At 47.8% G+C, this 272197-nt stretch overlaps 3 protein-coding genes across 7 annotated transcripts; all 3 read left to right on the top strand.

Moving 5' to 3' along the window:
• The first annotated feature begins 3768 nt into the window (after positions 1-3768).
• Positions 3769-28307, top strand: LOC145350894 (MOB kinase activator 1B). The gene is made up of 6 exons (XM_080200327.1): positions 3769-4068; positions 10071-10237; positions 12695-12788; positions 21905-22038; positions 25358-25521; positions 27611-28307. Exons 1-6 carry the CDS (start codon positions 4055-4057, stop codon positions 27686-27688), a joined length of 651 nt encoding a protein of 216 aa, XP_080056453.1. The 5' UTR covers positions 3769-4054; the 3' UTR covers positions 27689-28307.
• Positions 28308-36717: 8410 nt separating this feature from the next.
• Positions 36718-49681, top strand: LOC145350887 (deoxycytidine kinase-like). The gene is made up of 7 exons (XM_080200314.1): positions 36718-36799; positions 39309-39424; positions 41627-41820; positions 43932-44079; positions 45442-45557; positions 47661-47760; positions 49509-49681. Exons 1-7 carry the CDS (start codon positions 36718-36720, stop codon positions 49533-49535), a joined length of 783 nt encoding a protein of 260 aa, XP_080056440.1. The 3' UTR covers positions 49536-49681.
• Positions 49682-73419: 23738 nt separating this feature from the next.
• LOC145347908 (electrogenic sodium bicarbonate cotransporter 1-like) lies at positions 73420-242663 on the top strand. Of its 5 annotated transcripts, none has more exons than XM_080195903.1 (25): positions 73420-73740; positions 93021-93094; positions 98728-98910; positions 123909-124041; positions 126480-126640; positions 128349-128528; positions 135283-135359; positions 137851-138008; positions 142184-142271; positions 148467-148621; positions 158075-158188; positions 159459-159633; positions 160311-160444; positions 167030-167301; positions 193842-193924; positions 208444-208629; positions 218916-219029; positions 221998-222159; positions 226532-226710; positions 227699-227771; positions 228888-228956; positions 229785-229958; positions 231808-231966; positions 241744-241823; positions 242437-242663. In XM_080195903.1, the coding sequence occupies exons 2-25, from the start codon at positions 93022-93024 to the stop codon at positions 242543-242545; spliced, it is 3291 nt and encodes a 1096-aa protein (XP_080052029.1). In that variant the 5' UTR covers positions 73420-73740; position 93021; the 3' UTR covers positions 242546-242663. The 5 variants fall into 5 exon arrangements, with proteins under 5 accessions (XP_080052029.1, XP_080052038.1, XP_080052020.1 ...); XM_080195912.1 differs by lacking the exon at positions 73420-73740 and adding an exon at positions 237711-237789 and having other exon boundaries at positions 92847-93094; positions 128349-128501; positions 242437-242549; XM_080195894.1 differs by lacking the exon at positions 73420-73740 and adding an exon at positions 237711-237789 and having other exon boundaries at positions 92847-93094; positions 242437-242549.
• Positions 242664-272197: the final 29534 nt, after the last annotated feature.

Below are 272197 nucleotides of genomic sequence, written 5' to 3'. Positions count from 1 at the left end.
ACCTCCGCAAACAGCTCCTCCAGCCGGTTGGGAGGCCGCACAAACACAGCTGGCATTGCCATGTTTCAACGTTCACCTCCTGCTCTATTGTGAAAATAAGTTTGTTCCCATGAATAAAGAGCCACTTTTATCTGTGGTTATGGGTCGGAGGTCGCAATCTGGGCTGCAATACTGAGAACCAGCTCTTTGTTGTTAGTAATGGACAGGAAAGACATGTAATTGTGCAGCATCTCAGCACTGACCCTCTGACAGTGCGGCACTCCCTCAGCACTGACCCTCTGACAGTGCGGCACTCCCTCAGTACTGACCCTCTGACAGTGCGGCACTCCCTCAGCACTGACCCTCTGACAGTGCGGCACTCCCTCAGCACTGACCCTCTGACAGTGCGGCACTCCCTCAGCACTGACCCTCTGACAGTGCGGCACTCCCTCAGCACTGACCCTCTGACAGTGCGGCACTCCCTCAGCACTGACCCTCTGACAGTGCGGCACTCCCTCAGCACTGACCCTCTGACAGTGCGGCACTCCCTCAGCACTGACCCTCTGACAGTGCGGCACTCCCTCAGCACTGACCCTCTGACAGTGCGGCACTCCCTCAGCACTGACCCTCTGACAGTGCGGCACTCCCTCAGCACTGACTCTCTGACAGTGCGGCGCTCCCTCAGCACTGACCCTCTGACAGTGCAGCATCTCAGCACTGACCCTCTGACAGTGCGGCACTCCCTCAGCACTGACCCTCTGACAGTGCGGCACTCCCTCAGCACTGACCCTCTGACAGTGCGGCACTCCCTCAGCACTGACCCTCTGACAGTGCGGCACTCCCTCAGCACTGACCCTCTGACAGTGCGGCACTCCCTCAGCACTGACCCTCTGACAGTGCGGCACTCCCTCAGCACTGACCCTCTGACAGTGCGGCACTCCCTCAGCACTGACCCTCTGACAGTGCGGCACTCCCTCAACACTGACCCTCTGACAGTGCGGCACTCCCTCAGCACTGACCCTCTGACAGTGCGGCACTCCCTCAGCACTGACCCTCTGACAGTGCGGCACTCCCTCAGCACTGACCCTCTGACAGTGCGGCACTCCCTCAACACTGACCCTCTGACAGTGCGGCACTCCCTCAGCACTGACCCTCTGACAGTGCGGCACTCCCTCAACACTGACCCTCTGACAGTGCGGCACTCCCTCAACACTGACCCTCTGACAGTGCGGCACTCCCTCAGCACTGACCCTCTGACAGTGCGGCACTCCCTCAGTACTGACCCTCTGACAGTGCGGCACTCCCTCAGTACTGACCCTCTGACAGTGCGGCACTCCCTCAGCACTGACCCTCTGACAGTGCGGCACTCCCTCAGCACTGACCCTCTGACAGTGCGGCACTCCCTCAGTACTGACCCTCTGACAGTGCGGCACTCCCTCAGTACTGACCCTCTGACAGTGCGGCACTCCCTCAGCACTGACCCTCTGACAGTGCGGCGCTCCCTCAGCACTGACCCTCTGACAGTGCGGCGCTCCCTCAGCACTGACCCTCTGATAGTGCGGCGCTCCCTCAGCACTGACCCTCTGACAGTGCGGCACTCCCTCAGCACTGACCCTCTGACAGTGCGGCACTCCCTCAGCACTGACCCTCTGACAGTGCAGCATCTCAGTACTGACCCTCTGACAGTGCGGCACTCCCTGAGTACTGACCCTCTGACAGTGCGGCACTCCCTCAGCACTGACCCTCTGACAGTGCAGCACTCCCTCAGCACTGACCCTGTGACAGTGCGGCGCTGCCTCAGCACTGACCCTCTGACAGTGCGGCACTCCCTCAGCACTGACCCTCTGACAGTGCGGCACTCCCTCAACACTGACCCTCTGACAGTGCGGCACTCCCTCAGCACTGACCCTCTGACAGTGCGGCACTCCCTCAGCACTGACCCTCTGACAGTGCGGCACTCCCTCAGCACTGACCCTCTGACAGTGCGGCACTCCCTCAACACTGACCCTCTGACAGTGCGGCACTCCCTCAGCACTGACCCTCTGACAGTGCGGCACTCCCTCAACACTGACCCTCTGACAGTGCGGCACTCCCTCAGCACTGACCCTCTGACAGTGCGGCACTCCCTCAGCACTGACCCTCTGACAGTGCGGCACTCCCTCAGTACTGACCCTCTGACAGTGCGGCACTCCCTCAGCACTGACCCTCTGACAGTGCGGCACTCCCTCAGCACTGACCCTCTGACAGTGCGGCACTCCCTCAGCACTGACCCTCTGACAGTGCGGCACTCCCTCAGTACTGACCCTCTGACAGTGCGGCACTCCCTCAGTACTGACCCTCTGACAGTGCGGCACTCCCTCAGCACTGACCCTCTGACAGTGCGGCGCTCCCTCAGCACTGACCCTCTGACAGTGCGGCGCTCCCTCAGCACTGACCCTCTGACAGTGCGGCGCTCCCTCAGCACTGACCCTCTGACAGTGCGGCACTCCCTCAGCACTGACCCTCTGACAGTGCGGCACTCCCTCAGCACTGACTCTCTGACAGTGCGGCGCTCCCTCAGCACTGACCCTCTGACAGTGCAGCATCTCAGTACTGACCCTCTGACAGTGTGGCACTCCCTGAGTACTGACCCTCTGACAGTGCGGCACTCCCTCAGCACTGACCCTCTGACAGTGCGGCACTCCCTCAGCACTGACCCTGTGACAGTGCGGCGCTGCCTCAGCACTGACCCTCTGACAGTGCGGCACTCCCTCAGCACTGACCCTCTGACAGTGTGGTACTCCCTCAGCACTGACCCTCTGACAGTGTGGCACTCCCTCAGTACTGACCCTCTGACAGTGCGGCACACCCTCAGCACTGACCCTCTGACAGTGCAGCACACCCTCAGCACTGACCCTCTGACAGTGCAGCACTCCCTCAGCACTGACCCTCTGACAGTGCGGCACTCCCTCAGCACTGACCCTCTGACAGTGCAGCACTCCCTCAGTACTGACCCTCTGACAGTGCGGCACTCCCTCAGCACTGACCCTCTGACAGTGCGGCACTCCCTCAGTACTGACCCTCTGACAGTGCGGCACTCCCTCAGCACTGACCCTCTGACAGTGCGGCACTCCCTCAGCACTGACCCTCTGACAGTGCGGCACTCCCTCAGCACTGACCCTCTGACAGTGCGGCACTCCCTCAGCACTGACCCTCTGACAGTGCAGCACTCCCTCAGTACTGCAGTGGGAATGTCAGAATAGATTTCTGTGTCCAAGCGACATTGACCCACAACCTTCTGACTCAGAGGATGGGTAATTTCCACTGAGCTAATGCTGACACACTATTAAACTGAACATCTGGTATTTTTTCCCTGAAAGATTATCAGACAAAGAATTCTCCTAGATTTCCTTCAAATGAAACCATTTAACATAACCAGCGGTGAAAGATTTATCTCATGTAGTGCCTTTGTACAAATTACTGGTGCTTTTTGCTTTTGTAATAGTGTCATTCGAGATTGGGAAATGATTTGCAAATGTCCAGAGGTTAAAATTAAAGATTTTATTAATATTATTTCGCATTTTAGTCTGACTGCGGAAACTCCCTGGTATTATTAATGCAAATAAAATGCAAAAAACTGAATCTAAAATCAATGCTGCAGACAACATCTGCCAGAGAAATAAAACAGATCCGCTCTGCTGAAGGGTGTGTAATGTTTGATCTCTTTCCCTGCACAGTTGCTGAGACTTGCCTTTGTGCATTTTGTGTTGTGTGCGCTGCCGGTTAAATCAGCAGCAGACAGACTGGAGCTGCGAAGGAGGAGGCTCGAAGGTCAGCAAAGCCACTGCAATCTCGCGAGTGGTGAGGCAGCAGCACAAGGAGCTGGGTTAGAAAGGAGCAGCGGCCAGAACCCCCCAGGCAGGAGCAGCTCCCGGACACCAGCCATCCGCACCAGTAAACCTTCACCAGGTCAGCAGGAACAGACCACCTTCTGCCAACGAGCACCAGCTGGTGGAACCCCACCCCAACCTTCCGTCCCCACCCTCAGGCCCTCTTCCACAGGTTGTCCCCGGCTTCTGAGAACTTGGATGAGGCCATGAGCTTCTTATTGTGAGTATGAGAGCTGCTTGGATGCAGTTTCCATCCAAACCCAACTCCAGACAGGGTAACAAACATATCAGATTGGAGTGAATCAGATTAAAACGTATCAGATTGGAGTGTATCAGATTAAAATGTATCAGATTGGAGTGTATCAGATTAAAATGTATCAGATTGGAGTGTATCAGATTAAAATGTATGGGATTGGAGTGAATCAGATTAAAATGTATGGGATTGGAGTGAATCAGATTAACATGGATCAGATTGGAGTCTATGGGATTCAAGTGAATGGGATTAAAATGTATGGGATTGAAGTGTATGGGATTGGAGTGAATCAGGTTAAAATGTATGGGATTGGAGTGTATGGGATTAAAATGTATGGGATTGGAGTGTATCAGGTGAAAATGTATGGGATTGGAGTGTATGGGATTAAAATGTATGGGATTGGAGTGTATCAGGTTAAAATGTATGGGATTGGAGTGTATCAGGTTAAAATGTATGGGATTGGAGTGTATCAGGTTAAAATGTATGGGATTGAAGTGTATGGGATTGGAGTGTATCAGGTTAAAATGTATGGGATTGGAGTGTATCAGGTTAAAATGTATGGGATTGGAGTGTATCAGGTTAAAATGTATGGGATTGGAGTGTATCAGATTAAAAATGGATCAGATTGGAGTGTATGGGATTGGAGTGTATGGGATTAAAATGTATTGGATTAAAATGTATCAGACTAGAGTGTATGGGATTGGAGTGTAACAGATTAAAATGTATCAGATCGGAGTGTGTCGGGATCGGAGTGTGTCGGGATCGGAGTGTATGGGATCGGAGTGTATGGGATCGGAGTGTATCAGATTGACAGATTGTTAATAAGTCATACACTGAACTCCAGGTCTGGTCCCTTCATGGAGCCACGAGATCAGCTATAACTGGGATATATATCCCAACTCTCAGCAAGTTTGGGGGGATAGTGGGAGGGGGTGCACTGTGGAGGAGGGGTGACGTTTATGAAATGTAAATCTTTTGACACTTTCACCTGTGGATAGATAATTATTGATAAAACAGGGCTGCCTCTTGGCTGTTCACTTTGAGGTTTAAATTTGCTGTCACTGAACCAAAGTGTCCATTTCACTTCAGCTGTTTTTGTTTCCAGAATGTTCCATATGTTATCATTTCAGTTTCCGACAGCCCTCAGTTTAACAATTAGTGCCAATGGGAGCATTTTTCTTTTTTGGAAAGGAATCTACATGGAGAATGGAGATGCAGGGTTGGTGTTTGTTCCTCGGCAGATTTTGAAGAGTGAGGGAATTTAAGGATATGCAGATAGTACAGGAAAGTGGAGCTCAGGTAGAAGATCTGATGGAGTGGCAGAACAGGCTTGAGGGGCCAAATGGCTGACTTTTGCCCCAGTTTTGTACATTTTTAACTTCCTCTGACACTCCCTGTGCAGTACTGAGGGAGCACCACCCTGCCAAAGCTGCCAAATTTTATTTGAGATGTTATACTGAAGCCCCATCGCTGCAATCAAATGAAGATAAAGGTTCTCATGGCATTGTGTAAAAGTAGGAAAGAGAAAGACCCTCCTACCTTCCTGGGGCTAATATTTACCCTTCAACTAACATCAGTAAAACAGATCAGCTGGTTATTATCCCAGTACTGTTATGGGATCTTGCTGTGCACAATTTGTCTTGTGTTCCCCACAGTGCAACAGCGACAACACTTCAAAAGTACGTCATTGGCTATAAAGTGTTTTCAGACGCCCTGTGGTTGTGAAAATGCATGCAGAATTCTGCTGCTTGTATCACGTTCCATTGAGTCCAAGTCCCCTTCAATCATCACACCCTCTGCTCCCTGATCTGCAATGGTCCCTCCCTGTCATTTTAAGTTTAAAGCTCTTCACTTTGGTTTCGAATCCCCCTTCCCAAACTCTGTAATTTCCTCCAGTCCCGCAATTAGACAAAGGATTTACTCTGTTCCAATCCTGAACTCTTACACATTCCTGGTTTAATCATTCCACCGCTGGCATCTGTGTTTTCAGCTGCCGAACCCCTAGCTCTGCAATTCCTTCCCTAAACCTCTCTCTTGTTTTCTCCCTCACACTCACACTCCCTCTCTCCCTCTTCCTTTGTGACACATTTGAAAATCTATCTCTTTAACCAAGCTCTCGGTCACATCATTTGATATTTCCACAGGTGGTTTGATGCCAAACTTTCTTTGACAATTGCAGCTGTAAGCGCCTTGGGATGTTTCCCAGAAGAATATGAGAATTAGGATCAGAAGTAGGCCATTCAGCCCCTCGAGCCTGCTCCTGCATGCACTCAGATCATGGCTGAATCTCAGCTTCGACTCCACTTTCCTGCACAATCCCCACATTCCTGGATTCCTGAGAATTGAAAAAAATCTATTGACCTCGTTTTTGAATATACTCAACGATTACGCATCCACAACTCTGTGGGGCAGAGAATTCCACAGAGTTTTTTGATCTCAGGATGTGGGTGTCGCTGGCTGGGCCAGCGTTTATTGTCCATCCTTAGTTGCCCCTTGAGAAGGCGGTGGTGAGCTGCCTTCTTGAATGGCTGTAGTGTAGGTGCATCCGCAGTGCTGTTAGGGAGGGAATTCCAGGATTGTGACCCCAGTGACAGTGAAGGAAGAGTGATATATTTCCCAGTCAGTATGGAGAGTGACTTGGAGGGGAACTTGTAGATGTCGGTGGTCCCAGGTATCTGCTGCCTGTGTCCTTCTGGACGGTAGAGGTCACGGGTTTGGAAGGAGCTGTTAAAGGAGCCTTGGTGAATTGCTGTCGTGTCTTGTAGATGATTCACACAATAGCTGCTGTTGTGCCTGTGTTGGAGGGAGTGAATAGTGTGATTCTTGGAACAGGCAACACTTGCTAAACAATCCTGAGTGTGCTAAGCATTACACTGACAACCAATTTACCATTATTAATTGGGCTTACAGCATGGGACTGGGATTGCTAGATTTAGTGACCTCAACAGGCCATTCGAAACAGGCCATTTGACTCAGCGGATCTATGCTCGTGTATATACTCCTCCCACCCCTGTTCGTCACACTTTATCACTGTATCCATCTGTTCCTTTCTCCCTCATGTGTTTATCCAATTTCCCTTCAAATGTACCTAAGCTACTCACCTCAACCACTCCCCGTGGGAGCGAGTCCCACATTCTCCCCACTCCCCGTGGGAGCGAGTCCCACATTCTCCCCCACTCCCCCGTGGGAGCGAGTCCCACATTCTCCCCACTCCCCGTGGGAGCGAGTCCCACATTCTCCCCACTCCCCGTGGGAGCGAGTCCCACATTCTCCCCACTCCCCGTGGGAGCGAGTCCCACATTCTCCCCACTCCCCGTGGGAGCGAGTCCCACATTCTCCCCACTCCCCGTGGGAGCGAGTCCCACATTCTCCCCACTCCCCGTGGGAGCGAGTCCCACATTCTCCCCACTCCCCGTGGGAGCGAGTCCCACATTCTCCCCACTCCCCGTGGGAGCGAGTCCCACATTCTCCCCACTCCCCGTGGGAGCGAGTCCCACATTCTCCCCACTCCCCGTGGGAGCGAGTCCCACATTCTCCCCACTCCCCGTGGGAGCGAGTCCCACATTCTCCCCACTCCCCGTGGGAGCGAGTCCCACATTCTCCCCACACCCCATAGGAGCGAGTCCCACATTCTCCCTACTCCCCGTGGGAGCGAGTCCCACATTCTCCCTACTCCCTGTCTAGTTGCAGTTTCCACAATAATTGTAAACATCTTCCCTATATCTGACCTTTCATAATTATGAAGACCTCTGTCAGGTCACTCCGCAACCTTCACAGTCTGCTTCTGTCCGTCAGTCTGTCCTGGTAGGACTAACCACGCAGTTCTTGCACATCTTTATTGCACCTATTCCAGTGCCTCTGTATCTGATGCACAAAATCCAGCTAATATCCAGACTGAGGGGGGAGTCACTTGGATCCTTTTACCACAATCTTCCCCTTAACCCCTCCCCACTAATTGTTTCCATCTAATTTTGTAAATCTGTTACCCAGTGTGTATCTGAGGGACATGAATTGTGGACGGGGTCTGACAGGAGGGAGATAACTGTTAGTTTACAATAAATGGAAGTGAAATCATATCTCTGATTCACAACCTTTGCTGTAGCAATCTAGCGGGCTGTGTTTTCCTTATAACAAAAAGGGGATGTTAAAATTGCTGAACAGTCACCCTGTTACTGACTTGCAACCTTGGATCATTTTCTGAAGAGTTGAAGTTTATTTAAGTTTAGAGTAGGCTAAATTAACGCTGCAATGAAATTACTGAGAAAACCTCCTGGTCACCACACTCTGGCATCTGTTTGAATGATTTGCAAGGCTCTAGGGAAAGAACGAGGGTGTGGTACACAGAGAGCTGGCACAGACATGATGGGCTGAAGGGTCTCCTCCTGTTACTTTGTTTTTTGACCTTTTGCATGATTCTACCCCACGGACAGGCAGGTTAAAGGTGGTTGCCCCAACGGGTCTCCCCGGACACCGTGACTGCCAGAGTATCGTGACTATATAGAGGTCTATATAATAATGAGGGGCACAGATATGCCAGATAGTCAGTATTTTTTCCCAGAGTTAGGGAAGTCTCAAACTAGAGGTTTAAGGTGAGAGGGGAGAGATACAAAAGGGCCCAGAGGGGCAATTTTTTCACACAGAAAGTGGTGCATGTCTGGAACAAGCTGCCAGAGGCAGTAGTAGAGGCAGGCACAATTTTGTCTTTTACAAAGCATTTAGACAGTTACATGGGTAAGATGGGTATAGAGGGATATGGGCCAAATGTGGGCCATTGGGACTAGCTTAGAGGTCAAAAAAAGGGGGCAGCATGGACAAGTTGGGCCGAAGGGCCTGTTTCCATGCTGTAAACCTCTATAACTCGGGGACAAAAAAAAATTATGTGGCCAATAAGGGAAGAGACTACTCGGGAACATTCTCCCCGGCTTCATCAGGCGAGTGACATTAGACCAGAAGATCTGAGCGCTCCTAATAAAGACACTGATCTTCTGTGTGATGTGACCTCTGCCCCAGTCAATAAGCAGTCCAGCTCTCTCTGGAAGAGATACAGAGAGCCAACACCCAGCACCATGTTCCAGAGACTCTCTGCAAAAACATCATCATTTTCACCTTTTTGGTTGAGGCTGATAATCTTAAGGAGTTGTTGGTCGGATTTTCCAAGTTATTCCCTCCGGACATTTCAGGTTCAAGAGTGAAACCTTGAGCAATGTTTATTCGTCCCTCTTTTTGGCAAAGTTCAATGCCTCATTAAATATCGGAGCGTATCTCAAAATGGGTTTCCGACCAACAGTCACTTGCATTTATATAGCACCTTTAACATCGTTAAAATATCCCAAAGTGCTTCACAGGAACATTGTCAGAGAATATCTGACCCTCGGGCGGGGTTGGGTGGATGACCAAGAGCTTGGTCAAGAAATGGAAGAGGGAGCAGTGTGGGGAGGGAATTCCAGAGCCTGGGGTCCAGGCAGCTGAGTGTGCGACTGCCAATATCGGAGCGGTTAGAATTGTTCAGAATGGGTTAACAGACCTTCCAATAAAATCCTAATGTGATGTCACTTATTCAGTAGAAGTTACTGATGTATAAAGTGGTTAACAGGTGGCACTGGGTGTTGATGGAGAATTGTGTGTGGAATTGGGTCAAATAAATAAAGGTAGTTTATGAAGAAGCAGAACTCATGTCTTCGTTACTGAACTGCAACTAAGAGACTCAAATAAGAATCAGGGATGTGCAAGTGGGGGAAATGTAGATATCTTGGGAGGGTTGTAGGACTGAAGGAGGCTTCAGAGATGGAGAGAGGACAATGGAATTGGAGAAACGGATGAGAATTTTAAAACCAAGGCACTGGTGGACCAGGACCCAGTGTGGGTCAGCGAGTACGAGGAATGAATGGACTTGGTGCCTTGGGCTTTAGAAGGTCGAATCCATTCTGAGTTGACACTGTGTTTAATAATGGCCATTGGTTGTTTTTCAGTGGAAACCGTTCATCTAAGACCTTCAAGCCAAGGAAGAACATTCCAGAAGGGTCCCACCAGTATGAGCTGTTGAAACATGCAGAGGCTACTCTGGGTAGTGGTAATCTACGAATGGCCGTCATGTTACCTGATGGTGAAGATCTGAATGAATGGATAGCTGTCAATAGTAAGTGACATCGAGAACGAGATCATTTAGTAACTTCTGGGAATTGGCATTTTGACTTTACCTCACAGAATCCTACAGTGCAAAAGGAGGCCATTTGGCCCATCGAGTCTGCAGCAATCACAATCCCACCCAGGCCCTATCCCCACACATTTACCCCAGCTAGTTCCCCTGACACTAAGGGTCAATTTAGCGTGGCCAATCAACCTAATCCACACATCTTTGGACTGTGAGAGGAAACCGGAGCGCTCGGAGGAAACCCACGCAGACACGGAGAGAATGTCCCACACAGACAGTGACCCAAGCCAGGAATCGAACCCGGGTCCCTGGTGCTGTGAGGCAGCAGTGCCAACCACTGTGCTGCCCATGTGGACTGCAATGGCTCACCACCACCTTCTTCAAGGGCAATAAATACTGCTCTTGCCAGCAATGCCCACGCTCCATGAAAGAATTTTTAAAAATCTCCTAACCCTTTGATAAGCAGACTCCCAGGGAGCGTAAACATTATTATGGATGGGGTGAGGGGTTATTCAATTGAAAATCGGTAAGAAGTCTCACAATACCAGCGTTATTACTGTGCCCACCCCTGTCAAACACCAGCATCTCCACATCTCAACTGAACATGGTCGATTTGCTCATTGTTACAACAGAGTGAGGTGGATGATAAAGGAGCACCTTCAGTGCCCCATTCTTTCACAGGAGTGGAAGCAAACTGAATTGTGAGGTAGACTGATAGATCACAGACATTTTTTGGCCAGAGATATGAGTTGAAATTTACCCCAAGGACACAGTCTCAAAGAAGAACAGGGGAGTTCTCCTCAGTGTCCTGTGGTCAGTGTTTACCCCTCAAACTAGCAAACAACATCTCTAAAAGTAGACCATCTGATCATTTGTCCCATTGCTGTTTGTGGGATCTGGATCTGCACAAACTGGCTGCCACATTACAGCAGTGACTACACTTCAAAACTGCTCCTCCATTGGCTGTGAGGTGCTTTGGGATGCCAGAGATCTCTTTTTGCACTTGTCTTTTCAAGACACCTTATCCAGCAGCTCTTTGAGAAAGTTGACAACATTTTTACCAATATCCTGTGTTAAATTTGTGAGGAAACAAGGAGTAACTTGCGGTGTCTCCAAGTGCCCCTCAGCCAATCAATTACGTTTTGAAATGTTGACAAATTGGCAGTCAGTTTGTACAGAGCAAGATCCCACAAGTAATGGTGTGATAACAACCAGTTGCTGTGCGTTGATTTGAAGAATGCAAGTTGGCCAACTCCCTGGGGAAGAAACAAAAGATGCTTACAGCACACAAACAGATCTCACCCAAAACCCATTGCCTGAAAGGGAGATTCAATATGAACTTGCCAAAGGAAATCGGATAAATACTGGAGAAGGATAAAAACCACAGGACTGTGGAGAGTGGGGAAGTGTTGGCATCATGGTATTGTTGCTGGACTAGTAATCCAGAGAGCAAGGGTAATGCTCTGGGGACCTGGGTTCGAATCTCACCGTATTGGATGTTAAATCCAATATAAACCTGGAGTTAAAAGTCTTATTGTCAATGTATTGTAATGACCCCACATCCACAGAAATGTGGATGACTTATCATAGAATCCCTGCAGTGGAGAAGGAGGCCATTTGGCCCATTGGGTCTGCACCGACCACAATCCCAGCCAGGCCCTATCCCCATAGCCCCATACATTTACATTAACTAATCCCTTGACACTAAGGAGCAAATTAGCATCAACTAACCTGCATATCTGTGGACTATGGGAGGAAACCCGAGCGCCCAGAGGAAACCCACGCAGACATGGGGAAAATGTGCAGACTCCACACAGAGAGTGACCCAAGCCGGGAATCGAACCCGGGTCCCTGGAGCTGTGGGGTAGCAGTACCAACCACTGTGCCACCGTGCTGCCAAATTAGGGATGGGCAATAAATGATGACCTACTTCCCGTGAGTGAATTGGGGGAGAAAAAAGCAAATTGGGACAGCTCGTTTAAGGAACAAGTGCACTTTTCCTGGGCCGAATGGCCTCCTTCTGTGCTGTATGATTCTAACTAATGAATGTGAAAATGGAAAATGCTGAAAATACCCAGCAGGTCAGGCAGTGTCTGCGGAGTTTCAGGCTGCTGATCTTGCCCTTGCTTCACTGGGCATGTCTGTTAAACATGGTGTGGAGATGCTGGCGTTGGACTGGGGTAAACACAGTAGGAAATCTCACAACACCAGGTTAAAGTCCAACAGGTTTATTTGGTAGCACGAGCCACCAGCTTCCGGAGCGCTGCTCCTTCATCGGATGAAGGACCTGGTGAAGGGGCAGTGCTCCGAAAGCTCGTGATTCCAGATAAACCTGTTGGACTTTAACCTGGTGTTGTGAGACTTCTTACTGTGTCTGTTAAAGTCAGAGATATTAACACGATATATTTTGGATCTTTGTTATCGTTTCTTGTCAAAAAATAGCTGTGGACTTCTTCAATCAGTTAAATCTGCTCTACGGGACAATAACAGATTGCTGTACTGAAGAGACCTGCCCTGTCATGTCTGCTGGCCCCAAGTGAGTTCCAGCTTTAAACCTTTTACCCGCTTTCTTGCTTATTCTTTCCATTATTGTTGATTTTTAGCTAACCATCATTGAGGGAGGCGATGGCCTAGCGGTGTAATGACTTAGAATGTCTACAATACAGAAAGAGGCCATTCGGCCCATCGAGTCTGCACTGACCACAATCCCATCCAGGCCCTACCCCCATATCCCTACAAATTTACCTGCTAATCCCTCTAACCTATACATCCCTGGACACTGAGGGGCAATTTAGCGTAGTCAATCAACCGCACGTCCTTGGAGTGTGGGAGGAAACCGGAGCACCCGGAGGAAACCCACGCAGACACGAGGAGAATGTGCAGACTCCACACAGACAGTGACCCGAGCCGGGAATCGAGCCTATTCACGAGACTATGAATCCAGAAACTCAGCTAATGTTCTGTGGACCCGGGTTTGAATCCTGCCACAGCAGCTGGTGGAATTTGAATTCAATAAAAAATATCTGGAATTAAGAATCTACTGATGACCATGAAACCATTGTTGGAAAAACCCATCTGGTTCACTAATGCCCTTTAGGGGAGGAAATCTGCCGTCCTTACCTGGTCTGGCCTACATGTGACTCCAGAGCCACAGCAATGTGGTTGACTCTCAACAGCCTGCCAAGGGCAACTAGAGATGGACAATAAATACTGGCCCAGCCAGCGACACTCATGTCTCATGGATGAATAAAAGGACAAACCAGCTTATAGTATCAACACTGTGGCAAAGGGGAGGAGGGAGAGGAAACAGGGTGTCCCTTAGAAAATACTGAACCACTTGGGAGTCTGTTAGACTGAAACCTGAGCAACTGGTTTTAGACTGAATCTTCCGCTCAGAAATATTTTGATTTTGATTTGATTTATTATTGTCACATGTATTAGCAAACAGTGAAAAGTATTTTTTCTTGCACGCTATACAGTCAAAACATACCGTTCATAGAGAAGGAATGGAGAGAGTGCAGAATGTAGTGTTACAGTCATAGTTAGGGTGTAAAGAAAGATCAACTTAGTGTGAGGTAGGTCCATTCAAAAGGTTGATGGGAGCAGTGAAGAAGCTGTTCTTGAGTCGGCCTCAGACTTTTGTATCTCTTTCCCAACGGAAGAAGGTGGAAGAGAGAATGTCCGGAGCTTTCTCAACTATAGCATCCACATGGAAGGACCCGGACAGGTCGTTGGTGATCTGGACACCAAGAAATTTGAAGTTCTCAACCATTTCTACTTTGTCCTCATTGATGTAGACAGGAGTGTGTCCTCCACCATGCTTCCTGAAGTCGATGACAATCTCTTTCCAAACTAGCTCACCATATCACTTTGTTCTAAGAGATAGACTTTTCATATGTAAAGCTCCCTATCTCCAACCTGTCCACCTGAGACCTTTCAGCATGGATTGCCCTGAAGTGCCCTTCATTTTGGCACTGACTCTATCTAACAGGAGCTGTTACAGTCGATGGTGTTTGAGAAGCACCTGCTTTATCTGCAGGTCATGGTTGAGTTGTGTGTGATATGTTTGGAAACCCTTTGAACAGGTGGCATTCTCTGGCGAGGCTCCAGAACGCTGTGCACTGCCACCTGAGGCTCTTTACTGAATGGGTCTCATTGATATTTAGGGGATAGGGGGCTGGGGGTGGGGTGGGGGGATGCGGTAATGAATGTCACCGTGCTTTTGATAACAACAATATCTTGGAATAGAGTTTGGTGTTTGCTAGACTGGGAGCATAAGTCTAGGTCAGTGAGCACAGGGGTGAAGACTGTGTCAATGTGAGTTAGAACAGGGCCAACAGGCTGAAGTTCTAGGAGGTTGGGGGTGGGGGGGTGCAGGGTGGGATGGGAGGTGGCCAGCAAACATTGGAATGATGTCTAAAGGTTTCCATCCAATGCCTCTTGGTTTTCCTTGTCTAACTGTTGGTCTTCATCACTACCTGTAAACAATAACTCCAAACAAAACCCTGCTCATCCCTGGTTTCTGGGCAGTTGTTCAGATTGGAGCAATCGCTTCACTAACTCTGGGTTCTGTCTGACTGAGAATTGGCCCACCCTCCATTCCCAATAGGCCACCACCTCAATGCCCACTCCCTCAATGCCCCACCACCTCCGCCTTGACCACACTCACCCCACCACACCCAAAACCTTTCGGGCACCGTTTTGTTCCTGCAGGATGTGAAGCCTCCAATGTCTTGCCTGCTGCTTTCCTGATCTCCAGCAACGCTCAAGAAGCTCGACACCATACAGGACAAAGCAACCCGCAAACATCCACTCCCTCCACCGAGCTTCAGCAGCAGCAGTGTGTACTATCTACAAGATGCACTCAGCAATACACCAAAGGTCCTTAGACAGCACCTTCCAAACCCTTGACCACTTCCATCTAGAAGGACAAGGGCAGCAGATACTTGGGAACACCCACCTGCAAGTTTCCCTCCAAGCCACTCACCATCCTGACTTGGAAATACATTGCCGTTCCTTCACAGTCACTGGGTCAAAATCCTGGAATTCCCTCCCTAACGGCATTGTGGGTCAACCCACAGAACATGGACTGCAGCGATTCAAGAAGGCAGCTCACCCCCACCTTCTCAAGGGGCAACTAGAGATAGGCAATAAATGCTGGCCCAGCCAGCAACGCCCATGTCCCAGGAATGAACATATTAAGATAACACCCTTCCTGATTGCCACAGTCTCCCTGTTGCCGTCCCTCCCCCCATACTGATTGTTTTTATTGCTGCATTAATAAAGGCGCAGATTGACTCAGAGCCTCACACCCTTCGAGACGGAGTCTGTAGCTCTCAATCTTTCTCGTTTTTGTTTTCTTTTCAGCCACAGAAGTGTGGGTGGAGTAAAAGAGTTCAACTTGGTTCAGTCAGGAGTCATCAGATTGTCTCCTTTCCAGTTAAATCAAAACAAAGCTGCAATCTGTTGCGATGAAGACTGGAACAAGTTGAGAGCAGTGGAAGGGTGGGGCATCACTAAATGGAAGGCTGTGACAAGTGGCGTTCCTCAGGGATCAGTGCTGGGACCTTTACTCTTTGTAATATATATATAACTGATTTGGAGGCAAATGTAACTGGTTTGATTAGTAAATGGCAGAACCCTTAAGAGTATTGATAGGCAAAGGGATCTGGGTGTACAGGTACACAGGTCACTGAAAGTGGCAATGCAGGTGGAGAAGGTAGTCAGGAAGGCATACGGCATGCTTGCCTTCATTGGCCGGGGTATCGAGTTTAAAAATTGGCAAGTCATGTTATAGCTCTGTAGAATCTTAGTGAGGCCTCACTTGGAATATAATGTTCAATTCTGGTCGCCACACAACCAGAAGGATATGGAAGCTTTGGAGAGGGAACAGAAAAGATTTACCAGGATGTTGCCTGGTATGGAGGGCATTAACTCTGTGGGGAGATTGGAGAAACTTGGGTTGTTCTCACTGGAACGACGGAGGTTAAGGGGCAACCTGATAGAAGTCGACAAGATTATGAGAGGCATGAACAGAGTGGATAGTCAGAAGCTTTTTCCAGGGTGGAAAAGTCAATTACTAGGGGGCACAGGTTTAAGGTGTGAGGGGCAAGAGTTAAAGGAGATGTATGAGACAAGTTTTTTACACAGAGGGTGGTGGGCGCCTGGAACTCGTTGCCGGGGGAGGTAGTGGAAGCAGATACGATAGTGACATTTAAGGGGTGTCTTGACAAATACATGAATAGGATGGGAATAGAGGGATATGGTTCCTGGAAAGGTAGGGGATTTTAGTTCAGTCAGGCAGCCTGGTCAGTGCAGGCTTGGAGGGCCGAAGGGCCTGTTCCTGTGCTGTAATTTTCTCTACTCTTTAAGTTTGAGAATTTACTGTCTCATACTCAGTGGAAAATCTACAAGTAGATATTTTGGACCTCTCTTGCCGCATTATGGTTCACTGCATTTGGTACAAAAAAAATGTCGCTGCTTTTAACTGCTTGACTTTTACTTCCTGAAAAGGTTTTACTGCCCCAGTATAAGTGCCTTTGAAGACGCCAGCTGGATGTGGGTTCAAGTCCCACACCAGCTCTTGAGCAGACAACCCAGGCTGACACTCTGACTGCAGTACTGAGGGAGTGACACACTGTCACAGGTGCCGTGTTTCAAACCAAAAATTTAACTGAGGCCTTGGGTGTGATTCTCTGGCCGTCTGCGTGCCCCAAGATTGGGAATTCCTGCCCGAACTCAGTGGACCTTTAAATGGGATATGGATTTTCTGTCTCGTTTGCTACAATTCCTATGGGCGGGCGAGACGGGAGAATCCTGGCCTCCTAACTGCCCAAGGGTGCAAGTGAAAGATTCCGTGGGCTGCTGTCTCAGAGAAGAGGAGGGAAATTAACCTGAAACTGATGATCTGGGTCATTTTCACATTGCTGCTTGTGGGATCTTGCTGTGCGCAAACTGATTGTTGCGTTTCCTGCATTACGGCAGCGACTACTCTTTGGAAGCGTTTGCTTCATTGGCTGTAAAGCAGCATGAGATGTCCCGAGGTTGGGAATGGTTCTCAACGTAGCTTCATTCCGTGGCGACTTTTTAAAAAGGAACTGCTTTAAGGATATTGAGTAAAGTCATCGCTTTAAAAGTTTTGGTTTCAGTCAGTAAAAGGAAAAGCATTTGGTGTTTGTCAGCTGACTGGAAGCAGATGTTAGCGGACCAGTGCAAAGACACACATGGGACAGTGAGATCATCATGTGAGAATTCGGAATTGTGTAAAATCTTCAGATACAGTTTGAATGCTGGCTCAAACATAGACGTAGAAACATAGGAGATAGGAGAAGGAGGAGGCCATTCAGCCCTTCGAGCCTGCTTCACCATTTATTACGATCATGGCTGATCATCCAACTCAATAGCCTAATCCTGCTTTCTCCCCATAACCTTTGATCCCATTGGCCCCAAGTGCTATATCCAGCCTCCTCTTGAATACATTCAATGTTTTGGCATCAACTCCTTCCTGTGGGAATGAATTCCACAGGCTCACCACTCTTTGGGTGAAGAAATGTCTCCTCACCTCCGTCCTAAATGGTCTACCCTGAATCCTCAGACTGTGACCCCTGGTTCTGGACTCCCCCACCATTGGGAACATCCTCTCTGCATCCATCCTGTCTGGTCCTGTTAGAGTTTTACAAGTCTCTATGACATCCCCCCCACCCTCCCCCTCATTCGTCTGAACACCAGCAAAAGCAATCCTAACCGAGCTAATCTCTCCTCATACATCAGTCCCACCATCCCTGGAATCAGCCTAATAAGTTGACTACATCCATTCTACTCTGCAAATAGTTAAACTCATGACGCATTAATTAAACTCACAACATATATATTAGATGGATTGGCCATGTTAAATTGCCCCTTAGTGTCAGGAGGAGGGGAGGGAGAGGAGGAAAATCCGGCGGGGGGGGGGTTAGCTGTGTCAGAATGGCCTCCTGAGGCATTCCCAGTCAGGGGACCTTTCCCAGGGTAGTCCTGTAACTGGAATGGTTCTGTGGAGCTGGCGAGTCGATTTAAGGTGTTTAAGGCTCTAATTGGGGGGCAATTCCGCATGCTCACGGCATTTTGGCAGAAACAGAACTTTCTCAGCCCTCTGCATGTGGAGTTCACCACCTCAATGAAGGTGGTCTCCCTGTTGCAAGCTAGGAACCATTGGACTGGAATGTTCCATGTCCCAGTGACAGGGCCGAGGGCAGGAGAGGCCCCATCTGGGTCCCCCGGGAAAGGTTCCCCCTCTGCATTGAGAGACTTAGTGGCTCTTACCTCGAATCATTTTCATTTATATCCGTACCCCCAAGGCGTCATCCATTTTGAGACATCCCCTCAGATCAAATTGAGATATGCGAGATGATAAAAGGTCTGGATAAAGTAGAGGTGGAGCGGATGCTTCCTCTTGTGGGACATTCTAGGACGAGAGGTCACAGTCTGAGGATAAGGGGCAGCAAATTGAAAACAGGGTTAGGGAGAAACTACTTTTCCCAAAGAGTTGTGGAATTGGCTACCCCCAGAGTGCAGTGGGTGCTGGGACAGTGAGTCAATTTAAGGAGGGGTTAGGCAGATTTTTAATTGGTAATGGGTTGAAGGGTTATGAGGAGAAGGCAGGAAAATGGAGACGAGGAGCATATCGGCCATGATCGAATGGCAGAGTGGGCCGAATGGCCTAATTCTGCTCCTATACCTTATGAACTAATGAACCAACCTGCCTCAGCATTGCTGAAGTGTCCGGTGCTCTATTATGTGTACCTGTTGACCCTGCTCTGAGTGCTGTTAGTCAAGCCTGGGGGTGATTCCAGGGAGAGAAAAACTAAAGATGAGCTGGAAGCTTGTGGCTGCAGGACGTGTTGTGAATAACGTTTCTGTTTAGACATACCAGTGTCATCTCTGCGGATCACCATGGTGGCAGCACAAACCCGCCCCTCCTGCTGGGGGTTACAGGGGCTGTATCTGTATCTGATTTGTCAGACAGTATCAGGAGCATGATGGCCAGTGTGGAGATCACTCATTAGTAACGGATAGCCACCCAGGAGATTGCATAGTAAGTGTGGGTTTTGGGCACCCCAGAACATAGGAAGATGGTGGCAGGTCAGTAAATCCCTAGACTGGTAATCCAGAGGCCCAGTTTACTGCTCTGGGAACATGAGTTCAAATCCCATCATGGCAGCTGGAAAATATAAATTCAACAAGGAAATTTGGAATTGAAAATGTGTCTCAGTGATGGTGACCATGAAACTGTCATCGATTGTTGTAAAAGCTCATGTGACTCACCAATGTTCCCTTTAGTGAAGGAAATCTGCCACCCTTCCCTGGTCTGGCCTACTTGTGACTCCAGACTCATAGCAGTGTGGTTGTCTGTTAATTGCCCTCAGTTCAAGGGGCAATCAGAGATGGGCAATAAAATGTTGACCTTGCCGGTGATACCCACATCCCAGGAAAGAATGGAGATGAAAAACAGGCCAGGAAACCCAGCCCAATGTCTCTTTAAGAACATAACATAAGAAACAGGAGCAGGAGTAGGCCATCTAGCCCCTCGAACCTGCCCCGCCATTCAATATATGGCTCTTTATATGGCTTGGTATCAAATTGCATTTGATGCACCTTGCAGGTGCTCTGCCGTTATAAAGGCGCTATAGAAATGTAAGTGGTTGCAATTGTGCAACTCCCTTCAGAGAGCAGTTGAACTTGGGGGGGGTTGGGTGGGGGGGGCTCAGAGTTCAGTCAGTGTCCGTAACAGGATTTTTCACCATCCCGGATTCCCCACAATGGTCTCTCTCTGAACGTCTTGTTCGGGATTGTGCTGACATTGCTCTACACTGCCTTGTGACAAACCCCAAACTTCTGCATTTCTCCCTCGTTTGCCCAAACCGAAACCTCGGAGCATTGGCTGCTCTGGACGGATTGGACTCAGAATGATACAAGATTCTTCCATCAGATATTCGTGTTGTTAACTTTGCAGCCAAACTATATTTGCTGGGTTTTTTTCCAGCAGTTTGAGGGCTGTGATTATATGAGCAGTGAAACTCTGGCATCTGATTGCGTTTCTTTTTCATTAAGTTACTTGGTCCTGTTTGGATTTTCTGGGCTGGAGGTTCGGGTAGTGTTCTGCACTCCGCTGCCTCCCAGAATCCCAGAATGTTACAGCGCAGTAGGAAGCTTTACAGCTCCCATTGTTCCAGTATAAGGGCTATCTTATAATCCCACTCCCCTTTCTCCCCATCTCTCCCACGCTCCTACCCCCCCGTCACTCCCTGCTAGGTAAACCCAATATCAGAACATCAGCTTCTGTTGCCACCCTCGGCTTCATGTAGACACCCCCCCTCTCAGGGAGCCAGCCCATTAGTGTGTGACATGGGAATGTGGAAACACTGCGTGTTCTTGATGCAGAGAACAACACAAACCCGGAACCGTATGTCCATCTGTAGCAGATTCCTGGTCATTGAGCCACATTTACTGATGATTTGAAGCAAATGGAGTCATTGACAGCTCAGAAGGAGGCCATGCGGCCCGTTGATTCCATGCTGGCTCATTAAATTCACAATCATTTATTTATTATTAGGCTTACATAAAGCCACTGTGAAAGTCCCCTACTCGTCACATTACAGCGCCTGTTCGGGTACACTGATGGAGAATTTAGCACGGCCGGTGCACCCTAACCAGCATGTCTTCCGGACTGTGGGAGGAAACCAGGAGCGCCCGGAGGAAACCCATGCAGACACAAGGAGAATGTGCAGACTCTGCACAAGACAGTGACCCAAGCCAGGAATCAAACCCAGGTCCCTGGCGCTGTGAGGCAGCAGTGCCAACCACTGTGCTGCTGTATGTCATCATAGTTTCAAGAGCAATGTGCCAATTGTCAACAGGTTTTCACCGGATGCATAATTGTCAAGTTTTACTGATTAAAATCAGCACCAGATTTGAAACGTTTGTGCGGGATGCCTTCTCACCTGGGGATCACTGCACAATGCTGTAGGAATCTTTTTGGCACGACATGGAACGTATGTGTATCACAACTCAATCATAGGGATACAGTTCTTCAAAGCTGCTCCATTGTTCAATTAGATCATGGCTTAGTTGTATTTTAATTCCATCTACCTACCACGATTATGCAACTTTTAATAACTTTTGGCATTGGATTGACTTATGAACTTTGGTAGATCCAATTCAGGTAGGAGCTATAAAATAAATGGCAGAACCATCAGGGGAAGAAATGCCACAACACCAGCTTAAAGTCCAAACAGGTTTGTTTGTAGCAAAAACCGCAAGCTTTCGGGACAGGCTGTCCCTTGGTCAGGTGGCTGAGAGTTCGTGATGGTTCCTGAACCATCAAGAGCATAGACACACAAGAGAGATTTGGGAGTACAGGTCCACAGATCCTTAAAAGTAGCAGCATAGGTGGTAAAGAAAGCATATGGCCTGCTTGCCTTCATAGATACTTTATTAAACTCATTGAGAGTAAGGGATAGGATTGTCTTGTAGATGAGGCTGGGGTGGGAGGAGGCTGCTGTGAAGCATAAACACCAGCATTGACTAGTTGGGCTGAATGGCCTGTTTCTGTGCAATTAATCCTCCTAATTATCTTGTTTGATAATACCTGTCTTTTTATTCATCGTTTTGCAGATATGAATATCACTGGGCTGATGGAACAAACATTAAGAAACCAATTAAATGTTCAGCACCAAAATATATCGATTACCTGATGACCTGGGTACAGGACCAGCTGGATGATGAAACACTCTTCCCATCCAAGATAGGTAACACTCTAAAACAGTGGTGGGCAACCAAGGCTAGTGAGTGGGCCACGTGAGGGACCCTCCTCCATCTCACTGGGCCGCAAGATTGAAGTTGGGCTTGTTCTCTAACCATGACCCTGTGAATAAGATTAAATACATTTTGATTTGATTTGATTTTTTTAATTTGATTTATTATTGTCACATGTATTAACATACAGTGAAAAGTATAGTTTCTCGCGCGTTATACAGACAAAACATACCATTCATAGAGAAGGAAACGAGAGGGTGCAGAATGTAGTGTTACAGTCATCGCTAAGATGTAGAGAAAGATCAATTTAATGCAGGGTAAGTCCATTCAAAAGTCTGACAGCAGCAGGGAAGAAGCTGTTCTTGAGTGACCTTAGACTTTTGTATCTTTTTCCTGTTGGAAGAAGGTGGAAAAGAGAATGTCCGGGGTGTGTGGGGTCCTTAATTATACTGGCTGCTTTACCAAGGCAGCGGGAAGTGTAGACAGAGTCAGTGGATGGGAGGCTGGTTTGTGTGATGGATTGGGTTACATTCACAACCTTTTGTAGTTCCTTGCGATCTTGGGCAGAGCAGGAACCCATACCAAGCTGTGATACAACCAGAAAGAATGCTTTCTATGGTGCATCTGTAAAAGTTGGTGAGAGTCATAGCTGACATGTCGAATTTCCTTAATCTTCTGAGAAAGTAGAGGTGTTGGTGGGCTTTCTTAACTATAGTGTCAGCAACATTTAATACACGCCAAATATTTCTGAAGAGAGCTCTGATGAAAAGTCATCCTGATTCGAAACATTGGCCCTATTCTCCCTCCACAGAGGCTGTCAGACCCCCTGTGATTTTCCAGCATTTTCTGTTTTTGTTTCAGATTCCAGCATCCACTGTATGTTGTCTTTATCTGAATATTTCATAATGAATTATAGAAAATGCTTAATTATTAACATTAATAGAACTGTCATCAAATTCAAGCGATAAAAATAAAAATAAATATTTACACAGACCAGCATGGTGGCAGATGGTTAGCATTACTCCCTCAAGCTTCAGGAATCCAAATTCAATTCTGACCTTGGGTCACTGTCTGTGTGGAGTCTGCACATTCTCCCCATGTCTGCGTGGGCTTCCTCCGAGTGCGCCGGTTTCTTCCCACAGTCCAAAGAGTTAGGTTGATTGGTCATGCTAAATTCACCCTAGTGTCAGGAGGATTAGCTGGGTAAATATGTGGGGTTACAGGAATAGGGCCTGGGTGGGATTGTTGTCGGTGGGCTGAATGGCCTCCTTCTGCACTGGATGGATTCTATGATTTGTTTATGATTTCACTTCTCATTGCTTTACGTGCAAATCAATTCAGTCATACCGGTAGGAACAAGTACTCACAGTTGCAAATCAGCAGAATGTTACAACCCTGCGTATGGGCAACAGTCAACAAAATGTGCTGTGGGCCGTATGTGGTTCCCAGGCCACAGAGCGCCTACCACTGGTTTCAAAGCTCCATTTTAGCAGCTGTGATGTTCTCAATGACCGCGGAGCACTCAATTTTGGAGGAATTCATTATTATAGGTCACAATTTTTGGCATTTTATTGTTGACAGGAGAGATATGTCACCAAAGCTTTTTGTCCTGCATTCATCAGGACAACACCTCAGCCAATCAGAGTTGACCTGCCAACCAATCAGCACCCTTTTCTCCTGGGGTTGAAATTGTTGTGATTGTTTGAACATAAGAACTAGGAGCAGGAGTCGGCCATCAGGCCCCTCGAGCCTGCTCCGCCATTCAATAAGATCATAGCTGATCTTTTCATGGACTCAGCTCCACTTACCCACCCGCTCACCATAACCCTTAATTCCTTTACTGTTCAAAAATTTATCTATCCTTGCCTTAAAAACATTCAATGAGGGAGCCTCAACTGCTTCACTGGACAGGGAATTCCACAGATTCACGACCCTTTGTGTGAAGAAGTTCCTCCTCAACTCAGTCCTAAATCTGCTCCCCCTTATTTTGAGGCCCCTAGTTCTAGTTTCACCCGCCAGTGGAAACAACTTCCCTGCTTCTATCTTATCTATTCCCTTCATAATCTTATATGTTTCCATAAGATCTCCCCTCATTCTTCTGAATTCCAGTGAGTATTTGAAATTTGATATTCTTGTGTTTGTCTTGGCGAATGAGAGACTACCTCATGGTAACATGTCTCTCTTTCCAATTATATTCAAGTTCCATGCTATCAAGTGACTAGCTGACATTTCCTGTTTCATGTTGTGTTGACCAAGTTCCTTTATTACTCCAACATTCAGCATGTGTCTGCTCACAAATTCCTTACTAATTCCGATCACATTTGGCAGGATTTTCCAGGCCTCCTGCAGCATGTTTCGCAGAGGTGGCCTGCCATTGGCCAGCAGTGGGATCTTCCAGTCCTGCCGCCGTCGATGGGTTTTCCTGTTGTTTGCACTCGATCCTTGGTGGGAGATCGCCTTCGGTGGGACAGGAAGATCCTGCTGGCTTGAAAGGCTGGAAAATTTTGGGCTGTTGTCTCATTTTGCTCCTTTGCCCTTTTATCCATCGTTAGCTGTCAGTGAGAGAATATGCACAGAACCCTATCACCTTGTTCAGACACACCAGATTGCTTCACATCGCATTAGCTCTTTTTCTATACGAACTTGCTGACATTATTTAGCAAAAGCTACGATCCTACAAGCAGCAGCAAAAGGTGAATTCTCAACCAATTTCATCCAACGCTGTTGGCTCAGATCAGAGAGCGCAGATGGAGGCCATTCAGCCCATTCCACCTGCTGTGCTGGCTCTTTAAAGAAGCTATCCGACCTTTTGGTCCTGTTTCTCTCTCTTTTCTCCCCCTTCCCAGCCCTCCACAGTCTATACTAGCTCAGTGATGTGTGAATGCTTTGCATGGAAGATGCTGTGCAGCTGACGATTAAGAGAAAGGAGGGATGGTCCATGTTCCACAGGGACAGTCTGTGGGTTAATGACGGTGGCTCAGTGGGAAGCGACTGCTGTTGGTGGGAGCTTGCTGTGCTCAAATTGGCCTCGGCATTTTCTGCTTTATAACAACAACAACGCTTCAACATTACTTCATTGGCTGTAAAGCAGAATGGGGCATCGTGAGGTTGTGAAAGGTGCTATAGAAATGCAGGTCTAATATTTTAACATTGATGTGGAGATGCCGGTGTTGGACTGGGGTGGGCACAGTAAGAAGTCCCACCAGGTTAAAGTCCAACAGCTTTCAGAGTGCTGCTTTTTCATCAAATTTTAGCATTGAATTATGCAGTTTTGGAATGACAAGCCTCCTCTGTCTTTCACTCTCTCGATAGGTGTTCCTTTCCCCAGGAATTTCATGTCCGTGGCAAAGACCATCCTGAAACGCCTGTTCCGAGTTTATGCCCACATTTACCACCAACATTTTGACTCTGTGATCCAGCTACAGGAAGAGGCGCACCTGAATACTTCCTTCAAACACTTCATCTATTTCATTCAGGTACGGCGAATGGTGAAATTCCTGGAATGGGTTTCGCAGGTTCAAACCCAGAGTCTTGAACAGGAACTGTCGCTCTTATTCTTGCTAAATGATCTGAGCTGCAGTGTTACCCGACAATTCCAAACCAGGACCCTATCTACCCCAGCAACATCCAAAACAACTCAGCAACATCCATACATGGGTGGCACAGTGGTTAGCACTGCTGCCTCACAGCGCCAGGGACCCGGGTTCGATTCCCGGTTTGGGTCACTGTCCGTGTGGAGAGTGCATGTTCTCCCCGTGTCTGCATGGGTTTCGTCTAGGTGCTGCAGTTTCCTCCCACAGTCCAAAAGACATACTGGTCAGGTGAACTGGCCGTGATCAATTCTCCCTCAGTGTACCCAAACAGGTGCCGGAGTGTGGCAACTAGGGGATTTTCACAGTAACTTCATTGCAGTGTTAATGTAAGCCTACTTGTGGCTAATAAGTAAACTTACAGTCCAAAAGATGTGCTAGTTTCGTGCATTGGCCCTGCTAAATTCTCCCTGAATGTACCCAAACAGGTGCCGGAGTGTGGTGACTGGGGTATTTTCACAGTAACTTCATTGCAGTGTTAATGTAAGCCTACTTGTGATACTAAAAAATGAATTTTATATGAATGGTGTGTAATTTACTGTGGGAGCGATGTTGGTGGTGTCTGCTGTTTGTTATGGTTGCTCCCTTGGGCATTTTAAGTTTTTTTTTCATGCTAAATTGTTGAGATTAAGAGCTGATGATATCACAGTTTGGAAAATCAGCTGTCTGAGACCTGGAAAACCAGTCCAGATGGAAGAAATGTGAAAAGGATGTTTCCTCTTGTGGGAGAAAGTGGAAACTGGAATAGGAGGAGGCCATTCAGCCCATCGAGCCTGCCCCACTATTCAGTACGATCAATGCCTTTTACCCACACTATCTCCCATAACCCGCTATGTTATTGTTAAGCAGAAACCTATCAGTCTCTGTTTTAAACACACTCAATAAGATGGCACGGTGGTTAGCACTGCTGCCTCACAGCACCAAGGACCCGGGTTCAGTTCCAGCCTCGGGTCTCTGTCTGTGTGGAGTTTGCACGTTCTCCCCGTGTCTGCGTGGGTTTCCTCCGGGTGTTCCGGTTTCCTCCCACAGTCCAAAGATGTGCGGGTTAGGTTGATTGGCTGTGCTAAAAATTGCCCTTTAGTGTCAGGGTGACTAGGAGGATAAATATGTGTAACAGGGAAAGGGCCTGGATGGGATTGTGGTCGGGGCAGACTGGATGGGCCAAATGGCCTCCTTCTGCACTGTAGATTTTATCTTTCTATCTTCCTCCCACAGCCCAAAGACGTGCAGGTTAGATTGATTGGTCAAGCTAAATTCTCCCTTAGTGTCAAGGGGATTAGCAGGGTAAATATGTGGGGCTACGGGGACAGGGCCCGGGTGGGAGTGTGCAGGCTCGATGGGCTGAGTGGCCTCTTTTTGCACTGTAATGACTGCGCTTCCACAGCCCCCGGGGGTAGACCTAGAACCAGGGGGTCACTGTTAAAAAATAATGAGTCGCTCATTTGAAACAGACACCAGGAGAAATATTTTCTCTGGGGGGGGTGGGGGTGAGCCCCTGGAACTCTGTTCCTCAAAAGGCAGTGGTAGCAGAGCCTTCCAATGTTTGATCGATTCTTGATAAGCAAGGGGGTGAAAGGTTATGGGGGGGGGGGTCAGCAGGAATGTGGGGTTGAGGTTACAATCAGATCGGCCATATTAAATGGGGGAACAGGCTCGAGGGGCTGAATGGCCTTCCTCCTGCTCCCAATTCATATGATCATGTGCGGGCTTGTTCACGTGTAAGGGCTTAGAATTAAAGAGTAAGTTAGATTGGGGTGAATCAAAATCAGTTCCAGAGAGAAACAGAAGAAAGGAAAGATAAGGTGAGCGACGGAAAAGCTTTTTGGTTTAATTGCATTTTTAAATCTTTAACGGAATGTATACATCTCGCACACTGCGGTGTGAAGTATTCACGTTGTCTCTGCAAATTGTCTTTAAACCAGACATGGGTTCAGTTACTGTACAAGGAATACACTATCTCTTTAATTACTTCCAGGAGTTTAATCTGATAGACCGGAAGGAACTGGCTCCACTCCAAGAACTGATTGAGAAACTGACTGCAAAGGATCGATAGAATGAAAAGAAAGAAGCGCTGAGAGAGAGAGAGAGAGAGAGAAACGCAGTCCATTTTCCTCCTTTAACACAGCCCGCCCAGCGCTGGACCGGGTTTTGTGAAGTGTATCCTGTGTAGCTTTGATGAAATTTGAGGTCCTTGTTTGAAAGCTTGATGCAGGAAGATTCTAGACTTTTCCAGTTCTCCTTCAGCCAGTCACCATACGCACCGCCAGCTTTACCCGTGGCTTGTCATTACGCTGCGGAGTGATGCACAGCTTCCTGTGCCGCCTGTAGAATGTAATTCACTGGCACCCATTAGAAGCCACGTTACTTTATCCAAGTGCCTACATTCAATCATCATCTTTACTTTCCATCCTTGCCAACGTTTTTATAAAGAATAAAATAATGCTGTGGGCTGCTAGGGAAGGAAGCCATTGATGATAAAAACTGTTCTATTTTATATTTGTTTCATAAAGTCTTCGCTGAAAAACCTCTGTCTTTTCTTGAGATGCTCTCAGCATAGCCTTGGTACGCTTGTCAGCGAGGCTGAGTGGTTTGGTGGGACTGCAGGTTACTGCACCTTCATCTGCTGTAAATGAGAGAGATTACTTGACAAATTGCTCGAGATTAAACAGTTGATCAGAGCACATTGGTGATGAGTGCTGCCATTAACACCCACGTTTACACATCTCTAATGGTGTTGCTCCAACTCGATGAAGCTGTTAAAGAAAGCATACGGGACTCAGGTTTCAGAGAAGCAGCATCTAGCACAGAAGCAAGGGGTTTGCATTAAAGACATTATAACTAACATTAGAAAGACATTGCTGGTGATAAAACTGTCCAACAGTATCCAATACAAGCCCAATACAATACAGTATCCAATACAAGACTTAGGGGGCGGCACGGTAGCACAGTGGTTAGCACTGCTGCTTCACAGCTCCAGGGTCCTGGGTTCGATTCCCGGCTCGGGTCACTGTCTGTGTGGAGTTTGCACGTTCTCCCTGTGTCTGTGTGGGCTTCCTCTGGGCACTCCGGTTTCCTCCCACAGTCCAAAGATGTGCGGGCTAGGTTAATTGACACTAAGCCTTAGTGTCCCAGGACCTATAGGTTAGAGGGATTAGTGGGTAAATATGTAGAGATATGGGGATAGGGCCTGTGCGGGATTGTGGTTGGTGCAGACTTGATGGGCTGAATGGCCTGTTTCTGCAGTGTATGGTTCTATGTTCTCCTTTGTCCGCACGTTTCACTCCACCAGCCTCCACATTCAAAGGATCGTCCTCCACCGTTTCTGCCAACTCCAGCATGATGCCACCACTCAGCATGCCTTATAATAAGATCTTAACCTATCGGAGCAGAATTAGGCCACTCGGTCCATCAAGTTTGCTCCATCTTTCAATCATAGTTGGTATGATTCTCATCCCCATAATCCTTGATCGCCTTATTGATGAAGAACCTATCTATCTCTTTGTTAAAGATGCCCATTGACCTGGTTCCCACAACCCTCTGAGGCAAAGAGTTCCACAGATTCACCACTCTCTGGCTGAAGAAATTCCTCCTTATCTCTGTTTTAAGGAGCGTCCCTTTGTCAGTATTCTGCAAGGACCACTCTCTCCGGGGCACCCTGGTCCAATCCTCCCTCACACTCAACACCTCAACCCCTGCCCCCGGCACCTTCCCATGCAATTGTAGAAGGTGCAACATCTGCCCTTTTACCTCTTCCCTGCTCACGGTTCAAGGGTCCAAACACCCCTTCCAGGTGAAGCAGCGTTTCCCAGGCCCCTCCTTCACTCTGCTCTATTACATTCGCTGCTCCCAATGCGTCTACTCTACACCAGAGAAACCAAACACAGACCGGGTGACCACTTTGTTGAACACCTTCAGTCCATTCACAAGCAGGACCCAGACCTCCCTGTCACTTGTCCCTTCACCGCACCACCCTGCTCTCCTGCCCACATGTCCGTCCTGGGCCTTTTGCAATGTCCGAGTGAACCCCAACGCGAAGTGGAGGAACTGCGCCTCATCTTCCGATCGGGCACTTTACAGCCTCCCGGACTGAACATTGAGTTCAACAAGTTCGGAGCGTGAACTCTCCATTTTCACCCCATTCCCATTTATGTTAATTTGTTTCATCCAATTCATCCATTTTATCATTCTTCATTCCCCTAACCCACCACCCCCCAACCTCCGACCGTCCCCGCCCAACCCCCAAACTTCAGGGCACATTCCTCAGGCAGCCCCTGAACCATTTGTATCTCTGTTCTGCCATCACACATTCTGATCACTTAATGGACAGTTTTAGCACATTCTCAGCCTTCTGTATCCTCATTTACATTCTCTTCATCCCATTCCCTCCACCCCCACAGCATAAATCTTTGCTGAAGCCGATTTGTACACAGCATGATCCCAGAAACAGCGATGTGATAATGAACCCGTGTCACTGATGTTGATCAAGGGATAAATATTAGCGCAGGACACGATAAAGGACAATCCAGCTCCTCTTCAATGGGGCATTGGGATGTTTTAAATGCACCCCACAGTTCTAATGCATCCGAAATTTAACAGTTTATCTCAAAGACAGCATCTCCAACCACACAGTGCTCTCCCATTGCCCTCCCAATGATGCTGCACTCCCTCATCACTGACCCTCTGACAGTGCGGCACTCCCTCAGCACTGACCCTCTGACAGTGCGGCACTCCCTCAGCACTGACCCTCTGACAGTGCGGCACTCCCTCAGCACAGACCCTCTCTGACAGTGCGGCACTCTCTCAGCACTGACCCTCTGATAGTGCGGCACTCCCTCAGCACTGACCCTCTGACAGTGCGGCACTCCCTCAATACTGACCCTCTGACAGTGCGGCACCCCCTCGGCACTGACCCTTTGGCAGTGCGGCACTCCCACAGCACTGACCCTCTGACTGTGTGGCGCCCCCTTGGCACTGACCCTCTGGCAGTGTGGCACTCCCACAGCACTGACCCTCTGACTGTGTGGCGCCCCCTCAGTACTGACCCTCTGACAGTGCGGCACTCCCTCAGTACCGACCCTCTGACAGTGCGGCACTCCCTCAGCACTGACCCTCTGACAGTGCGGCACTCCCTCAGCACTGACCCTGTGGCAGTGCAGCGCTCCCTCAGTACTGACCCTCTGACAGTGCAGCACTCCCTCAGCACTGACCCTCTGACAGTGCGGCACTCCCTCAGCACTGACCCTCTGACAGTGCGGCACTCCCTCAGTACTGACCCTCTGACAGTGCGGCACTCCCTCAGTACTGACCCTCTGACAGTGCGGCACTCCCTCAGTACCAACCCTCTGACAGTGCGGCACTCCCTCAGCACTGACCCTCTGACAGTGTGGCACTCCCTCAGTACTGACCCTCTGACAGTGCGGCACTCCCTCAGTACTGACCCTCTGACAGTGCGGCGCTCCCTCGGCACCGACCCTCTGACAGTGCGGCGCTCCCTCGGCACCGACCCTCTGACAGTGCGGCGCTCCCTCGGCACTGACCCTCTGACAGTGCGGCACTCCCTTAGTGCTGACACTGATGTGTGGCACTCCCTGCTGTGCTAACCTGGATTTTCTGACTGAAGTCTTCTGTTGTTGGATTTTCTCTGATTTGTTATGTGTTTTTCCTTTAATTTGCTGACATCAAATTTTCCTCCCATTATAAACACCACCACCACATGCCTGAACCTTGTGAAAATGAGCTCCAATTACAAGCAAATAAATAAATTGATTCTGCATAGTACTGTACACATACAGTGCCAAAAGGAGTGGCAAAATCCTGCAATGCCCAGTCACAGGACACTGATTAATCTAAAGCAGTTATTGACAACAAAAACTATCATTGCATCTGAAATGACACAGACAGCCAAAGTGCTTCAGATCTGGTGATCTCAGAGCCAAGTGGGTAGAAAACCCTGTCAATGCCTTTTAAAGCAAAGAAAACAACAGGACTGAAGGAAGACATTCAGCCCATCGTGGTATGCTGGCCCAGAAAGAACTTTCCAATCTAATTCCACCTTCCAGCTCCTGCTCTGCAGTCCTGGAGATTACGGCGCCTCATGTGCACATCCGAGTATTTTTTTAAAATGTGATGAGGATTTCTGTATCAACTACCATGGGGCTGCTCAGTGGTTAACACTGCTGCCGGGTTCGATTCCCGGCTTGGGTCACTGTCTGTGCGGAGACTGCACGTTCTCCCTGTATCTGCGTGGGTTTCCTCTGGGTGCTCCGGTTTCCTCCCACAGTCCAAAAGATGTGCTGGTTAGGTGCATTGGCCGTGCTAAATTCTCCGTCAGTGTACTGGAGTGTGGCGACTAGGGGATTTACACCGTAACTTAATTGCAGTGTTAATGTTGGCCTACTTGTGACACTAATAAAATAAACTTTTAAAAAACATTTCAGGCAGTGGGTTGTAGAACCTGCAGCCTCTAGGTGAAAACATTATAACTCCTCAACTCCCGTCTAATCCTTCTGCCAATCTGTGCCCCTCGTTATTGATCACTCTGCTAATGGAAACAGGGCCTTCCTACCCAATCTATCCAGGCCCCTCATCATTCAATACACCTCAATAAAACCTCCCCTCAACTAAAGAAGACCACCCCACCCTCGCCCCATTTTCCTGGCATCAAGATTGTGGCTCCCACAAAAGCAGAACAAGTGCGGAAACCAAGAGTCTGAAAGAGAAAGGTTACTTCTCACTTTACATTTCCAAATGATCCGATTGCAATTTACTGACACAACTTTTTTAAATGTGTGATCGGTGGCACACTGTTTAGCACAATTGCCTCACAGCGCCAGGCACTCAGTTTCAATTCCCGGCTCGGGTCACTGTCTGTGTGGAGTCTGCACATTCTCCCCATGTCTGCATGGGTTTCCTCCGGGTGCTCCGGTTTCTTCCCACACTTCAAAAGTGTGCGGGTTAGGTGGATTGGCCTTGTTAATTTGCTCCTTAGTGTAAGGAGGATTAGCAGGATAAAAACGCAGGGTTATGGGGAGAGGACCTGGATGGGATTAGAATCATAGAATCCCTACCATGCAATCTGGCCCAATAAGTCTACACCAACCACAAACCCACTCAGGCCCTATCCCCATAGCCCCATGCATCTACCCTAGCTAGTCTCCCGATATTAAGGGGCAATTTACATAGCCAATCCACACAACCAGCTCATCTTTGGACCGTGGGAGGAAACTGGAGCACCCGGAGGAAACCCACACAGATATGGGGAGAATGTGCACACTCCACACAGGCAGTGACACAAGCTGGGAATCGAACCCTGGTTCCTGGTGCTGTGAGGCAGCAGTGCTAATCACTGTGCCACCATGCCACTCCACCTTCTGCACTGTAGGGATTCTATGATTTGAGGAGATGGTGACATGTTGCTACATTAATCACATTCAGTGGAATTCATACTTTGTCTGATCATTTGGCATGTAAACATTTAAACAATATAGAGCAGTGTACTCAGACTGCTGTTAGAGACAGTCACTGATTTGCACGGCAGATGGTGTTCATATAGTTATAACTATCAGAAATTGTTTGAACAAGCTGTGGCAGACTGGAGCCTGCTCTGACAGGCCCTTAACTATTTTAACTCTTTAAAGTCATTACAAAGTTTAAGACGGTAGATGTAAAGAAGCTGTTTCCAGCTGTGGGAGCATCTAACACCGGAGGCTAATAAATAAAAAAATCACTGAAACCCAATGAGGAATCCAGAAGATACATCTTTATCCAGGGAGTGGGGAGAATGTGGGACTCGCTCCCTCGGGGAGTGGGGAGAATGTGGGACTCGCTCCCACGGGGAGTGGGGAGAATGTGGGACTCGCTCCCTCGGGGAGTGGGGAGAATGTGGGACTCGCTCCCACGGGGAGTGGGGAGAATGTGGGACTCGCTCCCACGGGGAGTGGGGAGAATGTGGGGCTCGCTCCCACGGGGAGTGGGGAGAATGTGGGACTCGCTCCCACGGGGAGTGGGGAGAATGTGGGACTCGCTCCCACGGGGAGTGGGGAGAATGTGGGACTCGCTCCCACAGGGAGTGGTTGAGGTAAATCGTATCGATGTATTTGAGAGAAAGCTGGTTAAACACATGAGGGAGAAAGGAACAGAAGGATAAGGTGATGGGGTGAGGTGTAGCACGGTGGGAGGAGACTCATGTGGAGCAGAAACACCAGCCTGGATCTGGTGGGCCGAATGGCCTGTTTTTCTGCTGTAAGATTCTCTTTGATGCATATTTCCTGCGAATTCTAATTACAGTTTCAAATATTACTTATAAATCAGATCCAGAGTTTAGAATCCCGGTTTAAAGGTACTGTCACGTGATGTGAGAAAGGCTTTTTCACACAGTGAGTGGTTTGGATCTGGAATGCACTGCCTGAGTGGGCAATTAGGGGTGGGTAACACGATGGCCTGGCCAGAGGACCCACATCCCATGAAAGGGTTTATAAAAACTGCACTTGAAGGATCGTTTGGAACAGAATCACACAGAGCACGAGGACACCACCGAGCCAACCCCGCCCGCCTTAACAGAACTATCCACTGAGTCCCATGCTTTTGCCCCATGGTCCAAACAGTCTTTTTCCAGTGCTTATCCAATGCCATTTTTGGTAGCTAGGTTTCAGACAACGTTTTACAATACACTTTCAATGCAGCTTTTAAAATTTCATTCATGGGACATGGTGCATCGCTGGCTGGCCAGCAGTCATTGCCCATCTTTAGTTGCCCTTGAGAAGATGGTGCTGAGCTGCCTTCTTGAATCGCTGCCGTCCAAATGGTGTTGGTACACCCACAGTGCTGTTAGGCAGGGAGTTCCAGGATTTTGACCCCGTGACAGTGAAGGAACAATGATATAAGGTAGAATTTAATAGACCTCCACTGACAAATTTGCCAGCGGTTGGGGCCTGGAAGATTTCCCCCATGGCCTTCCTGCTGCCCTCCTGCCTGTCCCTGACCTGCCCACAGTTGTATGAGTGGCAGGAGTGCCCTGGGGCCACCTCACCCCACCTCATTGAGGCCCTTAAGTGGTCAATTCATGGCAGTGTCCATTTCAGGCCTGCAGGGAATTGGTGGGTCATCCATCACTGGTCTTCTTTCCTGACTGATCCCTCCCTGGCTCTCCTCCTTTCCCCGTAAGAACTGCCCTCCCTCATCACTGCTCCCTCTGCCATCTCCATCCTGAGACCCCCACGCCAACCTGGTCCTGGGGTCCAGCAAAGACTTGTGGGACTGCTTGCAATCCCAACTTTGGCCACCGCTGCCAGTGGCACTGTTGGGATGATCGGCCGGTGAGACATCCAATTGATGTTTCTCCATTTTTTAAAATTTTTACTCCATTCTTAACATTACAAAGCCAATGCTCAGTGTGGACTGGGCAAACCCATTCCTTGCTTTCTCAAAAACCAAATTCAAATTCCAATTGGATCCAATTCAAGGTTCCCGCAAGAGACACAAACAAGATCCAAGCTGAAGAGATGAGGCATTGCATCCCATTCTGGGCTCGATCTGATGCTAGATCTTAGCCAATGGGTGATGGGTAGGAATCCCTGCCATCTGGTAAATTCTGCCCATAGTTCCAAATCACTGGCTGTAGAACATTGAGGTTGTGAACACATGATATAAATAACTACTTGTATTTATATAGCACTTTCAACGTAATTAAATACTGCAAGAGACTTCAAAGGAACATTTTGAATAACGCAATTAAACACTTGTTAAGCTTCCCATATCTAAAGAGAATCATCACTGGCCCTGCCCCTCCCTATCTCTGTAATCCATTCCAGTTCCATAACCCTCCTAAACATCTGCATTCCTCCAATTCTGGCCTTTCACACATCCCTGATTTTATTCCCTCCACTACTGATGGCCATGACTTTAGCTTCCTGGGCTCCAAGCTCAGAAATTCCCTCCCTAAACCTCTCCCCTTCTCTCTCCTCCTTCAAGACACTCCCACCAACCAATCTCTTTGATTAAGCCATTACTTACCTGTCTTAGTATCTCCTCACGTGGATCAGTGTCAAATATTTTATGATGCCTCTGTAAAGCTCCTTAGCTTGTTTTATTGGTCATGATGTGGAGATGCCGGCGTTGGACTGGGGTAGGGGCACAGTAAGAAGTCTCACTACACCAGGTTAAAGTCCAATAAAATCGCTGTGCAGAAGCTGATAGCCAAGTTCCGCACACATGAGGACGGCCTCAACTGGGATCTTGGGTTCATGTCGCACTATCTGTAACCCCCATGACTTGCCCGGGTTTGCAAAATCCTACTAACAGTCCTGGCTTGAGACAATTCACGCCTCTTTAACCTGTGATTATCCCTCTCTTCACTCACATTGTCTGTACCTGTAAAGATTTGATTACCTGAAAAGACTCGCATTCCAACCATTATCTTGCAATTGTGTCTGTGTCTATATATGCCGTGTTTGTGAACCTCACTTCTCCACTCTCCTGATGAAGGAGCAACGCTCCGAAAGCTTGTGATTCCAAATAAGCCTGTTGGATTTTAACCTGGTGTTCATAGAATCCCTATAGTGCAGAAGGAGGCCATTTGGCCCATCAAGTCCGCACTGACCACAATCCCACCAAGGCCCTATTCCCACAACCCCACATATTTACCCTGCTAATCCCCTAGAGTTACTAGGATTAATTTAGACATAGGGTTAATTTAGCATGGCCAATCAACCTAACCCGCCCGTCTTTGGTCTTGTCAGACTTCTTACTTTGTTTAATAGTGTTAAAGATACGGTGTGAACACATGCTGCTGCAGCTGTTTCTCAGATGGCAATGAATTTCTAGAAATGAGTGTGAGCTGTAAGATCCTCAATGCGGACGCACCGGGGTAGGTAGCAGCAAAGCTGTTGCTATGACTTCCTGAAATCACAGGCACGCACCGAGCGGCTGCAGAATGAATGAATGAATGTGTGAGAGAGAGAGAGTGCTTCCTGTCACTAACTCTCACTAACCCAGCTGCCTCGGTGCACAGAGGGGGAAGCGAGCAAAGCAGGCAGCAGGTCACAACCACCACTCACACTCTCGTTTTCAGCACCAGCCCAGACCATGGCGGTTCCCCCCAGCAAAAGGAGCAGACACCAGCCTAGCAGCGTCAAGCCCAGGAAAGTCTCCATCGAGGGGAATATAGGTGAGTGACAGTGGAGCTTTGTGCAGTCAGACAATGGAGCTTCTTTAGTATGCAGGGGGCTGCCTATAAAGCAGAGCATTAGCCCCTGCAGGGAGAGCTCGATAACTCTGCAACCATCTGCAATTTAAGTCCTGTTTTATTCAGTCCCTGTATTGCTACGATCCTCATCCACAATCTGAATTTCAGACACTGAGGAGGAAGCAAGATGCTTTAATACTCCTGGTATTTAAAGGGCAAGTGCAACTGATCCACTTCAGATCAACCATGATCTTATTGAATGGCAGGGCAGGCTCGAAGGGCTAGATGGCCTAATTCTGCTCCTATTTCTTATGTTCTAAGTCCCCTCTTGTGAAATACAAAAGCTTTGTTTCACAACAATCTGTTTATCAAGACACAAATTCAAAATTAAAAATGGGACTCTGAATATTATCTCAACCCTTTCCCTCCCTCTCTGGGGAAGTGAATCCCAAAGGGTCAGGTTGAGTTCTACACATCCTTCAGTCCTACAATCCCCCAGGACTCTAACTTGCACCAATCTCCCCTCACTTATATTGCCCCATGTCCTGCCTGACCTATTGAATCTCAATCCAGTGTTAAATTTCTCAATCTCACTTTCAAATCTCCCCGTGGACCGGCCCCTCCATATCTCTGTAACGGCCTCCAGCCCCGTGACCCACTCAAACCTCTGCGCTCCTCCAATTCTGCCCTGCAAGTCTTCCCAGTTCTAATTGTTTGACCTTTGGTAGCCAGGCTTCCAGCTGCCTAGGCGCCATACTCCTCCCATCCAAACTGACTGGCATGGACAAGTTGGGCCGAAGGGCCTGTTTCCATGCTGTAGAACCTCTATGACTCTGTCCAGGATTTAACGCTGCCTCCAGCAGCTGTAGTCAGGTGGGGTGTATGAAGGTGGGGCGGAGGAGGCTGTTGTGTGAAATTGCACAGAGGAATTCTCCTCCCAGACCCCACCCACTGCAATCTGATGGTTGTTTGATAAAGCAGGGGAAGCCCACCCTTTCCCCAGTTAAAACATCATGTGGTCACTAATGGCCCTTTCCCACCGAGCCTCAAATTTAGGCTGGTGAAGGGGCAACGGCTCGAGAAGGGAAACTCATCATTGAATAATCGAATCGTAGAATCCCTACAGTGCAGAAAGAAGCCATTCGACCCATCGAGCCTGCATTGACAACAATCCCACCCAGGTCCCATCCCTGTAACCCCATGTATTTACCCTGCTAATCCCCTTGGCTCCATTTACCATGGTCAATCAACCTAACCCACACGTCATTGGACTGTGGGAGGAAACAAGGTTGGATCCCGGGCAGGAACAACGGGGTGTATTGCCATCAGAAACCGCCTGAGACCCTGATCACCCCATTTGTAACTGCCCAGGCATTCCCACTGCCCTGAGACCCCTTCCACTCCCCGGTCCTCTGGTTCCCTGGGCTTTGGTGACAGGCAGCCTCCTGCAGTGCCTCTTCCGGCCACTGCAGCGCTGTGCCTGGAGAGAATGGAGAGCTCCTGACCAATCAGATTGGCCAGCAGCACTCAGAGGCGGGATTTACTCCAGAGTAGGGAGAAGACGTCTCACCGTCTGCCAATCAATGCTCATTAGAGTAATGTGGGGGTAGAGGGATAGGGCAGGGGAGAGGGTCCGGGTGAGACACTCTATCAGAGAGCTAGTGCAGACCTGATGGGTCGAATGGTCTCTTCTGCACTGTAGGGATTCTATAATTCAGGTCTGCTGGAATCAGTGGGGGCGGATTCCCCAAACCCACTTTATCCTTAAAACTTAGACTCTGTTATTTTCACACGTACACAACACTAAATCATTCCAGGAGCAATAAATTGGATTGAATTGATATTTTTCTACTTGATTTGATTTATTATTGTCACATTAGTACACAATGAAAAGCTTTGTTTTTTCTTTGCTATACAGGTGAAACATACTCTTCATAGGGAAGGCAAGGAGAGGGTGCAGAATGTAGTGTTAGTCATAGCTAGGGTTTAAAGAAAGATCAACTTGATGGAAAGTAAGTCTGATAGCAGCAGGGAAGAAGCTGTTCTTGAATTGGTTGTTATGTGACTTTGGACTTTTATATCTCTTTCTCTGGTGGAAGAGAGTGTCTGGGGTTTGAGATCCTTGATTATGCTGGCTGCTTTTCCCGAGGCAGCGGGAAGTGTAGACAGTCAATGGATGGGAGGCTGGTTTGTGTGATGGATTGGGCTATGTTCACAACCCTTTGTAGTTCCTTGCAGCCTTGGGCAGAACAGCCACCACACCAAGCTGTGATACAACCAGAAAGAACACATACACAACACAAGAACACAGCACAAGAAACAGAAGCAGGAGGAGGCCATTCAGCCCATCATACCTGGGTTGGTCCTTTGAATGAACTGTCCAATTAGTCGCCCTGCAAGTTTCTCCTTTTCAAATGGATTTTGTTTTGGAATTGCCTTGGTAACTCGAGAGCTGTCACAGTTTGATGCTTTTTAAAAAATTTATCTACAGCCGCAGGCAAATCCACGCTGGTTCAGATACTGGGACAGGCCAGTGATGACTGGGATGTTGTAGCTGAGCCCATTGCTCGCTGGTGCAATGTACAAACTGAAAAAGAAGACTCAGAGGTAAGAGACCTTTTATTTCCACACCATTTAGGACTGAAGTGAGGACTGGATATTGTGGGGGATGAGGGGTTGGGTGGGTACCTGGGGGGAGGGACAGACTGCTCAACCACCCCTGAATTCAACCCACTCATCCCCATAACCTACACATCATGGATAGCATACTGGCACATTGTTAGTACTGCTGCCTCACAGCACCAGGGACCTGGGTTCAATTCCGGCCTCGGGTGACTGTGTGGAATCTGCACATTCTCCCCGTGTCTGCATGGGTTTCCTTCGGATGCTCCGGTTTCCTCCCACAGTCCAAAGATGTGTGGGTTAGGTTGATTGGCCAGGCTAAATTGCCCCTTAGCATTGAAAGATGTATAGATTAAGGGAATTAGCAAGGTAAATACCTGGGGTTACGGGGTTAGGGCCTGGGTGACATTGTTGTCAGTGCAGACTCGATGGACTGAATGGCCTTTTCCTGCACCATCGGAATTCAATCATTCTATGAAGGGGCAATTTAGCATCGCCCAATCCACCTAACCTGCACATCTTTGGACTGTGGGAGGAAACCGAAGCATCCAAAGGAAACCCATGCAGACACGGGAAGAACATGCAAATTCCACATGGTCACCCAAGCTGGGAATCGAACGTGGGTGGGTCCTTTACATTGTGAAGCAGCAGTGCGAACTACTGTACTCCTGTACTGCCCACATACCATCAGTGGAAAAATATCCTGCCCCCAGTCAGGTATTGTGGGGGGAAAGCAGCTAATGTTTGGGCAGTTAACCCTCAATCCCTGTCTGTAGGCCATTCTCCCAGTAATCGGTCTGGGTTTAGGGAATTTCGGAATGGGTTGCTGAGCCTTTGTCAGCTGATCCTGTATCTGAGAACTTTGCAGATTCATTCAATACTGACGATTAATTTCATAATGTAAGGGTTAATTCATAATGTAAGGGTCTTGCATTTTCCTCCATCTCCTTCATTCGAGGAGGTAAGGGAGAGTATTTGGTTGGAGATTCTGCACTGGTTCTGATCAGATCTCCCATTGAGTGTCACTCTTCAGTAGGGACAAACAATGAAAGAATTTACATTTATATAGCACCTTTCAGGACCTCAGGATACCCCAAAATGCTCTTCAGCCAATGAAGTTCCAGTGAAGTGCCCTCTTGGTTTTAACACAGGGCAGGCAATGTGCAGAATGGAAAAATCTCACAAACAGCAACTGTGGGGTGATGTTGAGGAATATCGGCCAGGACACTGGGGAGAAAATCCTTTGTTCTACTTTAAATAGTTACGTGATCCCCAAGCACTTAGGGCAAGTACCAAAGGATACGGGGGGAAGGCGGGATTAAACTATTGAGTTGGATGATCAGTCATGACCATAATGAACAACAGAGCAGACAAAATGGGTTGAATGGCTGACTCCAGCTCGTTTCTTCGAAGCTTCTATGTTTAAAATAGCAGCCATGGGGTTTTTTTTAATGTCCATCTTGCGGGAGTTTACTATCTCATTGAAGGACAGTGTCCAGGCAGGAGAATAAACTGTCAGAGTTTTCCCATCTCCCAATCTCACCAACCACACTAGCAAAGGAACATTGGTTTTGGGGACTGAATGTTTCTGGACTCACTTCAAGTCCTTCTGCTAATTCCCGGGATGGCAGGACTGACGTATGAGGAGAGATTGACTAGGTTGGGATATTTTTCACTGGAGTTCAGATGAATAAGGGGGATCTGTTAGAGACTTATAAAATTCTAACAGGACCGGACAGGGTGGATGCAGGGAGGATGTTCCCAATGGTGGGGGAGAGTCCAGAACCAGGGGTCACAGCCTGAGGATTGGGGGTAAACCATTTAGGACGGAGGTGAGGAGACATTTCTTCACCCGGTGAGCCTGTGGAATTCGTTCCCACAGGAAGTAGTTGATGCCAAAACATCGAATGTATTCAAGAGGCGGCTGGATATAGCACTTGGGGTGAATGGGATCAAAGGTTATGGGGAGAAAGCAGGATTAGGCTATTGAGTTGGATGATCAGCCATGATCGTAATGAATGGTGGGACAGGCTCAAAGGGCCGAATGGCCTCCTCCCTGCTCCTATCTTCTATGTTTCTATGTTTCTTGTCAAAGAAAGTTTCACAATGGTTTTATGTTTTGTGGCGTGTGCCTCATGATTCATGGTCATGTTACTTTAACCCTAACTCCGTGTTGCTTGGATGTAGGAGCTGACGGCATCACAAAAGAGTGGAGGAAACCTCCTACAGATGATGTACGATAAACCAGAACGCTGGTCCTACACATTCCAGAATTACGCCTGTTTGAGCCGGGTCCGCTCGCAGCTTAAAGCCCTCAGCGACCGGGTGAAGGATTCTGTCCATCCAGTTCAGTTCTTTGAGCGATCTCTCTACAGTGACAGGTAACGACGTTTCCCGAATATTCCATCATCATTTCTCTGTTTCTCACGCGCTGAGTGTAGCAATGCCAGCCCTGGCTCAGTGGGTAACACTCTCACCTCTTTGTTGGTTCAACTCCCACTCCAGAAAGGTGCAACAGATTCCGTTCTGACACTCCCAGCTCCAGCAGAGTGCTGCACTAAAACACGTGCCATCTTTCAGATAAAACACTAAAACATGAAGTCAGGCCTCGTGGGTGGTCATGATGTGGACGTGCTGGCGTTGGACTGGGGTGGGCACAGTAAGAAGTCTCACAACACTAAGTTAAAGTCCTACAGGTTTATTTGGTAGCACAAGCTTTTGGAACGCCGCTCCTTCATCAGGTGAGTGGTGCTGAAGGAGCAGTGCTCCGAAAGCTCGTGATTCCAAATAATCCTGTTGGACTTTAACCTGGTGTTGTGAGACTTCTCACTCTTGGGCGCTTCAATGGATCCCATGATACTAAATCAAGGAAGAACTGGGGGAGGAATTCTCTCCTGGTGTCCTGGATAATCCTTACACCTTAAACATCATCACTAAAATGATTATTACAACGTCATGAGGCTGCCTGTGGGATCTTGCTGTGTTTGAATTTGCTGTTGTGTTTGCTCCATTACAAGGGTGTCTGGACTTCATAAGTATTTCATTGAATGTAAAGCACTTGGGGCATTTTGCAACCCTTTCACGTCAGTGAGATTCTCCAGTCCCGCTGCAGTGAACGGAGATTCGGCTGAGTGCCAAATTCTCCATCCTTGCTGGCGCAGCTGGAAAATTCCGACCCGTGAGTTTGTGAAAGGCGCTATACAAATGCAAGTCTTTCTTTCTTTGTATCAGCATCAGAAGCAGTTGTAGGTTTGAATTAGTGCTGGACTCAGGGACACAAAGCTGCCTGAGATAGCCCATCTCGAATACCATTCGCTCCATCTGTGATCACTGTGCACTTGCTTGTACGCGAGGAAATCAGGCTAGAATTGGGTAACATTCTCCCACTCATGGTTGGGAATAGCTAGCTGAACTCGTAATTCAGGGAGAAACAAGGGGAATGGCCACCCAGGGGAGAACGAGGCTGCAGCTTCAAGGGCCGGAAGAAATTGGAGGAAGCAACAAGGATTGGAAGTTATTCATTGACAGTAACATTGGGCAGCGTGTTTTATGATGGCAGAGCGAGCCTGCCATTGGCCAGCAGGTCCGGCCCCACCACCAACAATGGTGTGTCCCATTGCTCACACCCTCTACCGCTGGGGAACATCAGCAGCAGGATCGGGCATGATCAGGGTGGCACGGTGGTTAGTACTGCTGCCTCACAGTGCCAGTGACCTGGGTTCGATTCCCAGTTTGGGTCACTGTCTGTGTGGAGTTTGCATGTTCTCCCCATGTCTGCGTGGGTTTCCTCCAGGTGCTCCAGTTTCCTCCCACAGTCCGAAATATGTGCTGGTTAGGTTCATTGGCTGTGCTAAATTCTCCCTCAGTGTACCCGAACAGGAGCCGGAGTGTGGCAACTAGGGGATTTTCCCAGTAACTTCATTGCAGTGTTAATGTAAGCCTAGTTGTGGCACTAATAAATAAACCTTAACTTTATTTTACTCTATTTTAAACAGCTGGAAATCCTGCCCATCCGTGCTAATGCTTAGGTAGGAAAAGATAATAAACACATGAGGGAGAAAGGAAAAGCTGGTTATGTTGAGAGGGGAGATGGAGAAGAGGGGCAGGGGGTTCCTGTGACGCACGGAGCAGATGGCCCAAGGAGCTTGTTCCTGTGGCATATCAATATGATGGAAATCTCTGACTTAAGCAGTGCAGCATCGATGGCAAACAGGACAATTAATATTACACTACATCTGAATTTAATCCGATTTGATTTATTATTGTCACACGTATTGGGATACAGTGAAAAGTATTGTTTCTTGCGCGCTATACCGTTCATAGAGAAGGAAAGGAGAGAGTGCAGAATGTAGTGTTACAGTCATAGCGAGGGTGTAGAGAAAGATCAACTTAATGTGAGGTAGGTCCATTCAAAAGCCTGGCAGCAGCAGGGAAGAAGCTGTTCTTGAGTCGGTCGGTACGTGACCTCAGACTTTTGTATCTTCAATGACAGATACGTCTTTGCTTCCAACTTGTACGAGTCGGGTTGTATCAGTGAGACTGAGTGGATTATGTATCAGGATTGGCACAGCTGGATACACAGCTGCTTTGGCAAAAACATCGAACTCGACGGCATCATCTATCTTCGAGTGACCCCCGAGGTGAGATTATCTGATTGTTTGTCGCCAGTGATTGACCTGCTAGTCCAGAGATTGTGCCCATCATAGTGCGGGGCAAGGCTGACCTCAGTAAACCCAGTCATTGATGGAAAGTTCACCAATCAAAATTTCTGGATTCAATCCCATCATTTTCACCAATGTCCTTGAGGGAAGGGAGTGTGCGTGTGGATCGCACATCACTCCAATCCAACACTACACGGGAATACGAAGGCTCAGGGAGAAAGGTTTCACCTAACAGATACCAGCCGGGATTTTCCAGTCCTACACATTCTGCTGCCACTGCCAGTGAGAACCAAAACTATGGCACTTAGCTAAATCTCCATTCGCTGCAGTGGGAACGGAGAATCCTAGCCACAGGCAAGGTTGGAGAATTCCAGACATCTCTGACAGTGCGGCACCCCCTCACTGCCAATCCTCTGACAATGTGGCACTCTGTCAGTTTTGACTCTCTGACAGTGCAGCACTCCCTCAGTACTGACCCTCCGACAGTGTGGCACTCCCTCAGCACTGACCCTCTGACAGTGCGGCACTCCCTCAACACTGACCCTCTGACAGTGCGGCACTCCCTCAGCACTGACCCTCTGGCAGTGCGGCACTCCCTCAGTACCAGTGCAATGGCAGCCTATGGGCAGGCTGAAGACAGATCAGGCAGTAAACCCAAAAGTGAACAACAGAGTTCATTTTAGAGATGGGTGCCTCAGGGACCTGGTGGCACTTGCACCAGAAGCTTGGGGGCATACTCCTTGAGACCTCAGGATTTCCTCCTCCTCCCCTCCAGCCCATTCTCCTCCAGCCCACCCCCTCTCACCAACCCTGATGTCCCTGCCCCCCCCGCTCTCCCTCACCACCCCTCCCCCCATTCCCAATCCTTGCCCACCCTCCCTGCAATGGAAGCCCTGCCTTTTACCTTTCCTGGGATTTTGCTCCAGGCAGATCCCTGCATTGCCTCTACAGGCCACTGGGACTGAAGAGCTGGCAGCCAATCTGATTGGCTAGCACCTCTCCAAGGTGGGAGCTCATCCTGATGGTCGGTGGAAGTCTCTCCTTTGGCCAATCAATGGCATTGAGTTTACTAGAGAAGGGGTTTGGGGGGGAGGGTGCAGGGGAGTTGGTGGGTGTTGGGATGAGGCAACCTACTCCAGATGGGATCTTGTGGTCAGTGGAGTCAGGCACTTAATCCCATTGGTTTTATTCCAGATTCAACCCCTGTTCACAGAGATTTAAAGATAACTTGGTGCACAATTCAGCCTTTGAGTTTATAGAGAAATTTGTGAAGACTGGAGGAGTTTGGAAGAGTAGATATTTGTTGGAAATGGAGAAAGTGGATTTCTCTTTGTTCTGCAGAACTGTATGAAGAGACTGATACTGAGAGGTCGGCAGGAGGAGAAGGGGATCCCCATGACGTATCTGGAGAAGCTTCACGTTAAACATGAATGCTGGCTGCAACACAGGACAACACGGCAAGAACAACACTCTTTTCTCTCTCCTGGTTTTGCCGAGTGTCTGATTTCCAAAGTGTGAATGTTAATGTCAACAGCACTCCACTCAATCTAGATCCAAACTCCTGACAAATACATAGACAGGGCCGTAGGGTAAAACAGCAGCAACGGGGGATTGCAACAGGGGCATTGAGATCGATAGAATAGTCGGGGTGTTCAAATCATACAGCACAGAAGGAGGCCATTGGAACCATCATACCTGTGCCAGCTCTTTGAAATATCTAAGTTTTAAGTTTTATTTATTAGTGTCTGAAGTAGGCTTACATTAACACTGCAATGAAGTAACTGTGAAAATCTCCCAGTCGCCACACTCTGGCGCCCGTTCAGGTACACAGAGAGAGAATTTAGCACGGCCAATGCACCCTAACCAGCACGTCTTTCCGACTATGAGAGGAAACCGGAGCACCCGGAGGAAACCCCACGCAGACACGGGGAGAATGTGCAAACTCCACACAGACAGTGACCCAAGCCAGGAATTGAACCTGGGATGCTGGCACTGTGAGGTAGCAGTGCTAACCACTGTGCCGCCCATGATATTTTATCTTATTGGTTCTATCTGATTTCTACCATTCCCCCTGCATATTTTTCAGTATTTTCACGTGTACCTCCAGTTCCCCTTTTGAAAATTCTGTTGAATCTGTTTCCACTGCCCTTTCAGACAGCACATTAAAGTTTAAAATAAAATTCCGCTTCACCTCAGACCTTTCTGTCAATCATCTTATGGCAACACCTCTACCAATCAGAGTGCCCTTCCATACCAATCGGCTCTCTCCTCTCATGAAGTATTAATTATTGTTCCATTTACATTTGATCTTCTTGTGAATCTACTGATGACTGTGAGACAAAAAGCTTTGATGTGTCTTTTTTCAGAGATACTCATGATTGTGATGGTTTGGGGCTGTCACTGTAGGAAGATAGGAGCATGAGCAGGCCATTCAGCCCTTGTAGCCTATTTTGTCATTGAATGAGATCATGACTGATCTTTGGCCTAACTCCATGGACCTGCCCCAGGCCCGTGCCTCTTAATATCTTTGCTTAACAGAAAAAGTATCTCAGATTTAAAACTAGCAAGTGATCTAAAATCAACTGCCACTTGTGGAAGAGAGTTCCAAACTCTTGGCGGCACGGTAGCACAGTGGGTTAGCACTGCTGCTTCATAGCTCCAGGGTCCTGCGTTCGATTCCCGGCTCGGGCCACCGTCTGTGTGGAGTTTGCACATTCTCCTCATGTCTGCGTCAGTTTCCTTCGGGTGCTCTGGTTTCCTCCCACAGTCCAAAGATGTGTGGGTTAGGTTGATTGGCCATGCTAAGAAATTGCCCCTTAGTGTCCAGGGATGCGTGGATTAGTGGGTTTAATATATGGGGGTAGGGCCTGGGTGGGATTGTGTTTGGTGCAGACTTGATGGGCCGAAGGGCCTCTTTCTGCACTGGAGGGTTCTATGGTTGTATAAACCACTACCACCCTTTGTGTGTAGCACTGCTTCCTAACATCCCTCCTGAATGGTCTGGCCCTAATTTTTAGACTATGCCCCCTAGTTCTAGAATCTCCAATCAGTGGAATTAGTTCATCTTGACCTACCCTGTCTGTTCCTGTTAATAGTTTGAAGACTTTGACCAAATAAACCTTCTAAATTCTAGCGAAAACTGGTCTAATTTGTAGAATCTCTCCTCATAATTAAACCTTGAAGTACAGATATCATGAACTTAAGCTGCACCGCCTCCAAGATCAATATGTCCTTCCTAAAGTGTGGTGCCCAGATCTGCTCACAATGCTCCAAGTGGGGTCTAACCGGGGTTTTGTATAGCTGCAGGAGCCCCTGAGAATGGTGTCCGAGGCCCAACCATCTTCAGCTGCTCCATCAATGACCTTCCCTCCATCATAAGGTCAGAAGTGGGGATGTTCACTGATGATTGCACAATGTTCAGCACCATTCGCCACTCCTCAGATACTGAGGCAATCCATGTCAATATGCAGCAAGACCTGGACAATACCCAGGCTTGGACAATTTTGGAGTTGATTGTATTGGCTTATTGACTCTCTGATTATTCGATGTTCTTGTTCCAGGCTTCACTATGACTACTTGACTAGAATTCCGGTTTTGACATTAGACGTTAACGAAGATTTCAAAGGGAATGAAGCAAAATGTAACAATTTAGTTGAAAAGGTAACACAATGCGGGCAACTATTGCTGTAACGTAGACGATATGGCAACCAGTGTGGGCACAGCAATGACCAGAGTTTCTGTGGTAGTGACGTTTGTTGAGGGTTTAAACCCAATTAAATACCCTGACTCTGATATTGAAAAACATTACAAAATGAACTCCTTGGCAGAAATCTGAGAGTGTGAAGTCAAATTTATAATGTGTGGAATTATGAAAATTAGTTTCCCAATGCCTAAGAATATTTAATGTCCTGTTTTTATGCAACTTAAGAGATATTCAAAACTAAAGAATACTATTAATGGAGAAGATGAAAATGTGTGAATCAGATCCAGTGTAGACACACAACTTGTGTAATCAGATTTGCTTTAGAATTCCAATGTATGTTACCGAGTTGCGGAATGGTGAACTTCCAGTGGCTAAAAGAAATGAATGGGGCGCAGAATCAGCACTGGCATATTGTAATGACAACAAAAACCTGCATTTATATAGCACCTGATGTGAAAACATCAGGATTTATAGTGAAATAATCAGACAGAAATTGGCATGGACCAGCTGACTAAAAGCTCAGTCAGAAGAGGAGGGGCTAGGGGTTTTACGGGGCTGTGTAGAGGAGCTGTGAGGTTTAGATGGAAACTCCAAATCTATTAGCTCAATATTAATTGGCTGGCTTGAACCCTCCACAAGTGGCACCCACCATTGGATTGCTGCTCTAACTGAACTTCCCCGGCCCAGACGCAGCGCCACACTTCCACCCAGGCCTCCTCAGCCTGACCTCTCCAGATAAGCAGAGCGCAATGTCCATTGGAGAACTCCACCGCAATGCCTAGGGAAACGCCAGTCATACCCTCTTCATACAGCATGGGGCAAACGTCAATATCCAGAATGATTATCAGTGAATGGGAAGGTGGGTATGTGTGGATAGTAAGTGGGTAAGGTGGCATGTGAGCGAGCTGGTAGGTGGGTAGTGTGGTAGATGGAGGTTGAGTGAAGTGGGCTGATGGGTAAGTGAGCAGTTGGGTTAAGGGTTCGGTCAGATCTAGACAGTTGGTGTTTAGCCTGCTCGGGGGGGGTGCTGTGGTGTTGGTTACTGGGGTAACCAGCAGGTCAGGCAGTGAAATCAGAGGGTCAGGAGTAGTCAGAATGTCAAGGCTACAGTTGGGGGTGTCAGTGTGAGTGATTGGTGGGATCAGATCCCTAGTCACCCAAGTTAGACTATGATTTTCCCAGTCTAACATTTCCTGAAATCTCGGACTCTAACTCAGCGATCCTGGGAGAACCAAATTTTTCCATCAGGAGTTTGAACTTCCTGGGTAATTCCCTCAAAAGTCAGGGTACCAGGACACCGCTGGGTCTGGACGTAGATCTTGGGCTGATCTCTCATGTTTCAGACATTGGTAGATCTCGGCCAATCTTTCTCTTGATTGGGGAGTGCAGAACATTAGACCATAGTCTCAGGATAAAAATGGCAGCCATTGAGGAGCGAAGTGAGGGAACATGTCTTCACAATTCTCTACTGCAGCGATCTGCGGATGCTCAGTTCCTGAGACTGTTCTGGGCAGTCAGGAAGTTAGGGGATGTGGGGATAGGTTGTGAAAGTGGATTGAGGTAGATGGGCCAAGTGGCCTACTCCAGCTCCTTTTTCTTGTTGTCTCTGATCCATATCCCTGTCTAGTGAAATTATACTGCTCACCACCTTCTGAGCTTGGGATCATGTTTATCAACAAGGTCTTAAAATGTTTTTCTTTTACAGATCAAGAGATTTCTGCATTCTATATAACGCTGTGGAAACAGGCATTGGGAGACTGGATAGAAACCTGGGACAAGCAGCTGCTGAAATGAGAATGTTTAACATTTCTCGTGTGTTAGTTTATTACTCTGTGAAGTTTACAGTCTCTACTCATCAATTAATCACATCGAAATATAATGAAATCGCTATTTTTCATTAATTGTTTTTTACAATGAACAGAATCACACAATAGAATAAATATGACCTTCCTTACATCAATGTCCGCCTTTACACACTGGATTCAGCTTGTGACTCATGGTACATATGTGTCTCTGACAGTATGACTGGGTAACCTGCTGCCTGATGATATCCGCAGTGGGGTAATTAGGTGAGAGAGGGATTTCTCCCCGGGTCATTACCGTAATCACACTGACTGAAGCCTGCAGCTGCCAGATTTAACACGTGTTGAACTGCGAATAACCTGAGAACGAAACCAACTTTTAAAGTTTATTTATTTATTTATTAGACACAGGTAGGCTTACATTAACATTGCAATGAAGTTACTGTGAAAATCACCTGATGAAGGGGCAGCACTCCAAAAGCTTGTGCCTTGTGCTACCAAATAAACCTGTTGGTTTTAACCTGGCGTTGTGAGACTTCTTACTGTGCCTCACAGCGCCAGGGACGCGGGTTCAAATCCGGCCTTGGCTGGCTGACTGTGCAGAGTCTGCATGTTCTCCTCATGTCTGCGTGGGTTTCCTCCGGGTGCTCCGGTTTCCTCCCACAGTCCAAAAGACGTGCGGATTAGGTGGATTGGCCGTGCTAATTTGCACCATTAGAGTCCAAAGATGTGTAGGTTAGAGGGATTAGCCATGGTGAATGCGTGGGTTCACGGGGATAGGGCGGGGGAGAGGGCCTGGGTAAGATGCTCTGTCAGAGAGTTGGTGCAGACTCAATAGGCCGAATGGCCTCTTCTACACGGGGCGGGGGATGTGTTTCTATGATTCTGGCCTTTGAACTGCTGGCCAGTGTGAAGTGTATGTGAGAGTGGCTCAGTGCTTCCAGGGGTGGGCAGCGGGTGACTGGGTGCAGGGAGAGGGCAGGTGCTGGGGATGGATATTGGTGTGGACAGTGTAGGACTTCAGAAAGACAGAGACAAGTTGGTGGAGAGATCGGACAGGCGGCAGATGAAGGTCAATCTAGGGGAGTGCGAGATAAAACAATATAAAATGAGTATAATTTTTAAGGAGTGTCGGGGCAAGGGGTCCTGTGTTTATCTATACAAAGAGTTGGCAGGACATGTGGATAGAGCAATTAATAAATCAGATAATATCCTGGGCTTTATTAATAGGGGCTGTTCTGATGAAAAGTCATCCAGACTTGAACCCAGGTTCTATCCTCTCCCCAGATGCTGTCAGAACTGCTGAGATTTTCCAGCGTTTTCTGTTTTTGTTTCAGATTCCAGCATCTGCAGCATTTTGCTTCTGCAAGAGCAAGGAGTTAATGCTGAACTTACACGAGGCACTAGTCAGACCTCAGCTGGGATATTGTGTACAGTTCTGGGCTCCACGCTTGAGGAAGGATGTGAACACTTTAGAGAGAGTGCAGAAGAGGTTTGCAAGAATGGTTCCTGGGACCAGAAACTTCAGCGGTGAGGAGAGATTGGAGAGGTTGGGATTGCTCTCCTTGGAGAGGAGGAGGCTAAGAGGAGACGTTCAAAGTCACGGGAAGGCTGGGCAGAGTAAATAGGGAGAAACTGTTCCCACTCGGAAAAGGATCAAGAACGGGAGGGACACAGGCTTAAAGTGATTTGCAAAAGAAGCAAATGTGATATGAGAGAAAACTCTTTCACGCAGGGAGTGTTTGGGGCCTGGAATGCAGTGCCGGGAAGTGTGGTGGAGGCAGGTTCAACGGTAGCATTCAAGAGGGCATTGGATGATTATTTGAATAGAAACAATGTACAGGGGAAAGGCATAAGTCATAACGTTCATTTGGAGAGCCACAATGGGCCGAATGGCCTCCTTCTGCACTGTAACAATTCTGATGTTGTGTGATGTAAACACATATCAATAACAGACTGTCTAACAATGCTATTGCAGGCACTTCCTGGAAGAGCGGACAGGCAGCTTCTGAGGTCAAACATCAACTTTGACCCTTTGACTAAGCTGTTCTGATACCTCTCTGTGCGCTTGGTGTCCAGTCCTGTCTCCTTTTATGGTGCTTTGAAAGTGCCTTAAAAATACACGTACAAATTGACTATAAATGCGAGTGATGAGGAAAGGCTTGAAATCGCTGGAGTTTGGAAGAATAAGAGGCGCCTTGGTCAAAACATCTAAGATTCTGAGGGGTGTTGACAGGGTGGATGTGGAGAGGATGTTTTCTCTTGTGGGAGAATCCAGAACTCGGGGTCGCAGCTGAAAAATAAAGGGGTTCACCATTTAAAACAGGGATGAGGAGAATTTTCTTTCCCCCAGAAGCCAGTGAGTCTTTGGAATTCTCATCCTCAAAAGGCAGTGGAAGCAAAATCTTTGAGTATCATTGAGGTGAAGGTCGATTGATTCTTGATGTCAGGGGGTGAAAGGTTATCGGGAGTAGGTGGAAATGTGGAGCTGAGGTTATATTCAGATGAGACATATTAGTATTGAGGGGGGCAGCAGGCTCGAGGGGCTGAGTGGCCTCCTCCTGCTCCTAACTCACATCAGCATAAGTTCTTGTTCATTATCAGGTTGTTGGGTTATTCAATAGCTCAGGGCAGGCCACAGTGGGCTCAATGGTGGCTCAGAGATTAGCACTGCCTGCTCCAGGGACTTGGGTTCGATTCCCGGCTTGCCTTTGTGGAGTTTACACGTTCTCCCCGTGTCTGCGCGGGTTTCCTCCGGGTGCTCCTATTTCCTCCCACAGTCTGAAAGATGTGTTGGTTAGGGTGCATTGACCTGAACAGGCGCCGCAGTGCGGAGGAATTTCACAGTAACTTCATTGCAGTATTAATGTAAGCCTTACTTGTGACTAATAAATAAACTTTAACTTTAATGCCTTGAGACGGAGTGCAACATTGTCATGGTTTAGTACTTGCTGCGGTGAAGAGCTGCCATGGCTCTGTACTGGAGTGTTGGTGCTGAAGGGTTTGGAGTGAAGACTAGCTGAGATATTGAGCGCTGCTCTTCCCCAGAGAGCGCTGACATTCCTGAACATGTTGCTGCCCAATGTGCAGGCTACAGCTACAAGGGGAAGCTGGGCCGGTTCCTGACTTGTACAGAGATTACTTCATGTAGAATGTTAGAGTCTGTACAGGCAGTGCGATCAGCTGGAAGTCACGTGTTAGCCGTGGCTGGTTCAATAGTACTCCGGCCACAGAATCTGGACATTGTGGGTTCAGATGCCGCTCCAAAGTCTGGAGAACAATCTTTCAGGCTGACACTACAATACAATACTGAGGGAGTGCCGCACTGTCAGAGGATCAGTACTAAGGAAGGGTTGCGCTATCAGAAAGTCTTTACCGAGGGAGTACCGCACTGTCAGAGGGTCAAAGAAGAGGAGGGGAGTTTCCCCTGCTGTCCTGACCAATGTCTGACCCCAGTCAACTTCAGAAATTCAGAACAAACAGACTATCTGATTGTTCTCATGGTGTTGATTTTGGGATCTTGCTGTGTACATGTTGGCTGCGTTTCCTACGTTACAACCATGACTGCATGTTTTGAATTGATTTGATTTGAGTTATTATTGTCACATGTATAATTATACAGTGAAAAGTATTGCTTCTTGCGTGCTACACAGACAAAGCATACCGTTCATAGAGAAGGAAATGAGAGAGTGCAGAATGTAGTGTTACAGACACAGCGAGGATGTAGAGAAAGATCAACTTAATGTGAGGGTAAGTCCATTCAAAAGTCTAACAGCAGCAGGGAAGAAACTGTTCTTGAGTCAATTGGTACGTGTCCTCAGACTTTTGTATCTTTTTCCCCAATGGAAGAAGGTGGAAGAGAGAATGTCTTGGGTGCCTGGGGTCCTTAATTATGCTGGCTGCTTTTCCAAGGCAGCGGGAAGTGCAGACAGAGTCAATGGATGGGAGACTGGTTCGCGTGATGAACTGGGCTAGGTTCATCATGACTGTTTGTAGTTCCTTATGGACTTGGGCAGAGCAGGAGCCCATACCAAGCTGTGATATAACCAGAAAGAATACGCTCTTTGGTGCATTTGTAAAATCTTTCAAAGCTCCTGATTGGCTGCAAAGTGCATTGGAGTATTTGTGGTGCTGAAATGTGTTATATCTGTGGCTGTCCCCTCCTGCACTGGGAGGTTACATCCCTTTGGAGATAGGATGGGGGAGAGGGGATGACAGTTGGGTGAAGCCGGGTTAAGTGTGTAATGACACAGTGCTGTGGCCATCGCAGTGTGTGGCAGGGTGTGGAGGTATTGGGGTTTGATGTTTTCCGATATGTTTGTAAACAGAGGTGTATCACCATTGAGCTAAAGATCAGTCAGTCATCAGATCAGCAAAAGGGAATCCATGGGGAGGGGGTGAGATTTTGAATTGGATTAAATATTATAAAAACTTCCTAGCTGTATTCTGGAGGAATTGCATGTTAATAACTGCATTTAGATGTCTGGATGGTCAAATTTAATTTTCATGTTTAAAATAATTATGATTGAAGTGAGTCATTATGAAAGAGGTGCGTGAAACATTACTGCACTGATCACCGATACACATCCAGATAAAGCCCAGACCCTGACAATGAGGAAACATTGATCATCTGAGTGTCAACACCAGAGGGCAGCACAGTATAAATAACCAGCTTTCAACTCAATCCTTCAGCTACAACAGGCCACAGCGGGAAGCGAGCTCTGAAAATGTTCATTCCTCTCAATTGTACCTTGCAATCTCTCCCTCCACCAACATTCAAAACATTATCCTGCTCTGTGTTCCCCAGACCTGATACACATGATACACTCCTCCCACCATCCTCAACACTGGTGACCCTACTATACCCCTTATACACCCATGACTGTGTGACCAAATTCCCCTCCATTTCGATTTTCAAGTTTGTTGACGGCACCACTGTACTGGGTCGGATCTCAAACAATGATGAGACAGAGTACAGGAATGAGACAGAGAATCTGGTGAACTGGTGCGGCAACAATAATCTCTCCCTCAATGTCAACAAAATGAAGGAGATAGTCATCGACTTCAGGAAGCATAAAGGAGAACATGCCCCTGTCTACATCAATGGGCATGAAGTGGAAATGGTTGAGAGCTTCAAGTTTTTAGGTGTCCAGATCACTAACAACTTGTCCTGGTTCCCCCCATGCTGACTCAATCATTAAGAAAGCCCACCAACGCCTCTACTTTCTCAGGAGGCTAAGGAAATTTGGCATGTCAGCTACAATTCTCACCACCTTCTACAGATGCACCACAGAAAGCATTCTTTCTGGTTGTATCACAGCTTGGTATGGCTCTTTCTCTGAGTAAGACAGCAAAAAATTGTGAATGTAGTCCAGTCCATCATGAAACCAGCCTTCCATCCATTGACTCTGTCTACACTTCCCACTGGCTCGGAAAAGCAGCCAGCATAATCAAGGACACCCACGCACCCGGACATTCTCTCTTCCACCTTCTTCCGTTGGGAAAATGATACAAAACTCTGAGATCATGTACCAACCGACTCAAGAACAGCTTCTTCTCTGCTGCTGTCAGACTTTTGAATAGGCCTAGATTATTGTTGATCTTTCTCTACATCCTACCTATGATGGTAACACTACATTTTGCACTTTCTTCTTTCCTTCTCCATGAATGGTATGCTTTGTCTGTATAGCAAGCAAGAAACAACACTTTTCACTGTATACTAAGAGGTGGCACAGTGGTTAGCACTGCTGTCTCACAGCGCTAAGGACCCGGGTTCGATTCCCCCTTGGGTCACTGTCTGTGTGTGGAGTCTGCATGTTCTCCCCGTGTCTGTGTGGGTTTCCTCCGGGTGTTCCGGTTTCCTCCCACAGACCGAAAGACGAGCTGGTTAGGGTGCATTGCCATGCTAAATTCTCCTTCAGTGTGCATGAACAGGTGCCAGAGTGTGGCGGCTGGGGGGTTTTCACAGTAACTTCATTGCAGTGTTAATGTAAGCCTCCTTGTGATATTGATAAATAGACTTCAACTTAAACTTATGTGACAATGATAAATCAAATCAAAACAAAACACATTCCCTCCCAGAATGTTATATTTCAAGCCAGACTATTCAGGGTAATATCAGGAAGCACTTCCTCACACAAATGGGAATGGGAATCTGGAATTCCCTCTCCCACAAAAAACCTGCTGAGGCTGTGAGTCAAAACTGAGGTGGAAATATTTCAGAATTTTGGAAGAGTCAAAATGTTCCCTGCGTTTCTCTCACTATTTGTGCTGCCAGACCTGCTGAGTTTTTCCGGCACTTTCTATTTTTATTTCCCATTTGCAGTGTCTGCAGTATTTTGCTGTGATTTGAGTGGATTTGTTTTACTGGGTGAGGATTAGGGCTTTCAAGGCAGAGGGTTAGAATTGGATTAGATTGCATTGAACTGTGATCTAATTGAATGGGTGGGCAGGCTCGAGAGGGGCTAAATGGCCTCCCGTGTTAACGCTCTGATGGGTAATGAAAGGTGCGATGTAATTACAGGCTCCCTCTTGATGTGTTTTGCAAACTTAAATACCCAACCAACTTCCAGCTGTTAGTGTCAGAGCCGGGCTGATCCTCATCCCTTTCCCCTGACCTTTCTGAGTGAGCTAGCCCTGGAGAAGACATCCCTCCCTATCTCTGTGGCCTCCTTCAATCCTAGAATCCGCTGGGATTTCTGCGCTCCCTCAATTCTGACCTCATGAACATCCCTGATTTTAATCGCTCTGCCATTGGCAGCCAAGACTTCAGCGGCCTGGACCCTCCCCTACACTCCTCTCTCTCCTCCCGGGTGAAGCTCTCACTATGTATGAGAAGGACCAGACAGCAGTGACAAGCCCAGGTCAGGAGACGACGTGTGGGAGGTCCAGGTCCTTTCTCAGCCTGACTGAGCAGGGTGCAGGCCCCCCCAAGCCTTGAGTTGAAAACTGCACAGGCCACACTTGCAGTGATGCGAACTACTGGAATGTTCTATCATGGGAATCCCACATCCCGACTGACGGGCTGGAGGAAACTGTTCCACGTCTGGGAGAGTTAACAATTAATAGTCACTTCCCATATGGAATAAGGAAAACTTCTTTGCATCTTGCAGTAACAATAATTCCAGGAGCAACAATAATTCAAGACAAACAGGATGACTTTGGGGAGAGGAAAGCTTTCAGTATTTCTGTGTTATAAACTTGTGCAAACAAATAAATGACAGCAACATCAGCCATGTGTGAATACGGTTTAGCCATAATAACTGTGGTGACAGAGGTAGGGAAAGGGACTGATTAATTACAGTACAAAAAGATTAGTAAGTGTCTTATCTCACGGGATTATGAATGGTTAACTCAGGAAGCCTTGTTTAATGGAAGCAGTAGCTTTGGGGAAAACAGCTACAAATGTTTACACAAATAGACTGTCTTCAAAGGTTTCAGAAGTTGATACGTCACCAGGTCTTATCTGTCAAGCGAAAACAAAATACCGCGGATGGTGGAAGCAAAACAGAAAATGCTATAAATGTTCAGCAGATCAGGTGGTGTCTGCGGAGAGAGAAACTATTTCTAAAATTCGAAACACACATTGCTGGATGAGCTGATATGGGCAGCATGGTGCCTCACAGTGCCAGGGACCCGGGTTGGATTCCTGGCTTGGATCACTATCTGTGCGGAGTGTGCACATTCTCCCCGAGTCTGCGTGGGTTTCCTCCGGGTGCTCTGGTTTTCTCCCACACTTCAAAGATGTGTGGGTTAGTTTGATTGGCCATGCTGAATTGACCCTAGTTTTGGTGGGGGGGGGGAATAGCAGAGTAAATATGTGGGATTAGGGGGATAGGTAGGGGGATTGTTGTCCTTGCAAGCTCAATGGGCCGAATGGCTTCCTTCTGTACTGTTGGTGTGCCTCAGGGGTCAGTGTTGGGACTGCGATTATTTACTATTCACATAGATGATTTGGGGTTGGGGACCAAGTGCAGTGTGTCAAAATTTGCAGATGATACGAAGATGAGTGGCAGAGCAAAGTGTGCAGAAGACACTGAAAGTCTGCTTAGGGATACAGATAGTCTAAGTGAGTGGGTGAGGGTCTGGCAGATGGAGTACAATGTTGATAAATGTGAGGTCATCCATTTTGGTAGGAATAACAGCAAAATAGGCTATTATTTAAATGGTAATAAATTGCAGGAATCACAAATAGATTGGTTTGCAGGTGCAGCAGGTAATGAAGAAGGCAAATGGAACTTTGTCCTTTATTGTTAAAAGGATGGAGTTTAAAAACAGCCAGGTTATGTTGCAGCTGTATAAGGTGCTGGTGAGGCCACACCTGGAGTTTTGGTCTCCTTACTTGAGAAACATTATACTGGCACTGGAGGGGGTGCAGAGGAGATTCACTAGGTTAATTGCGAAGTTGAGCGGGATGACTTACGAGGAGAGACTGAGTAGACTTGGGCTTGACTCTCAGGAGAATGAGGGGAGATCTTACAGAAACATATAAGATTATGAAGGGAATAGATAAGATAGAAGCAGGCAAGTTGTTTCCACTGGCGGGTGAAACTAGAACTAGGGGGCATGGCCTCAAAATAAGGGGAAGCAGATTTAGGACTGAGTTGAGGAGGAACTTCTTCACCCAAAGGGTTGTGAATCTGGAATTCCCTGCCCAGTGAAGCAGTTGAGGCTACCTCACTGAATGTTTTTAAGGCAAGGATAGATAGATTTTTGAACAGCAAAGGAATTAAGGGTTATGGTGAGCGGGCGGGTAAGTGGAACTGAGTCCATGAAAAGATCAGCCATGATCTTATTGAATGGCGGAGCAGGCTCGAGGGGCCAGATGGCCGACTCCTGCTCCGAGTTCTTATGTTCTTATGTTCTGTGAGGGTTCTATGATTCTATGGATTCTCAGCATCTCTGGCAGCATCTGCGGGGAGAGAAAAACAGTTAACACAGTTACAGAAGGACCAATGGATTTGAAAGGATAATTCTATTCCTATTTGCACAGATGCTGCCAGATCTGCTGAGTTTATCCAGCATTTTCTGTCGTTATTTCAGATTCCCAGTATCCGCAGTATTTTGCTTTTGTTGAAATCACCTTTCGAAATGTTCTGAGTTCCTCCTCCCTGTGATAATCTGGGCTGGTGACCTTTATTCGGAGGTTGGATCCTGTTAAGCCTCAACAGCACTCACTGCTTTCTGTTTCTGAGAATTTAACACTTCTGATCACTTCCTCTCCCCTCAGGCAACTTTCTCCAAGTTACCTGATAACTTCAGATTGAAGAAGTTCCACTTCTCCATCTCATCCATTATAATCTGACAGTGTTAACACTCAGTTTCTGAGTCCACCATTGATGTAAGTTGGAAAGAAAGGGGGAATCACTCAGTACTTCCCACTCTCCTCCTTACCTCAACCTCACTCCTCCAATAAATTCCCATTGTTTAATCCACTTTCCTGGAGAAATTCATTGAAACACAAACGTGACACCATGCATGAAGACGCAAACCTGAACAATGTTTTATGAGTAATATATTTATTTACGATTTTTATTTATTAGTGTCACAAGTAGGCTTACATTAACACTGCAATGAAGTTACTGTGAAAATCCCCTCGTTGCCACACTCCGGCGCCTGTTTGGGTACACTGAGGGAGAATTTAGCACGGCCAATGCACCCTAACCAGCGCGTCTTTCAGACTGTGGGAGGAAACCCACACAGACATGGGGAAAATATGGAAAATCCCACACAGACAGTGACCCAAGACAGGAATCGAACCCAGGTCCCTGGCGCTATGAGACAGCAGCGCTAACCACTGTGCCGCCCCTTCTTTAATAAATACTCGTTGTTTAATCCACTTCCGTAGAGACAATTCATTAAAACGCAGGCATATAATAACATGTGTGAGCTGTAGAATGTTACATTCATTGTATAATGGGGCAAATCGAATCAGCATTGCACCGATCCAGAGCTCCTGTACAGCTCCTGGTGTTATGAGATGAGCGCTGTGGCTCCAGAGCATGGGAACCTCATAGGCCCAGAGGGTTTGACAGCCTCTCACCCAACCTGATCAACCGCCTGCCCCCATTGCTCATCCAGCAGCGGAGGGGGCTCTACGCCGAGACTGAATTTCCTCTGTAACCCCTACCGGGCGGTTCGATCTAACAGATCACCACACACTGCTCTCCCTGTTGACAGAGCACAGCACCGCAGTGCTGCCGGAACCATTACCTCTTCCTGCCACATGATGAAGATCTTCACAATGCACGGGGCTCACTGTCGAGTCTACAGCACTTACGGGAACGGTTATTGTTGATGATAACAGATAGCAGTTCAGTGCGGTCTTCCTTTAGAAAAATAGCACAAGACCAGCACGGAGGCATGCAACTCAAAAGGAGGCAACTTGTGTCTGCGGCGGCTCTTTAAATGGGTTTTGCAGTTAGTTCGACGCTGCCTTTCTCAATAGCCCTACAAGTCTTTCCTTTACAAGTATTTATCTAATGGCTTTTTGAAAGTTATTGTTGAATCTGCTTCCATCACCTTTTCAGGCAGCACCTTCCAGATCACAACTTGCTGTGTGAAAGATCTCATCTGCCCCTCTTTTGCCAATTACCTTCAGTCTGTATCCTCTATTTACTGTAGCTCAGTGGGGTAACACTCTTATCTCTGAGTCAGTAGGTTGTGCATTGAAATCCCACTCCAGGGACTGGAATACAAAATCTAGGCTGACACAGACAGTGTGGTCCAGAAGGAGCTGCGTGGTCACAGGTGCTGTACTTTCAGTGAGGTATTCACCTGAAGCCCAGTCTGGTCGCAAAGATCTCACGGCACTATTTCAAAAGAGAGCAGGAGAATTCTTCCTGGTTTCCAGGTAAATATTTATCCCTTAATTAACATTGTTTAAACAGATTATCTGGGTTTTATTACATTGCTACCGTTGGATTTTGCTGTGTGAAAATTCGTTGCTATGTTCCCTACATCATGAGAGGTACGCGGCACCTGGTTATAATCCAACAGGTTTATTTATAATCACAAATTTTCGGATTCTAACAGGACCAGACAGGGTGGATGCAGGGAGGATGTTCCCGATGGTGGGGGAGTCCAGAACCAGGGGTCACAGTCTGAGGATTCAGGGTAGAACATTTAGGACGGAGATGAGGAGACATTTCTTCACCCAGAGGGCGGTCATCCTGTGGAACTCATTACCACAGGAAGTAGCTGATGCCAAAACATTGAATGTATTCAAGAGACGGCTGGATATAGCACTTGGGGCCAATGGGATCAAAGGTTATGGGGAGAAAGCATGATTAGGCTATTGAGTTGGATGATCAGCCATGATCGTGATGAATGAGGGAGCAGGCTGGAAGGGCAGAATGGCCTCCTCCCTGCTCCTACCTTCTATGTTTCTATAACCTGATGTCGTGCGACATCTCATCTTGTCCACCCCAGTCTAACAACAGCATTTCCCCACCATATAGGAGGCATGGTTTGTAATTTGCAGATGACACCAAGATTGGTGGCATAGTGGACAGTGAAGAAAGTTATCTCCAATTGTAATGGGATCTTGACCAATTGGGCCAGTGGGCCGACGAATGGCAGATGGAGTTTAATTTAGACAAATACGAAGTGACGCATTTTGGTAGATTGAACCAGGACAGGACTTACTCAGTTAATGGTAGGGCGTTGGGGAGAGTTACAGAACAAAGAGATCTAGGGGTACATGTTCATAGCTCCTTGAAAGTGGAGTCACAGGTGGACAGAGTGGTGAAGAAGGCATTCGGCATGCTTGGTTTCATCGGTCAGAACATTGAATACAGGAGTTGGGACGTCTTGTTGAAGTTGTACAAGACATTGGTAAGGCCACACTTGGAATACTTGTGCAGTTTTGGTCACATAAGAACGTAAGAACATAAGAAATAGGAGCAGGAGTAGGCCATCTAGCCCTTCGAGCCTGTCCCGCCATTCAATAAGATCATCGCTGATCTGTCGTGGCTCAGTTCCACATTCCCGCCCTCTCCCCATAACCCTTAATCCCCCTGCCTATCAGAAACCTATCAACCCGTGTCTTAAAAATATTGAGCGAGGCAGCCTCCACCACTTCAACGGGCAGAGAATTCCAGAGATTCACCACCCTTTGAGTGAAGAAGTTCCTCCTCAACTCCATTCTAAACCGCACCCCCTTTATCCTGAGGCTGTGCCCTCTAGTCCTACTGTCCTTTCTGAGCGGGAAGAGTCTCTCCACCCCTATCCTATCCATCCCATTCAACATCTTATACGTCTCAATAAGATCTCCCCTCATTCTTCTAAACTCTAACGAGTACAAGCCTAGTTTATTCAGCCTCTCCTCATAGTTCAACCCCCTCAACTCCGGAATCAGCCTAGTAAACCTCCTCTGCACTCCCTCCAAGGCCAAAATATCCTTGCGTAAGTGCGGCGACCAAAACTGCACACAGTACTCCAGCTGCGGCCTCACCAATGCCCTATACAGCTGCAGCAAGACCTCCCTACTCTTATATTCAATCCCCCTCGCTATGAAGGCCAGCATCCCATTCGCCTTCCTGACCACCTGCTGCACCTGAAGGCTGGGTTTTTGCGACTCATGCACAAGGACCCCGAGGTCCCTCTGCACCGTCGCATGCTGCAGTTTTTTGCCACGTAAGTAATAGTCCTTCCTACCATTATTCCTACCAAAGTGGACAACCTCACATTTGCCAACATTAAATTCCATTTGCCAGTTCCTGGCCCATTCGCCCAGCCTATCTAGATCCTTCTGTAGACTCTCCACACCCTCCGCGCAATTTGCCGTTCCACTAATCTTGGTGTCATCAGCAAATTTCGACACCATACACTCGGTTCCCTCCTCCAGATCATCTATATAAATGGTAAATAGCTGAGGCCCCAGCACCGACCCCTGGGGCACTCCACTGGTCACCAACCGCCAATCCGAATAGCACCCATTGACCCCCATTGACCCCCACTCTCTGCCTCACCCTATTATAAAAAGGATATTATTAAACTAGAAAGAATGCAGAAAAGATTTACAAGATGCTACCAGGACTTGATGGTTTGAGTTATAAGTAGAGACAGGATAGACTGGGACTTTTCTCTCTGGAGCGTAGGAAGCTGAGGGGTGACCTTATAGAGATCTATAAAATAATGAGGGGCACAGATAAGGTAGATAGTCAATATCTTTTCCCAAAGATAGGGGATTGTAAAACTAGAGGGCATAGGTTTAAGCTGAGAGGGGAGAGATACAAAAGTGTCCAGAGGGGCGGGCAATTGGGATTAGCTTAGAGGTTTTAAAAAAAAATGTGGCATGGACAAGTTGGGCCAAAGGGCCTGTTTCCCTGCTGTAAACATCAATGTCTCTGTTTCCTGCATTACAACAATGACTACGCTTCAAAAGAACCTTCAGGCTGTAAAATATTTTGAGATGTCCTGAGGCTGTGAAAGGCAATATGTAAATGCAAACCTTTCTTTCCTGATGACACTCCTGCCTGTGGGAAGATTCTCTGTCAAAACTTTTCGTAACTTTGAACGCCTTCATTAGATCTCCCCTGAACCTTCTGTGCTCTGAGCAGGACAATTCCAGCTTCTCCACTCCCTCCACATTGACTGAAGTCCCTCGTCCCTGGACCCATTCCGGTAAATCTCCTCCGCATTTTCTCCAAGGCCTTGATATTTATTCTAAATGGAGACCAGAACTGGTCAATGAAACTTTAATTGAAGCCTGGCCAATGACTTATAAAGGTTTAACATTTGGAGTCATTGGGATTTATAGCATGGAAACAGGCCCTTCGGCCCAACTTGTCCATGCCACCCAGTCTTTACCACAAAGCAAGACCCAGTTGCCCGCTTTTGGCCCATATCCCTCTATACCCATCTTACCCATGTAACTGTCTAAACGTTTTTTAAAAGATAAAATTGTGTCTGCTTCTACTATTGCCTCTGGCAGCTTATTCCAGACACTCACCGCCCTCTGTGTGAAAAAGTTGCCCCTCTGGACACTTTTATGTCTTTCCTCTCTCACCTGCAACCTATGCCCTCTAGTTTTAGATGCCCCTACCTTTGGGGAAAAGATGTTGACTATCTTGCTGATCTGTGCCCCTCATTATTTTGTAGATCTCTTTAAGATCACCCCTCAGCCTTCTACGCTCCAGAGAAAAAAGTCGCAGTCTATCCAGCCTCTCCTTATAACTCAAACCATCAAGTCCCAGTGGCATCCTTGTAAATCTTTTCTACACTCCTTGCTTTTAAAGCTTGCCACTGAATCTGAGTTTGATGAAAAATATATTTGGCAGTTGTGGGTCAAGGATGTGGTTGACTCATTATGTCAACATGTGTACAGACAACTGGGAAACTACTTCCAGGATGTGGTGTGAAACCCCTCAGAGTGTTGCAGCTCTGTCAAATCGAGACAGACAATTTGTTATTCTCCACTTGCAAACTTTAGCAAAGCTGCCAAAGCATCCTCTGGTGCAGGGAGATTGGATATGTCAAAGCAGCAAATAAATTCTTATGTGTGAAAGGTCGTGTGTGAGATGGCATAAAAATGCTGACTGAGTTCTTTGCGTGTGCATTTTCTGACCAATGTGTAAAAGGGTAAGCTCTCCAGTCTTAAAACTCGTTTGTACAACAACTCCCACCTGTATTTATATAGCGCCTTTATCTGTAAAATATCCCAAGACACTTGGTGGGGGAGTTATCAAAAATGAAATGTGCACCGACCTACATAGTGAGACATGGGAACCACTGACCAAATGTTTGTTCAAAGAATCCCTGCAGTGCAGAAGAGGCTATTCAGGTCATTGAGCCTGCACCCACTCTCTGACAAAGTATCTTACCTCAGTATCTCTCTCTTGCTACCTCATACATTCTCATGGCTAATCCATCTAACACACATCTTTGGACACTAAGGAGCAATTTAGTACAGCCAATCCACCTATCCTGCACATCTTTTGGACTGTGGGAGGAAACCAGAGCACCTGGAGGAAACCCACTCAGACACGGGGAGAATGTGCAGACTCCACACAGACAGTCACCCAAGACTGGAATCGAACCCAGGTCCCTGGCACTGTGAAGCAGCAGCGCTAACCACCGTGCCATCAGAAGAGGTAGATTCGAAGGAGCATCTTAAAGGAGATGGGAGATTTGGAGAGGTTTAGAACATAGAACATTCCAGCGCAGTACAGGCCCTTTGGCCCTCGATGTTGAGCCGACCAGTGGAACCAATCTAATGACCCTCTAACCTAAACTATTCCAATGTTATCCATATGCCTATCCACTGACCATTTGAATGCCCTTAAAGTTGGCGAGTCCACAACTGCTGCAGGCAGGGCATTCCACGCCCTTACTACCCTCTGAGTAAAGAGCCTACCTCTGACATCCGTCCTATAACTACCACCCCTCAATTTAAAGCTATGTCCCCTCATGTTAGCCATCACCATCCGAGGAAAAAGGATCTCACTGTCCACCCTATCCAACCCTCTGATCATCTTGTATGCCTCAATTAGGTCACCTCATAACCTTCTTCTCTCTAATGAAAATAACCTCAAGTCCCTCAGCCTTTCCTCATAAGACCTTCCCACCATACCAGGCAACATCCTGGTAAACCTCCTCTGCACCCTTTCCAATGCCTCCACATCTTTCTTATAATGCGGTGACCAGAACTGTACGCAATACTCCAAGTGCGGCCGCACCAGAGTTTTGTACAGTTGTAACATGACCTCACGGCTCCGAAATTCAATCCCTCTACCAATAAAAGCTAACACACCGTACGCCTTCTTAACAACCTTATCGACCTGGGTGCCAACTTTCAGGGAGCTATGCACATGTACACCGAGATCTCTCTGCTCGTCAACACTACTTAGAAAGGAAATTCTGTGTTGAAGGCCTAGGAAGCTGAAGGCATGGCTGCAGATGGTGGAGTAATGGAAATCGGGGATGTTCAAGAGGCCAGATTTGAGGGAGTGCAGGTATTTTGGAAGCTTGTGGACCTGGAGGAGGTTAGCGATAGGAAGAATTGAGGCTATTGAGAGATTTGTAAACAAGGATGTGGTTTTAAAATGCAGGTGTTGCCAGTCTATGAGACAATGTATTTATGAAGCATTTCAATTTGATGCATTGTCTGGAATCACATGTTGCAAAAGGAGGCCATTCTGTCCACTGTTCCTGTGCTAGCCCTTTGACAGAGCTATCCAATTAATCCTGCAATTTCCCCACAGTCCGACATTTGGATTAACGTCAAGCAGAGGGGGAAGATATACAATAAATGGCAGAGCCATCAGAAGTATAGATGCACAGACAGACCTGGATGTGCAGGTCCACAGATCCTTGAAGGTGGCAACGCAGGTGGAGAGGGTGGTGAAGAAGGCTTGCCTTTATAGGACGGGGTATAGAGTATAAGAGTTGGCTGTATGATGTTGCTGCTATACAGAGCATTGGTTAGACCACATTTGGAATACTGCATCCAGTTCTGGTCGCCACACTACCAGAAGGACGTGGAGGCTTTAGAGAGAGTGCAGAGAAGGTTTACCAGGATGTTGCCTGGTATTCAGGGTATTAGCTATGAGGAGAGATTGGGTAAACTGAGGTTGTTCTCCCTGGAAAGACAGAGGATGAGGGGTGACCTAATAGAGGTGTATAAAATTATGAAGGGCATAGACAGAGTGAACAGTGGGCAACGTTTTCCCCAGGTCAGTGGTGATGAACACGAGGGGTCACAGGTTCAAGGTGACGGGGGTGAGGTTTAATTCAGATATCAGAGGAACATATTTTACACAGAGGGTGGTGGGGGCCTGGAATGCACTGCCAAGCAGGGTGGTGGAGGAGGACATGCTGGGATCATTTAAGACTTATCTGGATAGCCACATGAACAGGCTGGGAATGGAGGGATACAAATGAATAGTCTAGTTCGAAGCATGATCGGTGCAGGCTTGGAGGGCCGAAGGGCCTGTTTCCTGTGCTGTATTGTTCTTTGTTCAGAGGTGTGCGACATAGGCAGGTTCGGACAAGCTGGTAGGGGTTTGGCAAAAGTGGGTGGAAAAACAAAGACTCACAGAACCAAGAAGGGAAAACAATTTATTTTGTTGAATAACGTTACAGAAAACAATCAGTGAAGCTTAGAACAAAATAAATCAAATTTGGAAAATGTGCTTCACACAAGATTAAGCAGAGAATAAATAAGAAATGATTTATGAATGCAGTGAGTGGTTTAGCCAATTTGTTTAAATACTGAACTTTGTTGATGTATTATTACAATTATATTTTGAATGAACTATGCTAAGAAGTAAAACTTTGTAATGACCAGGAAAAAGAGAGAACTGGAAATATTCGATTTAATTTGATTTATTATTGTCACATGTGTTAGTATACAGTGAAAAGTATTGCTTCTTGCGCACAGACAAAGGATACCGTTCATAGAGAAGGAAATGAGAGAGTGCAGAATGTAGTGTTACAGTCACAGCTAGGGTGTAGAGAAAGATCAAATTAATGTGAGGTAGGTCCATTCAAAAGTCTGACAGCAGCAGAGAAGAAGCTGTTCTTGAGTTGTTTGGTACGTGACCTCAAAGGTTTGTATCTTTTTCCCAAAGGAAGAAGGTGGAAGAGAGAATGTCCGGGGTGCGTGGGGTCCTTAATTATTTCTGAGGCAGTGGGAAGTGTAGGCAGATTCAATGGATGGGAGGCTGGTTTGTGTGATGGGGAGTCAATGGACGGATCATTTGAAATCATGTGATGATATGAAATATGAATCATATACAGGAGTGACTGTATATAATTGCTGCAGCTGTATAGGGCATTGGTGAGGCCGCAGCTGGAGTACTGTGTGCAGTTTTGGGCGCCGCACCTGCGCAAGGATATTTTGGCCCTGGAGGGAGTGCAGAGGAGGTTTACTAGGCTGATACCGGAGTTGAGGGGATTGAGCTATGAGGAGAGGCTGAATAAACTAGGCTTGTACTCGTTAGAGTTTAGAAGAATGAGGGGAGATCTCATTGAGACGTATAAGATGATGAATGGGATGGATAGGATAGAGGTGGAGAGACTCTTCCCGCTCAAAAAAGACAGTAGGACTAGGGGGCACAGCCTCAAGATAAAGGGGAGGCGGTTTAGAACGGAGTTGAGGAGGAACTTCTTCACTCAAAGGGTGGTGAATCTCTGGAATTCTCTGCCCGTTGAAGTGGTGGAGGCTGCCTCGCTAAATATTTTTAAGAAGCAGGTTGATGGGTTCTTGATAAGAGAGGGGATTAAGGGTTATGGGGAGAGGGCGGGAAAGTGGAACTGAGCCACAACAGATCAGCCATGATCTTATTGAATGGCGGGGCAGGCTCGAAGGGCTAGATGGCCTACTCCTGCTCCTATTTCTTATGTTCTTATGTTCTTATGACATACAAGTCCCTCGTCTGCCTTCAATCTTTTTTTCAAATTATACCAAAAAGATTAAAAGTTTATTTTGTTCACATGCATTACCTTTAGAAGTCATCCTAGGGGAATCTGAAGTCACAGTGCACATCCTGAAACTGCACCTTCTGTATTCAGCCTTCGAGTTCCACTAAAGTTGGTCTGCTGGACCTCAATTTGTTGCTTGTCTCATCCATTCATCCAGTGGTCTTGCACTCCCTACCCCACACAGCAAGTCACCTGATCCAAACGTGAATGCTATAGAGCTGAAAGCACTTATTGTAACACTGCCGTACCTGGGACCTGTGTGTCTGAGAACATAGGGTCACAGCTGAAGCTGTGAATGTGTACCTTTACACACAAAATGCGTAATTGTACTCACATTGTCATTCAAAAAAAAACAACTTACATTGCTATAATAAAAGCAAAATTCTACAGGTGCTGGAATCTGAAACAAAAGCAGAAAATGTTGGAAAATCTCAGCAGTTCTGACAGTGTCTGTGGAGAGGGATTAGAGCCAACGTTTCAAGTCTGGGTGACCCTTCGCCAGAGCCGCTTAGACAAAGGGTCTTCCAGGCTCAAAATGTTCGCTCTATTCTCTCTCCACAGATGCTGTCAGAACTGCTGAGATTTCCCAGCATTTTCTGTTTTTGTACGTGGCTTTAACGTCGTCAGATGTCCAACATGCTTCACAAGAGCAGGTATCCAACGGGTTTCCTCTGGGTGCTCCGGTTTCCTGCCACACCCCAACGATCTGCAGGTTGAGTTGATTAGCCATGTTAAATTGCCCCTTAGTGTCAGGGGAATTAGTAGGGCAAATACGTGGGGTTATAGGGTTAGGACCTAGGTGGGATTGTTGTTGGTGCAGGCTAGATGAGCCAAATGGTCTCCTTCTGCATGGTAGGGATTCTATGATTCAATGATATTTCACAACGGGCCTCACGTGGAGATGATCGACAGGTGACCCAAAAGCTTGGTCAAAGAGGGACGTTTTAAGGAGTGACTTAAAGAAGTGAGTGAGAGAGAGAAAGAGAGAGGATGGTGGAGATGTTGAGGGAATGAATTTCAGAACGTGGGCTCCAGGTAGCTGGAGGCATGGCCGCCAATGGTGGGGCGATTAAATTAATGGATGGACAATTAATTAGAATTTGAGGAATACTGAGACCTTCAGAGCTGTACAGATGCAGAGTTAGGGAAGGGTAAGGCCAAAGGGCAACCTGAACACAAGGGTGTGAAATTGCTGGGTAGGAAATGGAGGGTGCAGTTGGACCTGATGAATTTGACTCTGTCTACACTTCCCGCTGCCTCGGCAAAGCAGCCGGCATAATTAAGGGCCCCACACACTCCAGACATTCTCTCTTCCACCTTCTTCCGTCGGGAAAATGATACTAAAGTCTGAGGTCACGTACCAACTGACTGAAGAACAGTTTCTTTCCTGCTGCCCTCAGATTTGCATTAAGTTGATCTTTATCTGCACCCGAGCTATGACTGTAACATTACATTCTGCACTCTCTCCTCTCCTTCTCTACGAGCAGTATGCTTTATCTATATCGTGCGCAAGAAACAATACGACATCTCCTCCACGATCATCCTCAACACCAGTGCCCCACAAGGTTGTATTCTCAGCCCCCTCCTATACTCCTTGTACACCTATCACTGTGCGGCCAAATTCCCCTCCAATTCGATTTTCAAGTTTGCTGACAACACCACCGTAGTGGGTTGGATCTCAAACAATGATGAAACAGAGTACGGGAATGAGATGGGGAATCTGGTGAACTGGTGCGGCAACAATAATCTCTCCCTCAATGTCAACAAAATGAAGGAGATTGTCATCGACTTCAGGAAGTGTAAAGGAGAACATGCCCCTGTCTACATCAATGGGGATGAAGTAGAAAGGGTCGAGAGCTTCAAGTTTTTAGGTGTCCAGATCACCAACAACCTGTCCTGGTCCCCCCCCATATCAACACTATATTAAGAAAGCCCACCAATGCCTCTACTTTCTGAGAAGACTAAGGAAATGTGGCATGTCAGTTAAGACTCTCACCAACCTTTACAAATGCACTATAGAAAGCATTGGTTGTATCACAGCTTGGTATGGGCTCCTGCTCTGCCCAAAGCTGCAAGGAACTACAAAAGATTGTGAATGCAGCCCAATCCATCACGCAAACCAGCCTCCCATCCATTGACTCTGTCTACACTTCTCACTGCCTCGGCAAAGCAGCCAGCACAATCAAGGACCCCACGCACCCCGGGGCTTCCGTCGGGAAAAAGATACTAAAGTCTGAGGTCACATACCAACCAACTCAAGAACAGCTTCTTCCCTGCTGCTGTCAGACTTTTGAATGGACCTACCTTGCATTCAGCTGATCTTTCTCTACACCCTAGCTATGACTGTAACACTACATTCTGCACTCTCTCGTTTCCTTCTCTATGAACGGTATGCTTTGTCTGTATCATGCCCAAGAAATATTGTACTTTAATACATGTGACAATAATAAATCAAATCAAATCAAGGCATTCCAACTGGAATTAGACTTGTTATCTGAAAAGGAAGAGTGTGCAGGGCTGGAGAGAAGGCAGGGGATGGCACTATTTAAATTCCCCCTCTGGAGAGCTTGTTGAAGATGTGATGGGCTGAATGGCCTCCTGCTGTACTGTAAACATTCTTTGACTCTGATTGTGTCAGGAGTTTGGCACGGTCTGAGGAGACATTGCTGGAGATGCTCCCTGCTGCTATCAGATTTTTAAATGGGCCTACCTCACATTAAGCTGATCTTTCTCTACCCCCTCGCTATGACTGCAACACTACATTCTGCACCCTCTCCTTTCCTTCTCTATGAATGTTTTGCTTTGTCTGTATAGCGCGCAAGAAACGATACTTTTCTCTGTACGTTAATACGTGTGACAATAATAAATGTTAAACCGGGGGATTTTCCTACCCTCTCTGCGTAGGGGTAAGCAATCTCACACCCACTACGCCGTTGTTTAAGAAGGGTGCCAGGCAAAAGGCAGGGAATTATAGGCCTGTTAGTTTAACATCTGTTGTAGGTAAAATGTTAGAATCCGTCAACAAGGAGGAAATAGCGAGGCATCTTGAGGGGAAGTGCTTGATAGAGCAGACGCAGCACGGTTTCGTTAAAGGGAAGTCGTGTCTGACAAATTTACTGGAGTTCTATGAGGATGTGTCTAGGGCGGTGGATAGAGGAGAGCCGGTGGATGTGGTCTTTCTTGATTTTCAGAAGGCGTTTGACAAGGTACCTCACAAGAGGTTATTGCAGAAGGTCAGGGGGCATGGAGTTGGGGGTAGGGTGTTAGCGTGGATAGAGGACTGGTTGTCAAATAGGAGGCAGAGAGTGGGGGTCAATGGGTGCTATTCGGATTGGCGGTTGGTGACTAGTGGAGTGCCCCAGGGGTCGGTGCTGGGGCCTCAGCTATTTACCATTTATATAGATGATCTGGAGGAGGGAACCAAGTGTAGGGTGTCGAAATTTGCTGATGACACCAAAATTGGTGGAAAGGCAAATTGTGCGGAGGGTGGGGAGAGTCTACAGAAGGATCTAGATAGGCTGGGCGAATGGGCCAGGAAATGGCAAATGGAATTTAATGTTGGTAAGTGCGAGGTGGTCCACTTTGGTAGGGAGAATGGTAGGAAGGATTATTACTTACGTGGAGAAAAACTGCAGCAGGCGACGGTGCAGAGGGACCTCGGGGTCCTTGTGCATGAGTCGCAAAAACCCAGCTTGCAAGTGCAGCAGGTGGTCAGGAAGGCTAATGGGATGCTGGCCTTCATCGCGAGGGGGATTGAATATAAGAGTAGGGAGGTCTTGCTGCAGCTGTATAGGGCATTGGTGAGGCCGCAGCTGGAGTACTGTGTGCAGTTTTGGGCGCCGTACTTACGCAAGGATATTTTGGCCCTGGAGGGAGTGCAGAGGAGGTTTACTAGGCTGATGCCGGAGTTGAGGGGGTTGAGCTATGAGGAGAGGCTGAATAGATTAGGCTTGTACTTGTTAGAGTTTAGAAGAATGAGGGGAGATCTCATTGAGACGTATAAGATGATGAATGGGATGGATAGGATAGAGGTGGAGAGACTCTTCCCGCTCAGAAAGGATAGTAGGACTAGGGGGCATAGCCTCAAGATAAAGGGGGGGCGGTTTAGAACAGAGTTGAGGAGGAACTTCTTCACTCAAAGGGTGGTGAATCTCTGGAATTCTCTGCCCGTTGAAGTGGTGGAGGCTGCCTCGCTAAATATTTTTAAGACGCGGGTTGATGGGTTTTTGATGAGAGAGGGGATTAAGGGTTATGGGGAGAGGGCGGGAATGTGGAACTGAGCCACGACAGATCGGCCATGATCTTATTGAATGGCGGGGCAGGCTCGAAGGGCTAGTTGGCCTACTCCTGCTCCTATTTCTTATGTTCTTAATTATAAAAGCAAGGGGGTTCGCCCTGTGCCTGGGATGAGTGGGGGGGGGGGAGGTGGGTAGTGAACTGGCCAACATTTACTCTTCAATCAAATCATTAAAAGCTGATGATCTGTCCTGTATCACATTGCTGTCTGTGGGATCTTGCTGTGCACACACACTTGGCCGCCCATTTCCTACATTTACAGCAGTGGCCAAACCTGATGAAACAAGCAGAGCTCTCTCTCTCTCTCTCTGGGCTGCCCTGTGCTGGGAACATGGAAATCTTTTCTCTATGCGTGTGTGAGTATGTGGACATGATGTGGAGATGCTGGCGTCGGACTGGGGTAAACACAGTAAAAAGTCTGACAACACCAGGTTGAAGTCCAACCGATTTATTTGATGGTAGACTCACTAGCTTTTGGGGGTTAGTCCCTTCAGGAACTCTCCATTCACCTGACGAAGGGACTAACCCCGAAAGCTAGTGAGTTTACTATCAAATAAATCGGTTGGACCTAAACCTGGTGTTGTCAGACTTTCTACTGAGTATGTGGACTCAGTGAGGAGTCTCACAACCAGGACTCCACCAGAGAGCGCTCGGTGACAGGCTCAACCTGGCGTGTGTGCGCCTCAATAACACTTGTTGTTAGTGGCCTGAGAACCGCAATTAAGGGTTAAAAAAAACTAAAAACATATGCTTAGAAAGAAACCCCTTTCTGGAACTTGGGGAGAGAGAATGAGACGGGATACTCGCATCTTAACTTGTGGGTGTCCCCAAAACGCTAGCGAAGAAAGGAATTTGACTGTAACGTTAAAAGAATTTGCATTGGAGGGGAAATTAGAGTCAGGAATATTCACTAGCTGGAGCTGCACTGGTCGGAAATTTAAAAGCACACGCTTGCTTTCTAAGTTATAATTCCGTGCGTTTGATGAACAGTAACTTTAGAATGGAGTTACTGCAGGGAGCTCCTGAGATGGAGAGAGTTAACCTCACAGCACGGTGAGAGCTGTGAGATTGAAGTCCCTTTAAGGGGACACTTTGACCCCTTTCAGATCTTACCTCCCACTTCGCTCAGTGACGTGGTACAACATTGGTTCTTTAAATATGGAAAGTCAAACTGGTTTGTGAGTAAGTTGGGATACAGAGAGAGAGAGAGAGTCTGAGCCAGGAACTAACCCAGGCTGAGAACACAGAGAGAGAGAGAGAGAGGAAACCCCCGTCTTGTGTACATTCCAGCTCCGGCCGCATGTAGAGTGACAGCGAGTCCGGGGAGAGAGATACACAGACAGAAAGCTAAGACTGAGCGACTGACTACAGAATCACCCGGGGAGACTGGAACCCCAGCACACAGCCCAAGAGGTGAGAGGGGGGTGGAGAAGTTTGGGCTGTTGCTTCTGGGGGAGAGTTTGGCAGCATTAGAACCAACAGAGAGAGAGAGAGCATTGTGTATGTGTGTGAGAGAGAGCATTGTGTGTGTGTGAATTGTGTGAGGGCTCTGTGTGTGTGTGTGTGTGCTATGTGTATGTCTGAGAGGGTCGTTTGTGAGAGTTGTAACTGTGTATGTAGTGTGAATGAGTGTGTGAGGGCGGTCGGTGTGTGAGTCGTGTGTGTGTGTGTGTGTACTGTTTAGTGTGGATTGTGTGCTGGGTCTGTGTGTGTAGTATAAATGAATGTGTGAGGGTTATGTGTGTGTGTGGTGTAAATGAGTGTGAGGGTTATGTGTGTGTGTGTGACAGTTGTATGTGTGTGGTGTAAATGAGTGTGTGAAGGTTATGTGTAAGAGTGCGACAATTGTGTGTGTGCATTGTCTGTGTGGCTTAGTGTGTGTGTATATATGAGGTTGGATGTGTAGGATGAGTGTGAGAATTGTGTGTGTTGTAACAGTGTGCAGTATAAATGAGTGTGAGGGTTATATGTGTGTGAGTATTCTCTGTTATTTAGTGTGTATGTGTAGTATAAATGAGTGTGTGATATGTGTAAATTGTGTGTGTGTGTGAAGTGTAATTGTGTGAGCTGGAAGTGTGTTATGTGTGTGACAGGCAGTTGTGTGTGTTTTGGACTGTGTGTCTGGGTGCTGTATTCGGCGGTGGGACAAAGCCCCCCCCCCCCCCCCCCAGAAACTGTCTCCCTGAGCTGCAGTATTTTACTGTTTACTTGGAGGACAAAGAGGATTTGGAGAACACGATGTCTTTGTGTCTGATTCCAGCCAAGTCTGCCGTTCCGGGGCGAATGAGGCGGGGAGAGCGGCTTTGGGGATCGGGTTCAGTAAAGTTACAGCTTCGTCTGTAGCTGTGATTGAGTTTTTAGCTTTTAGTTTTAGAAAAGAAACCCCAGCCCCCCCTGTCCCGGGGGAGAGTGTATGTATTTGTGCAGACGCCACGTGTTTCCAAAGCGTGTCCGCGGTGTGTAGTTAGTCTGAATGAGCTGAGGAAGGGGCTGGGAACACACAGCTCCATCCCTCAGTCCACCCACACCCGGGGAAAGGGGGTTTTATAAATGCTGGGGGTCCCTGTGAATGGGAGGGATTGGGGTGACTGGCTGCTCTCAGTGTTGCTGTCAGTCCGAACTGCGGAGTTAATGAACAGTCACTCATATCTGAGGCACAATGCTGTGGGTTCAGGCTCACAGCACAGAATCTGTGTTGGCATTTCAATACCAACACTGAGGGAGCGCCGCACTGTCAGAGGGTCAGTGCTGAGGGGGTGCCACACTGTCAGAGGGTCGGTGCTGAGGGAGTGCCGCACTGTCAGAGGGTCAGTGCTGAGGGAGCGCCGCACTGTCAGAGGGTCAGTACTGAGGGAGCGCCACACTGTCAGAGGGTCAGTGCTGAGGGGGTGCCACACTGTCAGAGGGTCGGTGCTGAGGGAGTGCCGCACTGTCAGAGGGTCAGTGCTGAGGGAGCGCCGCACTGTCAGAGGGTCAGTACTGAGGGAGCGCCGCACTGTCAGAGGGTCAGTGCTGAGGGGGTGCCACACTGTCAGAGGGTCGGTGCTGAGGGAGTGCCGCACTGTCAGAGGGTCAGTGCTGAGGGAGCGCCGCACTGTCAGAGGGTCGGTGCTGAGGGAGTGCCGCACTGTCAGAGGGTCAGTGCTGAGGGAGTGCTGCACTGTTGAGGGACAGACCTGTGATGAGCGATAGACTGTTGGAGGTGCTGTTGTTCAGATGTTAATCCAGGGCCAGATGTGCGCTCTCAGGTGGATGTAGAAGATCCCATGGTCACCACTGGCGCAGTTCATTCTGCGGTTAATCTCCATTTCCCAACCCCCATCACTGAAACAGATTATCTGGTCAATATTGCACTGCTTCCTGTGTGTGGAGAGCTTGCTGTTGGCTGCTGTGTTTCCTACATTATTACACTCCCGACTACAATCCGGGTTGTTTGTTTCCGTGCTCCCTCTGTCCAGGTGAAGAGTGAGATTCCTGACCTATACAACAATTCACTGTTTCGGACTTGCTCCCACATGTGATGTGAATGGGGATAGAGTGGGGGTGGGATGGAGTTGTGACTGGTGTTGGGGTGATGGGTGCAGTGTGGGGGAGGTCTGATGTTGGGTTGGGAGGGTTGTTGTCAGAGTGTGTAGTGTTGAGGAATGTGTTGTTGGGGGATATCAGTCAGCTGTCAGTCAGGGGCGGCACGGTGACACAGTGGTTAGCACTGCAGCCTCACAGCGCCGGGGACCCAGGTTCGATTCCCACTTGGGCCACTGTCTGTGTGGAGTCTGCACATTCTCCCTGTGTCTGCGAGGGTTTCCTCCGGTTGCTCCAGTTTCTTCCCACAGTCCAAAGATGGGCGGGTTAGGTGGATTGGCCATGCTAAATTACCCCTTAATGTCAGGGGGGCTAGCAGGGTAAATGCATGAGGTTGTGGGGATAGGACAGGATCTTGGTGGGATTGTTGTCCGTGCAGGCTAGATGGGCCAAAAGGCTTCTTTCTGCACTGTAGATTCTATGAATCTGGAACACCTTACACCTCCATTCCCACAAGGTGACCCCCCCATCCCAGTTATAGCTCTCTGTCCTCACCCATGACATTACACCCCCATACCTCACACCTTCCCTCTGTACATCTGAAGTGTGAGCAGCTGATGGAGATTCCCTATCCCTACAGATAGACTCTGCTCCCCTCACCCCCTCCACCTCCCCAGCAATACAGGCTGGGCATTTTTACAACCATCTCTCAAACCCCAGGATATCTCAAAGTGCTTTACAGCCAATTAAATATTCTTTGAGGTTTATTATTATTAAAATGTGAGAAACCTTGAAGCCAGTTTCCACAAACAACAAATGACCAGATAATTTTTTCTAAATGACGTGGATTGAGAGAGAAAGCTGCAGCTTTTCTTTGTAACATTGGGATTTTCACAGTCACATGACAGGGCAGGCAGTCTTTTGGTTTAATCTAATCCAAAAGTCAGTAACTCAGAGAGTGCGGCACTCCCTCAGCACTGACCCTCTGACAGTGCGGCACTCCCTCAGCACTGACCCTCTGACAGTGCGGCGCTCCCTCAGCACTGACCCTCTGACAGTGCAGCGCTCCCTCAGCACTGACCCTCTGACAGTGCGGCGCTCCCTCAGCACTGACCCTCTGACAGTGCGGCGCTCCCTCAGCACTGACCCTCTGACAGTGCGACACTCCCTCAGCACTGACCCTCTGACAGTGCGACACTCCCTCAGTACTGACCCTCTGACAGTGCGGCACTCCCTCAGTACTGACCCTCTGACAGTGCGGCGCTCCCTCAGCACTGACCCTCTGACAGTGCGGCGCTCCCTCAGCACTGACCCTCTGACAGTGCAGCACTCCCTCAGCACTGACCCTCTGACAGTGCGGCGCTCCCTCAGCACTGACCCTCTGACAGTGCGGCACTCCCTCAGCACTGACCCTCCGACAGTGCGGCACTCCCTCAGTATTGGCTCTGGGAATGTCAGCCTGGATTTTGTAACAGCCTACATGTGGCCCAGACTGGTCAGTGGGGTAGTCTAGGTAACTTGGTTCTGTCTGGGATCGTGTCTCCTGCTGCTTGCCAGGTTTACATTGTGGAGATTAGCGAGGACTCTTATCTCACTGGTGCTAAGTCTTAAACGAGAAAACCAAGCTCTGTTAGTAACAGTAACATCAGCCGCAATGACATTCAGAATATGGCTTTGAACTTTGAACTTTATAAGAGGCCCTGCAAAGTTTAAAGCATTGAACTATTTTCCTCAGTATTGTATAGGGCAGCACGGTGGCATAGCTGTTTCACGCTGCTGCCTCATAGTGCCAGGGTCCTGGGTTCAATCCCAGCCTTGGGTCATTGTCTGTGTGGAGTTTGCACATTCTCCCCGTGTCTGCGTGGGTTTCCTCTGGGTGCTTCAGTTTCCTCCCAGACTCCGAAGATATGCAGGTTAGGCAGATTGGCCATGCTAAATTGCCCCTTAGTGTCCCAAGACGTTACGGGGATTAGTGGGGTAAATATGTGGGATTATGACCCGGGTGGGATGCTCTGTCGCAGAGTCGGTGCAGACTTGATGGGCCGAATGGCCTCCTTCTGCACTGTAGGAACGCTGTGCTCAGAACCCGATGAAACGGCGTTTGCACTCTCGGGTGAACGTAAAGTATCCCAAAGCACATCAAGGGCTGTCATCACGTCGCTCTGTTTGGGATCTTGCTCTGTACAAATTGGCTGCAATACACTTCCTGCATTGCAGCACCCTCTAAAAGAGCTTCGCTGGCCTTGAAGCCCTTTTGGGATGTCCCAAGGCCAGGAAAGGGGCTAGAGAGACACAATTTATTTCTTTGTGTAATCCAGTTCTATAGATAGATCAGACCAGACAGACAGGAATATGGATTACATAGGCCAGTTCCACAGAGACGATGAGGGAAGGTGTCGACCAGCTTTTCCTCCTCTCCCCCTCTCTCCGTTTGATGTTTTCTGAGATTCTAGAAAGTGTTTGTGGATTTGCAAAGTGAGTTTAGATCTTGCTTACACTTGCCTTGCAGTTTAGGACTGGAAGCTCACAGAGAAAGCAATGAAAGGCCTTTTCTTGTACTATGCAAGTCACTTATTGTGGTCCATTCATTAGAATGCAGTTCATTATAACTACGCATTATTTCAATATAATGTTTCCCATGATTTATTTCGTATTTTTCCTTAAATTAAATTTTAATTTTGTTGTAATCATTTGAAAATTATGTTGTAGCCCACAAATACATTGGTGTAAATTTCCTCTAGCCACTGTGCAGCACGGTGGCACAGTGATTAGCACTGCTGCCTCACAGCGCTAGGGGCTTGGGTTCAGTTCCTGGTTTGGGTCACTGTCTGTGTGAAGTTTGCACATTGTCTGCGTGGGTTTCCTCCAAGTGCTCCAGTTTTCTCCCACCCTCTAAAGATTTGCAGGCTAGGGGGATTTGTCATGCTAAATTGCCCCTTAGTGTCCAAAGGTATATGGGTTAATGTATGGGGTTATGGGATAAGGCCTGGGTAAGAGAGTCAGTGCAGACTCAATGGGCTGAATAGCCTCTTGTGTTTTAGGGATTTTATTGGGAAGCCAATGTCTTTGGTCCCCTAACTACCAACTCCATCTCTCTCTCTGGCAACTGTCTGAAGTTGAACCAGACCTTCTGTAAGTTATATTGGTTAAATAGATTCATAGAATCCCTACAGTCTAGATAGAAGGGCATCGACAACAACCCCACATATTTACCCTGCTAATCCCCCTCACACTAGGGGCAATTTAGCAAGACCAATGAACCTAACCCACATATCTTTGGAGTGTGAGAGGGAACTGGAGGAAACCCACGCAGACACAGGGAGTTTGCACAAACTCCACACAGACCGTCAACTGAGGCCGGAATTGAACCCGGGTCCCTGGCGCTGTGAGGCAGCAGTGCCAACCACTGTGCCACCATGCCGCCCCTCCAGAAAAGTGTTCCTATTTGACCCAGAAAGGAAAGTGCAACCGCATATCTGTGACATCACTAAGCTTGGTGAATTCCATCTCCATAAAGTCATTCCGATCTGCCTCTGTCTCTGCACATTCACTGCTGTAGCCCCTTCTGTCTAGACCTGTGTGTTCCTAAAGAGAGTAAGAAGTCTCACAACACCAGGTTAGAGTCCAACCAGTTTATTTGATAGTAATTCCACAAGCTTTCGGAAACGGTGTTCCTTCGTCAGGTGTGTGGAAGGTTCTGATCAGAGAAGGGTTTATAAAGACACACACGGTTTACAGAATACTGGTTAGAATGCAAGTCTTTACTGCTAACCTGCTATTCAAGTCTTTAAGGTGCAGACAATGTGAGTGGAGATAGCATTAGGCATAGGTTAAAGAGATGTGTATTGTCTTCAGACAGGACAGTAAGTGAGATTTTGCAAGTTCAGGCAAGTCATGGGGGTTACGGATAGTACGACATGAACCCAAGATCCTGGTTGAGGCCGTCCTTGTGTGTGTGGAACTTATTCCTAAGGAGCTCCTGGACTGGATTTAGTTTTCCCATTGTGGGTCCCACCCACTGGTTGGAGAACCAGTGGGTGGTCCAAGTGAATTTTTTAAAAATATGTATTTATTAGTGTGACAAGTCAGCTTATATTAACACTGCAATGAAGTTACTGTGAAAATCCACTAGTCACCACACTTTGGTGCCTGTTTCGGGTACACTGAGAGAGAATTTAGCATGGCCAATGCACCCTGACAAGTACATCTTTCAGACTGTGGGGGGAAACTGTAGTACACAGAGGAAACCCAAGCAGACACAGGGAGAATGCGCAAGCTCCACAAAGACAGTGACTGAAGCTGGGAATCAAACCCAGGTCCCTAGAGCTGTGAGGCAGCAATACTAACCACTGCACCACAAGCACTCGCGTGGGAGCATCAGGGAATTCTCTCCTCAAATCTCTTTACCTTTAAGATACTCCTTCAAACTGTCTTTTTGGACTGAGATTTTGGTGACTTGTGCGTGGCTCAGTGTGAAACTTTCCTTGATCGTACCCTGTGAAGTGTCTTGAGACAGTTTATTGTGTTATACGTGCTACATGCAGAAACGTTATTGTTCTCACTCATTCAGAGGTTGGCTTTGAGCTTAGGTGCTTCTGGTCAAAATACAGTGTCAGTGTTTAATATCCCTTTAGTGCAAAGTGGATAGGAGTCCAGTTTCTGTCCAGACACTGCTTTCCATTTCAACTTTGTATCCAGGTTTGTGAATGCTGAGATCCGCAATTGGTGCAACCATTGGGCCCCCAAGGCAAATGTAAAACCATAGAATCCCTACAGTGCAGAAGGAGGCCATTTGGCCCCTCAAATCTGCACTGACCACTATCCCACCCAGGCCCTTTTCCCGTAACCCCATGCATTTACCCCATTAATCTCTCTAACCTACGCATCCCGGGACACTAAGGGGCAATTTAGCATGGCCAATCAACCTAACCCACACATCTTTGGACCGTGGGAGGAAACCAAAGCACCCGGAGGAAACCCCACGCAGACACGGGGAGAACGTGCGGTCTCCACACAGACAGTCACCCGAGGTCGGAATTGAACCCAGGTCCCTGGAGCCGTGAGGCAGCAGTGCTAACCACCGCGCCACCATGCTGCCCATGGCCAAATAAATTTCAGTAAAGGTGCCTTGAGCCCCTGAGCGAGTTGCCATTTCACCCGATGTTAAAGGAACTGGGGAAAGGGAACTCCAGGCTGGCGGCAAAAGAGAGACAGAAATAAATGAGAGGAATACGGAACGGTGAGAGGCAGGTGGAGAGTTGGAGAGTGGATGAAATGGGGAGAGGAATCAAAACGGGGAAGGGACAGAGTGAAGAAATAGGGAGAGGGGGCACGAAACCAAGGCAGAGATCAAATAAGATGAAGAAGGTTGAAAGGAGGCACATGTGGTGAATAAACACCAGGATAGACCTATTGGGCCGAATGGTTTATTTGTGTGCCGTAAATTCCATGCAATTCTATGTTAATCATAGAACCCCAACAGTGCAGAAGAGGATGTTTGGCCCATCAAGTCTGAACCAATCTTACCCCAGCTCCCTCCCTATCCCCACAACCCTGCACATTTCCCCATGGCTTATCGGCTTAACCTGCGCGTCTCTGGATACTACAGGGGGCAATTTAACATGGTCAATCCACCCAATCAGCGCGGCTTTCCGACTGTGGGAGGAGACCGGAGCGCCCGGAGGAAACCCACGCAGACACGGGGAGAATGTTCAAACTCCACACAGTGACCCAAGCCGGGAATTGAACCGGGTTCCCTGGCTCCGTGAGGCAGCTAACCATTGTGCCACTGTGCTGTCCGTGAGAAAGAGAGCGTGGTGGGACCTGTGGGAATGTTAGGAAAGGTAAACGTTTCTCTGTGAAAGTGCAGCTGTCGGTGGAAGCAGGGACTGGCCTTGAATTTGTTGAGCTGGGGGATGGAGGGTGGCCACAGGGATATTTGACTCCATTCCTTAGGCTGCTATTCTAACAGGTGTTTGCTGATTTTTATGCCGGGTTTTTCTCGCGAGTGCTGCCATGTCCCGAGGTCCCGTTATCAGGAAGCCAGTTGCTGACACTGGGTCAGACTTGAATTGGAAAGCCCTTAACGACAGCTTCCTCTCATTCCAGGAAACCTTTCCTTTGGGAATAAACAGCACCAGTTGTGGGTGTCACACGCGACAGCAGGGGCTTAATAAATTTGATACGAATGTGTTAAGCTAATCGTTCCAGCGTAACTTCAAGGCCAGAGTGATTAATTTTATTTTTGCTATCTGGCATGACGCAGGGTTCAGAACGCTAACAAAGGTGATAAAAGGAGTTTCACAAGAGCTGGACTGAAAGAATGTGTGTGTGTGTGTGTGTGCATTCCTGTGTGTCAGTGTGCTTGTGCATCTGTGTGTGTGCGTCTGTGTATGTGCGCGTGTGTCTGTGTGTGTGTACATGTGTGTCTCTGTGCGTGTCTGTTTGTGTGTGTATGTGGCTGCGGGTATGTTTGTGCGCCTGTGTGTATGCATGTGTGTGTGTGTGTTTGTATGTGTGCTTCTATTTGTGTGTACATGTGTGTCTGTGTGCGCGTCTATGTGTCTGCGTGTAGCTTTGTGCGTCTGTGTGTGTGTGTTTGTGTGTGTGCATCTGTGTGTGCACGTGTGTATGTTTGTGCATCTGTGTGTCTGCATATGTGTGTGTGTGTTTGTATGTGTATGTCTGTGTGCACACCTGTGTATCTGTATGTGTGTCTGCGTGTATGTTTGTGCCTCTGTGTGTGTGTGTGTGTGTGTGTGTGTGTGTGTGTGTCTGTCTGTCTGTCTGTGTGTAGCTCAGGAGTTATCTGTGCTGAAAGTTCTTGATAATGTAGATAAACCAAACTGCTTCCACTGGCTTTAGGGTTAGTAACCACAGGGCAGGAATGTGGAATAATTAGCAAAAGAACCAGAGTGGAAGTGAGGAGAAAGTTTCTTGCCCAGCAGTTTGGAAAGTACTGGCAGGAGAAGCAGATTCAGACTTTGACAAGGAGATCAGATATGTATTTACAGAAAGAGAAATGTACAGGGCTATGGGGGCAAGTACGGGGGAATGAGGCTAATTGGGTAGCTCTTTTAAAGATCTGGCACAGATATGATGGGCTGAGTGGCCCCCTTGTGGGCTGCACAATGGGTGGCACAGTAGCACAATGGTTAGCACTGCTGCCTCACGGCGCCAGGGACCTGGGTTCAATTTCCGGCTTGGGTCACTATCACGTGTCTGTGTGGGTTTCCTCTGGGTGCTCCAGTTTCCTCCCACAGTCTGAAAGACGTGCTGGTTAGGGTGCATTGGGCGTGCTAAAATCTCCCTCAGTGTACCCGAACAGGCGCTGGAGTGTGGCGACTTGGGGATGTTCACAGTAACTTCACTGCTGTGTTAATGTAAGGCTACTCGTGATGCTAATAAATAAACATAAACTTAAGACTGGTATGCCCAACTTCTGAGGCTGTAACACACTCTAAACTCCTGAAACAAGCTGTTAATTGCTTTGTAATCGGTCTAACAACATTAACACAAACAACATTAATGCAAGACTGCGGACGCTAAAGGGTTGCTAATGCTGGAGGTTGCTAACGCTGCAGTGTTGTTAATCAGCCTGCAGTTTAGTCATTTTATATTTGCCAATAAAACTACCCAGTAATTACCTGGATTTTCTACATGTGATGTAATACCAATTTGATCTTTAATCTTTTGGTATGACCATCACATAAAAACATAAGAATATAAGAACTAGGAGCAGGAGTAGGCCATTTTCCCCCTCGAGCCTGCCCCACCATTCAGTAAGATCATGGCTGATCTTTATGTGGACTCAGTTCCACTTACCCACCCGCTCACCATAACCCTTAATTTCTTTACTGTTCAAAAATGTATCTATCCTTTCCTTAAAAACATTCAATGAGGGAGCCTCAACTGCTTCACTGGACAGGGAATTCCACAGATTCACAACCCTTTGGGTGAAGAAGTTCCTCCTCAACACAGTCCTAAATCTGCTTCCCCTTATTTTGAGGCTATGCCCCCTAGTTCTAATTTCACCCCCCAGTGGAAACAACTTCCCTGCTTCTATTTTATCTCTTCCCTTCATAATCTTATATGTTTCTTTATGATCTCCCCTCATTCTTCTGAATTCCAATGAGTATAGCCCCAGTCTACTCAGTCTCTCCTCATAAGCCAATCTTCTCAACCCTGGAATCAACCTAGTGAATCTCCTCTGCACCCCCTCCAGTGCCAGTATATCCTTTCTCAAGTAAGGAGACCAAAACTGTACACAGTACTCCAGGTGTGGCCTCCCCAGCACCTTATACAGCTGCAACATAACCTGGCTGTTTTTAAACTTCATCCCTCTGGCAATGAAGGACAAAATTCCATTTGCTTTTTTAATTACCTGTTGCACCTGCAAACCAACTCCTTGTGACTCTTGCACAAGGACATGCCAGTGAGAATAGTGAATATGAAGATAGGAATTAGGAGCAGGAGTAGGCCACTCAGCCCTTCGAACCTACTATACCATTCAATAAGATCGGGGTTGGTCTGCCTGTAACTTGACCCCCACCCCCGGTAACCTCTCAGCTCCTTGTTCACCCTTCAAGACAGGGAGAGATGGTGGTGTCATGGTAATGTCTCTGGGCTAGTAAACAACAAGCCCAGGCCAGTGCGCTGGAACTGTGAGTTCAAATCCCACCACACACTTGATGGAATTTGGTTTCCGTTAATATACCTGGAATATAAATCTGGTCTCAGTGAGAGCAGGCAGGATGAGTATCATTAATCGTTGTAAAAACCAAACCCTCCAGGCCTGGCAGCCACAGGGATTTACAGAAAGACATTTACCTGCACATTTCACATCTGCTTCTTCACAACCTGTGAAGTACTTCTGTCACTGTTGTAGTGTGGGAAACATGGCAGCCAATCTGTATCATCGAATCTCTACAGTGCCAAAGGAAGCCATTCGGCCCATCGAGTCTGCACTGACCACAATCCTATCCAAAGGCCCTATCCCTGTAATTTACCCTGCTAATCCTCCTGACGCTAGGGTCAATTTCTTAGCATGGCCAATCAACCTAACCCGCACATCTTTGGACTGTGGGAGGAAACCGGAGCACCCGGAGGAAACCCACGCAGACACGGGGAGAACGTGCACACAGACGGTGACCCAAGCCAGGAATCGAACCTATGTCCCCGGCGCTGTGAGGCAGCAGTGCTAACCACTGTGCCATCGTGCCGCCCCTGAATCTGTGCACAGCAAGATTCCACAAACAGCAACGTGATGGTGGCCAGATAATCTGTTCTTGGTGTTGATTGACAAATAGAAACATGGAAAATAGGACCATGAGGAGGCCATTCAGCCCTTTGAGCCTGCTCTGCTATTCATTATGACCATAGTGGTTATCCAACATAATAGGCGGATCTCACCTTCTCACCCCACTCCCCATATCCTTTGAATCCTTTAGCCCAAACAGTTGTATCTAATTGCTTCTTGAAAACAAACCATTTTTGGCCTCAACTACTTTCTGTGGTATCGAATTCCACAGGCTCACCACTCCCTGAGTTAAGAAATTCCTCCTCATCTCCCTGCTAAATGGTCTACCCTGAATCCTCAGACTGTGACCCCTGGTTCCCCCACCATCGGGAACATCCTCCCTGCATCTACCCTGTCCAGTCCTGTTAGAATTTTAAAAGTTTCTGTGCAATTCCCCCCTCCATTCTTAAGCCCAGCGAATACAATCCTAACCGACTCAAACTTTGCTCATACGTCAGTCCTGCCATCCCAGGAATCAGTCTGACAAACCTTCGCTGTGCTCCCTCTGTAGCAAGAACATCCTTCCTCAGATAAAGAGACCAAAACTGCACACAATACTCCAGGTGCGGCCTCACCAAGGCCCATTTGCAGCAACACGTCGCTGCTCGAATCCTCTCACTATGAAGATTAACATTCCATTTGCCTTTTTACTGCCTGCTGCACCTACATGCTGACCTTCAGTGACTGATCTACGAGGACAGCCAGGTCTCGCTGCACATTCCCCTCTCTCAATCTGTAGCCATTCAGGTAATAATCTGGCTTCATGTTTTTGCTACCAAAACCTCACATTTATCTACCTGCCATGCATCTGCCCACTCACTCAGCCTGTCCGAGTCACACTGAAAGATCCCTGCGTCCTCCTCACAGCTCACCCTCCCAGCTTTGTGTCATCGGCAAATTTGGAGCTATTACATTTAGTTATTAGTTATTACTAGATCCTGCCCGCTATTCAGAAAATGACCCATTTATTCCTACTCTTTGTTTCCTGTCTGTTAGCCAGTTTTCTACCCATCTCTGTACACTACCCCCAATCTCATTCACTTTAATTTGGCATGCTAATCTCTTATGTGGGACTGTGTCGGAACCCTTCTGAATGTCGAAATAAACCATCCATTACTCCCCCTCATCAAGCCTACAGTCATGTTCTCAAAGAATTCCAGTAGATTTGTCAAGTATAATTTCCCTTTTATAAATCTGTGCTGACTCTGTCCAATCCTGCCGCTCTTTTTCAAGTGTCTTGCTACAAAATCTTTGATAATGGATTCTAGAATATTCCCCACGACCGACATCAGGCTGACTGGTTTATAATTCCCTGTTTTCTCTCTATCTCCCTTTTTAAATAGTGGGGTTACATTAGCAGCCCTCCCTCTGTAGGAACTGTTCCAGAGTCCATCAAATCTTAGAAGATGACCACCAACACATCCACTATTTCTAGGGCCACTTCCTTAAGTGCTCTGATAAACATTGGCCAGAATGCCAGAGAGAATCTTTTACCTCCATCTGAGAGGACAACAGTGGCTTTGGTTTAATAGAGTCAAAGAGGTTTACAACATGGAAACAGGCCCTTCAGCCCCACTTGTCCATGCCACCCTTTTTTTTAAAACCCCTAAGCTAATCCCAGTTGCCCACATTTGCCCCATATCCCTCCATATCCATCTTACCCATGTAACTGTCTAAATGCTTTTTAAAAGACAAAATTGTACCCACCTCTACTACTACCTCTCTACTCACCACCTTCTGTATGAAAAAATTGCCCCTCTGGACACTTCTAATATAGAATCATAGAATCCCTACAGTTCAGAAGGAGGCCATCCAGCCCATCGAGTCAGCACTGACCACAATTCCATCCAGGCCCTATCTCCATAACCCCATGCATTTACCCTAGCTGATCCCCCTGACACTAAGGGGCAATTTAGCACAGCCAATCCACCTAGCCCACACATCTTTGGAGAGTGAGAAGAAACCAGAGCACCCGAAGGAAACCCATGCAGACACGGGGAGAATGTGCAAACTCCACACGGAATTGAACCCGGGTCTCTGGTGCTGTGTGTCGCTGAAGTGTTAACCCCGATTCTTGTTCTCTCGTGCTGGCGCGGGATTTGAAGTGTGACCTGGGGAAGGGGCGACCCACTGAGTCAGAGCTGACACGGTGAACTTGCACAGTCAATAGGTAATCGAAGGGATGACGGGGTTTCCAATGGGCTGCAGGCCTGCGAGAACAGGACCAATGGCGGGGCAGTTGGAGATAAGAGATCACATCACAAAACCTTCACCAGTATGTTCAACCAGAATTTGTAACTTGGCGTGTGGCTAATTCACTACCATCGGGTCCCTGTGCCAATTGCTGCCTTCAGTAAAAAGCAGAACTCAACAAGAATGAGACTCTTGTGCAAAATGCCGCAGTGACAACCCGTGAGGTTAAGGAGATGTGTAATGTGCTGCAGGATTCACAGCAAACTGTTACAGTCAGGGGATTTTCACTGTAACTTCATTGCAGGATTAATGTACAGTAAGAAGTCTCACAACACCAGGTTAAAGTCCAACAAGTTTATTTGGTAGCACGAGCTTCTGGAGCGCTGCCCCTTCATCAGGTGAGTGACACTCCAAACGCTCCTGCTACCAAATAAACCTGTTGGACTTTAACCTGGTGTAATGAGAGCCCTTACTGCGCTAACCCCCACACCAGCAACTCCACATCAGGGTGAATGTAGGCCTATTTGGGACACTAATAAATAAACTTTAAAATTAAAGTATTTGTTCAGCGTAGTCCATTTAAAGAGCAAACAGTCTACAGAGTCTATCTTATAGATTCCAGAGTCAGGATCTTTTAGCCAGAGTTCTCCAATCTCACCTGCGGCTGGGATTCTCCGGTCTCGCCCATGAGTGGGATTCTCCAGCCTCGTCCGCAGCTGAGATTCTCCGGCCTCGCTCGGGGCTGGGATTCTCCAACCTCGTGCGCAGCTGGATTCTCTGACCTCACCCTGTGGCTGGGATTCTCCAGTTCCACCCGTGGCTGGGATTCTCCGGCCTCGCCCGTGGCTGGGATTCTCCAGTCCTGCTCACGGCTGGGATTCTCTGGTCTTGCCCGCAGCCGGGATTCTCCAGTCCCATCCACAGCTGGGATCCTCCAGCCTCTCCCGTGGCTGGGATTCTTCCGTCCTGCCCATGGCTGGGATTCTCCAACCTTGCCTGCAGCTGGGGTTCTCCAGCTTTGCCTGTGGCTGGGATTCTCCAGTCCTGCTGACAGCTGGGATTCTCCAGTCCTGCTGCAGCAAATGGAATTTTGGCTGGGAGTCAAATCCGTTCTTGCTGGCAGAGATGGTGGGTGAACAGGATTGGAGAATCCCAGCCTATGGTTGGAATTTTACCGGCACGCCTGCCCTGATTCCAGGGGTGGGTCAGGCTTGGAGAACGGCATTCTCCGTTTGCCTCGAGCGGGATCATACAAACCCTAGGCGGATGTGCCGGTAAAATTCCGCCTTACGTGTTTCAATCAAGTCACCTCCTATTCTTCTAAACTCCAGAGGATACAAGCCTGGCCTGTCCGACCTTTCCTGATATGACAACCAGCTCATTCCTGGTAAACCTCATACTTTTATTCATTCTTTAAAAATGTTCTCATTTAGACATAGAACTTTCCTCGAGATAGCTCATTACCAGATAAAGAACATTCTTCGAATCACACTGAGGCACAAATGGTCTATTCTGAAAAGTCAGATGTGGCTAATATATTTTTAATTTTTGTGACAGGTGCACAGAGATCGAGTATCCTACGCTGGGCTGCACAGAACCTCCGATAGCGTTACATAGCCATTAGAACTCACAGACAGACCGTTCCGAATAACAGGCTTGAGCTGGGGATTATTCCCCACTTGAGCTTCCTGTGCCGCGCCCCAACATATCCACTCTCCCTTACGTAGATTCCATTAATAGCATTTAAGCTATCTCAGATGGGGAGCATGTGGACAATTTGTAATCTTTAGTGGAACAAGATTTTGAGAGGCTGAATTGTTCAATTCTGCTCCTTTTTCCTAGAGTTCCTACTGTGCAGAAGGAGGCCATTTGGCCCATCAAGCCAGCACTGACTTTCCGACCAACCACACCCCCAACCAGGTCTTATCCCCGTAACCCCACATATTTGCCCTGCTAATCCCCCTAACCTACACATCGTGGGACACTAAGGGGCAATTTACCATGGCCAATCCACCTAACCAGCACATCTTGGGAGTGTGGGAGGAAACAGGAGCATCTGGAGGAAACCCAGGCAGACACGGGGAGAACATGCAGACTCCGCACAGGCAGTGACTCAAGCCGGGAATCGAACTCGGGTCCCTGGCACTGTGGAGCAGCAGTGCTAACCCACTGTGCTACCCACCTTATCTTTATCCCCGTAACCCCGCATATTTACCCAGCTAATCCCCCTAATCGCCACACCTTGGGACACTAAGGGGCAATTTACCAAGGTCAATGCATCTAACCCGCATATATCTGGAGTGTGGGAGGAAACAGGAGCACCCGGAAGAACCCTATGCAGACACGGGGAGAATGTGCAAACTCCACACAGACAGTGACCCAAGGTTGGAATCGAACCTGGGTCCCTGGAGTTGTGAGGTTGTAGTGCTGATCTTAACTTTATTTAAGAATAGGAATAGACTGCACGGCCCCTCGAATGGGTTCGACAGCCAATACAATCAAAGGTGATCTTTGCATCAACTCCACTTTCCTGTCTGCTCCCCGTGCACCTTCATTCTCAAAGACATCAACACCTGTCCATCTGAACCTCAAATACACTGAACAGTGGCACGCCCACAACCCTCCGGACACTTCCCCTCATCTCAGCCCTGAAGATTAACTCTGACCCTGGGTCTCTGTGTTGTACATTCTCTGGCCAGGAGCATTCAGCTCACTGGCGGTGGTGGTGGGGGGGGCAGATTTACCCTGTGGAGAGAGAGCGAAGAGGCTGGGATTCTCCTCCTTCAAAACAGAGCTGATTGGGGGCAGATTTAACAAAGCCGTTTGAGGGATTTTGTTAGAGTGAATAAGGAGGAAATGTTTCCATTGGTCACAGGGTTAAGAGGGCAAATGTTGAATAACATTAGCAAAGGGACCAGAGGGGAGATTAAAATCATTCTTATAAGCAGTTGGATGTTATCAGTGAGAGTGCGCTGCCTGAGGGCAGTGGAAGCAGGTTCGATTCTAACTATGGAAAGGGAATTGAATAGTAATTAGAGCAGGAAGAGTTCCAGGGTGAAGAGGGGAGAGTAAGGAGTGGATCTAAATGGATGGCTCTTTCAAAGAGCCAGCACGGGCACAATGGGCTGAATGGATTCCTTCTGTGCTTATACTTTTACATATAGATCAATGTGTTAATGCCCTTGTTATACCGGACTCTGTGTGACCAAACCATCGAGTCCTAAAGGAGTTACAGGAGGAGACGGAAGACCATGACCATCAAAGTGATGTTACTGATGACACAGCTCACTCCCTGCTCACTTCCCTCTCCACACTCACACACACTGCTCACACTCACACACGCTGCTCACACTCACACACGCTGCTCACACTCACACACGCTGCTCACACACACACACACACACACACACGCACACACACATGTGCTTCACTAATATTCATCCCTCAATCAATATCAGTAATACACAAATGGATTATTTCACTGCTGTTTGTGGAAGTTTGCTGTGTGCACATTGGTTGCTGTGTTTCCCCTAGTGGCTACACTTCACAAATAGATTTCACCGGCCGTTACTGTTTTACAATACCCTGCAAAGAACCAGAAAATTGCAAGCCACTTCTTCCTCCCAAGCTGTTTGGGATGTCTCTGCGTTCAGAGTCCTTCCTCCTTGGCCTGTTTAAACGGCCAGGAGCCGGAGGGATTGGGAAATTGGATTGGGATAAATCCTAAACAGGATAGCTGACAGCGACTGGAGCTTGGGTAGAGTTTTATACAATGTTCCCTCCCTCCCCCACCCTCCACCTGTCCCAGGTGTTTGCAGTGAAGACGAAGGATTGTGATGCTGGGTTGGTACATGTGGTAACACGATTAGTGTTTGCTGGTTGTTGCTGAATGAGGTTGTAACCACTCCTGCTGATGTTGTGGTACCCCTGTAGCTGGATGAGTTTCCTTATTAACTTTGTCCAAGCCTGGGTTCAGTTGACAGCCTCACTGCATCACAAGGTTCTGGATTTAAATCCCAGTCCGGGGCCCGAGCACAAACCCTGAGGCAGACGTCCCACTGCAGTACTGAGGGAGTGCTGCACTGTCAGTGGAGCAGACTTCACGGTGAGATCCTGCTCAGGTGGATGTTAATGATCTTGTGGGGCTATTTTGAAGAAGAGCAGGGGATCGGTCCCCCAGGGTCCTGGGCAATATTTATCCCTCAATTGACATTAAAACCCAATGCTGTGATCTTCATTCTACTGCTGTTTATGGGAGCTTTGCTGAGGTTGTATTACGGTTCTTACATTACCGCCCCATTCTTAAGGTTACAAAGCCAATGCGCAGAGTGGAGCGGGTAAACCCAAATCCATTCCTTGCCACAAAAACAAATCCAAAATCCAATAGAACCCAATACAAGAGAGACAAACAAGATCCAAGTTGGTAAAGTGAAGTATTGCTCCCCACAGTGGGCTTGTCCCAACACTTGATCTTAGTCCAAAGGCCGAGAAGTAAACTCACGCTGGCACTGGGGCGGCACAGTGGGTTAGCACTGCTGCCTCACAGTGCCAGGGACCCGGGTTCGATTCCCGGCTTGGGGTCTGTGTGGAGTTTGCACGTTCTACCCATATCTAGGTGGGTTTCCTCTGGGTGCTCTGGTTTCCTCCCACAGTTTGAAAGACGTGCAGGTTAGGGTGCATTGGCCATGCTAAATTCTCCCTCAGTGTAACCCGAACAGGAGCCGGACTTGGGCGACTAGGGGATTTTCACAGTAACTTCATTGTAGTGTTAATGTAAGCCTTACTTGTGATACTAATAAATAAACTTCAAACCTCAAGAATTATTTCATTAGCTGTAAAGTGCTTTTACGTGTTTGGTGGTCATGAATAATGCTATTTAAATTCAAAAGTTTAAAGCTTATTTAGTTATTTATTCATTAGTCACAACCAGGCTTACATTAACACTGCAATGGAGTTACTGTGAAATGCCCCTATTTACCACACGCTGGTGCCTGTTCGGGTTAATGTACCTGACCAGCACGTCTTTCAGACTGGGGGAGGGAATCGGAGCACCCGGAGGAAACCCACGCAGACATGGAGGGAATGTGCAAACTCCATACAGACAGTGACCCAAGCTGGGAATCGCACCCGGGTCCCCAGCGCTGTGAGACAGCAGTTCTAACCCACTGTGCTAACGTGCTGCCTTTTTTTTAACCCTGTTTGGATGGGAAACTTGCCTCTAAACTGCCCACGTACCTGAGTGGTAGTTAGGGATAAGCTAGAAATGGAAGAGCAGTGATTTATTCAGTTTGTTTTGTGAGGAAGGGACTGGAATTGCACTCTGGCCATTTGAATCCCGTCTTTGACCCATGGAGGCCCTTTATCCACTGTCGGCCCAGGCTCTGTGTCTCTCCGTAGCTGCAGGCCAACCCTGTCACATCCCAACACGTCAAACTCAATCTGCCTTACATGAGCCTGCTTGGATTAACTTGCTTATGCTACGCAAGACAGCAGTCCCCCTCAAGGACATCACTCCCAACAATGGAGAGGCTGCAGTCGCGAGATTGACCAATAGCTTTACGGTCCAGAGAAAATAATGAGTGGGGGTTTACATGCTGTCAGACCCCGAGGCAACGCTTAGTGCAGACTGCACACCTGAGGAAAAATGCGACCAATCTTTCTTCCTCTTCTATTACTGCAGAATGGAAGATGAGGCTGTGCTGGACAGAGGAGCCTCCTTCATCAAGCATGTTTGTGATGAAGAGGAAGTCGAGGGTATGTAAATAAAAGTTTCATTCTGTTCGTTTACTTGCAACAGGCAGCCAAGCAGTGGAGTTTAAATATTACAACAGTGAATACACTTCACAAATACTCAGAGGTGTTCTGGTAGAAATGAAAGTTTTTTTTTCTCTCTGTGCAATGTAACTCGTGAGGTCCTGGGGTAAAGTGACCAATCAGTGGGGAACTTTCAATCCAAACCCCACCGAACCTCTCCTTCAGTTGATAAACAAACTTGCCGAATTTCAGTAATAATTTGCATCGACACGGGGCAGTTAATGTCTCAGAGCATCACGGGGGTGATTATCAAACAAAATGTGACTTGAGCCACTTAACGAGTCAGAAGGTTGGACAGGGGAGTCGGTTTTAAGCAGCGTCCAAAGGGAGTGGGGAGAGGCGGAGTGACTTAGGGTGGGAATTCCAGGGATTGGGGTCCAGGTAGCTGAGGATGGGGGAGTGATGGGTAACTGGGGACACACATAAGGCCAGAATTGGAGGAACACAAAAATACGAAAGGATTTAGGCACTGACAGAAGTTACAGAGATAAGAATCATAGAATCCCTACAGTGCAGAAGGAGGCCATTTGGCCCGTCAAGTCTGGGAACACAATCCCACTCAGGCCCTATTCCCAAAACCTCACATATTTACCCCATTGATACTAGGGTCAATTTAGCATGGTCAATCCACCTAACCTGCACATCTTTAGACTGTGAGAGGAAACTGGAGCACCTGGAGGAAACCCACGCAGACACGGGGAGAATGTACAGACTCCGCACAGACAGTGACACGAGGCCAGAATCGAACCCGGGTCCCTGGCGCTGTGAGGCAGCAGTGCTAGCCACTGTGCCACCGTGCCACCCGAGGAGGGTGTAAAACCAGGGAGAGGCTTGAGCATGAGGATGGGAATTTTAAGTTGAAGATATTCCCAGAATAGGTCAGCTTGCACCATTCGATACCTGGTTACATCAGCAATTATGAACTATTCAAGGTGTTTTCATTTCTCAAATCCCCATTCAGTCTTTTCTTGTTCTAATATGAGTCACACTCTGTCCCCACCCACACAGATATTATATTGTATGTTTGACTGCTTGAACAGTGATTAGAAGTGTTTTGGGTTAGTGTACATTAATCCTCTTGCACTGTGTTGCATTACGTAAACACCATGTGGTGTCCGAGGAGGTGTGTTTATAAGTCTAAGGCATCCATCCGTGATCAGCTGCAGAATAATAAGCAGAGACCATCTCCCTGCATTGGAAAGTAACACTCACAAACAGGCCATTCGGCCCAACTGGTCAGTGCTGGTGTTTACGCATGAGCCCCCACCCACCCTACTCCATCTCACCCTATCACCATAACCTTCCATTCCCCTTTTCCCTCCTGTATTTATTCAACTCCCCCTTAAATGTACCAATACAATTCACCTCAACCACTCCTAGTGGGAGTGAGTCCCACATTCTCCCCACTCTCCGTGGGAGTGAGTCCCGCGTTCTCCCCACTCCCCGTGGGAGCGAGTCCCACATTCTCCCCACTCCCCGTGGGAGCGAGTCCCACATTCTCCCCACTCCCCGTGGGAGCGAGTCCCACATTCTCCCCACTCCCCGTGGGAGCGAGTCCCACATTCTCCCCACTCCCCGTGGGAGCGAGTCCCACATTCTCCCCACTCCCCGTGGGAGCGAGTCCCACATTCTCCCCACTCCCCGTGGGAGCGAGTCCCACATTCTCCCCACTCCCTGAGGGAGTCACTCCCACATTCTCCCTACTCTTTGGGTAAAGAAGTTTCTCTTGAATTCCCCTTTGGATTTATTGGTAACTTTCTGATATTGCCACTTCTGTTCTCCCCATGATGTCTTCTCCTTTTCCACCCTATCCAAATCTATTCGTAATTTCTGAACATTAGACTTGCAGGATTCTAGCATTAAGTTACTTGGGATCTGAGATGACCACAGAAGTGAGGTTGCAAGATCGAGAAACCGGGGTTTGGAAGTAGAAACAACAGGAAGAGGAGGAGGCCATTCAGCCCCTTGCACCTGCCCCACAATGCAATTACAACCCAGTCAAGCTGCAACTCAACTCCTTGGCATATCAGCTCGATCTGTGCTCAGGGCCACGTGTGCAGAGGTTTTGCAGTTGGGAGGGTTGGGGTGGGGAGTGAGGGACAATCCAAGGTGCAGTCAGGAAAGCAGATCGAAGGGAGGCCAGTTTGACTGAGATCCCTTGCAGCAACATCGGCAGAGTCCCGGTTTTGTTGCCAACTTGGTTTGGGTGTTGTCCTATCTGATCCCACACATCCACCAGCCTTGCTTATTCCAAGAATCTTTCTTCTCTCAGAGCATGGACCAATAAACAAAAACATTGCCCCTAAATGTTGATGTTACTGCCCCTTTGATTTTCCGGTGGGGTGTTTTGTTCAGCATGTGGAATCAGGTGATTAATTCCTCATTGCGGGAGGCTCCAGGACAATCCAGGAATCCAGGAGAATCCAAACTCCCAGCCATGGTTTGAATCTCTCCGGGGTTAGGCAGTGGGACGGGAATGATTCTGTATCATGGATTTGACAGCAATTACCGCATGGGCTACAACATTATCATTCAGTTCCTTCACAACCATCATAGAGAATTTCTCTGGGTATTTGGTTTAGGTACAGAACGGTAGGCATTCTTCTGGATATCAAAAAGCACTGAGACAAAATCGTGCATGTGTTTTCTCCTCAAAAGAATCCAATTTCCTCATGCTCCCCTTCCTCCACTCCTCCTTCCCTCACTCCTCCATTCCCCTCTTCCCATTTCCCAACTCCTCCTCTCCCCACTCCCCCGCTTTCCCCGCTCCCCCGCTTTCCCCACCCCCCTCCCCACTCCTCCCCTCTCCCCACTCTTCCCCTCTTCCCCTCTCCCCACTCCTCCCCTCTCCCCACACCCCCCTCTCCCCACACCCCTCCTCTCCCCACTCCTCCCCTCTCCCCCCTCTCCGCCTCTCCCCATTCCCCCTTCCCCTCTCCCAACTCCTCCTCTCTCCCCACTCCCCCCCTCTCCCCACTCCCCCCCTCTCCCCACTCCCCCCCTCTCCCCACTCCCTCCCTCTCCCCACTCCCCCCCGCTCCCCCCTATTCCCCGCTCCCCCCTTTTCCCCACACCCCCCCATTCCCCTCTCCCCACTCTCCCATTTCCCTCTCCCCACTTCCCCCTTCACCCACTCTCCACCCCCCTTCCCCCACTCCCCCCTTCCCCCACTCCCCCCTTCCCCCACTCCCCCCTTCCCCACTCCCCCCTTCCCTCACTCCCCCCTTTCCATACCCCCTTCATCTTACCCCACACTCCCTCTATTTCCTAACTCCTCCCCTGCTCTCTCCCCATATCCCCCACTCTTCACCCCAATCTTTCCCCGCCCTCCCCCTCCCCTGCCCTACCTCACTCCCCATCCATTCATTCCACTGGTTGAGGAACAAAGCCTGAAGATTAAAGGCAGAACTTTCAGAAGTGAAGTGAGGAACATATCCACGCAGACAGGGTGTAAATGTTTGGAATATTCTTCTGAAAATGGCAGTTGATGCTGGATCAGTTATCAGTTTTAAACCTGGGATTTTTGTTAGATAAACCATTCAGGAATATAGAATAAAGGACTTGGAGTTCATTCATAGGTCAACCGTGATCTTATTGAATGGCAGTGAAACAGAGCAATCCTAATAAAGCCATCTGGAGAAACAGGTGTCTGGCTATCTGTTTCTATTGATACAGTTCACAGATGGCTTCATTGTGAATGCCTGGCTGAGCACCAATTTCCCAACTTGAGCTTTTCACCCCAGTGGCGAAAATCCAGCCCTAAGGTTATGGCACCAAGGGAGGAGACATACAATTGGAGGAGAACAATATAGTGGAGGTGGAAGATAATGGTCTGGATATGAGGACACAAGCCCTGTTTTGGTTCAGTGATTACTCTGGAATCCTGTACCTCTGGATTACACCTGAGTTGGCAGTGAGGGAGGTTGAAGGAGTTGTGGTCAGAGACACAGTGTTGCTGTGGGTTTTGAGTGGATGATATTAACCCAAGTGGAGTTTCAGCTCATCCAGATGGGTAGGTGGGATCGAGGAGGTGGTGGCGGAGAGATAGAGCCAGTATATATTGGGTAATCGGACTCACACCTCCAGTGATGCAAGCAGCGTGTTCCACTCTGGCTGTTTGCAAGAGTCACCATTCTCACTTCTGATAAAACACTGCCTGAGCCTCTCCTGGAGTAACCCTTCAGTACTGGGCACAGGCCGGAGATATGGGCCTTGATGGGACTACTGCACAGATTCATGGGAACTATACCAGGCTAAAAGCATTAAACTATGAGGTCAGGTTGTGGAAACTAGGCTTACAAAGAACAAAACGCAAAGAAAATTACGGCACAGGAACAGGCCCTTCGGCCCTCCAAGCCTGCGCCGACCATGCTGCCCGAATGAACTAAAACCCTCTACTCTTCAGGGAATCAGATCCCTCTATTCCCATCCTATTCATGTATTTGTCAAGATGCCCCTTAAAATCCCCGGCTGCGAGTTCCAGGCAGCCACCACCCTCTGTATAAAAAACTTGCCTCGTACATCTCCTTTAAAACTTGCCCCTCGCACCTTAAACCTGTGCCCCCGAGTAATTGACTCTTCCACCCTGGGAAAAAGCTTCTGACTATCCACTCTGTCCATGCCCCTCATAGCCTTGTAGACTTCTATCAGGTCTCCCCTCAACCTTCATCGTTCCAGTGAGAACAAACCAAGTTTCTCCAGCCGCTCCTCAGAGTTAATGCCCTCCATACCAGGTAACATCCTGGTAAATCTTTTCTGTCCCCTCTCCAAAGCCTCCACATCCTTCTGGTAGTGTGGCGACCAGAATTGAACACTATATTCCAAATGAGGCCTAACTAAGGTTCTATAAAGCTGCAACATGACTTGCCAATTTTTAAACTCAGTACCCTGGCTGATGAAGGCAAGCATGCCGTATGCCTTCTTGACTACCTTCTCCACCTTCCCTAGTGCAGAAGTTTAAAAGAGGGCGATGGAATGAATGGTTTTTGACATCATTAAATAATTCGATAAATAAATAGCCAGGAGTTAATTCCTCCAGTGATGGGAATGCAGAATAAGGTGGCAGGACCTTAAAATTAACGTCAGGTCCAAGTGGGGTGATTTGAGCAAACACTTCTCCATACAAAGAGATTTAAACACCTGGTATTTTCTCCCCCCACAAGAAAAGGTTGCTGAGTCAGCAATCAATTGGAAATTTCAAAACTGTAAGTGATAGATTCTTGTTGGGTAAGATTAAGGAACAAGGTGGTTAGATGGCATTAAGATACAGATTAGTCATGAACTAACTGAATGACAGCACAGGATGAAGGGGCAGAAGGGCCTCCTTCTGTTCTTGTGTTCCACTCTATAGAGTTGGGTGTATAGAGCTGGAAAGAGACGGTGTGTTGCATGCATACCAAGGCTGGAATTTTACAGGCACGCCCACCCCGATTCCGGGGGCGGGCGAGGCTCGGAGAACAACATTCTCCGTTCGCCTCAGGCGGGATCGTGCGAACCTCGGGGTGGACGTGTCGGTAAAACTCTGCCCGAGTGTCTCCTGGAAGCTGATTAACCCTTTGTGAAATTTGTTCCAGGCCATCACACTGTTTATATTGGGGTTCACGTCCCAAAGAGCTACCGAAGGAGGAGACGGCATCGGCGAAGAGCAGGAGGAAAGGAGCGGAGTAAGGAGCGGGAGAGGACAGCAGAGGCCTCCGATCGGTCAGATACTGAGAACAATGACGATCAGACTGGTGGGAGTCTCTTCAAACCACTCCGTGAGTATCAGAATAATCCATCCATCCACTCAACACATCATCCTCAAGGTGTGGAAACCTCCGTCGTAAGTCCTGACCAGGGGAGGAGGAACCCCATTAATACTGTAAACACAAACGTGGTGCGATCAAACTAAAACATGTCAAAATTGGCAACAAAGTCCCAACAAATGAGATGTAATTGTAACAACTAAGTTAGCTGGAAGGCACAAAACCACTTCCATTCGCACTCGAGCTCAGAAGGACTCGAGTGTTTGTGTGGTCACTTCAATGAGTCAACGTGCCTTTAACTTTTCTTTTATTCTTCCGTGGGGACGGGCCCGTGTTTACTGCCCATCGCTAACTCTCCTTGATAAGGTGGTGCTGAACTGCCTTCTTGAACCTGCTGCAGTCCACGTGACTCTCGGCTGTATTTTCGTTCCATTTTAACTCAAGTTGCCGGAAGGAAGATCTAACTTTTGCTGTGACTTGAAGTAAGATTTCACTGGGAGGAATTTGAGTTTCAGTTTTCCTCTTGTTCAGGGCGATGGACTCTGCACCCTTCCCCCACTCTCCCACCAACTCCTTCCTTCATAACATATCCTTCTCTCCACATTGGGTCCTTTGTGTGATTGGGTCAAAATAGTTCAGTTTGTTGGACGTCTCCATGGAAACTCGGCGGTTGATCAGTAAAAAAGAGAAGTTTTTTTTGAATCATGCTGAACCTGATGGTTAACCGGCCAATCCTGGTTAACTTTACTGACCAGATCATTTTACAATCTATAGGTTGAGTTCTCATCTTCCTCACTCCTCCATTCATTGGATGGTTGATTTTGTAGCAGGCCTATCAGTCGAAACACTTTCCCCACACCTATCCAATCACACCCTTCCCAAATTCACAGCCTCCCATCCATTGACTCTGTCGACACTTCCCACTGCCTCAGCAAAGCAGCCAGAATAATGAGGGACCCCCCACATCTCGGACATTCTCTCTTTCACCTGCATCCATCAGGCGGCATGGTGGCACAGTGGTTAGCATTGCTGCCTCGCAGTGCCAGAGGCCCGGGTTTGAGTCCAGGCTTCGGTCGTTGAGTGTGGACTTTGCACAATCTCCCCATGCCTGCGTGGGTTTCCTCCAGGTGCTCTGGTTTCCTCCATTGTCCAAAAATGTGTGGGTTAGATGGATTGGCCATGCTAAATTGCCTCTTAATATGAGGAGGACTCGCTATGGGAATAGGGCCTGGGTGGGATTGAGGTCAGTACAGACCCAATGGGGCTGAATGGCCTCCTTTTGCACTGCAGGGGTTCCATGATTCTGTGAAAGGTCTGAGGTCAGGTACTAACTGACTCAAAAACAGCATCTTCCCTGCTGCCATCAGACTTTTGAATGGACCTACCTCACATTAAATTGATCTTTCTCTACACCCTAGCTACACTACATTCTGCACTCTCTCCTTGCCTTCTCTATGAACTGTATGCTTTGTCTGTACAGCGCACAAGAAATAATACATTTCACTGTATTCTAATACATGTGATAATAATAAATCAAATCAAATCAAAATTTTAAAGCCCACTCTCTGGTCACCACTCAGTCAACTCCCTTTTCTAGAGAAAAGAGCCCCAGCTTGTTCCTTTCCTTCTTGACATCTCGGATCTTGAGTCAGTCTTGTAAATCTCTCTTTTTGCATTTCCTCAATTGGCTCGATCTCATTTTGTAATACAGGGCCCAGAATGTGGGCTTGTTTAGGAGAAAAAAGGCAATAACTGTGACTTTGGGGTAGGGTTTTAAATATTTTTTAAGTATTTCACGTAATGTACATTCGAACCTTGGGGTCACCATGGTCTTGTTAACTTGATGAGCTCACAATGGAAGCTCAATCTCACCACTGAATGAGCAACGCACTTTAATCTGTACATCTCTGAGCCTGTGTTATTACTGCAGGTATAATTAGCTCAGCTCCCTTAATTCTTTGCCCAGGTCCATTTTATATTCACATCCTTTTATAAAAGGCAAGAGCTCAAGTATATAATTTTCAGAGTTTTGTGGAGCGGGGGTGCATTATTGAGAACGTGGGACCATTGCTTCTGGGCCTTTTGACCTGAGGATCATCAGATAGAAGGACAGGAGTAGGCCATTCGGCCCTTCGAACCTGTTCTAGTCTCCACTTATCCACCTGGGCCCCATCACCCTTGACTTCTATTTCAATCCGTCTGACTCAGCCTTGCATTTATTCAGTGACCCAGCCCTCTCCACTCTTTCTAGAAGGAATTCCATAGACTCGCTGAGAGAAACTTCTCCTCATTCCCATCTTAAATGGGAGATGCTTTGTTTTTACACTTTCTCCCCCATTACAGACTCCCCCACAAGGGAAACATTCGCTCAGCGTTCGCCCTGTGAAGTCCCCCTCAGAATCTTATATGTTTCAATAAGATCACCTCTGATTCTTCTAAATTCCAATAAACATAGGTCCAATCTGCTCAATCTTTCCAGCCCCTTCATCCTAGAATTTGGCCTGGTAACCTCCTCTGAACTGTTTCCAATGTAAACATATCCCTCGTCAAGTAAGGAGATCAAAACTGTACACAGTATTCCAGTACAAATCTCACAACACCAGGTTAAAGTCCAACAGGTTTATTTGGTAGCACGAGGCACTAGCTTTTTTGGAAGAAGGCTAATGGCTCGTGCACCAATAAACCTGTTAGACGTTAACCTGGTGTTGTGAGATTTCATACTGTGCTTACCCTAGTCCAATGCCGGCACTCCCACGTCACAGTATTCCAGGCATGGTCTTAATGCCCTGCAGTTAAGCAAGACTTCCCTGCTTTTATGTTCCAGTCAATTTGCAATAAAGGCCAACCTTCCATGTGGCTTCCTAATCACTCGCTGGACCTGCACGCTAACTTTTGTGATTCATGTACAAGGACACCCAGATCCCTCTGCAGACTTCTGTAGTCTTTCCCCATTTAAATAATATTTTGCCTGTCTATCCTTCCTGTCAAAATGGACAAGTTCACATTTTCCCCCTTTCTACTCCATCTGCCAAATTCTTGTCCATTCACTCACTCTATGTAGATTCCTTTGTAGATTCTTTATATCCTCCTCACAACTTTGTTTCCTGTATATCTTTGTATCATCAGCAGATTTGACAACAGTAATGGCAGATGTCTGCTCCCAAGAGTTGAAGCAGTTACATAAATCAGTAAAATTTATTTTACATGGAGCGGGGTACGTGTGGGGAATGAGCTGCCTGAGGAAGTGGTTGAGGGAGGGACATTGACAACATTTAAAAGGCATTTGGACAGATACATGAATAGGAAAGGTTCAGAGGGATAGGGGCCAAGTGCAGGCAAATGGGGTTAGCTTAGATGGACATGTTGGTCAGCATGGAGCAGTTTGGGCTGAAGGGCCTGTCTCTGTGCCGTAGATCCTTTGAATGAGAAATGTTCACCAACCCTGGTGGATTCCTGCAGTTACTTGATGACAGTGAAGGAGACTGCAAATCTTCAGAGTCTAGATGGAGTTGTATTACAATGCAGAGAAATGTCCTTCAACAGCACCCATAACCTCTCCCTCCTAGAGGGACAATGATAGGAGACACAGAGGAACACCACCACCTGGAAGTTCCCCTCCAAGTCACCATCCTGATTTGGAAAGATATCGGCTGTTCCTTCACTGCCGCTGGGTCAAAATCCTGGAATTCCATCCCTAACAGCACTGTGGGTGTATCTACACCACATGGAGTGCAGCGGGTCAAGAAAGCAGCTCACCACCACCTTCTCAACGGCAATTAGGGATGGGCAATAAATGCTGGCCAGCCAGTGACACCCACATCCCAGAAATTATTTTTTGAAAAAGAGAGCCAGGGGTCCCTGTACTTTGTCAGAAATTAGATTTTGCCCTCAAGCTTCATGCAGTTTTCAGCATCAGGAGGGTGAATCTGTGCTGCAGCTGGTTGTGTACCCATCAATGGTGGTGCGATTGGTCATGTGCAAGGAGCCAGAATTAGAGGAGAGCAGAGATCCTAGTTAGTTGTAGGACTGGAGGAGGTTACAGAAATCCAGCATTCACTATCTACTCTGTAAGGACGAGCAAGGGAAGAATCAGACTGATCACATAAGCACCATTTCAACCTCTCTCACACTAAGTATCAAAGCTCAAGTTCAAAATTCTCCAGTAAGGAGAAGGAGCAGGTACCCTGAGCGAGGCTTTTGAAGTTAGGGTCAGAAATCTTTGGTAGGGTCAAGAAACTATTTCCGGTTGGGTGGAAGTCGGAAACTGGGATCGTAAATTTAATAAAGTCACAAAAAAATCCAGCTGACAATTCAGGAGAAACTTCTTTGCCCAGAGAGTTTTCAGAAGATCCCTACAGTACGGAAGGAGGCCATTCGGCCCATCGAGTCTGCACCAACCACAATGCCACCCAGGCCTTATCCCCACTTATTTACCCTGCTAATCCCCCGACACTAAGGGACAATATAGCATTGTCAATGCACCTAATCCACACATCTTTACAATGTGTGAGGAAACCGGAGGAGCCCCATGCAGACACGGGGAGAATGTGCAGACTCCGCACAGGCTGTCACCCAAGGCTGGGAATTGAACCCGGGTACTGTGAGGCAGCACTGCTACCCACTGTGCTGACCTCCAGGTTTGATTTGATGTATTATTGTCCCATGTGTTAGCATACAGTGAAAATTATTATTTGTTGTGCACTGTACAGACAAAACATATCGTTTACAGAGAAAGGAGAGAGTGCAGAACAGTCATAGCTAACGTGTTAATGGAACACACTCCCACAAGTCATTGAATTGAATAGTATAAATGTGTACCATAAACATGTGAGGGTGGAAGGGATAGGGGAGGTGTGTGACTAATGTGAGATGAAAAGGAATGGGAGTGCGGAGAATAAACAATAGCATGAACAGTTGGGCCGAATGGCCTGTTTCTCTGCAATAAATCTCCTACGATTTGGATTTATTTTACTAAGAACGCAATGTAAAATGATCAATTGTCCAATCCAGAGTAGCTTTTCACTTCCCTCTGTGAAAACATAGATAATTTATACCTTACAGCAGGAGTGACTATCGTACTCATTGTATGAATGGTTCTCTGAATAATTAACTCAGTTCTGTGTACTTCAGTAGATTTACAATCTTTGTATTTCTTGCTCATTAGAATCTTGCGCCTTATATTTCTCTACTTCACAACAGCTGGGGAAATGGTTCCCCCCATCCCCCATCTGGCCTTGTGAAAGCATTTTCCTCCTTCCCTTATTGAGTGTTTGTGAGCAGTCTCGATTTTCTCGGAGGCTGACAGGGTACTATCGAGGCTAACATTGTCTTTTCACTTCCTCATCCAGTTATAATGAAGTTTCCCAGTGGTTCACCATTGGCCCAAGCCCTTCGCGCTGGCACAGTCATAAGACATTCCCGTGCACAGAGTGCCGCCCTGTCTGTTACGCATGGCGCTGGAATACACACCACTATATCAGACAAATGAGAGCAAATTAATAAATAATAACTGAGTGAGTGAGTGAAACTATGAGTGACATCTGGTTGAGTGACTGCTGGGTGAGTTAGTGAGTGAGTCAGTTATTGAGGGAATAGGTGAGTTAGTGAGTGGGTGAGTTATTGACTTGAGTGGGTAAGTTATTGGTTGAGTAGGTGAGTTATTGAGTGAGTCAGTTATTGAGTAAGTGGGTGAGTTAGTGAGTGAGTTGGTTATTGAGTGAGTGGGTGTGTTATTGAGTGAGTCAGTTATTGACTAAGTGGGTGAGTTAGTGAGTGAATGGGTTATTGAGTTGAGGGGTGAGTTAATGAGCGAGTGGGTGAGTTATTGAGCGAGTGGGTGAGTTATTGAGCGAGTGGGTGAGTTATTGAGCGAGTGGGTGAGTTGTTGAGCGAGTGGGTGAGTTATTGAGCGAGTGGGTGAGTTGTTGAGCGAGTGGGTGAGTTGTTGAGCGAGTGGGTGAGTTGTTGAGCGAGTGGGTGAGTTGTTGAGCGAGTGGGTGAGTTGTTGAGCGAGTGGGTGAGTTAGTGAGCGAGTGGGTGAGTTAGTGAGCGAGTGGGTGAGTTATTGAGCGAGTGGGTGGGTTATTGAGCGAGTGGGTGAGTTATTGAGCGAGTGGGTGAGTTAGTGAGTGGGTGAGTTAATGAGTGAGAACATAAGAACATAAGAAATAGGAGCAGGAGTAGGCCATCTAGCCCTTCGAGCCTGCCCTGCCATTCAATAAGATCACGGCTGATCTGTCGCTGCTCAGTTCCACATTCCCGCCCTCTCCCCATAACCCTTAATCCCCTCTCTTATCAAAAACCCATCAACCCGCGTCTTAAAAATATTTAGCGAGGCAGCCTCCACCACTTCAACGGGCAGAGAATTCCAGAGATTCACCACCCTTTGAGTGAAGAAGTGAGTGGGTGAGTTATTGAGTGAGTGGGTGAGTTAGTGAGTAGATGGTTTCATTGGACAAGATTCACTGACATCCCGATAGACCAATGGAAATATCAAACCCAAAAATGGTCAGATGGCCTCTTAGCCATGGAACTGCGGCCCTGAAAGGAGATTGTGTCTCCTCGAGAGAAAAGCAACAAATGTTCAGGACACAACAACAGTATATTTTTAAGTGATAAAAGTCTGACAACTCTCAATCGTTTGGGAGTACGCTGACCTGCAAGCCCAAAGTTCTGGCCTCCAGAGTTATTTGCAACCCAAACACTTTAGTGCAGTACTGATCACCGCCTGAGAGCACCTTGATTTAATACACATAAGAACATAAGAAATAGGAGCAGGAGTAGGCCATCTAGCCCTTCGAGCCTGCCCCGCCATTCAATAAGATCATGGCTGATCTGTCGTGGCTCAGTTCCACATTCCCGCCCTCTCCCCATAACCCTTAATCCAGTCGCTTATCAAAAACCCATCAACCCGCGTCTTAAAAATATTTAGCGAGGCAGCCTCCACCACTTCAACGGGTAGAGAATTCCAGAGATTCACCACCCTTTGAGTGAAGAAGTTCTTCCTCAACTCCGTTCTAAACCGCCCCCCCTTTATCTTGAGGCTGTGCCCCCTAGTCCTACTGTCCTTTCTGAGCGGGAAGAGTCTCTCCACCTCTATCCTATCCATCCCATTCATCACCTTATACGTCTCAATGAGATCTCCCCTCATTCTTCTAAACTCCAACGAGTACAAGCCTAGTTTATTCAGCCTCTCCTCATAGCTCAACCCCCTCAACTCCGGCATCAGCCTAGTAAACCTCCTCTGCACTCCCTCCAAGGCCAAAATATCCTTGCGTAAGTACGGCGGCCAAAACTGCACACAGTACTCCAGCTGCGGCCTCACCAATGCCCTGTACAGCTGCAGCAAGACCTCCCTACTTTTATATTCAATCCCCCTCGCTATGAAGGCCAGCATCCCATTCGCCTTCCTGACCACCTGCTGCACCTGCAGGCTGGGTTTTTGCGACTCATGCACAAGGACCCCGAGGTCCCTCTGCACCGTCGCCTGCTGCAGTTTTTCTCCACGTAAGTAATAATCCTTCCTACCATTATTCCTACCAAAGTGGACCACCTCGCACTTGCCAACATTAAATTCCATTCCTTTCTGACAGTGCGGCACTCCCTCAGCACTGACCCCCTGACAGTGCGGCACTCCCTCAGCACTGACCCCCTGACAGTGCGGCACTCCCTCAGTACTGACCCTCTGACAGTGCGGCACTCCCTCAGCACTGACCCCCTGACAGTGCGGCACTCCCTCAGTACTGACCCCCTGACAGTGCGGCACTCCCTCAGCACTGACCCCCTGACAGTGCGGCACTCCCTCAGTACTGACCCTCTGACAGTGCGGCACTCCCTCAGTACTGACCCTCTGACAGTGCGGCACTCCCTCAGCACTGACCCCCTGACAGTGCAGCACTCCCTCAGCACTGACCCCCTGACAGTGCGGCACTCCCTCAGTACTGACCCTCTGACAGTGCGGCACTCCCTCAGCACTGACCCCCTGACAGTGCGGCACTCCCTCAGTACTGACCCCCTGACAGTGCGGCACTCCCTCAGCACTGACCCCCTGACAGTGCGGCACTCCCTCAGTACTGACCCTCTGACAGTGCGGCACTCCCTCAGTACTGACCCTCTGACAGTGCGGCACTCCCTCAGCACTGACCCTCTGACAGTGCGGCACTCCCTCAGCACTGACCCTCTGACAGTGCGGCACTCCCTCAGCACTGACCCTCTGACAGTGCGGCACTCCCTCAGCACTGACCCTCTGACAGTGCGGCACTCCCTCAGCACTGACCCTCTGACAGTGCGGCACTCCCTCAGCACTGACCCTCTGACAGTGCGGCACTCCCTCAGCACTGACCCTCTGACAGTGCGGCACTCCCTCAGCACTGACCCTCTGACAGTGCGGCACTCCCTCAGCACTGACCCTCTGACAGTGCGGCACTCCCTCAGCACTGACCCTCTGACAGTGCGGCACTCCCTCAGCACTGACCCTCTGACAGTGCGGCACTCCCTCAGCACTGACCCTCTGACAGTGCGGCACTCCCTCAGCACTGACCCTCTGACAGTGCGGCACTCCCTCAGCACTGACCCTCTGACAGTGAGGCACTCCCTCAGCACTGACCCTCTGACAGTGCGGCACTCCCTCAGCACTGACCCTCTGACAGTGAGGCACTCCCTCAGCACTGGAAGGGGAATGTCAGCTTTGATTTTGTGCTGAGGTCTCAGGAGTAGGAGCTTGCCAACTCAGCTATAGTTAGTGAAATAGTAAATGCATGGTGCACATTTCTGTGTCAAATATTCAATATAAGATTTCACACAATAAATCCAGGTTAATAGCATCTTAATTGAATTGTAAGAAGTCTGTCCTTTGACTGATGGCACCAGATGCTTTGTGGAATCTAATTCAGAAACACAAACATGGCTTCAGTGAAAGGTATTGTTGAAGGATTTGAGGAATGTGTGTGAAAAGTAACTCTTACATCTCACTTTTCATCCACTTGGCATCGTCACGTAAACCAATGTAATAAGGATTGTAAGTAATTTGGACACAGTATGCATGAACGGCCAGAGAAATAATTAGCAATCACTTTGAGGGATTAAAATAGTTAACAAGTTTCTATAATCTGCTATAAACAACACAGATTAGCCATTTGATATTAATATTTTGTTACTTTAAAAGTAATCACTTTAAAAGAAATATGAAGTCATTAAAATAGTCCCTAATCCCGATGGCTAATGGTCATACTTGAGCCAAGAACTCAGTTGGCAACTGACCATCTCATTGAGATCGCAGAGACTGGTGGCCAGGGACAATATGCTCTTTGTCTGAAGCTACATACCACGCGGGCCAACAGGGCGCGTTCTACTCTGCATGGAGTCTGCCACCAGGGGCAGTGTGAGGGAGAAGGACAGAGTGAGGGGGAGGGAGCCAGAGAGAGGGAACGAGGGAGACAGAGAGAGGGAGTGAGGAAGAGAGAGAGACAAGCGAAAGAGAATGAAAGGGAGAGAGGGAGCGGGAGGGAGGGAGAGGGAGCAGGGGAGAGAGAGTGACAGGAAGAGGGAGCAAGAGAAGGAGGGAAAGAGAAGGAGGGAGGGAGAGAGAGACACAGGAGTGCGAGCAAGTGTGTGTGAGAGAGAGAGAGAGAGAGACAAACAGGGAGCAAGAGTGGGAGGGAGAGAGAGGCAGAGGGAGGGAGTGAAAGGGAAGCAGAATGAGTCCAAACACAGTTCCCTCCTGAGAGATGCGACCTGGCACTGTGGGAGGGTGATCCATCCTTGCTCTTTCTGGGTACCAGTACCCATTCCCTCCCTCCCCAGAAGTGCCCCCTGTGCACAGGGAAGACGCAGTTAGTGCCAATGTCCAACAGTAGTGAAAGGTTCTGCGCAAATATAAATACCAGTTAATTTTCTTTTACATTCTCTCTCTCCTTTCTTTATTTCTTTCATTCCTTCGCGCTCTTTCCTTCCTACATTTTTTCTTATCTTGGTTGTCTTTTCTCTCTCTCTCTATCTCTCCCTTCTCACTGATGTTGTCATTAATATTAATCTGGAGAGAATGGCAATTGATACTAACATTGATCTAAGTAGGTGAGTTCTTGGCAAGACGAGACATTATCTTAATCTCCTTCACCTTCTTGAAGAGCCTGATCTTGCTGCCCTTAGTTTGAAAATACAAAAAAAAAACCCCGTGTTATCCTGGGTTGGGAAACTTCCTAGACAGTGGCAGAGCAACTCTGTACGCCTGACACTGAACCCTGTAGCTGCCTGATTCATAACAGATAGGTGCTAGCACGGACTGATGGAGAAGGAGGTAGCAGAGGGAGAAGGGCCAGAGGGAGGTGAAGAGGGAGAGGCCTATGATGGCTGGCTGATTGGATGGGGTGTGAATGGGGAGGAGGTTGGAGGGTGTGCTGGTGAAGGGGCGGGGGGGGGGGCAGTGTTGCAGCTGAGAAGAGGTCAGATCTTGAGAAAGAGCCCAGAGGGTGAGGGGGTTGGGGGTAAGGTGACATTGGGAGGAAAGGAGGAGGTTGAAATTCACTTGGTTGGGGTCACAAGGAGACAGTGGCTATCCCACGGGCTGTCCGCTGCCTGATACTCAGTCCCATTGGCAGTCAATGGAGTTGAATGTCTGCTGGAACTTTGATCAGGGGCAGATGGGGAACAGTCTGTTTTGTGTGGCTGTCCAAGATGAGTCCCATCCCACCATTTTTCCCCTCTAGGATTTGAGTGGGTTCCCTGCTTGCTGCTGGTGAGGAGATTCTGGTGAGATTCTGTCTGGTCAGTCCTGCTGAGAATCATTATTACTGTGAGACTGAGGCGGTGAATTTCCCGAGCTGTCTGATTTTGTAACTTCACCAGAAGCCTATTCACATTCTATTGAGTACAGCTATCACCTTTACCCACCTCTGTCTGAACAACCTTAACTTTTATGCTGCATTGAAGACATTCCTTTCCCCATAAATTTCCATATCTGTCACATTGCATTGTTTGTCGATGTTGAACTCTGTTTGTCATTAATCTGCCCTCCCCATTGTCCGAGCTCGGTCCTCTCCCTGTGTTTTGGCAATGCTTGGCACACTTTGACAGACCCAAGTCACTGGAACAGCTGGAGTAAGTGGTGCTGTCTCAGTTTCCAAGTCCAGATGATATGTTGATCCCAGTTCAACATTTTCATTCTTCATGTCAGATCCCTGTGTGTCCTTACCCCTCCCTGCCTCTGTGACCCTCCCAGACATCTGCATCCTTTCAATTCTCAAATTGATCATCATGAAGCTCCTTTCGCTTTAGTAATGATGTTAATTTGCGCAATGATTCTGCATCAAACTGGGATGCGCTGGAATCGGGTACAAATTCATTCATCATTCTTGTGTGAAGGAACATAAAATTTTCACAGAAACAGGTTATTCAGCCCCAACTCGTCCATTCCAACATTTAACTTTTCCACGGGTCTCCTCCCACTCCCCTCTCCATCGCACCCGACCGCCATCTCCCTCGCTTCATTTCTTCTTCATTGTTTATTCAGCTTCTCTCTTAACAGCATCAACACTATTCACATTCTCCCCGCTCCCCATGGGAGCGAGTCCCACGTTCTCCCCACTCCCCCCATGGGAGCGAGTCCCACATTCTCCCCACTCCCCCCATGGGAGCGAGTCCCACATTCTCCCCACTCCCCGTGGGAGCGAGTCCCACATTCTCCCCACTCCCCGTGGGAGCGAGTCCCACATTCTCCCCACTCCCCGTGGGAGCGAGTCCCACATTCTCCCCACTCCCCCCATGGGAGCGAGTCCCACATTCTCCCCACTCCCCGTGGGAGCGAGTCCCACATTCTCCCCACTCCCCATGGGAGCGAGTCCCACATTCTCCCCCACTCCCCATGGGAGTGAGTCCCACATTCTCCCCACTCCCCGTGGGAGCGAGTCCCACATTCTCCCCACTCCCCCCGTGGGAGCGAGTCCCACATTCTCCCCACTCCCCGTGGGAGCGAGTCCCACATTCTCCCCACTCCCCCCGTGGGAGCGAGTCCCACATTCTCCCCACTCCCCGTGGGAGCGAGTCCCACATTCTCCCCACTCCCCGTGGGAGCGAGTCCCACATTCTCCCCACTCCCCGTGGGAGCGAGTCCCACATTCTCCCCACTCCCCGTGGGAGTGAGTCCCACATTCCCATCTCTGTCTGGGTGAAGAAGTTTCTCCTGAATTCCCGGTTGAATTTATTGTTGACTGTCTTATGTTACCTATTTTCAGATTTCCCCACAAGTGGAAGTACTTTCTCTGAATCAAACATTTCAAACTCCTTCATAATTTTAAAGACTTTTCCGCTCACCGCTCTATCCTAGTGACAGGGCCTAGCTTGGTCAGTCTTTTCCTGACAGTGCAGAAGGAGGCCATTCGGCCCAGCAAGTCTGCATCGACTGTCCAAAACAGTGCTCCACCCAGGCCCATTCCCTGCTCTTATTCACGTAACCCCACATATTTACCCCGCTAATCCCCCCTAACCTACACTTCTTTTGGCAGTAAATCAATGCCAATTCACCTATCCTGGGGCATGGTGGTTAGCATTGCTGCCTCACAGCACCAGGTTCAATTCCAGCCTTGGGTCACTGTCTGTGCGGAATCTGCACATTCTCCCCAAGTCTGCGTGGGTTTTCCTCCGGGTGCTCTGGTTTCCTCCCACACTCCAAAGATGCACGAGTTAGGCTGATTGGCCACGCTAAATTGACCCTTAGTGTCAGGGGATTAGCAGGGTAAATATGTGGGGTTATGGGAATAGGGCCTGGACACGATTGTGGTCGCGGAGACTCGATGGGCCAAATGGCACCGTAGGAATTCTATTCTATTCTATCTTTGTGGAGTGTGGGAGGAAACTGGAGCATCTGGAAGGATGCGGGGAGAATGTGCAAACTCCACACAGACAGTGACCCAAGGCTGGAATCAAACCTGGGGACTGTGACGCTGTGAGGCAGCAGTGCTGACCACTGCGCCCCCATCATCCACAATAGCGAAGCTTTCAGTGATATCGCCCTCGCAAGCTCACTCTGCACCTTCCCCCAGAGCCTCTATAACCTCTGTCCACAACCGAGTGAGTTTATTTTCGGATAAACACTCTCACACTTAAATTCTCACAGGCAAACCGCAAGGATCCTAAACCAGTAGGTACAGTTTGGACTTTGTAGACCACATATTGCATGATATTTTTGGGAGAGACAACTGCTACTCGTGGTTGCAACACGAGATAATTGAGGGATTGGTGTCACAGGAGATGCTGGGTGGGTCTAACAAATATTCACCATGGAATTTCAGTGGATTAAACCTGTCATCAGAGTCAGAGATCTCACACTGTGCCTCTTTATATAATGCTGATTAAATTTTAATCACGGTATTACTGCATTATAAATTAGATTGCCTCCATGTCTCCAATCATTATTTTTTTAATATATTGAACTTAACAGCGAAAGGTAAAACGGAATAACAGTGTAATGCATTGGGGCAGGTTGCTTACAAAGGGCGAGGGTTTAATTTTCCCAGGTTTGAAGGCTTTTATCTCCAGCCTGTGGAGGAGTTTCCACACAGCTGTGTGAATCCCAGGACATGTGGAGAGAGAGAGCACACCAGAGGCAAAACAGTTGTGGAAATCCCACAGTTGGGTAAAGAGGTGAAGAGGAATTGGGGTGAAGGTTCACAGCTTCATCCGTTGTACGCCAACAAAGTCGGAAAGAATAAAAGATAAGACGAAGCCTGAATTAAAGTTGGAATAGCAATAGGTGGACATTGCAATTGGTGTAAAGATTCTCTGCGCTACGTTTTACAAAACACTAAGCACAGAAACAGGCCTTTCCACCCAGCTGCTCCAGCATTGTGTCGAAGTTCATTAGTCACCTTACAAATCGAAGAATCCCTCCAAGGAGGCCATTCAGCCCATCAAGTCTGCATTGACTCGCCACAGAGTATCTTACCCTGCGCCACTCCCACCTACCCCTGTAACTCCACACACTTACCCCACTAATCCCCCTTAATCCCAATACTTTACGACACAAGGGCAATTTACCAGGACCATACTGTATGTTATACCAACCTTACATTAAGTTGATCTTTCTCTACTCCCTGACTATGATTGTAACACTACATTCTGCACTCTCTCTTTTTCTTCTCCCCTGTGTACTCTATGAACTGTATGTTTTGACCACAGAGCACGCAAGAAACAATACTTTCCACTGTGTACCAATACGTGATAAAAATAAATCAAATCAAAACTAGTCCATCTAATCTACATATCTTTTGGAGTGTGGGAGGAAACCAGAGCACCCAGAGGAAACCCTCGCAGACACAGGAATAATGTGCAATCTCCACATTGATAGTGACCCGAGGCCAGAATTGAACCTGGGTTCCTGGTGCTGTGAGGCAGCAGCGCTAACCACTGTGCCACCATGCCACCCTTAAAAAGGGGCTTTGCATTGGCTGGGAATCAAACCTGGGCTTCCCGCATGGTGGGTGAGAATTCTACCACTGAACCTTCAGTAGGTACAATCCCATCTGCTAATTTGTCTGAAATCTGTGAAAACAGCAGGAAAATGGAGCATTGTGTGTCTGTGCTTGTTCCTTGCCCTGGCCTCAGTTTTCTCATTGCTGATTGCCCGTTGCATGCCTGCGAGGGTAAGGGCGAAGGGGCCTCCCATCCCAGTCTCCCCATCCCCATCTCTCTTACTCTTGCACCCTGGGCCTGCCTGGTATATGTGGTGGTAGACAGTGATAGTAGCTATTGTTATTCTCCCTTCATCCTTAAGACTCATCACAAGACCTGTCCCTATCCATAGAACCATAAAACAGTTACTGCATGGAAGGAGGCCATTCGGCCCATTTTGTCCACACCAGCCCAAGGACACCCTTTTCTAGTTCCACCTTCCTGCACCTGGCCCATAGCCCTGTAGCTTACAGCACATAAGATGCAGATCCACGTACTTAAGAGCTAAGGGTCTCTGCCTCAACCACTAACTCAGGCAGCAAATTCCAGACATCCACCAGCCTCTGCGTAAAGAAAGTTCCTCCTCATGTTCCTTCTGCCTCTTATCATGAATCTATGTCCCTGGCTCTAGAATTCTCCACCAAGGGAAACAATTTTATCCTGTCCACTCTATCTCTTCTCCTCATAATTTTGTACATCCCTACAAAGTCATCCCCCAGCCTTCTCTGTTCCAAGGAAAATAACTCCAACTCTCCAATCTCTCCCTCATAGTTTTCCAGCCCTGGCGACGCTCTTATAAACCTCCTCTGTACTCCGCTTAAGTCCACATGAGGCCAGGTCAGGAATACTTGAACAGGCGGGGTGACTTGTAAAGAGAAGACTGAGGGGTGACCTTTAAAACTGTGAAAGGTTTGAGGCAGACACGGAGGGAAAGTACTTCCACGTAGGGGAGAGGGGAAAACTCGAGGCATCAAGAACTGACGGTCATTCGTAAATCCGATTCGGAAATTCCTTTACCCGGAGAGTGGCGGGAATGTGGGACTGGCTCCCATAGGAAATGGATGAGGGAAATAGTTTTGATCCATTCACAGGAAGCTGGATCAACACAGGAGGGAGAATGGAGTAGAAGGGGAAGCTGATAGGATTCAAGGAGGCAGCTCATCCCCAACTTCTCAAGGGCAATTAACACCGGCTTAGCCAATCATACCTACATCCAATGGGGAAATAGTTGTTTTTAAAAAGCTTTTTCAGAAAAGTAGTACCAACATAATGGGCCGATTGGCCTCCTTCTCTGCTAGCTCATTCTATATATACATTATATATTTATAAATACATAGCACCTCCCATTGGGAGGTGATTCTCCTATCCTGTTGCACTAACCCTTTAGCGCAGCAGGCCAGGAGAATCCCGTTTGGGGCGGGTGGGGTGGGAATGCGCGGGGCTTGTACATGCGTTCCGGCGCCATAGTGTCGCACAGCTCCAGATTTCCGCCAGTGTCTGCTCTGCACTGGGAATCAATGGGGATAAGAACATAAGCGCATAAGAAATAGGAGCAGGAGTAGGCCAACTAGCCCTTCGAGCCTGCCCCGCCATTCAATAAGATCGTGGCTGATCTGAAGTGGATCAGTTCCACTTTCCCGCCTGCTCCCCGTAACCCTTAATCCCCCTGCCTATCAGTATTAAAATTCTAATTGTAATATCATTTAAATACATGACCAGGATGGGAATGGAAGGAAACGGTCCCCGGGAGGGTAGGGGGTTTTAATTCAGTGGGTGCAGGCTTGGAGGACTGACGGGCTTGTTCCTGTGCTGTAATTTTCTTTGTTGAATGCTCCAGGGCTCCAGTTTTCACGGTAAATTCAACACTTTTTTTTCTGGCTCTGGGAGAATCCTGGCCTTGGTCTTCCCTGTTTGGAAAGCTGGTTATTGATGCAGAGCAACACCAACAGCGCGGGTTCAATTCCCGTACCAGCTGAGGTTATTCATGAAGGCTCCTCCTTCTCAGCCTTGTCCCCCCCCCCACACCACCACCATGCCTGAGGTGTGGTGATCCTTGGGTTAAATTGCCACCAGTCAGCTCTCTCTCTCTCTCTCTTTCTCAAAAGGAGGAAGCAGCCTCTGGGAATGTGGCGACTTCTACATTTAATCCACCCAGCGTTCGAATCTCTAAAGTATCAGCGCCTGGTGAACAAGACAAACAAATTACTTGTGAATAAGTTAGAATTTGCTCGGTACATATATCTGCTGATAGTTTAGATTTCACTCTGATATTAAACCAGATTATGAAATGCATGAATTATTGATCTTTACACTTCTGGGAGCCTGATGTAACTGAGAGGTTGTTAAACATTTATGTGTGAATGTGGTTACTAAGAGTTACTGTTTAGCCAAGGCTTGGTTACAAGAAGACAATCCAATTTGTTAACTCCTTCAGTGTCCTTGCGGAGTCATGGCGATTCTGCAGTAATGTTGCCTTGACAATCAAATGGTTTGGGATTTAATAAATTGGTGTTTAAAATGGCCTTTCCCTTCACAAGGTTCAGTGGGTATATTCTCTGGAATTTAAAGGAATGAGAGGCGATCTCACTGGAACTGACAAAGCTTCCGAAAGGGTTTGGCTTTGAAAGACATTGTTTCCTCCTGGCTGGGGAACTTGGCGCATGGTCTCAGGATAAAAAGATTGATCATTTAGCGCCAAGAGGAGGAGAAACATAGACGATAGGAGCAGAAGGAGGCCATTCTGCCCTTCAAGCCTGCTCTGCCCATTCATCACAATCATGGCTGATCATCCAACTCAATAGCTTAATCCTGCTTTCTCCCCAGAACCTTTCATCGTAGAATAACTGGAGGGAAATAGGACATGGAGGAGAAATCTCTTCACTCAATAGAGTGTGAAACATTGGAATTCTCTCCCCGGGGGTGGTGGTTGTTGAATATATTTATAGATTTTTGTTCCCCTAGGACATCATGGGATATGGGGAGTAGGGGGGAAAGTGGAGCTGAAACTGGAGATTGTCCATGTGGTATTGAGTGGAGCAAGGCCAACAGGGTGTGTGGTTACTCTGGCTCCTGTTTCTAGTGTTGTGGTTAGAACTCTGAGTTAGAAGATTGCATGTTCAGGTCCCACTCCAGAATCTTGAGTATGTCCCCCCAAGGCCACTGTTTAATTTATTATTGTCACATGTATCGTGAAAAGTATTGTTTCTTGCGCTAGGTAGACAAAGCACACCATTCATAGCGAAGGAAAGGAGAAGGTGCAGAATGTAGTGTTACAGTCATAGCTAGGGTGTAGGGAAAGATCAACTTAATGCGAGGTAGGTCCATTCAAAAGTCTGACAGCAGCAGGGAAGAAAATGTTCTTGAGTCGGTTGGTACGGGACCTCAGACTTTTGTATCTTTCTCCTGATTGAAGAAGGTGGAAGAGAGAATGTCCAGGTGTGTGGGTCCTTAGTTATGCTGGCTGCTTTGCCAAGGCAGCGTAATTAAGTATGTTAAGTACGTTAATAAATCAAATCAAATCACCCCGTCTGCCAGATTTTTCCACCCTCATTTGCCTATCCTACTCATGGCCAATTGGAAAGCAAATAAATATTCAAGGAAAATTAACATTAAAAAGCATAGCTTTCTGAGTGCGCCTGTGAGTTACTCTGAGATTTACTGTCACAGCGGTATCCTGGAGCTTGGTCTTCAATGACCACGCACTCCAGGACAACCCTGGGTGGAGATGCTGGCATTGGACTGGGGTGGGCACAGAAAGAAGCCTCACAACATCAGGATAAAGTCCAACAGGTTTATTTCACGAGCTTTCGGAGCGCTGTTCCTTCCTCAGGTGAGTGGAGGTAGGTTCACAAACACAGCATATATAGACAGAGGCACATTTGCAAGATGATTACGGATTGGAATGTGAAGAATCTGTAATCACCTTGCAGTTGTGCCTCTGTCTATATATGCTGTGTTTGTGAACCTACCTCCACTCACCTGAGGAAGGAGCAGCGGTCGTTGCTAACAGTTGCCCAAGTTGGCATCTCATTCTGTTGTCGCCTTCCCTGGACCCAGTGCTCTGTCCCGCCTGGAACACATTTAAAACCAGTCCTGAATTGGTGTATTAACACTGGTGAATGTTGTATGAAATCAGAATGATTGGGAGGAACTTATCCCCTTGTCCTGCTTCCTCTGGTTCTTGACTGATGCACAGCCTTGGACTGTCAACATCGCGAGTGGAGGGAGCAGGGAGGGGGGGGTGGGTAAAGGGTTGCACACAATCAGAATGGCTTTCTAACCTTTACAAAAATGACTTGCAAGTTTCGAAGGCCTCCAGGAATGTTTTGGTCGATATGATAATGCCTTGTGATTAGCACCTACAGCTGTACCCAAAATTTACACAGCCATTGTGCTTCTGAATTCCCCTGCTCGTGACTCATTCACAGATTAACTTTTATTTTACTAGTCAGGTGCCCGTAACTCTGCAGCACCTCACTCAAATTACCCCACTTCTCTTCAACACTAGGACGGAATGTTTTTCGGGTGGCTTGCCTTTCTGCTGAGCCCCAGTCTGAGATGAGGGTTGCAGCATTGAAGGACAGTATTAGGGTGGTAGACTTTACAGCTCAGGACAGTACTTATCACCCAGTCATGTCTGCCCCAGCTGTTGCAAAGGATTGTCCAATTTATTACCTGCTTTCCCCCCATAAGCCTGCCAATTAGCCCCTTTCAATCACAGGTCCATTTACCTTTAGAAAATTCTGGGGAAACCTATCCCCGCTCCCCTTTCAAGTCACAATAACCCTCTGTGTGAAAAGATCTCCCTCATCTTCCCTTTATTTCATCTGCCGGTTATTTTAGTTGGGTGTTCCTCTGGGTAGCACGGTGGCACGGGTTAGCACTGCTGCCTCACAGTGCAGAGACCCGGGCTCAATTCTGGAATTGGGTCACTGTCTGTGCAGAGTTTGCACGTTCTCCCCGTATCTGTGTGGGTTTCCTCCCACAGTCCAAAGATCTGCGGGTTAGGTGGCTTATAAGAACATAAGAACATAAGAAATAGGAGCAGGAGTAGGCCATCTAGCCCTTCGAGCCTGTCCCACCATTCAATAAGATCATGGCTGATCTGTCGTGGCTCAGTTCCACATTCCCGCCCTCTCCCCATAACCCTTAATCCCCTCTCTTATCAAAAACCCATCAACCCGCGTCTTAAAAATATTTAGCGAGGCAGCCTCCACCACTTCAACGGGCAGAGAATTCCAGAGATTCACCACCCTTTGAGTGAAGAAGTTCCTCCTCAACTCCATTCTAAACCGCCTCCCCTTTATCTTGAGGCTGTGCCCCCTAGTCTTACTGTTTTTTGAGCGGGAAGAGTCTCTCCCCCTCTATCCTATCCATCCCATTCATCATCTTATACGTCTCAATGAGATCTCCCCTCATTCTTCTAAACTCCAACAAGTACAAGCCTAGTTTATTCAGCCTCTCCTCATAGCTCAACCCCCTCAACTCCGGTACCAGCCTAGTAAACCTCCTCTGCACTCCCTCCAAGGCCAAAATATCTTTGCGCAGGTGCGGCGCCCAAAACTGCACACAGTACTCCAGCTGCGGCCTCACCAATGCCCTATACAGCTGCAGCAAGACCTCCCTACTTTTATATTCAATCCCCCTCGCTATGAAGGCCAGCATCCCATTCGCCTTCCTGACCACCTGCTGCACCTGCAAGCTGGGTTTTTGCGACTCATGCACAAGGACCCCGAGGTCCCTCTGCACCGTCGCCTGCTGCAGTTTTTCGCCACGTAAGTAATAGTCCTTCCTACCATTCTTCCTACCAAAGTGGACCACCTCACACTTGCCAACATTAAATTCCATTTGCCATTTCCTGGCCCATTCGCCCAGCCTATCTAGATCCTTCTGTAGACTCTCCACACCCTCTGCACAATTTGCCGTTCCCCCAATCTTGGTGTCATCAGCAAATTTCGGCACCACACACTCGGTTCCCGCCTCCAGATCATCTATATAAATGGTAAAAAGCTGAGGCCCCAGCACCGACCCCTGGGGCTTGGCCGTGCTAAATTGCCCCTTAGCGTCAGGAGGACTAGCTCGGGTAAATGCATGGGGTTATGGGGGTAGGACCTGGGTGGGATTGTGGGTGATGTGGATTTGATGGGCTGAATGGCCTCCTTCTGCACTGGAGATTCTATGTTACTGACCCTGTCACCAGTAGAAACAGTTTCTTCTTAAATACGGTATCAAAACCACCCCCCCCACTTCATTTTGAGCACCTCCATTGAATCTCCCCTTAACCTTCCCTGCTCCAAGCAGAACAATCGCAGAGTTTCTTTCACCTCACCATGTAACTGATGCCTCCCGTCCCTGGAATTATTCCTCCTCCACGCCCTCTCTAAGACCTTGTCATACCTGCTAAGGTGTGATGGCCCAGTTGGACACAGTGCCCCAGCTGGGGTCTGCCCAGTAGGGTTGCCAACCCTCCAGGATTGGCCTGGGGTCTCTGAGAATTGGAGATCAGTCTCCAGGACACGGCTCCGTGCAACTCTGGAGAGAAACCACCAGGACATGAAAAAGAGATTGTTTTATTGGTCATTTTCTTTGGACGTTTCTCTTTACCGGATATAAAAATATTGAAAATGGGGAGAGATTGCTCCCTGATTGACAGTCAAGCACCTTCCAATTGGATAATGAACCTTTTGCTTTCTCTTTGGTGGGAAGTCAGTGTGTCACATGGGGAGGGAACGTGTTGTCTGAATAATGGCTGGAATTTGGTGGGGGGGTGGCGTGGGGGGAGTCATGATGAAACCTTCAGGAATACATTTAAATTAAGTTTATCTATTCGTGTAGGCTTACATTAACGCTGCAATGAAGTTAATGTGAAAATCCCCTGGTCGCCACACTCCTTCACCTGTTCGGGTACACAGAGGGAGAATTTAGCGTGGCCAATCCACCTAACATGCACATCTTTGGACTGTGAGAGGAAACCGGAGCACCCGGAGGAAACCCACACAGACACGGGAAGAATGTGCAAACTCCACACAGACAGTGACCCAAGCCGGGAGTCAAACCCGGGTCCCTAGCGCTGTGGGGCAGCAGTGCTAACCACTGTGCCACTGTGCCATTAATCACAGTTGGCATACCTAGTGCCAGACCAGGTGTTGTAGTGGCCAATTGGGTGGCATGGTAGCTCAGTGATTAGCACTGCTGCTTCATAGCTCCAGGGACCTGGGTTCGATTCCCGGCTTGGGTCACTGTCTGTGTGGAGTTTGCACATTCTCCTCGTGTCTGCGTGGGTTTCCTCCAGGTGCTCCGGTTTCCTCCCACAGTCCAAAGATGTGCGGGTAAGGTGGATTGGCCATGCTAAAATTGACCGTAGATGTATAGGTTAGAGGATTAGTGGGTAAAACATGAATGGATATGGGGGTAGGGCCTGGTTAGGGATTGTGGTCGGTACAGACTCGATGGGCCGAATGGCCTCTTTCTGTACTGTAGGGATCCTATGATTTCTATGATTGTGTTACTGTGGATAGCTCGGATGTCATTCAGGATAATTTGGTAGCTCTCAGACATAACCAAGGGCTTGGACTAGATCCAGCCATGGCCTAGAATAGCCCTGAGATTCTCCAAATTCCCCCTGCAAACACAGGGAGCAGCCCTCTGTTTTCTGATCCATATTCTAGAACGATACAGGATAGAGAGGCCTTACAGCCCATTGTGCTTACACCAGCAAAGATTAGAGATGAACTGATCCAGAAATACCCACAAAAGTCAGTCTGTGACTGAACAAATGTTACTGCAAAATGATTAATAAATGCTTCCAAGTTTCAGACTAGGGGAATTTCACACTAATTACTCATTAGTTAAATAATCTTACATAGAATTTACAGGCCATTCGGCCCAACTGGTCTCTGACAGCATTTATGCTGCCCCATGAATCTTCTCCCTGCCAATTTCCCTGAACTCCCATCAACATCCTTTCTCCCTCACTATTTAACTTCCTCTTAATGACATCAATACCATTCACCACAGCCACTCACCACGGAGACGAGTTCCACATTCTCACCGCTGTCTGCACGGTGGCACAGTGGTTAGCGCTGCTGCCTCACAGTGTCAGGGACCCGGGTTTAATTCCGACCTTGAGTGACTTTGTGGCGTCTGAATACATGGGAGTTCTCCCCTTGTCTGTATGAGTTTCCCCCGGGTACTCCCGGTCTGTTCCCACGGTCCAAAGAGGCACAGATTGGGTGGATTGGCCATGGTAAATTCCCCTTAGTGTTCCAAGATGTGTAGGTTAGGGAGATTAACCGTGCTAATTTGCCCCTTAGTGTCTAAAGATGTCCAGGTTAGGTGGGTGAATGATCCAGAAATGCGCAGGGTTAAGGGGATAAGGGTCATGAGAGGGCCTGGATGGCCCTCTTTCAGAGAGTCTCTTTCAGAGAGTCAGGTCAGACTTGATGGGACGAATATCCTTGTTCTACACTTTGGAGATGCTATGATTCTCTGGGTGAAGTAGTTTCCCCTGAATTTCCGATTGCATTTATTAGTAACTCACTTTTCTTTATGGACATATGTAAACAGGAATTACTAACATACATGTATAGAATACAGGCCTTTATATATGCGTTATGATGAAGATGCAAAGTGGCTATGGGAGGATTTGGACAGAATTAGCGAGTGGGCAAGATCATGGCAGATGGAACGTGGGAAAATGTGAGGTAAATAGCCAGATGTGCAGATTATTTCCTAAATGGTAAGAAATGAGAAAGTGTGGATGTACAGAGGGACCTGGGTGTCCTTGTCAATAAGTCACTGAAGGCTAACATGCAGGTGCAGCAAGCTATTAGTAAGGCGAATGGAATATTAGAGGATTTGAGTACAGGAGTAGTGAGGCCTTGCTTCAATTGTGTAACAGCTTGGTTAGACCGCACCTGGAGCACTCTGTACAGTTTTGGCCCCCTTGCCACCGAGACAGTGCAGCAAAGGTTCACCAGACCTGTTCCTGGGAATGGTGGGACTGTCTTATGGAGAGAGATTGGGAAAACTGGAATTGTGTTCTCTAGAGTTTGGAAGAATAAGAGGGGATCTCATTGAAACTACCAAATATTTCAGGGTGGATGTGGGGTCAGATGTTTCCCCAGGGGTGGGGAGTCTAGAACCAGGGGACAATTTCACAATAAGGGGGAAGTCACTTAGGATCGGGATGAGGAGGAATTTCTTTACCCAGAGGGTGGTGAATCTTTGGAATTCTCCACCCCCGAGGGCAGTGAGTGTATTTATGGAATTCCTGTATGTAAAAAGTAGTCTGTAATGGCGCAGTTACAAGCCTGAGCCAGCATGAGGTGCTGGAATAATTTCTTTCTTGCGTTTTCTTCTTCAGCTCCATCACCATCTTGTGTGAGAAAAATATCTTGGATTTGTCAACTGACGTAATTTACTAATATCCAACAGAACATCCTGTAACCCTACATATTTACCCCACTAATCCCCTAATCTTGGGACACCTTAGCACGGCCATTCCAACTAAACTTTGGACTGTGGGAGGAAACTGGAGCACCCGGGGGAAACCCATGCAGACATGGGGAGAATGTGCAAACTCCACACAGACAGTGACCCAAGGCCAGAATTGAACCTGGATTGCTGGTGCTGTGAGGCAGCAGTGCTAACCACTGCGCCACCGTGATGCTTTATGCCAAGGTGCCACCTTAGAACAAGAATTTCTCATCCTTGTTTTCACGTCAACCCCCTCTATCTCTGTAACTGTCTCCAGATCTACACCACACCTCCGAATGTGAGCTCCTGAGAATGTCTAATTTCCATCGCTTTCCCATTGGTGGTTTCATGTTCAACCGCTCCAAACTCAGAAATTCCCTCCTTAAACCTCTCCACCTCTCTGTCTCGCTCACCTCTAAGACACTTCTTCAAACCTCGTTCTTTGATTAAGAAAAAGCAAAATACTGCGGATGCTGGAATCTGAAACAGAAACAGAAAGTGCTGGAAAATCTCAGCAGGTCTGACAGTGTCTATGGGGAGAGAATAGAGCCAATGTTTTGAGTCTGGATGACCCTTTGTCAGAGCTCTGTTCCTTGACTGAGAACTCTTGATCATTTGTAATATTTCCTGATGTGGCTCAGTGTCCAATTCTTGTCAGATTTTCCTTCAAAACATTTTGGACATATTTTAAACTACATTGTTGGGGTGGCACAGTGGTTAACACTGTTGCTTCACAGCTCCAGGGACCTGGGTTCGGTTCCTGGCTCGGGTCACCGTCTGTGTGGAGTTTGCACATTCTCCCCGTGTCTGCATGGGTTACCTCCGGGTGCTCCGGTTTCCTCCCACAGTCCGAAATACGTGCTGGTTAGGTGGCTTGGCCGTGCTAAATTGCCCCTTAGTGTCAGGGGGACTAGCTAGGGTAAATGCATGGGGTTATGGGGATCGGGCTTGGGTGGGATTGTGGTCGATGCAGACTCAATGGGCCAAATGGCCTCCTTCTGCAGTGTAAGATTCTGTGATTAGAAGTGCCGTTGTGTTGTTGTGTGTGATTGATCCTGTGTGGGCTAACGGCACTGTGTCCACCACTATAGTATCACCAGCGGCTGAGAGAATCCGCTTCATCCTTGGTGAAGATGATGAGAGTCCCGCCCCACAGCTCTTCACGGAACTGGATGAACTTTTGGCGGTTGATGGGCAAGAGATGGAGTGGAAGGAAACTGCCAGGTAGGAACTACCCCCTCGCGGAGAAAATCCCCAATTCACTTAAAAACAAAGAACTTACACCTTCCCAGCATCTTTCATGACTTCAGGAGGCCCCAAGGCCAATGAAGCGCTTCTCCTGTGTAGTCACTACTATAATGTAGGGGGTGCAGCAGTTAGTACACAGCAAGATCCCACAAACAGCAGTGTGATCAGTGAGCAGACATGTTCGCTGAGTGATAAATATTTGGCGATTGGACGTGTATATGTCTTTAATTTTTGGTTCATGGGATGTCTGGCGTGCTTGGAAGCCTTTCAACATTAAAGACAGAATTTTTCTGTTTGGCCACGGGAATCGCAGCAGGCGGGACATGGCCCACGCAAAGGTCCATTGGCCTCAGGAGGGATCTTCCAGTCCTGGGATAAGCATGGCTGGAAAATCCCGCCCTAAGAGTTTAAGGCTCAGCAGTTCAAGCCATGGAGCGCTCCAGTACCAATGTCCATGGAGTCTGTACTCTGATCTCACACTGGGGCCATCAGCTCAGGGCTGAGTGTGTCAGTGCAGGTTGAGGGTCAGCATTCCCCTTCATCTCCCACTTCCTGGAGCTTCTGATTTTCCTTGTCATTGAGACAGAGACCATTTATTCAAACTCCATTTGTGACTTACCTCCCTCCTCTTCCTTACCAAGCCAAGGCTTCTTGTGTGTCTCCCTCACCCTAGCCCGCCTCTCTCTCCAATGTCCCCATTCTCTCTCCCCGTGTCCTTGCCCAAAATTTCCTCGTCCGTGATGCCCACATCTTGCTTCTATAGAATTCATTCCCACTAAACTGCTGATCAACACCTTAACCTTCCAGATTCCTGATAACAGGAATGTGTCCCACTCCTTAGGCAATGTCCCCGCCCTTTCCAAAATCCCTGTCATCGACCTCCTTCTCTCTGAACCCACCTGTCACTCTTTTGACCAATTAATGGCCCATCCCCATTCTCAATTTCTTGTCAAAGTCCGTAAGAGAGCAGGAGGGAGTTCTTCCTGGTCTCCTGGGCCAACATTTATCCCCACAGCCGACATCACTAAACGGAGGTTATTACATTGCTGTTTGTCAGAGTTTGCTGTGTACAAAATGATTGGCACCTTTCCCACATTACAGCAGTGACTATGCTTCTGAAAGTGCTGCATTGGTTGTAATGTGATTAATAACATCTTGAGGCTGTGACAGATGTTAATGAAGGTGGTTTTATTATCTTGGGCGATGGACAGTTAACAATCTCCACTTTGCAGTTTTTTTTAACTGTGAAATCTCTTCAGTCTCTGGCTGGCACATGTCCCCGTGTTAATGTAACACTGCTGCTTGTGATCGGAACACTGAACTCCAATGACTGCCCTAGAATGGTTAAAAATCAAAGAATCACAGGTGTGTAATGGCACAGAAGAAGGCCGTTCGGCCCATCATGTTGAGAAGCTACAGTTCTCCCGTAATATTTGTTGTTGGGACAAATAGTGGCACCATTGTGCCCGTCAGTGAATCATAGAACCCCTGCAGTGCAGAAGCCCGTCAAGTCTGCACCAACCACCAGGCCCTATCCCCATAACCCCACATATTTACTCTGCTAATCCCTTGACACTAAGGAGCAATTTAGCATGGCCAATCAACCTAACCCACACATCTTTGGAGTGTGGGAGGATACCGGAGCATCCGGAGGAAACCCACGCAGACATGGAGAGAATGTGTAAACTCCACACGGACAGTGACCCAAGCCGGGAATCGAACCCGGGTCCCTGGCGCTGTGAGGCAGCAGTGCTAACCCACTGTTCTGGGGACCCGACTGGTGGTTTAATTTATTCATAAACTACAACAAACAGTCTATTTCTACTCACCAAAGAAACTGAAATGCCAGCAAAGCCTGCCGGTAAAAGCAGGCGAACCTCTCAAGCAGAATGCAATAAGTGGAGGATAGTTCCACGCAATACAAATAATACTCATAAAATCATAGAAACCCTACGGTGCAGAAAGAGGCCCTTCGGCCCATCGAGTCTGCACCGAAGACAATCCCACCCAGGCCCTACCCCCATATCCCTACATATTATACCCACTAATCTCTCTAACCTACACGTCCCTGGACACTAAGGGGCAATTTCTTAGCACGGCCAATCAACCTAACCCGCACATCTTTGGACTGTGGGAGGAAACCGGAGCACCTGGAAGAAACCCACGCAGACACGAGGATAATGTGCAAACTCCACACAGACGGTGACCCGAGCCGGGAATCGAACCCAGGTCCCTGGAGCTGTGAAGCAGCAGTGCTAACCGCTGTGGTGTGAGTTCTATGAATACAAATAATGTTGTAAAACCAACCCTGCAGCTGGCAGGAATGACAGGGGGAATCATCATTTGGCTCAGCCCAGGATATGTGGGGCTGTGAAATGCAGTCACGTTTTAATGGCCTCTTCCTTCGTTAACAGGTGGATCAAGTTTGAAGAGAAGGTTGAAGAGGGTGGAGAACGATGGAGCAAACCTCACGTGGCCACGCTCTCCTTGCACAGTTTATTTGAACTTAGGACCTGTATAGAGAAAGGATTAGTCTTGTTGGACTTGGAGGCCTCCACACTCCCTCAGATCACTGGTGAGTTTCCCCGATCTGAATCCTCTACCCCTCAGGACATTTTTGTATCACTGTTCCCAACATGTGAAAGTGGGGGTGTGGGTGGCAGGAGAGGAAAAGGCAGGTTAAGTCCATCCTGCACGTCATGATGGCCAGTCCATCAAATCTAGACATGTCTCCCTTCTCCTCACCTCCCCACCCAGCAAAGTAATTCTAACCTCCCACCCCCACCACAAATCCAGGCAAAGGAAAACAAAGGCGTGGGACAAGTTAGGGGAAAATACATTGGAAAATTCCTCTCTGACCTCTTAAAGTGATTCAACTGGAATGGTCATCACTCAGTCCAAGTGTTTCCCAAGAATACACACAGCTGTCATCTCTGCTCCAGTCAGTATCCAGTGGAGTTCCCTCTTTAAGGGACACAAGAGAATCATAGAATCCCTAATATGCAGAATGAGGCCATTCAGCCCATCAGCTTTGCACTGATTCTCCAGTAGAACAACTTACCCAAGCCCTATCCCCATAACCCTACGTATTTACCCTGCTAACGTACACCTCTTGGGACACTAGGGGGCAATTTAGCATGACTAATCCACCTAACCTGCACATCTTTTGGACTGTGAGAGGAAACCAGAGGAAACCCACGCTGACACGGGGAGAATGTGCAGTCTCCACACAGACAGTCACCGGAGGCAGAATTGAACCCGGGTACCTGTCGCTGTGAGGCATCAATGCTAACCACTGTGCCCCCAGTGTACCTCCCATCAGCACCCAGCACACCAACTGGCAACACATTCCAGAGGAAGTGGGCTGTTCATACTCTTCCCAGCTTAAATGCTTTGGATATAGTCTTTTTTATAAATGACTATTCCCAGTGCAGAGATGAATATTTCGGACCCCCTGTGTCCATTGGTTTTCTGTTAGTTGCCAACAATCTCCGTGGGACACACTCTTGCCCCAGAGTCAGATGTTCAAGCCCCTATTTAATCCCAAAATGTAGGCTAACGTTCCGAAAGTTGCTACATCAATGGAATGCTACACCAAATTCAGTGCAGTTACTGAGGGAGTGCTGCTCTGTTGGAGGTGCCGTCTTTTGGATGAAATATTATTCGATTAGATTTGATTTATTATTGTCGCGTGTATTGGGAATACGGTGAAAAGTATTGTTCCTTGCGCGCTGTACAAAGCATGTCGTAAATAGAGAAGGAAACGAAAGAGTGCAGAATTTAGCAGCATAGAACGAGAGTAGAAGATAGAATTAGAAGGTGTGCTGGGAACAGTTTGCAAGAAGTCACCTCACTCTGGCGCCATTGTGGAATGTCATAGCGCTATCTCTTTAAACCGCAGCTCCATCTGCCCTCTCATGGCAGGCACAAAATATAAACCCATGGCCACTGTCGCGAAGGAGAAACGGGAGCTCTCGCTGGCATCCTGCCTGACATTAATTGCTCAACCAAGGTCACTGAAGTGGGATTATCCAATCATTCATCACGTCGCCGTCGGTGGGATCTTGCTGTGCGTAAATTGGCTGCAGTGTTTCCTACATTACAACAGTGACTACACTTCAAAAAGTGTGCAGTCGGTCGTAGAGTGTTTTGAGATGTCCCGAGGATGTGAAAGGAGCTATAAGAATGCAGCTTGAGGTGTTTGGTTGCGACCTTATTGTTGCAGAGTTCAGAATTTTGTGCAATTTCTTGCCCCCACTGACGCCCTTTGTCTTGTTTGCCAGAGATGATAATCGACAACCAGATTGCACACGGACTGTTGAAAGCCGAGCTGAAGGAGAAAGTGACCTACGCTCTGTTACGCAAGCATCGACACCAGACCAAAAAATCCAACCTCCGCTCCCTGGCCGAAATCGGAAAGACGGTGTCAAGTGCAAGTAGGCTGTTTTCCGCCTCAGATAATGGTAATACAGGTGCCACTTTGCTGCAGTCACCTCCCTTCCCTTACTCTTCAACCCCAACTGCCCTCCACCATTGTACATTCCATCACTAACACCCTCCCTTATCATCCAACATGTATGGTCTCATACCACGGTGGGTGAAAATCACTTAAAAACCCGCTGTTCATTGATAGACAGGTTCCGGATCTAGAACTTTTCCAATTGGCATCAGCCACTTCCCAGGGGGACTGGAATGTCCAAATGTCTTATTGGGAGAACAAGTCAGTGTTCCCAAAATGGGAACGGAAATACGGATCATTGGCATGAGATGCAATTTCCTTCACAGGGGCCGGAGTTTAAAGTTTATTTATTTATTATTAGTGTCACGAGTAAGCTTACATTAAGCTTACACTGCAATGGAGTTACTGTGAAAATCCCCTAGTCGTCACACTCTGGCATCTGTTTGGGTACACTGAGGGAGAATTTAGCACGGCCCAATGCACCTAACCAGCATGTCTTTCAGACTGTGGGAGGAAACCAGAGCACCCAGAGGAAACCCACACAGACATGGGGAGAACATGCAGCTTCTGCGCAGACAGTGACTCGACCCGGGAATCGAACCTGGGTCCCTAGTGCTGTGAGGCAGCAGGGCTAACCATCGTGACTGCCTGTGGAGGCCATTGGGCCCTTTGAACCTGTTCTATCTCATCATGACTGATCTGTATTTTAACTCCATTTACCCATCTTCGTTCCATAATGCTTAACAATCTTAACCAACAAATATCTCAACTTCTGCTTTGACCCTGCAACCGCCGCCCTCCTCCCACCTGCCCCCCCTCCTCAGCATCACGGTTTTTTGGGGAGGAAATTCTAGATTTCCACTATCCTTTGTGTGAAATAAGCAATGAAGACACAACGAGGAAAGACTTCTTCACAGGTGAGAAATTCCTCATGGTAGTTGCTGGTACATTACTTACAGGTGACAGTGAATGGCTTGGGATGCCTCTAGCTGTTCGCACTTGTTCTGTGGTTATCAGAAAGCCACTTAAAACATGTTCCCAAAGCCACGGACAATAAAATTATCCCTGTTACACCCGGAACAGCTTTTTAAGAGCTCCGAGTAGTGGGGATTGGCATGGAATATAATTTGTCGTAACGGAGACAGAAAAGAAGATGGAAAATTGTTGTCCGGAGAAACTTGTAAAGCAGAGCTTCTCGTCATCAGGTAGATGTGGAGAATTTAAAACCTTGTTGAGTGACATTGGGTTAATGAGTTGGGTCATTTTTCTGCATAATGTTGCCTTGTTCAACAATTGGTTCCTGTCTAGTGAGCCCCCTTTGCAACTTCTTAACAAATAATTCTTTGCTACGGTTACCCCAAGACAGAGCCATGACGCTCCCACCTGACAAGAGATGTCTCTAACTTTACACTTGAAGGATTGTCCCTTTCCCGCAGTAAGGGTTTCTGTCTCTATCCTACTACTTTTGAATTTGATTGGCCTTGCAGATGGAGTGCTGATTGACTGGCTTAAACCTCAGAGTGAACATTGCTTCTTTCCCGTAATGCATTCCACCCAACCTTGAATGGTTGGATCACATGGTACAGAAAGAAGACATTCGGCCCATCGTGACCATTTCAGCCCTTTGGAAGAGCTGTCCTTTAAACCCACTCCCCCTGCTCCTTCTCCATCTCTTCCTTATATATTAACCTACTTCCCCTTTTGAAATTTGCCATTGGGCATGATTCCCTTCTAGGCAATGGATCCCAGATCAGCATAACTTACTGTGTAACAACAGTCTGTAATTGGAAAATACACATTAAAGAAATTTGAAATCTAAAGTACGCACAGGGTTTGAAAGTTTCCGAAGCTTGTGAAGCTACAATATAGATAATTCCTTTGATTGGTGTTTAAAATATTCTTCCATCCTGACGATTTGATGCAATAAGGTGTACTCTTTCTCAATAATTCACCGAGCCCCCGATTGGTGGTTCATTATTGATTTAAGAGTCAAATTATTGGAGAAAAGAGTCGATTGCAAAGCCAGTCAGTCACCGCGACATCTTTGGGTATGACTACCATACATGAAATCATTTGGAATGTTGGTGGTGGAGCTGGTTGGATCTCGGTTTGTGCACTGGGGTAAATTTTGGGAGTCTTTGCCCCTGTGCAATGGGCGGGACTGCAGACACAAGTTGAAACAAATTGGGATGCCCGGGGGGGGGACAGTATTGCCAATTCACGGCGTTCCATTGGCAAAATGACCAACAAATCAACTGGATTCGCTGATCCACACTCTTCACCGAGTGAGGCTGCGTCCAGGGTCTCCGCCTCACAAACTTTACCCTACCGTGCACTGTTAAATCTTCTGATTGTGGATTGTTCTCATATGGTTTATCATTTGGAATTTTGAATATGTTTGCATGTTACATATCCTTCTTTTGTAATTGGTGAAGAGACAATGCTTAAACTGGGTTCTACTTCAGCAAATTGGAGTAACTTCAGTGGATCTTAATTCGTTTTAGTTTTCCAAAGTATCCAAACCAATCCATTGGGTCTTTATTCAGTGATACAGATTTACAAGCTTCAGGATATGTAATTGTTATTTTACATCTTCATTCATTTTGCAAGTTCAACTTCATTGACCAGGATGGGACAGACCAGTTGAGTGGAGATTTCTGCTTTCAAAACCAATCAGCTAACAGCAGATTCATCCAAGTATTGGAAACAATTCGTGAAACGTTGAAATAAATTTCCCCCTTTCAAATATTGGAGCAAAATTTGCGGAATTGGAATAAATGCCTCACAACACCAGGTTAAAGTCTAACAGGTTTATTTGGTAACACAAGCTTTTGGAGCGCTGCCCCTTCATCAGGTGAGTGGGGCCACTGAGTTGAACGGGATCTTCCTGGGCAGGTCCGCTCTCTCCAGCAACTTGTGGGTGTCATCCTCGATCATGGGGCCGCTCACCTGATGAAGGGGCAGCGTTCTGAAAGCTCGTGATACCAAATAAACCTGTTGGACTTTAACCTGGTGTTGTGAGACTTCTTACTGTGCCCACCCCAGTCCAAAGCCGGCATCTCCACATCATGGAATAAATGTCTCTGAAAGGAAAGTATTTGAGTAAAACACATACCCCTGGTTGATAAAATTTGATGAGCATCATGATGGAAGTTGATGTGTTGATTTTGCTCCTTGTGGTTTCTCCAGTGTTGTCCAAGGATCAAGTTGCTACTCTGTCATTTTCTGCTTTCACTATCCTTTTTGTTTGCTGTCAATCAGATTTCCTGCTGCTGTTGCTAGATTTTTCTTTCTCTCTCACCTTTGCCTTGCTGCCGTGTACGCTCCATCTCACTATCGACGGCCTACAATAAGCTTGCAACCCACTCGAGAGCTCTCTGCCTTGCCTGGCATCCCGAAACTCGGATCAGGATCTCCGAGCCCAGCAGAGCCAAAGAATGGCACTGCTCAGTAAGTCCAACTTGTGCCAACGAGGTAATGAAAGTGGCAGTGGGGAGGGTGACAATATGACCTAGTCGACACGGGGACCCCACCAACCAATAGCAAATCCAGCCATTTATGTTTCCACGCATACTCAGGGCTTATAGTTCCCCAGCTCGGAGATTAAGGGTGATGTAACTGAGGTAGCCAGTATGATTTAATGAGTTGATAGGGTTGATAGAGGGCAGGCACTTTCTTTGCTGGAGAGTATCCAGAACAAAGGAACCAGAACTTTATAATGAGAGCCAGGCTGTTCAGGGATGAAGTCAGGAAGATTTACTCACAGAAAGGGGAGTGAAATCCTGGAACTCTCTCCCTTAAAATGCTGCTGAGGCTGAAGGCCAATAAAAACTGAGGTTGATGGATTTTTGATGAATAAGGGTATTAAAGACTCGGAACCAAGGCTGTTAGATGGAGATAAAATACCAATCAGGCATGATCTAATTGAATGACAGAACAGGTTCAAAGGGCTGAATGGCCTCCTCCTGTTGCTACGGGAAGTGATACTTTCACAATATCAGGTAGTTTTCCATAGGTCCCAGGAGCATCTTTGCTCCGACAGGATGGGTGGGAACCCGGTGGGATCGGGTGATCACCAGGTTTGCAGCCACTGAGTGAAGACAGATATTCAACCGGGTAAACCAGGCCCATCACCCAATGACCAATGGGATTCCTGCTGGTGAGTTGTCCACCTCAGCATGAACCTATCCAGTGTCATCATTTCCCTCTTGACAACCGACACAGGATTAACAAGCCAACTGCAGTGATAGCTTCTGACAAAGCCCCCACCATCAACCCCCCACACCCTCCAACATCAACTACCATCCCCCCCCCTCATCAACCCCCCACACCCTCCAACATCAACTACCACCCCCCACCCTCATCAACCCCCCACACCCTCCAACATCAACTACCACCCCCCACCCTCATCAACCCCCCACACCCTCCAACATCAACTACCACCCCCCACCCTCATCAACCCCCCACACCCTCCAACATCAACTACCATCCCCCACCCTCATCAACCCCCCAACACCCTGACCCCAACGCCCACCCACCAGTTTTAATTCACATCCCCAACACCCATTACCATCCTCCTTCAACCCACCACACCCACCCCCCAATAACATCCCCATGCTCTAACCCCCCTCCCAACACCCACCCGGTATCACCCTACCCTCCCCACTCCCACCAGCCCATCCCCCCGTCTCCCCCACAACCAAATGCCTGTGCTGTGTCGGCAGGGAATGGTTTTGTTGGAACACGGATTCCATCCCATTCCCGCCCCCTTCATTCTAGTCCCAACGTTTACCGACCAGACTTCCCTGAGCTGGATTGTCCCTGAGCTGGGTTTGCTCTCTCCATCGCAATCTCTCAGTAAGCTTGCTATCCAGCTCCTTAGTTTAGCTAAGGCACAGTCCTCCCAGTGCCAATCTAACTGATAAGCAAGGTGAGGGCTGGGTTGCCCAATCTGTCTCAATATGGGTGCGACATTCCTGGTGTGAAACACAGGCTCCGCGCTCTGTGCAGCTACAGGACAGTCCTCGGTAGTTTTAGTTCTTCCGCTTGACACCTGAATCACTGGCATTGATTGGCCATTTGCAATAAGGCAGTGGCTGGAATCTTACCACCGTTCACACCGGTGGGATTTTCCTGTCCCGCCGCAGTGAACAGAGGTTTGGCTGGCCATCAAATTCTCCGGCCTCACTGGAGCGGGAGCGTGGCGTGAACGGGCTGTAAGATCGCATCCCTAGAGGTAATAGAGATTGATGGGAATCCGTCATCAACATCTGGCCAACACCCTGTTCCCCAAAGCGAGTGTAACCAGAAATACAAAACCTACACACGGCTGATCCCATCGAATGTTCTTTAAGATCAGGAGATTTGACCTGGCAGTGAGTATCTCCACACGTCCATAAACCAGAAGGGGATTTGATGATAGACTGGGAGAAACTGCAGCAAGTACAATGGCATCTGTAGAGCAATGTAGAACATCGCAATTCACCCTCAATCCTGCTGTCCCTCTGCTGATACTGAGCACATTTCTTTAAACTCAGATTGGAGTCTTTCTGTTTAGAAGCCAGCGGGTAACTTTGGTGTAGATTTTTAAAGGTTATCGCTCGGATTCACTCCACGGGTAGTGTGTATGATTTATTTCCCTATCAGTGTCCAGCTTCTCTGCAGCGCTGAAGGGTTAATGGAAACATTAAAACGAGTTACCAATTACTCCCACTTACACCAGGAAAGCGTCTCCTCTCTGGGGTGATTTGGGGCATCTCACCCTCAGGAACGGCCCTGTGGTTTGGTGAGGAATATCACTGCCCCTGAGCCGGCAGCTCTGGGTTCGATTCCCACCACCTGCCACAGAAGGAGCAATCAAAACGCAGCCCAGCAGACTGGCAATCAACCTCCTGACCCTTCCCCCCCCTTCCCCCCTCCTCCTCCTCCACCCCGGAAAACCAACAGAGAGAGAGCAGGAAGAAAGAACTTGCATCCCCGCAGCATCCTTGGGAGCCCAGGGCAACCTAACTTACTTCACAAGCATCCCAGAGCTGAGGGAGGACACAATCTTGGAGGTGCCGTCTTGCTAAAGTGACATTAAACCAATGCCTCATCTTCCCTCTCTTGTGGATGTAAAGACCCATTTGAAGAAAAAGGGAGTTCTTTCTTATATCTATTTGGAACAGGAGGGACTGAATGGCCTAATCCATATGTTCCAGCCAATATCTATCCCCAGATAATGGAATTTGAATTCAATAAAAAATATCTGGAATTAAAAATCTACTGATGACAGTGAAACCATTGTCGGAAAACCCATCTGGTTCACTAATGTCCCTTTAGGGAAGGAAATCTGCCGTCCTTACCTGGCCTGGCCTACATGTGACTCCAGAGCCTCAGCAATGTGGTTGACTCTCAACTGGTCTCCAAGGGCAACTAGAGATGGGCAATAAATGCTGGCCAATCAGCGATGCGCATGTCCCAGGAATGAATAAAAGAAAGTTAGTCAATACTTCACCGATAAGACCACAACCCATCCCGAACCTAATTCCTGTAGCGAGGGCAAACTGTGGGAAAAGTTGCCTCTTACTTTACCAAGCAAGCAGAAAAGGAACAAGAAGAGCAGCCACTTTCGATAGGCAGGAAGCACTTCTTTCCTTCTCTCCGTATCTATTTTCCTGACTGTATACTTTCTGTCTCTATTCTCAGCTGAGTGTTAGCTTCCTGTGAATATTGATGAATGTCCTGTTTTAATCCCTGCCACTGGTCTTCCTTTCCAGGCAGCCCAGGATTGACCCATCGCAACCTGACTACAGGAAGCATGAATGATATCTCAGACAAACCGGACAAAGATCAGGTGATTCTCACTGCTGACCTTAATCGGATCCAAACGTGTCAGTGGCCCATGAGGGACTCCTCATGCTGTGTTGTCGGAGAGGACAGGAGGCTTAGAGGAGGAACTGAGACATAGTTAGGAAGATTTCACCAGGGATAAAAAAATCATTGGGAAAATCTAGAAAAGCCAGTGCTGACTAGTTTGGTAATTTCACATCTCAGAAACCTGGCCCCGTGGAATTAGACAGCCCATTCCCAGGGTTCATCATTTCTTCCAGAGGTGTGCGAGTCATGTGCCAGGCCAGTATTTAGTGTCCATCCCTCATTACCCCTTGACAAGGCGCTGGTGAGTCACCTTCTTGAACTGCTGCAGTCCACATGGTGTAGGTACACCCACAGTGCTGTTAGAGAGTGAGTCCCAGCGTATTGACTGAATGACAGTGGGGAAATGACAAAATATTTCCAAGTGGGAATGGTATAAGATGTGGAAATTCATGTTAAAATCAGATAAATCAGAAGGTATTTAATTCAGTAATTTTGTCACATTTGTCCCAAATTTAAAATTCTCATCATTGTCTTGAAATACCTCCATGGTCTCACCCCACCCTATCTCTGTAATCTCCTCCAGCCCCTACACCCTCCCTATCTCTGCACCCTCCTCCAGCCCTTACACCCCTGCCTATCTCTGTAACTTCCTCCAGCCTCACAACCCTCCTATCTCTGTAACCTCCTACACCCTCCCTATCTCTGTAGCTCTCTCCAACTCCTATACATCTCCCTATCTTTGTATCCTCCTCCAGCTCCGGCTTCCTCCCACAGTCCAATGATGTGCAGGTTAGGTGGATTGGCCATGCTAAATTGCCCCTTAGTGTCAGGGGGACTAGCTAGGGTAAATGCATGGATTTATGGTGATAGGGCCTGGGTGAGAATGTGGTCAGTGCAACTCGAAGGGCTGAATGGCTTTCTTATACTCTGTGAGATTCTATGATTCAGTGATGACTAGGTTTCTCCTTGGTGTCTTGGCCAACATTCATCCCTCAACCCAAATCAACATAAAGCAAATGATCTGCTCACTGTCACATTACTGTGTGTGCAAATTGTCTGGCTAATTTCCTACACTACAGCAGAGTCTAGCATTTGGTTACTTTGGCTAGAAAGCACTTTGAGATGTCCTGAGGTTGTGACTGGTGCTATATAAATGAAAGACTTCCTTCATTTGGATGGTGGAGGGCTTTACACTGGCTGCCATTGGTAGATATTGAGCAAAATGCTATACAACAACAGCTGATTCAAGTGTAGCTTGATTGGATTTTGCAATCGTGGATGCTTCTGGAATAACATTTTAAATGGGACCATGCATCCGAATCCAGGAACATTCACTTCCTAGCTGAACAAGGGCCGCATTCTCGTGGGAACATCATCAGTTGAAAGTTCCTTTGCAAGTCACACACCATCCTGACTTGGAAATATATCACTAGGTTGTCACGGGGTCAGAATCCTGGCACTCTCAGCACTGTAGGTGGACCTTTCAATGCCACTCACTGTGACTTTGCAATATACCCCCCATTGTGACCTCTTTCTGTGCACCATTCCATGTAGAAAGATGGCCCCTCTGCTCGGGGAAAGAATTTGCCAAGCATTTTTGTTGTTGAATAGGGCAGTGTTTCCATTTTGAGTAACGCTTGTCGGAAAGATGTCCTTGTTTGGCAAGTGGAAATGTTGCTTTCCTTGTGCCAGAGTTAAGATTTGTGTCTTTGTAAACTTGTGAAAACCTCTGGTCTCCTTTGGTTGTCAAGAAAATAAAGAGTTGCTGCAAGTGGATGAAAGAGGATTCATGCCAGGCATTGACTGGGGCAACACAAGGTTTGGTTGAGTTACCTTGGAGATGGTTTTACAAGAATCAGAAGCCTCACAAATGAGCCATGAGATCAGGGGATGTTTAATCTTCTCACTGAGATGTTCCTGCCTCTAACCATGGCCCAAGGTTGCACGGCTGAAGGAGAGAGCAATGTTGAAAAGGCAGATGGACTTTGCTCCAATGAGTGATCTACCAAAGAGCCTTTTGCTATTCATTAAGAAACCACCTCCAAAGTAACGTCACAAAACTATCAAGCTAGAAATGCGTTACTGATCACACAATCCCTACCAGAAGGAAGCCATTTGGCCCATCGAGTCTGCATCGATGACAATTGCACCCAGGCCCAATTCCCGTAACCCCACTCATTTACCCAAGCTAATCCCCCTGACACTAGGTCAATTTAGCACGGCCAATCCACCTAACCCACACATCTTTGGACTGTGGGAGGAAACCCATGCAGGCATGGGGAGAATGTGCAAACTCCACACAGACAGTGACCCAAGCCGGGAATCGAACTTGGGTCTCCGGTTCCATTAGGCAGCAGTGCTAACCACTGTGCCACTGTACCGCCGCCTACAGTGGCTGAATCTCTCTGTCTTGTGCTTGATCGACCCGCTTTCCGTATAATAATCACACTCTGGCTTTCTCGCTGCAGCTCAAGAACAAATTTATGAAGAAACTTCCACGTGATGCTGAGGCTTCCAATGTACTGGTGGGTGAGGTGGACTTCCTCGACACTCCTTTCATTGCCTTTGTGCGTCTGAAGGAAGCTGTGATGCTGGGCGCTCTGACTGAGGTTCCTGTACCCACCAGGTGAGTAAAGACTCCTCAACAAACCTGTCTCAGTATCACCCGCCGAGGGTTCAGTCGATAGTTCTCTCCTCATGAGGTTGATGATTGTAGGTTTAAGTCACATCACAGGATCTCAGGATACTACAGTGCAGAAGAGGCCCTTTGGCCCATTGAGTCTGATGGATAGCAAATGTTGTCCCCTTGTTCAGAAAGGAGAGTGGAGACAACCCTGGTAATTATAGACCAGTGAGTCTTACTTCTGTTGTGACCAAAGTTTTGGAATGGATTATAAGAGATAGGATTTATAATCATCTAGCAAGGAATAATTTGATTAGGGATAGTCAACATGGTTTTGTGAAGGGTAGGTCATGCCTCACTTTCTTTGTTCTTTGAGAAGGTGACCAAAGAGGTGGATGAGGGTAAAGCAGTTGATGTGGTGTATATGGATTTCAGCAAAGCGTTTGATAAGGTTCCCCACGGTAGGCTATTGCAGTAAGTATGGAGGCATGGGATTGAGGGTGATTTAGCAGTTTGGGTCAGGAATTGGCAAGCTGTAAGAAGATAGAGGGTGGTGGTTGATGGGAAATGTTCATTCTGGAGTTCAGTTACTAGTGGTGTACCACAAGGATCTGTTTTGGAGCCACTGCTGTTTGTCATTTTTATAAATGACCTGGATGAGGGTGTAGAAGGATGGGTTAGTAAATTTGCGGATGACACTAAAGCCAGTGGGGTTGTGGACAGTGCGGAAGGATGTTGCAGGTTACAGAGGGTCATAGATAAGCTGCAGAGCTGGGCTGAGAGGTGGCAAATGGAGTTTAATGTGGAAAAGTGTGAAGTGATTCACTTTCGAAGGAGTAACAGGAATACAGAGTACTGGGCTAATGGTAAGATACTTGGTCGTGTGGGTGAGCAGAGAGATCTCGGTGTACATGTGCATAGATCCCTGAAAGTTGGCACCCAGGTTGATAGAATTGTTAAGAAGGCGTACGGTGTGTTAGCTTTTACTGGTAGAGGGATTGAGTTTCGGAGCTGAGGTCACGTTGCAGCTGTACAAAACTCTGGTGCGGCTGCACTTGGAATATTGTGTACAGTTCTGGTCACCGCATTGTGGGAAGGATGTGGAAGCATTGGAAAGGGTGCAGAGGAGGTTTACCAGGATGTTGCCTGGTATGGTGGGAAGGTCTTATGAGGAAAGGCTGAGGGACTTGAGGCTGTTTTCGTTAGAGAGAAGAAGGTTAAGAGGTGACTTAATTGAGGCATACAAGATGATCAGAGGATTAGATAGGGTGGACAGTGAGAGCCTTTTTCCTCAGATGGTGATGGCTAACACGAGGGGACATAGCTTTAAATTGAGGGGTGATAGATATAGGACAGATGTCAGAAGTAGGTTCTTTACTCAGAGAGTAGTAAGGGCGTGGAATGCCCTGCCTGCAACAGCAGTGGACTCTCCAACAATTAAGGACATTTAAATGGTCATTGGATAAACATAGGAATGGTATTGGAATAGTGTAGGTTAGATGGGCTTTAGATTGGTTTCACAGGTCGGTGCAACATCGAGGGCCGAAGGGCCTGTACTGCGCTGTAATGTGTATGTTCTCTATACAACGACACATGAAAGACCCTGACCCGCCCACCTAATCCCACCTGTCAGCACTTGGCCCATAGCCTTGAATGTTACAATGGGCCAAGCGCTCATCCAGGTACTTTTTAAAGGATGTGAGGCATCCCACCCCCACCACCCTCCCAGGCAACACATTCCAGACCCTCACCACCCTCTGGGTAAAAAGATTTTTCCTGAAATCCCCCCCAAACCTCCCACCTCTCTCTTTTAACTTGTGTCCCCTCATAACTGACCCTTCAACTAAGAGGAACAGCTGCTCCCTATCCACTCTGTCCGTGCTCCTCATAATCTTGTACACCTCAATCAGGTCGTCCCTCAGCCTTCTCTGCTCCAATGAAAACAACCCAAGCCTATCCAACCTCTCTTTATAACTGAAACGTTCCATCCCAGGCAGCATCCTGCGGAATCTCCTCTGCACCCCCTCCTGTACAATCACATCCTTCCTATAATGTGGTGACCGGAACCGCACACGGTGCTCCAGCTGTGGCCTCACCAAAGTTCTATGTGTGCCAAAGACTCGAACAGAAGTTCCATGCTGACACTTCCAGTGCGGTGCTGAGTGAGTGCTGTACTGTTGGAGGTGCCATCTTTCAGATGAGACGTTAAACCAAAACCCCACCTGCTCTGTCAGGTGGATATAATCGACCCTCTGGCATTAATTCACAGAAGGGGAGCCCAGTGTCCGGGCCAACATTCATTCCCCCCCCCCAAGATCACTAAACATTGATGATCACATTGCTGTTTGTGGGATCTTGCTGTGTGAAATTTGGCTGCCACGTTTAAGAACATCGGAACATGGGACTCAGGAAGCAGAGCAGGCCATTCAGCCCGTCAACCTGCTCCACCATTCAATAAGATCCTGGTTGATCTGGGAGTGTCTCAGCTCCACATTGCTGTCTGACTCTCCATAATCCTCACCTCACTTGTCTCTAACTCAGGTAAATAAATGTAATGCTCCATCCTCCACTGTGCTCTGGGGAAGAGAATTCCACGGGCTGACATGTAGATGTTTCTCCACATCTCCGTCCTAAACAGTAGACCTCTTATTCTTAAACTGTGTCCCCTGGTTCTAGCCTCACTCGCAAGTGGAAATGTGAGGCTATAAGAGATAGGAGCAGAATTGGGCCATTCGGCCCATCAAATCTGCTCTGCCAATCAATCCTGGCTGATAAGTTTCTCAACCCCATTCTCCCACCTTCTCCTTTAACCCTTGATCCCCTTACCTATCAATAACCTGTCCATCTCTTATCTTAAATGTACTCAGTGACCCAGCATCCGTAGCGATGAATTCCACTCTCGCAGCTTTTCAGACACAAAGCGCTGGAAACGGTTGGCAGGTTTGGAAGCATCTGTGGAGTGAGAAAGAGTGAATGTTTTAACTTGGAAACATCTCTTCATCGGGGCCCTAACCCTTCAGCTTTCGAGAAGAAGCATGTCCAACTCGAAACGTTAACTCTGTTCCTCTCCCCACAGCCGCTGCCAGACCTGCCGAACCTTTCCAGCACTTTCTGTTTTTTATTTCGGCTCTCCAGAATCTGCAGTATTTTGCTTCTACTCCTGGGCAGGCCTACATTCTCTCCCAGCCTAATCATTCCGAGGTTTTAAAATTCTCATCCTTGTTTTCGGAACTTAGACATGCCTTGCTCCTCTCTGCCTCCGTGACCTCCAACTATCTGAGATACCTCCAATCCTGGTTTCTTGGACATTCCCACTTTCCATCGCTCCACCATTGGTAGCCGTGCCTTCAGCAGCTGGGACTCACTCCCTGAACCTTTCCTCTACCTTGCTCATCCTCCTCTTTTCATGACTCCATGAATTGTCATCTTCCCTATTTGAATATATCCTTAATCCTGGAAATACTCAGAAAGCCAGTCAGGATCTTTGGAGCGGTAATATTTCAGGCCTGTGACTTATCGTCAGAATCAGGGGCCTGGTTGTAAAAACAAATTTTCAGAAGAAGATATGCCCCAGGTACAGAGGCCACAATTTTACCAGCACATCCGCCCAAGGTGTATAAGATCCCCCTCGAGGTCAACAGAGAATGCCATCCTTGCCCACCCCGATTCCGGGGCCGGTGTGCCGGTAAAATTCCAGTCGGAGTGTCTGCTGAAGCATAATGACAACTTGCATTTATATAGCGCCTTCAACATGGTTAAACACCCCAAGCTGCTTCACAGCGGCAATTTTTAAACACATTCTAACATTGAGCCACCAGGAAGAATATTAACCCAACGAAAGAGCAAAGAGGTGGATTCTAAGGAGAGCAGGAGAGGTTTAGGAAGGAAATTCAGGAGCTTAGGGCTCAGGCAGCCACCAATAGTGGAGTGGTTACTGCTGGGACTTGGCACTGTTGGTGATGTGGGGGTAACGTGAGGCTGGAGGAGGTTACAGAGAAAGCGGGAAAAAGGGCAGGAAGGGATTTGGAAACAAGGATGGGAATTTTTAAATGGAGGTGTTTCCGAGCCTGGGACGATATATCTCAGCGAGCGCCAGAGCTGTTGGGTACAAAGATCTTGTGTTTAGGACCGTTTAGGTTTGGTATAGTTTGAGGCTAACACCATTTTTATTTGTTTAGGTTTCTGTTCGTTCTGCTTGGGCCCAAAGGAAAGGCAAAATCGTACCATGAAATTGGAAGAGCGATTGCCACTCTCATGTCTGATGAGGTGAGAACTCAGAAAATGTTGTCTACTTGTGATGCCAACGTATCTCATTAGAGGCATGTGCCCCACGGGGGGTGTGGGGGGTTGGGGGGGTGCAACAAAGGTTCATCAAATAGATTTCTGCTGTGTTTCTGAAAGGAAAATGGTTGTCACATGTTGCTGCCTCTTTTCTTAAGAATACTCAAATTTCGTATCACCGAGAGATTGTTTATGAAGTGTTGATATCTCCTGATTCTATAAATGTGAACCCTCTCTTTATTAGAAGGCTTGCTGCTTTGTTGAGGATATTGCAGCTATGGTGAACTCTTTCCCCCAATAAATTAGACAGAATACAGATGGGGATCGAGCTTTTTGATTGTCACATGTATTTGTGTGCAGTGAATAGACTGTTTCTTGCGCGCTTATACAGACAAAGCACACCGTACATAGAGAAGGAAAGGAGAGGGTGCAGAATGTAGTGTTACGGTCATAGCTAGGGTGTAGAGAAAGATCAACTTGGTGAAAGGTTGGTCCATTCAAAAGTTTGACGGCAGCGGGGAAGAAGCTGTTCCTGGTACGTGGCCTCAGACTTCCGTATCTTTTTCCCAATGGAAGAAGGTGGAAGAGAGAATGTCCGGGGTGCATGGGGGGGTCCTTAATTATGCTGGCTGCTTTTCCAAGACGGCGGGAAGTGTAGGCAGAGTCAATGGATGGGAGGCTGGTTTGCATGTTGGACTGGGCAACATTCACAACCCTTTGTAGTTTCTTGCGGTCTATGGACAGAGCCGGAGCCCATACCAAGCTGTGATACAACCAGAAAGAATGCTTTCTATGGCGCATACCATAGGCATATAAAGGCAGGGATTCAATGGGAAAACATAAAATTGGAGCCACTATTTCACCCTCTTGTCTTCCACCAATAAACTGGCGACAGTTTTCAAAACAATTCTTTTTTTATTGGTTGGGAGCCAGGAAGCATTTCTTTCCTGTTTGCGAGTGTATCCCGTTTGTGTGGTGTTGATACAGCAGCGATTGACCATGACCAGTAATATATTCAAACTGAACCCTTAATACTGACTGGGGTTCCACTGAACCCCGAGGGGAGATATAACATCCCACAGTAACTATCGATCTGCTGGACAGAGGTATGGTAAAGTGCCACTTCCATTTCCATCTCTCGTGTCAGAGAACGATGCAAATCCATTCAGTAGAAATGTTCTTAAAAATGGGCAGCAATCTAATCATAAAATTCCCACAGTGGAGAAGGAGGCCATTTGGCCCATCGAGTCTGTACCAGCCGCAATCCCACCTCGGCCCTATTCCCGTAACCCCACACATTTACCCTGCTAGTCCCCCTGACACTAGAGTCAATTTAGCATGGCCAATCCACCTAACCCACACATCTTTGGATTTTCCAATCATATGAAAGAGTTTGCATTGATATAGCACCTAACAAACAGATGCTTCATCACATGATTTACTGAGACCACTTGAAAAGCCTTTAAAAAAAAATGCCAATATCTTTAGCTTTTTTTATTAGTAGTTTCAATTTATTTGTGACAGAAGTAGGCTGCAATGAAGTTATTGGGAAAATCCCCTGGTTGCCACACTCCAGCACCTGTTTGGGTTACACTGAGGGAGAATTTAGCACGGCTAATGCGCCCTAACCCAGCAGGTCTTTTGGACTGTGGGAGGAAACTGGAGCAACAAAGGAAACCCACGCAGACATGGGGAGAATGTGCAGACTCCACACAGACAGTGACCCAAGCCGGGAATCGAGCCCAGGTCCCTGGCGCTGTGAGGCAGCAGTGCTGACCACTGTGTCGCTGTGCTACCCCACACCCCCCCTCCCCCAGTGCCACCGTGCTGCAAGGCAGAACTGTCCAAATCATACTCATCAATGTCACAGTGATTTATTTTTCTCCCAGTGTTTTGTTTGTGACAGTGTCCAGGAAACTCATCTTCAAATCCTGGAGGGGTTGGCACATGACCTCAGGATATTCCAAAGTGTTTTCAGGCCCGGGGTGGGGTGGGGGGGACATGTTTAATGGCTGCGCAGTCGCGTTTCGAACTTAGAATGATCTCAACTCAATCCAAACGAAGGAAGATCTCTCTTGCGTTCTTTCAGTTTTGGCCATCAAGCGCAAAACATGCTCAACGTTACCCCATCATGAGGCTTTGTCAAAGGCACAGCATTTGACAACTGTTTGGCGCTGCGATAGTTAACAGGTTTCCATGGCCGCTAGACAGGAGTTGCTGCGGGGTTGTCCATTTGAGAAAGGACATTGGACGGGCACCTGAGGGGAATGTGTTGAGAATCGCGGGGATAAAGTGACAGAACGGGACTGATTGGGTTGTCCTGCAGCAAGTTGGCACGGAGCGGATGGGCTGATTGGCCTCTTCAGTGTCGTAATGACTCCATGAGATTCTTGACGAAGACAGTTCCCCTCTTAATTAACAATGAGCTCTTCCAGTAAGCGATATCGCTGTTTGGCCTCATTTCTTTGCCAGCTGACAGGCATCGCAAATGCACAAAGTCGATATGGACTGCAAGGTGGGGCCCCATGACCCCTGTCTCCCCCCCCCCCCCCCCCCTCACCACCACCCCACCCCAGACCCTCATTTTTGGGCCAAATTTAAAATTTAATGCGCTGTTGAATAGCCGGGGGGGGATGAACTCTCCCTTCGGGATCAGTTCACATTATTTTTCTCTTGCAAAATCAGCACACTGTCACTTGTTCGCTGTGACCATCACCGCCTGACACAGCCTTGTTCCACACTTGCTTTTGTCTCCATTGTCTCTGAGCTTGCCTTCTATTAATTCCCTTGTGCGATTGACCGGAATTCTGTTTGGGATCTGTTTCAACAACAGATAGCTTTCACCCTGGCTGCCTGATCGATAAGCTAAACGCGGGAATGTGGGGGAGTCAGTTAGCGAGGATGCTGCACAGCCAGGGTGGAGAGCGGGCCAGGGTCTGCAGAGGGATTGCGAGGGATTGCCAGTGCGTCAATATAATCGGCACTTTGTCCCTCCTTCACCAGTTCAAGTGGCTTTTGTTCTCACGTGCTGGTGCAGTGCTGATACGTAACGTGACCCGGAACCATGTCACTCTCTCTTTGTGTTGTGTGTCGCTGTCCTTAATCAAGATTCTTGATTCTGACCTAATAGAGGTGGTTTAAGATTAGGAAAGTGTTTGAGAGAGTCATAGAGAAAGCATTTCCACCATCCATCGGGGTATTTACGGGGCTTTTAGAAATAGAGGGATATGGACCACGGTCTGGCAGACGGGATTGGTTTAATTTGGAGTCATATTCGGCACAGCACTGTGGGCCACAGGGCCTGTTCCTGTGCTGCACTGTTCTGTGTTCTATGTTGTAGGGGACCAGAAGACAAATTTATAAGGCAGCTACTAATAAACCCAATGGAGAATTCAGGAGAAACTTCTGCAAGCAGAGAGTGTTGGGGATGTGGAACTCACTGCCACAGGGAGCGGTTGAGTGTATAATGTAGATAAACTTAAGGGGAAGCTGGGTAAAGGACGTTCTGCCTGGGCCTACAATGGCTCATTCTGTGCACATGTTTGAATGGCTGTATTTATTGTCCAGCTGGAACATCTTGAGGATGATCCTAGGGAATCCATTACAGATGTGTGCCCCAAGCTGATCCTCCCCGATCTACAGCAGCCAGCCAATCATTTAGACCCAAGCATAAAGGAGGGAGGACGGCACATCCGGCACAGGAGGAGGCCCTTCTCCCCACTCCTGTCTGTGAAATCGATTTGTCCTACATCCCACTCTTATCCTCGTATCCCTGTAAACCTTTCCACCTGCCAGTGTCTATTCCACTCCAATTTTTGCAAGTTCCTGCTTCCATCGCCCAATCAAGCAGCGCCTTCCAGATCACAACAACTCACCGTGTAAAAAAAAACTCCCCACCTCTCGACTGGGTGACCAGGAATCTCTCCCACATTTAATCACCACCTTTGTGCCGTTGAGAGCCCCCCCCTCAGGTGGTACAGTGGTTAGCATTGCTGCCTCACAGTGCCGGGATCCGGGTCCAATTCCTGCCTTTGAGTCAGCGTCAATGTGGAGTCTGTACGTTTTCCCCATGTCTGCATGGGTTTCCTCCAGGTGCTCCGGTTTCCTCCCACAGTCCAACAATGTGCAGATTAGGTGGATTGGAAATGCTAAGTTTCGTGTCCAAAGATATGTAGGCTAGGGAGATTAGAGGGGTAAATATGTGGGGATCGATTGTAATTAAATTTTAAATCTGGTTCCTCTGACCACTGACCCTCCTGCTAGGATTTCTCCTCATCCTTTCCCGACATTTTGAGCATCTCATTTGAATCCCCTCTTAACCTTCTCGGATCTTAGGAGAAAAATCCCGAGTTTTCAGCATGAAATTGCAGTTCATTAATTCTTTGAGAACTCTTTGGATAGCAAGGCTCTCACTGGGTATTTGTCATGACGCTACAGATCCTGGTGATGTACGGGTGTAATCAGGAATGCTTTAATGAATTTCTCGTTTCCATTAATCATCAGAGTATCTGTTACAACATTGCCACTGGCGGGACAAGGTTGAAGGGACATGGAGATTAAAGTTACTGACCATCACAATCTAAATTGTTGTTTCAAGCTTTCATTTGTGGAACCACAGCTGCAGAATTTACAGGAAGAAAAATACTGTGGACATTTACAATGAATTAATGTTTGATTATTGTCACATGTATTGGAAAATACAGTGAAAAGTATTATTTCCTGCATGTTACACAGACAAAGCATGCCGTTCATAGAGTACATAGGAGAGAAGGAAAGGAGAGGGTGCAGAATGTGGTGTTACAGAGACAGCTAGGGCATAGAAAAAGATCAGTTAATATAAGGTAGATTCATTCAAAAGTCTGATGGCAGCAGGGAAGAAACTGCTCTTGAGTCGATCGGTACACGATCTCAAACTTTTGTATTTTCTTCCGACGGAAGAAGGTGGAAGAGAGAATGTCTGAGATGCATGGGGTCCTTAATTATTCTGGCTGCTTTCCCGAGGCAGCGGGAAGTGTAGACAGAGTCAATGGATGGGAGGCTGGTTTGTGTGATGGGCTGGGCTATGTTCACAACCCTTTGTAGTTTCTTGCGGTCTTGATCAGAGCAGGAGTCCATACCAAGCTGTGACACAACCAGAAAGAATGCTTTCTATGGTGCATTTGTAAATATCTGTGAGCGTCGTAGCAGACATGCCAAATTTCCTTAGCCTCCTGAGATAGTAGAGGCATTGGTGGGCTTTCTTAACTGTAGTGTTTACCATTTTTAACATAATCAAGGACCCCACGCATCCCGGACATTCTCTCTTCCGCCTTCTTCTGTCGGGGAAAAGATACTAAAGCCTGAAATCACATACCAACCGACTGAAGAACAGCTTCTTCCCTGCTGCTGTCAGACTTTTGAATGGACCTACCTCGCATTAAGTTAATCTCTCTTTACGCCCTCGCTATGACTGTAACACTACATTTCACTCTCTTGTTTCTTTCTCTATGAATGGTATACTTTGTCTGTATAGTGAACAAGAAACAATGTTTTTCACTGTATACTAATACACGTGACAACAATAAATCAAATAAAATCAAATCTTGAAATCCTTCTTGGGAGGAATTGTGAAAGTTCAGAGGTAAGACTTACTGATCTACTGCTGCCTTTGGGATGAGTTGTAAAACTGGCACCTTGTCTGATCTCTCAGGTAGACATAAAAGATCAAACTGTTACAGAGATTTGGTCGATCTGTTTCAGCAAGTATTAAATATTAGAACTACAAGGTGAAGCTAAGATACAACAACAACAATTAACATTTATTTATATAGCACCTTCACCACAATAAAATGTGCCAAGTGCTTTGCAACAGCATAATCAGACAAAATGTCACACCAATCCATGTAATGAGATGTCAGAGCAGGTGACAGAAAACAGAGGTAAGTTTCAGAGTGTTTAAAAGGAGAACGGAGAGGTGGTGAAATTTAAGGAGGGAATCCCAGAGCTTTGGACCCAGCTAGGCAGTGGGGTATGTGCTAGAATTGGAGGGGCAGAATGGTCTCATTGGCCTGGAGGAGGCAGATCAACCTTGATCCAACTGAATAGTCAAAGGGCCAGATGGTCTACGTTCAAAGACAGAATTATTATTATTTGTGACTTATTTGTTTAAGGATTTCTGTCTGTCTCTGTCTTACCGTTTAGCTGTTTCATGACATTGCCTACAAAGCCAAGGATAGTGCTGATCTCTTAGCCGGAATTGATGAGTTTCTGGACGAGGTAATTGTCCTTCCTCCCGGTGAATGGGATCCAGAGATCAGGATAGAGCCTCCAAAGTCACTTCCGTCTTCCGACAAAAGGTAAAGAGATCCTCAATGTGTACCGGAATGTGTCCTTTGGTCATAGAGATACCCTTTATAACTGGGATTGTCCTGGCTACAAATATCTAGCAATTGCATCTGCTGTCAAACGGCCCAGACAGATGGTGAAAGGGACTTGATACTGAGATGTCTCCCAGGCCCTGGAGCTGATAACACTTCTCTCCAATTGGCTAGATCTACAAGATCCGACGACACTTTTTCAAAGAGGACCAGGGGAGATCTCCTTGCCGATTTGGTCAATACCTATCCCACAATTAGCATCTCTTAAACAAAGCAGATTGTTTGGTTATTACTGGGTATCGTAGCAAAGCGGTTAGTGTTACAGGGTTAATAAGCAAGGTGCCTGGCCTGTGGTCCAAAGACATGAATTCATATCCCCCTCATCGCAAGTTGAGTTTAAATTGAATTAAAAAACCACAGTGACTGTGAAATTACAGAATTATTGTGAAATCCAGTTTGGTTCGCTTCAGAGAAGGAAATCTACCCTCCTGACCTGGCCTGGCCTGTGAGTGTCCACAGGCCCACAGCAAACTGCTTGCCTTTGAAATGACCGAGTGAGCCACCCAGCTGTGTTTAAGGAGGTGGCTCACTCCCTATCTTTCCACGTGAAACCAGAGATGGTTATAGGTTCAGAGCTCTGACAAAGGGTCATCTAGACGCAAATCATTGGGCGGAATTTTACCGGTGTGTCCACCTGACTTTCGTACAATCCTGCCCGAGAATATCATTCTCCATTCCTGGCCCACCCACAAAATCAGGGCAGACATGCTGGTAAAATTCCAGCCATTGGCTCTGTTGTCTCTCCATAGACACTGTCAGACCTGCTGAGATTTCCAACATTTTCTGTTTTTGTTTCAGATTCCAGCTTTTATAATAAGTTCTGGTGTTGTCCTGTGTATATTAAAATCACATTACTGTTTATAGGAACTTTCTGTGTGTAAATTGGCCACTGTGTTTCTGACATTACAGAATTCACCGGTTACAGAGTGCTTTGGCATATTGATGGGTATAGAGGGATATTGATGGGTATAGAAGGATATTGATGGGTATAGAGGGATATTGATGGGCATAGAGGGATATTGATGGGTATAGAAGGATATTGATGGGTATAGAGGGATATTGATGGGCATAGAGGGATATTGAGGGGTATAGAAGGATATTGATGGGTATAGAGGGATATTGATGGGTATAGAAGGATATTGATTGGTATAGAGGGATATTGATGGGCATAGAGCGATATTGATGGGTATAGAGGGATATTGATGGGTATAGAGGGATATTGATGGGTATTGAAGGATATTGATGGGTATAGAGGGATATTGATGGGTATTGAAGGATATTGATGGGTATTGAAGGATATTGATGGGTATAGAGGGATATTGATGGGTATTGAAGGATATTGATGGGTATCGAAGGATATTGATGGGTATAGAGGGATATTGATGGGTATTGAAGGATATTGATGGGTATAGAGGGATATTGATGAGTATAGAGGGATATTGATGGGTATAGAAGGATATTGATGGGTATAGAGGGATATTGATGGGTATAGAGGGATATTGATGGGTATAGAGGGATGTTGATGGGTATAGAGGAATATTGTTGGGTATTGAAGGATATTGATGGGTATAGAAGGATATTGATGGGTATAGAGGGATATTGATGGGTATAGAGGGATATGGGCCAAGCACAGGCAGTTGGGACTAGCTTCGGGGCTTGAAAAAAAGGGCAGCATAGACAAGTTGGGCCGAAGGGCCTGTCTCTATCTTGTAAACATCCATCACTTTAAGATTCTATATTCTGTGCTTGTGAAAGGTGCTTTATAAATGCAAGTCTTTCATGCATTCCTATCCCGACAATAACATGAAGAGAAAGCGTATTTCCCAGGGAGCCAGTTCACTTCATTACCCATGCTTTTTCATTATGGTCCTCACTGAGGCAGGGATAAGTGCAGAACTGTGTAGTAACTGAGAGGTCAGCAAACGAATTAATGCTCACTCACCCATCTCTGGAGGGCAAGACTTCAAAGATATCTAAAAATAAACCCTATAGCTTATTTCTCTCCATTCTAAAACCACTTGAAAACCAAAATGTTAAAGGAGTGTGGGGAGGGCAGCATGATAATGCTTTCAGTGTCAGAGGTTATCACAGCATGACACAGGGGTCGGATAGTTAAGCGCCAGGTCAAAGGTCGCATCATCAGTGTCACGGGTAAATCTGGGGCAGAATGGGGACAGGAGGGCAGAGGAGGGATAAAGTTTAGAGAGTGAACAAATATGGGCTTATCGTATGAGGAACAGGTGAGGACCCTGGGTCTGTACTTGTTGGGAGTTTAAAAGGATAAGGGGGGATCTTATTGAAACTTACAAGATACTGCGAGGCCCTGGATAGAGTGGACGTGGAGAGGATGTTTCCTGTAGTTGGAAAAACTAGAACCAGAGAGGGCACAATCTCAGGCTAAAGGGACAATCCTTTAAAACAGAGATGAGGAGGAATTTCTTCAGCCAGAGAGTGGGGAATCTATGGAACTCTTTGCCGCAGAAGGCTGTGGAGGCCGGGTCATTGAGTGTCTTTAAGACAGAGATAGATAGGTTCCTGATTAATAAGGGGATCTGGGGTTTGGGGAAAAGGCAGGAGAATGGGGGATGGGAAAAATATCAGCCATGATTGAATGGCGGAGCAGACTCGATGGGCCGAGTGGCCTCATTCTGCTCCTATGGTCTGATGGTTTTATGGTTTTATGGCCCTCTGAGAATTGGAAAGAGTTGTCACAGCACACAGCCTTTACATGACAGCAATAATCAGTCGCACTGAATTTCTGATTTATCACCATCTGTTTATTGCAAACAATTATCTCACATGGCTTTGCTCAAAGGTAAAAGTAAAAATATGTTTGCTTCCTTTTTTGTCTCTACGCGTTTGACAGTCTTTAAAACCTGCCTGGTATTTTCTGTCTCCCTCTTTCCGTCGCTCACTCTCTCTCCCTCCGGTCTGTCTCTCTTTCCCCATCCTCTCCCTCCCCGCTCCGGGGTCTCACATCTGCTCATTCCGGTGTATTTCCCAGGGAGCCAGTTCACTTCATTACCCATGCACGGACACAGCGTGTGAAGTTATCCATGATAACACCTTTCCAGACCTAGTCACTCACATTCCCAGACTTTCACTTTGCATAGTATCTCTGTACAGAACACAGCAGTGTGCACAGCAAGATCCCAACAAACAGTAGCATGCAACTAATCAGACAATCTATTGTTTACCAGGAAATTCCCTGCTCTTTCTGAAATCACGTCCTACTGCATCCAACTGAGAATAATGACAGAGCCTCGGTTCAATGCTTCATCTGAAAGGGGGTTGCTGCAGCGCTCCTTCAGCACTGACCCTCTGACAGTGCGGCACTCCCTCAGCACTGACCCTCTGACAGTGCAGCACTCCCTCAGCACTGACCCTCTGACAGTGCGGCACTCCCTCAGCACTGACCCTCTGACAGTGCAGCACTCCCTCAGCACTGACCCTCTGACAGTGCGGCGCTCCCTCAGCACTGACCCTCTGACAGTGCGGCACTCCCTCAGTACTGACCCTCTGACAGTGCGGCACTCCCTCAGCACTGACCCTCTGACAGTGCGGCGCTCCCTCAGCACTGACCCTCTGACAGTGCGGCACTCCCTCAGCACTGACCCTCTGACAGTGCGGCGCTCCCTCAGTGCTGCACTGGGATTGTCAATCTGTAAATGTGTGTAACAGAGTCTGGAGTTGGACCCACATCTGGAGCTGTCTCCCCTTGAAGCAAAATCTCTCCTCGTTGACATTTAAAAACATTCTTTGGAATATTTGTTCAGTTTCATTTCAAGGTTTGCTGTCCTGTTCTGCAGGCCAGGTTTCTCAGGTTGAGTGTAGAGGGTCAGCACAGGCGGAAGTGATTACTGGGGCAGATTAAGAAGTAAGTTTACCTTCTCCTATTTAAGTGTTAGCTGTGAGTAAACTCCTCATTGTGGAAACAGATCAGCCCCAGTTGAAGCCTGGTTCCTTTTCACTGTACCAAAGAATTTTTGGTTCTTCTTGAATTGAGGAAATGTTTAGATTTAATAATAAACAATTGAATAATTATTTAATGATACACAGGACTGGCCAATCACAGATTTGTTTCAGATTCAAACCAGCCCTTTTGAGAGCCTGGGGAATTCACAGTATTCATCACTGAAAACCATTTCCAATATCAGACGTCACACAGGCAGAGAGAGCTCGGTGGAATCAGTTGTTCATCTCTCTTACCCGTTTACCCATCACACCGCGTTCTCGATGTTCTATATCGGCTCCCGGTATCACAATGCTTCACTTTTTAAATTCATTCCTGTTTGCAAATCTTTCCATGGCCTCACCCCTCCCCAGCTCTGCAATCCCCTCCAGCCCCACACTGCTCACCCATCCCTGCACTCCTCCCATTTGTTGCATCCTCTAGTTTTTATCATTTCACTGTTGGCGGCCATGCCTTCAGCTGTCTTGGGCTTAGCCCTGGATTTCCCTCTCCATCTCCCTCGCCCTGTGCCTCCCTCCCTCTCCACCTCCATCCCACTCTGCGTCCCTGCCTTTCTGCTTCCACCTCTCTCTGCCTCACTTCCACTCTGCCTCATTTCCTTTCATCCTAGCTCCCTCTCAGTCCCCCTCCCTCTCTGTCCCCCTCCCTCTCTGTCCCCTCCCTCTCTGTCCCCCTCCCTCTCTGTCCCCTCCCTCTCTGTCTCCATCTCCACCTACCTCTGTCTCTGCCTTGCTCCCTCTCTGCCTCCCTCCCTCACTACCTCTCTGCCCTGCTTGCTTGCCACCTCCCTCTCTCTCCACCTCTCTCCCTCCCTGCCTCTCTCCCTCCCTGCCTCTCTCCCTCTCTGCCTCTCTCCCTGTCTGCCTCTCTCCCTCTCTCCCTGTCTGCCTCACTCTTTCTCTGCCTCGCTCCCTCTCTCTCTCTCTGCCTCGCTCCCTCTCTGCCTCGCCTCTCTCTGCCTCCCTCCCTCTCCGCCTTGCTCCCTACCTCTGTCTTCTCCTTAAATACACACTCAGTGCCAAATTTTATTCAAGAACAAGGCTGTGAAATGCCTTGCGATGTTTTACTTTATCGAAGGTGCTACTTAAATGCAAGTTGCTGTTGTTTCCCATGGACAGTGTCCGACTTAGTAATGATTCTGGATGCAAATTCAACGCAGGGATTTCCGACCTCTTTAATCACCACAATGTACTGCGAATGCTGGAAATCTGAAATAAAAGCAGAGAATGCTGGATAAACACAGCAGATCTGGCAGCGTCTGTGGAGAGAGAAACCCGGTTGATGCCTCGAGTCTATTTGAGGGGAGTTTGTAACTCCAATCTGCTTTTACCCTCATGTGATTTGATCAGAAAAACCCTCATTAATTGGCTGGGATAAAGAATCCCATTTAGCCAAATTAATTTGTCAAATATAGTGATACATAATAAAACAGCAACAACACCGCAGAAGTAATGAATTGGATTGAAATTCTTTTAGGACATCCTTCAGATGTGGTCAGGCGCTATATGAATGCAGCCTCACTCCATAGGAGTTGATGATGGTTTTTGTTTCACTGTTCAGCTAGCCAGAGATTTGGAACAATTTAAACATGAAACAAGCTGACAATCCCTTTGCCAAATTCTCAAAACTTTTCCACTTTGTTGGTAATCCTTAACCACAGGATAAGGGACTCCCCCCAACTGGGTGAAGTATCAGGCTAGCTGAGAGCCTGGAGCCTCGGCCCTCAGGCTGCGCTGAGACCACTGGTATTGGGCAGGACAATCACTGCAATTAGCCCCTGGATTAGGGCAAAGGAAATCAGCTGGGATCTCAGTTGGGCGGTGTGGTGGCACAGTGGTTAGCACTGCTGCCTCGCAGCGCCATAGGACACAGGTTCGATTCCCGCCTTGGGTCACTCTATGTGTGGAGTTTGCACATTCTCCCCGCGTCTGTGGAGGTTTCCTCCGGGTGCTCCAGTCGCCCCCCACAGTCTAAAGATGTGCGGGTTAGGGGGATTGGCCATGGTAAAGGGTGGTGAATCTCTGGAATTCTCTGCCCGTTGAAGTGGTGGAGGCTGCCTCGCTAAATATTTTTAAGACGCGGGTTGATGGGTTTTTGATAAGCGAGGGGATTAAGGGTTATGGGGAGAGGGCGGGAATGTGGAACTGAGCCACGACGGATCAGCTATGATCTTATTGAATGGCGGGGCAGGCTCGAGGGGCTAGATGGCCTACTCCTGCTCCTATTTCTTATGTTCTTGTGTAAATGATAGGGCAGAGGGGAGGGCCTGGGTAAGATGCTCTCTCAGAAAGTCAGGTGCAGACTCGATGGGCCGAATGGCTCCCTTCTGCATTGTAGAGATTCAATGGTTCAACACCAGTAACGTGCATTTATGTAGCACCTTTGGTACTGTAAAACATCTCAAGGTGCCTCAGGCATCAAGTTGACACTGACTCAAGGAAGGAGATGACAGGTTGACCAAAAGAGGGTGAAATGGGAGATTTTAAGGAGTGTCTTAAAGGAGGAGAGAGAGAGAGAGAGAGCTGGGCTGAAGCAGCTGAAAACCCTTCCAAAGAGCAAATACAGAGCCTGTAATGTCAACATTTAGTCAGGTCAGCACAATAATCACTACACTTAACTGTTGATAAGATAAATATCCATCAATGGATAGTGGCCAAAACTTTTGCAATACTGTCCTTCCATTCTGTAGTAAGCAGAAATGATATTAGAAATATTATCAGCTATTCCAGTTCTGACCAGTTTTGAACAGCGTCCAGGTGAAATTATTACAAGATAAAACAGTTGCTGATACTTTCACCCTTGATAAACCCAAGGTCTCCTCAGCAAACAAGTATAGATTGGCCCAGCATTCCTCACCATGGTCACATTAACTCGATGGGACGCTGATTCAGGTGTGGACATTTTCCCACACACTTTACCAGAGGTGTTTAATGTAGCTGCTCAGGATTGTGCCCGCTGGCATGAGCCTCACATTGCTGCTTTTCGGATAACTCTCTGGGACGGCACGGTGGCACAGTGGTTAACACTGCTGCCTCACAGCGCCAGGGACCTGGGTCCAATTCCCGTCTTGGGTCACTGTCTATGTGGAGACTGTACATTCCCCCTGTGTCTGCGTGGGTTTCCTCCAGGTACTCCGGCTTTCTCCCACAGTCCAAAGATGTGTGGGTTAGTTTGATTAGTCATGCTAAGTTGCCTTTTAATATCAGGGAGACTAGGAGGGTAAATAAGTGGTGTTACAGGGATAGAGTCACAGAGGTTTACAGCATGGAAACAGGCCCTTCGGCCCAACTTGTCCATGCCACCTTTTTTTTTAAAACCCCTAAGCTAATCGCAATTGCCTGCATTTGGCCCATATCCCTCTATACCCATCATACCCATATAAGTATCTAAATGTTTTGTACCCACCTCTACTACTATCTCTGGCAGTTTGTTCCAGCCACTCACCACCCTCTGTGTGAAAAAATCCTCTGGACACTTTTGTATCTCTCCCCTCTCACCTTAAACCTGTGCCCTCTAGTTTTAGACTCACCTGCCTTTGGGAAAAGATATTGACTGTCTAGCTGATCTATGCCCCTCATTATTTTATAGACCTCTATAAGGTCACCCCTCAGCCTTCTACACTCCAGAGAAAACTGTCCCAGTCTATCCAGCCTCTCTTATAACTCAATCCATCAAATCCCGATAGCATCTGAGTAAATCTTTTCTGCACTCTTTCTAGTTTAATAATATCCTTCCTTTTATAGGGTGACCAGAACTGCACACAGTATTCCAAGTGTGTGGCCTTACCAATATCTTGTACAACTTCGACAAGACGTCCCAACTCCTGTATTCAATGTTCTGACTGATGAAACCAAGCATACTGAATGTCTTCTTCACCACTCTTTCGACCTGTGACTCGACTTTCAAGGAGCTATGAACCTGTATCTCTAGATCTCTTTGTTTTGTAACTCTCCCCCATGCCCTACCATTAACTGAGTAAGTCCTGCCATGGTTTAATCTACCAAAATGCATTACATCGCATTTGTCCAAATTAAACTCCACCTGCCATTCATCAGCCCACTGGCCCAATTGATCAAGATCCCATTGCAATTGGAGATAACTTTCTTCACTGTCCACTAAGCCTCCAAACTTGGTGTCATCTGCAAACTTACTAACCATGCCTCCTATATTCTCAGCCAAATCATTAATAGGATAGGATAGTATCTGGGTGGGATTGTTGTCAGTACAGGCCCGATGGGCCAAATGGACTCCTTCTGCACTGTAGATTCTATGATTATGTAGATGAGTGAAGGAAGAATAAGGGGCGGCGAGGAGAAAGGTCACACACTTCTTGGATAATAGGAGTCTAAGTGGAATCAAGGAACAAAGAGACCTGGAGACAAGAGACGCAGGTCAATAAGATCAATAAAAAAAAGAACAAAAACGGAGCGATTTGTGGAAGGGTATAATTAGAAAGATGATGAGTGATGTTGAGGTCGTATGGAATCATGCTGAGGTCATGTAACATGCACGATTCTGCTCTGTAGATTTCGCTTCTGTTCTTTGCCCAATCAGGGATCTTACCCGCCAAGGATAGGCCAATAGTCTAGGCCTCAAACCCACCCCTGCTGGAATGGATATCAAACCCCATGCTATTGATCCATTCCCGCTGTCCAGCCAACCAGCAGCCCTACAAGCAGTCTGAATTGCTATGGCAACACGCACTATGGTTTGGAGCTGTGGAAAGCGAGGAGTGGGGAGAATGTGGGACTCGCTCCCACGGGGAGTGGGGGAGAATGTGGGACTCGCTCCCACAGGGGGAGTGGGGAGAATGTGGGACTCGCTCCCACGGGGAGCGGGGAGAATGTGGGACTCGCTCCCGCGGGGAGTGGGGAGAATGTGGGACTCGCTCCCACTGGGAGTGGGGAGAATGTGGGACTCGCTCCCACAGGGGGAGTGGGGAGAATGTGGGACTCGCTCCCACGGGGAGCGGGGAGAATGTGGGACTCGCTCCCACGGGGAGTGGGGAGAATGTGGGACTCACTCCCACGGGGAGTGGGGAGAATGTGGGACTCGCTCCCACGGGGAGTGGGGAGAATGTGGGACTCGCTCCCACGGGGAGTGGGGAGAATGTGGGACTCGCTCCCACAGGGAGTGGGGAGAATGTGGGACTGGGTCCCACGGGGAGTGGTTGAGATGTATAGTATTGATACAAATCAGAGGGAAGTTGGATAAACACATGAGAGACAAAGGGACAGAAGGGTTTGTTGACAGGGTGAGATGAAGAGGGGGAGGAATCTGGAATGGCATATTCACATGGGCAAGGATCAGTTGGGCTGAATGGCCTGTGCTGTGGACACAACATAACTCAGTATGATTGGCGACGCTGAGTGTTTTAACAGCATCTTTATTTGAAACAGGAAGAACATGCTCTCAGGAGGGGACAGTGTCCAGATGAACGGAGACATGCCTCATGATGGTGGGCACGGAGGTGGAGGGCACGACGTCCCTGATGAACTGAAGAAAACTGGAAAGTAAGAAAGGCAACTCGACAATAACCAGAAATCCATGTTTGAGGTTCACCCTCGATTTCTTTGGACCAGTTTTTGGACTGGAATCGAACTCGGGTCCCTGGTGCTGTGAGGCAACTGTGCTAATCACTGTGCCACCGTGCCGCCTCCCTGTCATGGGGGGGCAGAGAGCAAACGTATTTAAGACTGTGGTTCCTCTCTCTGAGGGTCTAGTCTTTGGATTCTGTCCCCAGCGCGCAGTGGGGGCTGTGTCACTGAATAGATTCAAGGTTGATTCGGTAGATATTTGACTGATCAGAGAGTCAAAGATTATGGGGTACAGACGGCAAAGAGTAAAGACTGTAATCAGATCAGCTACGTTCCTATTCAATGGGGAAGCAGGCTCAATGGGCCAAATGGACTGCACCTGCTCCTATTTATGTTCTCGCTTTGATTATACAACCTCGTATTCCCAGATCCTTTTCTGATTGGCTTTGTTGTGCTTCTAAAACTTACAGCTGGACACAATCGCACAATTTATAAATTCACCCACTGCACATTTCCCTGTGCCCTCTCAGAGACTGTGATTGAAATGGTTAGCTTCAGCTCCTGTTTCTTATCATTAAAGGTAAATCCCAGGTGACCAAAGGCTGTGATGGGGGTGGCACAGTGGTCAGCACTGCTGCTTCACAGCGCCAGTTCGATCCCTGGCTTGGGTCACTGTCTGTGCGGAGTCTGCATGTTCTCCCCGTGTCTGCGTGGGTTTCCTCCGGGTACTCTGGTTTCCTCCCACAGTCCAAAGATGTGTGGGTTAGGTTGATTGGCTGTGCTAAATTGCCTCTTAGTGTCCTGGGATGTGTAGGTTAGAGGGATTAGCTGGTAAATGTGTGGGGATATGGGGGTAGGATTGTGGTCGGTGCAGTCTTGATGGGCTGAATGGTCTCTTTCTGCACTGTAGGGTTTCTATGATGCTTCTATGATTGGTGGTGATTTAACCTGGGGGTCACCGTAGCTCAGGCGAGGGACACGCTCGAGAAGGCAAGACCTTCACAAATAACCTCAGCCAGATACAGGAATTGAACCCACCCTGTTGGTGTTGCTCTGTGTTACTAACCAGCCGTCCAGTCAACTGAGCTAAACCAATTCCCTTATAACTGCAATTAAAGAATACAGGGATAGTACAGGATTTGAGGTGGAAGATGCCATTGTTCTTGTGGAAAGGCAGAGCAGGCTCGAGGGGCCAAATGGCCGACTGTAGCTCCTCCTCCTTATTGTTTGTTTGTCTGATTCTCAGGTTGTTTGGTGGTTTTGTGGCTGATATCAAGAGGAAAATCCCGTGGTTCGCCAGTGACTTCTACGATGCTCTGAGCATCCAGTCACTCTCTGCTGTCCTGTTCATCTACCTGGGAACCGTGACCAATGCGATCACCTTTGGAGGTCTCCTTGGCGACGCTACTGAAAACATGCAGGTTGGTGGCTGCGGGGCAGGTGTACCTTTCACTCTGGGCGGCGCGGTAGCACAGCGGTTAGCACTGCTGCTTCACAGTTCCAGAGGACCTGGGTTCGATTCCCGGCTTGGGACACTGTCTGTGTGGAGTTTGCACATTCTCCTCGTGTCTGCGTGGGTTTCCTCCGGGTGCTCCGGTCTCCTTCCACAGTCCAAAGCTGTGCGGGATAGGTTGATTGGCCATGCTGAGAAATTGCCCCTCAGTATCAAAGGATGCGTAGGTTAGAGGGATTAGTGGGTATAGTATGTAGGGATATGGGGGTAGGGCCTGGGTGGGAGTGTGTTTGGTGCAGACTCGATGGGCCGAAGGGCCTCTTTCTGTACTGTAGGGTTCTATGATTCTGTACGGTAGCTCCTTTGCCCAGAGCGTGATGAGAATGTGGAACGCACCCACAGTGAGTGGTTGAGGTGAATAATTTGGCTAGGTTTCTGAGGAGGCTGGATCTGCACATGAGGGGAAATGGAACAGAAGGATGTACCAGGAGCGAGATGTGAAAGGATGGCAGGAGGCCTGAGGGGAGAATAAACACTGGGAAGGAGTCACTGGGCTGGATAATCTATTTCTGGGCCCTGTGACTGCCCCCGACATGGGGGTTGAGGAGCTGGGGTGTGCTGATGGTGATTTCTTGTGTTCCTCAGGGTGTGCTGGAGAGTTTCCTGGGCACAGCAGTCAGCGGAGCTGTCTTCTGCCTTTTTGCTGGGCAACCACTGACCATCCTGAGCAGCACGGGGCCCGTGTTAGTCTTCGAGCGTCTGCTCTTCAGCTTTAGCAAGTAAGTATAACCTCGGCACAATGGCCTCGGTGAATGGTGCGTGCAAACGGGGGAGGGCTGTGTGACAAGTCCATAAAATTGTTTCAAAAAAGACATGGAGAATCCTGGGAGTGCGGAGCTCGGGCAAACCTTCATAAAACACCAGCGAGGTCCCAGCTGGATGTCACCATTGCGTTCAGTTCTTAGGCACTGCATATTAGGAAGGACATCAAGACCTTGGGGAGAGTGCAGAGGAGATTTACCGGAATGGTTCCCGGGATGAGGAGCTCCAGTTAACGTGGAGAGGTCGGAGAATCTGGGATTGTTCTCCTCAGAGCGGAGAAGGTTAAAGGGAGATCTAAGTTAGACATGTTTTTGATAAAGTCAATGGGCAAAAATTGGAAGTTACGTCATTTTTCAACAGAAGAGGGAATTCTTCTGATGAAAGAGAAGTGGGCATTATGGTGGCACAGTGGTTAGCACTGCTGCCTTAAAGTGCCAAGGACCCGGGTTTGATTCTGGCCTTGGGTCGCTGTCTGTGTAAAGTTTGCACATTCTCCCCATGTCTGCATGGGTTTCTTCAGGTGCTCCAGTTTCCTCCCACAATCCCAAGATGTATAGGTTAGAGGGATTGGCCATGGGAAATGTATGGGGTTGATTTGATTTGATTTGATTTATTATTGTCACGTGTATTAACATACAGTTAAAAGTATTGTTCCTTGTGTGCTATACAAAGCGTACCATTCATAGAGAAGGAAACGAGAGGGTGCAGAATGTAGTGTTACAGTCATAGCTAGGATGTAGAGAAAGATCCATCTGAGGTAGGTCGATTCAAAAGTCTGACAGCAGCAGGGAAGAAGCTGTTCTTGAGTCAGTTGGGACGTGACCTCAGACTTTTGTATCTTTTTCTCGACCAAAGAAGGTGGAAGAGAGAATGTCCGGGGGGGTCCTTAATTTTGCTGGCTGCAGCAGGAAGTGTAGATGGAGGGGTGGGAGGCTGGTTGTGGGGGTAGGGCAGGGGGAGAGTGCCTGGGTAATATACTCTCTTGGAGAATCGGTGCATACTCAATGAGCTGAATGGCCTCTTTCTGCCCTATCAGGATTCCATGTTTCAATGAAATCGCCTCAGGTCACTAACAAATCTCAACCTGAGAGGGAACACATGGAGTGACAGTTTGAATGGAGCTCTCGTGATCTGTTCTGTGTGGTTGTGAACTGTGCCTGCGCTTCTGCACAGATGTGTTGTAGCTACTTCCAGTTCGCACCACTTCATAGAATGATAGAGGAAGGCCATTCAGGCCATCTAGCCTGTGCCAGCTCTTTGACAAAACTTATCTAACCCTCACTCTTTTCCCCCATAATCCTGCAGTGTTTCCTTTCTGAGTATTTATGCAGTTCCCTTTTGAAAGTTACCATTGAATCTGCTTCCACCGCCCTTTCCGACAGCACATTCCAGACCACAACAACTCAACACGCAAATAAATCACTGCTCATCCCTCCCCGCTCCCAATTACATTCAATCTGTGTCACATCTTCCTGACAGTGTAAACAGCCTCTGTAAAGTTACTCCATCAAAAGCCCTTTGCAATTGGTCTATAAATAGAAGTGTCAGTTACAAAGGCAATGAATTAATAAAACACTGTTTGGACCTCATCTGGAGGAGTGTGTCACATCCTGAGCACCACTCGCTAGGAAGGGTTTGATGTCTTCGGAGAGGGTGCTGAAAATATTCACGGGAATAATTTTGGGTAGAGAGACCCCAGCTACGGGGATAGATTGAAGAAGGAAAGATTAAGGGGGGATTTGTTAGAGATGTTCAAACTCATGAGAGGTCTGGACGGAGAGAGCGAGAGAGAAACTGTTCCCATTGGTGGAAAGGTCTGAAATCACAGGATGCTGACTTATGTTAATCGGTGAAAGAAAGCGTGAGTGATTTGAGGAAAGGTCTCTCTGGCGCAGGGAGGGGTTAAAACCTCAAATCGATTGCCTGAGGGTGTGGGGCAGGTCGATTCAATCGAGGCTTTCACAGAATCATAGAATCCCGACAGTGCAGAAGGAGGCCGTTCGGCCCATCAAGTCCACACCGACCACAATCCCACCCAGGCCCTATCCCCATAACCCCATACGTTTACCCATATTGTCCCTCTGACACTAAAGGGCAATTTAGCACGGCCAATCCACCTAACCCGCACATCTTTGAACTGTGGGAGGAAACCGGAGCACCTGGAGGAAACCCACGCAGACACGGGGAGAATGTGCAAACTCCACACAGACAGTGACCTGAGCCGGGAATCGAACCCGGGTCCCTGGTACTGTGAAGCAGCAGTGCCAACCACTGTGCCACCGTGCTGTCCAAAAGGGAATTGGATAATTATCATAAAGAAATGATTTGCACCATGGCAAGACAAACGGAGTGGCTTATACAGAGAGTTAGCACAAACATGAAGGGCCAAAGGGTTGTATTTGGACCTTGGGGATAATAGAAAGAGTGCCCACGCAGTTTATGGAGCTCAGTGGATTTGAGGCTGAGTCTTGCATAAGTGTATGTTCAAAAGAGTATCTATTTTTAATTTTTTAAAGTTAGCATCTGGTGCTCCTGGCTTGGCTGAAGGGGGTAGAATCTGCTGAGTGAATTAATTAAGTTTCCACAGGCATCTGGCCATCTAATGATGTGAAACTTGGATAACTACTCACACACACCAAAAATAGAAGGAAAGGACTTGTATTTATATAGTGCCTTTCACACCCTCAGCGTGTCCCCGAGTCCTCCGCAGCCAATCAAGTACTTTCTGCGCTGTTTCTACTGTTGTAGCGCAGGAAACTCAGCAGCCAATTTGCGCACAGCAAGATCCCATAAATGGCAGCGTGACGATGGGCAGATAACTTGTGTTTCAATGATGGAGAAGCCGAAAGTGCTGGGAGATTACGCAGCGGGATTGGCAGCGTCTGCGGCGAGGGAGAAACAGAATTAACGGTCGGCATTCTCCGATCTCGCACACCCTGCCCCTGCTGCCAGCGAGAACGGAGAATCTGATGCTCAGCAGATACTGCGTTCACAGCAGCGGGACTGGAGAATCCCAGCCGTGGGCGAGGTCGGAGGATCCCAGCCGTGGGCGAGGTCGGAGGATCCCAGCCGTGGGCGAGGTCGGAGGATCCCAGCCGTGGGCGAGGTCGGAGAATCCCAGCCATGGGCGAGGTCGGAGAATCCCAGCCGTGGGCGAGGTCGGAGAATCCCAGCCATGGGCGAGGTCGGAGGATCCCAGCCGTGGGCGAGGTCGGAGAATCCCAGCCATGGGCGAGGTCGGAGGATCCCAGCCGTGGGCGAGGTCGGAGAATCCCAGCCATGGGCGAGGTCGGAGGATCCCAGCCGTGGGCGAGGTCGGAGATTTCCGGCGAACAGTTCAGCTTTCATTAGGAACTGTGTCCAGTCGAATACTGGGAGCGTCGGCCCCCATTCCTCTCTTTGCTTCCTCCCTCACCTTGTGGGTCTTCCTGCAGGAGAGACAAGTGCCTCAGGATGTGTCTAGGTTTGGGCAATGCCATGCACGTTGCCAGTGCAGGGACGATACGCACTGTGCCACACTCCTACCCAAGTGTGACCACAGCTTGAAGCTGAACTAAAGTGAACATCATTGCCACAGTGAACATTTGTGATTGTCATTGCACCAAGCTGGCATCCGTGTGCCCTCAGACTCCACCGTGCCATTATTCTCCGCTCCCAGTGCTGTGTGCTGTCACCTGTGCCAGCCTGGACCTGGGCTTCAGAGCCAGACACTGCTTCCAAGAATAGAACAGTTGCTTTGGACTTAATTCAAAGAGAAGCAAAGACTGCACGCAGTGTTTATTTTGCCAAGACAGCAGAATGAAACAAAAAGTACTTCTCATACAGTCATCATCATAGAATTCTGCAGTGCAGAAGGAGACCATTCAGCCCATCGTGTCTGCACTGACAAGCTATCCCCGTAACCCCACATATTTATCCCACTAATCCCTCTAACCTACACATCTCAGGGGCAATTTAGCACGGCCAATGCATCTAACCTGCATGTCTTTGGACTGTGGGAGGAAGCCGGAGCATCTGGAGGAAACCCACGCAGACACAGGGAGAATGTGCAGACTCCGCACAGACAGTGACCTGAGCCGGGAATCGAACCTGGGTCCCTGGAGTGTGAGGCAGCAGTGCTAACCCGCTGTGCCACCGCCCAACTGTGTCACCGTGTGGCCCATTCTAAAGCTGAGCAATGCGGAATGAGTATGTCTAACTGCGTAAGGAGATTTCTTGCCACTGTAATGAGATCTCCCTTAACAATCCTGCTTTACAAATATCCTCCTTCCTCCTCTTCAATGCTGCTATTCCAATGTATTCCTCTCCCATCACTAAGACCCCCTGCGTCCAACACTTCACACAATTCCAGTCCAAATTCAGTCTTACTGAAAACCTCACTCATATCAGCGTTATCTCCAGATTTGATCCTGTTCTGGCTACCCTCCCACCATCCACCCATTGGGTGGGAAGCAGCTCTGATCACGGGGGCTGGGGTTCCCAGGGCAGCAGCAGTCCAGATTAACACTCCTCCTCTGGCTGGGGGAGCATGGATGGCTGGGCAGGGGGAGAGGGGGGGTGGTGTGGGGTGTGGTGGTGGCACAGATATAATTTGCCACTTAACCCTTTTGGCTGCAGGGGACTCTGGGTCTCCACTGCCCGTGGAACGTAACACAGGCTGCAGCGGAATGAAGGAGAGAGGTTTCTGAATGGTGTTATGGATTCCATCTCCAAAGGTAACCCATCGCCTGAAACAGGCACTTTGGAAGGAGACTCGTATTGAAATTGGGTGGTCCAGCCGTAGTGTGAATGGGTCCAACAGGGCGGCATGGTGGCGCAAGGGCAGCACGGTGGCACAGTGGTTCGCACTGCTGCCTCACAGTACCAGGGTCCTGGGTTCGATTCCCAGCCCCGGGTCACTGTGTGTGGAATTTGCACGTTCTCCCCGTGTCTGCGTGGGTTTCCTCCGGGTGCTCCGGTTTCCTCCCACAGTCCAAAGATGTGCAGGTTAGGTGGATTGGCCATGCTAAATTGCCCCTTAGGGTCAGGGGGGCTGGAAGGATAAATATGTGGGGTTATGGGAATTGGTCCTGGCTGGGATTATGGTCGGCGCAGACTCGATGGGCCGAATGGTCTCCTTCTGTACTGTAGGGAATCTATGATCTTTAAACGCACCAATCTTTACACCCCGCCAGCACCCCCCCCCCGCCCCCCCACCACCCACCACCCTTTAAAGAGGGGAGGCAAAATCAACACCACTCAGCAGACTGAGTGTAAAAGGAAAGCAAAGTTAAACCCCCCCACAGGAAGGCAGCCTCTCCCAAATTCACATGGGCTGGCACAGTAATATCTCCGTAAGATAACGCTGGCCATTTTAGTTTGTTGATGCAGTTTAAACACGAGTAAGTCGGGATCATTTCTTTATTGGAAGGGTTGATTGTCACTATGTAATCTTAACCATCAACATTTAGACAATGGCTCTTTCAAATGTGAGAAAAAGTTGCCTTTGTCATTTCCATATTTGGCGTGATAGAATTCCATTCTCGCACGCACTGATAGTATCTGCAAATCAATGTGATGATGGAGCAACTTCACAGGAAACAGTCATAGGCAAAGCCTTTTCCATTAGTGCAAATGCTTCAACTTCTGATTCATGTGGGCCCCTGGATTTAAAAGGAACTATAAAATTATGCTAAGTTATCCTGTTCTTGCAGACTTGACTAACTCCCTGTATGGTCAGCAGTGGGGCGGTATGTCACTGACAGGATCTGTTAGATGTCTTGCTGAATGCCGAGGGAGTTACCAACAATGTGGGACAACATTGTGGTAGATTGGATTTATCAAGTGATTCTTCTGACAGTTTTGAGGAGGCCACTTTCCAGTTTAGCATTCCCCGTGCCGAACTTTACTTGAGGGAAGGGGTTCCAAATGCAAATGTGCCTCTGCGTGTCACAATTTCAATGCTCTCCTGGTCAGTCTCTCACCTTCCACCCTCTGTAAACTGTAACTCATCCAAAACTATTCTGTCACAGCAATCCTGTCATTCCGAGTCCAACAATGGCTCAATTTTAAAATTCTCAGCCCTGTTCTCAAGTCCTTCCATTGTTGCATTGCCTCCTTATCTCTGTTAACTCCTCCAGCCCCACAAACCTCCCCATCTCTGTAACATCCTCCAGCCCCTACAGTCCTTCCTATCTCTGTAACATCCTCCAGCCCCACAACCGTCCCGATCCCTGTAACATCCTTCAGTGCTATAAATCTCCAGGATCTCTGCAAACCTCCAGTTTGGGCCTCTGGAGTACCCGTGATTTTCACTCTTGTGAGTCTGTTAAAGCTTTCCCATTGATGTTAAACTGATCCCTGCACAATTGTCTGTACATCGGTTAAAATGGGTAATTTCAACTCTCACAGTTTGTTACGTTGAAATTAAGTTGGTTAATATATTCACATTGAGTAATTAATTAATGTCGACATTTACTTGCTCAGAATTGTGTGTCTCTTTGGGCTCTTCCAGGATTTTTGGATAGTTTGAACCAATTCTCTCCTCTTCATTTGTCTCCCAGAGACAACGCGTTTGACTACCTCGAGTTCCGTCTCTGGATCGGTTTGTGGTCCTCTTTCCTCTGTCTCATTCTTGTTGCCACTGACGCCAGTTTCCTGGTCCGGTACTTCACTCGCTTCACCGAGGAAGGGTTCTCATCCCTGATCAGCTTCATCTTCATCTACGATGCCTTCAAGAAGATGATTAAGTTGTCTCACCACTACCCCATTAACACCGACTTCAGGATGGACTACGTCACCCTGTTCAGCTGTGCATGTGTACCACCCGACAAAGGTAAGAATGGCCTTAATCAGATTATCCATAAACCAACACACTGTGTGGACTGAGAGGTTCATAACAAGACTCCAAAATCATCATTGAACAAATCGCTAAAGTTATTTTTCATGTGAGTGTCATTGTCAAGGCCGCCATTCATAGGTTTACAGGGCATGGGTTAAAGGTGAGGGGGAAGAGATACAAAAGTGTCCAGAGGGGCAATGTTTTCACACAGAGGGTGGTGAGTGTCTGGAACAAGATACCAGAGGTAGTAATAGAGGCGTGTACAATTTTGTCTTTTAAAAAGTGATCAGATAGTTACATGGGTAAGGTGGGTATAGAGGGATATGGGCTAAATGTGGGCAACTAGCTTAGGGGTTTAAAAAGAAAAGGGCAGCATGGACAAGTTGGGCCGAAGGGCCTGTTTCCATGCTGTAAACCTTTATGAGTCTATGATTCTATTGTCCATTCTTTGATTGCCCTTGAGAAGGTCAAACTTCTTTGTGAACTAGTCCATGTGGTGCAGGTACACCCAACGTGCTGTTAGAGGGGGAGTTCCAGGATTTTGACCCAGTGATAATAGAGTGATACATTTGTGTTGTTTAATATTGTGATGGGCAGCAACGATCGTGGATCTATTTACTATACTCCACTAACACTTTATGCTAAACATTCCCCAATCATTCCCCAGTCAACATAAGTCTGGGTCAGATTTTGTTAACCCTGCACAGCTCAGGTCAGTTTGGGTCAGTCCAGTACAGGTTAAGTCTGTGATGGTTTGTGGCATTGAATAAGTCTAGAAATTGTTGGCGCCAATATTACTTCAGTTTATTTATTAGTGTCACAAGTAGGCTTACATTAACACTGCAATGAAGTTACTGTGAAAATCCCCTAGTTGCCACACTCCGGCACCTGTTCGGGTACACTGAGGGAGAGTTTAGCATGGCCAATGCACCCTAACCAGCACGTCCTTTGGACCGTGGGAGGAAACCGGAGCACCTGGAGGAAACCCCCGCAGACATGGGGAGAATGTGCAGACTCCACACCGACACTGACCCAAGCCAGGAATCAAACCCGGGTCCCTGGCGCTGTGAGGCAGCAGTGCTAACCATTGTGTCACGCTTGTGTTAAGTGCGTTGTTTGCTGCTACTTCCTTTGTGATTTAATTGAGTTGCCAAGCTATTTGTTTTAAACATTTAAGGAAGTTTATGTTATGGAGGTGGAGTGAGCACTCCTGTATTAATCCCTTATTCAAGTAGTAATGTAAAGGGGTTCACTAAATGCCAATGACAGGCAGTAGAAATTCTTGCCCCAGGATGGCAAGAAAGCATTACTGTTCCTCGGGATGACTCTTACTTGCCTCGGGGTAACTCAGGATGAACGATAATTTCCAATATATAAAAAAATAGAAAATGCTGGAAAACTTCAGTGCTGAAACAGACTTGAAACATTTGCCAGAATATTATCACCTCGCCCGCCCGGGGCTTGTAAAATACCCCCCACCCCCGGGACCAACAGAGTGCCGTTCTGCCAGCCTCGAACGCCTCAATTCCGGGACAGATGTGCCGGTAAAATTCCAGCAAATAACCCTGCTTCAATCCCCACAGACGCTGCCAGGCTTGCTGAGTTTCCCTCGTCCTGTCTGTTTTTATTTCCGATTTACAACATCCTCAGTATATTTCGCTTTCGTTTTCGCGATAGTTTTTCCCTTGCCAACGTCACTTACAATTCAAAAGCAAGGCCGGCTTGGGGAGATTTGGTAAGGGTGTTTGGGGCGTGCCACAGCGTCAGAGGCACAATCTTCGAGGTGACACAGCTGCCCTCTCAGGTGAGCCCCTGGCTGTGGTCTGAAGAGAAGGGAAGGCAGGTATCTCCGGCCAACATCTACCCAACAACCAACATCTCAAAGAAACAGAGTATCAGGTTGTTATAGCATTGTTTGTGGGATCTTACTGTGCATTAATTGGCTAGCGTTGTATTTCCTTCAAGATTTGGAGTTGTATAAAACAGTCATTAGACCACAGCTTGGGTACTGTGTGCAGTTCTGCTCTCCACGCTATAGGAAGGATGTGATTGTGCTGGAGAAGGTGCAGAGAAGATTCACACTGGAGTGTTTCAGCTATGTAGAGAGACAGGTTAGACTGGGGCTGTTTTCCTTGGAGCAGAGAAGGTTGAGGGGGGACCTGACTGAGGTGTTACAGAATTATGAGGGACACAGATAGGGCAGATATGTCTGAACGAACCTTTCCCCTTAGTAGAGGGATCAATAACAAGAGGATTTAAGGCAAGGGGAGGGAGATTTAGAGGCAATATGAGGAAACTCCTTTCCACCCAGAGGGTGTTCGAAATCACTGCCTAAAAGGGTGGTGGAGGCGAGAACCCCTCGCAACACTTAAGAAGCATTTGGATGAGCGCTCAAAACATCATAGCAAACAAAGCAATGGACCCATGAATGGATAAGTGGTTGCAGCGGACATGATGGTGCGAAGGATCCCTTTCCGTGCTGTAGCACTCTGTGGTTTAAGGAGGCAGTTTCACAGTCCATCTGAGGCCTGAGGCCTGGTGTCAAGTGCAGAAGGTTGTTGGAGCTGCGAGTGGCCAGGGTGTGAAGAGAGCAGCAGGGTTGAAGTAGGGGAAATGAATCAGTGTTGTGCAGACGGAGGTGCGCTGCCGTGTAGCTGGCTGTAAACGGCTTTCTGTGTGTGTGAAGCAGTGGGGAGACTAACTGGCTGTTCCGTACTGATATCGGTCTCCACAGCTCCGCATCAGAATGCACGGAAATTCTGGCAAGTCATTTTTTGGTGGTGGAGGTAATTCTTTCTCTCTGCTGGCACTCCTCTCTCAGTACTCGGCTGGGTTTCTCGTCGCATTTGTGGAAGATTAATCACTCAAGTCATCGCACTCACTTCCTATAACCTTTTCCTATTCTGATTAGCCTCTTGTTCCCTTGATACCCATTGTTCCAGAAAGGAGCTCTGTAAGAACTTGTACGTTTTATTTCTGTAGGAACAGGAGGTGACCAGTCAGCCTCTAAAGCCTGTTCCAATATTCATCTAAAACATGACCTATTGACAATTTTAGCCCCGTTTACCCCCAGTGTCTCTAGCCGATAAATATCCAGCTTGCTCATTCGGGAAGGTCAAACTAAGCTCCGCATTTTTGGGCCAGAAAGTTCCGAGTTTCAGTATTCCAGGTTCTGAGGGTTCTGTGTTTTTGAGAATTCCAGGTTTCGAGGGTTGCAGATTTCAAGGGTTGCGGATTTCAAGGGTTCCGGGTTCCGAGGGTTCTGGATTTTGAGGGTTCCAGGTTTCGAGGGTTGCGATTTTGAGGGTTCCGGATTTTGAAGGTTCCAGGTTTCAAGGGTTGCGATTTCGAGGGTTCCGGATTTTGAGGGTCCTGTGTTTCGAGGGTTGCGATTTCGAGGGTTCTGGATTTTGAGGGTTTCAGGTTTCGAGGGTTGCGATTTTGAGGGTTCTGGATTTTGAGGGTTCCAGATTTGGAGGACTGCGTGTTTCGAGGTTTGCGGATGTGCTCCCTGATCTCTTTGAACAGCCGGACTCTAATTCTAAGGTTTTGCTGCTCTGTCCTGACATTCCTCGAATTCATGATGTGGAGATGCTGGTGTTGGACTGGGGTAAACACAGTAAGAAGTCTCACAACACCAGGTTAAAGTCCAACAGGTTTATTTGGTGAGTGACCTGATGAAGGAGCAGTGTTCCGAAAGCTAGTGGTGTTTACTACCAAATAAACCTGTTGGACTTTAACCTGGTGTTGTCAGACTTCTTACTGTATTCCTCGAATTCCCCAGAGGAAATTGAATTAAATTATGAGCGACACTGCTGCCTCACAGCACCAGGGACCCGGGTTCGATTCCTGCCTTGGGTCACTGTCTGTGTGGAGTCTGCACATTCTCCCTGTGTCGGTGTGGGTTTCCTCCGGGTGTTCCAGTTTCTTCCCACAGTCCAAAGGTGTGCAGGTTAGGTGGATTGGCCGTGCTAAAATACCCCTTGGTGTCAGGGGAATTAGCTAGGGTAAATACATGGGAGTATGGGAATAGGGCCTGGGTGGGATTGTTGTCAGTGCAGGCTCGATGGGCTGAATGGCCTCTGCAGTGTAGAGACTCTATGATTCAGTCAGCCTCTGCGGAGAGATCAGACAAGCCAGCCTGTCAGATCTGGATGGTGTATTGTCCCCTTCGGACATTCTGACTGATCTGCTGACTGCTTCCAGCGATTTCTGTTTTAGGTTCAGATGTTCCACATCTGCAGTTAATTCTGGTTGATTGTTCCTGACAGGCGCTCTCCCCAAACTCTAAAAAACATCAGCAACATTACTGGTTCAGCCGCCTGTTGTCCATCTCTCTGGATTCTCATTGATGGCAATCGGAATGATTATTCAGAGATGTTTACAGGCAGCTGGATTGATATTAGTTGTTCTAAACATCATCCAAAGGCAGAGTTACTGCATCAAATCTCCCACCTCTCTGTTTTGGACTAACAATGTCCACTCTGTCCCTGTAATGTGGCAGCCTGGTGGCACAGTGGTTAGCATTGCTTCCCCCACAGCGTCAAGAACCCGGGTTCAATTCCTGGCTCGGGTCACTGTCTGTGTGGAGTCTGCACATTCTCACCGTGTCTGCGTGGGTTTCCTCTGTGTGCTTTGGTTTCCTCCCACAGTCCGAAAGATGTGTTGGAGTGGCCATGCTAAATTCTCCCTCAGTGTACCCGGACAGGTGTCGGAGTGTGGCAGCCAGGGGATTTTGACTGTAACTTCATTGCAGTGTTAATGTAAGCCTACTTGTGACACTGGTAATAAATTTTAAATCACTCCACCTCGATTGGGGACTTCAGCAACTGAAGCATAAAGAACAAGTGCCTATATTGCACAGGTCTATTTGATTTGATTTGATTTATTATTGTCACATGTATTAGTATGCAGTGAAAAGTATTGTTTCTTGTGCGCGATACAGACAAAGCATACTGTTCATAGCTTACATAGGGGAGAAGGAAAGGAGAGGTTGCAGAATGTAGTGTTATAGTCATAGCTAGGGTGTAGAGAAAGATCAGCTTGATATATAGGAGGTCCATTGAGAGGGACCTGGGTAAGACCCCACCTGGAGTATTGTGTGTTGTTTTGGTCCACAAGGGTTTTTTTGCAGGTGCTGGAAAGAAATTCATTGGATTGTGTCCTGGGGTAAGGAGCGTGTCCTCTCATGAGCGACTGAGATAATTGGCTCGATACTCTGTAGGGCTTAGAAGAGTGAGCAGTGATCACATTAACACAAACATGGTCCTGGAGGGATGGACCCAGAGGGATGCTCCCCTGGCTGGGGAATCTAGAACATGTCTTTAAGGACTGAGATGAGGAGAAATGACCAATTCAAAGGGTTGTGAAACTTTAGAATTCTCTCTCCCAGAGGGTTGTGGTTGCTTCATCATTGAAATATATCTAAGGCCTGGGACAGGACAGATTCCAAAGGGAGGGAAAGTGGAGATACAGCTGCAGGTTTAGACACTAATAAATCCAGTCGGGAATTCAGGAGCAATCAGTGTGGCTGAGGTAAATAGCATCTGTACATTTAAGAGCAAGTGAGAGAACCAGCTGAGAGAGAATGGGGTAGAGGGATAGGATGATGGAGTGAGATGATGGGGGAGACCTGTGTGGAGCGTAAACACCGTCATGGATTAAATGGGCTGAATGGCCTGTTTCTGTGCTGTAAATTCTGAGCAATATAAAAACCTTCATTCAGGTACGGAGAAGAAAATAAAATGTCAGCTCCGGATAGCAACTAACATTCCACAAAGGACTCTGAATTGGATGGGCAATTGGATATGAATGGCTCCGCCAAGGCCAGTATATATTGTACATCCCTAACTTCCCCTGTGGAGGTGGTAGTGAGCTGCCTTCCTGAACCACTGCAGTCTGCGTGGTGTAGGTACACCCACAGTGCTGTTAGGGAGGGAATTCCAGGATTTTGACCCAGCGACAGTGAAGGAACAGTGATATATTCTCCCAGTGAAGGAACAGGCAGCAAGGTTAGCACTCACAGTGCCAGCGACCCAGGTTCGATTCCTGGCTTGAATCACTGTCTGTACGGAGTCTGCATGTTCTCCCCATGTCTGCGTGGGTTTCCTCCAGGTGCTCCAGTTTCCTCCCACAGTCCAAAAGATATGCTGGTTAGGGTGGATTGGCCATGCTAAATTCTCCTTCAGTGTACCCGAACAGAGTGTGGCAACTAGGGGATTTTCACAGTAACTTCACTGCAGTGTTAATGTAAGCCTACAACATAAGCTAAACTAATTAAAACTAAAAAATATATTTCCAAGTCAGGATGGTGTGAGGCTTGATGGAACTTACAGGTGGTGTTCCCATGTATCCGCTGCCCTTGTTTCCCTTGATGGTAGAGGTTGTGGGTTTGGAAGGTTCTGTCTGAGGGGGCTTGGTGATTTGCTGCAGTGTGTCTTGTAGATGGTACACACAGCTGTCCCTGCGCATCGCTGGTGGATGGATTGAATGTTTAAGGTGGGGGATGAGGGGCCAATCTTTAACTTGGATGGCATCAACCTTCTTGAGCGTTGTAGTCAGGAGGTGAGTTACTCAGCACAGAATTTGTGTAGCCACAGTATTCATATCATAGAATCCCTACAGTGCAGAAGGAAGCCATTCGGCCCATCGAGTCTGTACCAACCACGATCCCACTCAGGCCCTATTCCTGTAACCCCACACATTTACCCTGCTAATCCCCCTGACACTAAAGTCAATTTAGCTTGGCCAATCAACCTAACCTGCACATCTTTGGACTGATATATGGCTGATCTGGTCAGAGATAACCCTCCTGATGTTGATAGTGGGGAATTACAGAGACGGTAGTGAATAAAGGATTGTTAAATTCTTATCTCTTTGGGAGATGGTCAGTGGCTAGCTCTTGGCTTGTTGTGAAAGTTCCTTGTCAGCCCAGACTCTGAGCGCCGTTCCGGTTTTGTTCTGTGTGGACACGGACTGTTCTGATGAGCGGATTGTCCTGACGATACTCTCAGCACCTCGGGGGGGGGGTCAGCTAAGTGACGGTGACTTGGTTTAAAATCATGGGTGCGACACTCGATGTTTGTGTCGAGTCACATGTGCCGTGGAACGTGGGCTTCCTCACCTCAAGCACCTTGCTGGGGTTCCTGATGGGGTCAAGTTTTTGGTGTGGAAGGAGCGAGTTATTCAGACAGTCTGGCTCGCTCTCTCTCTCTCTGCTGGCTTCAGCACCCTGATTGACTGTTTTATTTCTGGACACAGAAAAGAAACACACCACACGTAGATCAGTGTCGCCGGAATGCGCAGTGTGCCAAAGGCCCTGCCCCTGTTTCATTTCCCCTCGCTATCGAAAACAGTAAATCTTTCACCACCTGCCCTGCTACCAAGCGTGGGTGCCAGCGGTTGGCTGAGTACAAAGCTGCTGTTGGGAAAATAAAGAGCTGGCAGAGTTGTTACAGCACGGAAAGAGGCCATTCGGCCCATCATGTCTGTGTCAGCTGTCTGAAGGCTTCTTTCCAATCTTCAGCCCTGCCCAGAGCGCTTCCCAGTCAATCGGTTACTTCTGGAGTTGCGATCTCTGCTATTTGTGTGGGCAAATACGGCACCGTGGGCAGAATTTTACTGGGCACGTCCACCCGAGGTTCGTACAATCGCACCCGAGGCCAAAGAAGAAGGCCGTTCTCCAAGCTTTCCCCGCCCGCCGCAATGCTGGCAGGCACGCCGGTGAAGTTCCGTCTTATGACTCTCATACAATCCCTACAGTGCAGAAGGAGACCATTCAGCCCATCGAGCTGCACTGACAACAATCCAACACAGGCCCTATCGCCGTAACCCCATGTATTTACCCTGCTAATCCCCTTGAGGGTCAGCTTAGCATGGTCAGTGCACCCAACCTGCACATCTTTGGAGTTTGGAAGGAAACCAGAGCATCCGGAGAAAATCCACGCAGACACGGGGAGAACGTGCAGACTCCACACAGACAATGACCCAAAGGCAATAACTGAACCCAGGTTGCTGGCACTGTGAGGCAGCGGTGCTAACCACTGTGCCACCGTGCTGATTCTATGTAAACCAATTTTGTGCAGGAGGCTTATGTGGAACAGACATGGTGCCTGGGCCATTTGGGCCGAATGGCTTGTTTCTGAACTGTAAGTTCTATTTTGTATCTCTTCCGGTGTGTATTCAATTCCTTTTCTAACACCACAACTGAATCTCCTTCCACCACACTCTCAGACAGTACATTCCAGATCCTAACCACTCGCTGTGTGAATCTGTCTCCACCACACTCTCAGACAGTACATTCCAGATCCTAACCACTCGCTGTGTGAATCTGTCTCCACCACACTCTCAAACAGTGCATTCCAGATCCTAACCACTCGCTGTGTGAATCTGTCTCCATCACACTCTCAGACAGTGCATTCCAGATCCTAACCATTCGCTGTGTGAATCTGTCTCCACCACACTCTCAAACAGTACATTCCAGATCCTAACCATTCGCTGTGTGAATCTGTCTCCACCACACTCTCAGACAGTGCATTCCAGATCCTAACCATTCGCTGTGTGAATCTGTCTCCATCACACTCTCAAACAGTGTATTCCAGATCCTAACCATTCACTGTGTAAAGATGTTTTTCTACATATCGGGCCCTCTTCAATCTGTGTCCCTCTGGTTCTCGAGCCTTCCACCAATGAGAGCAGTTTCTTCCCATTTACTCTGTCCAAACCCCTCATTATTTTGAATACTTCGATCATATCTCCTCTCAACCTTCTCCTCTCTTCCCTCACCATCACAGATTTGTTTTCTGACTCACATATTGCCTTGATGGTTATGGAAATTTCATCTGTGAATGAGCTAGTGTCTCTACGTGAAGCCTCATTGACAGTGCGGGTATAGGTATTATCAGGACATATACTGGAGCTGTGATTTAGTGGCTGGCACACTTACCCCTCAATCAGTAAGTTGTGTGTTCAAGTTCCAGTTTGGAGACTCAGCCCATTGGCCAGGCTGACACTCCCAGTGCAGGACCGAGGGAGTGCTGCACTGCCAGGGGGACTTGTTGATAGGGGCATTTTAAACTGAGGATTCACCTGCCCTCTCACCTGAGTATATGGAATCACCATGCTGGGGAGTTCTCCTGAGTGTCCTGGACAATGTTTATCCCACAGCCAACATCACCAGGCAACACATTTTCTGGTTGTTGGCATCTTGCTATTTATGGGAGCTTCCTGTGCACACATTGGCTTCAACGTGAAGGTGCCTTATTGGCTGTAAAGTATGCTGTGCCATCTTCTTAGAATCCATGGAATCCCTACAGTGCAGAAGAGGCCATTCAGCCCATCAAGCCTACACCGACCACAATCCCACCCAGGCCCATAACCCATGTATTTACTCTAGCTTGTCCCCCTGACACTGAGGGGCAATGTAGTGTGGGCAATCTACCTCCTCCACACATCTTCGGATGTGACATAATCTTGATATTATTAATATCGTCCTTTCTCCGCCTACAATGGACCTTCTGGTCTTCACATCTCCTGAACCCTCTCTTAAAGTTTTTTTTAAAGTTTATTTATTAGTGTCACAAGTGGGCTTACATTAACACTGCAATGAAGTTACTGTGAAATTCCCCTAGTTGTCACACTCTGGCACCTGTTCGGGTACACTGAGGGAGAATTTGGCATTGGCCAATGCACCCTAACCAGCACGTCTTTCATACTGTGAGAGGAAACCCGAGCACCCGGAGGAAACCCACGCAGACTCGGGGAGAATGTGCAAACTCTACACAGACAGTGACCCAAGCCAGAAATCGAACCCGGGTCCCTGGGACAGTGAGGCAGCAGTGCTAACCACTGTGCCATTGTGCCAACCTTGTTAGTACTGCTGCCTCACAGCAACAGGGACCTGAGTTCGATTCCCGGCTTGGGTCACTGTCTGTGTGGAGTCTGCACATCCTCCCCGTGTCTGCGTGGTTTTTTTCTGCTTTAAGGCCAACAATTGCAGCTTCTCTGCTCTCTCCGATGCAGAGAGTTCTCGGGGGCTGAGGATCGGCACTCTCAGTAAAGCATTTTTTATCCGAGTGGAGTTTGAACAAAAGGGAGGGGGTGGGGGGGTGGGGTGGGGGAGCAGTGGAGGGAGGATTCTCACCGGACAGACAGCAGAGGGTAGAAGTGAAATAGCAGGAGTGTTTGTAGAAAGGTCTGCAATCCATCACTGATTGTATCTGTCTGCTTCTTGTGTGAAAGTAATCTTAATCTGATGTGCAGCGAGACACACTCACTTCCATCACACAATACCTTTCGAATGCGGAGCTTCATCTGCTCATTTCCGACTGACAGTGCCTGAGTGGAAACTATCATCCCCTTTTGTTTCTTGGCAAGTCACTCGATCCAAGTGTCAACTTTCTCCCTGCGGTCCCTGCCAATAATTAATGAATGGCTGGAGTGGTCTGACGAGGGATCTCCCATCTGTTCGCAGGGACAGACACTGCTGCTTCCTCCGAGCAACTCTCACCTCATCGCCCGAGGGTCGCTCCTCTACCTCGCCCTGCATTTGTTCGGTGGGATCTTCGGAGAGACGCTCGGGGTTGGGGTTGGCGGGTTGGGGGGGGGGGGTGTGTGCTCGGGAGGGGACGGGAGGGGGAGCTGTGGGGCAGCAGCGCTGAGCACACGCAGGCTAAACAACAGGCCCTACTTCCGCAGGAAGGAGAGTACCGTATGGCCTGGGGGCCTGTGCAGTCTGTTCCCCGCAGCAGGAGTGCCAGTGACTCATGGAAAATGTGACGGGCCGTGTTATCTTACTAAACTCACAATCCCAGAGCCAAAGAATGGTTCCAGGGATGAGGAATGTCAGTGATGAGGAGAGGTTGGGACTGTTCTCCTTGGAGAGGAGATGGCCCAGAGGAGATTTGATTGAGATCATAGAAACCCTACAGTGCAGAAAGAGGCCCTTCGGCCCATCGAGTCTGCATCGAACACAATCCCACCCAGGCCCTAACCCCCATATCCCTACATATTTTACCCGCTAATCCCTCTAACCTCAACGTCTTAGGACACTAAGGGGCAATTTAGCTTGGCCAATCAACATCTTTGGACTGTGGGAGGAAACTGGAGCACCCGGAGGAAACCCACGCAGACACGAGGAGAATGTGCAGGCTCCACACAGACAGTGTCCCGAGCCAGGAATCGACCCCAGGTCCCTGGAGCTATGAAGCAGCAGTGCTAACCACTGTGCTACCGTGCCGCCCTCGATGCGGTAACGCAGTGGTTAGCACTACTGCTCCATAGCTCCAGGGACCTGGGTTCGATTCCCAGCTCGGGTCACTGTCTGTGTGGAGTTTGCACATTCTCCCAGTGTCTGCGTGGGTTTCGTCTTGGTGCTCCGGTTTCCTCCCGCAGTCCAAAAGATGTGCTGGTTAGGGTGCATTGGCTATGCTGAATTCTCCCTCAGTTTAGGGTGGCACAGTGGTTAGCACTGCTGCCTCACAGCGCCAGGGACCTGGGCTCAATTCCCGGCTTGGGTCACTGTCTGTGTGGAGTTTGCACATTCTCCCCGTGTCTGCGTGGGTTTCCTCTGGGTGCGCCGGTTTCCTCCCACGCTCTAAAGATGTGCGGGTTAGGTGCGTTGGCCACACTAAATTGCCCCTTAGTCTCCCAGGATGCATAGGTTAGACTGATCAGCGGAGTAAATATGTGGGATTACAGGGATAGGCCCTGGGTTGGATGGTTGTCGTTGCAGACTTGATGGGCTGAATGGCCTCTTTCTGCACTGTAGGGACTCTATGATTCTATCAGAACAGATGTCAGAGTGTGGCCGTTAGTGGATTTTCACAGTAATTTCATTGCAGTGTTAATGTAAGCCTACTTGTGACAGTGATAAATTAATCCGCTCGATCCCTGTCTCTGCCCCTCGCTGGTGTTGTGCCCACAATGAACCTCTTTCCCAAATCTCTAGAATATGGAATCACCAGGTGGATTTTCAGTCTGCTCTCAGGGTGAGGTCAGGACGTGGGTGATGTTTGAAAACAGCGTCCCTGGATGGGGTGTCAGTCTCCACGGTGCACATTCAAGGGGAACAGGGGAGTGGGGGGAGGCGGTGATTCACATTCTTCCAATTAACGGCCGGTTGAACTCGCTGAAGAACCCGCTAACGGGCTGCAGTGAGGAGAATGTGAGTGTGGGCGATGTCAGTGCAGAGTGGGGAACCGTACCTGCTGAGTGAACTGGGGGCCTCAGGTGGCGGCACAACGTTGCTGGCACTAGAACGGGCAGTAGATGTACCGGATGAGTGATTGTTTGGCCATTTGCTTGCTGGCCCTCTGCCCTCCTGCGTACTCCGTTCCGCAGGCCTGCGGTAAGCTGTCCGCCTTTGTGATTCACCCTCCAGCACTCTCGTTCCTGCCTCCAGGAAGCAGCCAACACCAAGATCTGCCCCATTGCCCAATGAGGATCCTGGGCATCAGGATCTTGACCCCTCTACAAAGTTCAAACTCCAGTCTATGGGGTGGTTACTGCACTAAATCATAGTATTTTAGAAACCCTACAGTGCAGAAGGAGGCCATTCAGCCCATCAAATCTGTACTGACTCTCCGCCCTACCCCAGGGTCATCCCTCCCACCCTATCCCAGTAACCCCCAGATTTATCCCACTAATCCCTCTAAACTATACATCTAGGGATACTCGGGAGCATGGCCAATCCACCTAGCCCGCACATCTTTAGACTGTGGGAGGAAACTGCAGCACCTGGAGGAAACCCACGCAGACACGGGGAGAATGTGCAGACTCGGGTCCCTGACGCTGTGAGTGCGGCAGTGCCGTGCTAAAGGGAGCCCCTTGTAACCAAAAGATGGTAAAGGAGGGCACATCTCAGCTGCACTGCTACCCAGAAGATTTGGCTGCCTTACTGGTGTTGGTGGCACAGTGGTTAACACTGCTGCCTCACAGCGCCAGGGATCTGGGTTCAATTCCCAGCTTGGGTCACTGTCTGCGTGGAATTTGCACATTCTCCCCGTGTCGGCATGGGTTTCCTCCAGATACTCCGGTTTCCTCCCACAGTCCAAAGACATGCGGATTCAGTTGATTGGCCATGCTAAAGTGGTCCAAATGTCAGGAGGATTAGCAGGGTAAATCTGACGGGTTACTGGAATAGGGTATGTGTGGAATTGTGGTTGGTGCAGGCTTGATGGGCCGAATGGCCTCTTTTGCACTGTCAGGATTCAATGAATCTGTTGATAATAAAGTTCTGCTGCTTTTAGTGGTCTGGTATCTCCTAGTCACAGCCACATTAAACTGTAGATTCTTAACTGAGGAAGCCAGCAGATGAGTTGGGTGCAGGTTTTAGAGCCGGAATATGCATTTTTCTTTAAAAAGCATGCTTGACAGCAGAACCAAAGTAATGTCTCAAAAAAGTGAAGGAATTTAAAATTTGAAAACATTCTTTACACAGCAGAATTTATGGTCGACTGCCTGAGTGTGTGATGAAGGCACGTTCAAACATTCAAAGGGAATTGGGTAAACACCTGAGCAGGAACACCTTTCCAGGTCAATGGGGAAAGACAATGGTAGTTGGTGTGGCTGAGGTGCTGGTGCATAAGCCCAAATGGGCCAAATGGTCTCCAGTGGACTGCAGTGGTTCGAGGTAGCAGCTCACGCCACTGTCCTGAGGGCAATTAGGGGAGGGCAACAAACGCTGGCCTCCCCGTGAACGAATGTTAACATTTATAATTCCAGGCAGAATATGCCAGCATTGCATCTAGTTTCCAAACCAACAGGGCAACTTCAATGTAATCCCATTGGCAGGTTATATCATCAGCCTCTCCTGAATCACATGGCTCCCGAGTTAGGCTAAAATTTCACTCATTAACCTTTAGTCCTCGCTCGAGCAAACAGCCCTGGGTCAGGAGTGGAAAGCATGCCAGAGATATCTCTTACTGAAGTAAACTCCTCTCTCATCTGAGGTTGGGTTTGGAAAAGCAACATGGCTTGAAACAAACGTAGATAAAAGGAACCTTCACCGTCCAAAATAATTAAACTTGGCAGGCTGCAAGAAAAATCCCTCCGGAATTCGCCTCAGAAATGATTCACCGAGTGAGTACAAGGTGACATCCTGAAAGGGGTTCATTACTTTGTAACGTAGCACACCCTGAGTTCAATGTCAAACATTTTGTGGAAATGAAAGATAGGTATGTGAGAAGGAATCAAAATAATGGCAGAAATATGAACAAAAAGCCCTGAGATTGATGCAGAATAAACATTCACCCCACTTAATGGCTGGAATGTGCTTTCTGCTCAACATCCTCTGTTTTATTTCTAAAGTCTTCCCATCCTCTCCGAGATCCGGTGCCCGGAATTGTCCACAGAATTTCACCTGAGGAAATGCACGTGATTTATAAATCTCAGTAACACGCGAGGTGTGATTTTCCAGGCCCCCTTCCCCGTGGTAAGTTTTTTGGTGACCATTGGCCGCCGGTGGGATCATCCAGAGCCGCCAATGCCTCCAACGGAAAATGCTGGAAAATCTCAGCAGATCTGCGGAGAGCCAATGTTTCGAGTCTGGATGAGCCTTCGTCAGAGCCGAGGACAAGGAAATTAGGATGATATTTGTACTGTTTGGGTGAGTTGAGGGATGTTTGGGAGGGATTGAGAAAGGCTTTGTAGACAAAAAGACAAAGGGAGCATAAATGGAGGTGATCAGGGCTGGGAAGGGTGCTATTAGCGGCCAATAAGGGATCAAAATGTGTAAATGGCAGAATAAAGTAAGGTGATCTCTTAATGGCCGCTATTAACACCCTTCCTAGCCATGGCCACACCATTTATATTCCCTTTGTCTTTTTGTCGACAACACCTTTATCAATCCCTCTCCTCACCCTAACTGTACAAATATCATCCTTTGTTTTAATCTCCAGCTCTGACGAAGGATCATCCAGACTCGAAACATTGGCTCTATTCTCGCTCCACAGATGCTGTCAGGTCCGTTGAGTTTTTCCCAGTATTTTCCGTTTTTGTTTCAGATTCCAGCCTCCGCGGTTATTTTGCCATTAATGCTGGTGTCTACACTGTTGTTTGTGGCTCTCCCACCCTTCCACCGAGGATCCTGCCACCCAGAGTGTCACCTTCAGCAGGATCGGAAAACCCCGTCAGCAGAATGGCCAGAAAATAAAAACAAGTTTTTTTTAAAAAAGTTTACTTATTCGTCACAAGTAGGCTGACATTAACACTGCAATGAAGTTACTCTGAAAATCCCCAATTCGCCACACTCCAGTGCCTTTTGGGAACACTCCTAACATTGGGAATGTTAGGAGAGAACTGAGGGGTAGCAGTGCTAACCACTGTGCCACCGTGTCACTCACCTGATCTTTGTTTTTATATTCCATGCCTGTATTTACTAACCCAAGTAATCCACATTCTTTTCTAATCAACTTATCAACTTTCCTTGGCACCTTTAAGGAATGGGGCCGAAAGATTTTGATTTGATTTGATTTGTTATTGACACGTGTATTAACATACAATGAAAAGTATTGTTTTTTGCGCGCTGTACAGACAAAGCATACCGTTCATAGAGAAGGAAAGGAGAGAGTGCGGAATGTAGTGTTACAGTCACAGCGAGGGTGCAGAGAAAGAGCAACTTAATGCGAGGTAGGTCTATTCAAAAGTCTGACAGCAGCAGGGAAGAAGCTGTTCTTGAGTCGTTTGGTACGTGACCTCAGACTTTTGTATCTCTTTCCCGATGGAAGAGAGAATGTCCGGGGTGCCTGGGGTCGGTGATTAGGCTGGCTGCTTTGCTGAGGCAGCGGGAAGTGTAGACACTGGAGGTGCTATAGCTCACAGCGTTCTGGGTGTTGATGGTGGATTTTGTGCGCACAGTGTGAATGTGGGGAATTGACGGCTGGGTTATTGACAGATAGGCAGCACAGCGAAGGGTCTTGTTAAACATGTAACCGCCGGCCAACGGGGAGGGACCACGCGATCCATGAAACTGCGGGCCTCCAATTAAAATCAATAGAAGGCAAAGCAGGAAGGCAAAGGGAAAAGTGGATGGAATTGTCTGTCTGAGCAGATTACCGGCACACGGAATGTCAGGCCAGCAGGGAGGATAGCCAATCTATAATAACGTCTGACAAAGAAAGGGTGAAATAATAATTGACACAAGGATAGGTATAAACCTGGAGTACGCAGTTTGTAAAGGCAATTGGAGTGGCTTCAATAGTCACTATCCACAAGGGAATGAGACACATACTTGAAAAACCCATTCAAACAAACAAAATTCTTACAGGGAAAATGCTGGAAAATCTGGATGACCTTTCGTCAGATGTTCTGACGAAAAGTTAGAACGTAGAACACTACAGCACAATCAGGCCCTTTGGCCCACAAGTTGCGCTGATCACATCTAGATCAGTTATCTAGACTCAAAACGTTGGCTCTATTCTCTCGCCACAGATGCTGTCAGACCTGCTGAGATTTTCCAGCATTTTCTGCTTTTGTTTCAGATTCCAGCGTCCACAGAATTTTCCTTCTAAAACTCTGAAGGGGTTTGACAGGGAGGATGCTGAGAGATTGTTTCTATTAGTTAGAGAGTCCAAAAACAGTCTCAGGATAGGGGGCCTATTGTTTAGACTGGGATGAGGAGAAAAGTTTTCACTCAAAGTGTTCTGACTGTTTGTGAATCTTTGGAATTGTCGAACACAGGGGGTTTTGGGTGTTCCGTTGTTGTGGGTGTATCTACGTCTTAGGGAGTGCAGTGGTTGAAGATGACAGCTCACCACCTTCTCAGCACCTGCGGGAAGCAAAGTCATCAGAGACAGCCCAGCTTTTGCGTGGAGCTCAGGTGTCTTATTGCAACCTTCTGCGGTTGTGAAAGGTGACATAACAATGCAAGTCTTTCTTCCTTTTTAACCTAGCTCATGAGGTGAGGAACCGTCCGTGTTGCAAAGCTCCGAGTCCAGGCAGTACAGGCAGGACAAAGCAGAGAATGACAGGTTTAAGCATAAAAGTGAACTGGGCTTGGAAAGCCTGATTGTTGAGGCCTGAAGCTCCTGTTAAATATGTGCCTGAGTTCAGTCAGTTCACCAGCTGATCCCGGGGGTGCTGACAGCTCTCCCCATGTCCAAACAAAGATATCCCTTCAAACAGAGAAAAGAATGAAACCTCCACTCTTTCTTCTGATGTTCTTTGATCATCAGCAAGTCTCCAAGAATGCACATTCTTCAAATAGATCTGCAGGCAAGTGAGATCCATCAATTCTTCAAGGTAGACCAAAACCGCTCTGTTCAGCTGGTTGGACACTTGCCTCTCCTTAGTTTAGTTTTAGTTTATTTATTAGTGTCACAAGTAGGCTTACATTAACACTGCAATGAAGTTGTTGTGAAAATCCCTTTGTTGCCACACTCCAGCGCCTGGTCGGATACACTGAGGGAGAATTCAGCATGACCAATGCATCTAATCAGCATGTCTCCCAGACTGTGGGAGCACCCAGAGGAAACCCATGCAGACATGGGGAGAATGTGCATACTCTGCAGGAATCGAACCCGGCCCCCTGGCTCTGTGAGGCAGCAGTGCTAACCACTGTGCCACCGGGCTGCCCAGTAATGTTGGCAAATTACAAAAGCTGTGTGAAATGTAACTGAGGTTCAGTGAGCAATGAAAAAAGAGTTACAGCCAGAGAGAACAAAGTCTGCTGTGTATCTCAGTGCTTTCTGAACAACAACCTTTCTGATGGTGGGTGTACAGTGCTCAGTGTATTGTACCACATGTCCCAGTGTGACTCCTGTGACTGTATTGAGTGAGGAGACCTTGGCAAGTGACACACAAGCTGGTAGCTGCCCTGGCTTCCTTACACTTCTTTGCTGATCCCAAAGTTACAAAGTATTTGTAGTACAGGAACAGGCCATTCAGCCCAACTGGTCCTTACTAGGGCCAATGCCCCACACAAGCCTCCTCCAACCCTGATCACTATCTCCTTCTATTCTTTTCACCCTCATGTGATTATCCAGCTTTCCTTTAAATTTATCAACACGATTCACCTCAAACACTCCCCGTGGGAGCGAGTCCCACATTCTCCCCACTCCCCGTGGGAGTGAGTCCCACATTCTCCCCACTCCTCATGGAAGCGAGTCCCACATTCTCCCCACTCCCCGTGGGAGCGAGTCCCACATTCTCCCCACTCTCCGTGGGAGCGAGTCCCACATTCTCCCCACTCCCCGTGGGAGCGAGTCCCACATTCTCCCCACTCCCCGTGGGAGCGAGTCCCACATTCTCCCCACTCCCCGTGGGAGCGAGTCCCACATTCTCCCCACTCCCCGTGGGAGCGAGTCCCACATTCTCCCCACTCCCCGTGGGAGCGAGTCCCACATTCTCCCCACTCCCCGTGGGAGCGAGTCCCACATTCTCCCCACTCCCCGTGGGAGCGAGTCCCACATTCTCCCCACTCCCCGTGGGAGCCAGTCCCACATTCTCCCCACTCCCTGTGGGAGCAAGTCCCAGTTTCTCCCCACTCCATGTGGGAGTGAGTTCCACATTCTCCCCACTCTGTGGGTCAAGGATTTCTCCTGAATTCTCTATTAGATTTATCCATGGCTGTCTGATATTTGTAGCTTATATCTTATAACACAAAAGGCTGACATTCCAGTGCAGTGCTGTGGGGATGTGGCACTGTTGTAGGAGCGTCTTTTGGATGAGATGTTAAACTGAGGCCACATCTGACTGGTCGGGTGGATGTAAAAGATTATACAATATTATTTTGGAGAAGGAGATTTCTTCCCGGAGTCCTGGACAATATTTATTCCAGAAAACAGATTATCTAGGGTAAGTGCATGGGACTATGGGGATAGGGCCTGGGTGGGACTGTGCTCATTGCAGACTTGATGGGCCAAATGGCCTCCTTCTGCAGTGTAGGGATTCTATGATCTAACTGAACAGGGGAACAGGCTCGAGGGGTTAAATCTTTGACCTTTGTTCCAATGTTCCTGACAATAAAAATAAAAAAAAGCCTTGCTGCAAATGTGAAACGGCAAGATTAAAAGCTGAAAATATACCTATTGGTGTGTGAGAGAGCAGCGCTCACTGACTGACCAACTGTCTGCCCCCTGCTCAAATGCACTGTGACCGGATGTGTGTTTCAAACTTGTTCTTGGAGAGTATTCTGAGCAGCTTCTGTACTAGACCCTGAATAGAATGAAGTCATCGCCACTCCTTAACCTTCCATGCAGAGTGTGACTGCAGAAGGTTGGCTCAAATTCTTTTTAATCATTGACTTAATTATACGGCAGTTCTGTCGACTCCCCACAGTAAAGATAATTACGGGATGTGTTCTTTATCGGTGAACTTCACCATGTTCAGTCGCACGACCCAGCTCCTGGTCCCAAAGTACAGATGGTTAATCCCTGAGCCCATTAACACCCTCCTCTCAGACACACAGGAGCCAGTTGACATTGTCTGAGGACACCGGGATAAAGTTATACTGTTGTGGGTCCCACAGACTGTTCTGTGCCTTTTTTGTAACAAATCCTGGGATGTAAGTGCCGCTGGTAAGGCCAGCATTTGTTGCCCCATTTCCAATCAGTGTAGCAGTTCAAGGAATTGTCTCACCGCCACTTTCTCAAGGGCAATGAAGCAGGGGCAAGAAAATGTTGATCCCGAGTGATGCCCACATCCTGTGAGAGAGTTGTTAAAAATCTATGTGACATGGAGATTCTCCTGTACCGACTTAAATCGGGCAATTGAGGTGGGCTTGTTAGAATATGAGCTCCCTGATTAAGGGCCCCTAAGTTAAGTTAATTTTGTTTATTTGGTTAAACACAAAAGATGTCCCTGATTAAAGGCCAAATTGATGGGCTAATCAAGGAGCCTCTTGCTTTGTAATGAACCAGGTGTGTCAGCCAGTTCCTCTGGAACTCCGAGTGCAGATTGCTAACTGAAAATATTCGGTATGTGTTAGGCTTGTAAATAAAGGGATTGTGGTGAAGGGACTCCAGCCTCCGAAGACTTATTACAGTTCCAAAGTAACATATGTGTGATGCAGCAAACGCCAGCTGCCAGCCAATCTCAAACAGAGAACAAAGAAAATTACAGCACAGGAACAGGCCCTTCGGCCCTCCAAGCCTGTACCGACCATGCTGCCCAACTGAACTAAAGCTCCCTACCCTTCCAGAGACCATATCCCTCTATTCCCATCCTATTCATGTATTTGTTAAGACGCCCCTTAAAAATCACTAGTGTATCCACTTCCACCACCTCCCCTGGCAGCAAGTTCCAGGTACCCACCACTCTCTGTGTAAAAAATCTGCCTCGTACATCTCCTTTAAACCTTGCCCTTCACACCTTAAACCTGTGCCCCCAGTAATTGACTCTTCCACCCTGGGAAAAAGCTTCTGACTATCCACTCTGTCCATGCCCCTCATAATCTTGTAGACTTCTATCAACCTCCGTTGCTCCAGTGAGAACAAACCAAGTTTCCCCAACCTCTTCTCATAGCTAATGCCCTCCATACCAGGCAATATCCTGGTAAATCTTTTCTGTACCCTCTCCAAAGCTTCCACATCCTTCTGGTAGTGTGGTGACCAGAATTGAACACTATATTCCAAGTGCGGCCTAACTAAAGTTCTATAAAGCTGCAACATGGCTTGCCAATTTTTAAACTCAGTGCCCCGACTGATGAAGGCAAGCATGCCGTATGCCTTCTTGACGACCTTCTCCACCTGCATTGCCACTGTCAGTGACCTGTACACCCAGGCCCCTCTGCCTATCAATATTCCTAAGAGTTCTGCCATTTACTGTATATCTCCCATCTGTATTAGACCTTCCAAAATGCATTACCTCACATTTGTCCGGATTAAACTCCATCTGCCATCCCTCTGCCCAAGTCTCCAACTGATCTATATCCTGCTGTATCCTCTGATGGTCCCCATCGCTGTCCTCATCACTAAACGTGGGAGTTTAATCAACATCCCTTCATGTATTATGGCATTCCCATCAGTAAATGCCCACCATCAACATCCTGGTGGTCACCATTGACCAGAAACTGAACTGGGCTAGCCATATAAATACTGTGGCTGGGAATCCTGTAGCGAGTAACTCACCTCCTGCCTCCCCAAAGCCTGTCCGCTATCTACAAGAATATCTCCACTTGCCTGGACGAGTGCAGCTCCAACAACAGTCAACAAGCTCAACGCCATCCAAGGCAAACCTCTCCACTTGTTTAGCATCCCGTCCATCACTTTAAATATTCAAATCCTCCACCATTGATGCACAGTGGCAGCCGTGTGTACCAGCTACAAATGAACTGCATAACTCGCAAAACATTCCTGGAACATCACTTTCCAAACCTGTTCCCTTTGTAACATTACCATCTAGAAGGACAAGGGCAGCAGATACAGGGGAACACCACCACCTGCAAGTTCCCTCCAAGCCACTCACCATCCTGACTTGGAAATATATCTCTGTTACCTCATTATAACTGGGTCAAAATCCTGGAACTCTCTCCCTAACAGCACTGTGGGTGTGTCTACACTACATGGACTGCAGCAATTCAAGAAGGCAGCTGACCACCACCTTCTCAAAGGCAATCAGCATGTGTAATAAATGCTAGCTTTACCAGTAATGCCCACATCCCGTGAATGAATAAGAAACCCTGCAGTTAGGATGGTGTGTGATTTGTAGAGGATCTTCAATGCGGTGATGTTTTCATGTACCTGCTACCCTTGACCTTACTGGACTGTCGAGATTGCAGGTTTGGGATTTGAAGAGGTCGGATAAGCAGCAGATGCAAAGTTCCACAGAAACTATTCCCTCAAAAATGGGGATGTGTTTTTGGATCAGAGCAGATATTGGATAAGGATGGGGAGGGGATTATTGGATAAGGATGGGGAGGGGATTATTGGATAAGGATGGGGAGGGGGGTTATTGGATAAGGATGGGGAGGGGGGTTATTGGATAAGGATGGGGAGGGGATTATTGGATAAGGATGGGGAGGGGATTATTGGATAAGGATGGGGAGGGGATTATTGGATAAGGATGGGGAGGGGATTATTGGATAAGGATGGGGAGGGGGATGTTGGATAAGGATGGGGAGGGGGGTTATTGGATGATGGTGGGGAGGGGATTATTGGATGAGGGTGGGAAGGGGGGAGGGGGTTTATTGGATAAGGGTGGGGAGGGAGAGAACAAAAGGAAGTGAAAGTACCTCCTTCAGTGCAATCTGTGTGGAAGCCTAGCAGCTAAAAATGAAATTGTGTTTCTCACCAATAAACCAAGGCTGGGTGCAGTGACCTGTGCAATTTGCTTTGTAATATCATCTGGAATTTGTACTTTGGAGGAGCTATTGTTTTTGATTTGACAGTGCGGGTCCTGTGGGCTGTCAGCACTGCGTCGCTCGGTTTACACAGAGAAATCATGTCCCGTATAATGTTTCTGCTTTTTATATTGATTTCTCAACATTGCGAGGCCTGAGTGAGTCAGCTTCCAACACGGCATGTACAGGTTCCTAGCGAAGAACACAACTCACTGAGGAGCCTAAACACATTACCCCATCCTGCTAGACTCCCTGACTGCAATGTAACACCGCCATCACATAGTATAGAGCACAGGACACCATTCATTCCCATTCTGTCTCTTGAAGAAAGATGCAACTGGCCCCACGTTCCAGCTCCATTTCTGTACAAAATTCTCCTTTTCAACTGTTTCTCCTTTTGAAAGTTATTTTTGAATCTGCTTCCACCGCCGTCTCAGGCAGCGCCCTCCAGATCACAGCAACTCAAAAATCCTCTGGTTCTGCTCCCAATTTCCTGAAATCTATATTTTGGTTTTATTTCTTGTTCCAGGGATGTGGGCCAGCATTTATTGCCCAGCCCTGAGGGCATTTAAGAATCGACCACATTGCTGTGGGTCTGGAGTCACATGTAGGCCCACCATGTGTGGGAGGGTGAGCCTTATTGACCAAGTGGTACGTCAGCCAATGCCCCCCCTCACTCTGAATCTGTTGACAACACCACAGAACGCTCGGATCTGTATCCTGAACAGTTTAACATGAGGAGGAGACAGCTTTGGGGAGGCGGTGGCCTAGTGGTATTATCGTTAGACTATTAATCGAGAAACTCAGCTAATGTTCTGGGGACCCGGGTTCGAATCCTGCCACGGCAGATGATGGAATTTGAATTCAATAAAATATATCTGGAATTAAGAATCTATGGATGACCATGAAACCATTGTCGATTGTCGGAAAAACCTATCTGGTTCACTACTGTCCTTTAGGGAAGGAAATCTGCTGTCCTTACCCGGTCTGGCCTACATGTGACTCCAGGACCACAGCAATGTGGTTGACTCTCAACTGCCCTCCTGGGGGTAACAAGGGATGGGCAATAAATGCAGGCCAGCCAGCAACACACATGTCCCAGAAATGAATTTTTATAAAAGCTTCCTATTTGGAATTGCTCCAGTTCATAAAAATAGGAGAGATTTCCGGTCCCATTTACAGAGATTAGCGAAAGCCAGGTGGACAAATATAAAACATAATTTAAAAGGCTGATGGAATGTTACCCTCCATATCAGGAGAGCTAAAATACAAAGGGATGCAAGTTATGTTACAAATTCCTATGTAGCATCTTACAACATTAAAGCACAGTGGCAATGAAATGCCGTGTGTCAGTATAACCGCAGAGATTCCAGATAAATGGCAGATGATTTTCCATCTCGCTATGGTGACCCTTTAATGTTGCGACATTTCTGTGGTGACTTCCCCTCCAGGATTCCAATGACTTTTATCAGGCGCTTCAATCTCACTAACATCTTCGAGTTTAATGCCGGCTTTTTCAAAGGGGGAGTGCCACAACCCGGAGGTGGGTCATGGGTTGTTAAAGATGAGTCGCTGGGTAAATTATTGCTGCGCTATGAACTGATTCTGCCCAAGATAAGATGCAGGATGTTCTGTGATCCTGGCCAAAAAAATGCACGATCTTCTCTGATTTTGTCCAAATAAAACGCAGGATGTTCCAAAAAACACAAGATCTTCTGTGATCCTGTCCAAAAAGACACAGGAAGTTCTGTGATCATAGAGTGCAGAAAGAGGCCCTTCAGCCCATCAAGACTGCACCATCCACAATCCCACCCAGGCCCTATCCCCATATCCCTACATATTTCACCGTCTAACCCCAGCATCTCGGGACACGAAGGGGCAATTTTACCATGGCTAATCAACCTAACCCGCACATCTTTGGAGTTGGGGGAGGAAACTGGAGCACCCGGAGGAAACCCACGCAGACACGGGGAGAATGTGCAAACTCCACATAGACGGTGACCCGAGGCAGGAATCGAACCCAGGTCCCTGGAGCTGTGAAGGAGCAGTGCTAACTGCTGTGCTACCATGATCCTGTCCAAAAAAAAACAGGATGTTCTATTTATGGCGCATTTTTTGTAGAAGGCGTTATGACAATGAGAATCTCTCAAAGACATAGCCAACATGAGGACTTTTGATGTGGAGGAAAAGTTTAGTATTGTCAGATGTAATTCACGTTATGTGCCCATTATGAAAAGAAAGGCTAAGAATTAGGAGAGAGGTGCATTTTTAAATAGACAATAAATTCTGTTTAGAATGTAACTGTAGCAGCAGCACCTTAGCTTGTCTGCTGTCTGCCTGAACCTCCTGTATCCTGCCGTGAAGGCAGGCTATAGCTTCAGAGTTTAACAAGTATCTCAGAATCCAATCGGTATTTACCCCCTGTGCACAAAAATACTTGAATCAATTTCAAAATGAGACGACTTCTGAAAAACATTGAGACACTCAGGGGGAATTAGCAGGGTAAATATGCGAGGCTACGGGGAAAAGGGTGGGATTGTGGTCAGTGCAGACTCGATGGGCTGAATGGCCTCTTTCTGCACTTGTCAGGATTCTGTGATATTTTATGTATGTGTGTGAGAAAGGATAATCAACACATTAACCACAAACCTCAATAAATGCAGCAAAATGTAGTTATTGATGTGATGGATCCCACCTAGCAGGGAGGTTTATTGATGGGACGGTAACTGATGGAGATAACTGGTGACTGTCCCATTAAGTTTCCACCAAAAAGCAGTATGTTGGACTGGTGAACTCTGCATTCCAAAGGTGTATCTTAAATGAGAAATCTGTCACAAATAAGCAGCAGTCAGTTTTCAGAAAAGCAAATTACTGCGGACGCTGGAATTTGAAACCGAAAGAGAAAATGCTGGAAAATCTCAGCAGGTCTGGCAGCATCTGTAAGGAGAGAAAAGAGCTGACGTTTCGAGTCCAGATGACCCTTTGTCAAAGCTAAAAGGCAGAGAAAGTGGGAGATATTTATACTGCAGGGTGAGGGAATGGAAGATGAATCATAGCCACAGAAACCAGGGGAAAGGCTGCTAATGGCAGACCATAGACAGAATAAAGTGTGTGAATGGCCAAATAGAAGAGAAGCTAAAATGAGAGGGTGAACTGTGACAGATGAAGGTGCCACATTCTGGCATCTCTTCAGGTCAATGTTTCTAACCAGCACATCTTTCAGAATATGGGATGAAACCAGAGCATCTGGAGGAAACCCACACAGACACAGGGAGAATGTGCAAACTCCACACAGACAACAACCCAAGCTGGGAATTGAACCTGGGTCCCTAGCGCTGTGAGGCAGCAGTGCTGCAGTGCTTGGGCCTGGGTGGGATTGTTGTCGGCGCAGACTCGATGGATCGAGTGGCCTCCTTGTGCACTGTAGGATTCTATGGATTCTATTCTATGGTTCTATGTGACTCCAGACCCACAACAATGTGGTTACCCCTGAACTGTCCTCTGAAATGGCTGAGTGAGACACTCAGCTGTACCAAACTACTGCAGAAGAGTCAAATCCCATCTCTCGGCACTCAAGCTTGGGCAGCTGCCACCAAGGTGTAATAGGGGAAGGCCACCATCTAAGATCTTTCAGCCACAGTAACCAATGGGCCAGTAACTGGGAAATCCCCTCAGACTGAGCGTACAGTCCCTAACTGTGTGTAACTCTATTAAAGCAATGCAGAGTGCAACATGATTAATGTACATAGTTTTGTAAAGAACTTTGGACTTACATGTAGTCTTATATATATATAAATATACGTAGGGGACGATCTTACTGCCTGTTCATGCCCCCACTGCCACTGCAGCGAGGATGGAGAATTTGGGGTCCATCCAAATCTCTGTTCACTGCAACGGGACAGGAAAATCCATTTGGTGTGAACGGCTGTAAGATTCCGCCTGTTATGTTAAACTGAAATCAGCGTCAATCTGAGGGGTAAATGTAACTATCGTCAAACTTTCCTGTTTTAATAATTTAAACGTTTTGCAATGTTTCAGATTTTTAATGAATAAAGTGTATCTTTGGGAAGCAAAATCTCTCAGGACTCTACAAACCATATCCTCACTTTCAATAATTACTCATTAAAAGTGGTTATTGCTTTTATTGATAACCTATAATTGGTGCAATACTGGAGCTGTGTGCAGAATCTGAAGAGAATTTGGGCGGGGTGATGTTCTTTGTGTTCCTGTCGCCTGACCCTCTCGTGTTATTTTGCAGGTGCTAATTCGAGTCTCCAGTGGAATGAGACTGAATCAGCAGATTCAACAGTCCTGTGGCTTCACAACAACGGCACTCTGATGGTAAGTGCTCATTTCCCACTCTGTAGAGCGTACGTGGTGGAAGAGAGGGTGCGTGGGGTCCTTAATTATACTGGCTGCTTTGCCAAGGCAGCAGGAAGTGTAGACAGAGTCAATGGATGGGAGGCTGGTTTGTGTGATGGGATTGGGGCTACATTCACGACCTTTTGTAGTTCCTTGCGGTCTTGGGCAGAGCAGAGGCCATACCAAGCTGTGATACAACCAGAAAGAATGCTTTCTATGGGGCATCTGTAAAAGTTGAACTCCAGTGAAAACAAACATAATCTAGTCAATTAGCAATAACTTTTATCAATTGCAAACAAAAATAAAACAAGCATGATAATGTATAACCCTTAACAAATATATCTAAGATGTTCTGAGAACCCATCCCATAGACAAAACTCTTGCAGCAAAGACTAACGCTCACTTGATACTGGAATTCGATTGGAGAATTGAAAACCCTCTGTCTTGTAACTTCTACTCGTCCTCTTGACACAGCCAGAACAGTTTGAAGTCAGAACAGCTTCTCAGAACCCCAGGTAGACTCTGGTCAAATCACCAACAGCAGATTTTCTTCTCAGGAAGGCTTTCAGCAAACCCGCAGAACTTCCAAAAACCAGCGAGAGAGAGAAAAACACTTCCTTCCAGCTTGATGTCCCTTAAAACTTAAACTGTAGCAAAACAGAGAAAAAAAACCCCTAAACTTTCAGGAAGGGAAGAGAATCTGTCCGGAACCCATCTCCTGACTATGCAGGACCATGAAACTAATCCCAGAATAAACATGAACAATCCCATTTAAATCACATGAGTTGCAATAAAAGGAAGCAGCTCAGCAACACTGACATCAGCTAAGGCTGAGCTGGGAGGACCTGATTTAAAAAAAAAATCTCTTAAAGGTACACTAATGCCACACTGGGACTGGGTTTATAGCAGGCGATGAATCCACATGTAGACGCTGACAGAATCTGTTATTATTATTGTTCATTTGCTTCTCTTTGTCTCCTTTAAGACTCTGTTCAAAACCTGCCTGTCTAACCAAGTGTTTGTGGTCACCTGTCCCCATATCTCCTCATGTGGCTGAATGTCAATTCTTGTTTGAAAATCATTCTTGGGAGTTGCCTTGGGATGTTTCATTCAGCCCAGGAGGCCATTTGGCCCACCATGCTTGTGACAGCCCCATTAGTTCTACCGTTCTGCTCTGTCCTCATAGTCAATCAACATTTCTCCCTTCCATGTTTATCCAATCCCTTTTTGAACGTTATTATTGAATCTGCTTCATCCGCCCTTTCAGGCAACGCCTTCCAGATCACAGCATGGAGTCATAGAGGTTTACATCATGGAAACAGGCCCTTCGGCCCAACTTGTCGGTGCCGCCCTTTTTTTTAAACCCCTAAGCTAGTCCCAATTGCTTGCGTTTGGCCCATATCGCTCTATACTCATCGTACTCATGCAAAGGCAATTTTAAAAGACAAAATTGTACCTGCCTCTACCACTACCTCTGCCAGCTTGTTCCAGACGCTCACCACCCTCTGTGTGAAAAAATTGACCCTCTGGACCCTTTTGTATCTCTCCCCTCTCACCTTAAACCTATAACCTCTAGTTTTAGACACCCCTACCTTTAGGGAAAGATATTGACTATCTAGCTGATCTGTGCCCCTCACTATTTTACAGACCTCTATAAGATCACCCCTCAGCCTTCTACGCTCCAGAGAAAAAAGTCCCAGTCTATCCAGCCTCTCCTTATAACTCAAACAACTCACTATGTAAAAACATTCTCCCCATCGCCCCTCTGATCTTTTAGCCAGTCATGTTTAACCTGTAGCACCTGGTTCTCTGGTTCCTTCTAATTTTCCTTCATGCGCTCGATCAAAAATTCTTTGTAACTTTGAAGCTTTATGTTGAATCCTTTCTTGCTTATCGTAGCCATTATATGAATGTAGGGTGGTGTTGTTTCGAGATTCAGGCTGGGTCATCTTGTCAACATCTCTTTGGTGAAAGCCAGTAAAATTTGGCCGGGATTTTCCGGAAGTGTCATGGAGGGAACGGAAAATTTGGAGATGCAGCCAAAATTCCATTGATTTTTGTCGGGGTGGAAACATCCCCATCACTCTATTGGGGTAGCATGGTGGTATGGTGGTTAGCACTGCTGTCTCACAGATCCAGGGACCCCGGGTTCGATTCCCAGCCTCGGGTGACTTTGTGTGCAGTTTGCATGTTCTCCCTGTGTCTGCATGGGTTTCCTCCGGGTGCTTTGGTCTTCTTCCACAGTCCAAAGATGTGCGGATTAGGTTGATTGGCTATGCTAAATTGCCCAAGGGGACTAGCTTTGGTAAGTGCATGGGGTTATGGGGATGGGGCCTGGATGGGATTATGGTCAGTACAGACTCGATGGGCTGAATAGCCTCCTTCTGCACTATAGAATTCTACGATTCTATTGTGTTGGAGGGAACTGGTTTTGTGGAGAAGCAAATGGGGGGATATCAGAGTTGGTTCCAAATATATTTGGATTTGATCCGGGTAACCTGCAATTCACCGATGGGAATGTAACGTTCCTGGAAATATCCTGATCGGACTGTTTCTCCTTGACTGATGTTTGGTTGTTAATTCCATTTTAAGGATTGCAGCTTCTGAAATATTTATAGACTTTTTTTAACAGCAGCTGTTTATTTTGCCCCGTGTTTGTTCCGACACTGCTGTTTCTTTTCTTTAACAATCTTTTGCGGAAAGTGGTTATATTCCCAATTGTTTTCCTCTCACAATGGGTGCTTTGAGCCGTCTGTCGACCTGGGTCAAAACAGGCCCAAACTCACTCACCGTCCCAACTGTGATCCATTCATCTCCGTGGCTCCAACACTCAAGTGAGGGGGAACGAGACACAGATGAGGGGACAGCACACTCTGGAGGAGTGTCTGCCCCTCAGTTCCACAAAGAGCTGAAATAGATCACGCTGCTAATCACTTTGAAAAAGGCCACAGCAATGGGGCGGCAGGAGGGCACAGTGGTTAACGTTGCTGCCTCATAGCTTCAGGGACCCAGGTTCAACTCCCAGCCTTGGGTCACTGTCTGCGTGGAGTTTGCATGTTCTGCTCATGTCTGCGTGGGTTTCCTCCCACAGTCCCAAGATGTGTGGGTTAGGTGGATTGGCCGTGCTAAATTGATCCTTAATGTCAGGGGGACTAGCTAGGGTAAGTATGTGGGGTTATGAGGATAGGGTCTGGGTGGGATAGTGCAGCTCGATGGGTCGAATGGCTCCTTTCTGCACTGTCGGGGTTCTACAAAAGTCATGTGTAGGGCAGACCAAGTAAGGATGGCATTAATGAGCACGGGTCTTCACAACAATCGTTCGACTTTTAATTCCAGATTTCTTTCCCATCTGCCATGGTGGGATAGAACATTGAGTATTGTCTGTGTCTCGGGATAACTAGGCCAGTGACAATGCCACTACGCCACTGCCGCCCCCTTTGATCGTATCAAAATTTTCCATTACATCACCCTTCAATCTTCCACCTTTGAGGAATACAGACCTTGTCAGTGTAAATTACTCTCATCATTAAACCTGTTGGTTTAACCACAAGATGGAAGTGAGCACCAGCCACATTTATCTCGAATTGAGGTGACCAGTTCCAGTGGGATATTTTCTGGCAGCTAAACTGTTTCTTCAGAACAAAAGGGAACAAGAATTTTCCTTTCGGCTCATGTGAGGCACCATGTGACACTTCATGTTTTGTGAAGTCAAAGGTCAAACTGGTCACCAGCTTGTCTGGCTCCCAACCTCTGTGAGTGAGAGAGGCAGACAGAATCTCACAGGCAGCACTCGGAGGGATCAGGACAGGGGCCCCATTTTAATTCTAGTTTTAAAATTTATTTTTATTAGTGTCACAAGTAAGGCTTATATTAACTCTGCAATGAAGTTACTGTGAAAATCCCCTAGTCGCCGCACTCTGGCAACTGGTCCGGGTACACCGAGGGAGAATTTAGCACAGCCAATGCACCCTAACCAGCACGTTTTTTGGACTGTGGGGGGAAACCGGAGCACTCGTAGGAAACCCACGCAGACACGGGGAGGATGTGCAGACTCCACACAGACAGTGACCCAAGCCGGGAATCAAACCCAGGTCCCTGGCGCCATGAGGCCGTAGTGCTAACCCACTGTGCCACCGTGCTGCCCTAATCTCTGTGACCTGGAACCTCAGCCTGACAAAGAGCCAGTGTTTGGAACCAAAGGGAGCGGTTTATAAACCTAGCGACAGTGAACCCTGTCCGAATGGACAAACGCTTACTGAGACATACCTTACCAGTAATACAAGAGGCATTCGAAAATCACAGACCCTCACGGATAGAATTGAAAATACTGACCTAACCTGGGACACCTCGCCTCATCATTTAACCCTTTTAACCCCTGAGTCACTCTGATGAATGGACAATTCACTCCTGATCTGGAACTGGGACCACCCCCCACCCCTCCCCAGCTATGACCTGGCCAAGGATTCACTCTGAAAGTCTGCATCATTAGGTACTGTGTGGCTTTGTGAATGGGCTGGCGGATCCCATTCACAAATCAAACGAGGGCTTGTGGGAATGATAATTGTCGGCTTTTGACTGGGCTGCATCTACACGCCCCGAATTAGATTGTGATCTTCCTACTCATGTTACTGCACAAAACATTACATTGCACAATGGAACCTTGTTTGCAAATGCTTAGCAATAAAGGCCAGATAGCTGGTCCATAGAGTAACAGATTTCATATAATCGCAAGGGAGATCTTTCTGTCGATTAAAGCAATAATGATAGTTGGAGTATATTTTTGGAAAGCAGTGTAACAGTGCCCTGTTGAATCATTTAATGAAGAAATCAACAAGGTGTTATCAAAGGAGACATAAAATAAGTAGAATATTAAAACGTGATATTAGCCCAGTGAGTCAGCACTAATGACTTTCTCTATAAGACACTCTCCCTCCCCCTTAAATATTCCTCCTTTTCAATAAACTATCAGAATTACTGATGAAAGAGTCTATTGCCTCTTGCACCACTGACAGAGGTTTACAGATTGTTTGGCTCAGTGATGTGACTTGAACTGAGTCCAATTTGGAAAATGTGCTGACGGGACAGAGAGTGACATTGGCATTAGCGTCAGGTGAAGGTGTTTGTGGGGCGCACAGCTGGGGTCCCTCAGGGATTTGACCACGGGTTGGGGAGGGGAGGAGGGGAACCGAGAGAAGGAGGACCCTTCAACTTCCTGTTTCCAAATACTCAGTAGCGAGGTGGGAGCTGTCAGGAATGGCCTCGTGTGTTGAGTGGAAGAGGGTAGCTTCCAGAGACTGTGTCCAGCTGGTGAGGTCACCTCCCTCGTGACTGTGCATGCCAGGAACTCTCAGGAAAAGACTCCACCATCGCCCTTCTCCGACAGTCTGTAAGAATTCTTTCTGTTGGCTTGAAGGGAGATAGGCTTGGTGCAGGGCTGTAGCACACTGGCCTGTTACCCCCCCCGAATATCCCCTGAGTCTGGTCTAGATAGGACAAGGTGATCAGCGCAGGCACGGAGGGCCGAAGGGCCTGTTCCTGTGCTGTACTGTTCGTTGTTCTTTGAATTCGAACTTTGGACCACTTGGCAGTGTTGAGTTGAACTGGGGTCAGTGCGATAATTACAAGCTTGTGTTTAGTACCAGCGCATCTAGAACAAAGAACACAGAACAGTACAGCACAGGAACAGATTCTTCAGCCCACCAAGTCTGTCTCAACACAGATGTCTCTCTAATCTAATATTTTCTTGCCCCTAAGCAGTCCATATCCCTCTATTCCCTGCCTACTCGTGTATCTATCCAGATGCCTCGTGAAGGTTGTTATAAAATCTGCTTCTAATAATGAGATAAAAGGTCATTGGTTCAGATGACAGCCATAAATAAAAATGAATATTTCTATCGCATCTTTGGAAGCTCTTCACCACCAACGACGGACTTCCTGAAGTGTATTCAGTGTTGTAATGTAGGAAATGCAGCAACCACCTTGTGCACAGCAAGATCCCACAAGGACCAATGTGATAATGACGCTGATAATCTGCTTACCTAGCTGTTGATTGAAGGAAACGGAATTGTCCCAGCCCTCTGGAAGCACCGGTTACGGAATTGGGACAGCCCTTTGGCCCATCGTGTCTGTGCTGGCCCTGGGGGGTGGGGGGTGGGGGGTGGTGGTATTTGTCCTGCCGCCCTTTGACATAATGCTTATGGTGGCTGGAATTCTCCAGTCTCATTCGCCCCGCCCCCGCCACCAGCAAGAACAGAGAATTTGGCACTCAGTCAAAACTCCATTTACTGCAGCGGGACTGGAGAATCCCAGCCTCGGGGAAGGTTGGACATTCCAGGTGAGGACGAGGTCAGAGAATTCCGGCTGGTGAAATCCCACTTGCCTGATGAAGGAGCAGTGAGCGCTCTGAAAGCTAGTGGCTTTTGCTACCAAATAAACCTGTTGGACTTTAACCTGGTGTTGTGAGACTTCTTGCTATCTTTAATAGCCACCAAAGGAGGCAGATGGGATACTTATTTAGGGGGCAGTTTAGAACGGAGTTGAGGAGGAACTTCTTCACTCAAAGGGTGGTGAATCTCTGGAATTCTCTGCCTGTTGAAGTGGTGGAGGCTGCCTCGCTAAATATATTTAAGTCACGGGTAGATAGGTTTTTGATAGACAAGGGAATTAAGGGTTATGGGGAGAAAGCGGGAAAGTGGAACTGATCCACTTCAGATCAGCCATGATCTTATTGAATGGCGGGGCAGGCTCGAAGGGCTGGATGGCCTACTCCTGCTCCTATTTCTTATGTTCTTATTTAACATCTCATCCACAAAGCTCAGGGAAGATGACCCTGATAATCTGCTTTCTTAGCTGTTGATTGCAGGAAACAAAATTGTCCCAGGACCCGAGAAGCACAGATCACAGAATCGTCTAGTTTAGATAGAACAATATCTAGTACCACAGTGATTAGCACTACTGCTTCACAGCTCCAGGGATCTGGGCTTGATTCCCAGCTTGAGTCACTGTCAGTGTGGAATTTGCACATTCTCCTCGTGTCTGCGTGGGTTTCCTCTGGGTACTCCGGTTTCCTTTCACAGTCCAAAGATGCGCTGGTTAGGTTGATTTTCTATGCTAAAATTGCCCCTTAGTGTCCTGAGATATGGAGGTTCGAGGGTAAATATGTAGGGATATGGGGGTAGGGCCTGGGTGGGATTGTGGTCAGTACAGACTCGATGGGTCAAATGGTCTCTTTCTGCACTGTAGGGTTTCTATGATTCCGGTATGATTGGTGCAGGCTTGGAGGGCCTGTAAGAGTGGGAAATGTGGTGACAGGGTGACCTCATCAGGCAGGGGGAGTAAATTTGCTTTCCTGATGCTGGGTTCCAATTTAGGGATGAACCCGGAGTCGTGTTTATAACGGGTCCGATCTCACGCCATCCTACGGTGGGTCCCTACTTGGAAAACATTTGTCTCTCGTGAATGCTCATTATATTAAAGCTTTTAGGAATGAGATTCTACTTCCCTGATAAAGTCAGTGGCACTCGGGAATCGGACACCCAGTTCACGATTGTTTAAAGGTGGGGTGTTCTTGTCAGCTTTGTGTAGTTGTGTGTAAGCTCAGCAGGTCTCCTTGTTTAAGGAGGGGAGCGGGAGAGTGGAGTCTCAGGACTGGCAAGGCTGAGTCAGTGGTGAAGAGGGGAATGTGGGATGGGCTCAGGGGCATTGGGGAACGAAGTGGGAAGGGGCTGGTCTCCTGCGCGTTCTGGGTGTGGAGGGAGGTGGTGAGGGCACTCAGTCAATGTAAAAAAATGAAGGGTCTGTAGGGCAGTATCAGTCTCCAACTCTGGGTCCTTCTCACAGTGTTGGCTGGCAGAGTTCTCACAGGGCTTTGAGTTCACCCCCAACATTTCAGTTACCCTCACTGAGGTTGCCCCCAAACAATATCCTTTATAATGCAGAGAAGTGAGGGGTCGCAGAGCCTACAGGTTCAGCTCTGTCCCACAGAGCAGTGAGTACAACACTGCGCACTAAGAGGAAGAATGAATGCAAAAACACAACATTGTTTCTTCCACAATGAAGCAATGTTCCTAACCCCCTCCCCTGTAGATCTGATGGATTGAGTTATAAGGAGAGGCTGGATAGACTGGAACTTTTTTCTCTGGAGCGTAGGAGACTTAGAGTGATCTTGTAGAGGTCTGTAAAATAATGAAGGGCATAAATCAGCTAGATAGTCAATATCTTTTCCCAAAGGTAGGGGAGTCTAAAACTAGAGGGCATAGGTTTAAGGTGAGAGGGGAGAGATACAAAAGTGTCCAGAGGGGCAATTTTTTCACACAGAGGGTGGTGAGTGTCTGGAACGAGCTGCCAGAGGTAGCAGTAGAGGCAGGTACAATTTTGTTTGTTAAAAAGCGTTTAGACGGTTACATGGGTAAGATGGGTATAGAGGGCCAAATGCCGGCAATTGGGTCTAGCTGAGGGGTTTTAAAAAAAAGGGACAGCATGGACAAGTTGGGCCGAAGGGCTTGTTTCCATGCTGTAAACCTCTGTGACTCTATGATTATGACTCTAACAGCTCATGAATGTTAACCAATACATTTAGCTTTCTGAATAAGTTCATCTCATCCAATGATCATGACGCTCACATGAACAAAACAAAACCAGCGTCATGAGAAATATTTATAAGTGAAATTTAATTTTGAGGAACATCTGTGCTCGCGTGCCTTACATCCCTGGCGATGTGGCTGGACAGAAATGTGTAGGCCGTGATGCAGCGCCTCCCTGTTTGGCCAGAAGACTCTTTTCTATCCCAGCCAGACCTGCTGCATTGTGAACTGGAGCCAGGTTTCTGCGCTGGAACACTTCCCCTGCCACGTGACCACATGTATTTCCTGTGCGTGCTGCCACACTTCACATTTACATTGGAATCACAAGGGAAGAAGCAAAGGAAGTGGTGGCTGTGGTATGTTAAGGACATGCTAATCCATGAGGTCATCAGGAATGACATCCATGGTTAAAATTCCGCCCCTCATACCCAACTGTGCCACACTCCCTCAGTACTGGTATGTAGGGATATCCCATGGATACATACTCAAGTCATAGAGTCATAGAGGTTTACAGCATGGAAATAGGCCCTTTGGCCTAACTTTCCATGCTACCTTTTTTTTTTAAACCCCTGTGCTAGTCCCAGTTGTCCGCATTTGGCCCACATCCCTCTATACCCATCTTACCCATGTAAATATCTAAATGCTTTTTAAAAGACAAAATTGTACCTGCCTCTACTACTACCTCTGGCAGCTTGTTCCAGACTCTCACCACCCTCTGTGTGAAAAAATTGCCCCCCTGGACCCTTTTGTATCTCTCCCCTCTCACCTTAAACCTCTAGTTTTAGACTCCTCTACCTTTGGGAAAAGGTATTGACTACCTAGCTGATCTATGTCCCTCACTATTTTATAGACCTCTATAAGATCATCCCAAAGCCTCCTACACTCCAGAGAAAGCAGTCCCAATCTACCCAGCCTCTCCTTATAACTCAATCCATCCAGCCCCGATAGCATCCTAGTAAATCTCTTCTGCACTCTTTCTAGTTTAATAATATCCTTTCTATAATAGGGTGACCAGAACTGCACACAGTATTCCAAGTGTGGCCTTACCAATGTCTTGTACAACTTTGACAAGACGTCCCAACTCCTGTATTCAGTGCTCTGACCAATGAATGCCTTCTTCACCACTCTGTCCACCTGTGTCTCCACTTTCAAGGAGCCAAGAACCTGTATGCCTGGATCTCTTTGTTCTGTAACTCTCTCCATCGCCCTACCATTAACTGAGTAAGTCTTGCTCTGGTTCAGTCGACCAAAATGCATCACCTCGCATTTATCTAAATTAAACTCCATCTGCCATTTGTCAGCCCACTGGCCTAACTGACCAAAATCCCATTGCAATCCTAAATAACCTTCTTCACTGTCCATTATGCCACCAATCTTGGTGTCATCTGCAAACTTACTAACCATGCCTCCTATATTCTCATCCAAATCATTAACATAAATGACAAATAACAGTGGACCCAGCACTGATCCTTGAGGCACACCGCTAGTCACAGGTCTCCAGTTTGAAAAATAACCCTCTACCTTTACACCCTCTGGCTTCTGTCATCAAGCCAATTTTGTATCCATTTGGCTACCTCACCCTGGATCCCATGAGATTTAACTTTATGCAACAACTTACCATGCCGTACCTTTCCAAAGGCCTTGCTAAAGTCCATGTAGACAACATCACAAGTTTCACAAATACAAGTCTCTGTGTTGGGACGTGAACTTTCTTACTTTGAGGTGAGTGCTATGCACTGAGCTACAGTTGATGCATTGTGACACTGATCCAATGAGAATTGTTGTTGGATTAGGTTAAAGTGTGGTGTCAGTGTTTTTCAAGTAACAAGTCCATTAGATCTGACCCCAGAACATTTGTTGCTGTGATTTGACGCGAAATGGAGAGCGTTGCCCAACTTTGTGTCACTAATTGGGAAGGTTTTCCACTCTGATGTTCCCATCGCACCCCATGTGGAGCAGCTTGAAGAACTGCCAACCTCTCATTAACGATGGAAAATTAGATTGGGAGTTGATGGCGGAATGTTCCTCCAGCAACTCTGCAAAAGAAATTCTTCCCGCAGCATCACCAACTGGCTGAGTAAAAGATCTAAAGGCAGACGTGCTATCAGACAGAATTTGCCACCCAAAGCCACAAAATGAGGTGTTAGGGCTAATCGGGAATGGTCACAATCCTGGAATTCCCTCCCCAACAGCACTGTGGATGTACCTACACCACTTGGACTGTGATGGTTCAATCAGGTAGCTCACCACCACCTTCTCAAGAGGCAATAAACACTGGCCCAGACAGTAATACCCACATCCTGTAAATGAATTTAACAAAGGGCAGAATTAGAGGAATGAAGAAATTACAGAGGGTTACAGAGATCATGAGGGACAATTTTGTGACAGGTACAGAAGCAGTGAGATTCTTTACAACAAGAATTTCCTTTATGGATCAATGGTTGATGACAGAAAGACTTTGAGTTGGCAGGAAGATGAAAGGCTTGGAGTGTCATTGTACAGGGGAGACTGAGATACTCTTCACATTGTATACAAAGTCCCTCATTGCCAGTGGGCAGTGCTTTATATTGAAGCTCCCCACAGTTACATTCCATTCTGGTTTTCAGGTCTTCCATTCAGTTGAAAAGTTTTTCAAACCCGATAAACCTCACAGTTAAGGAGAAGAGAATCTGTCTCCCATTTGCTTGGGAAAGCAAAGCTCGGGAAAACCAACATTCACTGAGGGGCTAACGGGTGAAGGAGGGGCAGATAAATTCTTGCACTCTCACGCCTGCCAAAGAAGTGCTGAAGATTGATCCAGAGATCTAGAGAAAGAAAATCCACAGCATTGCAGCATCTTTCACAACTGCTGGACATCCTAAAGCACTTTACAATCAGTGAAGTACTTTGTACACTGTCGTAATGTCGGAAATATGGCAGCCAATTTTGTCTCAGTACAGCAAGCTTCGACAAACAGCAGTGTACTCATGAGAAAATAATCTGCACTTTTATTACTGAAAAGTTTATCAAGGGATAAAATGTTCATCGAATCCCTACAGGGCAGAAAGAGGCCATTTGGCCCATTGAGTCTGCACCGACCGCAATCTCACCCAGGCTCTATCCCCGTAACCTCACATGTTTACTCACTAATCCTCCTGACACTAACAGGGCAATTTAGCACAGTCAATCCACCTAACCCATACATCTTTGGATTGTGGTATGAAACCAGAGCACCTGGAGGAAACCCATGCAGACATGGGGAGAATGTGCAAACTCCACACAGACAGTGACCCGAGGCTAGAATCGAACCTGGGTCCCTGGCGCTGTGAGGCTGCAGTGCTAACTGTTAGAATGTAACCGGTGACAACCTTGGTCACATTACATCCAATGGGAACAAGATGTAAGAGTCAGCTGACCCCGTAAAACATGGAACCAATTACAGAGTGAGGTAATAGTCAGCTGACCAGCTGATTCACTATAAATAAGGAACTTTGTAGAATTGTGGGGAGTTTGGATTGGCCCAGGGTTGGTCTAATGAAGTTTCTTTATTAAGCCCTTTCTTTGATTTATAAGTTGGAGAAAGTTTTGTTGTATTTTCATGAGCTGCATTTTGAAGAGTTTCTTCTGGAGAAACACTAACCACTCTACAGAAGAGGCCATTCGGCCTTGAGATAAATGTTGGGTCAGGAATGTGAGGATGACTTCCCTTCTCCGAAACACCACTGTGGAATCTTTAGCACCCACCTCCAATAGCAGACGTGGCCCTGGTACAATATCTCATCTGAAAGAGCGTGCCTCCAGCAATGCAGCACTCCCTCAGTCCTGGAGCTAGAAGGTCAGCCCAGATTCCTGTGTTCAAATTTCAGAGTGGGACATGCACCCGGAGTCTCGCACCGTAGCGGTAAGGCTGCTAGCAACCAATCCACAGCTTGCACTGAACGCTGATTGCTTTAGCTGAGGTCCTCCTGAGAGGCACCTCCCACCACTGAGGTTTTCCAGTCTCGCCGAAGTCAATGGACCTTTGAACAGTTCGCTGAATCCCCCCACCCCCACTCTCATTCCACACAGTGACAGGGCCATAGAATTCTGCCCTGTGTTAGTTTTGATGACAGTAAGAAGTCTCACAACACCAGGTTAGTGAAAGTGTTGTCCTGATACCCAGTGTGTCTCACAGTGACCTGTCAGGCCAACAACAATAAAGTAGGGTCAGATGTCACTAATCAAGTGTATCCCTTAAAATGTGGCCTCAACCAAACTCAATTTTTAACAGTAAAACAACCAATATCAATGACCAATAGCAGTAACCAAGGGCAGCATGGTGGCACATTGGTTAGCACTGCTGCCTCACAATGCCAGGGACCTTGGTTCAATTCTGGCCTTGGCTCATTTTGTGTGGAGTTTGCACATTCTCCCCTTGTGTGCATGCGATTCCTTTGGGAGCTTTGGTTTCCTCACACACTCCAAAGATGTTCAGGTATGTTGATTGGCTGTGCTAAATTAACATCAGGGGGACCAACAGTATAAATATGTGGGGTTACGGGAATAGGGCCTGGGTGGGATTGTTGTCAGTGTAGGTTCAATGGGCTGAATAGTCTCCTTCTGCACTGTTGAGATTCTATAATTCTATGACTTTCAAAAAGCCTTTGATAAGGTAACGCATCGCAGACTTGTATAGTGTCAATGAATGTGGAGTCGGGGGACAAATGGTTACAAAACACCAGACGGATATGAGAAATGGAAATTCTCTGGTAAAGATCCTTTTCCAGAAGGATTGCTGTTTAGACAACTGACATTCACCATTTACAGAAACAATTTGGACTTGAGGATTGAAAGTACATTTTGAACATTTACAGATGGCACACAAACTTGGAGGTGTGGTTATACAGAGAAAAAATACAACAAAATGCAAGAATGCATTAATAAAATTGTAGAGTGGGCTGGTAACTGGAAAAGATCGATAAATATGAGACAACACATTACAGAAGAAGCAGGAAGTCACACACTGCCTTGATAGTTAGGGTCTAAATGGGGCCAAGAAGCACTGGGATTTAGGGGGTACAGATACAGACATCGCTAAAAATAGCCAAGAAAGTCATAGAAATTCAAACAAAACACTAGCCTTTATTTCTAAAGGGATACAATTGGAAAACAATGACATCGTGTTCATCTTTGTGTGGAATTTCAGTGAGATCACACCTGGAGTATTCCGCATTTCAAAAAGGCAGGAGAGACCGCAGTAGAATGGTAATGTTACTGGACTAGCGATCCAGACTCCCAGACTAATACTCTGCGGATATGGGTCCCAATCCCACCAGCTGGTGTGTTTTAAATTCAGTGAATATATCATAGAATCAAAGAATCCATACAGTGCAGAAGAGGCCATTTGGCCCATCAAGTCTGCATCAACTCGCTGACCAGACTATCTTACCCAGGCTCTTCCCACATCCTATCCCTGTAATCCCACACATTTAGCATGGCTAATCTCCCTAACCTACACATCTTGGGACACTAAGGGGCAATTTAGCATGGCTAATCCCCCTAACCTCCACATCTTTGGAGTGTGGGAGGAAACTGGAGCATCCAGAGGAAACCCAGGCAGACACGGGGAGATCATGCAGACTAGAATTGAAATATCTGGTTCTCTAATGTTCTTTAGTGCAGAAATCTGCCAACCTTACCTGGGCTGGCCTATGTGTGACTCCAAACCCATAGCTACTGTGATGTGGTTGACTCTTAATTCTGAAGTACCTTGCAGGTCACTCAGTTCAAGGGCAATTAGGGAAGGGAAATAAATGCCAGCCTTCTCATAAATGCCCAAATCCCACAAAAAGAATAAATTAAGAAGAAAAGAACGAGAGAGGTGGGAAAAAGATGGTCACACAGTGCGGTAATGATGTAGATTCCAGACAAGTGACTATATTTCTCTTCTCTGCCCAGAACACAAGCATTGACTGGTCTTCATTGTCAAGAAAGGATTGCCTGATGTATGGAGGCAACGTGGTTGGAGCGAGTTGTGATTTTGTCCCCGATGTCACCTTGATGTCATTTATCCTTTTCCTCGGTACTTACACCTGCTCAATGGCTTTGAAGAATTTCAAGACCAGCCCATACTTCCCAACCATGGTAAGTCTCAAACATTCATACCTGATGTCATTCAATCAGTGACTATTTAACCTGTTAACCAGTATTGCCCTACGATACAAACAGAGGAAAATTACACTACTGATCTCAAAATGATTGTCTGCGAAAATCAGCTTAAGACACAGTCGGATATGGAATCAATAGGCAACTGAATCTGTCTCTAACCCCGAACCCATAGACTGTCAAAAACCAAAATACTGCAGCTGCTGGAAAACTGAAATAAAAACAAAAAGTGCTGGATAAACTCACCAAGTTAGACAGCATCTTTGGAGAGAGAAACAGAGAAGGTCTGTGACCTTTCATCAGAATTGAGGAAGGTTAGATACATGATATGTTTTGAGCAAGGGGTGTGTGGGGCAAAGACTTTGGACAGGATTCGCTGGCTGTTCATGCCAGTGGGATTCTCCCGTCCTGCTGTGGAGAATGAAGCTTTGGCTGAGCGCCAAATTCTCTGGCCGCAGCGGCAGGGCGTGAATGGCCTGAGAATTCCAGCCAAAAGAACGAACTGTGATAGACGAAGATGGGAAAGATTTTATGTTCTTCCAGTGTCTTCCAGGGAATGGTGATGGGACAAGAAAAACAAAGGATATTCTGAGAGCTGGTGTCTGAAAGCAAAAATAAGAGAGAAACCAAAATATGCAAAGAAAAGGAAACAACATAGGGGGTCAGAGTTTGCTGTCTGTCATTGGTGAACTCCATGTTGAGTCCTCAAGGCTGGAAAGTGTCTCAGTGAATGATGAGTTGTTGGTTCCTCACATTTACACTGAGCTTCACTGGAACAAGGCAGCAGGATAAGGACAGAGATGTCAGTGTGAGAGTAAGATTAAAATGACAGACCGCCAGTAGGTCAGGGTGGTGCTTACAGACTGAGAGAAGGTGTTCCACAAAGCGGTCTCCAGGTCCTTGTTTTGTCTCCCTGGTGTCGCGAAGATGGATTGTGAGCCGCGAATGTTGGATTGAAAGAAATATGAGTCAGTCGCTGCTTCACCTGGAAGGAATGTTCGGGGACTTGGACAGTGAGGAGGGAGGAAGTAAAGGGATAGGTGTTACACCTCCTGTCGTTGTGGAAAGGGAGTGAGGTATGGGGGTGATAGAGAAGTGGAACAAGGGAAAGATCCCTTTGGGATTCTGAGAGAGGAGTGGAGGGTAGGACGTGTGTGGTAGTGGCCTCACACTGGAGGGTGGTGGAAATGACTTGTTGAACACAAAAACTGGAGGGTGGAAGGTGAGAAGAAAGAAAATGCTTCGTGGTTCTGGATGGGAGGGGGAGGGGTGTGGGAAATGTGGGAAACATTGCGGATACGGTCAAGAGACATGTCAACCATGGTGGGAAAATCCTCGATTGAGGAAAAATCATGTGGAATGTCGCATGATGAGAACAAATGTGACAGAGACAGAGGAACGGGGGAATGGAACCCAAACAGAGTGTGGAGCGTGAGGAAGTGATTCATGGTTGCTGTGGGAGTCAGTGGCTGATAATGAATATTAATTTAGAGGCAATCACCAGAAATGGAGACAGAGGTCAAGGCAGAGAAGCGGAGAGTGGGAACTGGACCAGGTGGAACTGAGAAGGGTGGAAATTGGAAGCAAAGTTGATAAAGATTTCCAATTCAGGATTTGACACCAACACAGTCATCAACACAGCAGAGAACCCAACCGAGTTTCCTTCCAATTTCCACTCTTTTCTCAGCCTCAGCTGAGGGCAGAATTAGCAAAATGCAGATATCTCGGAGGGGCGTAGGGACTGGAGGAGGTTACAGAGATAGGGAGGGGTGTAGGGGCTGGAGGAGGTTACAGAGATAGGGAGGGGTGTAGGGGCTGGAGGAGGTTACAGAGACAGGGAGGGGTGTAGGGGCTGGAGGAGGTTACAGAAATAGGGAGGGGTGTAGGAGCTGGAGGAGGTTACAGAGATAGGGAGGGGTGTAGGGGCTGGAGGGGGTTACAGAGATAGGGAGGGGTGTAGGGGCTGGAGGGGGTTACAGAGATAGGGAGGGGTGTAGGGGCTGGAGGAGGTTACAGAGACAGGGAGGGGTGTAGGGGCTGGAGGAGGTTACAGAAATAGGGAGGGGTGTAGGAGCTGGAGGAGGTTACAGAGATAGGGAGGGGTGTAGGGACTGGAGGAGGTTACAGAGATAGGGAGGGGTGTAGGGGCTGGAGGAGGTTAGAGATGCGGAGGGGTGTAGGAGCTGGAGGAGGTTACAGAGATAGGGAGGGGTGTAGGGGCTGGAGGAGGTTACAGAAACAGGGAGGGGGTGTAGGGGCTGGAGGAGGTTACAGAGATAGGGGGGGATGAGATTATGGAGGGGTTTGATTACTCTCCAGCCTCTTCCACAACCACAGGGCACCCAGAGAAAGGTTGGCCGGGATTTTCCCATCCTGTTGTGACGGGATGTGTTGTGGAAGATGCGGTGGACCAGCCAAAATTCCATTAACTTTCAGCAAAACCGGACAATCCCGGTGGTGGGAGGGGCTGGAAAACACTGCTGACTGTTTTCAATCAATGAAAATGCAGCAACCAATTTACACACAGCAAGATCCCACAAAGAGCAATATTTTGATGTTTCCCCTCTTTGTGCTTTCTTTTTAAATGATGACCTGATCCCTTGAGGTCCACATAAAGCGTCCGTTCGAACCTGAATTCAGCAGTGTGCTTGGTCATGAGGAATCCAAGACTGATCTTGTGCTGAGGTTAGAGATCTAACACTGACCTGTCTGACTCTTGTATCCAGGATTGATGTGCTGTGAATCCCCCGGATGTGTCTCTCTGTCAGCAGCTTGCTAGAGTTAGAGGTTTTTTAGACTGGATTAATGTTGCAATGATTTGCTTGGTTGCTTTTGGAAATCAGGAGAGGTATTCTGCTGCGCTCAATCTGCCTGGAGGTCAGGTAGAAAGCCGTTTTTTCCGCCTTGGAGAGGGAATGGGCTTGATCAGCCTTTCCAAGTCCCCAGACTCCCCTTCAAACACAGGCTCAAGGTCTGGTGTGCTGTTCTGTAGTCAGCATCCGCAGGGGAGGCAGAGGGGAATAGGAGGACCTGCCCCTCAGCCTGGTCACCCTCCAGGAGACTGGAACATCCTCCCCAGACTGTCCCAGACACTGACACCAAACCAGCTTTTTACATGTTTGTACACAAGACACACACACACACACACACACACACACACACGTGCACATATACACATGCACATGTACACACACGCACACACTCAACACATTGATTGTATGTATGTACATACACACACGTATACACATACGCACCGCACACACATGCACACCGTGTCCCTCTTTGTATATGTGTGTGTACCTGTGACTGTGTTTGTATGAGTGTTTAAATGTTTGTGTCTGTGAATCTGTGTCAGCGTGTCTCTGTATGTGTTCACATCTACATCTGTGCATCAATGTTTATGTGTGTTTGTGTGTTTGTGCGTGAGATTATCTGTATCCATTTGTGTGAGTGAGACAGAGACTGTGAACAGAGTTTTTCATCCTGTCAGGGTTGGGAGGAGGTGATTTAAGCCAATGAGGACGGGTATGACGAGAGACTGGGACTTGGTGTGGGTTCAGACACTGGCAAAAGGTTTGGATTTCCCAGTTGGATTTCCCCGGCCACGTCCAGCTTCCCAACGGAACAGCGGGAATGTCAAATGCGTGGAGGTGGGCACCTGGCAGGAGATGGGGAGGGGGCAGAGATCTCCAGGCAGGCGTACAGACACCCCCTCCCTGTTTCGATGTACCACCAACACCCACTTTCTGCCACACCTCCACCACCATATATCAGCAGCAGGGTGGCACAGTGGTCAGCAATGCTGTCTCACAGCGCCAGAGACTTGGGTTTGATTCTTAGCTCGGGTCCCTGTCTGTGTGGAGTCTGCATGTTCTCCCCATGTCTGCGTGGGTTTCCTCTGGGTGCTCGGTTTTCCTCCCACAGTCCAAAGATGTGCAGGGTAGGTGGATTGTGCAAGCTAAAATTGCCCCTTAGTGTCAGGGAGACTAGCAGGGTAAGTACGTGGTGTTAGGGGGATAGGATGGGATTGTTGTCGGTGCTGACTCAATGGGCCGAGTGGCCTCTTTCTGCGCTGTAGGGATTCTATGCTTGTCAGTGTGTGGCTGGGTTGTTTGTCCTGGACTTTACTTGAATTTTTAAAAAAGGTTGGTGAGAAACCACCTCCTGTCTGGAGGCCCCCCTCCCAGCTCCCCCCACCCCCCACAAGCCCACTCCTCCCCCACAACCCTACATAAAACTTATGATCGTTTAAAATAAAAGTTAGCACTTCAGTTTATAAATTTAACTGCAAAAGCCTCGATCACCTTTCAAAAGACCGGATTCAAAAAGTTTCTTAAAATAAAAGAGCACAAAATAGAAGCATTAACAAAAATATGCACTAAAAAGCAGATCTGCTCGTTTTAAAGAGTTATTTTCTTCAGGAGAACAGGTTGTCAAACTATTTACAACCCCGTTTTCCACTCCGCCCCCCCCCCCAAAAAAAAACAACTTAATCACAACCATTGTGTTGAAAGTCACAATTTTTTCATGGAAGAAGTGCCCCCCCTACCCCCCGCTCCCTCCCCCCTACCCCCCGCTCCCTCCCCCCCACTGCTTTCAGCCCAGCTTGAGGCTTCTCTCACTCTGGAAGGCCTCTGATTGGCCCTCTCACCTTTGAGAGACCACTCAACCCTTTAATTGGACAATGGGGTGGTGGGGTGCAGGGTGGTGGGGTGTGGGTGGGGGGTGATGGGGTGGGTGTGGGGGGTGATGGGGTGGGTGTGGAGGGTATGGGGGCTCCTCTCTCCTGAGTGGACAAGTGGAACCCTGAAGAGTGGCTGTTTCCCTCCTGGGGGTGAGTTTGGGACCTGGAAACAGCGCTGGCTCCTGTCCCACTCCAAACCACCCCTCCTCAACTCCCTCCCACCCACCCACCCCACAACTCCCCCTGCCCCCTGCCTCCCCCTCCCTGCCCTCCCTCCCCCCCCCCCCCCCACCCCACCTCCCTCCCCCCCAAACCTCACAACCACAACAAAAGAATCAGCCCTGGGTGGGGGTGGGGGTGGGGTGGGGGGGTGGGGGGGAATGCTTCTTTGCTCCCCGTAGCCCCCTCCGCCTGAGACAAAGCACGGGCTGATTCTCTCAGTTAGAGGCTGAGTTTGGCTCCTGTTTTGAACTCTGTCGCTCTTGGCTAAGCACAGCCAGTGGCTCGGCTCCGACACAGCCACACTAGCCGGCACTCTGGAGAAAGCCTTTTGAAACTTGAGCACGGAACGGCTGAATACAGAAATCCATCAAAGCCTCCAGCCGCTGCCAGGATAGCCTCGGCACGGCTCTGTGAGGGGCCACCCATTCTGCGCTCGCCAAAGTAAATGCTTGTTTCTCTTCTGCCTTATCGCCAGCGCCAGCCTGGGTCACTCCAGCATTGTTCCCAGACTTTGTGCTTTACTTTAGCAACTTCCACTGCCGCTGTTAGTCAGATTGTTAAGGGTGGCGACTGAATGACTTGGCCCGCATGCGGTTGGGGAATCCACGGGTGAGAAATTGCTGAGCTGCTCAGTTTCCTGCTAAATCATAAAGTTAATTCCTGAGGAGAGAGGGGCTGTAACCGGAATCCCATTGGACAAAGCTCTACATTGGGGCACCTGTTCATAAAAGAACCCCCCCCCACCCAAGATTCCCCACCATCCCCACCCTCCCATTCCCACTGTGAATAAACAGCTTGTGCTTTTAAGACACCTTTAACCACTGGATCTTCACAGTGTAGCATGAGGCCATTCAGCCCATCGAGTCAGCACTGGTTCTCTGAAAGAGCATTCGACCTAACCTCAGTCCCATGTTTTATTGCCGTAAACTTGATGATCATAGAATCCCTACAGTGCAGAAGGAGGCCATTCGGCCCATCGAGCCTGCACTGACAACAATCCCACCCAGGCTCTATCCCCATCGCCCCCACGTATTTACCTTGCTAATCTCCCCGATACTAAGGGGCAATTTATCACGGCCAATCAGCCTAACCCACACACCTGAATCTTGAGCACATTCCAGGAACTCTCATCCCTTTTGATCTTTGCGATATCCCTATTCCAGTCTATTTTGGGATAATTGATGTACCTCGCTGTAATGACTCTATAATTCCTGTCCCCCTCTTGATTTCTTTGTGAATCTGTTTCTCTGCATTCCTTCCCTTATTGGTGGACTGTATACTACACCAATCAATCTTATTGCACCTTTTCCATTCCTTATCGGTAACCAGAGAGATTCTGTCCTTGCTCCTTCTGGAACATTCCCTCTGTCCAGCAATGTATACGATCTTTTATCAGTACTGTCACTCCCGCTTTTCTTCATTTCCCGTCTCTCCTAAACATCCGGCAGCCAGGAATATTCACCACCCAGTCCCGCCAACCTCCAAAACCTCAGCACTCTAACTCTGCCCTCCTTTGGCTGCCACGCCCTCAACTCCTTTAGCCCCAGACTCTGGAATTCCTCCCTAAATCTGTCTGCTGTCTCTCCCTCTCTAACCTATCCACCTCTCTACCCTGTTTATTCTCTCCATCTCTCTCTAGCTCTCTATTGTGCGAGGGGCAAGGTTTAAAGCAGGTGCGCGAGGCAGGTTTTTTACACAGAGGGTGGTGGGTGCCTGGAACTCGTTGCTGGGGGAGGCAGTGGGAGTGGATACGGTAGTGACTTTTAAGGGGAATCTGGATAAATACATGAACAGGATGGGAATGGAGGGATATGGTCCCCGGAAGGATAAGGGGTTTTAGTTCAATCAGGCAGCACGGTTGGTGCAGGATTGGAGGGTCGAAGGGCCTGTTCCTGTGCTGTAATTCTCTTTGTTCTTTGTCTCTATCTCTCTATCCTGTCTTTCTCTCTATTGTCCCTCTATCTCTCTATCGTTCTATTCTCCTTTAAAATCTCAAAATGCTCATTAAAACTAAGATCTTTGATCAATCGTAGAATCCTACGGTACAGAAGGAGGCCATTTGGCCCAGTGAGTCTGTACCGACCACAATCCCACCCAGGCCCTATTCTCATTTATCCTGCTAATCCCCCTGACATTAGGGTCAATCTTCTGGCTGTTCTCCCGTATGTCTCCCTAAGTTGTGAGACATTGCTTTGTGAAGCAGCTTGGGGCATTTTGGTACGTTAAAGGCACTATCCAGTGGTAAGTTGTTGTTGATTCTGGAGCTATGGGGCAGACTGAAGGGTAATTGCTGTTGATCTGATTAGTTTCCGTGCCCCTGGCACATCCCACCCATTCCAGGGGCACAAGGCCCACAGTCCTGATTTTAACCCTTACATTGCCAATCGCCTGCGTAAGGTAGGGGTGTTTTTATTGTGTTCTCAGAACATCAGATCCAGGTGGGATCCTCTCCCCATCCACCCACATCCCAATTATTCTGCATCTCGTGGGTAGACATATCCCATTCCTGGATCCAATTTATTTGTATAATATTTGCCCAATGTGGGTGCATTTTTTTGAAAGAATTTATTTCTTGGATTCCGTCTGCAAAATATTCTCCTGCTTCAAGGTGGAAAGATTTGGTTTCTAATTCACTGATCCGTTTGTCCAGAGTAGGAATCTATTCACTGCAGAGTTTGTTTAAGGTTATAAATAAAAAGTGGATGAAACCTCGCCCCGCAGAGTGTCCACTCGTCACCGGAGACGGGGGTGAGTGAGACGCACGGGTCATGTGAAACCAGAGGCCCACAGACAGAGGAGAATGAGCGCTAGAAAGACAGTGATAATCAGCTAAAAGCATCGAGGTAGGATCTGCCTGTAACCCGAGTCTGCAATGGAAATTCCATTTACTGCCAGAGATACGTTACACACGTAGGAAGCTGGTATCATAGCTTTCAGAGCTCTGCAATGAGGATTTACCATTTACACTCCCCATGTTACTGGGGAGTCTCAACTCACTCCAAAACCTTCCAGAACATCAGAAGCAAATTAAAGGAAGAAACATAGACAACAGGAGCAGGAGGAGGCCATTTGGCCCTTCGACTCAGTTCCACCATTCATCACCATCATGGCTGATCATCCAACTCAATAGCCTCATCCTGTTTTCTCCCCATAACCTTTGATCCCCAAGTGCTATATCCAGCTGCCTCTTGAATACATTCAATGTTTTGTCATCAACTATTTCCTGTGGTAATGAATTCCACAGGTTCACCACCCTTTGGATGAAAGAACGTCTCCTCACCTCTGTCCTAAATAGTCTAACCTGAATCCTCAGACTGTGACCTCAGGAACCTTGAAGTATCTTGAATAAAAACAGAAAGTGCTGGAAATTATCAATAGATCGGGAGAGAGAAACAGAACGCATGGGAAGGATTCAGTGTGGGCAATGGGGGGAGGTGCTTTCACCCAGAGCTCTGGGAACCCTACACTGCGTCTTCCTGGAAGACGTGACTATCCTGAGGTCACCAGACTCTTCCCTGGGCTCCCACCTGATTGGGCCCTTCCCTGGTAGTTGACAGACAATCAGTGCCGGTAGCGCCACTGGGAGCTGTGGCCACTGCAGGCATTACACCTGAGGATCATCAAAGGATTCCCAGATAGTGAGGTGAGTGGGTAGGATGGGAGGTCATGGGGAGGGGGGATCATCGGATTAGGGTACGCAAGGTGGGGTGTCAAGAGTGAGGGCAGAGGCGGGACTTCCTGCTCGAATACCACCAACACCTCAACTGGCCGCTTACTGGGTCTCCGTCAGCGAGGCTGTTGTGAGCATTCCCACCCTAGGGGGAGGCAAGAGGGCGGCAGGATCTCCTCCCTGCATCCTCCCCGCTGATCACACAACTCTACCCGTCCCACCTCCAAACCTCCCTCCCCGAGGGGGTTGGGGGACTCGGGGCGGGGAGGGTGCAGGAGGTGAACATTAAATCCCCTCCCGGCCCAATGACCTTTCACCAAATCCCTCTCTGCAGATGCAGCTTAACCTGAGCGCTTCCAGCGTTTTAGTTCAGACTTCCAGCATCCGCAGTATTTTCCTTTTGCAGCTACGGAACCCGCTCCAGTCGGAAAACATTCACTTTACATCCAGTGAATTGTTGGAAACAAACGCAGCAGCCAGTTCGTGCATGGAAAGATCCCACAAAGCTGCTGTGTCTGGCTGCGAGGATGGTCAGGGAGGGGCAACAGGCGGGGATAAGGTTTGGTCAGCATTGCAGTGTTAGTGTAGACCGCTTTACACAAGACATTATATAACGGTTCCCACAACCTCAGGACAGTCCAAAGCCCATTACTGTTGATGAAGTGCTTTGGGGTTGTTGTAATGTCTCCGGAGCAGCATCAATTAGCGCACAGCAAGCTCCCACAAATCGGAACGTTTGTTCCAGTGACGTTGGCTGAGAGATAAACATTGTCCAGGGTGCCAGGGAGGACTCTCCCCTCCCACACTCACAGCTCCTCTAAGTAGTGGCCATGGGACATTTTCATTCACTCCAGAGGGCAGTGAGACCTCAGTTTAACATCTTATTGGACAGCTCGGATCTCTCTCAATATTGCCCTGAGAGACCCGGCTCGGATTTGGTCTCCAATATTTTGAAGTGGATGTGAAACTAACCGTCTACTCAGGACAGAGTCCAGTCACTGGACTACAAGTGACAGACACACAGATCTATTTGCTCAACTAAAAGCTTTTGATCCGACATTTGTGAGTCGATTTAACTCTGAGACTTGCATCAGCATCTCACCACCTGTGTAAAGTTTGGTCTGATTGCAAGGTTAGTTTAGAAGTGTGGGGCTTAATTCAAGAATCCCCAGAAATGAAGGATGGGGTGGCACAGTGACACAGTGGTTAGCACTGCTGCCTCCCAGCACCAGGGACCCAGGTTCAATTCCTGGCTTGGGTCACTGTCTGTGTGGAGTTTGCATGTTCTCCCAGTGTCTGTGTGGGTTTTCTCCAAATGCTTTGGTTTCCTTCCACAGTCCAAAGATGTGCAGGTTAGTTGCATTGGCCATGCTAAATTCTCCCTCAGTGTACCCAAACAGGTGCTGGAGCGTGTCAACTAGGGGATTTTCACAGTAACTGCAGTGTTATTCTAAGCCTACTTGTGACTAATAAATAAACTTTAAACTTTAGTTCCATTGAGCTGTCTCTCACTCTGCCTAGCGACAGAGTTTCACTGGTAGGTACCTCACCTTTCAGAACTTACACTTGGGGCGAGGATTGGACATCTCAGAAGCTGACCAGATCTCCCACACGCTGGGATTGGATAGTCTTCTTGTTGTGTGTGGGATTCTTGATCATTCATTATTCTTTTGCTTCTCTCCCTATCAGATCCGAAAGCTGATCAGTGACTTTGCCATAATCCTAGCCATTCTGATCTTCTGTGGACTTGACGCTCTGGTTGGAGTAGACACACCAAAACTTATTGTGCCAAGCGAGTTCAAGGTTGGTGAGATTGTTCTAGACAAATATGACCCTCTTTCTCTGCTCTCCATCCTTGCTTTTGAAACACTACATTCCTCCAAATCGCATTCTTCAAATTGGACAGCTGTGATTATGTCTATTTGTACTTTTTATGGTGTATTGATTTTGCAACTTGACTAGAGAATATCCTCTTCCATGATTGGGAATAACGCAGGCTCCAAAATGTCCCAAAATGGAGAACAATGTGGATGGACCTGGCCTGTTCAGCCCAACTATTACGAACAGGAGCCCCAAACCAGACGAATGTAACAGATTTGAAGAATATGCATTCTGCTTTGTTAGATTCCAAACCATCCTTCAAATTTAAGGAGGGATATATTGGCACAGAGGGAGTGTGACAAAGACTCACTTGGCCAATCCCAGGGATGGCGGGAATGACCAACAAGCAGAGATTGAGGGGATGGGCCCAGAGTTTAGAGGAATGAGAGGTGATTGCATCGAAATGTACAAAATTCTTACAGCACTCGACAGGGTAGATGCCAATGTTTCTCCTGGATTTGTTGGGGGGGTGGGGAAGGAAGGGTGGGGGGAGAGGAAGGGTGGAGGGGAGGGGCATCCAGAACCAGCAGTCTCGATAGGAGGTAGAACATTCCGGCCAGAAATGAGGAACAATGTCTTCAGTCAGATCATGGTAAATCTTTGGAATTCTCCAGCCCAGAGTGTTGGCAGTTATTGAGTATGTTCAAAGCAGAGATTAATAGATTTATAGATACCAGTGATTTCCAGGGATTTGGGGATAGTGTGGGAAGATGGTGCTGAAGTAGAGGATTAGCCATCACCTAGTTAAACAGTGGAACAGATTCAATTAGCTCCACCTTCTTCTATGTTCCTAAATGTGACTTTTCATTGTATTGAATCATGAAGAACAGAACCATACAGCCCATCATACCTGAATCACAGAACCCCTACAGTGCAGAAAGAGGCCATTCGGCCCATTGAGTCTGTACCAGCTCTCTGACAGGTATCGTACCCAGGCCCCCGTCACCTCACCCATTCTGCTCTGACCGTACTGAATGATAAAGCCGGCTCGAGGGGCAGGTGTTTAAAAAGTATTCAGGAGAAAGAGGGGTGGATTATAACAGATAAAGCAGTGGGAGCCAGTTTTAGCAGAAATTTTTACAAGGATGTTGCCTGGATTGGGAGGCATGCCTTATGAGGATAGGTTGAGGGAACTCGGTCTTTTCTCCCTGGAGAGACAAAGGTTGAGAGGTGACCTGATAGAGGTTTATATAATGTTGAGAAATATAGATAGCCTCCGAGAATCCACCCTATTTCCCAGGGCTGAAATGGTCACTACGAGAGGACACAGGTTTAAGGTGCTGGGGAGCAGGTACAGAAGAGATGTTAGGGGTAAGTTTTTCACTCAGAGGGTGGTGAGTGAGTGGAATCGGCTGCCGTCGGTGGTGGTGGAGGCGAACTCGTTGGGGTCTTTTAAGAGACTTCTGGATGAGTGTATGGGATTTAATAGGATTGAGGGTTATAGATAGGCCTGGTAGGTATGGATATGATCGACGCAACTTGTGGGCCAAAGGGCCTGTTTGTGCTGTAGTTTTCAATGTTCTAAATTCTCGTTGATACTGTGAAATGATTTATGCTCCCAGTATCAATCTCAGCACAATACAACCCGAGGGACATCGCTGTAACACTGTTCCCCATTTCGGAACCTCACAGAGCTTTGTTTGCAGTCAGTGAAGTACTTTCGAAGCTCACAGTTAGTGCAATGGTCCTCCACTCATTTCCCCACCTCTTCCAGCCTTGTGCTTTACCCTTTAGTTATTCACAGGAGCCTTTGATTCCACTGCAATGAACAATGTGACTCGGATTACAGACTGCATGAGATGGATTCCCTACGGCCTGGATTTTATAGCCTCCCGTGGTGGGCTTTGAGTCGGGGATGGGATTCCCTCTGGGCTCCTGCTCCCCTGACCCAGATGCCATTTTGAGGTGGGGGTGGGGTGGACAGGAAGGTCTTCCAGCCAGCCTCAAGTTTCAGGCTGGAGGGTGGGAGATAAAATCAAACACTGGTCTCAAACTCAGGAGGGAGTGGGGGGGGACACCTCCAAGAGACGCCCCCATCTGCCTGGAGGCTCCCTCCCCTCATAAACCGGACACCCCCAGACCTCCATAGCCTTCCATCCGGCCCGCCACCACACCCCCAACCTATCCCCCATCACCCAGTGTCCCTTCCCCCCCCGCTTGTCCCCCAGTTACCCACCTGCCTCACACCCGAGGTGTGGTCATCCTCAGATTAAATCACCAGCAGCCAATGGTCATGTCGATGATAAAAGGTATGGATAAAGTAGACGTGAAGCGGATGCTTCCTCTTGTGGGGCATTCCAAAACACGAGGTCCTAGAATGATTTTGGGAGAATTGCAGTCCAGGTCTCCAATCTCATCCCGCAGAGCGAGGGGTCCCAGTGCTTGGAGATCCTACGCTCCAAGAATCGGGTAATTGGAGAGTCCCCAGGAGATTTCCTCAAAGGGGGTCAGGGATGAGGAATGTCTGAGGATAAGGGGCAGCAAATTTAAAACAGTTGAGGAGAAACTATTTCTCCCAAAGGGTTGTGAATCTGTGGAATTCGCTACCCCAGAGTGTGGTGGATGCTGGGACAGTGAGTCAATTTAAGGAGGAGGTAGACAGATTTTTAATTGGTAATGGGGGTGAAGGGTTATGGGGATGAGGAACATATCAGCCATGATCGAATGGCGGAGAGGACACGATGGGCCGAATGGCCTAATTCTGCTCCTATAGCTTATGGAACGTATGTAAGACTGTGGTGACTTTACCTTCACCTATTTATCAGCGGGAGTGGCCCATGAGGAGCTATCGGGCTCGACAGGAAGTGTGTTGCAGGAAGCTCTGTTGCCATTGGCGGCGGTGGTTATGGTTTTGGTCGCTGTCTGGTTGACTTTGTTATTCTCATTCTAGCCGACCAGTCCAAACCGAGGCTGGATTGTGCCGCCGTTCGGGGGTAACCCATGGTGGGTGTGTCTGGCGGCCGGACTCCCTGCTCTGCTCATCACCATCCTGATCTTCATGGACCAGCAGGTCACTGCGGTGATCGTCAACAGGAAGGAACACAAGCTGAAGGTCAGTAATCTCGCTGTTGCATCATACAAAGCAGAAGGAGGACGTTCGGCCCTACATTCCTGTACTAGCACTGTAAAGAAGCTATCCACCTAGTCCCACTCCTCCTGCTTTTTCTCACAAATCCATACGAATTTCCCCTTTTCAGATATTTATCCGGTTCTCTTTTGAAAGTTCCTCCTGAATCTGCTTCCACCGCCCTTCCAGGCAGCGCCTTCCAGATCGCAACAACTCGGAAATCTCCTCACCCGTCCCTCGGCATTTCTACCAGTTATGTTCAATCTCTATCCTCTGGTTACTGGCCCTCCGACTAGTGGAGAAAACTCCTCTTCTCTTTCTCTATCAAAGCCTTAGATCTTTTTGAACCTCCAGTAAATTTTCCCCTAAACTTTCTCCTCTCTGAGGAGAACAATCCCAGCTTCTCCAGTCCCTCGACATGTCTGAACATTCCTCATCCCCGATCCCATTTGAGGAAATCTCCTGGGGGCTCTCCATTCACCCAATTCTTGGAACGTAGGAACCCCAAGCGCTGGGACCCCCTCGCCCCACAGAATGAGTTTGGGGCCCGAATTCGCCCAAAAGAATTCTAAGTGTTGAATTTGGGTGAAAACTGGAGGAGATCACACTGTTTTTTTTTCAGTGGGAGTTTCAATATGAATCTCCCACACTCTGTGCACTGCAGAGTGCATTAGTGTGATTCACTCCAGAATTCAGGGAGTGGGGCCTATCCCCGTCCAGTCAGCCCCAAGATCAGCGCATGTGCAGTGACCCCGTCCACCCGATGGCTGGCCAGCCCCGTGACCCCCACGTGGTCTGATCCCTGGCCCCGCCTGACCATTTCTGTCCCGGCCTTCACCCCTCCTCCCAGCCTGAAGCCCTGATCTACCCCCCCCCCCCCCCCCCCCCCACCCCGACCTTGCTCGGCATCCCTGATACCCCCAGCAGGCTGACCCCCCCCCCCCGATGGCTGACCTCCCTCTCTCCCCCATGAAGAGTGGCGGACCACTCCCATCGATTGCCCCATGAGGTCACCCCTCCCCACCACCTCCTCGGCCCTGATGGGCAGTGCCAAGGTGCCACCTGGGGTCCACTGACCTCAGGCGGGATTTTCCGCTCTTGGGGGCCGGAAATTTCCGCCCTCTGTCTCAGGAGTCCGCAAACTCAAAGCAAATAAATGGAACATAGCAGCAGGACTCGGGGCGAGAACGATTATCCCTGACAATTAAACAGCCATGAGTCGGACTAGTTGGCAGATTATCTTGGTCGCACGGTGACATACCTTAATCCGGCTCATTTCATTCTCCGGCTACGGAAGGTTGACATTAAAGCCGTTCTTGGCAATTGGCTCCCGTTTCGTGTGACTCCCATCAGTGCAGCCAAATCCCCCCAGTCTGTCACTGCAAATCTCAAGGTTGGTTTGGCATGAGCCTCAGAGTGCCATGAGTTCATGGGAAATGGAAGAGAACAAAGTATTCTGCTCAAACAGGATGATGGAAAGTCTTATTTGAATTCCCTGACAGGCCATACATTTTTCCAGTTTAAAAGAATGAAGTCAGTGGTGAGGAGACTGAGAGACGATTTGAGCTGCTCTCCTGATTTGCCCCAGTGTATTTCTCTGGAGCTGCCTTGGTCGTTTTTTTTTATTCTTTATAAATTCTTCTCATTGATTGCTCACAAACTCCATCGATCTTCCTTTCAACAGAGAGGGCAGTGAGATGTGGCTGCGTGCCCCTCAGTAACTCTCAGTACGTTCCCTGCTCAGTAAAAAGAGAACAGGCTGAGCTTGAATCCAGGAAGTGGATCTTTAGCTGGAAATAAATCCCGGGAGTGGGAACAGGGCCTGTGATAGAGACAGCACAATAAATATCGACCCGTAAAGGCAGCACTTGTGTTCAAAAGAAAGAACTTATGTTTACACCATGGCCTTGCTGAATTCCAAAATCATTTTACAGCCAAAGAAATACTTTTGTATTTGATTTTTGATTTGATTATTGTCATATGTATTAACATTTAGTGAAAAGTATTGTTTCTTGCGAGCTATATAGACAAAGCATACCATTCATAGAGAAGGAAACGAGAGAGTGCAGAATGTAGTGTTACAGTCACAGTGAGGTGCAGAGAAAGATCAACTTAATGTAAGGTAGGTCCATTCAAAACTCTGACAGCAGCAGGTAGGAAACTGTTCTTGTGTCGGTTGGTACGTGACCTCAGACTTTTCTATCTTTTTCCTAATGGAAGAAGGTGGAAGAGAGAATGTCCGGGGTGCGTGGGGTCCTTAATTATACTGGCTGCTTTGCTGAGACAGCGGGAATTGTAGACAGAGTCAATGGATGGGAGGCTGGTTTGCGTGATGGACTGGGCTACATTCACGTCCTTTTGTAGTTCCTTGTGGTTTTGGGCAGAGCAGGAGCCCATACCAAGCCGTGATACACGCTTTCTATGGTACACCTGTAAAGTAATCTGCGGTGTAAAAGAGCAGGAAATCTGACAATCAATTTGCACACAGTAAGTTCTCACAGACAACAGTTAACAAGGTTACCATATCTTTTGATAAGATACTGCCTGAAGGATAAATATTTACAGCACATTAAGGAATGCCCCTGCTCTCTTTTGAATAGTGACTTCTACTCACATTCACCTGAAATAGCAAACAGGACCACGCCTGGAAAAGAGCACTTCTGACAGCGCAGCGCTCCCTCAGCGCTGACCCTCTGACAGTGCGGCGCTCCCTCGGCGCTGACCCTCTGACGGCGCGGCGCTCCCTCAGCACTGACCCTCTGACGGCGCGGCGCTCCCTCGGCACTGACCCTCTGACGGCGCGGCGCTCCCTCGGCGCTGACCCTCTGACGGCGCGGCGCTCCCTCGGCGCTGACCCTCTGACGGCGCGGCGCTCCCTCGGCGCTGACCCTCTGACGGCGCGGCGCTCCCTCGGCGCTGACCCTCTGACGGCGCGGCGCTCCCTCGGCGCTGACCCTCTGACGGCGCGGCGCTCCCTCGGCGCTGACCCTCTGACGGCGCGGCGCTCCCTCGGCGCTGACCCTCTGACGGCGCGGCGCTCCCTCGGCGCTGACCCTCTGACGGCGCGGCGCTCCCTCGGCGCTGACCCTCTGACGGCGCGGCGCTCCCTCGGCGCTGACCCTCTGACGGCGCGGCGCTCCCTCAGCACTGACCCTCTGACGGCGCGGCGCTCCCTCAGCACTGACCCTCTGACGGCGCGGCGCTCCCTCAGCGCTGACCCTCTGACTGACAGCGCGGTGCTCCCTCAGCGCTATAATCAACCTAGATTTTCTGACTCCCTGGTGAGAGGCTGATGTTGACTAACTGATAATTGCCATGTTGCTCTAGAATGTCCTGGGGGCTTCACAGATGCACCATAGAGAACATTCTTTCTGGTTGTATCATAGGTTGGTATGGCACCTGCTCTGTCCGTAGACTCCTTCAGTCTAACCTTCTCTTCCTTTACCCCTCACTATGGTAATCTTATTCAGAGCTGTGAGGATACATTGCCTTTAGGAAATGTAGTTGACTCATGTTTCTTATGCAGGATCTATCTTAGACGATTGTTTTATTATCGGTGCTGTTTTGTCTGCATCTGCCAGCCTTTGTTGTTACTGCAGCAGTATAATTGCTCTTAATTGCTGGAATGTTTGTTTTAGTCTCGCCTAATGCTGTTCTGTTATTTTAGTGTTTACCCCTGGGGTTTTGCAGAGAAGGACTTGATTGTGTTAATTGAAGAAAAATCAGATGGCTGAGTGGAGCTCGGCTTACATGGAGAAATCAAGCTTTGTCTGCTACTTGGGATCTTTAGAAGTTGCTTTCCCTGTGTCTCTTTTTGTCTCTGGATTTCGAGACTGGGATCTTCCGGGAAATGAGTTTCTTCCTCTAAGATTCTGCTGTTTGGGAGTGGATCTTTCTTTGGAGGCTGCTGTACAAGAGTCAGAAGACTGGTGGTGTGTTTGGATCTCTGTCCAGAGGCGCTAAAATCCAGAAATCTAGCATCCAAATGAGCACATCTGTTTTTGTGTTGATTCAAAAAAGGAATCTATGTCTATGAGAATACTGCTTACATTGGAACTACAGCAATAACCGGTTGTTAAGAATTACACCTTGCCATATTTAAGTATATCTAACTGGTAAAAATTATGCCAATTCTTTTTGTTATATTTTAATTTTGTTAAAAATAAAGTTTGTTTTGATAAGAGCTCCCTAATCACATCTGGAGCGAAATACCTTAGTACCGAAATCAAAATACTTTGGGGTTTAGGTTAACTCTGTAACATATTTTGGAGTTTCTGATCTGGTTGCCAACATGACCTTTCATTCCCCTTAAACGCAACATTAATAAACCGGAACTTATTTCCTCTTTTTTTTCTAGAAAGGGGCTGGCTATCACCTTGATCTTTTTTGGGTGGCCATTCTCATGGCTCTTTGCTCCTTTATGGGATTGCCCTGGTATGTCGCTGCCACTGTGATCTCCATCGCACACATCGACAGCTTGAGGATGGAGACAGAAACATCGGCACCTGGAGAGCTGCCCAAGTTCCTGGGGGTCAGGTAGGAAACCTCTCATTTGCTGCTCCTTCATCAGGTGAGTCACCAGATACATCGATGACATGTTCTTCCTTTGGACTCATGGTGAACAATCACTGAAACATCGATATAATGACATCAGCAAGTTCCATCCCACCATCAGACTCACCATGGATTACTCTCCGGGATCGGTTGCATTCCTGGACACACGCATCTCTGTTAAGGACGGTCACCTCAGCACCTCACTGTCCAACAAGCCCAAGGGTAACCTCACGATGCTCCACTTCTCCAGCTTCCACCCTAAACACGTTTTAAAAAAAACTCATCTGATGAAGGAGCAGCGCTCCAAAAGCTCATGATTCCAAATAAACCTGTTGGACTTTAACCTGGTGTTGAGAGTCAGGTAGGAGAGATACCAGGCCCTGGTCTGGGTCTATTAACTGGTCCCTTCCTGAGGTTAGAAGGAAGTGATTTTTCAGTATGACTTAGTGTAAAAAAACTTTGGGATCCTCAGCAGCCCATTGAGTCAGCTACTGGTATGTAGCAGCCAATTTATACACAGCAAGATCCCACACTTGTAATGTAACAACCAGATATTCTGCTTTCGCTGGTGTTTGTCTGAAGGGTAAATCTTTGGCAACACTCTGAGGAGGACTACACTGATCTTCTCCCAAACTATCATGGAATCCACTTCACCCGCCTGAGATAGTAGGCAGAACCTCAGCATGATTGTAGCGCCAACAGTGTGGCATTCCCTCAGCGGACCGGCAGCCTAGATTCTGTCCTCAGGTGTCTGGACTGGGACTTGTACCCGTGACTATCAGAGTTAAGAGGTGAGAGAGTCGGACGCTGAATCCACCCAGCAGATCCCTGCTCGCTTTGTAATAATAGGAGGGGAATATCCTCAGAAATGACAAGTTTGTTTGTAAAGCTTTGTATGTTTTGCCTGAAGTGTCACTTCCCCATGTTTTTACCGTGCTGACTTTACTGAATCCTCTTTGTCCATCTACAGGGAACAGCGAGTGACTGGAACTATTGTCTTCATCCTAACTGGTGTTTCTGTCTTCATAGCTCCCATACTGAAGGTAGTATATTTAAATATTGCTTAATATATAATCACATCTACACACAGACACACATGTACACCCACAGACAAACACTCATACACACACACAGATACACACATACACACACACAGATACACACACACACACACAGATACACACACACACACACAGATACACACACACACACACACTCACACACATGTTCACACACATACACACTCCCACTCTCTCTCACACACACAATCTCCCACTCAGACATAAACACTCACACACTCACACACACACACACACACAGACACTCATACACATTCACACACATTCACACACATTCACACACATTCACACACATTCACACACATTCACACACATTCTCTCGCACTCTCGCACTCTCGCACATACACACAGACATACATGCACTCACACACACGCACATGCACTCACACACACGCACATGCACTCACACACACGCACATGCACTCACACACACGCACATGCACTCACACATATACACTTATACACAGATTTTAAGTAAAATCTGTTCTAATGATGATGGTTTTATCCCACCTGTTTTGATTTATAAATTTGGATTGGTTTATGATTGAATACTATGAAAAGTTGAAGCAGAATTCATTTACTTGCTGCCGACTAAACTCGGTTTAAAAATGCTCACTCTTGTTTTCAACTTCCTCCAAGATCTCAGCCCTCTCTTTACCCCCTCGCACTCCGGGATCTCTGCCCTTACTGTATCCCCACTTCCTGCAACACTCCGAGATCTCTCCCTCCTCCAGTCCTGGCCTCTTGAGCATTCCCGATGTTAATCACTCTACCATTGGTGACCAGGCCTTCAGCACCTGGGACCCAACTCTGGAATTCCCTCCCTAATCCTCGCCATCTCTTTATTGCTCTCTCCTCTGATAAGATGCTTCTTCTAAACTACCGCCATGACCAAACATTTGGTCGCCTATTGTAATATCTTCTTCTGTTGCTCGATGTCACATTTTGTTTTAGAACGGCCCTTTCGAAGCATCTCGAGATGTTCCGGATGTTAAAGGTGCTATATAATAGAAGTTGTTGTTGTTGTTGTTCTCAGTGACTGTTTGCTCAGTGTCTGACTGACTCCTTCCTTCACTCCAGTACATCCCAATGCCAGTGCTTTACGGAGTTTTCCTGTACATGGGAGTTGCCTCTCTGAAAGGTGTACAGGTGAGTAACTGTAGGGGCAGGAGAAGGCCATTCAGCCCTTCGAGTCTGCTCCACCATTCATTTTGATCATGGCTGTTAGCAACGTGCCAACCATTTCCAAGTAAAGTTCCAGAGAAAATGTCTGATAATTACTCGTCAACATTTTCAACTGCCAAAGTTATTTTGACTAACTGTTGTGTGAAAATGACCTGAGAAACAGTTATCTCAGCATGAGGCTGTAAATCATTTCAACGCAAATCGCCCTCCTCTCCTCACCCCCCCACAACACTAAATAATGAGATCACAAGGCCTGGCATTTTGTTACACAGACGGGGTCTTGTCCATTGGCCAGGGAGCTGTGAGGAACCCTCTTTAATCCTATGAAGGAGGCCCAATGGAATGAAGTGCTTCTCAGGCACTCAGTTAGCCACCACTGGGCCTACACAGCGGTTGAGGCCCATGGGGGCAGATGCCACGCCCACCAAAAGGTGTGGCCAATCAGAGGCTGACAGCACTGCACCCACCCAAGGGTCAGCTTCGTGGAGGGGCCCCCGTGCCACAGGTGAGTGAGGGCAGAGTGGTGACACCTAACAAGGGAGGGACACCTGTCCTGAACCCGGGAGGCACCTGGCAAACCTGACAAGTTTTGCTGGGCAGCTTTCCAAGGGTGCAAGTGACCCCTCTGACCTCTGTCCAACCCCTGAGCCACCACTAAACCTCACTGGACTCAGGGATAATGCTCATTATTGATCCTAATAACATGTTCCACTGGGAATCCTGCACAGGGGAGGTTTTATCTGCGCCGGGAGTTGGTTACAGGGCCGGGGTTAAAAGATTTTGTCCTTTCAGTTCATGGACCGATTGAAGTTGCTTCTGATGCCACCAAAACACCAGCCAGACTTCATCTACCTGCGTCACGTCCCCCTGCGGAGAGTTCACCTCTTCACCTTCATCCAGGTCATCTGTCTGGCCATGCTCTGGATCCTAAAGTCAACCGTGGCGGCCATCATCTTCCCAGTCATGGTAAGTTACTCCATGTTCCGCTCTCCCTCCTGCCTCTACTCTGCAAACCTCACCTCCTCCCTCCCTCCCTCCCTCATCCCTCTGTTCCTCACTCCCTCCCCTTCTCCGGTACAGGGGTGGAATCGCGACAAGACGTTCCCTAAATCCCGCGAGTTCAGGATCCCAAATTTCTCGCCTCACCCGGGTGGAATCGCAACCCACACCTTCTCCCCTCGGAGTGGGTCAGTAGCCGTGCTCAGGAGGGGCAGTGGACAGAGCGACACTGCTTGAGGGACAGCAGTCCACATCAGGCCTGGGTTAAGGAGGGAGGACTTTGTGAAACACCACAGCCAGAATGAGGATTGAACCCACGTCAATGGCGCCATCCTGCATCACATCCTAGCTACCCCCACCCCCCCCACCCCCGCTCCACTAACCGACCCCACCCCCACCTGCCCTGGGGTTGTGAATACAAAATAATAAATGGTCAAACGGCAAAAATGAAATACATTTTGTGACAACCCAAAGACCCAGATCAATGTGACTGGAAGCAAAACCACCAGAAATGTTGTCGTTTGCTCTGACCAAAACTGCAAGTGGACAGGGATGTCCTGGGGAACAGTGAACGTGATATTAAACTCTGTGTTATTATTAATCCCCCTGATTCTGAAGTTCCCCAAAACTGTTCACACATTATTGGCCCGTAGAAATTAAACACACTAAGTAACTATCCTCATTAAATAAAGGTTTTGTTTAAAGGTGTCAGTTTGCTGGGGTGAAGGGGTTAAATGCTTCCAATAAAACGTAAGGCAGATTTTAACCACCTTTACACAATGTGCAAAGTAAGTGGCCTTCCAGTTGGAGAAACACATGATTGATTTTTAAATCAGATATTCAAGACATCAGTCCATACGATATAGAGGCAGAGTTAAGCCATTCGGCCCATCGAGTCTGCTCCACCATTCAATCATGGCTGCTATGTTTCTCAGACTCCTGCCTTCCCCCTGTAATCTTTGATCCCCTTACCAATCAAGAACCTATCTGTCCCTGTCTTGATGTGGAGATCCCGGTGTTGGACTCGGGTGGGCACAGCGAGAAGTCTCGCAACACCAGGTTAAATTTCAACAGGTAGCACGAGCTTTCGGAGCGCTGCTCCTTCATCGGGACTCACCTGTTGGACTTTAACCTGGTGTTGTGAGACTTCTTACTGTATCTGAGTCAATGACTTGGACTCCACAGCCTCCTGTGGCAATGAATTCACCACCTTCTGGCTGAAGACATTCCTCCCCCAGACGTTATTCTGTGATAGGCACAAGAGGGGATGTTAAAATCGGGAGCCTGTGGCTTAGAGCTTTAAATATCTCAAAGTCTGAAACTCTTCAATCCCCTTCCTGAATCTCACCACCTCCCCCTCCCCCTTTAAGAAGCTGTTTAAAACCTCCATCACTGGTCAGGTTTTCGGTCAGTTCTGCTAATATCCCCTTATATGGTTCAGTGTCAGATTTTCTTGACGCTGGCAGTCAAGAAAGTTTGACACTGAACCATATAAAGAGATATTAGCACATCTTGTAACCGTGTAAGGAGATATTGGCTCATCGTAGCACTGATATTAGCACAGATCAGTCAAGAAAATCCCTCTTGGCTTGGAACATTTCATTACGCTGAAGGCGCTTTCTAAATACAAGTTGCTGTTATCATTGTTGGGATTGTATTGAGTTTTGAGGGGCTGTATCTCAGAGCTCGTCATCTGTTGACTGCGAGTTGGAAACTAGAAGCGGGGTTGAGCCTGAAGCGAAATCCTCCGTGCCCTCGAGCGTTTCCGATTAATGCTTTGGTATTTGACAATGGGAATTCCCCTCCTGGCCCGCAGATCCTTGCACTTGTCGCTGTTCGAAAGGCAATGGACTACATCTTCTCCCAGCACAACCTCAGCTTTCTGGACGACGTAATTCCAGAAAAGGACAAGAAGAAGAAGGAGGATGATAAAAAGAAGAAGAAGAAACTCAGTGCGGACAGTGATAACGAAGATGTAAGCAATATTTCGCCTGCAAACCGATACATACTGAGATCCATTACAAAGGCAGCTCCATTTCTAGTTTAAATGCACAGTGATTGGATGTTAATCTGTTTCTCATTGACTAATCCGAATTGAAACGCTCAGTTAAGCATTTAAAAATAGTACAGGTGGATTAGTTTTCCCAATCCTACGCAATCATCCTACACAAGAGAGGTTTACAGGATGGAGGAGGCTATTCATCCCATCATATCCATGCTGAAGCTTAGTCCCACGCCCTCGCTCCTTCCCATTGCTCTGAGCATTCCATCCTTGATGTGGAGATGCCGGCGTTGGACTGGGGCAAACACAGTAAAAAGTCTGACGACACCAGGTTTAAGTCCAACCAATTTATTTGATAGTAAACTCACTAGCTTTCGGGGTTAGTCCCTTCGTCAGGTGAATGGAGAGTTTCTGACGAAGGGACTAACCCCGAAAGCTAGTGAGTTTACTATCAAATAAATTGGTTGGACTTAAACCTGGTGTCGTCAGACTTTTTACCATTCCATCCTTCACAACTCTTTATCCCGATCTCTGTTTTGAAAGTTATTTTTGAATCTGTGCCCACTTTTTTCAGGCAGCTCCTTCCAGATCCCAACAACTCACCGTAGGAAAAAAATTCTCCCCGTCCCACCTCTGGTTTATCTGCTAATTTTCTCAAATCTCTGGTTGGCGACCATCCTGCCAGTGTAAAGAGTTTCTCCTTATTTATACTTTGTAACTGATTGTTAAAGTTACAACACTGGCTTCTACCCAGCTACGTGCAAAATTATCCGGGTATGTCCTGTTCCCGGGAAATAGGACAAATCCAACCTGGCAAATTATCGCTGCCATTAGTCTACTCTTCGTCATAAGTGAAGTGATGGGAGGGAGTGTGTTGGAATAGTCCCCACTTGCCTGGATGGGTGCAGCTCCAATAACACTCAAGAAACTCAGCACTATCCATAGAACATAGAACCCAGGCCCATCGAGTCTGCACCACAATCCCACCCAGGCCCTGACCCCATATCCCTACATATTTTCCCGCTAATCCCTCTAACCTACACATCCCAGGACACTGAGGGACAATTTTAGCACGGCCAATCAACCTACCCTGCACATCTTTGGACTAAGCTTGATTGGTACCCCTTCCACTAACATTTGCTCCTTTCGTGTGTACCATCAGCAAGATGCGCTGCAGGAACTCAGCAAGGTTCCTTGGACAGCGCCTCCCAAACCCACAAGCACTCCCATCTAAGGAAAGGGCAGCAGATACCTGGGGACACCACCACCTGCAAGCTCCCCTCCAAGCCACTCACCATCCTGAGTGGGAAATATATCAGCTATTCCTTCACTGTCGCTGGGTCAAAATCCTGGAACCCCCTGTCTAACAGCATGGTGGGTGTACCTACACCACATGGACTGCAGCAAGTACAAGGCAGCAGCTCACCACCACCTTCTCAGGGGTAATTAGGGATGGGCAATAAATGCTGACATTCAGTAAATGAATTTTTATCAATGTGGTAATTAGCTTTCCTACTAATTACAGATAGAACAAAACATAGAACAGTCCAGCACAGTACAGGCCCTTCGGCCCTCAATGTTGTGCCGAGCTATGTCCAAACCCAAGATCAAACTATCCCACTCCCTATCATTCTGGTGTGCTCCATGTGCCTATCCAATAACCGCTTGAAAGTTCCACTATCACAGCAGGCAGTGCATTCCACACCCCAACCACTCTCTGAGTAAAGAACCTACCTCGGACATCCCTCCTATATCTCCCACCAAGACTGTCTTTAAAAACGCAGCAACTGGTGTCTGAATAGATCCAGGAAGCAATGTACCAGTGAGTTATTGCTGCTGTTTGAGATGTTTTCTACATTAAAGGTATTATATAAATTATCCAGCAGCAAAATATTGCAGGTGCTGGGATCCCAAAATAAAAACAGAAAATGCCGGAAAATCTCAGCAGGTCGGGCAGCGTCTGTGAAGAGAGAAACAGAGTTAACATTTCCAATCCAATTCAACTTCTTCAGTGCAGAAGGAGGATAGAAACAGGGTCAGTTTGAAAGTGGGGAAGGGGAGGAAGACTAAAAAGGAAGGGTGGCATGGTGGCACAGTGATGAACACTGCTGCCTCACAGCGCCAGGGACCCGGGTTCGATTCCCAGCTCGGGTCACTGTCTGTATGGAGTTTGCACGTTCTCCTCATGTCTGCATGGGTTTCTTCCAGGTACTCTGGTTTCCTACCACAATCCAAAAGACGTGTTGGTTAGGTGGATCGGCCACACCAAATTGCCCCTTAGTGTCAGGGGGATGAGCAGGGTAAATATGTGGGCCTACAGGAATAGGGGCTGGGTGGGATTGTGATCGGTGCAGACTCAATGGGCTGAATGGCCTCCTTCTGCACTGTAGGGATTCTATGATTCTATGTCTGGGATAGGGTCGAGGGCAGGAGAGATTAAATAAAAAAGACGTCTTGGAATAAATAGCAAATGGTTTTAGTAAAGAAAGCCAAGTGTTTGCCCAGAGTGAGTGTGAATGACAAGCTATAACCAGATTCAGACCAGCATGTGGCAACTAACAGGATCAAAATAAAGAACAGGATTCATGGTCTGAACTTGATGTCGAGTCTATAAAACTGTAAAGTTCCCACTGGAGGGTGAGGTTATGTTCCTCGAGCTGGTATTGAGCTTTATTTCATCATTGCAATAGACCGAGGGCAGGTATGTGAGTGTGAGAGCGTGAGTTAAAATGTCAAGCTACCCAAAATTCAGGCTCAGGATTCCAGATGTCCTTTAGGGAAGGAAATCTGCCGTCCTTACCCGGTCTGGCCCACATGTGACTCTAGAGCCACAGCAATGTGGTTGACTCACAGCTGCCTGCCAAGGGCAACTAGGGATGGGCAATAAATGCTGGCCAGGCAGTGATACCCATCTTCCACAAAGGAATAAAAAAACATTGAATGGAGGTGTTCCACAAAGCAGTCACCCAGTCTGAGTTGTGTCTCTCTAGGGTAGAGGGAACCACACTGTAAGCGGCAGATACTGGATGTTAAATTGAAAGGAGTGCCAGTATTTCATTGCTTCACCAAGACTGGGGCCTTGGAATGCAATGTTGCAGATGCTGGAAATCTGAAATAAAAAGCAGACAATGCTCCTCGGACCTGGCAGTATCTGTGGAGAGTTAACGGTCCGGAATTCTTCAACCTCGCCTGCGGGTGGGGTTCTCCAGTCCCGCTGCAGTGAACGGAGACTTGGCTGAGCGCCACATTTTCCATCCTCGCTGGCAGCGGGTACCGGGTTGTGAATGGCTTGGAGATTCAGGACAATGATCTTACGCCAGGGTTAAAAACAATGCTCCCTGGGTCCGCAACTCTGTGAGACAAACACGATTAGTTTTAAGCTGTGACACCCTGGTTGTTCCCATGATGAACCTTAAAGAGCCCTGACAGGATACATTGAGCTGGGCCGAGGCAGATTGTTCTGACAACATCAAAGTCAGGTCAAGGGCATCACCACCATTACTTTTCCTCAGGAATCCACAGAACCCCTGCAGTGCAGGCGTCCATTCAGCCCATCGGGTTGTACCGACCCTCTGACAGAGCATCTTATCCAAGCCCTTTCCCCACAACCCCACACATTTGCCCCCACTAATCCCGTAACCTACAGATTTTTGGACACTAGGGTCAATTTAGCACGGCCAATCCACCTGATCTGCACATCTTTGGACTGTGGGAAGAAACCGGAGCACCCGGAGGGAACCCACGCAGACACGGGGGAAATGTGCAGTCTCTACACAGACAGTGACCCGAGGCTGGAATCGAACCCAGATCCTTGGCGCTGTGAGGCAGCAATGCTAACCACTGTTTTTACATTTGAAATGCTTAGTTCCACCCTGTCCCTATTTTGGACTGAGAATTATGGTTGCCAACTCTGATTAGAAGTAACAGACTTTCCATTTTCCAATTGGCTGATTCTCGATTGTCAGTTGGGCAGCCTATTTTTCTTCATCTCTGAGAGCTTCAATGCCTAGAAACTAGGCTTTTTTTCATATCGCTGTGATTTTGCTCTGACAGTTTTGCTTGTGGCAACGTCCGACAGTCTGGATCACGGGAGATGCCAGGCTATTTCTGATGAGAATGCTGCTGCTGCAGCTCCTCCTCCTAGTTACTGGGAAGAGAGTTCATGTTAGGCCCAACTTGACGTTTGCCTCCTTCTCTCCTGTTTGAGAAATAGCCTGGAAATCTCCCAAACTGAGATTACAGACTGCAGCGGTTCAAGAAGGCAGCCCACCGCCACTTTCTCAAGGTGCACTGAGGGGTGCACTAGCCCATATCACTCACATCCCTATAATCAACAAGAAGGAAGTGACGAGGTCTACCATGCAAAATCTGTACAATGCCATTGGTGAACATTCTTGTTGGTTGCATTACTAACACTCGTCAAGGCAACAGTGAGGAAGAAATTCCGATATTAACCCCAAAACATCAGGGGATTAGCCTTGAAGAATTTGATTCACAAATTTGAAGTGGTATAATGGTTAGCACTGCTTCCACACAGCACCAGGGACCCGGGTTCAAAACCCGCCTCGGCTACTGTCTGTGTGGAGTTTGCACGTTCTCCCTGTGTCTGCGTGGGTTTCCTCTGGGTGCTCCGGTTTACCCCCACAATCCAAAGATGTGCAGGTTAGGTGGATTGGTCATGGCAAATGCGAGTGGTTATGGGGATAGGGCTTGGGTGGGATACTCTGTCAGAGAGTTGGGGCAAATGCAGTGGGCCAAATGGCCACCTTCTGCACTGTAGGGATTTTATGGCTATATGAGGTATAGAAGATGATGGCAAAGTCTGAATGTATCAGTTTCTTTGGGAAATTCTGAGCTGAGATCAGGTTCAAGAGGAAGGCACATTGTACCAGGTTTCCTGCAGACATTTCAGATGCTGAAAATGCAGTTACTGTTATTCTAAGAATTGTATTAAAGCCAGAAGTCTTAATTGTTAACATAATATGCCAGTTTTCCACGTGCTGTGTTGTTGCTGTTTGTTTAACATATCCTCTGAAATGTTTTGCAGTTTTGAGTCACGTTTCTGCTCTGTCTTTGCGACCATGGGCTGTGAGAAGCTTTGTTACACTCCAGTCTAGCCAGCCTCTGATTCTGCCACATGTCATCACCCATCCTTATAGTCTCCATGTAACCCTCAAAGCCGTGTAACTCTGCTGGTACCACCAGGCTGTGCCATGTTTCCTCCTGCCGGTTTCTGCAAACGTAGCTCTTCCATTTTTCTTATCTGTCCCCGTTCCACACACCTCGCCCAAACGAGATTTCCTCTGAGGAAGCAACTAACAAGTGTTACATTTTTCAGCTGTTTCTTGTTCCACTCTGAACCCACCAGGAAAGAGCAGAGTTTGGGCTGGTCAGTGATAAACTGTCATACACGCTGATATAACACACAGTCAAACTCATTATCAGCACGGAGACTAAGAACATTGATGTTGTTCAGTTGACAGATTACAATCTGAGCTGGCCCGCCTAACAGTAACACTTAGAAGAAATAATAAGAGGATAGCAAATATGTTCAAGGCTTATTGTTGATCTCTGAATCTCTAAATCCTACACATGACAGACAAATCCCTCACCAATCTTCAGTGGTCAGCGATGTGTCAATTCACAATCAGTATTTTTTGGTATTTTCCAATTTACGGTTGAGTATGTTTAAGCATTGTACACCATTTCCTTCACAGTCTGATTACCCATATTCAGAAAAAGTTCCTGCTATTAATATTTCAATGGATTTGATGGAACAAGAACCCTTCCTAAGCAGTGAGTAAAACATTCTGCCTGCCTGACTTCCATTCATTTCAGTGAGAACTGCCTTGTCATTATTTTTTTTCCTTACCCTTTTTGATCTGATCCACATCAAATGGTGCCTCTGGCTGTCTGACATTCTCTGCATCTCTCTCTCCCTTCCCTTCCCTTCCGTGCCTCATACGAATCGTTGCAGCCCTGAGCCGTGGGGTTCTCCAACAATCATCAACTAACTCTTGCTTCACTGCAATTTAATCAAATTCTAACCGTGCTCCTTTTGTCTTCCTTTTGCTGTCATTCACTTTGCGGTTCAGGTCAGTTCATTTCTTTAATCTGCTCACCAGCTCTTTCTCCTAATCAGAGCACAGAATGGGTATTTTTATAACACAGTGCTCACGCCCTGACCCCAGTGAAGCGGTCAGGGTGCGAGTGCAGATGGGTTTTTGCGACAATTGTTTGTAGCCGCCTGTTAAAGGTGCGCTGGGCAGTGATCTGTGGCTTTCCAATATCGCTTTGCAAACCTGTTGTTCAGTCTGCAGCCTCCCCACACAGCCGGGGCACGGAGCTCTGCCCAACATGTTGTAGGAAAACCATGTGCTGGTTATACATGTAAAACATTACCCCTCCACGTACCCTCCCTGCTTATAAAACCATGGCTGAACTTCCACATGGATCCACTTCCCCACCCTCTCCCCATATTCTTCAGTGGACAAACATCTATCAGCTCTAACCTGGAATAGCTGAGCCTCCAGACACCTCCAAGGGGGAGGATCCCAAAGTCTTGCCACCCTCTGAGCGAAGAAATATCTTTGCAGTCCTAAAAGGCCAACTCCTTATTCAGGGAAGATTATAAAGAGGGCACTTACTCACCAGGTCCCACCTGTGGCCATTCATAGCATCATGAATTGCACCAAAATCATTGTCGGTCCATAGGAGATGAAGCAGTCGTGTTGATTTGATTTATGATTGTCACATGTATTAACATACAGTGAAAAGTATTGTTTCTTGCGTGCTGTACAGACAAAGCATACCATTCATAGAGAAGGAAAGGCGTGCAGAATGTAGTGTTACAGTCATAGCTAGGGTGCAGAGAAAGATCAATTAGTGCAACGTAGGCCCATTCAAAAGTCTGATGGCAGCAGGGAAGAAAATATTCTTGAGTCAGTTGGTACGTGACCTCAGACTCTTGTATCTTTTTCCCTACGGAAGAAAGTGGAAGAGAGAATGTCTGGGGTACATGGGGTCCTTAATTATGCCGACTGCTGTTCTGAGGCAGTGGGAAGTGTAGACAGAGTCAATGGGTGGGAGGCTGGTTTGTGTGATGGATTGGGCTTCATTCACTACCTTTTCTAATTTCTTGCGGTCTTGGGCAGAGCAGGAGCCCAGACCAAGCTGTGATACAACCAGCTTTCTATGGTGCAGCTGTAAAAATTGGTGAGAGTCGTAGTTGACATGTCAAATTTCCTTCGTCTTCTGAGAAAGTAGAGGTGTTGGTGGGGCTTTCTTAACTATAGTGTCGGCATGGGGGGACCAGGACAGATTGTTCGTGATCTGGATACCTAAACACTTGAAACTCTTGAAACTTCTACGATTTCTATTCCATTTTGATTTCTACAAATCTAGTCCAAATTGAAGTTTTATTGCGATTTCAATCTTTTATGATGCCGTGGGCTGGAGGGTGGGTCCACTCCTTCCCAAGGGGTACACATTGCGCTCCCCATGACAATTTTAGATGAAAGTTCAGCACATGGTTTCCCAGAGCGTGAAGGCTACACTGTGTGCAGGAGGATCCATAATATTGACAGCATGTGGAAGACCCCAGCAGGTAGGTGTTCTACCAGATCACTCACATTTGAAGTTCTGCTCTCTTAATTATGTGTTCTAGCCACGGTCACTGAAATTGGTGTTCCTGCATCTAAACCTGCTTATTCAATGCCTCTAGAATATGCACACAGCGTCTGAGGAGATATTTCGATTGTTGATGGGTCACCATTCTTACTCGTTTGTTTATACTAAATGTTGGGTTTATTGGTGCTAAAACACGAACGACATTCTGAAGGTGTTGTGCCCCATTCAGTCTCGGATCGCCGCGCTGCTCTGGGTGAATCCTGCCACTCTGTACAGATGGTGAAACTGGTCTGTGATTATTGGCCTGGCCCACCTTCCCACCTCGATCTGTGTTCGAGTGTAGGCTGTACTGTGCGGATGTATGGAGGACATTGGGTCCTGGGTGTGACTAAACCAACTTGCTGGCTGGGGACACTGAGATCGAACCTGGGTGGACAATAAACCAAAGCCCTTTGGCCATGTGGAGTAAGTCAGTGGATTTGATAAACACGGGCTTCACACTTTAACTAACAGACAAACTGAAGACTGATTTGTAAATGAGTGTCGCACACAGGACTCCTGTGACAAGGAGTCAGTGGGGCGGTAGGTCTGTTAGCCCACCCAGCTACACTGGGGCAGTCTCTCCTGCAACTGGATCACAAAAACCCAGATAAAAATCCAGATAATGGGCTGACAGAATCAACACAGAAGGAGGCCATCTGATCCATCGTGCCTGTGCTATCTCTTTGAAAGAACTATCTAATTAGCCGCACTGCCCACTAATTTTTTTTCCCCATAACCCAGCCCTTTCTACGAGTTATCCCCTTTACAAAGTTCTGAATGAATCTCTCTCGCCTTTTCATGCTGTGTTCCAGATCACAACAACTCAATGTGTAAAGAAAATCCATGGAATCATCAAAACCCTACAGTGCAGAAGGTGGCCATTCAGCCCATCGAGTCTGCACCAACCACAATCCCAGCCAGCCCCTACCCCCATAAACTCGTGCATTTACCCTAGCTGGTCCCCCTGACACTGAAGGAGAATTTAGCATGGCCAATGCACCTAACCCACACGTCTTTGGACTGTGGGAGGAAACGGAAACACCCGGAGGAAACCCACGCAGGTATGGGGGGAGCATGCAAACGCCACACACAGTGACACGAGCCTGGAATCAAACCTAGGTCCCTGGCACTGTGAGGCAGCAATGCTATCCGCTGTGCCACCAGGCCACCTACATATTCTCCTCATCCCTGGTTCTTTTGTCGATTATCTTCACACATGTCAAGATCACGTTGCACTGTTTAATGGCCTGGTCAGTGAGAGACAGGAGCAGTGAGATCATGGCCTCCCATCCCTTGTAGGTAGAGCTTGGAACAGGAAATGAGAAGTATATTATCATAGAATCCCTACAATGCAGAAGGAGGCCATTCGGCCCATTGAATCTGCACCAACCACAATCCCACCCAGGCCCTTTCCCCATGCATTAACCCCACTAATCCCCCTGATGCAAAGGGGCAATTTCAGCATAGGCAATCCACCTGAACTGCATATCTTCGGGCTGTGGGAGGAAACCGGAGCACCCGGAGGAAACTCACGTAGACATTGGGGGGGGGGACGTGCAAACTCCACACAGACAGTGACCCGAGCCGGGAATCGGACCTGGGTCCCTGAAGCTGTGAGGCAGCGGTGCTAACCACCGTGCCGCCATTATTCACTGATGAACATTCTATACCGTCCTTTACTCCAGTCTCACTGACCACTGACCCTCCTGTCAGTAGAAGCAATTTCACCTTATTTACTCCATCAAAACCCTTCATGGTCATGAATGCCTTTGATTTGATGTCCCCTTAACCTTCCCTGTTCAAAGGAGAACAATCCAAGTTTGTTCAAATCTCTCCGCATTATCTGAAGTCCCCTCACCCCGATATCATTCTAGTAAACCGTGTCTACACCATCTCCAAGGCCTTGACATTTTTCCTACAGGGTGGAGCCCTGAGTTGGAGTACACTGGATTTTATAAAAACACGCACGAACAATAACAGGCAAAAGTTCCACCCCTTTGGGTTTTACTTTGCATAGATCAGTAGCTTCAGAATTCAGTCAGTACCTGCAGTAACTAACTGTGTCCCTGTTTAATTCAGGAGAAAAGCCCCCGATGTTCCTTGAACGACATACGTCATGCTGACCCCATACCTTTCTATCAGCCAATCACAATGCCAAGGTAAGCAGTCCTCCTCATTGCCGAGTCGAGGTTACAATGGGCACTGACTCAGGCGTGCTGCTGGAGAACAATGTTTCTGACAAATTGATTAATCTGTTCTAAAGGTCTTGAGGAATTTAAAGCAAACAGGGATTTCCTCTTCCTGTATTTCTGAGGCATATAGTTTAAAGTTTGTTTATTAGTGTCACAAGTAGGCTTACATGAACACTGCAATGAAGTTATTGTGGAAATCCCCTTGTCGCCGCACTCCGGCGCCTGTTCGGGCACACTGAGGGAGGATTTAGCACGGCCAATGTACCCTAACCAGCGCGTCTTTCCGACTGTGGGAGGAAACCAGACAAAACCCACACAGACACGGGGAGAATGTGCAGACAGTGACCCAAGTTGGGAATTGAACTTGGGCCCCTGACACTGTGAGACAGCAGTGCTAACCACTGTGCCACCGGGACAAGTTGGATCAAAGATCCTGTTTCTGTGCTGCATATCTCCAAGAATCTATAACACAAGAAAGATTAGCTAGACATCCTCTCTCTGTGTTGCGTTATTCTAATTTCTAAGGTTGTGTTATTCAGAGGCTTTGTTATTTACTGTTGATTTATCCGTTTATTCCCAGCCCTCCGACCACTCCAGTCAGAAATGTGCCTCAAATAAGAATAGAACTTGAGCCTGATTGTGAGACAGGCTACTTCTGGAGGAGCAGAGGAACTGAAACAGCACTCTAACTCTCCACCCCCAGTGGACCCTGGACACGCTTGTACTGCCAACACTCTGAGGTCAATCTCTCACTCGGCCGCCTCACGATGGGACGGCGATGGGATGACACCCTGGGGGGGGGGGGGGTGGCGAGGCAACGCTTTTTGTTTCTCTTCGTTCTCCTTCCCCACACCCCCCCAACCCCACAACTCTTTAGGACCTCCCCGGACTAGCCTCCAGCTCGAAGAACAAAAGAGATACGGGACGAGGTGAAGATGGGGGTGGGTGGGGTGGGGGGAGACAGGGTTTGGTGAGGGTGGATTTGAATGGTACGCCACAACTGTGAGGCACTGCACACCACCAACCCTCCCCTCCCTCCCTCCCCTCCACCTCACTCCCTCCCTCCCTACCCTTTCCCCTTCACTGGGGACGAACCAGCAGCGATGGAGTAGTGTAACCCTCCTGCTCCTGTAACAGCCCAAACGATGGACTATTGGTCTTTGGGCGAATGACTGGAAGTGCTGACTATGCAAGGAATCTTTCCCAGTGACACTCTCACCCTGTCTACTGGAAGACGAATGATTACAGACACATCATAATCTCTTTATGCCTAACTGCTCCCGTTGATGTTCTGTTGTTACTTGTTCCCCCCTCCTTTGTTATAATTACACTTAATGGCATACATTTTTCCGATAGCAGGAACCGGCGTCTGTAGTCAGACATAGCTCTACCTCTTATTTTTAGAAATTCTGTGCAAATGAATATCGTTGTATAATACGGTGATTAATTAATAACCTCAATCTGAAGGGCAAAAAAACTTTACGACTCTGTAGAATACTAATGCACTTCAAGATATCTGGGCTGCCCTTCCTGGAGTTTTTAAAAGATTAAAATGATATTATTATAAGCAGGTGATGTATTTGTCAGCAAGCAGTAATTTAAATAATTATTTTTAGAAAGCCTTTGTTTTTTGTACAGTGTTTCAGTTCCATCCTGTCTTGTGGAATGCTGGATGGGATTTAGGTGATCGTTATTTAACTTCTTGTCATCTGGGACCAGTTTGCTCATTCTGCCTTTTGCTTTGAGGACCAGGCTCATCTTATGCTTTGCGAGTGCTGCTACTGAATGTTTCAGCTGCCCTGGCCACTCACCCCCCCCCCCCCCTCCCCTTCTCCCTATCCACATTCCGCCCCCCCCCTCAGGCCTGCACCCCTGTGTAAGGCAGAGAGCGGTCACCTTGCAGGGGAGACATCTTAATGAAGAAAAGTTGACGTGAATGCAAATAGTTGGAATTACCCACTCTTTGGAGAGACAGTGAGTGGACCTTTTGACAGCCTTGCCCAATCCAGAGGCAACAACCCGAGCTCAAAGTTCTTGGCCGGAATTCTCCGGCCGTTCACGCCCCACCGCTGCTGCCCGCGAGGGTGGGGAGTTTAGCGTTCAGCCATAACTCTGTTTGCCGCAGCGGGACTGGAGAATCCCGCCAGTGTGAACGGAACCACTGAACCCCCTCCCCCCGCTGCTGTAATGCTGGGCCCAGCTTTGGCACCAGTTACAGAGGTTAGAAGGGCCCCCTAATTTTTGTGCACTCGTCCCCTGTCATTGCCCCGGGTTCCATCTGAGGAGCCTGGGGGAAAAGGAGGTGGCAGCTCAGTCCGTCAAGCCTCTTTGACCAATCAACCTGACCAGGCCTGATCATTGATCATTCCATTGATGCTGCCTTGGCTCCTTTGCTCTGCCTTGCCTAACAAAGATCTATCATTAATCAGTCCTTCCTGACGTCAACTCTGAATGACCTGTGCCCCTCCACCCCTACCCCCCACCCCACCAGAGGAAATAGTATCTCTGCTGTTGAACTTTTTGATCGTCTGATTTCCAACCCAATGTGAAAAGTTCTTGTCAACTATCTTTACAGAAGCGAGGAGATTTTAGATAGAACACATGAGTTGAACGTTGCCTGGAGCATCTCACTCACTGTGCATTGCCTCTGATATTCCGTCCAGTTGACAGAATGGATTATCTGAATTCTGATAATGTGATTCCATCCTCACCTGGTCTCCCTCTCTTCCTCCCCCCCCCCCCCCCGTCTCTCTTTGTCTCTCTCCATTCAGATCAATCAATAACTTACATACAAACACACAAAGCAATGAATTGGCCCCTATGTTCCACTCAGACGAGAAGTGTAAATGACATCTCTCCCACCCCATCATAGTCAAGTGTCGCCGTTACTTGTGAAGTGAGAGAGGATCTTCCTTCACAGAGCTGCAGCACAGAAGGAGGCCATTCAGCCCATCATGGTCTGCACGGTCAGGGATATCCTGGTGGAATGTGAGGGTTTCGTGAAGTCGGACGTGGAGATTAATTACTCGTTGATCGAGTGATTAATCTCTCTCCATGTGAGCACGCAGTACCGTTCCCCCACCTTCTCCCCGTAACCCTGCACATTCTCCCTTTTCAGATAACAACCCAACTCCTCCTTGAAGGCTACAGTTGAACCCGCCCTCACCACACTCAGGCAGTGCATTCTGAAGCCTAACCACATTCTCAGAAGGGGAAAGCCAGTCTCCTGTTTATTAAACGTCCAATGTTGAGAGAGTGGGGGGGGCGGGGTTGGGTTAGGGGTGTTCAATGGTGGTGATGTGAAATGTCATCCATATTTAAGGGTGAACCCTAATCTGGACCATTCCCATGGTGTCGAGAGATGCTTGGTACCTGTTATTTCCAAGGGGTATATCTTAGTGAGCCTGTAACAGACAGGGTTCGTCACTCTCTTGTAGCATCTGGAAACTTGAGTCTGTGAGCTAATTGGACCAAAGGCAAGGGAAGGAAATGGGATAGGGCAGTGAGGATTGGGGGGGAAAGAGTGCAAGAGGCTGGGGGGGCAATCATGGTCATGGGGATCAGTAAAAAGTCTGACAACACCAGGTTTTAGTCCAACCTATTTATTTGATAATATACTCGCAAGCTTTCGGGTTAGCCCCTTCGTCAGGTGAATGGAGAGTTCTGGCCTCAGACAGAGCATATAAAGCACAGACAGTTTAGAGATTACTGATTAGAATGCGAATCCTTACACCTAACCTGCTGTTCAAGACCTGAAGTGGCTGATAATGTGAGTGGAAGGAGCACTGATCACAGTTTAAAGAGACAATACACATCTCTTTAAACTGTGATCAGTGCTCCTTCCACTCACATTATCAGCCACTTCAGGTCTTGAACAGCAGGTTAGGTGTAAGGATTCGCATTCTAATCAGTAATCTCTAAACTGTCTGTGCTTTATATGCTCTGTCTGAGGCCAGAACTCTCCATTCACCCGACGAAGGGGCTAACCCGAAAGCTTGCGAGTATATTATCAAATAAATCGGTTGGACTAAAACCTGGTGTTGTCAGACTTTTTACTGTGTTTACGCCAGTCCAACGCCGGCATTCCCACATCATGGGGATCAGTGTCAGGGGTTGGGAAAGTGGGACGGAGAGGGAATATGGTCGGGTGATGGGAAAAAAATAGAGGAAAAGCTAGGGGAAGCTTCATGTACCAAGAGACAAGTATTGCCCCAGGAAAGAACAATTCAAACATCATTATTAGGTACTGTAGAAACCACAGCGACAGTGTAGAATATAATTATGAAGCACATTGTAGTTTTCAGACACAGCAGAGCTTAAATAATCCTGAGACGGGATCTATCGAGACCTTTCTTTAGAACATCAGCAAGATTCCTGTGTGAGTCTTCTTCATAGTGTACGTGTTAGTAGTTGCCCATTCTTTGATAATCACTTGAGCCTGCTGTCTGGAAGGGAGACCTCAGAACATCCAGTTTAATTTAGAGGATTATGTTAGAGGGGTAAGCTTTTCCAGTCCTGGCACAGTGCATTTCGAGCCGAGGAACAAATGAGGACACCGGGCGGTCGCTGTGTGATCCGCCTAGTTCCCGCGGGGGGGTGGTGTCGGAGGAGGGTGCATGTGACTGGTTTGACAGTCACTTTCGATTGTCCACGTGGTTAATATTGTCATTGTCCGGGGAAATGTAAAGCCACCATTCCACTTAATTCAAAGGCAAAATACCACGGAGGCTGGAATCGGAAAGGGAAAAAGAAAATGCTGGAAAATCTCAGCAGATTTGACAGTGAGCTCTGACAAAGGGTCATCCAGACTCGAAACATTGGCTTTATTCTCTCTCCACTGAGGCTGTCAGGTTTTCCAGCATTTTCTGCTTTTATTCCAGCTAATTCCATGAATTTCCTGCAACCGCGATGGAAATTGGGAAGGAATTTGTTCCTCTGAAGTGCGACGGGCAAATGTTTGATCGTTATTTTGTTTTTAATCTGTGTCTGAGCATCTTCACATCAAATACAAGGAACGCATCCCAGAAATTCAATGTGCGTGTTGCAAGACAGACACACAGGGCGGAATTTTACCGGCAGGTCTGCCCGAGTTTCGCACAATCCCGCCTGAGGCCAACGGGGAATGACATTCCGGGGGCCTCACCCGCCCCCGGAGTTGGTGCTGGCGTGCCGGTAAAATTCCGGCCACAGTCTTGTGGAAGCAACGGGAAGGATCCCAGCTTTCCCAGGTACTACACTGGGAATATTCCCTGGTAAAGAAAAATCAGCAGAATTCAACAACATCTCACAATTAGACAACGCCTCTCACACAGTGTAAATGTCCCAAGGTTCATCACGAACTGAATTTAACACCAACCCACATGTACGGAGATACTGGGACAGGTGGAGAGGTTTTAAAAGGGGGTCGAAAATGAGGAGAGAAGCGTAGTTTCGGACAGTTTTAGGGAGGGAATTCCAGAGGTTAGGGTCCACGTACTAAAGGCAGGGCCGCCCACAGAGGAAGGGTGGACAGGCTGATGGTGGAGGTTTCTAAGAGATGTGGAGGTTACAGAGATGGGGACCAGTGTGAGAAGGCCACTGAAGGGTTTGAACCAAGGCGAGAATTTTAAATGTGAGGTAGCTCTAGACAAGAAGTGAGTGTAGATCTGGGAGCAGAGAGGTGATGGGTGAATAGGAATCCCGAAATTTGATGCGATGCGCTTCCAGATGATGGATTTGTGCCTATTTCAGCTAAAAAGGGTCTTCCAATCTGTGAATATACTTGAAAATGCATTGACTACTGAATCACTTCAATCATTTACTGAGATATCAAAACTTGATTATTTTGTATTGTGTTTATTTTGTTGTAATCCTTTGGGAAAAGGGCAGAGGGGGAGGAGGAGCAGGGGATGGAACGTATATGCAACGGACAAACTTTCCCTCTGTATCTCTTTTCATTGTAACTTCATCCATTCCCTTCATCCATGTGTGTGTATATTTGTAATCTTTTCAAAGCACCTTGAGCCATTTAAGTCACTAATGATCTCACCAGGGCTTGTGATTTGCCTTGTTGGAGAAATGTAAAAAGATTCTAATTGACTGTAGTTTGACACGTTTGAACAAAAGAAGCAGTGATATTTTGTTGATGATTTTGTGGAAAAATTGCAGCATTATGAAGTATCAGATTAATATAGTGTTATACAAATCTACATTTTCAGTGCTACAATGATGATTTTTTTTTAAAAAATCGTACGGGCAAAATAAATCGGGGAGATTTCGCATTTTTTTTCAGATCCAAGTACGTGAGAAAAATAAAGCAATTTTATGCACTACCTGTCTCCATGTGCCTGTGTTGGTTTTGTATTGAAAAGGTGTAGAGGTGGGGCTTGGGAATGTGGAACGCTGTCTCAGCACAGCCTCAATGGGCTTTTTCACTGCTGTAAAACTCGATATCAACAGATCCCAGAAAAGGTTGGGTGTGTGGGAATGGGTCAGTGACAGGGGAGTGCAGAGCTGGACATGACTGGGTCACCCATTTCTACCAGAAGACCTGCTCAATCGCCACTGGTGAAATCTATACCTTAAGTGTGAGGTTATCCACTTTGGCGGAAATAATAGTAGGAGGGGTTATTATTTAAAAGGCGAAAAGCTGCAGCGTGCTACGGTGCAGAGGGACCTGGGGGTCCTTGTGCATGAGTCGCAAAAACCCAGCCTGCAGGTGCAGCAGGTGGTCAGGAAGGCGAATGGGATGCTGGCCTTTATAGTGAGGGGGATAGAATATAAAAGCAGGGAGGTCTTGCTGCAACTGTATAGGGCACTGGTGAGGCTGCAGCTGGAGTACTGTGTGCAGTTTTGGTCGCCACACTCGCGGAAGGATATATTGGCCTTGGAGGGAGTGCAGAGGAGGTTCACTAGGCTGATACCTGAGATGAGGGGGTTGGGCTATGAAGGGAGACTGAATAGACTGGGTCTGTACTTGTTGGAGTTTAGAAGGATGAGGGGGGATCTTATAGAGACATATAAGATAATGAAGGGGATGGATAGGGTAGAGGTAGAGAGATTCTTCCCGCTCAGAAAGGACAGCAGGACTAGAGGGAACAGCCTCAAGATAAGGCGGGGGGGGGCAGTTTAGATCAGAGTTGAGGAGGAACTTCTTCACTCAAAGGGTGGTGAATCTCTGGAATTCTCTGCCTGTTGAAGTGGTGGAGGCTGCCTCGCTAAATATATTTAAGTCACGGATAGATAGATTTCTAATAGACAAGGGAATTAAGGGTTATGGGGAGAAAGCAGGAAAGTGGAACTGATCCACTTCAGATCAGCCATGATCTTATTGAATGGCGGGGCAGGCTCGAAGGGCTAGATGGCCTACTCCTGCTCCTATTTCTTATGTTCTTAAATCCCTTCACTCCGGATTGAGATGAGGAGAAATTTCTTCACCCAAATGGGCTGTAAATTCTTTAGGGTTCTTTGCTCAGGTGACTGTGTGAAATGACGTACAAATGCAAGCATTGCTGGTTATAAAAAAAGACATGCTGCTGAAGCTTTTCATCTTGCACTCATCAGAACGACATAACAGTACCAAATTGCAGAGTGGATAGCAATGGAATTGCATGAGAAAAGGTTGCTAATTGGTTAGCAAGTCGACACTGATTGGGTGTTCCCACGGAGAATGCATCAGGGCCCTGAAGTCTCAAAACTCTGAGAATATATACCAACCAACTCACAAACAGCTTCTTCCCTGCTGCCATCGGACTTTTGAATGGTCCTTTCATATATTAAGCTGACCTTTCTCTACATTCTAGTTTTATGACTGTAACATTATATTCTGCGCCCTTTCCTTCCCTTCTCCTCTATGAACGGTATGCTTTGTCTGTATAACGTGCAAGAAACAATATTTTTCACTGTATACCAATGATGTGACAATAACAAATCAAAGTCTCACACATTATTGCTGAATAAATCCCTGTGAAATTTGATATTCTGTCTTGTTGAGGGCAAATGAAAAGTTTTGGCCCATGTCTCATTTTTCAGTAATTCAATCTTTTTTCTTTCTTAAATTTGAGCTGTTAGTTAGCCATTGTTTAAATACCTGTCGCTTTTAGGAACATAGGAACCAGAAGCAGAAGTAGGCAGAAGTAACCCTTCGAGCCTGCTCTGCTATTCAATCAGATCGTGGCTGATCTCTCCCTGGTCTCAAACCCACCTGCCCATCTCACAGAATCCCCTGCAATGCAGAAGGAGGCCACTCAGCCCATCGAGTCTGCACCGACCACCATGCCACCCAGGCCCGACCCCCGCAAACCGCCCATATTTACCCTGCTCGTCCCTCTGACAATCAATCTAACCCACACCCCGTTGGAGTGGGGGAGAAAACTGGAGGAAACCCACGCAGACACGGGGAGAATGTGCAGGCTCTGCACCGGCAGTGACCCAAGGCCAGGATTGAACCCGGGTCCCTGGCGGTGTGCGGCAGCAGTGCTAACCACTGTGCCACCCATTCTCCCTCTTTTTATTAGAAAGGTATCCGTATCTCGGGGGAACTTGAATGAGAAAAGGCAGACAGCTTTGAGTTGGGTGGTTTAAAGCTTTATGAATTAGAGCCCGGATCCAAACCCACCCCCAACATGCCTGCTTCCAGCTTTAACACAGGCAATACCATTGCTGTATTAAATACTGCTCCTGCCACTCCATATCTGTACATCGAACAATATGTGAGGCCCTATTGCTGTAAAATGCCTGAATTCAATTTGCATAGGGGAGGAAGAATTAACTTCTGTTACGATGCTGCCACATCATGTGACACACTTCCTTCCTGCAATCAGTCTCTTTCAGTTCTGGCTGTGATCTAACTTTATTTTAATTTCATTTCCTGTCATGAGTTTTTAAACTTCTCCCTGTGACAAAGTCGCCTTAGGGTCTTTTCCATCCACCTGATCGTCTGAAAAATGGCACCTCTGGCAGTGCAGCACCTCCTCGGCGTTGCACGTGGGTCACCCTGGATTTTGTGTCACTTCCCTGTGATAGGGACTCAAAGCCAGAACATGCTGTCTCTGACCCAGCCTGTGATAGGACCAGGCTCCATAAGGTCCTATCAAATGCCCTGGAATGTTTGCTGCATTGAAGGCGCCATATCAATGCAAGCTTCTGATCCACTGTCACTTCAAAGGTTAGCTGCATCTCAGGGGTGTTGGGGGTGGGGCAGGGGGTGTTGGGGGTGGTGGGGGGGGGGTGTGGGTGTGGGGGAGGGAGGTGAGATTGTTTGGGGAGTAAAAGCCACCCGATGCCCTGGCACATTTTGAGGAGGAGATAACTCCGAGCAATTTTGGGAGACAAACTCAGTTGCCTCAAGGGCAGGTTTGGTAAAATTTTGGCCAAAGCTTTGAGAACGGTTTGATAGAGCAGACGCAGCACGGATTCGTGAAGGGGAAGTCGTGTTTAACGAATTTATTGGATTTCTATAAGGATGTGACTAGTGCAGTAGACAGAGGGGAACCGGTGGATGTCGTGGTTTTAGATTTCCAGAAGGTGTTTGATAAGGTGCTTCACAAAAGGTTGCTGCAGAAGGTTAGGGTGCACAGAGTTGGGGGTAAGGTGTTAGCGTGGACGGAGGACTGGTTGTCTAATAGGAGGCAGCGAGTTGGTATCAATGGGTACTATTCTGGTTGGCGGTTGGTGACTAGTGGAGTGCCGCAGGGGTCGGTGCTGGGGCCTCAGCTATTTACCATTTATATCGATGATCTAGAGGAGGGGGCTGAGTGTAGGGTAACAAAATTTGCTGATGACACGAAGATGAGTGGAAAAATGAATTGCGTGGAGGGTGTGGAAAATCTGCCGAGGGATCTGGATAAGCTGAGCGAGTGGGCGAGGACCTGGCAGATGGAGTACAATGTTAGCAAATGTGAGGTTATCCACTTTGGTAGAAATAATAGTAGGAGGGATTACTATTTAAAGGGTGAAAAGCTGCAGCATGCTACGGTGCAGAGGGACCTGGGGGTCCTTGTGCACGAATCGCAAAAACCCAGTATGCAGGTGAAGCAGGTGATCAAGAAGGCGAATGGGATGCTGGCCTTTATAGTGAGGGGGATAGAATATAAAAGCAGGGAGGTCTTGCTGCAACTGTACAGGGCACTGGTGAGGCCGTAGCTGGAGTACTGTGTGCAGTTTTGGTCGCCGCACTTGCGGAAGGATATATTGGCCTTGGAGGGAGCGCAGAGAAGGTTCACTAGGCTGATACCGGAGATGAGGGAGTTAGCTTACAAAAAGAGATTGAATAGACTGGGTCTGTACTCGTTAGAGTTTAGAAGGCTGAGGGGGGATCTTATAGAGACGTACAAGATAATGAAGAGGCTACTTAAGGTAGAGGTAGAGAGTTTCTTCCTGTTTAGAAAGGATAACAGAACTAGAGGGCATAGCCTCAAAATAAGGGAAGGACAGTTTAGAACAGAGTTGAGAAGGAACTTCTTCACTCAAAGGGTGGTGAATCTGTGGAATTCTCTGCCCATTGAAGTGGTGGAGGCTACCTCGTTGAATATATTTAAGTCACGGGTAGATAGATTTCTGACAGACAAGGGAATTAAGGGTTATGGGGAGAAAGCGGGAAAGTGGAACTGATCTACTTCAGATCAGCCATGATCTTATTGAATGGCGGGGCAGGCTCGAAGAGCTAGATGGCCTACTCCTGCTCCTATTTCTTATGTTCTTATGTTCTTAAAGTTTTCCAGCCTTTCTTGCTAGCAAGAACACCCAGCCTTTCCAATGGGAACCCTTCAACTGTCTAAGAGTGTGGTGGAGACAGATTCACACAGCGAGTGGTCAGGATCTGGAATGCACTGTCTGAGAGTGTGGTGGAGACAGATTCACACAGTGAGTGGTTAGGATCCAGAATGCACTGTCTGGGAGTGTGGTGGAGACAGATTCACACAGCGAGTGGTTAGCATCCGGAATGCACTGTCTGAGAGTGTGGTGGAGACAGATTCACACAGCGAGTGGTTAGGATCCAGAATGTACTGTCTGAGAGTGTGGTGGAGACAGATTCACACAGTGAATGGTTAGGATCCAGAATGTACTGTCTGAGAGTGTGGTGGAGACAGATTCACATAGCGAGTGGTTAGGATCTGGAATGCACTGTCTGAGAGTGTGGTGGAGACAGATTCACACAGCGAGTGGTTAGGATCTGGAATGTACTGTCTGAGAGTGTGGTGGAGACAGATTCACACAGCGAGTGGTTAGGATCTGGAATGTACTGTCTGAGAGTGTGGTGGAGACAGATTCACACAGCGAGTGGTTAGGATCTGGAATGTACTGTCTGAGAGTGTGGTGGAGACAGATTCACACAGCGAGTGGTTAGGATCTGGAATGTACTGTCTGAGAGTGTGGTGGAGACAGATTCACACAGCGAGTGGTTAGGATCTGGAATGCACTGTCTGAGAGTGTGGTGGAGACAGATTCACACAGCGAGTGGTTAGGATCTGGAATGCACTGTCTGAGAGTGTGGTGGAGACAGATTCACGCAGCGAATGGTTAGGATCTGGAATGTACTGTCTGAGAGTGTGGTGGAGACAGCAAACTTGAAAATCGAGTTTGAGGGAAATTTGGCCACACTCTCATAGGTATATAAGAGTACATTACGGGGCTGAGGACACAGCCTTACTGGGCACTGGTGTTGGGGATGATCATGAAAGAGGCCTCTCCTTACTGATTGCAGAATGTGGGTTAGGAAGTTCAGGATCCAGTCACAGAGGGAGGAGCCATACCCCAGGCCACAGAGTTTGGAGTTGAGTTTTGTAAGACTGATGGTGTTGAAGGCTGAGTTGTAGTCAATAAATAGGAGTCTGACATAGATGTCCTTGTTACCTCAGTGTTCCAGTGCTTTAACCATTCAGTGATTCTAACACCCACCTGGTCACCTGTACAAACGCAACCTCAACTTCTATGCAATGGGTTTAACACCAATAAGACTGTCACCAATGAGTTAACCATCTGTCCCCAAATGTAGTCTAACCCATTCTATCCTTCCGGCTAAAAGTTTCAGCATAGATTCATAGTTATTGTTTAATTTCCCTGGGAATGACTATAATAACAGTGATTGTCGGTCTGTATAATGAATGCTACCGCCTAGTTGTTAAGTGACACGCACACCCATACACACACACACATATATATATTTTAGCCTATATCATTTCCTTCTGGTTAAAGTGGAGGGAACTGGAGTTGGAAAGCTATGAAGCAACTGCTGCCTCAGTGCACTGATTGGTGGCTGCAGAATCATCACCTGGTTTCAGCAAAGAAATCACTAATTTTGTGTTGGGTTCAAGGGCAGCAGAGCGGTTTTGGCAGGTTTTTCTGAAATGAGGATGTGAATGGTGCAATAATCTGCTTGGTGTGAGTGCACTTTCTCACTCCGTGCCTCATAATGTGTCTAAATATTACTACAGGGATTCTAATGAGAGCTGATTCACCTTTCACTCTCCCCACTTAGGTCAACTTTCAATTACTGGTGCAGCAAACCACTAACATCACAAACCAGTCCCACCTGTACACACACACACACAGACACACAGACACACACACACACACACACAGACACTCACACACACTCACACACACACACACACACAGACACACAGACACACACACACTCACACACACACATACACACACACACACTCACACACACGTACACACACACACACACACACACACACACTCACACACACACACACACAGTCACACACACACACACACACATACACTCACACACACACACACACACTCACACACACACACACACACACACATACACTCACACACACACACACACACTCACACACACACACTCACACACACGTACACACACATACACTCACACACACACACACATACACTCACACACACACACACACACTCACACACACACACACACACACACACACACACACACACACACCACACACACACACACCAACACACACACCCACACACACACACCACACACACTCACACACACACACACACACACACACACACACACTCACACACACACACACACACTCACACACACACACACACACATACACTCACACACATACACTCACACACACACACACACACACTCACACACACACACACACACACACACACACACACTCACACACACACACTCACACACACGTACACACACATACACTCACACACACACACACACACACACATACACTCACACACACACTCACACACACACACACTCACACACACACACACACACACACACACACACACACGTACACACACATACACTCACACACACACACACACACACACACACATACACTCACACACACACACACACTCACACACACACACACACACACACAGACACACACACTCACACACACGTACACACACACACACATACACTCACACACACACACACACACACACTCACACTCACACTCACACACACACGCACTCACACACACACTCTCTCTCACACACACACTCACACACACACGCACTCACACACACACTCTCTCTCACACACACACTCACACTCTCACACACACTCACACTCACAGACACATGCACTCACACACACACTCACACACATATACACACACACGCACACACAGACACACACACTCACACACACACATACACACACACACTCTCACACACACACACATTCGCACACACGTAGACACATATACACACACACACGTACACACACTCTCTCTCACACACACACACGTACACACACACACAAACACTCACACACACTCACACTCTCTCACACACACTCACACACACACACAAACACTCTCACAAACACACTGACACTCACATACACACACTCACACACACATACACTCATACACGCACACACACACACATACACACACACTCTCACTCACACTCACACATTCACACATACACTCACACACACACACACACTCTCTCTCTCACACACAGACACACAAACACTCTCACACACACACTCACATACACACATACACTCACACACACACACTCTCTCTCTCACACACAGACACACAAACACTCTCACACACACACTCACACACACACACACACACACACTCTCTCTCACACACAGAGACACACACACACGCACTCACACACACACACACAAACACACACACGCACACTCACTCATCCACACTCCAGATATAATCAGTGGTGTAACACCTTCACCCTAAAATCATAGTATCATACAGTACAGAAGAGGCCCTTTGGCCCATCGAGTCTGCACTGGCACATGAGAAACACATGTACTCCCACCTAATCCCAACTGCCAGCACTTGACCCATAGCCCTAAATGTTAGAATGCGCCAACTGTTCATTCATTTTAAAGGATGTGAGGCATCCCGCCTCTATCACCCTCCCAGGCATCACATTCCAGACCATCCCGTTAAACCATAGGAACCCAACAGTGCAGAAGGAGGCCATTCGGCCCATTGAGTCTGCATCAACAACAATCCCATCCAGGCTCTAGTTCTGTAATCCCACACACTTACCCGACTAATCCCTCCAACCAATGCATCCCGGGACACTAAGAGGGAATTTGGCACGGCCAATGCACCTAACCAGCAGGGCTTGGACTGTGGGAGGAAACCGGAGCACCCGGAGGAAACCCACACAGACACGGGGAGAATGTGCAGACTTTGCATGGACAGTGATCCAAGGCGGGAATCGAATCCGGGTCCCTAAAGCTGTGAAGCAGCAGTGTTAACCACTGTGCCACCATGCTGCCCTCTCAATCTCTTCAAAGAGTTCTTTCCCTGTTTAGGAAGCAGGTGAAGTCACACTCTGTCCAAACAACTGTATTTAGTGTTGTTGGTTGATGTGTAAATATTGACTGAGATCACTGGGTCACTCCCCAGGTCAAAGGTCTCAGTTTGATATCTCATCCAAAGAACAGCACATTCAGCAGAGCAGCATTCCCTCGGGACTGCACGGGACTGTCTCCAGCTTTGAGTTTGATCATCCAAGTCTCTGGAGTGGGAATTGAACCAACGACCTTCTGCCAACTGAGCCACATCCAGCACTGGTTCCACACTGAGATATGTCCAAATGCTTTATACAATTTAAAATAATGTTAGAAAACTTGCAAGGCAAGTTACTGAACAAGACATAACCTTCTCTGATAAAAGCAAAATACAGTGGATGTTGGAATCTCAAACAAAAACAGAAAATGCTGGAAAACCTCAGCAGGTCTGGCAGCATCTGTGGAGAGAGAGTAGAGCCAACATTTCGAATCTGGATGACCCTTGGTCAGAGCTGAAAGCCAAAGGAAATTGGACAAGATTTACTTGTCTCTTTGAGAACTCATGGTTGAATTTCTTTGGACCTCATCCTGGTGGAGTCACAGTGGGAGTAATTCTAAGATTCAGCATCCCAATGGATAACAGTCTCTTCCCTCTGAGTTCCAGTTCCACTCCAGAGACCAGAGCATAGACTCGTTGACACTTCCAGTGCAGTGCTGAGGGGGTGCTGCACTGCACGGTGTTAGACTGAAGCCCCCCCATCTGCCTTCTTTCATGGAGGGAAGCGATCCCAAGGCACTATTATCAATAAGATCAGAGCAGCTCTTTCTGGTTGTCCAACATTCATCTCACATCACTGAGACGGGATTCCCTGGTCATTATCAGGTTGCTAAATAGGGAAGTTTGCTGGGTGAAAACTGGAGTTTCTAGATTTGGACTTGAAGCCCCACAGGTTATTATTCAGAAACTGGGTATATCACTGAGATATCAGGAACAGCCTCATCACTGAACAATGACCCAAAGAGGACAATTACATCATTTAAAAGATATTAAGACAAGTACACGGATGGGAAAGGGGGATATGGGCAGGCAAATGGAACTAGTTCAGTTCATGAAACCTGGTTGGCATGGACAAGTTGGGCTGAAGGGCCTGTTTCTGAGCTGTATATCTCTGTGACTCTATGACTCCGAAATGATTATTACAGGGATGTCTTGGATATTCAATGCTGAACACATTCCAGGCAGTGTCAATGCCTAGAGAAAGCAGGGGGCTTTAATCCCTCTTACATTTCACCTTTTGATCTCTACCCTGGGTTAGGATTGTTGGGAAATTGGACAGAGATTATTCTCCTCTTGGGGAAATGCACGCGCATGCATATGGGCGGCACGGTGGCACAGTGATTAGCACTCTTGCTTCACAGCTCCAGAGACCCGGGTTTGATTCCCGGCTTGGGTGACTGTGTGGAGTTTGCACATTCTCTTTGTGTCTGCATGGGTTTCCTCCGGGTGCCCCGGTTTCCTCCCACAATCCAAAGATGTGCGGGTTAGGTTAATTGGCCATGCTAAAAATTGCCCCTTAGTGTCCTGAGATGCGTAGGTTAGAGGGATTAGCGGGGAAATATGTCAGGATATGGAGGCCTGGGTGGGACTGTGGTCGGTGCAGACTCGATGGGCCGAATGGTCTCCTTCTACACTGTAGGGTTTCTATGATTTCTAAGTATATCTCCCTGTGCGGTTTGTATCTGTACTGCAGGATGGGGCACCTTTCACCATGAAGGCTACATGGGTCAATAGCCTGTTAGAAATCTCCATTCTGGAGTTACAGTTCAGAAATGATCATTTGGTGAAGCCATAGAATCATAACTGCACAGAAGGCCATTTGGCCCATCTATACTAGCTATCTGGAGGACAACTCTGTCAGTCCCATTCCTTGCTTGGTCTCTTTGGACCTACAAATTTATCTCCGTCAAGAGCCCATCCAATTTCCTTTTGAAATCACTGGTCACCTCCACTTGCGCCACCCTCGTGGACAGGGGGTTCCAGTTGACTACCTCTCGCTGGGTAAAAACATTCGTCCTCACATTTCTCTTGCATTTCTGGCCCACCCCCCTCATCCTGGTGCCACCAGCCAATGGGAATAGCTTATCCTTGTCTATCAAAGCTGTCATAATCTTGTAAATCTCCATCAAATCTCCCCCAATCCCCTTCTGCTCCAACACCGTTCTGTCGGCAAGTCTTATAGGGTGAAGAAATGGGCAGAGATATGGCTTCAGTTACCTTCACTCTCTGAATAAATTCTCCTGGGTTCAAGGTTTGCAAGTGTTGCTGCCAGATATCTTAATGAGCTGATGTGCTGTTTCTCAAGCATTTAATGGCCTTTGTATTTGATGATGCAATTGTCAGTCGGCATTGCTTAAGCAATTCGCCAGCAGCAGAGCGCGATCGGAACATTATTTGCTCTGAGGCAATCTGTGCTGTAAAACCATTCGTATCAAATAATAAATTAATAATCTATAAACGTTCTCCAGCAATCAATTAGGGCATTAGATTTTCACCGGAATGATACCGAGGGTTAAATGATAAGGATCGGGTTGTAGAAGCCTGGCTTACATTCCCCCCCCGAGTCCAGAGGTTTGAGGGATGTTCTGACTGGACTGATTGAAGGATTGGATCATTATGTAGAACCTCTGGTGTGTGGCATCCAGGCTGAGGGGTCATAACCTTAATGTCACAGCTCGGCAGGTCCATAGGGCATTTTGGGAATGAGATCAAGGTGTGCCCAGCAAACCTGGACTCCACTGAAAGTCCATCAAGGGAGGTTACATTGTTAATTACTGACAGGAGATCAAATTATAGAATTCAGGGCTATAATTTTCCAGCTGTTTTATACTCCCCGATGCCAGGCAGAGTTTGGCACTCAGCCAAATCCCATTCACTGCAGCGGGACCAGAGAATGGAGTTTTAGAGGGGATTTGAGGAGAAACTTTTTTTACCCAGAGGGTGGTGAGGGTCTGGAATGCGCTGCCTGGGAGGGTGGTGGGGGTGGGATGCCTCACATCCTTTAAAAAGTACCTGGACGAGCATTTGGCCCATCGTAACATTCAAGGCAATGGCAAGTAGGATTAAGTGGGTAAGTCAGGGCCTTTCTTGCATCAGCGCGGACTTGATGGGCCGAAGGGCCTCTTCTGCACTGTACTGACTCTGTGATCCTGTGAATCCAGCCAGTGCGAACATCCGGAGAATCCCACCCTAGGCGGGATCAGGATTCCTGCCCGTCGGAAGGCCTCCCACATTAACTGCTTTGAGATATGAGGGAGACCTCTGATGAGTCACATTCTCAAGTTTCATTCCTATTCTCCATGGAAAACACACCCAGAGGCTGCTCAGAGTTTGCTGCTGGATTGCGATGGGACCAGAACCTCCACCGATGAAGTCTAAAGTAACCAGGGTCAACAGAAGACCAGGATGTTGTGATCTGGAAGAGCGGTGGGAAGCAGATTCGATAATAACTTTCATAAAGGAATTGGAAGAATATTTGAAAAGGAGAAGTGTTCAGGGCTATGGGGAGAGAGTAGAGATGGAGATTAACTAGATATCTCTTTCAAAAAATCAGCACAGCTATGATGAGCGCAATGACTTGCTATTCTGTAAGATTCTAAAACTGGAAGGGTGAAGCTCCATGGTCCAGTGAATAGGGCAGCACGGTGGCACAGTGGTTGGCACTGCTACCTCACAGTGCCAGGGATTCAGGTCCAATTCTGGCCTTGGGTCACTGTCTGTGTGGAGTTTATCCGTTCTCTGTGGGTTTCCTCCGGGTGCTCCAGTTTCCTCCCACTGGCCAAAGATGTGTGGGTTTAGGCTGAATGGCCATGCTAAGTTAACCCTAGTGTCAGGGGGATTAGCGGGGTAAATATGAGGGGTTGTGGGAATAGGCCTGGGTGGGATTGTGGTCAGTGCAGACTCGATGGGTCAAATGACCTCTTCCTGTACTGCAGGATTCTATGATTTTCATGGACTTGGGAATTAATTTTGATAATTTGCATTAAAGTTTGACTCCGCTTATTGTACACGTAGGATCTCTGTCACCTTTGCTGACATTGGTTATCTTTAATGATAACAAGAGACTGAGAAAAGCTGCCTGTCCCATGACTATCAGAGCGGTGTGGAGAATGGACACCATGTGACTGCTTCCGGACTCCTTCAAGGTTCTCCACACCCTCAGTGACTGTGCAATGGAATGCTGACCGGACAAATGCAAACCAGAACAACAGTCAAGATGTTCAACAGCAACAGGAAGATGAGTACTTTAAATCAGAAGATTATAGGTTCAACTCTCGCTCCAGCGTCTGGAGTCCGTAATATAGACTGGCTCAGTGCTGAAGGAGTGCTGCACTGTCACAGGCACCATCCTTCAGATGAATGGATAGATGAAATTGCACTGCTCAAAGCCCCGTCTACCCATTCCAATGGACACAGAAGATCCCAGAGTCAGAGGAGAGGGAGTTCGCCTCAGTGTCCTGGGCCAGTATATCTTCCTCAATCGACATTGCAAAGACAGATAATCTGATCACCATCACATTAATGTTTGTGGGAGCTTGCTGTGCCCAAATTGGCAGCTGCATTTCCTACAAGATAGCAGTAAATGTTGGTCTAGATTTTCCACTCAGGTTTCTTGAGTGGTGCATGGAACCATGACCATGAGAGTGGTACCTGCTGAGCCCGGGCAACGCCTGAAGGTGGATGGTGAAAGAGTACAGAGAGGAGATATAAGCAGAAGGTCAGATGGTGATTACAACACTTGGAACTATGAAGGTCACTGACATGCAGGGGAACCGGCTGCTTCTGCACTTTATGGCATGACTTTGCAGACATCTTGCAGTTAAGCATGTGCAACAACATACTTGAAGGCACTGACGCACGGCCAGCAGTGACTTCCCAGAACAATAAACAATCGTCAAAGCTTTATGCTATCATAACCTAGTCAAGGGCACTTGGGGGAAGGAGCCTCCAGATAGTCGGTGGAACGGGTGTTTGCGGAGCGAAGAAGAATCTAACTACGCTGATCCACCAATTCACGAACCTGAAGAGCCACCCATGTCATTTCTGGACAATGTTTAGGGTAGGGCTTTCCCCATGACTGTTCAGATTCTGGTTTATAGGGTTCATTACCAAGGTCACCGAGAGGTTAAATCCCCGGTCGTTTCGATGAGCAGCTTCCCAACACTTTCTGTACTCGGTTCTGATACAGTGAACAGACAGTGGTGGGCTGCTGAGTGGATGAACATGATGAGAGTCACAGCTCAGAAACTTGTCGCTGTTACTCTTCTGTTCAAATCCAATACATCCTACAGCAATTGGAGTTAGTTACCACGCAATGGAATAAAATAGATTATTCCAAATTCCCCTGATGAACCCCTCCATGATGTGGGTATGCCGGCGTTGGACTGGCGTAAACACAGTAAAAAGTCTGACAACACCAGGTTTTAGTCCAACCTATTTATTTGATAATATACTCGCAAGCTTTCGGGTTAGCCCCTTCGTCAGGTGAATGGAGAGTTCTGGCCTCAGACAGAGCATATAAAGCACAGACAGTTTAGAGATTACTGATTAGAATGCGAATCCTTACACCTAACCTGCTGTTCAAGACCTGAAGTGGCTGATAATGTGAGTGGAAGGAGCACTGATCACAGTTTAAAGAGATGTGTATTGTCTCCAGACAGTACAGTAAGTGAGGTTTTGCAAACCCAGGCAAGTCACGGGGGTTACAGATAGTGCGACATGAACCCAAGATCCCTGTTGAGACCGTCCTCATGTGTGCGGAACTTGGCTATCAGTCTCTGTTCAGTGACTCTGCGCTGTCGTGTGTCGTGAAGGCCGCCTTGGAGAATGCTTACCCGAAGGTCAGAGGCTGAATGCCCGTGACCACTGAAGTGTTCGCCAACAGGAAGGGAACAGGCTTACCTGGTGATTGTCGAGCGATGTTCATTCATCCGTTGTCGTAGCGTCTGCATGGTCTCCCCAATGTACCATGCTTCGGGACATCCTTTCTTGCAACGTATCAGGTAGACATTGCTCGACAGTCACCAGGCAAGACTGTTCCCTTCCTGTTGGCGAACACTTCAGTGGTCACGGGCATTCAGCCTCTGACCTTCGGGTAAGCATTCTCCAAGGCGGCCTTCACGACACACGACAGCGCAGAGTCGCTGAACAGAGACTGATAGCCAAGTTCCGCACACATGAGGACGGTCTCAACAGGGATCTTGGGTTCATGTCGCACTATCTGTAACCCCCGTGACTTGCCTGGGTTTGCAAAACCCCACTCACTGTACTGTCTGGAGACAATACACATCTCTTTAAACTGTGATCAGTGCTCCTTCCACTCACATTATCAGCCACTTCAGGTCTTGAACAGCAGGTTAGGTGTAAGGATTCGCATTCTAATCAGTAATCTCTAAACTGTCTGTGCTTTATATGCTCTGTCTGAGGTCAGAACTCTCCATTCACCTGACGAAGGGGCTAACCCCGAAAGCTTGTGAGTATATTATCAAATAAATAGGTTGGACTAAAACCTGGTGTTGTCGAACCCCTCCAATCACAGACATATTGTGCAATAGGATGTCAGTTTCCTAACCCCCAAATTTCAAATGGCCCAATTTCCTGTTTATTTATTGTGTTATTAATTAGCTTATTTATTATTTATTTATTTATTAGTCACAAGCAAGGCTTACATTAACACTGCAATGAAGTTACTGTGAAATTCCACACTCCAGCACCTGTTCGGATCAATGTACCTAACCAGCACATCTTCCAGAATCTGGGAGGAAACCGGAGCACCCGGAGGAAACCCACACAGACACGGGGAGAATGTACAGACTCCGCACAAAAAGTCAAGTAAAGTTTATTTATTTTTCACAAGTAAGGCTTACATTAACATGCAATGAACCTACTGTCAAATTCCCCGAGCTGCCACACTCCGGCGCCTATTCCAGTCGGTGCACCTTAACCCACACATCTTTATGGACTGTGGGAGGAAACTGGAGCACCCGGAGGAAACCCACGCAGACACGGGGAGAACTTGCAAACTCCACACAGCGACCCAAGCCGGGAATTGAACCCAGGTCCCTGGTGCCGTGAGGTAAACAGTTACAAAAATAGTTACAGTCTGACATAATGGAATAGATTTTAACACAACGGACAGGATTTTCTGTGCTCCTTGTGGCAAGTGTCACAGTGGCCGAGGCAGCCAACTATTGGACAGCGATTGGGATATTCTGGTTCCATTGTGGTCAACAGGATTCCCCGGTGCTTAACCCCACCCCCACCCCTACACCCCCACCCCTACACCCCCACCCCTACACCCCCGTCCCTACACCCCCCATCCCTACACCCCCACCCCTACACCCCCATCCCTACACCCCCACCCCTACACCCCCATCCCTACACCCCGCCCCTACACCCCCACCCCTACACCCCCGCCCCTACACCCCCGCCCCTACACCCCCACCCCTACACCCCCATCCCTACACCCCCACCCCTACACCCCCACCCCTACACCCCCGCCCCTACACCCCCACCCCTACACCCCCACCCCTACACCCCCATCCCTACACCCCGCCCCTACACCCCCACCCCTACACCCCCGCCCCTACACCCCCATCCCTACACCCCGCCCCTACACCCCCACCCCTACACCCCCGCCCCTACACCCCCAACCCTACACCCCCACCCCTACACCCCCATCCCTACACCCCCACCCCTACACCCCGTCCCTACACCCCCATCCCTACACCCCCACCCCTACACCCCCGCCCCTACACCCCCGCCCCTACACCCCCAACCCTACACCCCCACCCCTACACCCCCACCCCTACACCCCCCATCCCAACAACCCCACCCCTACACACCCACCCCTACACACCCACCCCTACACCCCCACCCCTACACCCCCACCCCTACACCCCCCGCCCCTACACCCCCATCCCTGCACCCCCAACCCTACACCCCCACCCCTACACCCCCCGCCCCTACACCTCCATCCCTACACACCCACCCCTACACCCCCATCCCTACACCCCCGCCCCTACACCCCCGCCCCTACACCCCCACCCCCCCACCCCCACCCCTACACCCCCACCCCTACACCCCCATCCCTACACCCCCACCCCCCCACCCCCACCCCTACACCCCCGCCCCTACACCCCCATCCCTACACCCCCACCCCCCCACCCCCTGCCCCTACACCCCTGCCCCTACTGCAAACACAGGGAAACATGTGACAGAGGTTTGCTGTCAGCAGGATGGAATTTATTTGGAGCATTGGCATTATTGCAATGTAAGAAATAAGGTTAAAATTCATGTTGCGAGGTTAGCTGCCTGATGAGACGGGTAGAAGTGTCAGCACAGTGACAGGCCCCAGTATATTCCAAACTTCAAACTAACTGATCACTGTCTGAGAGTCTCCATTTGTGGACTGAAACCATGCGCCCATCTCAAAAGGGAACAAAAGGAACCTTCCAGAATGATGTTGTGTCTGTTCTGATATCACTTTGTGAGAGAATGTGCCGGTGAGTAAGTAACCAGTATATAAACCATGTGGCCAGCAGACATTGTTCAGTTGAGCTACCAGCACAGGGTGTGAAGGGGAGTACGGCTGTATTTTCATGTTAGCAATAGCTGTCGAATCTTTATAGTAAATCTGTTTGTTGAGCTGTCCTGTGCTACATCTTCAAGCAAAGTGAATTTATTTTTACTTCTCCAGTTCTATGTGAAACTGGTAATTTTTTGTTAAGCAAACATAGAAATACAACAGTATCAATATCTTCTCCAGAAGCCAATTCAAATGGGTAATGTCAGATTGAATTGGTCGTTCAGATGCATTGTCTGTCCCAGACCCTCGAGGTGTCAAACAACAAGGCAGAATGTGTGCTCAGTGATACCCACCTCATTTGGAAAAGGATTTTGAACATATAAAAGGTCCACATGAGGAGACAGCCGTATGCACGACACGGTGGCACAGTGGTTAGCGCTACTGCCTCTCAGCGCCAGGGACCTGGGTTCAATTCCCAGCTTGGGTCACTTTCCGTGCGGAGTCTGCACATTCTCCCCGTGGGTTTCCTCCCACAATCCAAAGATGTGCTGGTTAGGGTGCATTCGCCATGCTAAATTCTCCCTCAGTGTACCCAAACTGGAGCCAGAGTGTGACGACTAGGGGATTTTCACAGTAACTTCATTGCAGTGTTAATGTAAGCCTTACTAGTGACACTAAAGAACAAACTTTTTTTTGTGTTTTTTAAACCAACAAGAAATTGCTTACAGAGTGAATCCTACTGAATTCGACCCTCAAACCGGCTGCGTAGCATCCGAGTAACCAAAGTAATAAACAGCAATACCCAGAAAGAGAGACAATGACTCACCCCAATCTGTTCTAACTTTGAGATTACCTCTCAGACATTGGGCTACAACACATCGCATGGTTATCGAGAATCCTTCGCTTTACTGGGCATCACTTCAACTTTAAAACATCAGGAAACTGCAGACTTACTGGGAAAGAGATTGAGATCATCCTAAATTGCACCAGTATTGGTTTATCTTCTTCCATATTTCATTGTTTTGTGAATGAATGAGTGAGTGAGTGAGTGAGTAAATGTGTGTGAGTGAGTGAATGAATGAGTGAGTGAGTGAGTGAATGAGCGAGGGAGTGTGTGAGTAAGTGAGCGAGTGTACAAGTGAGCGAGTGAGTGAGTGAATGAGCGAGGGAGTGTGTGAGTGAGTAAGTGAGCGAGTGTACAAGTGAGCGAGGGAGTGTGTGAGTGAGTAAGTGAGCGAGTGTACAAGTGAGCGAGGGAGTGTGTGAGTGAGTAAGTGAGCGAGTGTACAAGTGAGCGAGGGAGTGTGTGAGTGAGTAAGTGAGCGAGTGTACAAGTGAGCGAGGGAGTGTGTGAGTGAGTAAGTGAGCGAGTGTACAAGTGAGCAAGTGAGTGAGTGAATGAGTGAGAGAGTGAATGAGCGAGGGAGTGTGTGAGTGAGTGAGTGAGTGTGGCATCACGGGTTAAAATCTCTGGGAAGGGCTGTCATACTGAAAATAACCTTCCTTTATTTTTAAACTCTTTGAAAACGTGCTACTGGAATTATTTCATTGGGATTCTCACTCTGAGGTTAAGAAAACACAAACTGTGAACATACCAATCTGCTGATCCCAGACAGTAAAAAGGAACGTTTAAATTCTGTCCATGACGACAGAGAAACACAATCAAACAAAGAAAGAACAAAGAAAATTACAGCACGGGACCAGGCCCTTCGGCCCTCCAAGCCTGCACCGACCATGCTGCCCGACTGAACTAAAACCCCCTAAAAGAACAAAGAAAAACATTATCTGATGGCAGGACCTCAGCTCAGCCAATCTGCTGTAAACCCCAAACACCATTAGGTTTCAGAAGGAGGTGTTTGCTCTCCATTCTATTGTTTCATAGAATCCCCACAGTGCAGAAGGTGGCCATTCAGCCCATCGAGTCTGCACCAACCACAATCCCACCCTGGCTACATTCCCCAAAGACCCACATATTTACCCTGCTAATCCCCCTGACACTACAGTTAATTTACCATGGCAATGCACCCTAACCAGCACATCTTTAGGACTGTGGGAGGAAACTGGAGCACCTGGAGGAAACCCACACAGACACGGGGAGAACGTGCAGACTCCGCACAGTCAGTGACCTAAGGTTGGAATTGAACCCCGGTCTGCGAGGCAGCAGTGCTAACCATTCTGCCTCTGTCCTGCCCCACGATTTGATTATACATTATTTGTATCACCTGCCCTTGACACAGGTACGTCACTGGTACTGTGCAAATCCAGCTAGTTCACTGATATTGTCGTGGGAGTCAAAGGAATGCTTCTGAACGTACCCATCTGTCCAGCCAATCAATGCAGCCCTGTTAATTCTGCACAGAAGAAATCAAATAATGATAATTCTCTCAGATTGCCTGAAAAAGAAAACTAATCACAGGGCTACGTAGATGAAGCCAAGGGAATGGATCTAATTGCATAGCTGTTTCTAAGAGCTGGAACAGGTGTGATGGGCTGATTGGCCTCCTCCTGTGTCATGTAGAATATGTCGATCCCATAGATTTACCGACTGAGATTCTCCACTATTGTAGATGTGTTAGTGTGCGGCTTTTCACACAGTTAGCAGATAGACACAGGAAGGAAAGGTTTTGGGTGATCTACGTTAAGCTTGTGATTTTTTTGTAATATACACCTGCGTACACACATGATTTCCACATGGGAGTGGTTCCTGCAGAGACCGACTCCTGTACACCGGGCTGACAATTTCAGCTCTGAAACTGGAAAGTAAATTTAACCAGCGAAACCTTCCCAAACTCTAGACATCAGTGCGCTCAGAGTATTCCTGTAAGCATTGCAGCTGTACCAAATGTATTTTGCTCCACTTATTTCATGACCTCTTCTCTCTGTCACTTTTTCCAGTCTGACCCAGATCCCTACATTCCGAACACATCCCCCATCTCCATCACTGCATCTTTGGTGGCTGGAACTTCAGCTGCCTGGGCCACAGTTCTGGAATTCTCCCAAGGAACTGTAAAGACTTGATTACATGTTAAGACTCGCATTCCAACCATTATCTTGTAATTGTGTCTGTGTCTATATATGCCCTGTTTGTGAACCAAACTCTCCACTCATCTGATGAAGGGGCAGCGCTCCGAAACCTCCTGCTACCAAATAAATCTGCTGGATTTTAACTTGGTGTTGTGAGACTTCTTACTGGCAGACCACCCCAGTCCAATGCCGGCATCTCCATATCAAATAACAAAAAGAACAAAGAAAATTACAGGACAGAAACAGACCCTTCGGCCCTCCAAGCCTACACGACCATGCTGCCCATCTGAACTAAAACCCCCTGCCCTTGTGGGGATCTTATCCCTCTATTCCCATCCTATTCATGTATTTGTCCAGAACGCCTCTTAAAAGTCACTATTGCACTTGCTTCCACTACCTCCCCCGGCAGTGAGTTCCAGGCTGCCGTTCTCCCTAAACCTCTCGGACTCCCTTTCCTACTTGTTTATTGATGATCACGTGTCGTTCTGAGTCAGAGTTTATTTGCATAACCCTCAGGACATCCCAAAATCCTCTCCAGCCAATCAGGTTCTTCTAGTCTCTGTTATAACATGGCAGCTAGTGTGACACAGCAAGATCCCACAAGCATGGTGATGACCGGGTAATCGTATTGATTAAGGACAAATATTGGACAAAGGGGAATTATTCTTTGAAGGAATCTTTTATGTCCACCTGCGGAAGCAAGATGGCTTGATGTCCCATCAAAAATGCGCAGTGCCAGAGCGACACTGGGATTATCAGGCAGAATTATGGAGTGGGACTGAAATCATTACCCAAAGCTTCCCAATGAACTAAAACCAGCACTTTGTGTACCATCGCCCCCAGTTTGCCGTATTTGATGATCTTGGCCATATGTAACTCACAGTGCAAGCTCCCACAGCACCTCATGGAGATTCCTTCAAAACTTACAATCCCAAAACTGAGATCCTACTGGATTTTTATTGGACAAAGTTATTAAAGGATGTGGTGCCAAGGTGGGTAAAAAAGTGATTTTCAAATGCTTTTTTCTGGTGACCCACTTTCACCAAATGTCCGTCCCTCGCGACCCGCATCTTGCTCACTTACTACTTACCTCTGGAACCCCTCTTTTGCATAACAAAATGATCCGTGTCTACAATTGATTGACTAGAAAGAGAACTGGCACCATGTTGCAGATGATGGCACGGTGGCACAGTGGTTAGCACTGCTGCCTCACAGCGCCAGGAACCCAGGTTTGATTCCCAGCTTGGGTCACTCCCTGTGTGAAGTTTGCACATTCTCCCCGTGTCTGCATGGGTTTCCTCCAGGCGTTCCGGTTTCCTCCCCCAGTCTGAAAGACGTGCTGGAGTGACCTGAACAGGTGCCAGAGTGTGGCGATTAGGGGAAGTTCACAATAACTTAATTGCAGCGTTAATGTAAGCCTTACCTGTGACTAATAAATAAACTTTAACTTTAATACGCACAGGGCACGCTGACCTGTTTATTCCTGTCACATGTGGTCATACACAGTACTGCAGCAAGAATTTTACCCAGGAAGAAAATGGATAAAAGGGTCAGGTGATATTTGGGGATGATTTTTGGAACCCAACATCCCGGGACCCACCCGCAGGTCATGACCCCCACTTTGAAAAACACAATGTGGGAGCAGGCTAGACGGGCTGAATGGTCTCCTCTTATTCCTACATTCGGGGGCAGAGTTCAGCCATTGGGCCATCAGAGAAAGTTCTGAATCTCCAGCTTTTGAAGCACGAATAATGCTTTCTAATCCTCATTGAGTGGATTCTATGGCCTCACTTGTCTCAAAATCCCATCCAAGGTCAACAGACCTTTCCATGCTCCTCTCTCTCGCCTGCTACAGTTCCCATGGCAAGCAGTGCGGTAAAGTTCCACTCATAGTGTTTCTACCTGAGAGGTCTCAATGAAGACTCACGATATCTGAGTGAGGGGCAAACAGGACAATTTCTCAATGTCCTTGTCTGAGGAAGGATGTCCTTGCTATAGAGGGAGTACAGTGAAGCTTTACCAGGCTGACTCCTGGGATGGCAGGTCTGTTATATGTGGAGAGACTAAGTCGGTTAGGATTATATTCGCTGGAGTTTAGAAGAGTGAGAGGGGATCTCATAGAAACTTGTAAAATTCTAACAGGGTTAGACAGGGTAGATTCAGAAAGAATGTTCCCGATGGTGGGGGAATCCAGAACTAGGAGTCATAGTTTGAGGATAAGGGGTAAACCTTTTAGAACTGAGGCAAGGAGAAATTTCTTCACCCAGAGGGTGGCGGATGTGTGGAATTCACTCCCACAGAAAGTAGATGAGGCCAAAATGTTGGGCAGGCATGGTAGCACAATGGTTAGCACTGCTGCTTCACAGCTCCAGGGAGCTGGGTTCGATTCCCGGCTTGAGTCACTGTGTGTGCGGAGTCTGCACATTCTCCTCGTGTCTGCGAGGGTTTCCTCCGGGTGCTCCGGTTTCCTCCCACAGTCCAAAGATGTGCGGATTAGGTTGATTGGCTGTGCTAAAATTGCCCCTTAGTGTCCTGCGTAGGTTAGAGGGGTTAATGGGTAAATATGTGGGGATATGGGGTTAGGGTCTGGGTGGGATTGTGATCGGTGCAGACTCAATGGGCCAAATGGCCTCTTTCTGCACTGTAGGGTTTCTATGATTCTTGTCAGATTTCAAGAGGAAATTAGATATAGCTGTTGGGGCTAAAGTGACCGAGGGATATGGGGGGAAGGGGGGATCAGGATATTGAATTGGATGATCAGCCATGATCATAATGAATGGTGGAGCAGGCTCGAAGGGCCAAATGGCCTCCTCCTGCTTTCAGTTTCTATGTTTGAATATACTGTCCTGGATATTATTTAATATGACAACAAATTAGGGGTGATTGTAGCCACGGCAACAATGTGAATGGAGTGAAAACGAGACTTACAAAAGAAGGCTGGAGGTGGGGGGGGGGAGCGCAGTGAGGAGAAATCTTCCTACCCTGAGAGTTAGGATGTAAAATGGTAAAATGGCCTAACCACAACAGCATGGGGTGAAGATCCAGAATAGTTTTCTGATGTGCAATGTGGGAATCCGAGTATCGGCAATGAACGCTCGGTAACTGCATTGAGCACGATTCTAATCTCCAGCAACATTGACAAATGATTCCAATCTGTCCTTTCCTTTTTAAAAAAAAAACATCTTTCCCACTCACCTGTAAAACTTTAACAGTGTCAGGCCCATGGAAACTTCATAAACAGCAATTAGGCTATAAAACCTGCACACACATTAACCATTTTACTATTGCCCTCCAGTTCAGCACCATTAAAAACTGACTTCTCAATTGTAATACATCCTAAAAATGAAGACACTGTTGATTTGAATTGATGGAATGAAGTAGGGTTTGTTGTGGAAGTAATGTAGTTAATTGTTGATAATCACTTTCTCAAGGACATTTCAGCGTCTTCTCAGTGACACTCACATCTTATGAATGAATAAAAAAGAGTTCGATGGTCAGCGCAAGGGCATTATACTCCTCTGTCGTCATAATCTTTCTGATGGATATTTGTTCATCTGGTAAAATAAGACACCTTTTTATTGCCAAAATTAACTTTTGTCCTCTGTCTATTTCAAAGAAACATGAAGTTCAAACAAGAAGTGAGCAAATGAAAAATGTTAAGAATGTTGAACTCTTTCAGAACCTTTCTATACCAGAGGCACTGGTCTCAGTCACTCCACAACAGACTAGAGTTATACTGCCAACTGCATCTCATGTAGACAGGGGAGCTAGGGGTTATGGGGAGAAAGCGGGGAAGTGGAACTGGTCCACTTCAGATCAGCCATGATCTTATTGAATGGCAGGGCAGGCTCGAGGGGCTAGATGGCCTACTCCTACTCCTATTTCTATGTTCGTGCTAAATTGCACCTTAGCGTCCCAGGACGTAGAGGTTAGTTGGGTTGGCCGTGGTAAATGTATGGGATTAACTGGGA

Source organism: Carcharhinus amblyrhynchos, chromosome 1, assembly GCF_965287045.1.
Source record: "Carcharhinus amblyrhynchos chromosome 1, sCarAmb.v2.hapA, whole genome shotgun sequence".
In the NCBI taxonomy this organism is placed as follows: Eukaryota; Metazoa; Chordata; class Chondrichthyes; order Carcharhiniformes; family Carcharhinidae; genus Carcharhinus; species Carcharhinus amblyrhynchos.
The sequence above is the reverse complement of the archived record's forward strand: the minus strand, read 5'-3'. Positions and strand labels throughout refer to the sequence as shown.

Excerpts from the sequence above, each read along its gene's own strand:
- LOC145350894 (XM_080200327.1), top strand. Across the intron at positions 10,238-12,694 it reads TGAATGGATAGCTGTCAATA|CTGTGGACTTCTTCAATCAG; the intron begins GTAAGTGACATC and ends GTCAAAAAATAG. Across the intron at positions 25,522-27,610 it reads ACTTCATCTATTTCATTCAG|GAGTTTAATCTGATAGACCG; the intron begins GTACGGCGAATG and ends AATTACTTCCAG.
- LOC145350887 (XM_080200314.1), top strand. The coding sequence starts at position 36,718 with ATGGCGGTTCCCCCCAGCAAAAGGAGCAGACACCAGCCTAGCAGCGTC. Across the intron at positions 36,800-39,308 it reads CTCCATCGAGGGGAATATAG|CCGCAGGCAAATCCACGCTG; the intron begins GTGAGTGACAGT and ends ATTTATCTACAG. Across the intron at positions 47,761-49,508 it reads GTAACAATTTAGTTGAAAAG|ATCAAGAGATTTCTGCATTC; the intron begins GTAACACAATGC and ends TTTCTTTTACAG.
- LOC145347908 (XM_080195878.1), top strand. The coding sequence starts at position 92,932 with ATGCTGTCAGACCCCGAGGCAACGCTTAGTGCAGACTGCACACCTGAG. Across the intron at positions 138,009-142,183 it reads GAGGTTCCTGTACCCACCAG|GTTTCTGTTCGTTCTGCTTG; the intron begins GTGAGTAAAGAC and ends TTATTTGTTTAG. Across the intron at positions 167,302-193,841 it reads ATGTGTACCACCCGACAAAG|GTGCTAATTCGAGTCTCCAG; the intron begins GTAAGAATGGCC and ends GTTATTTTGCAG.